This window comes from Erpetoichthys calabaricus, chromosome 12 (assembly GCF_900747795.2).
Source record: "Erpetoichthys calabaricus chromosome 12, fErpCal1.3, whole genome shotgun sequence".
Taxonomy (NCBI): Eukaryota; Metazoa; Chordata; class Cladistia; order Polypteriformes; family Polypteridae; genus Erpetoichthys; species Erpetoichthys calabaricus.
In genome coordinates, this window is record NC_041405.2 from 17625572 (window position 1) to 17913929 (window position 288358).

General features: G+C 39.0%; 5 protein-coding genes and 1 long non-coding RNA gene across 13 annotated transcripts; 4 read left to right on the forward strand and 2 right to left on the reverse strand.

Moving 5' to 3' along the window:
- Positions 1–14483: 14483 nt before the first annotated feature.
- On the forward strand, positions 14484–168581 carry LOC114662319 (AF4/FMR2 family member 4-like). 4 transcript variants are annotated; one of them, XR_007936341.1, is made up of 19 exons: positions 14484–14731; positions 22772–22871; positions 25245–25483; positions 26705–26804; positions 29179–29417; positions 30639–30738; positions 33115–33353; positions 34575–34674; positions 37056–37294; positions 39438–39626; positions 40903–41002; positions 45317–45555; positions 47210–47287; positions 47699–47887; positions 49147–49246; positions 58365–58436; positions 58642–58848; positions 69090–69428; positions 168366–168581. XR_007936341.1 is itself a non-coding variant. In XM_051934425.1 (18 exons), the coding sequence occupies exons 3-18, from the start codon at positions 25262–25264 to the stop codon at positions 168236–168238; spliced, it is 2625 nt and encodes an 874-aa protein (XP_051790385.1). In that variant the 5' UTR covers positions 14484–14731; positions 22772–22871; positions 25245–25261; the 3' UTR covers positions 168239–168581. The 4 variants fall into 4 exon arrangements, 3 of the variants coding, with proteins under 3 accessions (XP_051790385.1, XP_051790386.1, XP_051790384.1); XM_051934425.1 differs by lacking the exon at positions 69090–69428 and having other exon boundaries at positions 168027–168581; XM_051934426.1 differs by lacking the exons at positions 58365–58436; positions 58642–58848; positions 69090–69428 and adding exons at positions 160117–160182; positions 160385–160591 and having other exon boundaries at positions 168027–168581.
- On the forward strand, positions 79995–207184 carry LOC114662964 (E3 ubiquitin/ISG15 ligase TRIM25-like). 3 transcript variants are annotated; one of them, XM_051934436.1, is made up of 9 exons: positions 79995–80669; positions 82247–82342; positions 186915–187148; positions 187247–187406; positions 191135–191352; positions 192859–192955; positions 198792–198887; positions 199094–199300; positions 206649–207184. In XM_051934436.1, exons 1-9 carry the CDS (start codon positions 80124–80126, stop codon positions 206858–206860), a joined length of 1866 nt encoding a protein of 621 aa, XP_051790396.1. In that variant the 5' UTR covers positions 79995–80123; the 3' UTR covers positions 206861–207184. The 3 variants fall into 3 exon arrangements, with proteins under 3 accessions (XP_051790396.1, XP_051790394.1, XP_028672543.2); XM_051934434.1 differs by lacking the exon at positions 186915–187148 and adding an exon at positions 84280–84513 and having other exon boundaries at positions 79998–80669; XM_028816710.2 differs by lacking the exons at positions 79995–80669; positions 82247–82342 and adding exons at positions 176736–177347; positions 183351–183446.
- Positions 80088–177118, reverse strand: LOC127529760 (uncharacterized). Its single transcript, XR_007936360.1, has 3 exons — positions 176972–177118; positions 139128–139211; positions 80088–80209 (listed from the first exon to the last, which is right to left on the reverse strand). It is a non-coding gene; the product is annotated as an uncharacterized LOC127529760 (long non-coding RNA).
- LOC114662967 (E3 ubiquitin/ISG15 ligase TRIM25-like) lies at positions 138985–152016 on the forward strand. Of its 2 annotated transcripts, none has more exons than XM_028816715.2 (7): positions 138985–139587; positions 141086–141181; positions 143220–143453; positions 143552–143711; positions 150075–150211; positions 150499–150627; positions 151581–152016. In XM_028816715.2, the coding sequence occupies exons 1-7, from the start codon at positions 139042–139044 to the stop codon at positions 151686–151688; spliced, it is 1410 nt and encodes a 469-aa protein (XP_028672548.2). In that variant the 5' UTR covers positions 138985–139041; the 3' UTR covers positions 151689–152016. The 2 variants fall into 2 exon arrangements, with proteins under 2 accessions (XP_028672548.2, XP_051790411.1); XM_051934451.1 differs by having other exon boundaries at positions 150499–150690; positions 151539–151652.
- A 7876-nt stretch (positions 207185–215060) lies between the features above and the next one.
- Positions 215061–258913, reverse strand: LOC114662320 (DNA ligase 1-like). Its single transcript, XM_028815717.2, has 10 exons — positions 258343–258913; positions 254727–254822; positions 250378–250611; positions 250135–250264; positions 245441–245700; positions 238521–238616; positions 228666–228899; positions 228427–228574; positions 225005–225205; positions 215061–216122 (listed from the first exon to the last, which is right to left on the reverse strand). The coding sequence occupies exons 2-10, from the start codon at positions 254784–254786 to the stop codon at positions 215920–215922; spliced, it is 1566 nt and encodes a 521-aa protein (XP_028671550.2). The 5' UTR covers positions 254787–254822; positions 258343–258913; the 3' UTR covers positions 215061–215919.
- An 8346-nt stretch (positions 258914–267259) lies between these two features.
- On the forward strand, positions 267260–287557 carry LOC114662973 (tripartite motif-containing protein 65-like). 2 transcript variants are annotated; one of them, XM_028816722.2, is made up of 8 exons: positions 267260–267824; positions 270287–270382; positions 274208–274441; positions 274551–274710; positions 276681–276830; positions 279852–279971; positions 284707–284910; positions 287201–287557. In XM_028816722.2, exons 1-8 carry the CDS (start codon positions 267318–267320, stop codon positions 287407–287409), a joined length of 1680 nt encoding a protein of 559 aa, XP_028672555.2. In that variant the 5' UTR covers positions 267260–267317; the 3' UTR covers positions 287410–287557. The 2 variants fall into 2 exon arrangements, with proteins under 2 accessions (XP_028672555.2, XP_028672556.2); XM_028816723.2 differs by lacking the exon at positions 279852–279971.
- Positions 287558–288358: the final 801 nt, after the last annotated feature.

Below are 288358 nucleotides of genomic sequence, written 5' to 3' on the forward strand. Positions count from 1 at the left end.
TTATTTTTGAGACACATTAAAAAGGTGTAATTCAGACACCAGCTATCTGGCCACCTTACACCTCCAATTGTTGTCTCAGGATGCTTTCAGAATTCACCTATCAAAGTGTTGAGAAAATGTTTTTATGACTGACACCTACTGTACTGCTAATTGCCATTCAGTCCAGCAGAACTCTCCTTTGTCGCCCTATTTGTAATTATGTTAAAATCTTTTTTTTTTTCCACATGCTGTTTCGGTCATTTTGTTCTCCCCTGTAGTGCTTTTTTGAATGTCAATGATGGCTTATAAAGCTTTCATAAATATATATGATTTTTTTTGTGTGCTGTGAGAATAAAGAAAGTGATACCCTTTTCCTATGTGCATGGGTGTAAATGTCAATCTGGACCGGGACTCTGACTTTCTTCTTTTAATTGTTTTGGGCCAATGAGTTCTGTTATGGAACTGGACAAAAAGTAATGCAAAAATGTATTAACCCCTAGCAAGTGAACATTATCTAGCACCAGTGATTTTATCTCAATTTATGTTTGTTTTTCAAATTAATGTGCAGAGCCGAGGTGGAGTGAACACTGTATGGAGTAATATATTACTGTAATCGAACTGCATTTGCCAGTAAAGAAATAGTGTAACATGATACAGTTTATATTCTTGTAGTGACTTCAGAGTTTCTTAAGTGGCATTTTGTTCTTTACTTTATACATGTATCTAAGCAAACAATATGTAAATGTCATTTGAGCTTTAGAAAAGTTTTGACAAGAACAGATCATTCACCCCAACACAGCTTGCCAATCTTATCCAACTAATTTCTGCCAAAATATCAAATCTCATGAGACCTGAAGGTCACTAAAGTCCTTCTGTTCACCACATGCAGTGGTTCTCTGTGTGAAGAAAAACCTTTCAACATTTGTGCAGTATTTACTTTTAACAAGTTTCCATTTTAAAGCTTTTTTAATTTTGAAAGCTTCAGTCATGTCCCTTCTTAATTTCTGTTTGCAGCTCCTTCAATCTCTACTCATAGCTTATCCTTCTCGGTCTCAGAATCAGCCGTGTCGCTCTTCTCTGGATTTTCTCTAGCACTGCTATGTCTTTTTGTAATATGGAGACTAACTCTGTACACAGTACTCCAGTTGAGGCCTCACTATTGCATCATATTGTCGTGACTGATATATTCTATACTGTTTCCAAATTTCTCTGTGTGTTTGTAAATATATTATGCATATCATGAGGGCAGCTGTGACAGGGGTGGTAAACAAAGGCTCCATTTTTGATATCATTTTCTTGATGGGAAATGTTATTTAAAAGTTTACGATTTCAGTGTTGACGCTGTTTTGTTTTGCTAATCGACGCATCTAGTTTGGGGGTATTCACGTCACTTATTTTCATGGAAACAATCCCATAATGCAGTGCAGAGCTGACTTCATTGGCACACCAGTATAAAACTCAACTGAGCCATTCCTCAATATCCGACATTTGGAGAAGCAGTACTTTTTGCGTGCAATCTTCATGTTTCTTCTGGTGCTCAACTTCTTTCATACACCTTTTTTGACTTCGATTTCTGGTTAGCTCTTTGGGTTGTGTTAGCCATGTTTCTGACTTCCAGTTTTGACCATTTATTGAACTACGTTTTTTCTCTTTAAAAACTTTAACCAACTTTCTCCAATCAACACACATTTGGCTGAAGCATTACCTCCCCTGCCTTGTAGTACAGACATCGTGCTATACAACCTTATGTTCTGTTAGCTTTCTTATTGGCTTCTGTTCAGCATCTGGATGTTGATGAATCTAGTTCAACTCTCAGGTACTTCTCCTAAGAGTTTCATACCTCTCGTCGTGTTATAAAATCTTTACATCCTATATGTAATACTTTACTTTTACTTACATTAAATGTAGTTTGACACAAGCCTGTATTCTGTCCAACTCCCTCATTAATGATCAGGCTGATTGTAGGTCATCTGTCTTTCTCCCTGGCTTAGTATCATCTGTAAACTTAGCCATCTTGTTATGTACTGTATACTCCTATCCATTTCTAGTGGGACAACGCTTCTGAAATCAACAAATTCTGATAAGGTTCATTTCACCATATCCCATGTTGTAGCCAGTTTCACATCAGTCCACACACAGCACCCCCACAGAATCGTATATGGTGGAATATAAAGAAAGCCTTACTAATAGTCAGTGTACATCATCTTACTTAATGACAAGTCCTAAAGTTCTCACCGATTCCATTGCCTTTGTTAGCAAGACAAGAAAAATGAAACATTCACTTTCTTGCTAGCCAGAAGTAAATTGGAACTTAGAATACACCTGTGGTTTCAGTTCTGTAAAGCGTCCTTATCAGTTTATTTTATTCTGGGCATTGGGTTATCCAGTTGCAGAGTCATTAACCCATGATACCAACTGGCAATGTCCACTCACAATTATTTACTTATTTACTTTCAACCCACCTATCATGATGAAACACCAGGCTGGGCAAACCACAAGACCTTATCTCGGACTACAACTTATTGTTCTTCTTGATGTTGCTTGATCCTTTCCTTACAGTATTTAACTTGAGCTTCTCTTGAAATGCCTTTCCTTTTAACTTTTGGTTTTTATTTTGACTTTATGCTCCTCTTTTTGTCATTATTTGTGTTGCTGATTTCTTACACCTTTGTGCATGACCTTGCTCTATTCTGCCTGCTCTTCTAGATTTGACTATAAAAGATCTGCCTCAAATTAGAAATTGTCATGCCACTTTTATGGAAGATCAATTTGGCCGCAACAAACTGCAGGCCACACAGCCTGGGGTGTTTACCTGAAGGGATACTCTTGAGAAGAGGATAAAGCTTGCTTGACTGAAAAGTTTAGCTTCAGCATCAAGGCCATGCCTTGTTGTTAACTGTGTTTAACTGGTATTTTTAAATGTCCAAAGCAAGTTCTGGAACTCTCCTCACCACAGAAACCACACTCCATATACCAGGAGGACGTTTTTCTTTTTTTAAGGTCTCGTTCATCTCCGAGTTCCACACCCATGGCATCACATCATATCCCCACTTTCACCTTACAGATGTTGTGCCAAAGTGGCACCTCCTCACAAATTATTTAACATCTCCATCAGCCACCAGATATTCGGCCCAGTACTGCCCACCTCAAACACCACTGAACCTCCATTAAAACACTGCAGCGGTACAATCCAAATGAAAGTTCCAGCCTATTTTGATTTGCTCATGTGAGTCTGCTTCTTTCTCACTTAAAAATTTGAGAATTTTTATTTTTCTCTTGATTTTTGTTCCATTATACAGACACTTTTACTCTTGATGTTGCTGGGGAAGACCAAACATTTGGTGCAGGACAAACTTTCTATAAAAAACTTCAAAAGAAATCAAAAGTTAAGCATTGTGAAAAGGGGCCCAGTTGTGACTCCTGCAGTGTCATTCTGCTCTTCTGTCCAGTTGTGTCAAGAATTGGAACTGATATTAAGGCAGCACTGAAGTCAGTTTCACGTAAGTAGCAAACTTCTAAAACAAAAAAGAAAAATGGATTCTTTGAAGGATGATTAAAATTATAAAACGAAATGCCATTTTATTATGTACTCAGTAGTATTATGTACTTGAAAGATGATTAAAATTATAAAATGAAGAGCTCTGTTATTATGTACTCACTGTCTATGTTTATCTTACATCGTGATTAATGCCTGGCAAAAAGAATTTGTCCTCCATTGCTATCTGTCCTGTTTTGTCTCATTACAACCGGGAATTAATATGGATTTTTGGGGGGTTAGCACCATTTCATTTACACAACATGCCTATGACATTGAAGGTGAAAAATATTTTTTATTGTGACACAAACGATAATTAAGACAAAAAAAACAGAAATCTTGAGTGTGCACAGGTATTCACAGCCCTCAAAGTCAATACTTTGCAGAGCCCCTTTTTGCTGCAATTCCAGCTGCAAGCATCTCACCACCATTCCTCACCACCATTCCTCAAGGCAAAACCGCTCCAAAACCTCTTTTAGTTACTGTAGATGGTTGGGCTGGTGTCTAGCAATCTTCAACTCATGCCACAGACTCTGTATTGGTTTGAGGTCTGTGCTTTGATGAGGCCATTCCAAGACATGTTTCCTATTAAACAACTAAACTGTCACTTTAGCAGTATTTTTAGGGTCATTTATTGTCCTGCTGAAAGGTGAACCTTCGTCTTGGTCTCAAATTTCTGGCAGACTGAAAAAGGTTTTCATCAAAAATTGTCTTGTATTTGTACCGCTCTCTGATCCGGCACGATTATAATAATTAAATAATCCAGGGCGCGAGTGACCAACACTACTTTCTACTACACCACTTCAAATTATAGAGACACACCAGCAAGAGCAGGATCAAGTTGAAATGATTATTAATAGACAATACACATTATCACCGGGACAACAACAACAACAGAAAACCTTATATGTATAATATCGCGCTGCAGCGCTCCCCCTCCCTGCACAAATCACAACACAAACCCTAGAAAACATACATTACTAATAAGGATTTTAGCAGAATGAAAAACACACAAAAAAAAAAGAACAATGAAATTATAGTTTTTTAAAGTCTTATCTGTACAGTAGCGTTGAGCTCCGTCTAGCGTGGGAAAATTAGGCGCCGACCATATATCTTATTACGGGAAATGTATTGATTAACAGTTCCTAGTGCTGGCCCGTCAAGTCCTCTCCCGTATGCCTTCCTCTCGAAAGAAAAAATAATTTGGCTTTCAATGAACCCGGGTTCACCTGACGATATCCAAGAGTGTTAGTCCTTTCCCTTGTGCCTTTTCCTGTTATGGCTTCCTCCTCCTCTCTCCTCGCTCTTCTTCTTTTTTCCCGCCACCTATTTACAAACAGATAGCTCCTCCCCGTACAGTCTGTTGGCCCTCCAAGCCAGGAGCTCCCCTCCCTCTGTATCAAGGGGATTGCCCTGCACATAAAGGCGTACCACTAAAACAGGTATGGGAAAAGGTACAAACTTACAGGTACATAACACATATTCCGGACGACCGTTACATATTTAGTGCCATCAATCTTTTCTTCAATCCTGAACAATTTTCCTGTCCTCATAGCGTGATGCTTCCAACACCACACTTCACTGTGGGAATGGTGTTCTTAGGGTGATGGGAAGTGGTGGGTTGGTACCACACATGGCATTTCCCATGATGGCCAAACAGTTCAATTTTAGTTTCTTCTTACCAGAGAACCTTCTTCCATGTGTTTGGGGAGTCCACCACATGCTGTTGGGCAAACCCAAAGCATCTTTTCTTATTTTTTTTCTTTAAGCAATAGATTTATTTCTGGCCACTCTTCCGTTAAGTGGTCCTATGGACAGATCCTGCCATCTCCGTGTGGATCTTTGCAGCTCCTTTAGTGTTATCCTTGATGTCTTTGTTACATCTTTGATTAATGCCCTCCTTTCCCAGTTTCTGAGTTTTGGTGGGGCCTTCACTCGTCAGGCTTGTAGTGGTGCCATATTCTTTCCATTTTGTTATAATGGACTTAATGGTGCTCCATTAGATATTTTTTAGTAACCCAACCCTGATCTCTACTTTTCCACAACTTTGTCTCTGACCTGTTTGCAGATTTCCTTGGCCTTCATGTTGCTTGCTTAGTGGAGTTTCAGAGTCAGGGGCATCACAGAATAGGTCTGCTTGTACAGACATGAGGTGACAGATCATGTGACACTTTGATTGCACACAGGTGGGTCCTCACCAACTAATGATGTGACTTCTGAAGTTAATTGTATGAACAGATCCAAGGGGTATCCAAGATATTTAGGGGTTTCATAGCAAAAGGGATGAATACATATGCACTCTCATCTTTTCATTTTTTAACTTTTTATTTATAATATATATATGGGGGGGGGTAACCAAAAATAACCAGAATATGTACCTGGCAAGCAATCTAGACTTAGCTGCTAATTTTGCCGCTAGGTGTCGCATACTTGCTCTGTATTGTTTGTACGCCATTCCGTGTCATTTTTTCTTGGTATTTATTAAACGTGTTCTGTGATTTTTGTGATGGGTGATCATAAAGAACAGCGAGTCTGCGTTAAATTGTCTCTTAGGGAAAACATCTGCTGAAACATAGTGATGCTTGAAACTGTGTTTAAAGATGGAGCTTTAAGTAAAACACAGGTCTGTGAGTGGTTTTCACATTTCAAATGAGGGGAAATGTCACTTGAAGACCAACCGAGATCTGGCCAACCTTCCACAAAAAAAATCTTGAAGAGGCTTGCAATGCAATTTACGAAGATCATCGTCGGACTATTGAAGAGATTAACAAATTGACTTGTGTGTCTTGGAGTTCTTGCCTTCCCTACTTGCCTGATCTTTGCTCTGTGCGACGTTTTCTTGTTTCTGTATATGAAAAAAGAACTTGAAGGAAAGCCTTTTTGTACCGTGGAGGAAATCAAAGAAAAATCGCAGCAGGCATTGGACAACGTTCCTCTTCAGAAATTCCAAACATATTTCCACCAGTGGGAAAACCGTTGGGACAAGTGGAGACATGGAGAGTACTTTGAAGGAGACTAAAGTTTCAGGAAGTAAAAGTTATTAAAACTTTTTTTTTTCTTCATTTCCAGTTATTTTTGAGTAACCCCTCGTGTACGTATATATATATACACACACAATGTATTTTCATTCCATAATTTGAAGGAATGGATGTATATTAACAAATGAAAGAACAGACAAATTTTAATTTTAAGTATCACTGCATTTTTTTTATTTGCATTTTACCATACCATCTCAATTTTTTTTTATTTGGGTTTGTATATTGTTAAGTCCAATTCATAAAATCCAAACGAAAATCCATTTTATTTGTAGATTATAATGTGACAAAACAGGCATTGAACTGGAGATTGTGTTCTATGAATTGTACTTTGACTGAGTTCTCAGTGTTCACCTCATCCCTACCACTTACGACAGTCAAACCTGTCTGATTTAGTGTTGTGGTCACTGGGGATGCCAAGCTACATGACAGTCAGTCACAAGAGTGGGCCGTAACTGTCCCCAACTTACAAAAAATATGTAAATGAAGTCTGTGGTCAAAAGTTTTGAAAAAGACATATAAATGTGACAAGGGCTTTTGGTGTACATGTTTGATATAACAATTTTTTAGTAAGCCAGTGCAAGAATCTATTTAAGAAAACAGATGCAACAGTGGATATTTTGCACCCTTTTAAAATTGATAACTAATTTTTTTTTGCCGTTATTCTTTTCTTTCACAGCTAGAAAGAAGGTCATTCTGGTTATCATGCATCACACCCCAGATCCTAATTTCATAGTGGCAAACAGCGGCATATTTGTGGAAGATGAGAAAGTCCTGGGAACTGTGGATTGCCTTTTCCATGAACAGCGGGACTTACTCAAATGTGCTTTAAATAAGGAGTCAGTAAAAAAGGTTTCAGACATTATACATCAATATCGTAAATTTATTGAAGCTCATTGAAATGCACAACATACCAGGCTACTTGTGGACTTTCTGCGACTCTGTACTTTAAAAAAGAGCTTTATGTGCTGTGAAATTTTCAAACACATGAACTTGAACTCAAATGAGGCAGAGTGTATGATGGAGGAAGGAAACAAATACACAATGTTTGACAGCTTCACATAACAGAGCATCACAGATTAGCTGGCACATTGTGTGAGAGTAGAATATATTTAGACAGCCAAATGAGTCTTTTTAGATGAATACTAAGCTTTTTTAATGCCTCTTTGAAATGTTTCTTTAAAAGTAGTCAGGTTCTCTGCACGGTTGCTTTAAAATAGTTGTTTTTACTTGATTCTTTTGATTCTTGAATACACTAATTCCACTTGTTGTTTTGAAATTTGTGATTACCAATTTTCCAAATGAAGGATTTCTGCTGAAACAATGTTTATGTTAACTTTCATATTATTAAAGCTATGCACATTAATTACCCTCATACACAAGGTACAATTAAAAATTAAACAACCGATGAATACGGTGTATAAAAACCACAACATGTGACAAGTAAATGGGTGATAGATGCTGACAAACAGCCTTTAGTATCTGTGATTGCATAACTGGTGCAGCATTTTTAGAGATATGCAATCTTTCTATGACAGCACCACACTAAGCATGCACTGTGTGCAAAGCGATATCACAAATATCATCAAATCACAATCATGTATAAACATTTTGTCATGAATCTTGCAGTACAAAAAATAGCATAAAGGGTGTTTGCCTCAAAATGACCACAAAAGTCAAACCAGTACTTACTCCAAGCAGCCCAGCCCTAAACTCAAATACGAGTCTTATAAACTGCACAGGCTCAAAAATGTGGCCATGACTTTTTATAGTTAGAGTATCAAAAATGTTCTTAATAGTCCAAGAACAAACCCCTTGTATTATCATGGTTTCTGTAGGACTTGTTTGTTTGTTTGTTACTAGGTTGGTCTACTCTCACACCTGAAGATTATCAAACATACAGATACACACACCTAGAGGTCCTGTAGACAAAGTCTTAGGTGAAAGCCTAATTGTCAGACACCCCACGATAGATAGATAGATAGATAGATAGATAGATAGATAGATAGATAGATAGATAGATAGATAGATAGATAGATAGATAGATAGATAGATAGATAGATAGATAGATAGATAGATAGATAGATAGATAGATAGATAGATAGATAGATAGATAGATAGATAGATACTTTATTAATCCCAAGGGGAAATTCACATACTCCAGCACCAGCATACTGATAAAGAAAATATTAAATTAAAGAGTGATAACAATGCAGGTATAACAGACAGACAATAACTTTGAATAATGTTAACATTTACTCCCCCAGGTGGAACTGAAGAGTCGCATAGTGTGGGGGAGGAACGATCCTCAATATTCTACTTAGAATTCCCTTCACATTCACACATGCGTAGATATCCTTAAACAGACGATGAAAAATATGTCTTGCAATCTTCTATAGGTGTTTTTACTTACAAAAATATCCTTAAATAGACAACGGTGCCTTAATATGTCTCATAATAATTTAGTTATCCCCACCATTGATGAACATACGGGTGTCATCGTGGCACAATTAAAAGAGCGATTCTTTTGGTTATGCCACTTACCAATCAAACAATATGCTCTGCTTTTACTGCAGTTCTCTTTTCTACCCTATGGGCAGGTAATGTAGCTGCCCCCCATACAGGTGTCTTAATTTTCTTTAATTTTATTATTTCAGTTACTCTAGATATAATTCAAAGTACAGTATATAAATTTGAAAGCAATGTGGTAGTTATTGAAGATTAACAATAATACCAGTAGAAGAAGGTATAAAAGAAATAGCAAAGTCTGGATATATATAAAGCTTATGGAAAGTGTCAAGGATTAGAAATTGTCCTGGAGTGGCTTTTGATCAAGCAATTAGTGTTATTTATGACACGCTTTCGGCGACAATCAGATGAAATGGTCATACATTTCTACTTTTCTAACGTTGCTGTTTCTTATTCTGTTCTGGTCCCTCTGGTCTAGCCATGTTTATTTTAAAATTCCACATGGGTGTGATGATCGGCACACCGTCGGTAATGTCACTGATGAGCTTGGCAGTGAGGCACAAACAATGAAACAAGGGGATGGTGCAAAAAGTGCAAAGTGCTTTTATTAAAACCAACAATAATCAAAAACAAAGTGTTCAAATAAAGTGCAGTGTATCAAAATCTTTTAATTAAATAATCCATAAAAACAGAGGTAAAAAGTGGAGGTTAAAATCCAATAGAAAAAAATCCTTTTTTAAAAATGAAGTTAAAACAATGGATGGAAACAATCTCTTTAAAAACAAAGCCTGGTGCCTTCTGTTTACCTGGCAGCTCCCCTGCTTCTCCCATTGGGCTTCGCAACAGGGGAGTTGCCCTACCTGCAGCTGACCTTCTTCATAGATCTGTTCTGGTGGCCTTCCGATCCCTGGCTCCGGGGATCGATCGATCTATCTATCTATCTATCTATCTATCTATCTATCTATCTATCTATCTATCTATCTATCTATCTATCTATCTATCTATCTATCTATCTATCTATCTATCTATCTATCTATCTATCTATCTATCTATCACAAAGTAATATGAGACGTATACACCAATTAAAACACACTGAGGACAAGATTTGTGTCCAGGATGCTGGAGCCACGAGGCAGCAGTGCTAAGCCCTGCACCTCCATGCCCACCCTTAATAAACCAAATTATGAAAATATTATTAAACAATTTCCAACATGTTTGGTTAAAATGAACAATCAGGACTATAAGTTTCAAATATAGAAGGCTTTTATTAAATCAAATAACAAAATCCAGAAGGTAGACATTAACTCAATGAGAACTCAACACGTCAAAAATAAAAACGAAGGAATCTTGAAGCCTTAGACCCCCTTCTACTTAATGCTACTTCAGTTTCCTAACTATTTTTTAAAGACAGTTCATGTTGCTGTGAGGCCAATGAGGCACTTGCAGTCATCTTCATCACTAAAGAAGTTTTAATTTGTGTCTAAAATCTGCTTTTTTTAATTCTGTAATATCACCTACCCTTTCTTCCTTTCTCTTTCCTATTAAAGGGTGGAGATGAAAATAATACAACATTCAGCCAAGTCTTCCTTCTTGAGTATCAGTAGAAAGATCTTTGTGATTTAAAGGAGCCTCTGAGATGAGTGAGAGCAATGAAAGGGCTGAGACATGTGTTGTCGTCTTCACGAGAGAATCCCAAATGAACAAAGAGGTGATGCTCCAGCAATTCACCAGCACATTCCTCTCTTCCCTTCTTGCACTTCCTGTTCTATTTTTTAAAACACAATTTTCTCCCTCCTGAGTTCTAGATTGATTTTATTTTTCACTGCAAGTCTCAAGAGATCTCTAAACAGGTTCTGTGACATTCAATTTAGAGAACACTCCAGTGGAGCAACCAAAAATAGGAAGTTTACGGTGCAGCAGCGGTTTGTTTGAAACTGCAAGTAAAATGGTTGCTGCGTTAACCTGATGTTGTGCAACAGTGAAAATGGAATTTAGAATTGAAACTCTCAAACTAGAAGAAGACAGTGACCACAAAAATGTTTTATATTCATCCGAACATACAAATCTGATACAAGCTACAACTTCAAAAAGAGAGTTTTGTATAGATGGAGAAGTCCTTACAAAAATAAACTGGAATAAAGGTCTCTTCACTTTTAAATGGTGTAACAGATAGCCTGGCCACAGACAGACACGACACCAATGTCCGAAACACTCGGGTTTATTTATAATACTTTTTACAATTTGGTTCCACTAATGCACACATTATTCCTCAGTCCTTTTTCTCTTCTGCCGCCTCCACTCCTCTCTTGCAAGCTCCGTCTTCCTCCTCCTGACTCCGGCTCCTCGAAGGGAGTGATGCGGCCTCTTTTCTAACACCCCAGAGGTGCTCCAGGTGCTCGGTGATGGTCTTCCGGCAGCACTTCCTGGTGTGGCGGAAGTGCTGCCCTTGCACCCAGAAGCACTCTGGGTGTACACAGTTCCTGGAGTGGCAGCGCTTCCTGGTGTGGCGGAAGTGCTGTCTTCCAGGGCTCAGAAACCATCCAGGCAGCCCCTTGGCTAAGCCACGGACCCCCACAGGGTTGAGCTTCCAAGCACCTTATCCGAGGCCCTTGATGGAAATCAGGGGGGCTGCCCTCTTATGTCCAGGGAAGATATTGTCCCTTTCCCAGTCCTTACCTGATCTAGGCGTCCCAGTGGGAAAAGGTCCCTGGTCGTCTGCCACAATGGAATGAGATTAAAAGGATTTTGCAATTTTCATTTTTGTAAAGCACATTATTAATCAACAAATCCTGATGTATTTGAAAAGCAAAAGTAAAATTAAGTAAAAATTCCTTCGTGGGTACCCTGACATGCATGAGCGTCCGAGGGCCACCTTCCAGACTCATCTGAGGTAAGCACTACCACTCCGGGACACGAGGGGGTGCAATTGCTAACTCGTTTATCTATCTCATCACCCACAGCTCAGAGAAGACACCCACTAAAGGCAATTCAATTGAATGCTTCTACCCGATGTACTCACTAAGTTCATTTAGAAATATCATTTTGAAAGATCTGCACAATATGCATTTATTTATTATTTATTTTTATTTACTTATTGATTGATGTATTGGTTATATTATTTGTCCTGTGAGTCTGTATCTTCTTTTTTTTCTGGTGCTCTATGCATTTGCCAGGGAAGAGCCATTGCTGTTCAAAAAGGATATTAGAGGAAGACTACAGTGTGCCATTGGACATCTAGGTAAAGACCAGGCCTTCTGGAACAATGTGATCAGGAGAGATGGCCACGGTGAAAACAGATGTTTGATGCAAAAGGAAACATTTCAATAGGAGAACCTCATGACACCTGTGAAGCATGGTGGTAGAATTTTTATGGATTGGGGTGCAACACCTTGCAGTCATTGAGTCAATCATGAAATCTGCATCATAATATATCAAAGTGTGCTTGAGGAGAATGTATGGCCATCTGACCCAAAGTTGAAGTTGAACCAGAAATGGATCTTTCTTCATAATAATTTACCACAGCAAACTAGCAAACCTACCAAAGCCTTGGGTAGAGGGAGGAGGGTTGGGGGGGGCTTGGTGGTTAATTGACTGACTAAGTCAAAGACCTGATTTGAATCCTTTTGAAATATCATGGGGTTGGGTTTGAAATGTGCCTGACATGCAAGAAAATCCACAAACATCTTACAACTAAAAGAATTTTTTAAAGAGAAGTGGTCAAAACGTTCATTGAGTTGATGTCAGAGCAGTTATGCAAAACACCTACAGGAAGTCATTTCTGCTAATGAGGACAATAAAAGCTTCTGGTGCCATGGGTGGAATAACTTTATTCTCCAAAAGAGTTTTACATCTATTGATATTTTTGTTGAATAAATGATTGAAAATATGCATTTTCCCTGTTTTTATAGCATATCACCTTTACCTGCATTGTTTGCATTAAGATCTACAGTTTGTTTATTACAATTTCTTGAAAATGCCAAGAGTTTCCATGGGGTGTACTTACTTTTTCACATAACTGTCCATTTTCTTCACTTCTGTGTAGTTTTTTTTGCTCTTCTGTACTTTTTTTCTTTTTGCGTGTTTGTGTGTGGCTGTCATGTAATTCCTCTAACATAATTTTCAGTGTCTATTTCTTGCTATTTTTGATCCAGAAGCAGTGCCTGTGACCTCTCGCATCCCAGAGACGTACCCATCTGAACAGCTGGTCCCTCAGCAGTATAATTGTGGGTACCTGCAAACAGAGGCAACCTTAGGGGTGTGTGGTGCCTCAGGCTGACCAACCCCACATGGGGCCGATTACGTCAAACACTGTTACCGGTGTGTGTGGACTGTATACACTTAATTGTGCACGAATTTAATAAAAATAATGTTAACATACACTGGATTTTCTCATTACAATATTCAGATAAATTTTTGCAAGATAACACGCGGACTTTATCAAAATATAACAATATAATCTATTAAAAAAGTGCAATTCATAATTCATAACAATACCACGACAGAGCAAAATGTGATGCGGTGTCATGTCGGAAATTAGCAGGGTATCTTCTAGAAAAAGGACCCAAATTGCAAGTATACTCTGACATGTACGGAATTTGACGTTGAAGAGGGATTTTAAAATGGTTCCCCTTAGAAGCATCTCAAATATATATATATACTGGAGAATATAACTTGACCAATCTGCTCAAACGGGACACGCAGACCTCAAAAGTAGTGCCCCCTTAGGCTCTTAGGCTCTGGGCCTGGGGCAGTCACCCCACTTGCCACCTTCAAACGCCACCCTTGCCTACACCAGTGTGTCTCCCAATGGACTTGATTCCTGTGCAGAGTTAGTTCTTACTGAGGAAGGTTTTACTGTATGCTTATTAATTAGTTAATGGGATTGAAAAATGAGATGAAGAAAATATTAATTCCAAAATATTTAATGAGCAATGGTATATTATATTTTCAGCACGGAAATGGTATGGCCCCCACTTCTTATCCATACACTCAAACATTCTCAATGCCACTTTTTTAATCCAATTCCAATTGAGCCAAGTCCTATGGCGGCACTGAGCGCTTGGAAGGAAACAAACCCGGGCAGGTGAGTATTGATCATTGGCCCTCTAAACTTCTGTCCCTGTTTATTTGTATGCTCTTCTTTGTGATCCTGTGTGTGTATTTAGTCAGTTACCACAAGCACGAGTGTGAGAATCTCCTTCATTTCTAACTTCCCCTTCACATATTTGCTTTATTGCGGTTTGTTGTTTATCTTTTACAGTAACGTTTCTTCTGCAAATGTCAACTTGGCAATTATATTGTCATGTCATGGGGGTTTTGTTATTAAAATATTTATACAGTCACATGAACTTTTTTTTCTTTTAAATGTGTACTGATTAACGTAATAATTGCCCACAACTTTAGCGAATCTTGTCAATCAGGTTTGTTTTTTCTCTCGCTTTGTCACTGTTGTTACTTTTGCTTTCGGTTTCCGCAGCTTCTCTGTCGACGTTTCAGTAAGCAAGTGAGGGAGCCTGTCGAGGTCCTGTGTGTATTCCACATCTGCTCATTTAAGATCTTTTGCTTAAATTTTTTTCATTTAAACTTTTTTGAGGTCATTAGTGCGGGTTGGTTGAACGATCAGAAATCTTAACTGAACAAAACTGAGCAGTTGTGTCGGCAGACCTGAACAGAGACCTGAATAGAGCACTCGGACATCCTCACGGACAGACAAGTAGGTGTTACATCTTTTATATCTAGACCTCATTTTTAATCTTTCTTCTCATCGCCCAATTTTTCGTATGCTGTCATTAGAGATTTAGGCGTGAAAAAGTCCGGTTGGCAAGCCTGCTGTGAAAATTTCAGGTCAGCAGGACATTTGATACTCGCTCACTTCACTTTCGATTCTGCAGTTGCTGGTAACCGGGCTCTCCTTTTTTAATATCTACGTTTTTTAAATCCCAAAAGGCACTTTAAAGCGCTGTGTTTCTTACATGTATAAAGGGAGTGCATCCTGCGCTGGCATAAAACTGGGTAGATTCCAATGTTGCCCCCCATGCCGCTGTACAGATTATTTTGCTTTAAAAAAAAAAAAAGAAAAAAGGAGTAATATCAGAACTTTCATTCTGCTTTTTTCTTGTCTCCCTTTCCCCAAACTGTGTGATTCTAATTAGTGATTAAGTATGCTTTATTATCCAGCCTTCGAAAACGCAAGGTATAATAATTACCGTCATTTGTTTCACTTAACTTGTCACGGAGAAAAAATAAAATGGACAGACACCAGACATTATAACGCAGACTTCCTCTGTTACTGGAAGTGGACCAGAATATAATGCCCAGAAGCTGATGAATCAGGAAATCACACAGAAAAACCAAACAACCCTCATAGAAGGAAGCCTTTAACGTCTGATGATGAAAATGTCCGGCAAACATAACAGTTGTCTGTTGTTATGTGATTCAAAAACAGCAACAGAATACCTTAACCGAGAATATGGGAGATGAGGAAAATGAAAGTATACCAAATTTTTAAGATAAGGAAGCTAGAAAGCCTATGGTGGCCAGTCCTGCTAGTTTTAGACCCAGAACAAAATGGGAAAGCAGAACGTGAGGAGCCCAGTCCTGCTCACCAACACACCAGTGCAGATATGAAGGGAGAAATACCAATTAAACCAACAAAACATCCTAATTCTAGCAGATAGCAAATCCAAGGAAACAGTAAAGCAAAATTTTCTCTCAATTCTTTAAATAAGAATTTGTCCTATATAATGACAAAAGCTATTGTTATCCTCTATATGTTTACTTCATAATTCAGGCTTCATTTTTCTAAATGGTGCAGTTCTTTCAAAGTGAAAGCTGAGGTATGCTGAGGGGTTGTGCATCTAGTGTTTCAGGTTGGTGTAGCACTGGTTTTAGAAGAGGGCGATGATTCTTAATGGCTGCAAAGCAGAAGTGGCATCAGTTTGATCTCCATTAGAGGATCGCTTATATTTTTGAAAGTTATCTTGTCAGCTTTTTCTACATGGAAACATCTGTGATACCTCCATCTAGTGCTCCCTGAACTGTCACCCTCTTGCAATGAACTGCATTAGCAACATACAAAAAACAGATGGTCATATTAAGGAGACTTTTCAAATACAGTATAATAAATTCAATTAAAAGGCCTAACTTCACAATACACTGAATGTTACTATACAGATGAACTCACTTTGAAGTGTTTTTCAAAGCAGGGCTGGTTATTATTATTCAAAACAGTGGGACAACTTTGAACCTTCAAATCAGTGTCAGTAATTTGTAATTAAAAGAATATGCTACTCCAACCAGTAATGACAAAATTTTCCATCTCATGTTTTCCTGGAGAATAAATGTCACAAAATCACTGACATAATCAACTTCTGTGGAGACCTGGTTTGAAAAACACTTAATAATATCAAAAAACCCATGGAAAAAAAAATCTCAAATTTCTTGTATCGTACAATCCAAACGTTGGATATCCAGTCATATTCCTCAAAGAGTCTCAAGCATATGTTTTTTTGCTAAAATATTATGAACTTTCAGAAGATTCTGTCATGCATATGCTGGGAGATCAGCATGTTGATGGAATCAAGCTTTTGAACTGAAGCCCCTCTGTCTCCCCAATAGAATAAAATACTAACAATGGGAATGTCATTTACTAGCAAAGTGATTACTGCATACATGATTAGATCTTAAGTATGGAGATACAGTAAAGCTACAGCTTCACAAATCAAATGTTATTTGTTTGTAAGTTGGAGGAACTGGCAATTATTAAGTTAATTGAAAAAACTAAGTTAGTGTGAGTGGGAGTGTGAATGGGTGTGTGTGTGGGGAAATACAATGTCAACTTTGCTTAAACCATGAAGAAAATCAAAAATGTGTAAAGTGCCCCCCATATGTAAATAAGTTACAGGAATACAGGAAAACCAACACACATCACTAAAAACTGTGCAATGAAAGTTAAAAACAGGCCTACAAGTTCAAGAAAGAACTGAAATATTAGGTTAGCCTAACATGCACGTAGATAACAAGTCTAATAAAATAACCCCATTTTTACATTGTTGACTTAGACATTCTTCTTCCAGTAAGGATTTTTTAAAAAGCACCATTGAAAAAAACTTCAGTGTCTTTAAAAGTAAAACACAAAACATACTAAAGAAAATGGAGTCTGTGATTTTGTGTTGGCATATTAATGTCTTAAAGTTCATTTCTGTGTTTATGGACTTCTGTGTGAACTGTGTGTTTAACAAGTAAGTCTACCCCTTTAAGTGCAAACAGGAAGATTTCACAGAGGGAAGCCACGTCTTGTGCTGTGTTTGCTTGGCAGGGTGACATGAGTGAGCGAGAGGGAAAGGAACAAGAAACGGAAATGCCTGTGATGTAATCTGTTTTGAGTAGCAAAGCTTTAAGAAGCATTTTGATGGATAAGAAGATTGGCTGCGTGCACAATTAATCGGTTATACAGAATTAATCAATTAATTAATCAATCTGAACATAATATACAAAATTAACATAGCAGATAAGGATAATTTGGCCATACCACCCACTCCTACTGTTTGTCAGCCAATATTTAGCTAGCAAAAAAAAAACACTTCACTGTAGATCATTGGTGTCACAACTCTGGTCCTGGAGGGTCACAGTGGCTGCTGGTTTTCATTCTAACCCTTTTCCTATTCAGCGAGATGTTTTCACTGCTAATTAACTCATTTTCCCTTCCCTGTTCGTAAGGATTCAGTCCTCTGAATTGATTTGTTTCTTCATTAAATGGCAGCCAGACAGAAATGAGATGTAAAACAAGCCAACAGATGAGCAGCTAAATTGGAATGTCAAACTCCAGCCAATTTCACTCCAACCAGTTTCTTAATGAGAAACAGTTCTTGCTGTTAATTAAACCTGTTATTGAATATCGTGACTCATTGCTGCTCTGATTCTGCCACAGCAGACTGTTGATTTTCTGTTTTTTCTAAGACCACCATCCAGATGTTTTGGTGACCTGAGCAGACCAACATGATTGAGACCCTTCACCTTTCTTTATTTTCAGGTAAGCTGGTCATGTTGTGGCTTGTTTTGTGTCTCATTATTGTTTGGCTGCTCATTAAGGAAAAAGAAACAACTAAGGGATCTGGGTCACATCAATTAAAACTAAGCTGAAACAAGTTAATCGGCAGCAAAAATGGCTCAACAATTAATAAGATGGTTAGAATGAAAACCTGAAGCCACCGTGGCCCACCAGGACCAGAGTTGGGCTCCCCTGCTGTAGATAAAACACAATGACTGATGTGTAATATCTCTTAGGTTAAACTATTAATATGTACAAAGGCAAATGTCAAACAACTGAACTTATTTTTAGAGAAGTTGAAGTTGGCGAGTCTGAAAAGTAAACTGCAGTAGAAGTGATCAAAATAACAATCCACTGCTGTTTGCTAAAACAGTCACATTTTACATTTTTTCACAGCAATAAGTGTTAGGTCCAGGGATAGACCAGATTCAGTGCTGGGAATTGAACTGTGGAAAGTTTTGTCATAAACTGAGAGTCCGAAAAGCACATAAATACTTCCAAACATTGCCATCTAATGTGGATTATCGTCAAAACCCTGACAAGAAACAAAATGGCTTTGAAGAATCTTTATAAAAGAAAAGATTTGGTTTTCAACAAAATACTCTGTAGCACCAGAAGCTCCTTACAACATAAAAGGAATCCACAGCAAATACAGTCCCAATGCAAAATTTCAAGGCAAAGTCAAAAACACAGCATTGGCTCAAAAATCCAGAAAATCATAAAATGCACAAAGCACAGCAAAATACAAGTAAACTCTTCTCTCCCTAGCGTATTCAAAATGAACTGGAAAGAACTGTGGAAGACCCTCCAATTTTTAGGCTGGAGGGTAGTTCCTGGCAGTGATTGGCTGGTGGCCCCGCCTCTTAGGGAACAGCCCCTTGAGACATAACACAGGCTACAGTACATAGAAACGTAGACTTCAGCAAAAATAAAGAATGGACATTAAGTACATAAATTATCCATCCATCCATAATCCAACCCGCTATATCCTAGCTACATGGCCACGGGGGTCTGCTGGAGCCAATCCCAGCCAACACAGGGTGCAAGGCAGGAAACAAACCCCGGGCAGGGTGCCAGCCCACCATAGGGCACACACACACACACACACACACACACACACACACACACACACACACACACACCAAGCACACATTAGGGACAATTTAGGATCACCAATGCACCTAACCTGCACGTCTTTGGACTGTGGGAGGAAACCAGAGCACCCAGAGGAAACCCACGCAGACACTGAGAGAACATGCAAACTCCACACAGGGAGGACCCGGGAAGCGAACCCGGGTCTCCTAACTGCGAGGCAGCAGCACTACCCACTACATAAATTAACTAATCAAAAATCAACAAAAGAGACATTAAATATGAACTTGAATCCTAGCCAGAGGAGAAACCGTGGCTAATATGACAGGTTTCTCTGTTTACAGTGATACATTAAAGCCACAGCTATAACAAAATAACCACCACCACAACAAAAAACAGTCAAGATACAAATTATCCTTTTTTTTGGCTAGCTTGTAGTAAAGGATTTTGTTCAGTGTACAATCAAAGGCCAAGCATTTTCAGAAGATGTCCATTTGAATAATGGTAGGGTGAATGCTTATGTAGTGGTCTGGGTGCTCTCTCTGTCTCTCATTCTGCTCTTGATGTACAGTTGGCTCTCTTGTTTGGGTGTGGTTAGAGTGTGAAGAAAAGTCTGAAAGACAAAAATCCATCCTAGGTGATCCTGTGTGTCCAGGTTCCAACAGTTGTGAGGCTTTCAGAATAGCAGGGTGTAGTAATACTTTTTTGTAACTTTTGGATGGTGATGCTTTGGTATAATATCCTGCTCAAAAAAATTAAAGGAACCCTTTTTAATCCAAGTATAGGATCGAGTCAATGAAACTTTTGGGCTATTGATCTGGTCAGTTAAGTGACAAAGGGGGTTTTTAATCAGTTTCATCTGCTTTGGTTCACCAGAGGGGCGACAATGAGATGACCCCCAAAACAGGAATGAACAGTTTAACAGGTGGAGGCCACTGACATTTTTCCCTCCTCATCTGTTTTGTCACTCGTTTTGCATTTGGCTACGGTCAGTATCACTACTGGTAGCATGAGATAATACCTGGACCCTACAGAGGTGTCACAGGTGGTCCATCTTCTCCAGGATGGCACATCAATACGTGCCATTGCCAGAAGGTTTGCTGTGTCTCCCAGCACAGTCTCAAGGGCACGGAGGAGATTCCAGGAGACAGGCAGTTACTCTAGGAGAGCTGAACAGGGCCGTAGAAGGTCCTTAACCCATCAGCAGGACCGGCATCTACTCCTTTGCTCAAGGATGAACAGGATGAGCACTTGCAGAGCCCTACAACATGGCCTCCAGTAGGCCATTGGTGTGAATGTGTTTGACCAAACAATCAGAAACAGACTTCATGAGGGTGACCTGAGGGCCTGATGTCCTCTTGTGGGCCCTGTGCTCACTGCCTGCCCAGCACCGTGGTGCTTAATTGGCATTTGTCATAGAATACCAGAATTGGCAGGTCTACCACTGGCGCCCTGTGCTTTTCACAGATGAGAGCAGTTTCACCACGTGCACATGTGACCGACGTGAAAGGGTCTGGAGAAGCTATGGAGGATGTTATGCTGCCTGTAACATCATTCAGCATGACAGGTTTGGTGGTGGGTCAGTGATGGTCTGAGGAGGCATATCCATGGAGGGATGCACAGACCTCTACAAGGCTAGACAATGGCACCCTGACTGCCATTAGGTATCGGGATGAAATCCTCAGACCCATTATGAGACCCTATGCTGGTTCAGTGGGTCCTGGGTTCCTCCTGGTGCACAACAATGCCCGGCCTCCTGTGGCGAGAGTATGCAGGCAGTTCCTGGAGGATGAAGGAATTGATACCATTGACTGGCTCCCACGCTCACACGCCTGACCTCAGTCCAACAGAACACCTCTGGGACATTATGTTTCGGTCCAGCCGACGTCACCAGGTTGCACCTCAGACTGTCCAGGAGCTCAATGATGACCTGGTCCAGATCTGGGAGGAGATCCCCCAAGACACTATCTGTCATCTCATTAGGACGCTGTTAGGAATGCATACAAGCACGTGGGGGCCATACAAACTACGGAGTACGATTCGGAGTTGCTGCAATGAAATTTTAGCAAAATGAACAAGCCTGCCGCATCATTTTTTTCAGTTTGATTTTCATGGTGTTTTTGAATTCAGCCCTCTGTAGATTGATAACTTTCATTTCCATCAAACGATGTGGCATCCTTTCATCCTAACACATTACCATATCAGTCCATATCAATAGAGTTAGCTAGCAGGATTTTTACCCCATTGAGATCTGATGTGTTTTCAAAGAGTTCCTTTAATTTTTTTGAGCAGTTTAAATCAATCAGTGTCAAACTAGGAGAATAACCAGCTTCTTTCTAGAAAGCTTGGGAGAATAAGGAACCTTCTTGACGTTTGTCCTGGCAAAGCCCAAGTGTTATTAAATGGAGTCAGCCATCTCTATTAAAGGGAAAGCTCAGAGATATGCAGGTGGATAAGCCTGTGGTGTCATGGATAATGAATTATCTGTCTAGCACACCACAGCTTGTGAGACTCAAGGAATTTGTCTGTCATAAGGATGTGAGCAACACTGGAGCACCATAAGGAACAGTGCTGTCTCCTTTTCTTTTAAACCACAACAACTCAGACTATAAATATAAAACCAGGTCATGTCACTTGAAGAAATTCTCAGATCATTCTGTACTTAAGGAGAGATTTAATAAAGTGGATGAGACACAGGAGAAGGAGTCGAGGGAGAAGGATATTACGTCCAGGATGAACCGGTAGAGCCTTTGGGCTCATTCCTGCTCGGTCTGATACTAAGGCAAGCAGGAAAACCAAAGACTTCTCCGAATTGGACAAATCTGAAAGTGAAGAGATTGAGGAGGCCAGCTATGGCTGTGCATGTAACCAATGCAGATCTGAAATAACAGAAATAAAGTAATAGCATTTTTAAGATGTGATACTTGAGCTGAATGTTAGACATTGGTAAAAGAGTTTGTACTTAGTTATTTAAAACTTGATTCTTATTATTACGTACATGATATGTCGGTTTCTCATTTTGAATATATTCATCCACTAAATTTCCCTAATATTTTGCTTTGGTTGTTTAAATTGTGTGATAATTAGAGCATTAGAAGTTCTTTAGTACACTCGTGACTGAACCGAATGCTTATGTGTGTCTTGAATATGTTTATCACAGTAGGTTTAGACTTCTATTCAAAAATGTACTTGTTTGGTGTAATAGCTGTAAAGTTGGGAGACACAAAGAATTTACTCCTACTAATGCCAAAGTAATTTATCACAAGGTGCTTGTCATGGTTTATGGGATTTCCCATACTTCAAGTTTGGTCATACCATCACTGCCTCCTGGAGGTCTCCTTATGACTCTCTTAGGTTTTATTCCAGTTTATATTTTCAACTTCATGCTTTTCCGGTGGTCTTCCATATAAGTTCTTTTACACGTCATTTCCTACTACTGAGCCCTCCTTGCCTCGGCCATAAAGCAGATGATGCACTGGAAGTCATCTTCATCACTGAGCAGCTTTCAGTTCACGTTTCAGACAAACGTCCCAGGTTTGTTCGGCACATTGTTTTATAAAACATCTTTATGTTTAAAATTATCTAATGTCACTTTTCCTATTCTTGCTTTAGGATGAAGTGGAGAAATTAACAGATTCCTTTCCGGAGTCTCAGAACAAACATCTATGTGGTGTGCCTGAGAAACTGAAGACGATCGAGAACAAACAACAAGGTGAGTGGAGCACCTTCAAGTGTAATGTTGTCTTGAGGACATCATCATAAATGAATAAAGAAACAAAGCCAGGTCTGAGTTCATATCGTCCTGCACCTTTGCTTGCGTCATCTTATTCTGTTTTTTTCAGTTTTCAGTTATTTTCTTTCAAACACACTTTTCTCCCTCTTAAACACCGAGCGTTTTCTAAAATCACTGCAAGTCTCAGTGAGGCCTTAACTCAGAATTGTGAGGTTAAGTTAAATTGTGAATCTAAAATGGTCACCATTGTGAGTGAATAGTGCATTCAGAGAAATCAAAATTAAAAAGCTATGAGACAAGTCCATCAAATGCACATTTTATACATATGTCACCTTTAGCTTCTTTCTGTCCTAACATGTTACAATCCTCCTGTTTTGCAGAAAATCTGATTTTTTTTTTGAGAATATGGGTGGGTGCTGATGGGTGGTCCTTAAATTCAGCTTTACCTGCCTAGGTGTATGTTGGATTAAAACTTTAGGGCTGATCAACTTTGGAGGCAGAATTTTAATGAAAAAGAGGTCAAATGTAGGATGAAGCAGGAATAATTATGCATTGATAAGGAGATGTGCTTTACACAGTCAGACAATATTAAATTGATTTAAATGTATATTAAAAAGTCTGGTTCATTTGGCTACTAAATAGAAGTTCCTGGTGAAAAAAATGCAATTAGGGTGTAACACCGTCACTTATTGCTGTATTTTTGATTTCTCTGGGTCGACATTTGCTTGCCAGTGCCATGTTTGTGTGTGACTGTGGGACATTACCAGATGAAATGAAGACTGGGGGTGGGGGGCCATCCTCAAGACAGACAGAAGTGAGCTTGTGGATGATAAACTTGATGCCCAAGGTTGTCACAATAATACAAAGTGATAGGAAGAGAAACGTCACATGAGGAAGACAGTAGTGGGCAAGACAAACGTGGAAGAAATAAGTATCTGAAATACAACTAGCGCCATCCTTGCCAACGGCCAAATCACGGTTTGACCAGCGAAAGGAATCACCAGAAAAGGGGTGGCAAGTTTTGAAGTTTAATGTGTGTTTGTGGACTGCCTGCTTCCCCAGCCGGTAGACCCCCAACAAGATGATTAAGTCTCATGGGGTTAAAGATAGAGACGAAGAAGGGGTAAACGGGTGGTACCATAAATGTACACATCCCCATGTCTGTATGACATGAAGCTTAATGTAGTCTCTCAGAATGAGCAGTCTTTGTGTAGTCTCATACCTTGTTTCAGCAGCAAGTGCCACATTGACACGTACTACAGCAAAACTGCTGTGACAAAGCATCACAGGTCAGATAAATGAAGTTCTTTAGGGAGTACTTTGGTATTCTGAAAGGCGATGCATTTTTTTGCACTGCCATTACCATGCTATCTTCTACTAACACACTGACATGTTTGTCACCTGTCTGTTTACAGAAACTGTACTGCTGTCAGCCATTAACAGAAAACAGAGGAATTGTCAACATTTGTAGCCAACATGGCCTTTTTAAACCAACATACAGTGTGCACATTAGACAGCACTGACCTTCTCCATCGTGTGTTGTGCTGATGTTTTTGGTTTCCTCTGATGTGACTGAGTATTGGTCACATAGCTTGTTGGCAGTGATGGTTGGAAATCCCTACATCAGAGTCTCACTCAAAGCTCACCTCTCTTGTTGTAACCTATGGAGTTTCAGGGCATTTATTGCATCTGAGATTGTAGCAGGGTCTTAAATGTGATGGTCTTCTTGAGTGCAACACATCAATATGAAGGTGGACAACGCCAGACATACATGAAAGGGATTTACTACACAAGTAGCATTCATCATATTAACTGTGGTAGACACCATATTGATGACATTTAATATCTCTAAGTTCATACAGTATTCCCAGAATATATTAAAAGCTTTGTAAATTGAATGGAGTGCCCACATATTTTAAAATAATTGCTCCACACTTCAATGTGATAATAATATATATTTTTAAAGCTAATCCTTCCCTCTGTGCTCTCCAGTTTTCCACCCATATCCCCAAAGATATGGAGGCTGGGATAACCAGAGACTCCAAAACGCATTGGGTGAGTGTGAGTGTGAAATGGTCCCTACGTTGGACTGTCCAGAGATGGCATCTAGTTTGCACCGAAACTGTTAGGATGGGCGCCAGCACCCAGTAACCCTGAATTGCATTACACGGCTCTGAAACAGTTATGTAATGTTATATTAAAAATCAGAGTCTGGTTTGTACTTTTGTATTTGTTTCTTATTGCATATTTGCAACAGGCCATCTCTAGTGATGTCAGGATAGTTCAGCATCATGTGTGTTGATGTGTTGATGGTAAAATAACAGAAACATATTCCATTTTTACTTGCCGCAGATAAAGAGTCTGAAGCTATGGAGACAAAACCACAAGGATATTCAGAGTTTTTATCTCGGCCTGCCTCCCCTAGTACTCTGACCCACCAAACGAACACAACTACCACATGTGAACAGAATGACCAGGGCCAGAGCGCTGTTAACGAGAGTGACACAACTGGTGAAAGGAGCAAACCTCCGAGTGAGACGATGTCAGGTGTTCAAAACAACACGAATGAAGAGCCTTCAAAAGATCCAGAAGTAAGTAGAAAGCAGTTAGCGGTAACACTTCACTCACCAAACAGAAGAAAAGTAGAGCTTGTCATGTTGAGGTCCACTTTACTAACAAATCAGAAAAATAAGACAGACACGAAAATTCAGATGTTTGTAAATAGGAAATGTAGACATGCTGGAGGGCATATTTGCTGAATAAAATAAGAAGATTAAGATAACTGAAAACTTAATGTCAGATCTGTACAAATCTGAAAATGTAAATCTTTTGGACCAGTTGTACTCAATTTGAGTTTGAAGAAAGTAATAAAAGCACAGACCTGAAGATGAATTATCTCCAAAATGAACCTGCAGGGCCTGTGGGCCTCAGTCCTGCTCTGGAGGAGAAGAAGGAGAGCAAGAAAACCAAAGGCTTCTCTGAATTGGACAAATCTGAAAGTGAAGAGATTGAGGAGGCCAGTTATGCCTGTGCATGTAACCAATGCAGATCTGAAATAACAGAAATAAAGTAATAGCATTTTTAAGATGTGATACTTGAGTTGAAAGTTAGACATTGGTAAAAAAGTTTGAACTTAGTTATTTAAAACTTGATTCTTATTATTACGTACGTGATATGTCGGTTTCTCATTTTGAATATATTCATCCACTAAATTTCCCTAATATTTTTGCTTTGATTGTTTAAATTTTGTGATAATTAGAGCATTCAATGAAACTCCAGGAGAAGTTACGATTAGAAGTTCTTTAGTACACTCGTGATTGAACCGGATGCTTATGTGTGTCTTGAATATGTTCATCACAGTAGGTTTAGACTTCTATTCAAAAATGTACTTGTTTGGTGTAATAGCTGTAAAGTTGGGAGATACAAAGAATTTACTCCTACTAATGCCAAAGTAATTTATCACAAGGTGCTTGTCATGGTTTATGGGATTTCCCATACTTCAAGTTTGGTCATCCCATCACTGCCTCCTGGAGGTCTCCTTATGACTCTCTTAGGTTTTATTCCAGTTTATATTTTCAACTTCATGCTTTTCCGGTGGTCTTCCATATAAGTTCTTTTACACGTCATTTCCTACTACTAAGCCCTCCTTGCCTCGGCCATAAAGCAGATGATGCACTGGAAGTCATCTTCATCACTGAGCAGCTTTCAGTTCACGTTTTAGACAAACGTCCCTGGTTTGTTCGCCACATTGTTTTATAAAACATCTTTATGTTTAAAATTATCTAATGTCACTTTTCCTATTCTTGCTTTAGGATGAAGTGGAGAAATTAACAGATTCCTTTCCGGAGTCTCAGAACAAACATCTGTCTGATGTGCCTGAGAAAATGAAGAAGATCGAGAACAAACAACAAGGTGAGCGGAGCACCTTCAAGTGTAATGTTGTCTTGAGGACATCATCATAAATGAATAAAGAAACAAAGCCAGATCTGAGTTCATATCGTCCTGCACCTTTGCTTGCGTCATCTTATTCTGTTTTTTTCAGTTTTCAGTTATTTTCTTTCAAACACACTTTTCTCCCTCTTAAACACTGAGCGTTTTCTAAAATCACTGCAAGTCTCAGTGAGGCCTTAACTCAGAACTGTGAGGTTAAGTTGAATTGTGAATCTAAAATGGTCACCATTGTGAGTGAATAGTGCATTCAGAGAAATCAAAATTAAAAAGCTATGAGACAAGTCCATCAAATGCACATTTTATACATATGTCACCTTTAGCTTCTTTCTGTCCTAACATGTTACAATCCTTCTGTTTTGCAGAAAATCTGATTTTTTTTTTGAGAATATGGGTGGGTGCTGATGGGTGGTCCTTAAATTCAGCTTTACCTGCCTAGGTGTATGTTGGATTAAAACTTTAGGGCTGATCAACTTTGGAGGCAGAATTTTAATGAAAAAGAGGTCAAATGTAGGATGAAGCAGGAATAATTATGCATAGATAAGGAGATGTACTTTACGCAGTCAGACAATATTAAATTGATTTAAATGTATATTAATATATCTGGTTTAATTTGGCTACTAAATAGAAGTTCCTGGTGAAAAAAAATATAATTAGGATGTAACACCGTCACTTATTGCTGTATTTTTGATTTCTCTGGGTCGACATTTGCTTGCCAGTGCCATGTTTGTGTGTGACTGTGGGACATTACCAGATGAAATGAAGACTGGGGGTGGGGGGCCATCCTCAAGACAGACAGAAGTGAGCTTGTGGATGATAAACTTGATGCCCAAGGTTGTCACAATAATACAAAGTGATAGGAAGAGAAACGTCACATGAGGAAGACAGTAGTGGGCAAGACAAACGTGGAAGAAATAAGTATCTGAAATACAACTAGCGCCATCCTTGCCAACGGCCAAATCACGGTTTGACCAGCGAAAGGAATCACCAGAAAAGGGGTGGCAAGTTTTGAAGTTTAATGTGTGTTTGTGGACTGCCTGCTTCCCCAGCCGGTAGACCCCCAACAAGATGATTAAGTCTCATGGGGTTAAAGATAGAGACAAAGAGTGGGTAAACGGGTGGTACCAGAAATGTACACATCCCCATGTCTATATGACATGAAGCTTAATGTAGTCTCTCAGAATGAGCAGTCTTTGTGTAGTCTCATACCTTGTTTCAGCAGCAAGTGCCACATTGACACGTACTACACCAAAACTGCTGTGACAAAGCATCACAGGTCAGATAAATGAAGTTCTTTAGGGAGTACTTTGGTATTCTGAAAGGCGATGCATTTTTTGCACTGCCATTACCATGCTATCTTCTATTAACACACTGACATGTTTGTCACCTGTCTGTTTACAGAAACTGTACTGCTGTCAGCCATTAACAGAAAACAGAGTAATTGTCAACATTTGTAGCCAACATGGCCTTTTTAAACCAACATACAGTGTGCACATTAGACAGCACTGACCTTCTCCATCATGTGTTGTGCTGATGTTTTTGGTTTCCTCTGATGTGACTGAGTATTGGTCACATAGCTTGTTGGCAGTGATGGTTGGAAATCCCTACATCAGAGTCGCACTCAAAGCTCACCTCTCTTGTTGTAACCTATGGAGTTTCAGAGCATTTATTGCATCTGAGATTGTAGCAGGGTCTTAAATGTGATGGTCTTCTTGAGTGCAACACATCAATATGAAGGTGGACAACGCCAGACATACATGAAAGGGATTTACTACACAAGTAGCATTCATCATATTAACTGTGGTAGACACCATATTGATGACATTTAATATCTCTAAGTTCATACAGTATTCCCAGAATATATTAAAAGCTTTGTAAATTGAATGGAGTGCCCACATATTTTAAAATAATTGCTCCACACTTCAATGTGATAATAATATATATTTTTAAAGCTAGTCCTTCCCTCTGTGCTCTCCAGTTTTCCACCCATATCCCCAAAGATATGGAGGCTGGGATAACCAGAGACTCCAAAAGGCATTGGGTGAGTGTGAGTGTGTAATGGTCCCTACGTTGGACTGTCCAGAGATGGCATCTAGTTTGCACCGAAACTGTTAGGATGGGCGCCAGCACCCAGTAACCCTGAATTGCATTACACGGCTCTGAAACAGTTATGTAATGTTATATTAAAAATCAGAGTCTTGTTTGTACTTTTGTATTTGTTTCTTATTGCATATTTGCAACAGGCCATCTCTAGTGATGTCAGGATAGTTCAGCATCATGTGTGTTGATGTGTTGATGGTAAAATAACAGAAACATATTCCATTTTTACTTGCCGCAGATAAAGAGTCTGAAGCTATGGAGACAAAACCACAAGGATATTCAGAGGTTTCATCTCGGCCTGCCTCCCCTAGTACTCTGACTCACCAAACGAACACAACTACCACATGTGAACAGAATGACCAGGGCCAGAGCGCTGTTAACGAGAGTGACACAACTGGTGAAAGGAGCAAACCTCCGAGTGAGATGATGTCAGGTGTTCAAAACAACACGAATGAAGAGCCTTCAAAAGATCCAGAAGTAAGTAGAAAGCAGTTAGTGGTAACACTTCACTCACCAAACAGAAGAAAAGTAGAGCTTGTCATGTTGAGGTCCACTTTACTAACAAATCAGAAAAATAAGACAGACACGAAAATTCAGATGTTTGTAAATATGAAATGTAGACATGCTGGTGGGCATATTTGCTGAATAAAATAAGAAGATTAAGATAACTGAAAACTTAATGTCAGATCTGTACAAATCTGAAAATGTAAATCTTTTGGACCAGTTGTACTCAATTTGAGTTTGAAGAAAGTAATAAAAGCACAGACCTGAAGATGAATTATCTCCAAAATGAACCTGCAGGGCCTGTGGGCCTCAGTCCTGCTCTGGAGGAGAAGAAGGCGAGCAAGAAAACCAAAGGCTTCTCTGAATTGGACAAATCTGAAAGTGAAGAGATTGAGGAGGCCAGTTATGCCTGTGCATGTAACCAATGCAGATCTGAAATAACAGAAATAAAGTAATAGCATTTTTAAGATGTGATACTTGAGTTGAATGTTAGACATTGGTAAAAGAGTTTGTACTTAGTTATTTCAAACTTGATTCTTATTATTACGTACGTGATATGTCGGTTTCTCATTTTGAATATATTCATCCACTAAATTTCCCTAATATTTTTGCTTTGATTGTTTAAATTTTGTGATAATTAGAGCATTCAATGAAACTCCAGGAGAAGTTACGATTAGAAGTTCTTTAGTACACTCGTGATTGAACCGGATGCTTATGTGTGTCTTGAATATGTTTATCACAGTAGGTTTAGACTTCTATTCAAAAATGTACTTGTTTGGTGTAATAGCTGTAAAGTTGGGAGATACAAAGAATTTACTCCTACTAATGCCAAAGTAATTTATCACAAGGTGCTTGTCATGGTTTATGGGATTTCCCATACTTCAAGTTTGGTCATCCCATCACTGCCTCCTGGAGGTCTCCTTATGACTCTCTTAGGTTTTATTCCAGTTTATATTTTCAACTTCATGCTTTTCCGGTGGTCTTCCATATAAGTTCTTTTACACGTCATTTCCTACTACTGAGCCCTCCTTGCCTCGGCCATAAAGCAGATGATGCACTGGAAGTCATCTTCATCACTGAGCAGCTTTCAGTTCACGTTTTAGACAAACGTCCCTGGTTTGTTCGGCACATTGTTTTATAAAACATCTTTATGTTTAAAATTATCTAATGTCACTTTTCCTATTCTTGCTTTAGAATGAAGTGGAGACATTAACAGATTCCTTTCCGGAGTCTCAGAACAAACATCTGTCTGATGTGCCTGAGAAAATGAAGAAGATCGAGAACAAACAACAAGGTGAGTGGCGCGCCTTCAAGTGTAATGTTTTCTTGAGGACATCATCATAAATGAATAAAGAAACAAAGCCAGGTCTGAGTTCATATCGTCCCGCACCTTTGCTTGCGTCATCTTATTCTGTTTTTTTCAGTTTTCAGTTATTTTCTTTCAAACACACTTTTCTCCCTCTTAAACACCGAGCGTATTCTAAAATCACTGCAAGTCTCAGTGAGGCCTTAACTCAGAACTGTGAGGTTAAGTTGAATTGTGAATCTAAAATGGTCACCATTGTGAGTGAATAGTGCATTCAGAGAAATCAAAATTAAAAAGCTATGAGACAAGTCCATCAAATGCACATTTTATACATACGTCACCTTTAGCTTCTTTCTGTCTAACATGTTACAATCCTCCTGTTTTGCAGAAAATCTGATTTTTTTTTTTTGAGAATATGGGTGGGTGCTGATGGGTGGTCCTTAAATTCAGCTTTACCTGCCTAGGTGTATGTTGGATTAAAACTTTAGGGCTGATCAACTTTGGAGGCAGAATTTTAATGAAAAAGAGGTCAAATGTAGGATGAAGCAGGAATAATTATGCATTGATAAGGAGATGTACTTTACGCAGTCAGACAATATTAAATTGATTTAAATGTATATTAATATATCTGGTTTAATTTGGCTACTAAATAGAAGTTCCTGGTGACAAAAAATGTAATTAGGATGTAACACCGTCACTTATTGCTGTATTTTTGATTTCTCTGGGTCGACATTTGCTTGCCAGTGCCATGTTTGTGTGTGACTGTGGGACATTACCAGATGAAATGAAGACTGGGGGTGGGGGGCCATCCTCAAGACAGACAGAAGTGAGCTTGTGGGTGGTAAACTTGATGCCCAAGGTTGTCACAATAATACAAAGTGATAGGAAGAGAAACGTCACATGAGGAAGACAGTAGTGAGCAAGACAAACGTGGAAGAAATAAATATCTGAAATACAACTAGCGCCATCCTTGCCAACGGCCAAATCACGGTTTGACCAGCGAAAGGAATCACCAGGAAAGAGGTGGCAAGTTTTGAAGTTTAATGTGTGTTTGTGGACTGCCTGCTTCCCCAGCCGGTAGACCCCCAACAAGATGATTAAGTCTCATGGGGTTAAAGATAGAGACGAAGAAGGGGTAAACGGGTGGTACCAGAAATGTACACATCCCCATGTCTGTATGACATGAAGCTTAATGTAGTCTCTCAGAATGAGCAGTCTTTGTGTAGTCTCATACCTTGTTTCAGCAGCAAGTGCCACATTGACACGTACTACAGCAAAACTGCTGTGACAAAGCATCACAGGTCAGATAAATGAAGTTCTTTAGGGAGTACTTGGGTATTCTGAAAGCCGATGCATTTTTTTGCACTGCCATTACCATGCTATCTTCTATTAACACACTGACATGTTTGTCACCTGTCTGTTTACAGAAACTGTACTTCTCTCAGCCATTAACAGAAAACAGAGTAATTGTCAACATTTGTAGCCAACATGGCCTTTTTAAATCAAGATACAGTGTGCACATTAGACAGCACTGACCTTCTCCATCATGTGTTGTGCTGATGTTTTTGGTTTCCTCTGATGTGACTGAGTATTGGTCACATAGCTTGTTGGCAGTGATGGTTGGAAATCCCTACATCAGAGTCTCACTCAAAGCTCACCTCTCTTGTTGTAACTTATGGAGTTTCAGAGCATTTATTGCATCTGAGATTGTAGCAGGGTCTTAAATGTGATGGTCTTCTTGAGTGCAACACATCAATATGAAGGTGGACAACGCCAGACATACATGAAAGGGATTTACTACACAAGTAGCATTCATCATATTAACTGTGGTAGACACCATATTGATGACATTTAATATCTCTAAGTTCATACAGTATTCCCAGAATATATTAAAAGCTTTGTAAATTGAATGGAGTGCCCACATATTTTAAAATAATTGCTCCACACTTCAATGTGATAATAATATATATTTTTAAAGCTAATCCTTCCCTCTGTGCTCTCCAGTTTTCCACCCATATCCCCAAAGATATGGAGGCTGGGATAACCAGAGACTCCAAAAGGCATTGGGTGAGTGTAAGTGTGAAATGGTCCCTACGTTGGACTGTCCAGAGATGGCATCTAGTTTGCACCGAAACTGTTAGGATGGGCGCCAGCACCCAGTAACCCTGAATTGCATTACACGGCTCTGAAACAGTTATGTAATGTTATATTAAAAATCAGAGTCTTGTTTGTACTTTTGTATTTGTTTCTTATTGCATATTTGCAACAGGCCATCTCTAGTGATGTCAGGATAGTTCAGCATCATGTGTGTTGATGTGTTGATGGTAAAATAACAGAAACATATTCCATTTTTACTTGCCGCAGATAAAGAGTCTGAAGCTATGGAGACAAAACCACAAGGATATTCAGAGTTTTTATCTCGGCCTGCCTCCCCTAGTACTCTGACTCACCAAACGAACACAACTACCACATGTGAACAGAATGACCAGGGCCAGAGCGCTGTTAACGAGAGTGACACAACTGGTGAAAGGAGCAAACCTCCGAGTGAGACGATGTCAGGTGTTCAAAACAACACGAATGAAGAGCCTTCAAAAGATCCAGAAGTAAGTAGAAAGCAGTTAGCGGTAACACTTCACTCACCAAACAGAAGAAAAGTAGAGCTTGTCATGTTGAGGTCCACTTTACTAACAAATCAGAAAAATAAGACAGACACGAAAATTCAGATGTTTGTAAATATGAAATGTAGACATGCTGGTGGGCATATTTGCTGAATAAAATAAGAAGATTAAGATAACTGAAAACTTAATGTCAGATCTGTACAAATCTGAAAATGTAAATCTTTTGGACCAGTTGTACTCAATTTGAGTTTGAAGAAAGTAATAAAAGCACAGACCTGAAGATGAATTATCTCCAAAATGAACCTGCAGGGCCTGTGGGCCTCAGTCCTGCTCTGGAGGAGAAGAAGGCGAGCAAGAAAACCAAAGGCTTCTCTGAATTGGACAAATCTGAAAGTGAAGAGATTGAGGAGGCCAGTTATGCCTGTGCATGTAACCAATGCAGATCTGAAATAACAGAAATAAAGTAATAGCATTTTTAAGATGTGATACTTGAGTTGAATGTTAGACATTGGTAAAAGAGTTTGTACTTAGTTATTTAAAACTTGATTCTTATTATTACGTACGTGATATGTCGGTTTCTCATTTTGAATATATTCATCCACTAAATTTCCCTAATATTTTTGCTTTGATTGTTTAAATTTTGTGATAATTAGAGCATTCAATGAAACTCCAGGAGAAGTTACGATTAGAAGTTCTTTAGTACACTCGTGATTGAACCAGATGCTTATGTGTGTCTTGAATATGTTTATCACAGTAGGTTTAGACTTCTATTCAAAAATGTACTTGTTTGGTGTAATAGCTGTAAAGTTGGGAGATACAAAGAATTTACTCCTACTAATGCCAAAGTAATTTATCACAAGGTGCTTGTCATGGTTTATGGGATTTCCCATACTTCAAGTTTGGTCATCCCATCACTGCCTCCTGGAGGTCTCCTTATGACTCTCTTAGGTTTTATTCCAGTTTATATTTTCAACTTCATGCTTTTCCGGTGGTCTTCCATATAAGTTCTTTTACACGTCATTTCCTACTACTGAGCCCTCCTTGCCTCGGCCATAAAGCAGATGATGCACTGGAAGTCATCTTCATCACTGAGCAGCTTTCAGTTCACGTTTTAGACAAACGTCCCTGGTTTGTTCGGCACATTGTTTTATAAAACATCTTTATGTTTAAAATTATCTAATGTCACTTTTCCTATTCTTGCTTTAGAATGAAGTGGAGACATTAACAGATTCCTTTCCGGAGTCTCAGAACAAACATCTGTCTGATGTGCCTGAGAAAATGAAGAAGATCGAGAACAAACAACAAGGTGAGTAGCGCGCCTTCAAGTGTAATGTTTTCTTGAGGACATCATCATAAATGAATAAAGAAACAAAGCCAGGTCTGAGTTCATATCGTCCTGCACCTTTGCTTGTGTCATCTTATTCTGTTTTTTTCAGTTTTCAGTTATTTTCTTTCAAACACACTTTTCTCCCTCTTAAACACTGAGCGTTTTCTAAAATCACTGCAAGTCTCAGTGAGGCCTTAACTCAGAACTGTGAGGTTAAGTTGAATTGTGAATCTGAAATGGTCACCATTGTGAGTGAATAGTGCATTCAGAGAAATCAAAATTAAAAAGCTATGAGACAAGTCCATCAAATGCACATTTTATACATACGTCACCTTTAGCTTCTTTCTGTCTAACACGTTACAATCCTCCTGTTTTGCAGAAAATCTGATTTTTTTTTTTGAGAATATGGGTGGGTGCTGATGGGTGGTCCTTAAATTCAGCTTTACCTGCCTAGGTGTATGTTGGATTAAAACTTTAGGGCTGATCAACTTTGGAGGCAGAATTTTAATGAAAAAGAGGTCAAATGTAGGATGAAGCAGGAATAATTATGCATTGATAAGGAGATGTGCTTTACGCAGTCAGACAATATTAAATTGATTTAAATGTATATTAATATATCTGGTTTAATTTGGCTACTAAATAGAAGTTCCTGGTGACAAAAAATGTAATTAGGATGTAACACCGTCACTTATTGCTGTATTTTTGATTTCTCTGGGTCGACATTTGCTTGCCAGTGCCATGTTTGTGTGTGACTGTGGGACATTACCAGATGAAATGAAGACTGGAGGTGGGGGGCCATCCTCAAGACAGACAGAAGTGAGCTTGTGGATGATAAACTTGATGCCCAAGGTTGTCACAATAATACAAAGTGATAGGAAGAGAAACGTCACATGAGGAAGACAGTAGTGGGCAAGACAAACGTGGAAGAAATAAGTATCTGAAATACAGCTAGAGCCATCCTTGCCAACGGCCAAATCACGGTTTGACCAGCGAAAGGAATCACCAGGAAAGGGGTGGCAAGTTTTGAAGTTTAATTTGTGTTTGTGGACTGCCTGCTTCCCCAGCCGGTAGACCCCCAACAAGATGATTAAGTCTCAAGGGGTTAAAGATAGAGAAGAAGAAGGGGTAAATGGGTGGTACCAGATATGTACACATCCCCATGTCTGTATGACATGAAGCTTAATGTAGTCTCTCAGAATGAGCAGTCTTTGTGTAGTCTCATACCTTGTTTCATCAGCAAGTGCCACATTGACACGTACTACAGCAAAACTGCTGTGACAAAGCATCACAGGTCAGATAAATGAAGTTCTTTGGGGAGTACTTGGGTATTCTGAAAGCCGATGCATTTTTTTGCACTGCCATTACCATGCTATCTTCTATTAACACACTGACATGTTTGTCACCTGTCTGTTTACAGAAACTGTACTGCTCTCAGCCATTAACAGAAAACAGAGTAATTGTCAACATCTGTAGCCAACATGGCCTTTTTAAACCAAGATACAGTGTGCACATTAGACAGCACTGACCTTCTCCATCGTGTGTTGTGCTGATGTTTTTGGTTTCCTCTGATGTCACTGAGTATTGGTCACATAGCTTGTTGGCAGTGATGGTTGGAAATCCCTATATCAGAGTCTCACTCAAAGTCCACCTCTCTTGTTGTAACCTATGGAGTTTCAGAGCATTTATTGCATCTGAGACTGTAGCAGGGTCTTAAATTTGATGGTCTTCTTGAGTGCAACACATCAATATGAAGGTGGACAACGCCAGACATACATGAAAGGGATTTACTACACAAGTAGCATTCATCATATTAACTGTGGTAGACACCATATTGATGACATTTAATATCTCTAAGTACACACAGTATTCCCAGAATATATTAAAAGCTTAGTAAATTGAATGGAGTGCCCACATATTTTAAAATAATTGCTCTACACTTGTGATACAATGTGATAATAATATATATTTTCAAAGCTAATCCTTCCCTCTGTGCTCTCCAGTTTTCCACCCATATCCCCAAAGATATGGAGGCTGGGATAACCAGAGACTCCAAAATGCATTGGGTAAGTGTGAGTGTGAAATGGTCCCCATGTTGGACTGTCCAGAGATGGCATCTGGTTTGCACCGAAACTGCTAGGATGGGCGCCAGTACCCAGTAACCCTGAATTGCATTACACGGCTCTGAAAAAGTTATGTAATGTTATATTAAAAATCAGAGTCTTGTTTGTACTTTTGTATTTGTTTCTTATTGCATATTTGCAACAGGCCATCTCTAGTGATGTCAGGATAGTTCAGCATCATGTCTGTTGATGTGTTGATGGTAAAATAACAGAAACATATTCCATTTTTACTTGCCACAGATAAAGAGTCTGAAGATATGGAGATAAAACCACAAGGATATTCAGAGGTTTCATCTCGGCCTGCCTCCCCTAGTGCTCTGACCCACCAAATGAACACAACTACTACATTTGAACAGAATGACCAAGGCCAGAGTGCTGTTAACGAGAGTGACACAACTGGTGAAAGGAGCAAACCTCCGAGTGAGACGATGTCAGGTGTTCAAAACAACACGAGTGAAGAGCCTTCAAAAGATGCAGAAGTAAGTAGAAAGCAGTTAGTGGTAACACTTCACTCACCAAACAGAAGAAAAGTAGAGCTTGTCATGTTGAGGTCCACTTTACTAACAAATCAGTAATTTAGCTGTTTGTAAATATGAAATGTAGGCTTGCTGCAAGGCATATTCGCTCAACAGAATGAGCAAATTAAGATAAGTGAAAACTTAATGTTAGATCTTTTCAAATCAAAAAATGTTAACGTTTCTACTCAACTTGAGTGTGAGGAATGTAAGAAATGCAGAGACCTAAATACAGATCATCTCCAAAATGAACCAGTAGAGCCGGTGGACCCCAGAACTGCTCTGGGGGGGAAGAAGGCAAGCAAGAAAACCAAAGACTTCTCTGAATTAGACAAATCTAAAAAGTGAAGAGCTTGAAGAGGCCAGTTATGCTTGTGCATGTAACCAATACAAATCTGAAACAACAGAAGTAAAGTAACAGAGTATTTAGTATGTGATACTCAAGTTGAATGTCAGATGTTGGTATAAAGAGTTTGCAGTTAATTATATAAAACTTACTTCTTATTATTATATAAGTGATATTTCGGTTTCTCATTTTGAATATATTCATCTATTAATTTCTCTAACGTTTTGCTCCTGATTTTATAAATTGTGTGAGTTTGCTCAGAACATTCAGTGAAACTCTAGGAGAAGTGAAGATATTCAAAAATGAGGAAGAAAGACAAACCTTCATTGACCCTAATTAACAGGAAACGCTTGCCCCTACCAGCCATTTGTCGTGGCTCTCGTCCTTCACATTCTCCCTCATCCTCTATCACAGCTTTCCATTGAAAAAGCAAATCTTTTCCCAAAACACCACCTTTCCATGGATTCAGCTACTACCTGTGAAAGAGTGGTGAGGGTTGAAATGTTGACTAAGATTAATGGATCTTAACCCCCTCTGTGACTTATGCAACCGATAATAATTTGTTTTAAACTAATTTTATAATGTATGCATATGTGTTTTATTGTTACTTTTACATCATAATACACCTTTTTGGAAATAAATACAGTCTAATAAATAATGTTTTATACACCACCCCTTTGCTCTGCTGTGCTCTTGATAAAGTAGGCCTACATGACCCAATACAGCCTACTCTCCCCTGGTCAGCAGAGTCCCACCTCTCATAGGATGAATCAGTCAGCTGTCTGCACCCATGAATTGCACTCGCCTGTCTACCTGAGCTAATGTCTCAGTCCAGTGCCCATACAGCATTGACACTGAGAGTCCACTTACAGATGCAGTACAAGGCATACTGAGTGTCCACTGTATCTCCTAACTATTGTTAAGCAGAACCGCCCATGCGCTGATGCAGACATCTGTCACCCTCACAGGCCTGTGACAGTCACCACTCTCATCTTCTGCATCCAGATTCCTCTTCTGCTCTTATCAAATCTCTGCCTGCCAGGCAACATCTCAATTTAGACAAAACTAGGAAGTATGGTTAGTTTCATTAATTGAAAAAATTGCATAGTATAAGTCAAGAAATCTTCATCTCCAAAAGGAATATTTATATCGACTTTAACAGATTTTAGTCTTTTTGTTAATGACTCTGAGAAGGATGTAATACACATTGACTAACTTTTCCTCAGGACAACAAAGAAACATCTGTTTACTTGTCTTTCCATATTGACTCAGGTACAAACCAATGCAGATGAATTCCAGGATGCAGACTGGGAGACTATAAAGAAAGATGATGTTGTTCCCCATCTTGACGTAATATTTACTGAAAAACTCTGCAAGGTTAAACATACAGAAATATAAAGATAGGAACATTCACACCATTCACTGAGACTGACATTGCAATATGCTTTGTTCTCTGGCAGCACGTTGGGCTTTGTTTGTGAGTTACAGTCAGTGTTGGAATTCACTGACATGTCTAGAATGTGATGAGCGCAAGTGGAAAAGGATAAGTACTGCGCTTGACTTACATACATGTTCCTTAGGATGCCAGCCACCATATTTGGCTCCATTCCATTCTGTTATCAAACGTCATTCTCATCCTCATGAAACTGATCTTTTAGCACTGAGTTATACCATGAATTAGTAGATCTGCAGTATTTCATGATAGCAGAAGAACCTTATTACATATGTGATTGAACAGAATGCTTCTGTTTGTCTTGTCAGGACTCCCCCGGGACAGACGTTAAGGAATCTAACAAGATGTTCTATTCTGCCTATAAGCTCATTGACGACATGCTTCAAGAGATTAAAGTGTTCAAAGACAGCCTGAAGAAAAAGATTGAGACCACTACTAGAGATACCTGTGTTCAGCCAGCTGACCCACAGACAGAAAGCCTGTCGCTTTCCTTCCAGGTAACATAAACTGCTTGTGAGGAAATCCATATATGGCTATGCTCTGCTCCTCTTCAGCCAGCCAAGCATGCTACGGTCATTTGGTGTCTGCTTATGTATTGTGGCTTTTAGACAGGTACAGGTTCAATAAGAGTACAGTACTCACACAAGACTAAACAGATCTCTGACCATACTCTGGTCACGTATGATTAATACAGTATATCCATCTTCTCTGTTCTTCTCACGTCAGTACGAAAATAATTTGAAACTTTAAAATCTACTTCAATATTTCCATTAATGTAAGTGCTCTCCATTTAATCCATGCACCAAGCAGCGACCAAAGCCTCCTGAAATCACTGTTTTCCAAATGCTACATCCCATTTCCTTCTGTTTCTTCCTGATTCCCCTTATAAAATCAGAATACATATATAACAGTAGCTTGAGAATCGTACTCAAATGTGTACTTTATTGTTGTAATGGCTGTACGATTGGCAACACAAATGATTCATTCCTACCAATGCCAAAGGAATTTGTCACAAGTTGCTTGTCATGGTTTATTATATAGTGACAGACTGCTGTCACTGTCCTGCTCCACTGACTGACTGAGGAGATCGTTCCTCCCCCAAACTATGTGACTTTTCAGTTCCACCCGGGGGGGGTGGGGGGGGGGGGGGGCGAAACGTTAACATTATTCAAAGTTATTGTCTGTTTTTTACCTGCATTTATATTACTCTTTAATTTAATATTGTTTTTTGTATCAGTCAGTTGCTGCTGGATTATGTGAATTTCCCCTTTGGATTAATAAAGTATCTATCTATCTATCTATCTATCTATCTATCTATCTATCTATCTATCTATCTATCTATCTATCTATCTATCTATCTATCTATCTATCTATCTATCTATCTATCTATCTATCTATCTATCTATCTATCTATCTATCTATCTATCTATCTATCTATCTATCTATCGCTTGTCTCGCACTTTTTCTTTGGCCATCCCCATTACTGCCTCCTGGATGTCTCCTTAAGTCTCTCTCAGGCTTTATTCCACTTTATATTTTCTTCTTCATGCTATTCCAGTGGTCTTCCATACAAGTTCTTTTACACGTCAGTTCCTATTAATACGCCCTACTTGCCAGAAAGCAGATGATGCACTGGAGGTTGTCTTCATCACTGACCAGCTTTCAGTTCATGTATCAGACATACAGTATATCCCGGGTTTGTTCAGCACAGTGTTTTACAAATATTTTAATGTTTAAAACTCTTTAATTTCACTTTCCCTATTCTTGTGTTAGGGTGAATTGGTGAAATTAACAGATTCCTTGCTGAAGTCTCAGAACAAACAGTTCTGTGCTCTACGTCAGAAACTGAAGACGATCGAAAACAAACAACAAGGTGAGTGGTACGCCTACAAATGTAATGTTGTCAGGAGGACTCCGTCATAAATGAATAAAGAAACAAAGCGAGGTCCGAGTTCACATCATCCCACTCTTTGCTTGTGTGATCTTATTCTTTTTTTTTTGTTGCGTACATTTCAGTTATTTTCTTTGAAATGCACTTCTCACTCCTAAACACTGATCCTTTTCTAAAATCACTGCAAGCCTCATTGTCGCCTTCACTCAGAATTTTCTAAAGGTTCAGTCATTCTCAGATTAGACAAACTGCGTGGTGGGGAAGAGAAGGAATCTGACCATGGAGTAACTGATTGTTTAAATTGCAAATGAAAGGATGACTGTATTAACATGTATTAAAAACCCCAACCTTCAGCTGGGGTTTCATGACCTCTGATGAGATTGATTATACTTATTTCATTCTACATCTGCATGACCTGGCCAGTAATTTCATTCAGTGCTCATAAAAGTACAGCAAAGGAAGACATTTGGAAAGGAGAAAGTGGGCTGTACTAGGTACTCAGGACATCCAAAATTATTAAGTCTCATGGGGTTAGAGACAGAGAATGAGGGGTAAGCGAGTGGTACCAGAGGGGTACATGACCACATGTCTATCTGATATGAAGCTTCAAGTAGTCTCTTAGGATCAGTTTTTTAACATTTTGAAAATTTGTTTCAGACAAAGGTGCCACATCCACACGTAGTACAGCAAAACTAGTCTGGCAAATTTCACATGACAAATGAATGAATTTGAGACAGAAACTACTTCAGTATTCAGAGAGGAGATGCTTTTTGTCACAGCGGTATTATTAAGTATTTTCTTTTGAGACATAGACATAAGCATTGAAATTCACTTATTGCTCTAACTGGTAGTTGGCTGGATATTTATTTGCTTATGTAATTTTTACCTTAATTATTATTATTTTTTTGTCTATCAGAACTACGGAAGCATTTTTCATGATGATGAAAGATGAAATTCAGGCTCATTATAGATTCCACATTTTCATTATTTTTTTCTATGCAATTGTTTGTCATGGTAATTTCATTAAGCTCTCATAATTAAACATCACAAACTAACTATGTTTGTCTCACAGTGCGCCAAATAAGGGTAGTACAGAATAGAGGTGGTGACCCCTGAGACACTGCTTGATTCAGTGCAATTATAAAGCGATTCTCCATGCATCCCAATTTTTTACTGCCTTACATGATTGATTATTTTTATCTCCTACTTGTATTCAAAGGAGGCCAATTCTGCCTGGGAATGTGTTCTTCTTAAATTGCACCTCATTCTTTGAACCTATGCATATCCCTTCCAAGTAACTGTGACGGAGATATTAAAACAAGACAAGTAGGGTAGAAAGGAAAGGATATATTTAACTTGCTTTAAATGACGCTTTCACTTCTAATCCAATCTAATCTAATCTTTACATATATAAAAAATCCAACATCTGTCTATCTAAATGTCTGTCTGCTTTTCAAGAGAGAACTACTTAACAGATTTAGATCGGGTGTTTTTCTATAATTTGCTTCAACATTCCAGTTGATTTTGCGACTTCTCTCAATGCTCTAAATATAGTTTGGTTGTGGTGACGATTTGTTTGTGCCAATCCAAGAGATATGCAGCAGACCGAAGGGAGGGGAGCGGGGCCTTCCTCACTCACACTCCGGCCTCAGAGCGTGTACCTTAACTCCGCGAGAGCACTACTTTAGGATTTAGGATTTAGATCAGGTTTTTTTTTTAATTTGCTTGAACATTCTGGTTGATTTTGCGACTTATCTCATCACACTAAGAATTATAGTTTGCTTGCAGGAGTGACATATTTGCACTAATCCGACACAAAGGTTGGAAGCCGAAGGAGAGGGGGAGCGTGACTTCAGGAGGCGGCACCGGGAAAGACCCTCCTCACTCACGCTCCAGCCTCTGTTTGAATCGCTCTACAACAAGGTGAGTGGCGCGCCTTCAAGTGTAATGTTGTCTTGAGGACATCATCATAAATGAATAAAGAAACAAAGCCAGGTCTGAGTTCATATTGTCCCGCACCTTTGCTTGCGTCATCTTATTCTGTTTTTTTCAGTTTTCAGTTATTTTCTTTCAAACACACTTTTCTCCCTCTTAAACACCGAGTGTTTTCTAAAATCACTGCAAGTCTCAGTGAGGCCTTAACTCAGAATTGTGAGGTTAAGTTGAATTGTGAATCTAAAATGGTCACCATTGTGAGTGAATAGTGCATTCAGAGAAATCAAAATTAAAAAGCTATGAGACAAGTCCATCAAATGCACATTTTATACATATGTCACCTTTAGCTTCTTTCTGTCTAACACGTTACAATCCTTCTGTTTTGCAGAAAATCTGATTTTTTTTTCTTGAGAATATGGGTGGGTGCTGATGGGTGGTCCTTAAATTCAGCTTTACCTGCCTAGGTGTATGTTGGATTAAAACTTTAGGGCTGATCAACTTTGGAGGCAGAATTTTAATGAAAAAGAGGTCAAATGTAGGATGAAGAAGGAATAATTATGCATAGATAAGGAGATGTACTTTACACAGTCAGACAATATTAAATTGATTTAAATGTATATTAAAAAATCTGGTTCATTTGGCTACTAAATAGAAGTTCCTGGTGAAAAAAATGCAATTAGGGCGTAACACTTTCACTTATTGCTGTATTTTTGATTTCTCTGGGTCAACATTTGCTTGCCAATGCCATGTTTGTGTGTGACTGTGGGACATTACCAGATGAAATGAAGACTGGGGTGGGGGGCCATCCTCAAGACAGACAGAAGTGAGCTTGTGGATGATAAACTTGATGCCCAAGGTTGTCACAATAATACAAAGTGATAGGAAGAGAAACGTCACATGAGGAAGACAGTAGTGGGCAAGACAAACGTGGAAGAAATAAGTATCTGAAATACAGCTAGCGCCATCCTTGCCAACGGCCAAATCACGGTTTGACCAGCAAAAGGAATCACCAGGAAAGGGGTGGCAAGTTTTGAAGTTTAATTTGTGTTTGTGGACTGCGTGCTTCCCCAGCTGGTAGACCCCCAACAAGATGATTAAGTCTCAAGGGGTTAAAGATAGAGAAGAAGAAGGGGTAAACGGGTGGTACCAGAAAAGTACACATCCCCATGTCTGTATGACATGAAGCTTAATGTAGTCTCTCAGAATCAGCAGTCTTTTTGTAGTCTCATACCTTGTTTCATCAGCAAGTGCCACATTGACATGTACTACAGCAAAACTGCTGTGACAAAGCATCACAGGTCAGATAAATGAAGTTCTTTAGGGAGTACTTGGGTATTCTGAAAGCCGATGCATTTTTTTGCACTGCCATTACCATGCTATCTTCTATTAACACACTGACATGTTTGTCACCTGTCTGTTTACAGAAACTGTACTGCTCTCAGCCATTAACAGAAAACAGAGTAATTGTCAACATCTGTAGCCAACATGGCCTTTTTAAACCAAGATACAGTGTGCACATTAGACAGCACTGACCTTCTCCATCGTGTGTTGTGCTGATGTTTTTGGTTTCCTCTGATGTCACTGAGTATTGGTCACATAGCTTGTTGGCAGTGATGGTTGGAAATCCCTATATCAGAGTCTCACTCAAAGTCCACCTCTCTTGTTGTAACCTATGGAGTTTCAGAGCATTTATTGCATCTGAGACTGTAGCAGGGTCTTAAATTTGATGGTCTTCTTGAGTGCAACACATCAATATGAAGGTGGACAACGCCAGACATACATGAAAGGGATTTACTACACAAGTAGCATTCATCATATTAACTGTGGTAGACACCATATTGATGACATTTAATATCTCTAAGTACATACAGTATTCCCAGAATATATTAAAAGCTTTGTAAATTGAATGGAGTGCCCACATATTTTAAAATAATTGCTCCACACTTCAATGTGATAATAATATATATTTTTAAAGCTAATCCTTCCCTCTGTGCTCTCCAGTTTTCCACCCATATCCTCAAAGATATGGAGGCTGGGATAACCAGAGACTCCAAAACGCATTGGGTGAGTGTGAGTGTGAAATGGTCCCCATGTTGGACTGTCCAGAGATGGCATCTGGTTTGCACCCAAACTGCTAGGATGGGCGCCAGCACCCAGTAACCCTGAATTGCATTACACAGCTCTGAAAAAGTTATGTAATGTTATATTAAAAATCAGAGTCTTGTTTGTACTTTTGTATTTTTTTCTTATTGCATATTTGCAACCGGCCATCTCTAGTGATGTCAGGATAGTTCAGCATCATGTCTGTTGATGTGTTGATGGTAAAATAACAGGAACATATTCCATTTTTACTTGCCACAGATAAAGAGTCTAAAGATATGGAGACAAAACCACAAGGATATTCAGAGGTTTCATCTCGGCCTGCCTCCCCTAGTGCTCTGACCCACCAGATGAACACAACTACCACATGTGAACAGAATGACCAGGGCCAGAGCACTGTTAACGAGAGTGACACAACTGGTGAAAGGAGCAAACCTCCGAGTGAGACGACGTCAGGTGTTCAAAACAACACGAGTGAAGAGCCTTCAAAAGATCCAGAAGTAAGTAGAAAGCAGTTAGTGGTAACACTTCACTCACCAAACAGAAGAAAAGTAGAGCTTGTCATGTTGAGGTCCACTTTACTAACAAATCAGAAATTTAGCTGTTTGTAAATATGAAATGTAGGCTTGCTGCAAGGCAGATTCGCTCAACAGAATGAGCAAATTAAGATAAGTGAAAACTTAATGTCAGATCTTTTCAAATCAAAAAATGTTAACGTTTCTACTCAACTTGAGTGTGAGGAATGTAAGAAATGCAGAGACCTAAATACAGATCATCTCCAAAATGAACCAGTAGAGCCGGTGGACCCCAGAACTGCTCTGGGGGGGAAGAAGGCAAGCAAGAAAACCAAAGACTTCTCTGAATTAGACAAATCTAAAAAGTGAAGAGCTTGAAGAGGCCAGTTATGCTTGTGCATGTAACCAATACAAATCTGAAACAACAGAAGTAAAGTAACAGAGTATTTAGTATGTGATACTCAAGTTGAATGTCAAATGTTGGTATAAAGAGTTTGCAGTTAATTATATAAAACTTGCTTCTTATTATTATATAAGTGATATTTCGGTTTCTCATTTTGAATATATTCATCTATTAATTTCTCTAACGTTTTGCTCCTGATTTTATAAATTGTGTGAGTTTGCTCAGAACATTCAGTGAAACTCTAGGAGAAGTGAAGATATTCAAAAATGAAGAAGAAAGACAAACCTCCATTGACCCTAATTAACAGGAAACGCTTGCCCCTACCAGCCATTTGTCGTGGCTCTCGTCCTTCACATTCTCCCTCATCCTCTATCACAGCTTTCCAATGAAAAAGCAAATCTTTTCCCAAAACACCACCTTTCCCTGGATTCAGCTACTACCTGTGAAAGAGTGATGAGGGTTGAAATGTTGACTAAGATTAATGGATCTTAACCCCCTCTGTGACTTATGCAACCGATAATAATTTGTTTTAAACTAATTCTATAATGTATGCATATGTGTTTTATTGTTACTTTTACATCATAATACACCTTTTTGGGAATTAATACAGTCTAATAAATAATGTTTTATACACCACCCCTTAGCTCTGCTGTGCTCTTGATAAAGTAGGCCTACATGACCCAATACAGCCTACTCTCCCCTGGTCAGCAGAGTCCCACCTCTCATAGGATGAATCAGTCAGCTGTCTGCACCCATGAATTGCACTCGCCTGTCTACCTGAGCTTATGTCTCAGTCCAGTGCCCATACAGCATTGACACTGAGAGTCCACTTACAGATGCAGTACAAGGCATACTGAGTGTCCACTGTATCTCCTAACTATTGTTAAGCAGAACTGCCCATGCGCTGATGCAGACGTCTGTCACCCTCACAGGCCTGTGACAGTCACCACTCTCATCTTCTGCATCCAGATTCCTCTTCTGCTCTTAACAAATCTCTGCCTGCCAGGCAACATCTCAATTTAGACAAAACTAGGAAGTATGGTTAGTTTCATTAATTGAAAATATTGCATAGTATAAGTCAAGAAATCTTCATCTCCAAAAGGAATATTTATATCGACTTTAACAGATTTTAGTCTTTTTGTTAATGACTCTGAGAAGGATGTAATCCACATTGACTAACTTTTCCTCAGGACCACAAAGAAACATCTGTTTACTTGTCTTTCCATATTGACTCAGGTACAAACCAATGCAGATGAATTCCAGGATGCAGACTGGGAGACTATAAAGAAAGATGATGTTGTTCCCCATCTTGAGGTAATATTTACTGAAAAATTCTGCAAGGTTAAACATACAGAAATATAAAGATAGGAACATTCACACCATTCACTGAGACTGACATTGCAATATGCTTTGTTCTCTGGCAGCACGTTGGGCTTTGTTTGTGAGTTACAGTCAGTGTTGGAATTCACTGACATGTCCAGAATGCGATGAGCGCAAGTGGAAAAGGATAAGTACTGCGCTTGACTTACATACATGTTCCTTAGGATGCCAGCCACCATATTTGGCTCCATTCCATTCTGTTATCAAACGTCATTCTCATCCTCATGAAACTGATCTTTTAGCACTGAGTTATACCATGAATTAGTAGATCTGCAGTATTTCATGATAGCAGAAGAACCTTATTACATATGTGATTGAACAGAATGCTTCTGTTTGTCTTGTCAGGACTCCCCCGGGACAGACGTTAAGGAATCTAACAAGATGTTCAATTCTGCCTATAAGCTCATTGACGACATGCTTCAAGAGATTAAAGTGTTCAAAGACAGCCTGGAGAAAAAGATTGAGACCACTACTAGAGATACCTGTGTTCAGCCAGCTGACCCACAGACAGAAAGCCTGTCGCTTTCCTTCCAGGTAACATAAACTGCTTGTGAGGAAATCCAGATATGGCTATGCTCTGCTCCTCTTCAGCCAGCCAAGCATGCTACGGTCATTTGGTGTCTGCTTATGTATTGTGGCTTTTAGACAGGTACAGGTTCAATAAGAGTACAGTACTCACACAAGACTAAACAGATCTCTGACCATACTCTGGTCACGTATGATTAATACAGTATATCCATCTTCTCTGTTCTTCTCACGTCAGTACGAAAATAATTTGAAACTTTAAAATCTACTTCAATATTTCCATTAATGTAAGTGCTCTCCATGTAATCCATGCACCAAGCAGCGACCAAAGCCTCCTGAAATCACTGTTTTCCAAATTCTACATCCCATTTCCTTCTGTTTCTTCCTGATTCCCCTTATAAAATCAGAATACATATATCACAGTAGCTTGAGAATCGTATTCAAATGTGTACTTTATTGTTGTAATGGCTGTACGATTGGCAACACAAATGATTCATTCCTACCAATGCCAAAGGAATTTGTCACAAGTTGCTTGTCATGGTTTATTATATAGTGACAGACTGCTGTCACTGTCCTACTCCACTGACTGACTGAGGAGATTGTTCCTCCCCCAAACTACTCTTCAATTCCACCCGGGGGGGGGGGGGGGGGGGGGTAAACGTTAACATTATTCAAAGTTATTGTCTGTTTTTTACCTGCATTTATATTACTCTTTAATTTAATATTGTTTTTTGTATCAGTCAGTTGCTGCTGGAGTATGTGAATTTCCCCTTTGGATTAATAAAGTATCTATCTATCTATCTATCTATCTATCTATCTATCTATCTATCTATCTATCTATCTATCTATCTATCTATCTATCTATCTATCTATCTATCTATCTATCTATCTATCTATCTATCTATCTATCTATCTATCTATCTATCTATCTATCTATCTATCGCTTGTCTCGCACTTTTTCTTTGGCCATCCCCATTACTGCCTCCTGGATGTCTCCTTAAGTCTCTCTCAGGCTTTATTCCACTTCATATTTTCTTCTTCATGCTATTCCAGTGGTCTTCCATACAAGTTCTTTTACACGTCAGTTCCTATTAATACGCCCTACTTGCCAGAAAGCAGATGATGCACTGGAGGTTGTCTTCATCACTTACCAGCTTTCAGTTCATGTATCAGACATACAGTATATCCCGGGTTTGTTCAGCACAGTGTTTTATAAACATTTTAATGTTTAAAACTCTTTAATGTCACTTTCCCTATTCTTGTGTTAGGGTGAATTGGTGAAATTAATAGATTCCTTGCTGAAGTCTCAGAACAAACAGTTCTGTGCTCTACGTCAGAAACTGAAGACGATCGAAAACAAACAACAAGGTGAGTGGTACGCCTACAAATGTAATGTTGTCAGGAGGACTCCGTCATAAATGAATAAAGAAACAAAGCGAGGTCTGAGTTCACATCATCCCACTCTTTGCTTGTGTGATCTTATTCTTTTTTTTTTGTTGCGTACATTTCAGTTATTTTCTTTGAAATGCACTTCTCACTCCTAAACACTGATCCTTTTCTAAAATCACTGCAAGCCTCATTGTCGCCTTCACTCAGAATTTTCTAAAGGTTCAGTCATTCTCAGATTAGACAAACTGCGTGGTGGGGAAGAGAAGGAATCTGACCATGGAGTAACTGATTGTTTAAATTGTAAATGAAAGGATGACTGTATTAACATGTATTAAAAACCCCAACCTTCAGCTGGGGTTTCATGACCTCTGATGAGATTGATTATACTTATTTCATTCTACATCTGCATTACCTGGCCAGTAATTTCATTCAGTGCTCATAAAAGTACAGCAAAGGAAGACATTTGGAAAGGAGAAAGTGGGCTGTACTAGGTACTCAGGACATCCAAAATTATTAAGTCTCATGGGGTTAGAGACAGAGAATGAGGGGTAAGCGAGTGGTACCAGAGGGGTACATGACCTCGTGTCTATCTGATATGAAGCTTCAAGTAGTCTCTTAGGATCAGTTTTTTTACATTTTGAAAATTTGTTTCAGACAAAGGTGCCACATCCACACGTAGTACAGCAAAACTAGTCTGGCAAATTTCACATGACAAATGAATGAATTTGAGATAGAAACTACTTCAGTATTCAGAGAGGAGATGCTTTTTGTCACAGCGGCATTATTAAGTATTTTCTTTTGAGACATAGACATAAGCATTGAAATTCACTTATTGCTCTAACTGGTAGTTGGCTGGATATTTATTTGCTTATGTAATTTTTACCTTAATTATTATTATTTTTTTGTCTATCAGAACTACAGAAGCATTTTTCATGATGATGAAAGATGAAATTCAGGCTCATTATAGATTCCACATTTTCATTATTTTTTGCTATGCAATTGTTTGTCATGTTAATTTCATTAAGCTCTCATAATTAAACATCACAAACTAACTATGGTTGTCTCACAGTGCGCCAAATAAGGATAGTACAGAATAGAGGTGGTGACCCCTGAGACACTGCTTGATTCAGTGCAATTATAAAGCGATTCTCCAAGCATCCCAATTTTTTACTGCCTTACATGATTGATTATTTTTATCTCCTACTTGTATTCAAAGGAGGCCAATTCTGCCTGGGAATGTGTTCTTCTTAAATTGCACCTCATTCTTTGAACCTATGCATATCCCTTCCAAGTAACTGTGACGGAGATATTAAAACAAGACAAGTAGGGTAGAAAGGAAAGGATATATTTAACTTGCTTTAAATAACGCTTTCACTTCTAATCCAATCTAATCTAATCTTTACATATATAAAAAATCCAACATCTGTCTATCTAAATGTCTGTCTGCTTTTCAAGAGAGAACTACTTAACCGATTTAGATGAGGTTTTTTTCTATAATTTGCTTCAACATTCCAGTTGATTTTGCGACTTCTCTCAATGCTCTAAATATAGTTTGGTTGTGGTGACGATTTGTTTGTGCCAATCCAAGAGATATGCAGCAGACCAAAGTGAGGGGAGCGGGGCCTTCCTCACTCACACTCCGGCCTCAGAGCGTGTACCTTAACTCCGCGAGAGCACTACTTTAGGATTTAGGATTTAGATCAGGTTTTTTTTTTTAATTTGCTTGAACATTCTGGTTGATTTTGCGACTTATCTCATCACGCTAAGAATTACAGTTTGCTTGCAGGAGTGACATATTTGCACTTAATCCGACACAAAGGTTGGAAGCCGAAGGAGACGGGGAGCGTGACTTCAGGAGGGGGCACCAGGAAAGACCCTCCTCACTCACGCTCCAGCCTCTGTTTGAATCGCTCTATCTCACATCACATTTTGGAGCAGACCTTGCCTCTGCTTAGGTAGCGATACCTGTTTGTTTATTGATTTTTAAAGTTTGTCCTGTTTCACAACTACGCGGGCGGGTGCCTTCTGTGCTCTCTGAGACTCTAACAAGTTTTCATACCCACACTTTCCACAGACCAGCACTCCGTATGGTTTAAAGTCTACCCTACTATCTTAGCTCTTTCAATTAGCTGTTTTTGTGTTCTACTGACCAATGGATTTCACTCTCTTCTGCCAGCACAGCACATTCTTTCATTATCTTCCTCTACATGCTTTGACCTAACACTGCACCTGCTTTAATCTAATAATATTCAGATTATCACAGCTGTCTGAAAGACATGTCTGATTTCCTCTCTTAGAACATCTATGAATGTAGTAAGTTTTTTAGGGGAAACCATGCTCCTAAATCACAGTATTACATAGTTATGTTTCAGGTTTGATTACAGTGTAACTACTTGTTGCTGTAAAAAGAAAAAATAATTCATTTTTAAAATTTATATGTCAGATTTAATCCCAGGACAACATGGCACACTCCATCAAGTGGCAAACTCCATCAAAATGGCAAACTCCATCAAGTGTCAGCATACATTACAACACAGAGTAGTAACAAATAAGAAAAATGAATGTGTCCATAATGACAAAGTGGGACAGGTACTCACCCCATAGAGACAAAGTTACATTTTGCTTTTCGGTTTTGCTGTATTTGCACCACTGGAATGCACTGGATTTACTATAATGAAACTATCATATTGAATTTTCAACTTTCTTGCCATTTTGCAAATGTTTCAAGCTTTAAGTTTTCCTACACCAGTTATGATGCTGGCTTTTACTACTTAAGTGTAAACCAATACTTCTTTATTTCTAATTTCCCCATACAGAAATTTGCTCTTATGATTCTATAAGGTTTGAATCCAAGATTCACTACCCCATTCTGAATCTGTACCTGAAAAAGTTTAAAGTATGCATGTGCATCGGTGAAGCCATTTAAGTTGCCCTCCAATTCATAGAGGATGAAGACCACCTCACAGGCAGTCCAGTCACAGCAGATCATAGGGATGGTTTTGTTTTATGTTCTCATTGTTAAAAAGTGGTGCGCCTGTGATTTTTTTTTTTTTTGCTATTATTTTCACTCCACTACTTAATGAAAATGTCTAAAAAGAAAATGAAGAAGAAGAGTGTAACAATTCCTCTACCATTGCATTTCAGTTCTTCATTTAGTAAGTATCCATTCCTTATTTACATTCATTATTACTTTTCATTGTCTATTTAAGTTACAGTTCGTGTCCATTCCAGTGAAGAAGACAAACATAATTGGCATCTAAAAGTGCACAGCATTATTATGTTGTAAACAGCCACACTTTTGACTCAATTAAGTGGTAGTTGGCATTTTACATGCTTTATATTTTTCAGAAGTCCATGGTGGATGGTTACACAGATGTTTACGAGTGTCTTAATAATATTTGGAAAAGTTATTTGAAGGACATCAGATGTGCTGGGAATTTATTAATTATTAAGTTACCAAATGTAAATATTGTAGTGTTGACTCTTTAGAAATTCTCCATCAGCCACGTTTTCAGTAACAGATTCAGTTCTAATTGCAAGGGATAACTTCATTATGAAGTGTGACTCCACACGCCATTGAGTTGGTGAGCAGGTCAGTTCTGAATCTTGTTGCCTCTGAGTGTGTCAGTCAGATTTTAAGATGAGACATACAGGGGATGGTGGATGACATGAGTCTCTAATGAGCCTTTGCTCACAGTTTCAAATTGATTTTTTATCAGAACAAAGTTACCAGCCAGAAGCAGTGCATCACAACATTTGTCTTTGCAAACAGCCAAAGCTCTGCAGTGCAGCAGCAAATCATGGATTCCACAGCATCCCTTAACTTTGTGTAAATTCAGCAAAGATTATGTGGCGAGATTAATGGAGGGCCCAAGGTTTTTCTTTAAACAATTTATTTTAACTGTGAAAGAAATAGAAATGTCATTTTGGAGAAGCTGTGTGTTATTTGTCTCCTACAACTAGCATGCATGAATGCAACATTGCCAAACTTGTGTTAAATATTAAACGTTGTAAGAGAGTGGTGGTTTGGTAAAATTAGTGAGGAGGTTTACATTTCTGTCTGCAAAGCTCCTTTTACTCATATGGTTTTATACACAAGTAACAAACTGGGAAGAGCTTCAGGCAAAGTGAGTTGAAATGTTGGAAAATGTAATCCAATGCTTCAGTGAGCTGCAAGGGTGAAAGCCGCTGCACTGCTGATAAGTTAAAATGACAATGTTTAGACATTCATATGCAGAGCAGCTTCCCCATTCTCTACGTCTGTGCACATTTTATTAGCTTTGTTCATAACAAACTTCCGAGGGCACTGAAATTTACACAAGTTAATCCAGACAAGATAACATTGAAGAGCTACAGTCTATAGCGTAGTAGAAAACACTTGATGAGAACATGCTACTCACCCACAAACTGATTGTCAATCTTGTCCACCTAATTTCTGCAAAATAACATCAAGTGTAGTTTTGAGGGTCTCTAAAGTCCTACTCTCCACCACACTCCTTGATCATTTATCTATGTGCCTATGGTTCTCTACGTGAAGGAAATCAGTCTAATGTCTTTGTGAAATTTACCCTTAACAAGTTTCCAACTGTGTCCGCGTGATCTTGATGAACCGTCTTTGACTTGTACTCCACACATCAGGACGCTATATAACCTTACATTCTGTTAGCCTTCCTAATGGCTTCAGTTCACTGTAGACAGTGACAAATCCACTGAGACTCACAGGTCCTTCTCATAAGGGGTACTTTCAAGTTTCAGACCTCCCATTATGTATTCAAATCTAAAATGTTTACTTCCGATATATAATATTTTACATTTACATGCCTTAATTTGTATCGGCCAAATATCTGTCCAAGTCCCTCTGTAATCATTCTACTTTTCTACATTATCTGCCTTTCTACCTAGTTTTGTTTTCTCTTCAGATCTAACAAGCATATTAATTATATTCTTGTCCAGGTCATTCATTCACATTAAAAGAGCAGCGGCCCCTGAGGAACACCACTTTTACAATCACATAATTCTATCACCTATTCCCTCACTGTAACCCTTTCCTACCAATGTTTGAGCCAGTGTTGTACCCACCTACATGCTGCTCATTGAATTCCCACTTGTTTTAATTTGATCAGTAGCCTTTCATGTTTTACCTTATCAAACATCTTCTATATGTTAAAATCAATGATTGCACATGCACCTCACTGATTGTTTTCTTTTCTTGGTTCCTCAAAGAATTCCAGTAAATTAGTGAAACACGACCTTCCCTGGTCGAACCCATGCTGGCCATTTTCTAATACTCCTGTTCTGGACATGTGCTGCTCAATATTTTCATTCTCATATTTTCATTTAATTTGCTTCAATTAACAAACAACACAGAAAAATATTGAAATATTTAATGACTGTGAGAGCCAAGTCAGAACTTTTCTTTCTTTGGAATTTTTCTTGCTTTATAGTAATTTCAGTGTGTATTCAGACCAAAGTGTATGTGTATGTTTATTTATTTACTTACTTATCTATCAATTTATGTACAGTATTTATTTATGTCAAGAGCGTCTGTAAAAAGGCAAACTTCCCCCTGGGGACAAATAATGTTCTATCTGACTCTAAAACACAAAATGTTGAGGCTACAGTTGCATAGTTTTTGGCTTGATGGATTGCTGGGTCCGTGAACCCACCTTATTAGTGCAGGATGTCAGTTCAGTACTGTCGGTGGTTAATGAATAACACACAGGCCTAAACTAAATGGAGTCTTTTTTCCCCGTTACAATTGCTGCATAAATGTAACAGGGGTGTATGCAGAGCAAGTGACACAATCCTGTCACACAGGAAGGTATACCAAGTGTGTCACTGCCTGTTAGCAGATGAAGAACAATTAATCACTGGTAGCACTGAAATACAACAATACAGATTATAAAGTAATTAAAACAATAAAAGGAAAATCAGTTATTCTCTATTGTCTTTGATGAAAAAGGAAACCAGTGACTGTTTGTTTGCTATAATAGATGATATAAAAGTTCTAGCGTACAATGGCAATACATACACGAGGCAGCTCAAGTTCAAGAGTGAACATGAATGGTAGAGAGATTTGAATGTGCAATGATAGTATTAGGGTGCAGCAGAGGTGTTTTAAAATCACCCATTTAAACCATCCATCCATCCATCCATTTTCCAACCCGCTGAATCCTAACTACAGGGTCACGGGGGTCTGCTGGAGCCAATCCCAGCCAACACAGGGCACAAGGCAGGAACCAATCCTGGGCAGGGTGCCAACCCACCGCAGCCATTTAAACCATTTCCTTAGTATATCTATTGTCACCCATGTGCATCAGAGAAACACCCTCTTGGCTCATCACAGGTATGTAATACTCTATTAGGGTGGCAGGGGGTGCTGTTGCCAACGGCCAAGTCTTCTTTATCCTCCTATACTGCAGTCAGAAGATGCCCTTGTGGGAAAATAACCCCCACCCCTTCCAGCAGCAGGGCTATAAAGGTCCTATGCGTACTGATGTCGGTGTCTCATTTGGATCCAGAGTAAGTGGAAGGACAAATTCCCAGTGACCTCTCTGGAGCCAAAGCGTTTTCTCTTAGCCATTTGCGTGATATTGAGCACTGAATTTTGATTTATTTAGTAGAAGATTAAAAGGTATAACCCCGTTGGTACACCAATAATTTTTGGACTCTGCACTATATATATAATTACATTTCAGTCTAATATTCAAACACAAGATTATTCGTTTGTTCTCCTGGTAGCTACATATGTGCACAATAGTTAACTTTGTCGTCATGTGATCTGATGGCCTCTTTAGATGGAGCACAAACTGGACAGACCTGGAAGGCCCAAATGTGCTAGCAGATGCATCTGTTAGGAGGACTTCAGTTTTCACCATTAAAACAAGTGCTGGTGAATATTGACAGAGGTTAGAAACACGGTGTCTGAAATGACCATATTGAAGTTCAAAGTAATGCAGATAACTGCGGATATCAGGGCAATAAACAACAACTGTACACTAGGACCAAATGGTGGATACCCATGGTGAGTGAAGCTGTTAAGGTAAAGAAAGAGATCTTTGTGAAGTGTTAGCAGAAAGGTCTCCAATCTGGTGGACTGGGAAGCTGTCCACTATTTTCACCAGAATATCTTTGAACTGGAAGGAAGGGGACAAAACATCAAAATTCCAAGAAATAGCAATCCATATTCAAAGGAGGTTGACCTGGTGTCATGAGTATATGACCAGTTTGGATTCACAAACAAAAGAATCATTAAATGAAGAACAATCTACTCAAAGATAAGCAAATTCATTAAGCAAGGTAAATTAGATATCACTAAAAATGCCCCAAAATGTGAAGTTTATCACCTTCTATCATATCTACATCATTAGCTTCTTAGTGCACTACTGATACGTATATCCAAATAAAAGCCAATTAGTTCTACAGAGCAGCAGTATAAACATCGACATGCTTCTTCTGCTCATTTCCATACCAGCACCTTTAAATTTCCTACTGTATAACTCACTCCAATTCCGTTTTTGTATTTTTATAGCCTCATTTTTCCCAGAGAGGACTGGCACCCTGTACTGGTTTGTTTCCTCTCTTCTCCCACAACTGCCATGATAAGCTTTACCCCCCATGTTCTAGATTGGATTAAGTTGGTCTGATTTGTCCTTCTTTACTATTAGCTTGCCCTGTTTTACCAGTTCCACTTACATAGCTTAGGTGGTTTGAATTAAATACAGTATGATGCAGATCTCCTTTGAATGTTGTACCTGAGATTAGTAATACAGCGTTTCACTTGCCTCTTTCTTTGTGGAGTTGATGTCGTCTTAGAGTAACATTTTAGAACTCACTCATAAATCATTCTTCAGTTGATTCCTGTGCACATTAATAAAAGACATTTTTCATTTCACTTATCATAACAAGTAGTAGAAGTTACTGGAAATGCAGAAACATTTACAAGATGGTTAAATTAAAAAAAGAAAAAAGTTATATTCACATGAAAAGTATTACATCATATGAAAAGTTAAAGTTAAAATCTAGAATTGCTACCTTTGAAAACATTGCGTCCAGTCAGTTTCAAGTGATCTCAGGTAACCAGATTACTGATCACCAGGTCTAAGGAGTGAAGGCCATCACTGCTGCACTTTCACATTTTACTAATAGTTCTGCTCAAAACTGGAAAAACTTTTAAATAGCTGATAATTGGCAGTGAACATGAAAATCATGTATCTTACAAGATCTCTTTATATATCTTATTTTGAGTTTCCTTATTGATTGTTTTACATTTGTCCTTTCATTTTGAAAGGGTTCTTCGCATATTCTATGGCTGCTTCATCTGAGCCCTCTGGCTGCCATTCTTTTCCAGTTAGGAAGTTTCCTAAACAGTCTGCAAGTTAGCAGAACAGACAACTCCTTCAAACTTATCTTTAAAAAACTCTCCCTTTAACTATGAAAAAAGCAATAGTTAGTTAATATCCATCCATTCATTATCAAACCCATTACATCCTAACTACAGGGTCACGGGGGTCTGCTGGAGCCAATCCCAGCCAACACAGGGCGCAAGGCAGGAAACAAACCCCAGGCAGAGCGCCAGCCCACTGCAGGGCACAAACACACACACACTCACACACCAGGGCCAATTTAGGATCGCCAGTGCACCTAACCTGCATGTCTTTGGACTGTGTAGTTAGTTAATATTCAAATTCTTATTACTTTCTTTTTCTTTCAAAAAATTAACAGATTTTTCAGCTTTTTCAGCACTGAGGCACTAAAAGGCTTACTTTATGTGATTTTGGACAGATTATGACTGTAACTGTAATATAATCAACTATCTCCATCCATCCATCCATTTTCCAACCCGCTGAATCCTAACTACAGGGTCACGGGGGTCTGCTGGAGCTAATCCCAGCCAACACAGGGCACAAGGCAGGAACCAATCCTGGGCAGGGTGCCAACCCACCGCAGATCAACTATCTCCTTTATATATATTGCTAGCCATATTGTTAGATATATAAATATATCTGTCAAACTAATTATAATTGACATATTTGTTGATTTCTCCATTCATTTTATTTTCTTCTCTTGCTTCATTTAATGTCTTGTGTGCCTGAAGTCATGAAGAAGGAGTCAAAGGGTCAAGCCTTTCTGAATTTGTTTTCTCCTTCCCATTGGTTTCCTGATAAAGGTCTGTCTATTTCTCTTTGTCACTAGGAGGAATAATAAAGAAGAGTGCAGTCTGACATTTTATTTAACTGCATGTTTCCATGCTTATACTGTATGTATCCTGGACTGTCTAACATTCTTTAAAAAAGTTTGACTATTTTAAACTAAATATGAATATCTGAGCTGGGGTTTTTAATATGATTTCTTTTTTTCTGCTTTTGTTACAGTTTTACTAATTGAAGTTGTTGGGTCAGACAAAACTGCTATTACACAGAAGACATTCTTAAATGAACTTTCCAAACAACTGAAGGATCATAAAATGACAATAAACGTGGCCCAGCTTGACAATGAGTCCAGTAATCTTGTTCTACTCTTTTGTCCAGTGGTCTCAAGAATTGGAACTGACATTGGTGTGGCACTAAAGAAAGTTTCAAGTAAGTGACATAAAATCACAGAATAATAATGAAATAAAAATCTTATGTATGTTTAGGACAAGGATCTCAAATAATATATTTAGTGGTATACACTACAGTGCTGATTATTATGGGTTGTGGAGGCAAGCGGGCAACAGAGAGTCTCAAATCCCAATACGAATATACCAAGAGAGTCCCAGGTTCAAATAAATGGAGTTTTATTACCCAGCACCTGACAAATGAACCACAAACATAATTATCTATCCTCCAGTTGACTTCTCCTCTTTCCCCGTTCTGTCCTCCTCCAGTCAAGTGTTGCTCGTCCTCCTCCCAGCTCCGACTTGCCTGGACAAGGGAGTGCAATCTCTTTAAATGAGGACCCAGGAGTTCTTCCAGTGCCACGGCTGTTGCCCATTGGAAGCACTTCTGGGTCACACGGAAGTCCAACATAACAGGAAGTGCATCTGCAGCACCCTCTTGTGGCACTCACAGACCCCAGCAGGACTGCACTGCCAGACTGCAATTCCATGCATTCCCTGCTGGTCCCCAAATGGGTGCAGATATTGAGAGCAACTGCCATCTAGTGACTGGGGGGAGTAAACACCCCCAGAGACAGTTCTTCTCTGTCCTTCCCTTTCTTCCTGGCGATGGAAGGTCCTAGAAATATGTCCAGTTGGGACGCCTGTTCATCTGCCTGGAGCTTCCCGTCTGGGCAAGGATTTTTTTTCTGGATGGGATGTCCGTACATCCTCCTGAGAAGTCCTTTTCAGGTCTGGCACCTTTCTCTCCCTTGATTAGGATGTCTGTCTGTCCTCTAGAAGCCTCCTGTCTGGGTAAAGATGCATCCCCTCTGCTGGTCAGGATGACCATCTATCCCGTGTAGCACTTAAAGGTTATAGAAGAGAACCAAACTCAAAAAACATGCTATAAAATTTTTCAGTATTAATATGATATGCAGTATTATTTTTTCCATTTTATACTGTACATTCACCACCCCCTTTGAAATATATAGTAGATTTTCATACATGCATACTGCACACACACACACACACACACGCACGCACACACACACCACACACACACAAACACACCACACACCCACACACACACACATATATATATATATATATATTATATATATTGTGACAGATTAAGGTCTCCGTGACCCCTTGAACCCTCAGACCACACGTCAGACACCAGGTAAAAGTCCAAATATTATATTTATTTAGACAAAATGTGCACAAAGCACCCTCTTCTCCACAATACTCAAATAATACAATAAACAATCAATAAATTAATAATCCTCCTCACTCCCAGACGCGTTGCCACCCTTCCACCCTCAGCTCAACGTCTGGGATTTCCCACAGTCCTTTTATATTCCCTGACCCGGAAGTGGTTCCAACCCTACAGTCCATGTGATTCCTTATCACTTCCGGGTCAGATAAAAAGTCCTTTTCTTCATCCCGGAAGCACATCATTTCCTTTGTCGCCTTGCCTACGACGTACTTCCGGGTTATAGGGCACAAACAACTCTCTGGGCCTCCCTGCAGCGTCATCTGTTGGCCCCTGTGGTATCCAGCAGGGCTGTAAAGGAAAACTCCATCGTCCATGATTCCTTGCTGGTATTTGGGGCATTTCCATGCCGCAGGGACAGCTCCATCTGGCGGCCTGGGGGTATTGGCCGGGGTGACAGGCCAGCCATATCCCACAATATATACTATATATATATACGTAAATATAGCACCCTCCACAATTATTGGCACCCCTGGTTAAGATGTGTTCATAGGCTTCCAATAAATTCTTTTCTTCCCCAAAAAAATTTAGGCTCACACAAATCCAACCTTTAATTGAAGTACATTTATTCATTGGGGAAAAAAATCCCACATTAAGAAATACATTTTTTACATGAAATCTTGTGTGCCAGAATTATTGGCACCCCTGCTGTTAATATTTCAGCCCCCTTTTGCCAACAAGACAGCACTTAATCTTCTCCTATAACATTTCACAAGGTTGGAGAATACAGAGACCATATTTTTGACCATTCCTCTTTGCACAATCTTTCTAGATCGTCCAGAGTCCTGGGTCCTCTCTTATGCACTTTCTTCTTCAGCTCACCCCACAGGTTTTCAATGGAGTTGAGGTCTGGGGACTGAGATGGCCTTGGGATGAGCTTGAATTTGTGTCTGCTGAGCCATTTTTGTGTAGATTTTGCCATATCTTTAGGGTCATTATCCTACTGAAAGACCCAATGACGACCCATCTTCAGCCTTCTGGCAGAGGCCACCAGATTTTGATTTAAAATGTCCTGGTATTTCAAGGAGTTCATCATGCCATGCACCCTAACAAGGTTCTCAGGGCCTTTGGAAGACAAACAGCCCCACAGCATCACAGATCCTTCACCATACTTTACAGGGGGAACAAGGTGCTTTTCCGCATACTCATTCTTGGATTCACGCTAGACCCACTTAGAATGTTTGTTGCCAAAAAGCTCAATGTTAGTCTCATCTGACCAAAGCACATGGTCCCAGATGAAGCCCCCAGTACTGCTTAGCAAACTCCAGATGTTTACGTTTGTGACTGTAGGTGAGAAAAGGCTTCTTCCTTGCATGTCTCCCAAACAGCTTGTTGGCATGGAGATAGCGTCTTATGGTTATCATGGAGACTTTGTGACCCCCCAACATACCAATCTTTGGTGCATTTCTGTAACAGTGAGCTTTGGAGAATTTTCATTTCTCTTACCATCTTCCTCACTGTGCTTGGTGGCAAGATAAACGTGGGTCCTCGTCCAGCCTTGTTTGTCACTGTTCCCATTGTTTTACACTTCTTAATTATTTCTCTGACTGTAGATACAGGCGGGTTTAGGTGAGGAGCATTACCTGACTTATGAAGGTCGACACACATCGGCCTTACTTGAACGGCATGTTCTCTTGTCTTTCCCATGTTGAAGAGTGGCTAAGAGCAATAGCACTCTGTGTCACCTCATATTTATACCCCAAGGACACAGGGAGTCATTAATTACTAAATAAAAGTTCCAATTTAATCTGATCAACTTTAAAAACTAAACTAGAAATTACAAAAATGCTTCAATTGCATTTATTTTATAAGAATTGTTAGGGGTGCCGATAATTGTGGATCACATGATTTCATGTAAAAAATGTATTTCTTAATGTGGGATTTTTTTCCCAATGAATAAATGTACTTCAATTAAAGGTTGGATTTTTCTCTTTTTTGTGTTGTGAGCCTATATGTTCTGGAAAAAAAAGAATTTATTAGAAGCCTAAGAACACATCTTAACCAGGGGTGCCAATAATTGTGGAGGGCACAATTTATTTTGTGCCTGTTGAGTTTAAAGGCCTAATAATAGTTTAATATGAAGATCAAGGTGCACACTGTCGGCATTTTGTTAGCACATTCTGTAAATAAAACATTTCTTCTAAAACATTTAATTTTTATTGTAACCAAAACAGCCATAGCTCAGAAATTAGTGAAACTGGGCACACACCAAAATTGCATTGTATATTTTTCAAATATGCTTTTTTATCTTTACCCTGTCATTTTTAATGAACACTAATAGAAAACTAAATGATTATCTTTTTGCCAACCATGGGTCCTTTTAACTATATCACTTAATAATAATTCTTTACCTTAATATTGAGCTTCTCTCACTACTCAAAGCGCTTTACATAATCAGTGGGGACCACTTCAGCCACCACTAATGTGCAGCATCCACCTGGAAAATGAGACAGCAGCCATTTTTACACCAGTGTGCTCATCACACATGAGCCATTAGGTGGTGAAGTGGTGAGAGATGGTTATCAATTAGAGACAGGGGATGATTAGGGGGGCAGAATGACCAGGCAATGGTGGGCAATTTAGCCAGGACATTGGGAAACACCCTGCTCTGTACAAAGGACACCCAGAGATCTTTAATGACCAGAGAGAGTCAGGACCTTGGTTTTATGTCTCATCCAAAGCCATTTTTACAGCCCAGCGTCTCCATCATTGCACTGGGGCATTGGGATCCACACAAAGAGCACAGGGCAAGTGCCCCCTGATGGCGCCCAACACCTTCTCCATCAGAAACCCAAACGTTTCCTAGATCAGGGGTGGGCAATGTCGGTTTTTGTTCCAAACAAATTGCTTAATTAGTCACCAATGATAGTCAATCTCAGACCTCATTTAATTTTATGGCTTGTTAGTCTACAATGGTAGCTTCTTATATCGTAGATTTTTTTCCTTTCCTAGGATATCATTCAAATGATTTGAAGCCTAAAACAGATAATTTTCAGTCTGTCAAATTTTTCTCTTCAGTGTTTTATTAAACCAAATATTGTAAGATGAACACACAAAGGTGTAAATAGAAACAAGTTAGATGGAGAACTGCTGGCTCCTTTGTCATTTACATCTTATTGCTAATAAGGAGCCATTAAAACAGTGAATGCAGACATTTAACACTGAAATAAGCAACTAAGGGTGAGGAACCTTAACAAGTGAGACCACCAAAATGAAGAATCAGTATGTCATTTCAGCCATAACTGCTTCATCATCAATAATTGATTTCTCATTAAGAATTTAGTTTGAAACAAAAACTTGTAGCCACTGTGGCCCCCCAGGACTGACATTGCCCACCCTTGTCCTAGATGGTCTCCCATCCAAGTGCTGGCTGGGCCTGAACTTACTTAGCTTCAGGTGGATGATCTCTTCTGTGGTTAACCTATCTCTGTTATCGTATATATTTACATCTTGTCTTACATAAAAGTGTCATCAAAACTAACCTTTTTATTTCCTGAACTTGTATAATCAAGGTAGTACATCAACTAAAATTAGTATGGTTCTGCACAAACTTGTGGAGGTGTTCCTCTTTTTTTGAACAAACTGCAGAGACAAGTTTATTAAAGCAGAAACCCTGAGAACCTTTAATAAGCATCTGACCTAACGTTCAGTGACAAGACCCTGAAGGTTGCTGAGGGTTGTGTTGGTGTTACCGGTGTTCCCAGAAGGAGGTGTTTCATCTCGCAGGGCACCCTGGATATCACGGCTCAATGGCAACTCTGGTCTGTCCCGGGAACTGAGAAGGTCGGCTGTGAGGGCTCTGAGGGCAGATAAGGAGGCGTTGGTTAGAGGAATCTGTGAGCAAGTGACACACCATCTGTGGTCTAGCGACCCACGTCCTGCTTACAGAGGAATCGAAGAATCACGCACATCCAAATCTGTTCTTCAGAGAGTCACAGTCAGGGCAGCTGATGGAACGGTTCTTACGAATGACACTGCAGTTGTGACCCGCTGGGCTGGCTACTTTGAGCAGTTGTTCAAAGCTGATCCTCCAGCTAGTACGTTGGATATCTCTGGGTCCATGGTTTTTGAGGCTGATCCTCCAGTTAGCTGTGAACCACCCAATCTCACTGAACTTGCACAGCTGGTGAACCAGCTGAGGGGCTGAAAGGCTGCAGGGATCTGTAGTATCTGGGGTGAATTCTTCATGCTGGTGGTAAGGCTGTCTTCCTGGCATTTCAAGCAATCTTTGCTTCTATTTGGGAGACTGGCATCATCCCAACTGGCTGGAAATCGAGACTTGTCATCCCTATCTGGAAAGGGAAGGGTGATCGCCTAGATTGCAGCAACTACAGGGGGGTAACACTACTCTCGGTGCCGGGTAAAGTCCTTGCTAGGGTCGTCCTCAATAGGATCTGTGATCACTTGCTCACCTACCAGCGACTGGAATAGTCTGGTTTTACGCCTACCATCAACCGCATCCTGGCACTGAGGGTTCTCATAGAGCGCAAACGCGAATATCGGGAGAGTTTCTTTGCAGCCTTTGTCGATTTTCGCAAAGTGTTCGACTCAGTTGATCGAGCTGCCCTGTGGGACATCCTGAGGGTTCGCGGGATCCCCTCGATGTTACTGGATATCATGGCCGGCCTGTACACTGGTACTGTGAGTGCTGTGCAGAGTGGAAGCAGGACCTCTGAGTTTTTCCCAGTTGATTCTGGGGGTCTGTCAGGGGTGTGTTCTGCTACTACTCTGTCCAATGCTTGTATGGACTGGGTGTTGGGCAAGGTCGCGAGGTCCAGCAGCTGTAGGGCATCTGTTGGTGAAGAAAGATTCACGGATGATGCTGTGATCTTCGTCGAGTCAATGGAGGCTCTGATCACGGCTCTCAAGAGACTGAGCGAGGAGTCTGAGTGTCTGGGCTTGCGAGTGTCCTGATAAAAACCAAAGATCCAGGCCTTTAATGAACCCTTGGGCACAACCATCAGCAGTGTGTCTGTTTGCAGAGAGAGTGTTAACCTTGTTGAGAAGTTTACTTACCTTGGCAGTGACATTCATGTCTCTGGTGACTCTTCCTGTGAAGTCAGTTAACGAACTGGGAGAGCATGGAGGGGTCATGAGGTCACTGGAAAGGGGTGTGTGGTGCTCCCGATATCTATGCAAAAGGATGAAGGTCCAAGTCTTTAGAGTCCTGGTGCTTCCTGTCTTACTATATGGTTGTGAGACATGGACGCTATCCAGTGACCTGAGATGACGACTGGACTCCTTTGGTACTGTGTCTCACCAGAAAATCCTTGGGTACCGTTGGTTTGACTTTGTGTTGAATGAGCGGTTGCTCATGGAGTCCCAAATGAGGCACATTACCTGCATTGTGAGGGAGCGTCAGTTACGGCACTACGGCCATGTGGCGCATTTCCCCGAGGGTGATCCGGCTCATAGGATCCTCATTGTTGGGAACCCAACCCGCTATATCCTAACACAGGGTCACGGGGGTCTGCTGAAGCCAATCCCAGCCAACACAGGTTGTAAGGCAGGAACAAATCCTGGGCAGGGCACCAGACCACCGCAGGGCACACACACACCCAGCACACACTAGGGACATTATAGGATCGCCAGTGCATCTAACCTGCATGTCTTTGGACCGTGGGAGGAAACTGGAGCACCCGAAGGACACCCATGTAGACATGGGGAGAACATGCAAACTCCCTGCAGGGAGGACCCGGGAAGTGAACCCAGGTCTCCTTACTGCGAGGCAGCAGCACTACCCACTGTTCCACCATGCATAATCATATTTTTCAAATTTTTCATGATATGCTCAGCACAGTTTCTTATGCAGAACAATATTTAATTTTTGGAGTATATGGAATTTTCTTTACGCATGAAACCGGGACCCTGATTTTTCTTTGCCGGGCCAGACCCTCAGACCCTGCAGTGCTCTTCTCTTCACTTTTGCTTAGGGGTGTGCATGTAAAACCTGAACATTTCAGTTTCACATGGGGGCTTGAAGGCTACAGTCCTTTTAAATGACCCATTGGTTGATTTTTATGTGGTTTAAACAAACTACCCTAAGTTCTTGTCTATAAGCCGGACTCATGTATTAGCCGGAGACCAAAAATCATACGAATTTTTAAAATAAAATCGTATCATAGATAAGCCGGACTCATGGATAAGCCGAACGTACTATAACCTATAACTAATAGAAGGGAGGGAGGTCAGTGGTCTCACTCGCGCCCATTTAATTTCTTTAAGGGGGGAGAGAGTGTGAGATATTGCACTCGCGCCCATTTAATTTCTTTAAGGGGGAGAGAGTGTGAGATATTGCCGTCTCTCTCACTCCCCGCATGGCGCGGTTGGAGCGGCCGGAGCGCGTTCTTTCTGCTCTGGGCGTCGCCGAGTCAACACGAGCGCGTAGCGGTCATTTAAATTGTGATTTTATATGTAAGCATATTTAAATATATATCGCGGATTTCTGCGGACAATGGGTCTTTTAATTTCTGGTACATGCTTCCTCAGTTGGTTTGCCCAGTTGATTTCATACAAGGGACGCTTTTGGCAGATGGCTGAGAAGCTACCCGGCTCACTGTTCTCTCTCTCTTGCGCTGACTATCTGTGATCCTGACGTATGGGGATTGAGCAGGGGGGCTGTTTGCACACCTAGACGATACGGACGCTCGTCTAAAAATGCTGAAAGATTATCTTCACGTTGCTATCTTTTGTAAAGCTGATTCCTGAAAAGACATGCTGCACAGTGCTTCGCATACTTAAAAGCTCGAAGGGCACGTATTGATTTTTGACTGAAAAACAAACTCTCCCTCTCCCTCTCTTTGTCTGCTCCTGACGGAGGGGGTGTGAGCTGCCGCCTTCAACAGCTTTGTGCCGCGGTGCTTCGCATACTTAAAAGCCAAACAGACATATTGATTTGTTTGCTTCACTGCTTTGAAGAGGAAGATATGTTTGCATTCTTTTAATTGTGAGACGGAACTGTCATCTCTGTCTTGTCATGGAGCACAGTTTAAACTTTTGAAAAAGAGACAAATGTTTGTTTGCAGTGTTTGAATAACGTTCCTGTCTCTCTACAACCTCCTGTGTTTCTGCGCAAATCTGTGACCCAAGCATGACAATATAAAAATAACCATATAAACATATGGTTTCTACTTCGCGGATATTCTTATTTCGCGGGTGGTTCTGGAACGCAACCCCCGCGATGGATGTATAAGCCGGACTTATGTATAAGCCGATATTCTATTTTTTCATTTTCACAGCTTTTTTCCTTAGATAAGCCGCGGCTTATTGACAAGAACTTAGGGTACTAGTAAATAAAGTAGAAACCTTGAAAACCTTGACAATTTATACCGTACCTTAAGTCATCATCATTAATCATATTTTTTTTGTTTTGTGATCAATTTTTTATTAAACATTTGACAAGACATATAATACAAGAGATCTGACCATTGAGACTAAGCATAAATAATATAAAAGGTAAAGTACCAATTCCGGTTAGCAGAAATAGCCCAAAAGTTGATAGAAATCTACATTTTGTACCTAATATTTGTATGCAAAATTTGGTTCACCTAAGTAAAAGTGTACTCAGATTATCATGTTTACATACACAGACACACAGAGACAGACAGACACACAGACATAATTTCAAAAATGATATTTTCAGACTTGAGGAGGTCTAAAACATCAAGAATCATCAAAATCTCAAAATTGAATTTTTGGAGGATTCCAATACTTTCCCTGTACTTCGTATACGAGAAAGTCAGGGAGGTCTAAAATTCTGAGATTCATCAAAATATTGACATCTAATTTTTGGATGATTACAATACTTTCTCTATACTTCGCATACGAGAAAATAAAAATAAGGAGCAAATCAATATACAGAAAACAATATTCAAAATACTGTGTAATGACCGACATCCACCGTATCCCTGCAGCCCCCTATAAACCCCAAGATATCAGCCATTTCTTATTTTAGTGTTGATTGTTTGATGTTGATACTGAGATATCTTTAAATTCTGTCTTTTGATAATTATATTGTATGAAAAACATTATGTTGATAGATCTTCAACTCGTATGATGTCATAATTGCATTATTTGGCTGACATTTTATCACCACTGGTCTGGTAATCCATACATTGTGATACCAAATGGTTTTTGCTTTTCCCTGCATGTGAGGTTTTTTAGACTCTGTCTCCTTCTTCACTCCATCTCACTTCTGCTCACTTGGGGTCAGAGATAACACCGTCTGCACTCACGTACCCCAAGTCCAATCCAAGCCAGGATCCTTCCCAAGTCTCAATGGCGTCTATGTGCTGAGGCCTATGGGTTTAGGTAGTGGTGAGGGTCTTGTACATGCCGGTCGATATGTTTTTTATTGTCTCTCATGCACAATCTCTAAACCTACTGAAGATGCCTCCACTCCATTTGTCACTATCTCTCAGGTTCCTCCAGAATTTTCAGTCCAAAAATACAACCGCTGTGAAGATGAAATTCTATTCAGTCATTTAAAATGTACCTGATGCACAACAATATTCTGGTGTTTATGTTGTTTTAATTTAGAGTTTAAAAGCTTTAAGCTCAGTCTCATCTTTTAGGCACACTACATAATCCACTGGTGAGATAAATGGATTTACATCTCAAATGATATGTGAAGTATCAGTTATTGTTCTTAATTAATATGTAGAAATGGAATAATTTTATTAAAAAACACAAATTATTTTTTTCAAATATTAAAGATGTTTTCAATTCTTTTTTGCTCTTAGTTGGTGTTTAGAAGCGGTCATGAATTGAGCCACACACAGCAGTCTTAAAGTTTCTGTTGGTTTCTGCTGTGAAATGTTTGATCTTCATAGTGCTGCCTCACGGCTTTTCTACTTCACCTTTTAGAAATCAGTATAGATGGATTACTTAAAAATTCATAAACACTAATTCTTTTAATGCAAACTATTCTATTTCGGTGTTAATTAAATGTTTTTTTTTTTTGTTTACAGGTCATAAGAAGATCATTCTGGTTGTTATGCATCACACCCCTAACCCTGAGTATATAGTGGCAGACAGCAGCAGATTAGTGGAACAAGAAAATGTGGTGGTGACAGTCGACTGTCTGTTCCATGAAACTACTGGCTTACTCAATTGTAACTTAAATAAGGAGACATCACAGAAACTTTGCAATTTTATATCTTCCTTTATTTCAACAAAATAGAATTAATTGTTGTTATATAGAGAAATGCCACTTTTATGGCATCATTTAATCATACAATATGTACGGCCACATTGCCTATTGACTCTGTGTGACTTGATTTATTCCAAATAGACGTCTCACTCTCCAGGTCCTGAATGAAGTGTGTCTTTTGTAGAATGGTGTGATGATTTTGTAAATTACTTCTAGAGAGAAAAGAAGGAATAAAAGAGAGAAAATGTACTTTGTGTCATGAAATGTATTTTGTGTCATGAAATGTATTTTGTGTCATTAAATACTTGGATATGTTCTTCATTTTATTGTATTCTCAAGTGGAAAATTAATGTATTCACTTTGGACTTGTACAAAAATAAACCAAATAACAGACTTTAAGCTAAGTTCTGCAGAGCATTCTAAACTAATTATAAATAGCGCAGAATGGGGAGGGTGAGATGGGGGGGGGGGGGGGGGGGGTGTTTGTCAACACTGATTATGCTAAGTAATAAAGCCCTTTGCTGTGATACACCTAAACAGAGCTCAGTGCAGTTGAAATTACAAGTCAGATAAAAGTCTGAGCACAAATCTTAATTGAAGCTCCACTTTGACCACAAAGATACTGACCTGTTTAATCGGTTATTGGAGGTCTGAGGTGAGAACAGACATCTTCCACAGCTACAGATTCTCTTCTCTTAGCTTGGTTTACAATATCATCTCCAAACACAAGATGAAGTAGAGAGCTGTGAGACAAATCAAACGTGCGCCTGCTTTAACTTGGGCCTTTCTGTTGACCCGCCACAATAATCACGTTACTGAGTCAGTCCATGTGTAGCAACAGTATACACAATATAGGGACCTGTTTATGTAAAAGTGTCTTACATTCCTGCTGTGCTACTGTTCAGATTTGTAATAAGGGGTATATTTAAAGGGGGGTATAAATAGAGAGAGCAGTTTAAGATAAAAACAAAGAAGAATTTATATTTTGTATGTCATGGAACATGCAGCTGATGAATATGTTCCTGTGCAACATTACATTTTGTCCAATAACGTTATGCTTTGTATACTTCCTCTCCTTTTTCCTTCCCACTATGACAGTCACAGTGTTGAGGCCTCCTGTTCTCTCCACCTCTTCCGTTTCATCAGCTTTACCGCCATCTTCATCATTTTTCTTAAGTTCACTTACTTTCTGCCCTCATTCTTTTTCCATTGCCAGTTCTCTTCTGCTGTTGTTCTTCAGTTTTCTCCCCAAGTGATTCATTCCAACTTCTGCCCTGAGGTTTTTTTATTCCTTATCCCAACCTTTCCATCCTTCTTAACTGTGCAATTTAAGAATTTTGTTTCAGCTGCTTGGCTGCACTTATGTGTTTGCTTGCACCAGTACAACTCTCACCATCAACTGTCATGGTGGGTACATAAACAGAACTGAACGATGGATTTGAGTCTCCTGACTGACCTCTCCTGCCAAGCACTGTGTCACTTGCTCCATGCAGCTCCTTGCCATTGCATACCACTCTTACTTGTTCATCTACGACTCCACCTTTGTACTGATTTTCGTGACTTTACTTTTCTTTGTATTCAGTTCCATTTCCATTTCTGTAGGTTACTTCATCCAGAATATCACTGTTTCTAGTATTTTTTACTTAAGTCTGTTATTAACATTATATCTTCAGCGAATGACAATCTTTCCATTTGGATTTATATTCCGATTAGCAATCCTTAATTTTTTAGTCCTTTGCTTACTCTTCTTCTCAATTATTTCTATATTGGTGATTAAATAGCATTTGATTCAATGAGTTTTTTTGGTGAAATCCATCTTTCATCTAAAATGTATCTGAGGTTTCTCCTGCTATTCTAGTGACTCCTTTCATTCTCCCTTTTAAACTCCTGATATCTGTTGTTAAGACAACATGAAGGTGGCTGAGACTGACAGGACTTCTTCATAGTACTGATGAGTATCACGTCTCCTGAACAAAGGATGGTTCTACAAGTCTCTTGATCATCCTTGTCTCAGTTACCAGGCAATGCCGTAACAGCGTGGGTCATTGTGTCAGTAATTTGGAGATATGAGGGTGAGTTACCAGCACCATAACTGTTACCCTCCTGCTAAGGGAGAAACCCCTTAAAGAAAACATGAAGACCCAAAGGCAGTGAGGGGAACCACCAGGACCTCTGGCATTGGACTTGTCAGCTACTCAGATGGTATGAGATGGTTCAGTGTAAAGATAATCTACTTTTAACAGGAGAGATTAATAATATGAAGTGTGATTCCCTTGTTGTTCACAGCTAGCATTACCTTTTTGAACTTTTTTGACAATGATAGTAATAAACCGAGATGGACTCAGGTCAAGGAGAACACACAGTGACAAGGGTTGGAGCAAAAGAATGTTGTGTCATTTTATTTAACAAAACAGTGTCTAAATCAAATCATGTCCAGTGAAGTTAATCCAATAAATAAAAATGCATGTGAGGAAGATAAACTCAAGATATCCATCCATCCATTTTCCAACCCGTTGAATCCGAACACAGGGTCACGGGGGTCTGCTGGAGCCAATCCCAGCCAACACAGGGCACAAGGCAGGAACCAATCCCGGGCAGGGTGCCAACCCACCGCAGAACTCAAGATATAATGATTATAAATAATGAGTTTAAACCAAGGATAAAAAACAATTACAATTGCTTATATCTTTCTTGTCCAGGCCTCTCTCTCATCTTGCCCTGCTTACCCAACTTCTAGCATGCTCAGGTGTGGAGAAGACCCTGGAAAAGATGGTCCTCTCATGAGTCCCGTGCTGGCCACTATCCCTCGATGTTGAGTCCAGCTCTGCCTACCCTGAGCACATCTCACCATCCACAGGATCCCTAGGAGCCCCACGATTGCACCGGCACTCCACTGTACAGTAGAACTGATGAAGACCTCCACTGAGCACCACGTCTTACACAGAACCATTGCATGGTTCCCCAAACTGCTTCTCTCCTCTTCTGTACAGTGACACCAACTCAATTCTGCTCTCTGTTCTCTTCGTCGTACTTCCTCAATTTTCTCATTCTCTTTTCTTTCTTTCATTTTCTATGAAGTGATTGCATTGTATTTTCACTTCAAACTATCAATTTTTGAAACAGAGAATCTGAACATGCATGGAGTAACTTTGTATGACACGTCTTCTGTTAAAACTCGCTTTCCGTGAAATATGCAAACTAGTGGTGAAAAGTGACTAACTGAATTTATTGTCATTACTGTGCTTGAGTAGATTGAATAGATAATGGCACTTTTTAAATTGTAGCTGTATTTTTTGAATGCAAATACTTTTACTCTTTAAAAAGTGTATTATTGTATAATGGGTCCACATTGTTATATTTTAATGGCAGGTTGTAACAAAGTAAAATTGTTAGGCTGTGTTCCAAATCCACAGAGGTGACAGTGGCCATTTAATACAAACCAGAGAGCAAAAATGTTTGGGGTAGTAGGTCACCAACTGGTAGCAAGAAGTTTTTAATGAAATGGTGCAATGGCCGTGCAGTTTTCTCTGATGCAGGAAGTGAATGCATGTCAGTGTATCGCAGTTTAACGATCAAGAGTATTAACCAAGAACTGAGTGTGCACTGCAGAAGTTCCAATCTTAAATCGGGTCTGGAATGAAATTCAGTTTCTGCTGTGTATTGAGATACTTGTGCAATGGAGGACACAACAGAAGGTTTTCGGCACAGCAGTAGCAATGATGCTCTTCATAAACAAGCTACTGTATATCCCGGTCACATTTTGAACTTCTATTGGATCTTAAGGACAAAGACAAAGACTTCTTCATTATGCAGTGTAAGCTGTATCTCAGAAAACTGGGTATAAGGAGTCACCGGCATTGAAGACCTCCCCTGAGATCCACAAAAGTCCATGGAAGTAAGTTAATGCTTAAACTAGCAGTATGTTTCAAATAATATGGTAAAGTTATAAAAAAGTCATAGTTGGAGGTATTAGAAAATACTACAAATAAATTCTAATAATGACTTACTCCTGGAACAGAAGCAGTGTTCAGTTGTGCTAAAGAACAATACTTACAGTATATATGATTTAATATTCTGTAACTGAAGCCCTGGGGTTGAGTAAATACAGGATACAGGACACCTCTGCAAACTGATTTCCATCTCAGACGTCCATCTACCATAACAGACGAGGCCAACAGACCAACCTGCCTTGTTAATTCTAATATACAGGAAATGCTTTAACTTATTTTAAAAGCATTAACCTCAGTTTCCCCTCAGAATTAATAAAGTTTATGCAATTTAATTTAATCATAATCTTACAATTGGTCACTAAACATATTTGTGATGTGTCTTTGGTTCGATTCCTGTTCTGTTATGTGAATGTCAGGAACCCTCCATCCATCCATTATCCAACCCGCTATATCCAAACTACAGGGTCACAGGGGTCTGCTGGAGCCAATCCCAGCCAACACAGGGCGCAAGGCAGGAAACAAATACCGGGCAGGGCGCCAGCCCACTGCAGATGTGAGGAATCCTTTTATTAAAATAAAGTACCTGCATATCCTACATCTTAGACTTCATTAAAAAATATGAGGCACCGCCGAGAGTGGCAGCCTTTTCAGCAGCTCCGAGTATCTATCTATCTCTATCTCATTACCTAATGAATGATGAAATGTGTTAAATTCAGCAGCAGACATTTTGATTAGGAAAGTAAAGATATCTTAATTTTAAAATAAATAAACTGTGCAAAGCCTGATTATATGCCAAGAGGCAAACTAAAATTAAATGCAAATATAAGTCACAACAAGTCTAAAAATCCTATTTACTGCATTTCTTGTAAGATGTGTCCAGCCATCTAACAAGAAGACACACTAAGAACATTTCAGGGAGCACATCTGAGCCGTGATGATCAAAGACCTCACAAAGGCCAAATGTAGATCACTTCATATCCCCTGATCTCAGTCACACTGATTTCTCTGTTTGTGTTCTTATGCAGGACTTCAAAGACACTTTATAAGGAATAACAGAAGTTAAGCTCATTCTCAGCTCATGTCACAGATTTCTTCAGGTCTTACTGACCACCTAACTTTTTAATCCTTCCCTTCATTATTTCTAATGGCAGATTTTCATCAACTACTCCCACCTTGCACCTGTCCTGACTTTGTTCCCTCCTTCCCCTCCTGTATACATTACTTGCTCTTTCCTTTTTATTTGGACACCTGATGAAGGCCATACACCAGAAAGGTTTCATTTTTAGCCTTCGTTCATTTTCATTGTGGAAATAACTTTTAACCTTTTTTTCTTTGCTGACACAGCCCTTCACTGACTTCATTATACTGTATACAATACCTTCAATATGACTTTGGATAAATAAAATCAATTTTATTTATATGCATTTTCTGTTAATGCTTTCTAATTGTTGTGAACCAGGAGCTCTAAAGCAGAGAAGTCCAAAAAATTCCAAAAACACTCCCAGGTAGAGGGAGAGACACTGTCAAAATAGACACAGAAAGGGCGTTGAAGAGGTCAAAAACAAATCAATAAGGTTCAAAACATCGAGTTATTCAAATAATCAAAGCATAGAAATCACAGGTAAACTCACCACCTCCTAGCATGTTTGAAATGAACTGTCAGGAACTGAGGAAGACCCTCTGAATTTAGAGAGGCAGAGGACAGTTCCTGGTGACATTGGCAGGTACCTCCGCCTCTTGGGGGACCACCCACAAAATACATTTAAAATAGCCATGGTATTGAAACATAAACACAAGCAATGGCAAATAAACACAAATTAAATCAATACATTCAAAAGAATCAAAAATAAACAAAGACAACATAAAACATGAATTTGAACCCCAGCCAGGGGAGAAACCTGGCTGAGATATAACACCAATACACAGAATGGATATTTGAGAATATTTACTTCTTCTTCTTTCAGCTGATCCCGTTAGGGGTCGCCACAGCAGATCATTTTCTACCATATCTTTCTGTCCTCTGTATCTTGCTCCGTTACACCCATCACTTGCATGTCCTCTCTCACCACATCCATAAACCTTCTCTTAGGCCTTCCTCTTTTTTTCTTGCCTGGCAGCTCTGTCCTTAGAATCTTTCTCCCAATATGCCCAGCATCTCTCCTCTGCACATGTCCAAACCAACACAATCTAGCCTCTCTGACTTTGTCTCCCAACCATCCAACTTGAACTGACCCTCTAATGTTCTCATTTCTAATCCTGTCCATCCTCGTCACACCCAATGCAAATCTTAGCATCTTTAACTCTGCTACCTCCAACTCTGTCTCCTGGTTTCTGGTCAGTGACACCGTCTCCAACCCATATAACATAGCTGGTCTCACTAGCGTCCTGTAGACCTTCCCTTTCATTTTTGCTGATATCCATCTGTCACCCATCACTCCTGACACTCTTCTCCACCCATTCTACCCTGCCTGCACTCTCTTTTTCACCTCTCTTCCACAATCCCCATGACTCTGCACTGTTGATCCCAAGTATTTAAACTCCTCCACCTTCTCCAACTCTACTCCTTGCATCCTCACCATTTCACTGACCTCCCTCTCATTTACACACATGTATTCTGTCTTGTTCTTACTGACCTTCATTCCTCTCCTCTCTAGAGCATATCTCCACCTCTCCAGGGTCTCCTCAACTTGCTCCCTACTATCGCTACAAATCACAATGTCATCAGCAAACATCATAGTCCACGGAGAATCCTGTCTAATCTCATCTGTCAACCTGTCCATCACCATTGCAATAAGAAAGGGCTCAGAGCTGATCCCTGATGTAATCCCACCTCCACCTTGGATGCATCTGTCACTCCTACCGCAGACCTCACCAAGGTCACACTTCCCTCGTACATATCCTGTACAACTCTTACATGCTTCTCTGCCACTCCCAACTTCCTCATACAATACCACAGCTCATCTCGAGGCACCCTGTCATATGCTTCCTCCATGTCCGCAAAGGCGCAATGCAACTCCTTCTGGTCTTCTCTATATTTCTCCATCAACACCCTCAGAGCAAACATTGCATCTATGGTGCTCTTTCTTGGCATGAAACCATACTGCTGCTCACTAATCACCACCTCACTTCTTAACCAAGCTTCCACTACTCTTTCCCATAACTTCATGCTGTGGCTTATCAATTTTATCCCCCTGTAGTTACTACAGTCCTGAACATCCCCCTTATTCTTAAATATTGGCACCAGTACACTTCTTCTCCACTCCTCAGGCATCCTCCCACTTTCCAAGATTCCATTAAACAATCTGGTTAAAAAACTCCACTGCCATCACCCCTAAACACCTCCATGCTTCCACGGGTATATCATCTGGACCAACGGCCTTTCCATTCTTCATCCTCTTCATAGCTGTCCTTACTTCCTCCTTGCTAATCCGTTGCACTTCCTGATTCACTATGTACACATCATCCAACCTCTTCTCTCTCTCGTTCTCTTCATTCATCAGCCTCTCAAAGTACTCTTTCCATCTGCTCAACACATTCTCCTCACTTGTGAGTACATTTCCATCGTTATCCTTTATCACCCTAACCTGCTACACATCTTTCCCAGCTCGGTCCCTCTGTCTAGCCCACTGGTCCTTTTCTCCCTCCTTAGTGTCCAACCTCTCATACAACTCATCATACGCCTTTTCTTTAGCCTTCGCCACCTCTCTCTTCACCTTGCGCCTTATCTCCTTGTACTCTTTTCTACATTCTGCATCTTTCTGACTATCCCACTTCTTTTTTGCTATCCTCTTCCTCTGTATACTCTCCTGTACTTTCCCATTCCACCACCAGGTTTCCTTTTCCTCCTTCCTCTGTCCAGATGTCACGCCAAACACCCTTCTTGCTGTCACCCTTACTACTTCTCCTATAATTTCCCAACTGTCTGGTAACTCTTCACTGCCACCCAGTGCCTGTCTTACCTTCTCCCTAAACTCAACATTGCAGTCTTTCTTTTTCAACTTCCACCATTTAATCCTTGATTCTGCCCTCACTGTCTTCCTCTTCTTGATCTCCAACTTTATCCTACAGACCACCATTCTATGCTGCTTAACTACACTTTCCCCTGCCACTACTTTGCAGTCTTCAATCTCCTTCTGATTGACTCTTCTGCATAGAATGTAATTTACCTGTGTGCATCTTCCTCCACTCTTGTACGTAACCCTTTGTTCCTCCCTCTTCTTAAAGTACATATTCACCACAGCCATGTCCATCCTTTTGGCAAAATTCATTATCCTCTGACCTTCTTCATTCCTCTCCTTGACACCATACCTACCCATCACCTCCTCATCTCCTTTGTTCCCTTCGCCAACATGTCCATTGAAATCCACTCCAATCACCACTTTCGGTCCCTTATGTACACTGTTCATCACTTCATCCAACTCAATCCAGAAATCTTCCTTCTCATGCATTGCACACCCAACTTGCGGTGCATATGCACTAAGAACATTCATCATCACACTTCCAATTTCCAGCTTCATAATCATTACGCTGTCTGACACTCTTTTCATCTCCAAAACACTCTTGACATACTGTTCCTTCAGGATAACTCCTACTCCATTTCTCCTCCTATCCACACCATGATAGAACAATTTGAATCCACCTCCGATCCACCTGGCCTTACTCCTCTTCCATTTAGTCTCTTGCACACACAATATATCAACCTTCCTCCTCTCCATCATATCTGCTAACTCTCTCCCCTTACCAGTCATATTGCCAACATTCAAAGTTCCTACCCTCAGTTCCACTCTCTTTACCTTCCTCCTCTCCTCCTGCCTCCGGACACGTCTCCCTCCTCTTCTTCTTCTTCGGCCAACAGTAGCCCAGTTTCCGCCAGCACCTTGTTGGCTAACAGTACTGGTGGTGGTTGTTGTTAACCCGGGGCTCATCTGATCCGGTATGGAAATTTGTATTGTTGTCCACATATTGATTTGGCAAAATTTTACACTGGATGCCATTCCTGACGTAACCCTCCCCATTTATCCAGGCTTGGGATAGGCACAAAGAAACAAACTGGTTTGTGCAAGTCCTGTGGCTGGGTTTGAGAATATTTACTAATTTAAGTAATTTTTTAAGTGACAAAATTGTACTTTTTTATTGTTCCTACTTTTAAAAAAAATTACTTAAATAGCTTCCATGTCAAATACTTTAATTTTACTTAAATAAACTTTCTACTTTATTTATTTTACTAAATTTTCCTTCTGCTAACCACTGTTCCATCCCAGTAATGCCCATTCATCTACCCATTCACTCATTTAACCCAGTTTACGGTTGCAGCATCATGAATGTATCCCTATTTGTGACGCCAGTCCATCTGCATCTGCATTTGTCAAGGATCTCCAGGTAGTTCCAAATTGTTCAAATGCAGCTGCCAGAAAGTCATTCCACCACTAGTGTGAATAAGGAAAAAGACTGATAATACACACAAAAACAGGGGAAAAGGGAAATGTCTAATCTGAAGTATGTACCTGCATAGGTTACATTTCTTAAGGTTTCTATCTTTGTGGATAGCACTATATAAAGGTAATGAATTATTATTATTTGCTTGATCTTCGGGCGGCACGGTGGCGCAGTGGGTAGCACTGCTGCCTCGTAGTTGGGAGACCTGGAGACCTGGGTTCGCTTCCCGGGTCCTCCCTGCGTGGAGTTTGCATGTTCTCCCCGTGTCTGCGTGGGTTTCCTCCGGGCGCTCCGGTTTCCTCCCACAGTCCAAAGACATGCAGGTTAGGTGGATTGGTGATTCTAAATTGGCCCTAGTGTGTGCTTGGTGTGTGGGTGTGTTTGTGTGTGTCCTGCGGTGGGTTGGCACCCTGCCTGGGATTGGTTCCTGCCTTGTGCCCTGTGTTGGCTGGGATTGGCTCCAGCAGACCCCCGTGACCCTGTGTTCGGATTCAGCGGGTTGGATAATGGATGGATGGATGCTTGATCTTCGTACATAACGTTGATAATGATCTGAAAACTCTGTGCTCTTCATGTTTATCTGTCTAACAGTTCATGTTTCATTCTAGATGTTTAATTTCAATCTAAGGGCTCCTTTGTTGTCACACAGAGCTATCATTAAGGACATTCCATTACCTTTAACACAAAGGGGGGTAAACTAAATCTTCTACTATCTATAGTATGTTATGGCTACATCATATTCAAGTTCAAAACTTAGCAAATTAAATGTTATATTAACATTAACTTAAAGGATTTGGCTCTTACACCATCAATGCTAATAACTATTGTCATCAACTGAGGAAACACACTGGTCACAGAGGAAATGTTGGGGCACCACACAGATAGCCTTTGTAGATATTTACAATGTCCACGAAGTAAACAGGCACTCAATGGTGCATCAAATAACAAAAAGTCAAAATCAGTGTGAACTAAAGAATAAGCAAGAGTGTTCTCTTAGGTAGGTCAATATTCAGGTGGGAGCTCCACTCTTCCTTCTGCTCTCTCTAGTATGAGACAAGCCATACTGAGAGTATCTCAGCTTTATCTCCATCCAGTGCTTACCTCCGATGAGCCCAGAAGTCGAACCTCGGACATGCATGTGTGACACTATCCATCTATTTTCAAATCTGAAGTCTGTCCCATCAGTATTGGATGGATGGAAGTGCCCACTCTGATTCCTGGATGGAATTTGTTCTTATTTAGTGTCCTTTTAAAACAGACGCAAGACTGCATCTATCAGTTTTTGTTTTTTTTTCATTCAGGAATGTTTCTAAACTGCTTTTACATTGTTTGACTGTAGTCAGTGACATCATTAGACCTGCAGGATCAGATTTCAGTTCCTGCCTTCAGAACTACAGAATGTGAAAGCAACTTGTCACTGCCACTGAAAATGAAGGTCTAAATGCAGTAGGTGCTTTTTAAATTCAATGGCTGAAGCAAAGATTTCAGTGTCTCCCGATCAGTTCATCTGCTCCGTGTGTCAAGACCGCCTGAAGGACCCGGTGACCACTGCCTGTGGACATAACTACTGTAGACAGTGCATTGAAGACTACTGGGATACAACTGAAATTTTCAAGTGCCCCCAGTGCAGGACGAACTTTGTCTTAAGGCCTGTTCTTCAAAGAAACACTGTTCTGGCTGAAGTGGTAGAGGAACTTAACAAGACAAACCCTGTTGATGTGCTCTGTGATGTGTGCATCGGCACTAAGGAGAGAGCTGTGAAGACCTGTCTGACCTGCAAGGCCTCCTTCTGTGAGACTCACATTGAACATCACAGGGTGTCTGAAGCCCTAAAGAAACACAAGCTGGAAATTCCTCTTCCTAATCTTAACAAGAAACTCTGTTCGAAGCACCAGAAGGCCTTGAAAGTCTACTGCAGGACTGACCAGACATGTATCTGCTATTTGTGTGCGGTGACTGAACACAAGAGCCATGACACGGTGACGCCAGATATGGAGAGAGCAGAGAGACAGGTAACATGGGGGCTTGGGTCTTTCTGAACTGTGTAGCTTGTGGGATTAAGCCCACCCTCTTGAAAGAAAGGACCAGTTTTAATTGTAATTAGTAATGAAACTCTTTTAAAGTGTCACTTTTTTTATGTCATAGTGTAATTGTTATTCAACATTCTGGGTGCAAATTCTGCATCAAGTTGTTTATGAGGAGGTTGCACATTTATCTCAAGCCTTGACACTTTTCCACTGTTACTCTGGTTTTCCTGCCACATCCTCAAAAAGAAGATGTTAGGTGGACTGCCCATTCAAATTGGCTTAGTGTGCTCGTCTGGGTCTTGTAATGACTGACTTCTCATGCCTAGGTGTGCCGAATGCCATCACAATAGCAACTTTCACCCACAACTATGAATTTTGTTAATTTGTATAGCAGGTGTTATAATTGGAAATACTGATGGGTTTATACCATTGGACAATGCAGGCCACCACTGACCATTCATTTATCTGGCTTTTCACAACAAAAAGCTTCAGGGTGTGGACAGCATCTGGCAAAGTACAAGAACCATAAGGTGCCAGTCCATCAGAGGACATACTCAAACTCATCACTACAACACCAGAGTTAATTAATTAAACTGACATACACATTTTGGGTTGAAGTATAAAACCCATGAAACACGTGGAGAACATATAGATTGTATACAGACAGTGATCTGAAATGGGGTCCTGCAGCCATAAGATAGCAGTCCTAGCCATAGCATCACCATGGTGCCCACCTTCTTTTAAATTTATCAGACTACTAATATTAAAGCACATACAGTATTTCATTAGTTTAAAATTCTCCATCAAATTTTCCATCTGTTTCATTTTTTTTCAAATTACCAGTGTTAACCAATTCTGCCGTATATTTATAATGAAACTAGCTGAGTATTCCAACTTCAGCCAGAAAATTTCATAAGACAGCAGGTGTACAAAGTTCTATGTAACTAAGTAAGCTCTTCTTAGAATACAATGTATGTAGTTTTTTTTTTTTCTTATACCACAGAGAGAATGTTCTGAGTATGGGTGTTAACTTTTACTAAAGTTGCCACAGGCTCAGGTAAGTCTTAAACAGGTGACAATTTGATTTTTCAGCTTTTGTAACACATTTCAGGTGGTATTTTCTGTGTGAATAGTAATTAGACCCATCATTGCAATTTTTCATCCAAGGCAGACATCTGTTTTGAGTTGCATGTTGGACACAGATATCTCTGTTTATATCAGTTTGTGGTGATTAATATTTACTAATAGCAGCTCTGGATTTCTGGATGTTTATGTGTGTATTTAACAATCACAAGTCTGCTCACTTTGAGATTTATTTGTGTGGATATGTCGCAACAACTCTGTTGCTTTTGGTAATTTTGGGTGTAAAATCTGGAGAAAAACTTTCGAAAATCATTCTGCACTTCGGTAAATTTACAACAGCCTCACACTTTCCTCCCTTCTGTCCAAAATTTACAAATACTTAAAATAACCTTTCTGATGTAATAATAATTCTAGATTGTTGGACATTGATCAGCATTACACACAACTGATCCCTGCAGTCCTTGTGTGTCTCCCCACAGGCCCAAGTGCAGACATTACGAAGAGATGTTAAGGAGAAAATACAGAATAAAAGGAAGACATTGGAGGAGGTGACAGTGATGGAGGCGCAAGTGAAGGTGAGTGTCAAAGAGTAAAACTACAAATGACTGGCAGAAGAGGAGTGCAGCATTACCCAGATTTCCTGATAAAGTTTTTTTTTCTTTTTAATGACAAGTTTATAATATTTGGAGAATCTGCTTTTTGTGTTTTTTGTAGGTTTTCCTTCTTGGCCCTCTTTTGGTCACAAGTTTGTTTTGTCCATTTGGCTTTGTTTGCTGTTTTTTTCCTCTGTCCTTCCATTCAAAATATTTCTGGACCAATCATTCCTTTATTGTTGAGTTATCATAACATACAGTATACAATATAAGTGTGAGTCTAAAGCAAAATGAGTGAATCATAGGCGCAAAATAAAATTAGTAACCTCAAAGCCCAATTCTCTGAGCTGACAAACACAGTTTAGTTATTAGTGGAGCAGCTGGGAAACGCGCAGCAGAATGTCACATTCGGTGATGAGGTCCTCTCACTTTAATTTTGGAACCAGGAATGTTATGGAGAAGGTTGTAATGGGTGTCTGGTGTTTCTGAATCAATATTTTAAAATTCTGATTAACAATTCAAAAATATTCTAATACCAAACTAAAAAGTATTTGTTCTTGTAAGTATGTGGGTGAAAACAAGAAAATAATTTAAAACAGACAACACAAACTGCAAGGCAGGGAAAAAATCCAAATGATAAAGCAGACAAAATAAATAATAATAATAATAATAATAATAATAATAATAAACACAAAAACATAATGCAAACATCAACAACATAAGGACATAAAAATAATAATAAAACATCATATCCAGTTTTGTCATTCGTATCGTTTGTGGGTTACAAAAGCAGGTTCACTTTCCAGTCTGTCTGTTGTGTTTGAAGGTTCTCAGGAACTAAAATTGATGATTCCATCCAACAGATTTTTAGAAGTTCAAGGATCCTTTATATATGAAAAATTATTTTTAAAAAACTGGTTAAGCGCAAACAGAGATGATTGTCAAGTTATGTCCTTAAGCACATCCAAAGATAATTTTTCTTTAGATGGTGTAGATTTTTTATCTTGGTTTTGAAACATGGAGAATTCATTTTATGTGTTCAATATGTATTTGGGCTTGTTGATTAATTTTTTATGTCGTGTTTAAGAAATGTTTTCTTATGGGTACTGCCATTTCTTAGTCGGGTTGTTTAAGGTGTGTAGTCCTGGACGTCACACTATGTGACAGGCACAGCTAAATTTAAACAGGCCTTGTGCCTAAATGTATCGTCCAACATGGTCGATATTTTCTCAGTCTCTTTTGCAAGTCTTTGTTTTCAGCCTACAGTTTATTAGCACTTACCCTCTGACTCTTTAACGTTCAATTTTTTGTCTTTCTATTTGGCCCTCACTTTCTCAGTAATAATGAGCTGGTTGGTGCCAGAGATGATTTTACAAAGATTAAGGAAACCCTCCAGTGCTTTGTGTAACTCTTGGGTAAGGAATGCGAAGGTCATTGTATTAAAATAATTGACACATATTCTACACTTAAGTCATGCTTGTACAAGGAGTGATTGTGCAAACTGAATTATTTATTTGTGATTTCTGTGTTATTTCATGTGTTACTATCGTTTGTATTTGTAATTTTTAATGACTTTTATAATCATTTTGTAATATAACTGGCTTTATTTGCATTGTTTTGAGAGTAAATTTGTCAATTTTATGTACTAAATAGAAATTACATTACAAGTTGGTGGATGTTAACTATGTCATAATATCGTATTAAGATGGCAGCAACCATTTGCTCTTGCTATGACTGATTTCCAGCGCTCATTCCGACTGTAGACTTGACAAACAACCTCCAGATCCGTTGAGCTAAATACATTTCTGGTTCTGTGTTTGTCACTGAGTTAACATCAATATGTGATTATGCTGGGAGAAATCAACAGTCTCTCCAAAGTGCATGTGAGTGAATCAGATTCTTTTGTTTTAATTAATTAGAGCACTGCAGAGAAAGAAGAACAGGAATATGAGGAGACATTCGATTTGTTGCTTCAGTCCATTAATGGACTGAGATCAAAAGTGATTTCTATGATTAAAGAACATGAGAAAACAGAAATGACAAAGGTTGTAGAGGTCAGAGACCAACTGGAGAAGGAGATCTGGAAGCTGGAAAGGAAAGATACTGAACTAGAAGTGATCTCACAGACAGGTGACGACATCTGCTTCTTGCAGGTAATATCACTGCTTCACTAAACTGAAATTTGACCAGGAGATCTGTTTTATAGACAAATATTTCTCACATTCATCTTCTTTTCACTGTCTTATTGCAGAATATCTGGTCTTTGTGTATACCTTCTATAAGTGAAAGCACACCCATCATTGTAGTAAAGGAGCATTTCTTATCGGAGACACTGAAGCAAAATCTGCTTAAGGTCAATGAAAGTCTGAAGAAGATCAAATGCTCAGAGTTTGTGAAAACCAGCAAGACAGGTAAGCTTGATTGGCTTTATATGTACTGAAGTGTTACGAAGAGTGAGCAATAGTAACCTCTTCACTGATACCCTTTGGTCCACAGCTATGAATGGTTGATCTTTTCTGGACTTACCTAGAGCTGTTTTGTCAATTGATTAATATTGTTAAACAAAAAAAAAGTAAAGCAGTATTTACAGAAACGTTCAAGAACATCACTGCATCATATCAACGCTTTTGCTCCAAAAATATCCAAAATAAAGTGTAATTGGAGAGAGGATGCAATGAGATGCCAGAGGCAGAACGGCAGTCTGTAAAGTTTTTATTCAGGGCTATCATTCTAGTGTATGTACTTTTGTTCACCTCTCTTTGAATTCTCTGTCAACATTTATATTTTCAAATAATTTGCCTTTCTTCTCTGAATTGAATGTTAGTTGGTAGCTTTAATTTTGAATATTACATCCTCTGGGGTGTTGCTCAACGTCAATTCTGAAATTAACTATACGATATCAAGTGCAAATTCCTCAAGGTTTATTTTATTTAATTTAATTGCAATATGCTTGCATTCCATATTAACACTATATGTTTTTAATGTTTTAACATGTTCCTCATTTTATTTTGTGTTAATTAATTGGAGATTATTTCATTACCATCAGTAATACCCAAAGGTCTTGTGATCATTAATTTCTAGCAGGTAATATCAATAATGAAGAGTAACATCAACATAAAAATCAGGAAAATAATTTGAATACTAGGCCTTCTAACTTTAAGCACAATATTAACCTAAATGGTATTTTACTTTAGATACTGTGTGAAAAAGAAAAGAATAGAAAAATGTATTCCATTAATCTTGTAACTCATATTACAAGAAAAAATATGCATTTCATACTCATCATATAAAAAGCAAATATAAAAAGGAGTCCCCTCTTTTCTTGCTGTGTTAGGCGTAATACTGTAGAGATGTAGAAAAGAAAATAAATTTTTGCCTGTAGGATAGAATATTTGTCTCTGACGATAAAACAGGAAATAAACTGTAATCTAATGCAGTGCTCCTTGACTGGTGTGTGGGCCGCGGCGACAATGCCAAGTGTGCTGAGGTGCAATGCTTCCAAAAGGAGTAAAAGCACAAGGTTTATGGTGGGCACTTATATCATGGGGTGACACTCATGAATGTGCTCAGTACTGCATATGTGTGACGTTTCCAGTGTGTATGTAATCCCTTCGCTGCCCTGTGTGTGCAGATGGGAAATCATTTGGCAGTGGTCACAGCTCTTAGCAGAATGCACAATTTGCAGAGTATAACTTTCTAACAAAGCAACGGTGTCAAGTAAAGTGATTCTCCGTCTAAAATCAAAACATTCATTTCCAGTTGCTCTAACAATGACAAACAACATTATCATTGGATTTTAAATCTAAATCTAAAATGCAGGCAATTGATGAGATCATCACATTTTCTGAAAAGTATTAGAAGTTAGCTACCATGTTACAAAATTAATTGCAGGTCGAGAAAAAAGCACATACCATTGGTGAAACACTAATTAAACCAGCCTGCATGGAAATTGTTCGATTAATGCTTGAGCCTAATGAAGTTATGGAAGTGAGCAAAGTGTTTTTGTCAGCTGATACTGTTAGAAGACGTATGGACAATATTTGGAGTGATATTCTGGAAACACTGATTTAAAAACAGAAAACAGCTGAGAAATTTTCACTTCAAATCAACAATTAAAAACAAGCAAAAATAATAGGTATTGTATGTTTTGTTGATGAGGACTGCATGAAAGAACAGTATTTATTTTGCAAAAAACTTATGAAGGAAATTTTTTCAAGCAACAGATAATTTCTTCAAAATTTATGGTATTCGATGGAGTAATTGCATTAGTGTTTGCATGGGTGGTGCTGCGGCAATGATGAGTAATAAAAAGGGCTTTGTCTCATGTATAAAATGACAAAATCCGGCAGTACAAATTACACATTACTGCATACATCGACAAGCACTGATGGTCATATTGGCCCACAATGTTTCTGATACCAATGTATGTTTCTGTTTTGTTGTCTAAACAGGGACTCCAGCGCACTACTTTGCCTGGGGACCTATGATGCTGTTAAGATGGCCCTGCTCAACATCATAAATAACATTTAAACAAGAGCCTTAAATTCATTAATTTTTAAATTCTCTCTGCAGAAATGGGATTGACATATCAATCCTTATTATTTTACACTTAAATACATTGGACAAAGTTCTGGAAAGATTATTTGAGCTTCACCATGAGGTTAGTCAATTTCTGTTCAAAACCTGCCCAAACTACACCAGCTCCTCGAAGATAATTACTGGATAGCCAAACTTGCACACATGGTTGACATTTTCGAGCACCTGAATAAACTGAATAAAAAATGCAAAGTCAGAATAAAAATTTATTTACATACTCCAACAACCTAAATGTGTTCAAACTGAAACTCAAACTTTGTCAAACAGAGTTACGAGGATCATTAAAATTGTACCAAGTGACCAGAAAGACAATGGTTGAAAACAAGGAGGTCTCATTGAATTTGGCTCAATAACATTTACCATTGCTACAATAGAAATTTGAGCAATAGTTTGACACAATTAATATGGAGCAATACAATTGGATTCAAAATCCTTTCGGAACTAATGCTGAATATTCTACAGACGCACTATCCCTTCAGATTAGAGAGGAATTTTTGGAATTGAGGAATAAGAGGATTCCAAAATTGTAGTTCACCAAAGTTCCATTGGATGTTTTCTGGATTGCAGTTAAGGAAGAATATCCTCAAATTTTCAACAAGGCTATTCCAGTTCTGCTCCCATTTTCTACAACGTATGTAATCGAACAAAGTTTTCCATCTCTAGTTTTAAAAATGATCAGCGGATATGCTTGAAAGACCTTGACCAAGAATTTCAAGTTGATCTGTCAAATATCTAGCCGAATATAAAAGTTCTGTGTTAATTAAAACAAGAGTATCACATTAATTTTAGTGAAAGTTAATAATAGTTATTATAAGTTGCAAGTTAAAAATGTTGGTAGCTGAGATTTTAAATTTATGAAATAAAACACAATAAATAAATGCAACTACTTTATTTTTGTGTAGTTTTTCTTGTGGTGTGCCACGGAATTCTGAGAGGGATTTAGGGTTGCCAAGGGTGAGAAAAGGTAGCAGAGCACTGATCTAATGCTTGGCTTACCCTGAAACACATTATTCACCAAAACTAATCAGAAAATTTTGCCCTTATACAGAAATGGGGAGTAAATTCATTTGATACATGTTGTGAGGGACGACACTGAGGACCAGAGTTCCACCTGGCCTTGACTTGAGAAGCTTACTTGGCAGGAATGCCAGTAATATGGAAGGACTGGGGAGAGCAATATATACACAGTAAGTTATTGTCTCTCCCCATATGCTAGGTGACAGCATCCCTGGGTCTCGACACACTTTCAGACACCAGAGCAGGGAATACTGGGAATTGTAGTCTGGTAGTGCAACCCTGCTGGGGTCAGTGGGTTCCATTAGTGGGTGCTGCAGAGAGTTACACTCCCTATTCTTTGGGACTTCCGTATGACCCAGAAATACTTCCAATGGGATGAAGCCCCTTTACTGGAAGTACTCCAGGGTCCTCAATGAAAGAGACAACACAATCTTGTCCAGGCAAGTTGGAGTGGGAGGCAACACTTGTATTGGAGGAGAAGCAACAACAACAACATTTATTTATATAGCACATTTTCATACAAAAAAATAGCTCAAAGTGCTTCACATAATTAAGAAAAATAAAAGACAAAGTAAGAAATTAAAATAAGACAACATAAACTAACATAGGTCTGAAAAAACAAAAAACAAAAAAAAAACTCCAGACGGCTGGAGAAAAAAATAAAATCTGCAGGGGTTCCAGGTCACGAGACCGCCCAGTCCCCTCTGGGCATTCTACCTAACATAAATTAAATAGTCCTCTTTGTAGTTAGGGTTCTCATGGAAGGACTTGATGATGATGGTCATGTGGATTTCTGGCTTTTAATCCATCAATGCTGGAACATTACGGTGCTTTGAGTAGATGGTGCTGCCACCACAAAGAAAAAGGGAAAAAGAAACAGAAGAGAGAGTAGGGGTTAGTACGGATTTTAGAGCCACCATGAATAGTTATTATAATGAACTGAATATACAGAGTATCAGGATTAAATTACAGTGAAGTTATGAGAAGAAGACCGCCTCACCACTTCTTTTAAGTTTTGCTCTTGGAATTCTAAGGAGACACTCATTTGAGGATCTAAGGTTATGATTTGGAATATAAGATGTCAGATATTCCGATATATAAGATGGGGCGAAATTATTTAAGGCTTTATAAACCATAAGCAGCATTTTAAAGTCAATCCTGAATGACACAGATTTTATTTTCCTAATTAGGATTCTAGCAGCTGCATTCAGCACTAGTTGCAAACGATTTGTCTTTTTTGGGTATTCCCGAGAGGAGTGCGCTACAGTAATCTAGTCGACAGAAAACAAACGCGTGAACTAATTTCTCAGCATCTTTCAATGATATAAGAGGTCTAACTTTTGCTATGTTTCTTAAGTGAAAAAATGCTGTCCTAGTGATCTGATTAATATGCGATTTAAAATTCAAATTACAGTCAACGGTTACCCCTAAGCTTTTTACCTCCATCTTAACTTTCAATCCTAATGTATCCAGTTTATTTCTAATAGCCTCATTGTATCCATTATTGCCAATCACTAAAATTTAAGTTTTCTCTTTATTTAGGTTTAGAAAATTACTATTCATCCAGTCAGAAATACAAGTAAGACATTGTGTTAGTGAATCAAGAGAATCGGGGTCATCAGGTGCTATTGATAAATACAGCTGTGTGTCATCAGCATAGCTGTGTTAGCTCACGTTGTGCCCTGAGATAATCTGACCTAATGGAAGCATGTAGATTGAGAAGAGCAGCGGACCCAGGATAGAGCCTTGTGGAACACCATATAGAATATCATGTGTCTTTGAGTTGTAATTACCACAACTAACAAAGAATTTTCTCCCTGCCAGGTAGGATTCAAACCAATTTAAGACACTGCCAGAGAGGCCCACCCATTGACTAAGGTGATTTCTAAGAATATTGTGATCAATGGTGTCAAATGCGGCACTCAGATCTAAGAGGATGAGAACAGATAACTGGCCTCTTTCTGCATTTACCCGCAAGTCATTTACTACTTTAACAAGTGCAGTTTCTGTGGTGTGATTTGTTCTAAAACCTGACTGAAACTTATCAAGAATAGCAGGTTTATTGAGGTGGTCATTTAACTGTATAATGACTGCCTTCTCCAGAATTTTACTTAAGAAAGACAGGTTAGAGATGGGTCTAAAATTTTCAAGAGCAGAGGGGTCAAAATTATTTTTCTTAAGTAGGGGTTTAACTACAGCAGTCTTAAGACCGTCTGGGAAGACCCCCGTATCTAATGACGAATTTACTATGTCAAGAATATCATCAATTAGCACGCCTGATACTTCTTTGAAAAAACTTATTGGTATTGGGTCAAGGACACAGGTGGAGGGTATTTTAAGTAAATCAGGCAAATCTATCCTGGTGAAAGAATTTAATTTATTTGTAGCAGAGTACTGGGGTTTAGGAGGATCCTTAGTGTTGGGGAGATATACTATGTTATTTCTAATATCATTAATTTTTTGATTGAAAAATACAGCAATAGCCTCACAGGTTTTACTGGAAGTACTTTGGAGGCATTCCTTTGCATTACCTGGGTTAAGCAGACGATCAATCGTTGAGAATAAGACTCTGGGATTACTAGCATTGTTATTTATAATCTTAGAAAAACAGCAGCGCCTCTCAAGACGGACTGTGTTATTGTATTCTGTTATTTTAACCTTTAATATTTCATAGTGGATAGTTAGTTTAGTCTTCCTCCATTTACGCTACGGCATGTTCTCTTTAAATCAGACACTCTTTGGGTCTTCCATGGTATAACAATGCTAGAAGATTTTTTAACTGTCTTTTCAGGTGCAACTATTGTCAAAAGCGGCTCTCACTTTAGTATTAAATCTTTCCACCTTATTATTTACATTATCCTCGTTATTATAGTTGGCACTATAAACAGACTGATTGCTTAGAATGTTTGTAAGTTTTAAACTGCTGAGAAGTCAAAGAAGTGTTTTTTTAACAATATGCTTCTCATGAATGTTTTCTATCAATATTTCTATATTAAATAGTAGAAGAAAATGGTCTGAAAGACCCGTATCAATGACTTGTTTTACATCAACTTTTAGTCCTTTGGTAATTACTAAGTCTAACATATGACCTGCTTTATGTGTACGCTGATTAACAAGCTGTCTCAAATCAAAAGAGTCAGGGAGGTTCATGAATTGTTTTACTTTTTGGTCACACTGATTATCTATATGAAAGTTAAAGTCGCCGACTATTAAGAGTGTGTCATAGTTCATAATTAAAATTGACATCAAGTCAGAGAATTCCTTAAAGAAAGATGCGTTAAATTTAGGAGGTCTATACACGGATAATACTAGAACGTGAGAATCTCCATGAATAACAACGGCGATATACTCAAAGGACTTGAATTTACCAAAACTGACATCTTTACATTTTAACCGGCCTGAGTAAATGTTTGCTAGGCCACTGCCTCTTTCCTTGGCGATCCGCACGAGTAAAACTGTAATACGGAGGCGCAGATTCGATTAAAACAGCTGTGCCATCTGAGCTAAGCCACATTTCACTTAGTCCAATAAAATTAATTTTTCTATCACTAATAAGATCGTTGATAAAAAACGTCTTGTTAGTTAAAGCTCTAACATTTAATAGTGCCATATTTAATGTTTCGGAGGGGCAGAGATGAATACTATGTGCGTTATTGATATTTGGAACAGGAACTAAGTTATTTTTGTTAGCGCCGCTCTGTGTGCATTTTTTATTTAATCTATTGTCTGTTTTTATAGTTTTAATACATTGTTCATCTAAAGTAGTAACTGTAATTAAATTATTGGTGTTTATGCCGTATTGCTTAGATTTTCTATGTGCATTGAGATTGGTTATTATAGTATTAATGTTGGGAACTTTTATGGAAGACTTTGTTAAACAATTAATCATGTCCTAGCATAGCAATAGCATTACGGAAGGAGTTAAGAGTAGAAATAGATAGTCAAGATAAACAAATTACCTTAGATATGTTTTCAGAGAGAACCCGGGCGCCGAAACTGTTCGGATGCAGGCCATCTCTCTTGAAGAAACGCGGCCTTTCCCAAAAGAGGTTCCAGTTGTTGATGAACCCGATGTCTTGATTCTTGCAGAAGCCCTGCAGCCAGTTGTTTAATCCTAGCAGATGACTGTAGTACTCATTTGATCGTCTGATGAGAGATAGTGGACCCGTAATGAATATCTTTGCGGATGGGGTCCTCTCCTTCGTGTCTTTAATTAGTGCTGTGAAGTCAGCCTTGAGGATTTCTGACTGTCGGTGCCTTATGTCGTTCAATCCGGCATGCAAAACAATCGCTCCAACTGCCCTCTTCTTGTGCTTCTCGTAGATTGCCGGCACACGTCTCATCACATCTCGGACATGAGCACCGGGAAAACAAGAAACAAATGATTTTCGATTAGGGCATCCAATATTGAGGTTTCTAACAATTGAATCACCTACCACGATTACATCACCCGGGGTTGAAGGCACACTGGGGACGCAGAGAGGGTCGAATCGGTTCTGTGTCGAGATGCTCGCCTATGCAGATGGAGGTGTTCTGGCCTTGAACCCCCGCCTGCATAGCTGAAACATGCCGAGGTCTTCATCGGTGTCATCGTCACTCCTACGAGGCACGGGGGTGAAGCTTACTTGAGCGGCACAACGCGGGGTTGATGTTACGTCGATTTCAGCTGGCGAGGATGGTTTATCCAGCAGTCGAGCCTTCAAATCCCTAAGGTACCTTCATCTGGACAGGAGTTTCTGAATCTGTTTGTCGAGTACCTGGAGTTCTTCTACGACGACGGCAACGCGATTCATCTCACTGTCGGCCATTGTCTGCTTCTGCTTCCGCTTCCGGCTTCGTGCCATAGGAAAGAAAGAGAGAGAGATTGGTTAGCCCTGAGATCTCAATCAAGCAGCAGTGCAGAGAGAGAAAGAAGAAGAGTCACCCATTTTATCGTTCTCTACAAAGGTATTTGTGTAAACTCTACCTTTATTAAAACCCAGGGCTGTTTTATTTGTTTGTGTTTGGGGTTTGGGGCTCAGTGGCACCTCTAAGCTTTCTCAATTTATGAAACCATCCTTGTCTTTTCTGTGACAAGAAGACTGAAACTACATTCAAAGTAAATTGAATTGATTGAAACTACAACCCCAAACAGACAGACACTAACAGTGTTGTACCCTTCTCATTTTCTGCACACGGATGAGATATGAAATCAGAGTCATATACATTAAGCTGTTCCTTTTATTTTTTCCTGTGCCTAAGCGAAAATAAGAAAAAACACTTGATGATGGTTTAGCTGAATTCCCATGGGGACCAGATTTCATACTTAAGGTATAGGATTTCAAAACAGAAATTTTTACTTGCTCAACCTGGGACAGTCAATTTAAATCTAGGGACTGAGTGAATTGCATGCCTGGTTAAGTAATCATCAGTCTTAATTCTTCAGCAAATCTCCTTCATTATTACCTTACTGTTCTCTGTAGTATGAGGCCAGCCTTTTAGACATACATCAAGGTACCTGAGACACACTCCTATTAAGAGATCAGAATAATGCAATTTATTAATCAACACAAGGATTTAAAAAGTATGATAAATGCATATACTGTATATATTGCCGATTTGTGCGCAAACTTCAAACATGACATGGACTTGTGATTTTTGGTTATTACCGAGTCATGCTTGGGGTGAAGTGTGATGATCCACTTTACAGTTTTAAGCCTGAAAAACTGTCATGGGAGTATTCTGCTGCTCTCTAGTGGATACAATAATGCTGCAAAAACTGTTACTGTTTTGTAACTCGAAGGTATATTATCTATATTCATGAGTGGAACTAAGCCTTCAACCAAAACACAATGATGTGTAAACAAGGAGCTGGAAAGCCAGCATTAGAAAAAACTGAAACTGAATGATTAAGTAAATCAAACAATGTGAATTGGTCATCAGACATTGACAATGGAGAGTGAAACTGTTGCATAAGTCACTGTATGACCAGACCATTGTCTAATGCATGATGAGTTTGGATCCACAAAGGTTCACATTGGTGCAAATGCTTTGTGGCAAAAAAAAAGCAAATGATTGCAATCAAGTGGAAGGAGAAGAAAGACATTTGCCCCGTAAGCACTGTTTACAATGCAGCAACTGCCAATGTTCTTGTCAGGGGAAATTTTGGATTACTTAATAAAAATACTTTTTGAAGTAAAAGGGTGCTATGTGGTCACACCGTGTTTTATTTCTGATTACTGTGAGTCATCATTTGTTTTCCGACCCCGTGTTTTCTGGTGATTGGTGGACATGATCTGACAGAATGAAGATTGGTAGGGGGACATCCCTCAAGACAAAGAGGTGAGCTTGTGGATGAAGAATGTGATGTCCGAGGTTGTCAGGAGTCAGTTGATGAACTTTGTTGTGCAAAGTGAATAATCTGCATCTTAACCTTAGCATAACCAAGGAACTGGTTGTTAACATTTGTCCCACCAAAGAGCCTCTATGTTTGATCACTTTTCTCAGAGTGGATGTAGAGGTGGTCCACTCCTACAAGTACTTGGGGAGTCCACATTAATGACAAGTTGAACTGCTCTTCAAATACAGTGAAACTATCTAAGAAAGTGACATCCTTCAGATCTTCTCTAACTGTGCAATGGCCAGTGCAATTTTTACACTGTGGTGTGCTGGGTTGGTAACATCACTTCAAGAAAGATCCACTGAATCAACAAGATAATTAAAAGGTCAAGTTCAGTTATGGGACACACTCTGGACCCCAGAGGTCACAGCAATGGAGGGAATTAAAACAAAACTGAGTGCCATTATGAACAATTCCGCACATCCTCACTCTGACACACCAACACTGAGGACTTTGAGCCAACGTATCAGTCAGTAGAAATATGTCAAGAAACGCAACTGGTGCTCCTTTATACCAATAGCTATCTATTTTCCTGTCTGTTTGTGACTGGAAGAGAAACATCACATGGGGAGGATGATGGTGGCAAATGCACAGGTTAATAAATGAAATTCTGAAATTAAGCCAACACCATCCTTGTCGAAAGCAAGCTGAAGTTCTGTCTGACTAATGGAATCACCAAGAAAGGGGTGACTACTTTTGATGTTCAGTTTGTTGTGGTAGACCACCAGTTTCCTCAGTATGCAGACCCCTAGCTACAACAAGTTGGAAGGACAACAGCAGCAGGGCTTTTGTGACGTCTGGCGAGTCTGCCCTTGGTGGTTTTGTAGGGAGTGCGCTGTGTAACTGCTTCATATACTTTATTCATTCTGCATCTGCATGAAATGAACAGTAAATCAGTTCAGGGCTCCTTGATGTACAGCAATAATACAGACAGCATTTAAAAAGGGGAGAGTGGTATCTAATAGATTCTCAAGCTCTCAAGATGATTATGTCTCAAGGGGTTGACACAGAGATGAAGAGGAGGTAAACGAGTGGTCCCAGAAAAGTCTGGCATGACGCTTCCTGTAGTCTCCCAGAATGAGTAGTTTTTGAAAAGTTTGAGAAATTATTTCTCCTACACATGTAATGCAGCAAAACTGCTATGACAAAGCTTCACATGTCAGGTAAATGAAGTCCTTTTGAGAGTATTTGGGTATTCTGAAAGCAGATGCATTTTATCTCACCATCCTCCATTGACACATAAACAGATAGGTGGCAGATACGTCTACCAGAAACTTTGCTCCTGTCTGCCGCTCACAGACAACGGAATAATTGCCAATATTTTTAGCCAACATGTTCTTTTAAAAAAAAAGGTTCAGTGAGCACATTAGACAGCACTGACATTCTCCATAGTGATTTTGTGCAGATGTTCTCCACTTCTTCAGTGTAATCTGATGTGTGTTGGTGACATGGCTTGTTAGCATTGATGGTTGGAAATCCTCACATATGAGTCTCAATGTTCACCTCTCTCATAGTAACTTACGAGGTTTGAGAGCATTTATTGCATCTGAGATTGTAGCAGGGTCTTACATGTGATGGTCTCCTTGAGTGCAGAACATCGATATGAAAGTGGACAATGCCCGATATACATGAACAGGATTTCCTACACAAGAAGCATTCAGTAAATTAACTGTGGTAGACAACATATTGATGAAATTTAATAACTGTACGTACTTACAGTACAAATTACATGAAAAGTTTTGTAAATTCAATGGAGTTCCAGTATATTTTTAAACGATTGCCTGAGAAATCAATGTGATAAAAATATATATATTTAAAGATAATCCATCCCTCTGTGCCCTTCAGTTTACCTCCCATATCCCCAAAGATATGGATGTTTGCCAAGGCTGTGTTTTCGTGTGACTGTGGGACATTATCTGACAGAGTGAAAACCGTAGGGGGGCAGCCCTCAGGAGAGCTTGTGGATGATAAAGTTGATGCCCAAGATTGTCACAATAATACAAAGTGATTGGAAGAAAAACATCACATGAGGAAGACAGTAGAGGCCAATAGGAAGGTGGAAGAATACGTGTCTAAAATAAAACCAGCACCATACTCGCTCACGGCCAAATAATGGTTTGACCAAGCAAAGGAATCAACAGGAAAGGGCTGGCAACCTTTGAAGTTCAATGTGTGTTATTGGACCGCCAGCATCCTCAGGTAGTAAAAAAGAACACAAGCAGCAGGAGTTTCATGACGTATGTTGTTTTGTAGGGAGTGTGTTGTGTAACTACCTCATATTCTTATTTCATTATGCATCTACATGAAATGGCCAGTAAATCAATTCAGTGCTCCAAAAGGTACAGCAAAGGATACGGATGACATTTAGAAAGGGGAGAGTGAGATCTAGTAGATACTCAGGCTGTAAAAAAATGATTTGGTCTCAAAGTTTTAGAGACAGAGACGAAGAGCTGATAAACGAGTGGTCCCAGAGAAGTACATGACCCCATGTCTATCTGACATGAAGCTTCATGTAGTCTCTCAGGATAAGCAGTTTTTGTATTGTTTTATGACTTGTTACAGCTACAGGTGCCACATCCACATGTAGTACAGCAAAACAGCTGTGACAAAGCTTCACATGTCAGATAAATGAAGTCCTTTAGAGAGTACTTAAGTATTCTGAAAGCAGATGCATTTTGTTGCACTGCCATTACTATGCCATATTCTATTAACACAGACATGTTTGTCATCTGTCTGTGTACCAAACACTGTGCTGCTGTCTGCCATTCACAGACAAAACAATCATTTTCAACATTTGTAGCCAACATGGCCTTCTTTAACCAAGATTCAATGGGCACATTAGACAGTGCAGACCTCCGTTGTGGTTTTGTGCAGATGTTTTTGGTTTCCTCTGATTTGACTGAGTGTTGGTTACATAGCTTGTTAGCAATGATGGCTGGAAATCCATACATCGGAGTCTCACTTAATGTTCACCACTCTTGTTGTAACTTACGGAGTTTCCAAGCATTTATTGCATCTGAGGTTGTAGCAGGATCTTAGATGTGATGGTCTCCTTGAGTGCAGCACATCAATGTGAAAGTGGACAATGCCAGACATACAAGAAAGGGATTTTTTACACAAGTAGCATTCAGGATATTAACTGTGGTAGACACCATATTTATGACATTTAATAACTGTAAGTACATACAGTATTCACAGTATTCACAGAGTGTATTAAATGCCTCGTAAATTGAATGGAGTGCCAAGATATTTTAAAATAATTGCTTGACACATCAGTATGATAATAATATGAATTTTTAAAGCTAATCCGTTCCGCTGTGCACTCCAGTTTTCCATCCATATACTGTATCCCAAAGATACTGTGGTTTGGTTAACCAGTGACTCTAAAAGGCTTTGGTTGAGTGTGAATGTGAATGGGCCCCGTGTTGGACTGGCGCTCTGTCCAGAATTGGCGTCTGGTTTCCACCAAAATTGCTAGGATGGGTGCCAGTACCCAGTAACCCTGAACTGCATTTTGAAACTCTGAGAAAGTTATGCAATGTTATATTAAAAAGTCAGAGTCTTGTTTCTACTTTTCATTTGCCTCTTGTTGCATATTTGCATTAGGCCAACTCTAGTGATGCCAGGATAGTTCAGCATCTTGTCTGTGTTAGATGTGTTGATGGTAAAATAGCAGAAACATATTTCATTTTTATTTTCCACAGATAAAAAGTCAGAAGTTATGGAGAGAAAAACACAACTAAGTTCAGAATTTCCATCTCAGTCTGCCTCCACTAGTGGTCTGACAGACCCAATGAATGCAACTATCACATGTGAACATGGCGAGAGCACTGGTAACGAGAGTGTCACAACTTGTGAAATGAGCAAACCTCCAAGTGAAACGTCTTCGGGTGTTCCAATCAACACGAGTGGACAGCCTTCAAGTGATCCAGAAGTAAGTAGAAAGCAGTTAGTGGTAACACTTCACTCACACAACAGAAGAAAAGCAGAGCTTGTCATGTTGAGGTCCACTTTATTAACAAATCAGAAAAATAACACAAATACAAAAATTCAAAATTAAACGGGTTAAATGTATTAAATGAAACAAGACATGCAAAAAATAGAAAACATATAAATATAAATATAAATATCCCTCCACCCCAGCAACAACAAGACACCACCAAATATAAATACAACAAAAAACCCTCCCTTGTCCCTGTAACATATAAACACACAACACGAATAACAAGAATTGAATGATATATGGAAATGAATGTGAACGTGAGTCCGGTAATAAAGAAACTGTCCTGAATTCGGTTTACTGAATTAGTGAAAATAAGTCGTTTGATTTTCCCCGGAAAAAATGGAGCAGCCTCACCGTGAATCCTCGGTGTGTGGTGGATGATTAATTCCGACCCCGGGGTCTCTCGTGATGAGGTCCTTGAAGCAAGTCCGGCAGATGGAAAAACAAACTGGATGGAAATGCGCGATGTGGAAAATAACAGGTACAGATGGCTCGTGGTCGTGAATGTGAAAAAAAATCTCCTTCTCTCCTCCTTCCTTCTCCTCCTGCTGGCTTAAATAGTCCTGTGACGGCAGTAATTGATTAATCGTGAACAGGTGTTTTCCAGGTTTGTGGCTGTGGTCTCCTTCCATCATCCGTCCCCCTTCACGGGGACGGCATTAACTGATACACATACAAACAGTAAATGGGACAATGAAACGAGACGCACTCAGAACTGACATTTAACACTAACTATGTGGCCCCGCTACAATTAAAGCACAGACTTAAATATGAATCACCTCCAAAATGAACCTGTAGGTCCTGTGGGCCCCAGTCCTATTCTGGAGGAGAGAAGGCAAGCAGGAAAACCAAAGACTTCTTTGAACTGACAAATCTGAAAGCGGACGGCTTGTGAAGGCCAGTTATGTTTGTGTATGTAACCAATGCAGATCTGAAACAACAGTACGTACATTTAGTATGTGATAGACGAGTTGAATATCAGACATTGGTGAAAGGTGTTTAAAACCTGACCTTATTAATTATGTAAGTGATTTGTCGGTTTCTCATTTTTAATATTTTCATCCACTAAATTTCTCTAACATTCTGCTCCTGATTTTTTAAATTGTGTGATGATTACTTCAAGCATTCAATAAAATTCCAGGAGAAGTGAAGATATTAAAAAATGAAGAAGAAAAATGAACTTCCATTGACCTACTTAACAGGAGACACTTGCCCCTGCCTGCCATTTGGCGTGGCTCACGTCCTTCACACTCTCCGTCATCCTCTATCACAGCTTTCTTATAAAAAGCAAATCTTCTTCCCAAAACGACATCTTTCCTTGGATTCAGTTACTACCTGGGAGGTAGTGGTGAGGGTTTAAATGTTGACTAAGATTAATGAATCTTAACTTCCTCTGTGACTTATGGAGCAGATCATAATTATTTTTAAGTAATTGTTTAATGTATGCATAACTGTTTTTTATTAATCGAGTGTTATAATACTACTTTTTGTAAATAAATACAATCTAACAAAAAAGTGTTTTATAAATCACCCCTTAGCTCTGCTGTGCCCCTGATAAAGTAGGCCACTTTGACCCCATACAGCCTTCTCTCTCCTGGTCAGAAGGGTGCCATTACTCACAGGATGAATCAGTCAACTGTCTGCACATAGGAATTACACTCGCCTGTCTACCTGAGCTTATGTCTCAGTCCAGTGCCCGTACAGCATTGACAATGAGAGACCACTTACAGTCACAGTACAAGGCATACTGAGTGCCCCCTGCATCTCCTAACTGTTGTTCAGATGAACTGTCCATGCGCTGACACAGACGTCTGTCACTCTCACAGGCCTGTGACAGTCTCTACTCTCATCCCATGCCATCCAGATTTCTCTTCTGCTCTTGGCAAACCACTGCCAGCCAGGCAGCATCTCCATTCAGATAAAATTAGACATTGAAGTCAGTTTCATTAATTGATAAAATTGCAAAATACAAGTCGAGAAAGCCTCATCTCCAAAAGGAATGTTTATATCAATTTTAACAGATATTAGGCTTTTTTAAAGGACTCTCAGAAGGATGTAATCAGTGTTGACTAACCTTTGCTCACGACAAGTAAGAAACCTCTGTTTATTTGTCTTTCCAAATGGACTCAGGTGGAAACTAGTAAAGATGACACCCAGAAGGCAAATGGGGAGAAGAAACAGAAAGATGATGTTCCACATCTTAAAGTAATATTTACTGATAGAATCATCAACATTAGACATATTGGACCATAAAGGGAACAACATTGACATCCTTTCTGACATTAAAATATGGTTTGCTCTCTGGCCGCAGATTGGCCTTTGTGAGTCACTGTCAGTGCTGTGAGTTCACTGAAATGTCTAAAATGGGATGAGTTTAAGGAGAAAGGGCAGAGTAGTGTGCTTGAATTAAAGACATGTTTCTTAGGATGCCATCCAATATATTTGGCTCCATTACATTCAGTTATCAAACATTGTTTTCGTCCTCATGAAACTGATCTTTTAGCTATAAATTTTGCCATGAATTAGTAGAACTGCAGTATTTCATGATCGCAGAGGAACTTTATTACACACATGATTGAACAGAATGCTTATGTTTGTCTTGTCAGTGTTCCCCAAAGACAGATATTAAGGAATATAAAGAGATGTTCAGGTCTGCCTATAAGGTCATTGCAGACGTGATTCAACAGAGTGAAGAGTTCAAAGAGAGCCTGAAGAAACAGATTGAGACCGCCAAGAGAGAAATCTGTGATTTGCCAGCTGACTCAATAACAGAACACTTGTTGCTGTTCATTCAGGTAACATAAACTACTTCTGAGGTAATCCAGTGATGGCTATGCTCCTCTTCAGCCAGCCATGCATGCTATGGACATTTGGTGTCTGCTTATGTATTGTGGCTTTTAGACAGGAACAGATTCAAATTAGAGTGTAGAGTGTTTTCATTGTACTCACACAAGACTAAACAGATCTGTGGCCATACTCTGGTCACATATGCTTCATCTTTTCTGGTCTTCTCTGGTCGTTTCGAAAATAATTTGAACATTTAAGATCTATATCAATATTTCCATGAATATAAGTGCTCTTCATCTAATCCGTTAACCAAGCAGCGTCCCTAACCTCCTGAAATCAATGTTTTCCAAATGCTACATCTCACCTTTTTCTTACTGAAGCCTCTCATAAAATCAGAATATTTATATCAGAATAGATTGAGAATCCTTTTCAAATATGTACTTTATTGTTGCAATCCCTGTAAGGTTGGCAACACAAATTATTTTCTCCTATTAATGCAAATAAATTTGTCACAATGTTCTTGCCATGCTTTTTTGGTTGTCTCATTCTTCTAGTTTGGCCATCCACATCAGTGCCTCCTGGATGTCTCCTTAAGTGGTTTTATTCCACTTTATATTTTCTACTTCATGCTTTTCCAGTGTTCTTCCATACAAGTTCTTTTACACGTCAGTTCCGATTACTACGCCCTACTTGCCTCGGTCATAAAGCTGAAGATGCACTGGATGTTGTCTTCATCGCTGAGCAGCTTTCAGTTCACATCTCAGACAGGGTTTGTTTAGCACATTGTTTTACAAAACATTTTAATGTTTAAAATACTCTAATGTCACTTTTTCCTATTCTTGCTGTAGGGTGTCGTTGTTCCTTTAATAAATCCCTTACTCGAGTCTCTGAAAAAACATCGGGGTGATGTAAAGGCGTTACAGATAAAGTTTGAGAAGATACTGCAAGGTGAGTGGAAGCAATGCGAGGTCTGAGTTCACACCATTTTGCTCCTTATACTCATGATCTCATTTATTTTTTCCTTTTAATGTTTTCTGTTATTTTTTTTAAAACACAGTCTTCTCAGTCCTAATCACTAAGCCTGTTCTAAAATCACTTTAGGTCTCAGTGAGGCTTTAACACAAGAAATGTTCTCAGTTTAGAGAATTCAAGGAATCTGACCATAGAGAAACTAATTGTTTAAATTGAAAATGAAAGGATGACATTCTGGAAGAATGAAAAGAGAATTCAGAAATGAACCCACCAAAGCACTAGGATATGGTGTTCATATGAAATATGCTGGAGTCACCTGCAAGAGCAAATATGATAAAGCTGTGAATTCAACAAGTTGAATATGTGAACAGGCGCTTCATGAAAATGAACTGCAGTAAAGGTCACTTAAGTTCTAAATTTCATACGTCACTTTGAGATGTTTCTGTAATTCTGGGTTAGCATTGCTGCTTTATGAATTCAATGGCATAGGTCTGAATTCTGGGCCTTGATGTGATCGTGAAAGATTTTCACATATTTGTGTCTTTCCCTGTCATTTCCAAAGACCTTCAGTTTAGGTTGAATGGTGATTCTAATACGGCCAGCAATTTGAGTGAATAGTGCATTTAGAAAACAAGTTAAAAAGTTATGCTTTTACATACATCACCTTTAGCTGCTTTCTTTCTACTATATTACAATCCTCCTCAGATGAAGAAAGCCTGATTTTGGGGGTGGTGGGGCTTTTGAGAATATGGGTTGTTTGTTGTTCCTTAAGTTCAGCTTTACCTGACTGTGTGTATTTTTTATTCAAACTTTGCTGCTGATTAAGTTTGAGGGCAGAATTTTAATGAAAGAGGATTAAAATGTAGCAAGAAACTTGTAGGACTATGTTTAGAAAAGGATGTATATTTTACACAATCAGACAATATTTAATTGATTTAAATGCATATTATAACATTTGTTACTAAATTAAAGAACTCAGTCAAGAAATTGCAATTAGAGTACAACATCTTAACATAGTGTTTTATTTCTGATTTCTGTTGGTCTTCATTTCTTTGCCAATGCTGTATTTTCGTGTGATTGTGGCGTATTATTTCACGGAGTGAAGACTGTAGGGGGGACAGCACTCAGGACAGACAGAGGTGAGCTTGTGGATGATAAACGTGATTTCCAAGGTTGTCACAGTAATACAATGTTATTGGAAGAGAAATATCACATGGGGAAGACAGTAGTAGGCAATAGGAAAGTGGAAGAATAAGGGTCTGAAATTAAACCAGAACCATCCTTGCCCAGAGCAAAACAGCAGTTTGACCAAAGCAAGAAACTAAAAGAAAAGGGATGCCAACTTTTTGAAATAGACCCCCTCAGCTACGGCAAGTTGGAAAGGAATTCCAGGGGTTTCATTACATCTGATGAGACTGACTAAACTTCTTTCATTCTGCATCTGCATGAACAAGCCAGTAAATTAATTCATTGCTCATAAAAGTACAACAAAGGAATGGCATCTGGAAAGGGGAGAGTGGGTTATAGTAGGTACCCAGGATGTCCAAAATTAAGTCTCAAGGGGTTAAAGACAGAGAAAGAAGGGTAAGCGAGTTGTACCAGAGGGGTACATGACCACATGTCTATCAGACATGGAGCTTCAAGTAGTCTCTTAGGATGAGCAGTTTTTTTTACAGTTTGAAAACTTGTTTCAGCCACAGGTGTCACATCTACACGTAGAACAGCAAAACTAGTCTGACAAAGTTCATATGACAAATGAATGTGGTCGAGACAGAGACTACATCAGTATTCAGAGAGGAGATGCTTTTGTCACAGCGGTGTTATTACGCTATTTTCTTTTGAGCTATAGACACTTATTGCACTAACTGGCACTCTGGCAGTCTATTTATCTGCTTATGTAATTTTTACCTTAATTATTTTTATTATTTAGTCTTTCTGAACTATGCAAGCATTTTTCATGCTGATGAAAAATGAAATTCAGGCTCATTATAACTCCACATTTTTATTTTTATTTTGTTATGCTATTTATTGTTTGTCATGTTAATTGCAATAAGCTCTGCTAATTAAACATGACAAACTAACTATGGTTATCTCACAGTGCACCAAACAACGGTAGTACAGAACAGAGGTGGTGACCTATGAGACACTGCTTGATTCAGATAGATAGATAGATAGATAGATAGATAGATAGATAGATAGATAGATAGATAGATAGATAGATAGATAGATAGATAGATAGATAGATAGATAGATAGATAGATAGATAGATAGATAGATAGATTCTTTATTAATCCCAAGGGGTGATTCACAAATCCACATAAAATAAAGTGATAGGAGTGATCAATAAAAAATAATAAAAAAGAGAAAAATAAAAGTAGAAAAATAAAGTCGTACACGGAGCTGCTGAAAAGGCTGCCACACTCAGCGGCACCTGAGTCACACCCAGTGCAATTTTAAAGTGATTTGCATGCATCCCAATTTTTTACTGCCTTATATGATTGATTTAATTTATCCCTTACTGATTGTATTCAAAGGAGGACAATTCTACCTGGGAATGTGTTCTTCTTAAATTTGAACCTATGCATATCCCTTCCAAATAACTGTGGTGGAGACATTAAGACCAGACGAGTAGGGTAGAAAGTAAAGGATATATTTAACTTGCTTTAGAATGAAGCTTTCACTTCTAATTCAGTCTAATCCAATCTAATCTAATCTCTCTATATATAAAATTTAACGTCTTTCTGTCTAAATGTCTGTCTGCTTTTCAAGAGAGAACTACTTAATAGATTTAGATCAGATTTTTTTCTATAATTTACTTCAACATTCCTGTTGATTTTGCGACTTCTCTCAATTTGCTAAGTATAGTTTGGTTGCGGTGCTGATTTATTTGCATGAATCCAAGAGACATGCAGCGGGCCAAGGGGAGGGGGGCGGGACCCTTCTCACACTCCAGACTCGGGGCGTGTACCTTATCTCTGTTTACCTAGAGAACGAGAGAACTACTTAACGAATTTAGATCAGGTTTTTTCTAGAATTTTCTTGAACATTCCGGTTTATTTTGCGAATTCACTCGTCACGTTAAGAATCATAGTTCACTTGCAGGAGAGATATATTCATGCTATCCCAAGACAGAGGCTGCAGGCTGATGGGGGGGGGGGGGTGTGACTTCAGGAGGGGGCACCAGGTAGTACCCTCCTCACTCACGCACCAGCCTCCATTTGAATTGCTCTATCTTACACCATGTTTTGGGGAGTACCTTGCATCCGCGTATCTAGTGATACCTGTTTGTTTATTGATTTTTAGAGTTTGTTCTATTTCACAAGTATGCGGGCAAAGCCATGGGGAACAGCTAGTCTAATATAATATAATACAGTATATACATATGTACAGGCAAAGACCACCAATAGAATGATTGCATTTTTATCTTTGGGGTTGCCATTTCACTTGCCACAGAGTTGACATCACATTTGTGCAGATGGGGTTTATTCCTTCTGTGCCAGATGTCTTCTGGCTCTTTGACACTCTTACAAGCTTTCATACTCACACTTTCCACTGACCAGCACGGCGTATGGTTTAAAGTCTATCCTACCATCTTAGCTCATTCAATGAGCTATTTTTGTATTCTACAGACCAATGGATTTCACTCTCTTCCACTAGGATAGCACATTATTTCATTATCTTCCTCTAAATGCTTTGACCTAACGGTGCACCTGCTCTAATCTAATAGTCTTCAGATTGTCAAAACTGCCTGAAAAACGTGTCTGATTTCCTCGCTTAGAACATTTATATATGTAGCAAGTTTTTAAGGAAAAACCATGCTCCTAAATCACAGTATTACATAGTTATTCTTCAACTTTGATTACAGTGTGACAACTTGTTGCCATAAAAAGAAAACAGAATTAATTTTTAATAATTATATGTAGGATTTAATCTTAGCACAATAACAAATGGCAAAGTCCATCAAGTGTCTGCGTACATTACAACATAGAGTAGTATCAATAAGAAAAATGAATGTGCCCACAATGGCAAAGTGGAACAGGTACTCACTCCACCCCCAAATAATCAAATTATACAGGGAGATTCACTTGAAAGAGGCCCCGAATATTCTGCAATAACTCTCGCTAGGACAAAGCAATCTGAACGAAACAACGTGCAATGTGCCTCTCAGTGTATGGACCTTCAAACAAGCTGGGATGCCCCTATGTTGGAGTGAAGAGGTAGGTGCTGGACAGCCGTCGTGATGTTTAACATCCGTTTGTAACTTCTGGGTGCATACCACCCATACCCCTTCACTCAGTCACTCGACTTCTCATCAGGATGGTGGTGTACAGTATTGAGCAGTGCATCTTCATGGTGTAAACCTGTTGGATCAAAATACCCGCGCTTCGCAGCGGAGAAGTAGTGTGTTAAAGAGGTTATATAAACATTTATATACATATACGTATATACATATATACAGTATACATATCTACATATACATATATATACATATATATATATATATACATATACACATCCACATATATATATATATATATATATATATATATATACAGTATATATACACACACACATATCAACATATATATGTATACACATACATATACACACATACATACACACACACATACACATACTGTATATACTACATAGTGCGTTGTAACATGGGCTGTGATTGTTACATGGGAGGGAGACGACAAATCACAGCTTCCCGCTTTCTAATCGGGCCTGTGATTGGTGATTTGACGGATGCCCAGATCCCACAGTATGTCCCCTTAGGAGAGGCGTTAGGCGAGTGTAATTGAATAGCGGTGCTGCAAGTTTAGCTTTACACCTGTTTTTAAGGCTTATTGACTGAAAGGGGCTTTCATGAAAAAAGTTAGGGCTTTGCTACAGGATACACCCTCCACAAGTTAAGGAAGTAAAAATAAAGGTATATATTTCTGTTTTATTTAAACCTTTTAAGTTTGTATGCGGGCGCAGTGAAAGGTGCCAGTTAGGAGACCCGGGTTCGCTTCCCTGCATGGAGTTTGAATGTTCTCCCCGTGTCTGTCTGGGTTTCCTCCGGGTATTCCAGTTTCCTCCCACAGTCCAAAGACATGCAGGTTAGGTGCATTGGCGATTCTAAATTGTCCCTGGTGTGTGGGTGTGTGTGGATGTGTGCGCCCTGCAGTGGGCTGGCACCTTGCCCGGGGTTTGTTTCCTGCCTTGTGCCCTGTGTTGGCAGGGACTGGCTCCTGTATTTAGGATATAGCGGGTTGGATAATGGATGGATGGACATTTGTATGCATAGCCCCATTTGCCCGTTTTCGTTTTTTTTCTTTCTTCAGTAATATTTCAGCAAACCCGGAGCTTGTCAGTTCAAATCCTGGTACTGACACCACTGTGTGACCCTGAGGAAGTCACTTCACCTGCCTGTGCTGCAAAAAACATAAGTAATGTAAAAAATTGTACCTCAGATGTTGCAAGTTGCTGGAATAAAGGCATAAGTCAAATAGATAAATATGTATTATACACATAGGAACTATTAATTTATTTTCAGTTAAGTCATCTGCAGCAAACCTTTATAAATGAGGGTTTCTCCTTTTTAGATAGTGCAAACTGTTTCTTCTTCATTGAGGTTTTCTCTTGGAGAGCTTTTTTCATTTCATTGAAAATTAAAGCAGCAGCTGCCAAAATATGTAGCTTTCTTATTAATTTTTCAACATTGTGTAAAATAACTTTATAAAGTAACATAAAAGGTTTAAATACTGGTTATCCTTTTACACTAAAATATTACTAAAGAGATACAAAAAAAGTAAAATGCATATGTTGTTTTTCTTTAAGGAAATTAAATATTACTGAAGAAAGAAAAAAAAAAAAACTAAAACAGCCAAATGGGGCTATGCATACGAACTTAAAAGGTTTAAATAAAATAGAAATATATACCTTTATTTTTACTTCCTTAACTTGTGGAGGGTGTATCCTGTAGCAAAGCCCTAACTTTTTTCGTGAAAGCCCGTTTCAGTCAATAAGTCTTAAAAAGAGGTGTAAAGATATTGACAATAAGCTACGCAAACCCACCAAGACATGGAATCGTTTAAATCAAGGCGCGAGTCGAAAAACTCCATCCCATACTATTAGTTAACGATTAACACATTTCTATATGTATTGTAAGCATACAATACAACTGATAATATGTTGCGCTTATTTATCTGGTGTACCGACATTTTTGCACGTTTAACGGCTGAAATCTAACGTGGTTTCTGCCCTTCAGAATGAAAACAGTTTGGATTTACCTTTTTAATAAAAGGCGAGCTTTTAAGCCTGAGAAATCACCCCGTAAATGCACACGTTTAATTGCACATGTGTTAATATGTATGCTTACACAGTATTAAAAGAAACTCAACAATTAACGTCATTTACCTTCGTTCCCGCGTTTGACTCGTGCTGTAAATCTCTTCCTTGTTTTCAGTTCACGTGATTACGTAGGAGGCGTGATGCCGCGATACGTGGCTCCGCCTCTTCCATTACAATATATATGGACAAAAAAGAGGTTCCAGTTATGACCATTACACGTAGAATTTCGAAATGAAACCTGCCTAACTTTTGTAAGTAAGCTGTAAGGAATGAGTTAGTATAGATTTTACATTTACATGTATTAATTTTTATCAGTCACATATCTGTCCAAGTCCCTCTGTAATCATTCTGCTGATCCTACTTTATCTGCCTTTCTACTTAGTTTGTTTTTCTCTTCAGATCTAACAAGTGTATTAATTATATTCTTGTCCAGGTCATTCATACACATTAAAAAGAGTAACAGCCCCTGAGGAACACCACTTTTACCATCACCTAATTCTGAAAATGTTTTCCTCACTGTCACCATTTGCTTCCTGTGTTTGAGCCAATCTTGTACCCACCTACATGCAGCTCATTGAATTCCCACTTGTTTTAATTTGATCAGTAGCCTTTCATGTGGTACCTTATCAAATGTCTTCTATATGTTAATATCAATGATTTCATATGCACCTCACTGATTGTGTTTTTTTCTTTGTTCCTCAAAGAATTCCAGCAAATTAGTGAAACATAACCTTTCCTGGTCATTTTCTAATACTCCTGTTCTACACATGTGCTGCTCAATATTTTAATTTTCATATTTTCATTTCATTTGCTTCAACTAACAAACAACGCAGAAAAATTATTGAAGTATTTGATGACTTTGACAGACAAGTCAGAACTTCTCTTTCTTTGGAATTTTTCTTGCTTTTTAGTAATTTCAGTGTGTGTTCGGACCTAAGTGTATGTGTATGTTTATTTATTTACTCGCTTATCTATCGGTTTATATATTTATTTATGTAAAGGGCGTCTTTCAAAAGCCACATTTCCCCCTGGAGAATAATAAAGTTTCATCTAAATTTAAAACAAAAAATTTTGAGGCTACAGTTGCATAGTTTCTGGCTTGATGAATTGTTGGGTCTGTGAACCCACCTTAATACTATGTAGTGTAGGATGTCAGTTCAGTACTGTGGGTGGTCAATGAATAACACACAGGCCTAAACTAAATGGAGTCTTTTCTAACTCCCTTTACAATTGCTGCATAAATGTAACTGGGGTGTATTCAGAGCAAGTGACACAATCCTGTTACACAGGAAGGTATGCCAAGTGTGTCACTGCCTGTTAGCAGATGAAGTACAATTAATCACTTTTTACACTGAAATACATCAATACAGATTATAAAGTAATTAAAATTATAAAAGGAAAATCAGTTATTCTCTATTGTCTTTGATGAAAAAGGAAACCAGAGACTGTTTGCTTGCTATTAAAGATAATAAAAAAGTTCTAGCGTACAATGGCAATACGTACGGCTCAAGTTCAAGAGAGAACAGGAATGGTAGAGAGATTTGAATGTGCAATAATATGACTAGGGTGCAGCAGAGGTGTTGTAAAATCACCCCATTAAACCATTTCCTTAGTATAGCTATTATCACCCATGTGCATCAGAGGAACACCCTCTCAGCTCATCACAGGTGTGCAATACTCCATTAGGGAGACAGGGGGTGCTGCCACATCTTCTTTATCCTCCTATAGCACAGTCAGAAGACACCCTTGTTAGAAAATAACCTCCACCCCTTCCAACAGCAGGGCTAGAAGGTCCTACACCTACTGATGTCGGTGTCTCATTTGGAGCCAGACTGAGTGGAAGGACAAAGTCCCAGTGACAGACCTGCTATCTGGAGCCTTATCTCCTGGCCTCCTTTTGTTCTATTTTTGTGATATTGAGCACTGAATTTTGATTTATTTAGTAGAAAATTAAAGAGTTTAACCCTGTTGGTACCCCAATACTTTTTGGACTCTGCATGAAATTATTCACCTGTCCACACTATAAACCCAGGAACAACAACAACAACATTTATTTATATAGCACATTTTCATACAAAAAGTAGCTCAAAGTGCTTTACATAATGAAGAAAAGAAGAATAAAAGACAAATAAGAAATTAAAATAAGACAACCTTAGTTAACATAAAAAGGAGTAAGGTCCGATGGCCAGGGTGGACAGAAAAAACAAAAAAAACACCAGAAGGCTGGAGAAAAAAAATAAAATCTGTAGGGGTTCCAGGCCACGAGACCGCCCAGTCCCCTCTGGGCATTCTACCTAACATAAATGAAATAGTCCTCTTTGTTGTTCGGGTTTTCACGGAGTCACTTGATGCTGATGGTCATGCAGACTTCTGGCTTTTAATCCATCCATCATTGTTGGAACATCATGGTGCTTTGGGTAGATGGTGGTGGCACAAGCCACCACCAATAGGACACCGGAAAAGGAAACAGAAGAGAGAGTAGGGGTTAGTACAGATTTTGAATGAATAGTTATTATAATGAATTGGATATACAGAGTATCAGGATTAAATTACAGTGAAGTTATGAGAAGGCCATGTTAAAATAATTTGTTTTCAGTAGTTTTTTTAAAGTGCTCCACTGTATTAGCCTGGCAAATTCCTACTGGCAGGCTATTCCAGATTTTAGGTGCATAACAGCAGAAGGCCGCCTCACCACTTCTTTTAAGTTTTGCTCTTGGAATCCTAAGGAGACACTCAGTTGAGGATCTGAGGTTGCGATTTGGAATATAAGGTGTCAGACATTCCGATATATAAGACGGGGCAAGATTATTTAAAGCTTTATAAACCATAAGCAGAATTTTAAAGTCAATTCTGAATGACACAGGTAACCAGTGTAGTGACATCAAAACTGGAGAAATGTGTTCGGATTTTCTTTTCCTGGTAAGGATTCTAGCAGCTGCATTCTGCACTAGTTGCAAACGATTGATGTCTTTTTTGGGTAGTCCTGAGAGGAGTGCGTTACAGTAATCTAGCCGACTAAAAACAAACGCATGAACTAATTTCTCTGTATCTTTCGATGATATAAGAGGTCTAACTTTTGCTATGTTTCTTAGGTGAAAAAATGCTGTCCTAGTGATCTGATTAATATGCGATTTAAAATTCAGATTACAATCAACGGTTACCCCTAAGCTTTTTACCTCCGATTTGACTTTTAATCCTAATGCATCCAGTTTATTTCTAATAGCCTCATTGTATCCATTATTGCCAATCACTAAGATTTTGGTTTTTTCTTTATTTAATTTGAGAAAGTTACTATTCATCCATTCTGAGATACAAGTTAGACATTGTGTTAGCGAATCAAGAGATTTGGGGTCATCAGGTGCTATTGACAAATACAGCTGTGTGTCATCAGCATAGCTGTGGTAGCTCACGTTGTGCCCTAAAATAATCTGACCTAATGGAAGCATGTAGATTGAGAAGAGCAGCGGACCCAGGATAGAGCCTTGTGGAACACCATATAGAATATCATGTGTCTTTGAGTTATAATTACCACAACTAACAAAGAATTTTCTCCCTGCCAGGTAGGATTCAAACCAATTTAAGACACTGCCAGAGAGGCCCACCCATTGACTAAGGCGATTCTTAAGAATATTATGATCAATGGTGTCAAATGCGAAACTCAGATCTAAGAGGATGAGAACAGATAAATGGCCTCTGTCTGCATTTACCCGCAAGTCATTTACTACTTTAACGAGTGCAGTTTCTGTGCTGTGATTTGTTCTAAAACCTGACTGAAATTTATCAAGAATAGCATGTTTATTGAGGTGCTCATTTAACTGCATAATGACTGCCTTCTCTAGAATTTTACTTAAGAAAGGCAGGTTAGAGATGGGTCTATAATTTTCAAGAGCAGAGGGGTCGAGATTATTTTTCTTAAGTAGGGGTTTAACTACCGCAGTCTTAAGACAGTCTGGGAAGACCCCCGTATCTAATGATGAATTTACTATGTCAAGAACATTATCAATAAGCACACCCGATACTTCTTTGAAAAAATTTGTTGGTATTGGGTCAAGGGCACAGGTGGAGGGTTTCATTTGAGAAATTATTTTATGTAAATCAGGTAAATCTATCCTAGTGAAAGACTCTAATTTATTTATTATGGAGTACTGGGGTTTAGGAGGATCCTTAGTGTTGGGGAGATATACTATGTTATTTCTAATATCATTAATTTTTTGATTGAAAAATACAGCGATAGCCTCACAGGTTTTACTGGAAGTACTTAGGAGGCATTCCTTTGAGTTACCTGGGTTTAACAGATGATCAATTGTCGAAAATAAGACTCTGGGATTACTAGCATTGTTATTTATAATCTTAGAGAAATAGCAGCGCCTCTCAAGACGGACTGTGTTATTGTATTCTGTTATTTTAACTTTTAATATCTCATAGTCAATAGTTAGTTTAGTCTTACTCCATTTACGCTCAGCTCTACGGCATGTTCTCTTTAAATCAGACACTCTTTGGGTCTTCCAAGATATAACAATGCTAGAAGATTTTTTAACTGTCTTTTCAGGTGCAACTATGTCAACAGCAGCCCTCACTTTAGTATTAAATCTTTCCACCTTACTATTTACGTTCTCCTCGCTATTATAGTTGGCACTATAAACGGACTGATTGGTTAGAATGTTTGTAAGTTTTAAAGTTGCTGATGAGTCAAAGAAGCGTTTTTTTAACAATATGCTTCTCATGAGTGTTTTCTATCATTATTTCTATATTAAAAAGTAGAAGAAAATGGTCTGATAGACCAATATCAATGACCTGCTTTATATCAACTTTTAGTCCTTTAGTAATTACTAAGTCTAACGTATGACCTGCTTTATGTGTAGGCTGATTAACGAGCTGTCTCAAATCAAAAGAGTCCAGGAGGTTCATAAATTCTTTTACTTTTTGGTCACATTGATTATCTACATGAAAATTAAAGTCGCCGACTATTAAGAGTGTGTCATAGTTCGTAATTAAGATTGACATCAAGTCAGAGAATTCCTCAAAGAAAGACGCGTTGAATTTTGGAGGTCTATACACGGATAATACTAGAACGTGAGAATCTCCCTGAATAATAATGGCGAGATATTCGAAAGACTTGAATTTACCAAAACTGATATTTTTACATTTTAACCTGCTAGAGTAAATGTTTGCTAGTCCTCCACCTCTCTTTCCTTGGCGATCTGCATGAGTAAAACTGTAATCCGGAGGCGCAGATTCGATTAAAACAGCTGCGCCATCTGAGCTAAGCCACGTTTCACTTAGTGCAATAAAATCTATTTTTTTATGACTAATAATATCGTTGATAAAAAACGTCTTGTTAGTTAAAGCTCTAATATTTAATAGTGCCATATTCAATGTTTTGGAGGAGCAGAGATGAATACTATGGGCGTTATTGATATAGGGAACAGGAATTAAGTTATTTTTATTAGCGCCGCTCTGTGTGTATTTTTTGTTTAATCTATGATCTGTTTCAGGAAGAGAGTTACAGACACAAAACTCAATCCCAGAATGTTTTGTGAATGGTATGTGTTTTGAAAAAGCAGAAGACTGTCTGCTTCTATTAAAGACGACACAAGCTAACCAATCAGAAGTAGGAAGAGGCTGATCCTGGCAGTCATGCGGGGCCAGCTTAACTTCATCATAGGCCCCCGGGAAAGTTGGAGCCCCTGTTTTGACAGCAAAACCGAAATATAAATAGTCATCAGAAACATTGTGGGCCCCTATGCTCCTGGGGTCCCCGGCCAGTGCCCATACGTTAAGACTTTCCCCAACCGATTTCCTCCAAGACAGAAGTACAGAAGCTGGCAGCTGTAGATGATAGGCAGGAAACAACACTGGATGGGCTGCAAGTCCATCTGTACAAAATCAATTGTGAAAAATCCAACATCTTTATATATTGTATCTGTAGGAATATAATTTTTAAATTAGCACAAGGTCAAAAAACATTTTATATGCTGTTTCAATGTTGTTTCCTTCAAATTTATTTTAATATTACATTTCAGTCTGATTTTCAAACACAAGATTATTAATTTCTTCTCCTCGTGGCCACATATGTCCACAATAGTTGACTTTGTCGTCATGTAATCTGATGGCCTTTTTAGATGGAGCACAAACTGAAGAAACCTGGAAGGCCCAAACGTGTTAGCAGATTCGTCTGTTAGGAAGAGTTCAGTTTTCACCATTAGAGCAAGTGCTGGTGAATATTGACAGAGGGCAGGGACACAGTGTCTGAATGTACCAAATTGAAGTTCAGAGTAATGCAGATAACTGCAGGACATCACAGGCAATAAACAACAACCATACACTAGGACCGAGTGGTGGACATCTGTGGTAAGAGAAGCTGTTAAGGTAAAGAAAGAGATCTTTGTGAAGTGTTAGCAGAAAGGTCTCCAATCTGGTGGACTGGGAAGCTGTCCACTAGTTTCACCAGATTATCTTTGATCTGGAAGGAAGGAGACGATACGTCAAAATTCCAAGAAACAGCGATCCACATTCAAAGGAAGTTGACTTGGTATAGTGAGGAAATGACCAGAATGGATTCACAAACAAAAGAATCATTAAATAAAGAACAATCTACTCAAATATAAGCAAATTCATTAAGCAAGGTAAGTTAGATATCACTTTTAATTCCCCAAAATGTGAAGTTTATTACCTTCTCTCATGTCTACACATTATCTTCTTAGTTCACTACTGATACGTATCTCCAAATAAAAGCCCGTTAGTTCTACAGAGCAGTAGTATAAACATCGACACACTTTTTCTGCTCATTTTCAGTGCAACATTTTTAAATGCCCTACTGTATAACTCACGCCAATTTGGTTTTGTATTTTTGCAGCCTCATTCTGCCCAGAGAGGACTGGCACCTGTCCTGGTCTGTTTCTTCTCTTCTCCCACAACTGCCATAATAAGCTTTACCCCCCATGTTCTAGAATTGGATTAAGTTGGTCTGATTTGTCCTTCTTTACTATTAGCTTGGCCTGTCTTACCAGTTTCACTTACATAGCTTGGGTGGTTTGAATTCAATACAGTATGGTGCAGATCTCCTTTGAATGTTTTCCTTGAGATTAGTAATACAGTACAGTGTTTCACTTTTCTCTTTCTTTTTGGAGTTGATGTCATTTTAGAGTAACATTTTAGAACTCACTAATAAATCATTCTTCAGTTGATTTCTGTGCACATTAGCAAGAGACATTTTACATTTCACCTATCATAACAAGTAGTAGAAATTACTGGAAATGCAGAAAGATTTACAAGATGGTTAAATTAAAAAAAGAAAAAGGTTTTATTCACATTAAAAGTATCACATCGTATGAAAAGTTAAAAAAATCTATAATTGCTACCTTTCAAAACATTGAGTCCAGTCAGTTTCTGCTTCAAACTCATCTTTAAAAACTCTCCCTGTAACTATGAAAAAAGCAATAGTTAGTTAATATTCAAATTCTTATTACTTTCTTTTTCTTTCAAAAAAATTAACAGGTTTTTCAGCTTTTTCAGCACTGAGGCACTAAAAGGCTCACTTTATGTGATTTTGGACAGATTATGACTGTAACTGTAATCAAATCAACTATCTTATATATATATATATATATATATATATATATATATATATATATATATATATATATATATATTGTTAAGATATATACATATATTTGTAAAAGTAATTTTAATTGACAGATTTCATATTTGTTGATTTCTTCATTCATTTTATTTTCTTATCTGTAGTTCATTTAATGTCTTGTGTGCCAGAAGTCATGAAGAAGAAGTTTCTAGTCATTCAGAAGTGGAATTATCCTTCCTTTTGGTCCTATTATAAAGGTCTGTCTATTTCTCTTTGTTACTAGGAGTTATAACAAAGAAGAGTGCAGTCTGAAATTTTATTTAACTGCATGTTTCCATGCTTATACTGCATGTATCCTGGACTGTCTAACATTCTTTAAAAAAGTTTAACTATTTTAAACTAAATAAGGATATCTGAGCTGGGGTTTTTAATGTGATTTTTTTTTTCTGCTTTTGTTACAAATTTAGTAATTGAAGTTGTTGCCTTAGTCAAAATCGGTAATACAGAGGAGATGTTCTTAAATGAACTTTCCGATAAACTGAGGTATCGTTACATTAACATACAGAAGGCCCAGCTTGACAATGAATCCAGCAATCTTGTCCTATTCTTTTGTCCAGTGGTCTCAAGAATTGGAACTGACATTGGTGTGGCACTAAAGAAAGTTTCAAGTAAGTGACATAAAATCACAGAATAATAATGAAATAAAAAACTTATGCATATTTAGGACAAGGGTCTCAAATAATATATTTAGTGATATACACTACAGTGCTGATTATTATGGGTTGTGAAGGCAAGTGGACACCAGAGAGTCCCAAATTCCAATATGAATATACCAAGACAGTCCCGGGTTCAAATAAATGGAGTTTTATTACCCAGCACCTGACAAATGAACCACAAACACAATAATCTATCCTCTAGTTGACTTCTCCTCTTTCCCATGTTTGTCCTCCTCCAGTCAAGTGTTGCTCATCCTCCTCCCAGCTCCGAGTTCCCAGGACATGGGAGTGCAATCTCTTTTAATGAGGACCCAGAAGTTCTTCTGGTGCCTGGGCTGTTGTCCATTGGAAGCACTTCTGAGTCACACAAAAGTCCCACATATCAGGAAGTGTATCCGCAGCACCCTCTTGTGGCACTCACAGACCCCAGCAGAACTGCACTGCCAAACTGCAATTCCTGGCATTCCCTACTGATCCCCAAATGGGTGCAGATATAGAGAGCCACTGCCATCTAGTAAACACCCCCAGAGTCAGTTCTTCCCTGTCCTTCCCTTTCTTCCTGGCGACGGAAGGTCCTAGAAATATGTCTGGTTGGGATGCCTGTTCATCTGCCTGGGCAAGGATTTTTTTTTCTGGATGGGATGTCCGTCCATCCTCCCGAGATGTCATTTTCAGGTCTGGCACCTTTCTCTCCCTTGATCAGGATGTCTGTCTGTCCTCTAGAAGCCTCTCGTCCAGGTAATGATGCATCCCCTCTCCTGGTCAGGATGACCATCTAACCTGTGTAGCACGTACAGGTTATAGAAGAGAACCAAACTCAAAAAACATGCTATAAAATTTTTCAGTGTTAATATGATATGCGGTATTATTTTTTCCATTTTATATTGTACATTCACCACCCCCTTTGAAAAATATAGTAGATTTTCATACATGCATACTGTACACACACGCACACACATATATATATATATATATACTGTACATATATATTGCACCATCCACAATTATTGGCACCCCTGGTTATGGTGTGTTCATAGGCTTCTAATAAATTATTTTATTTCCCCCAAAAATATAGGCTCACAACACAAATCCAACCTTTAATTGAAGTACATTTATTCATTGGGGGAAAAAATCCCACATTAAGAAATAAATATTTTACATTAAAATCATTTGTGCCAGAATTATTGGCACCCCTACTGTTAATATTTCAACCCCCTTTTGCCAACAAGACAGCACTTAATCTTCTCCTGTAACATTTCACAAGGTTGGAGAATACAGAGACAGGGATTTTTGACCATTCCTCTTTACACAATCTTTCTAGATCGTCCAGAGTCCACTCTTATGCACTCTCCTCTTCAGCTCACCCCACAGGTTTTCAATGGGGTTGAGGTCTGGGGACTGAGATGGCCTTGGGATGAGCTTGAATTTGTGTCTGCTGAGCCAATTTTGTGTAGATTTTGCCATATGTTTAGGGTCATTATCTTGCTGGAAGACCGAATGACGACCCATCTTCAGCTTTCTGGCAGAGGCCACCAGATTTTGATTTAAAATGTCCTGGTATTTCAAGGAGTTCATGAAGCCATGCACCCTAACAAGGTTCCCAGGGCCTTTGGAAGAGAACCAGCCCCACAGCATCACAAATCCTCCACCATACTTTGCAGTGGGCATGAGGTGGTTTTCCGTGTACTCATTCTAGGATTCACACCAGACCCACTTAGAATGTTTGTTGCCAAAAAGCTCAATTTTAGTCTCATCTGACCAAAGCACACGGTCCCAGTTGAAGCCCCCAGTACAGCTTAGCAAACTCCAGACGTTTACGTTTGTGATTGTAGGTGAGAAGAGGCTTTTTTCAGCTTGTTGGCCTGGAGATAGTGTCTTATGGTTGTTATGGAGACTTTGTGACCCCCCCCCCAACATACCACTCTGTGGTACAGTTCTCTAACAGTGAGCTTTGGAGAATTTTTACTTCTCTTACCATCCTCCTCACTGTGCGTGCTGTCAAGATAAACGTGGGTCTTCATCCAGCCTTGTTTGTCACTGTTCCCGTTGTTTTACACTTCTTTATTATTCCTCTGACTGTAGATACAGGCAGGTTTAGGTGAGTAGCATTACCTGACTTATGAAGGTCGACACACGTCTACCTTACTTGAACGGCATGTTCTCTTGTCTTTCCCATGTTGAAGAGTGGCTAAGAGCAATTGGACTCTGTGTCACCTCATATTTATACCACAGGGACACAGGGAGTCATTAATTACTAATTAAAAGTTCCAATTTACTCTGATCAACTTTACAAACTAAACTAGAAATTACAATAATGCTTCAATTGTATTTATTTTATAGGAATTGTTAGGGGTGCCGATAATTGTGGCACACATGATTTCATGTAAAAAATGTATTTCTTGATGTGGGATTTTTTTCCAATGAATAAATGTAGTTCAATTAAAGGTTGGATATTTCTCTTTTTTTGTACTGTGAGCGTATATATTTTGGGAAAAAAAAGAATTTATTAGAAGCGTAAGAACACATCTTAACTAGGGGTGCCAATAATTGTGGAGGGCACAATAAACATTGTATCTGTGGAGTTTAAAGGCCTAGTGATAGTTTAATATGAAGATCAAGCATTTTCTTAGCAGATTCTGTAAATAACACATTTCTTCTAAAACATTTAATTTTTATTGTAACCAAAACAGCCATAGCTCAGAAATTAGTCAAACTGGGCACACACTAAAATTGCATTGTATATTTTTCAAATATGATTTTTTTTCTTTAGCCTGTCATTTTTAATGAACACTAATAGAAAACTAAATGATTATCTTTTTGCCAAACATGAGTCTTTCTAACTATGTCACTTAATAACACTTTTTTACATTTAAAAAGTGCTTCTCTCACTACTCAAAGTGCTTTACATAATCAGTGGGGTCCACCACTAATGTGCAGCATCCACTTGGAAAATGCTACAGCAGCCATTGTTACACCAGTATGCTCACCACACATGCGCCATTAGGTGGTGAAGTGGTGAGAGATGGTTACCAATTAGAGAAAGGGAATGATTAGGGGGCCAGAATGACCAGACCATGGTGGGCAATTTAGCCAGGACATCGGGATACACCCTGCTCTGTACAAAGGACACCCAGAGATCTTTAATGACCAGAGAGACTCAGGACCTCAGTTTTATGTCTCATACAAAGCCATTGTAACAACCCAGCGTCCCCGTCACTGCACTGGGGCATTGGGATCCACACAAAGATCACAGGGTAAATGCCCCCTGATGGCACCCAACACCTTCCCCAGCAGCAACCCAAGATTTTCCTAGATCAGGGGTGGGCAATGTCGGTGCTGGAGGACCGCAGTGGCTGCAGGTTTTCGTTCCAACCCAATTGCTTAATTGGAAAACAATGACAGACAATCTCAGACCTCATTTAACTTTATGGCTTGTCAGTCTGCAATGGTAGCTTCTTATATTGTAGATTTTTTTCCTTTCCTAGGATATCATTCAAATGATTTGAAGCCTAAAACAGATTATTTTCAGTCTGTCACATTTTTCTCTTCAGTGTTTTATTAAACCAAATATTGTAAGATGAATCTACAGAGGTGTAAATGAAAACAAGTTAGATGGAGAACTGCTGGCTCCTTTACATCTTATTGCCAATAAGGAGCCATTAAAACAGTGAATGCAGACATTTAACACTGAAATAAGCAATTAAGGGTGAGGAACCTTAACAAGTGAGACCACTAAAATGAAGCATCAGAATGTCATTTCTGCCATAAGTGCTTCATCAGCAATAATCGACTTCTCATTAAGAATCTGGTTTGAAACAAAAACCTGCACCCACCATGGCCTTTCAGGACCGACATTGCCCACCCCTGTGTTTTATTTCCTGAACTTGTATAATCAAGGCAGTCCATCAAATAAAATTAGTATGGCCCTGCATAAAACTGTGGAGGTGCTCCTCTTTTTTTGAAGAAACTGTCAAGACAAGCAGATGAAGTAGAAACCTTGAGAACCTTTATGAAGCGTCTGACATATTGGGACAGCTCAGCTTTTAGCGAAACAAGCAAACTTCATGGACTGAATGGTCTCCTCTCATTTGTCAAATTTCTTATGTTCTGTTAATCGATTTTATTTTTCATTTGGTCACTTTCTCTCTTGCAGTCTATGATTTAGAACAGAAGCATGTCAGATTGTGTGCAAGTCCCGGGCTCTTATCCATTTGCTAGTAATAGAATATTTAGTGACGTGTTAGTAAACGGATATTGAAAGTCCCTATGAGGCATTGGCATTTCTGCATTAATGGCTTCCTCCAGCAGATGGCACTGTTGTCCAAACATTAAATAAATAATAAACGTGGCTCAATCATTTAACTTAATGTCAGCATAATAGCATCAAACTATCTTATTGGTCATAATCATATTTTTCTAATTTTCCATTATATGCTCAGTGCAGTGTCTTATACGGAATAATATTTAATTTATGGAGTATGTGAAATTTTCTTTGTGCCTGGATCTGGGACCCTGATTTTCCATTGCCTGGCCAGACCCTCTGACCCTGCACTGCTCTTCCCTTCACTTTTGCTTAGGGGTGCACATGTAAAACCTGAAAATTTAATTTCCGCATGGGGGCTTGAAGGCCTTTTAAATGACCCATTGATTGATTTTTATGTGGTTTAAACATACTAATAGTAGATAAATAAACCCTGAAAACTTTTCAGAATTTATACCGTACATTAAGTCATCATCATTAATCGTGTTTTTTGTTTTTTGTGATCAATTTTTTACTAAACATTTGACAAGACATTGTATACAAGGGATCTGACCATCAAGACTCAACATAAATAATATAAAATGTAAAGTACCACTTCCAGTTGGCAGAAATAGCCCAAAAGTTGATAGAAATCTATGTTTTGTACCTAATACTTGTATGCAAAATTTGGTTCACCTAAGTAAAAGTGTACTCAGGTTATCGTGTTTACATGCACAGACACACACAGACAGACACACAGACATAATTACAAAAATGATATTTTCGGACTTGGGGAGGTCTAAAACGTTGAGATTCATCAAAATCTTGAGGTCGAATTTTTGGAGGATTCCTGTACTTTCCCTATACTTCGTATACGAGAAAGTAAAAATAAGGAGCAAATCAATATACAGAAAACAATATTCAAAATACTGTGTAATGACCAACATTCACCCTATCCCTGCAGCCCCCTATAAACCCTAAGATATCAGCCATTATTTGATGTTGATACTGAGATATCTTTCAATTCTGACTTTTAGTAATTATATTGTATGACAAAACATTATGTTGATAGATCTTCTACTTGCATGATGTTATAATTGCATTATTTGGCTGACATTTTATCACCACTGATGCTGGTATTTAATACTTTGTGATACCAAATGGTTTTTGCTTTTCCCTGCATGTGAGTTTTTTTAGACTCTGTCTCCATCTTCACTCCATCTCACACCTGCTCACTTGGGGCCAATGGTAACACCATCTGCACTCAGTTACCCCAAGTCCAATCCAAGTCAGGATCTTTCACAAGTCTCAATGGCATCCATGTGCCAAGGCCTATGGATTTAGGTGGTGATGGTGGGGGTCTCGTATATGCCGGTCGATATATTTTTTTATTGTCTCCGATGCACACTCTCTAAACCTTGTCAGGATGCCTCCACTCCATTTGTCACTATCTCTCAGGTTCCACCAGAATTCTCATTCCAAAAACACCACTGCTGTGAAGATGAAATTCTCTTCTGTCATTTAAAATGTACCTAATCCATGTCAATGTTCTGATATTTATGTTGTTTTATTTTAAAATTTAAAGCCTTTAAGCTCAGTCTCATCTTTTAGGCACACTACATGATCCACTGCTGAGATAAATGGATTTACAACCCAAATGATATGTTCAAATATTAAATGATGTTTTCAGTTCTTTTTTGCTCTTAGTTGGTGTTTAGAGGAGGTCATGTAGTGAGCCACCTACAGCAGTCCGCAGTCTTAAAGTTTCTGTTGCTTTCTACTATGAAATATTTAATCTTTGTAGTGCTGCCTCACGGCTTTTCTATTTCAGCTTTTAGAAATCATTTTGGACTGTCTACTTAAAAATTCAAAAACATAAATTCTTTTAACGCAAACTATTCTATTTAAGAGTTAATTCAATATTATTTTCTTTTTTTACAGGTAATAAGAAGATCATTCTGGTTGTTATGCATCATACCTCTAACCCTGATTATATAGTGGGAGACAGCAGCAGATTTGTGGATCAGAAAAATGTGGTGGTGACAGTCGACTATCTGTTCCATGAAACTATTGGCTTACTCAATTGTAATTTAAATAAGGAGAGTTCAAATAAAGTTTTAAAATTTATAGTCTTCTTTATGCGAACAAAATAGAATTAAGTGTTGTTGTCTAGAGAAATACATTGTTGTGGCATCATTTCATCATACAATACCTAGTGGCCACATTGCCCACTGACTCTGTGTGACTTGATTTATTCCAATTAGAGGTCTCACTCCACAGGTCCTGAATGAAGTATGTATTTTGTAGAATGGTGTGATGGTTTTGTAAATTACTTCTAGAGAGGAAAGAAGGAACATCATTAAGTGTAATTAAATACTTGTAAATGTTCTTCATTTTATTGTATTCTCAAATGGAAAATGAATGCATTCACTTTGGACTTGTACAAAAATAAACAAAATATCAGACTATAAACTAAGTTCTACAGATCATTCTAAACTAATTATTAATAGTACAGAATAGTGAGGGTGAGATGGGGGGGGGGGGGGGGGGGGGGGGGTCTGTCAGCGCTGATTATGCCAAGTAATAAACCCCTTTGCAGTGACACACCTAAACAGAGCTCAGTGCAGTTGACATTACAAGTCTGATAAAAGTCTGAGCACAAATCTTAATAGAAGCTCCACTTTGACTACAAAGATACTGAACTGTTTAATTGGTAATTAGAGGTCTGAGGTGAGAACAGACATATTCCACTGCTGCAGATTCTCTTCTCTTAGCTTGGTTTACAATATCATCTCTAAACACAAGATGAAGTAGAGAGCTGTGAGACAAATCAAACGTGCGCCTGCTTTTACTTGGGCCTTTCTGTTGACCAGCCACGATAATCACGTTGCTGAGTGAGTCCATGTGTAGCAACAGTAAACACAATATAGGGACCTGTTCATGTAAAAGTGTCTTATATTCCTGCTTTGCTACTGTTCATCTTTGTAGTAAGGGATATATTTAAAGGGAGATAAAACAGAGATAGCAGTTTAAAGATGAAAACAAAAAAGAATTTATATTTTCACAGTCATGGAACATGCAGGTGATGCAGGTGATGAATATGTTCCTGAGCAACATTACATTTTGTCCATTAATGTTATGCTTTGTATACTTCCTCTTCTTTATCCTTCCCACTATGACAGTCACAGTGTTGGGGTCTCCTGTTCTCTCCACCTCTTCTATTTTATCTGATCTAATGACATCTTCATCAATTCTCTTAAGTTCACTTACTTTCTGTCCTAATTCTTTTTCCATTGCCAGTCCCCTTCTGCTGTTATTCTTCAGTTTTCTCTTCAGGTGATTCATTCCACCTTCATAGCCTTCTTAACTGTGCAATTTAAGAATTTCGTTTCAGCGGCACGGTGGCACAGTGGGTAGCACTGCTGCCTTGCAGGTGGGAGACCTGGGGACCTGGGTTCGCTTCCTGGGTCCTCCCTGCATAGAGTTTGCATGTTCTCCCCGTGTCTGCGTGGGTTTCCTCCAGGTGCTCCGGTTTCCACAGTCCAAAGACATGCTGGTTAGGTGGATTGGCGATTCTAAATTGGCCCGTGTTTGTGTGTGTCCTGCGGTGGGTTGGCACCCTGCCCGGTATTGATTCCTGCCTTGTGCCCTGTGTTGACTGGGATTGGCTCCAGCAGACCCCCGTGACCCTGTGTTCGGATTTAGTGGGTTGGAAAATGGATGGATGAATGGGTTTCAGCTGATGGACTGAACTTATGTGTTTGCTTGCACCAGTCCAACTCTCACAATTGTATGTCATGGTGGGTACATAAACAGAACTGAACAGTGGATTTGAGTCTCCTGACTGACCTCTCCTGCCAAGCACTGTGTCATTTGCTCCATGCAGCTCCTTGCCATTACATACCACTATTACTTGTTCATCTACGACTCCACCTTTGTACTCATTTTCATGACTTTGCTTTTCTTTGTATTCAGTTCCATTTCCATTTCTGTAGGTTACTTCATCCAGACTATCACTGTTTCTTGTATTTTTCACTTGAGTCTGTTATTAACATTATATCTTCAGCGAATGAAAATCTTTCCATTTGGATTTATATTCCAATTAGCAATCCTTGTTTTTTTAGTCCTTTGCTTACTCTTCTTCACAATTAATTCCATATTGATGATAAAAAGCATTTGATTCAATGAGTGTCTTTGTTGAAATCCATCTTTCATCTAAAATGTATCTGACGTTTCTCCTGCTATTCTACTGACTCCTTTCATTCTCCATTTTAAACTCATGTTAACTTTGAAAGGTTTTGTTGTTAAGACACCATGAAAGTGGCTGAGACTGACAGGACTTCGTCATAGTACTGATGAGTGTCACCTCTCCTGAAAGGATGGTTCTACAAGTCAGTGTCTCCTGATCATCCTTGTCTCAGTTACCAGGCAATGCTCTAACAGTGTGGGTAATTGTGTCAGTAATTTGGAGATATGAGGGAGAGTTACCAGCACCATAACTGTTACCCATATGCTAAGGGAGAAACCCCTTAAAGAAAACATGAAGGCCCAAAGGCAGTGAGGCTAACCACCAGGACCTCTGCCATTGGACTAGTCAGCTACTCAGATGGTATGAGATGGTTCAGTGTAAAGATAATCTACTTTTAACAGGAGAGATTAATAATATGAAGTGCGATGTCTGGTTGTTCACAGCTAACATTACCTTTTTGAACTTTTTTGACAATGAAAGTCATAAACTGAGATGGACTCGGGTCAATGAGAACACAAAGTGACAAGGGTTGGAGCAAAAGAATGTTGTGCCATTTTATTTAACAAAGCAGTGTCCAAATCAAATCATGTCCAGTGAAGTTAATCCAATAAAAAGTTCCAATAAAATGCATGTGAGGAAGTTAAACTCGAGATATAATGATTATAAATAATGAGTTTAAACCAAGGATAAAAAAACAATTAGAATTGCTTATATCTTTGTTGTCCAGGCCTCTCTCTCATCTTGCCCTTCTTACCCAACTTCTAGCATGCTCAGGTGGGGACAAGACCCTGGCAAAGATGGTCCTCTCCTGAGTTCCGTGCTGGCCTCTGTCCCTCGATGTTGAGTCCAGCTCTGCCTACCCTGAGCACATCTCGCCATCCACAGGATCCCTAGGAGCCCCACGATTGCTCTGGCGCTCCACAGTACAGTAGAACTGATGCGGACCTCCACTGAGCACCACGTCTTACACAGAACCATTGCATGGTTCCCCTGACTGCTTCTCTCTTCTTCTGTGCAGTGACACCAACTCAGTTCTGCTCTCTGTTCTCTTCATCGTACTTCCTCAATTTTTTCCTTCTCTTTCCTTTCTTTCATTTTCTGTGAAGTGATTACATTGTATTTTCACGTCAAACTATCAATTTTTGAAACAGAGAATCTGAACATGCATGGAGTTACTTTGTATGACACGGGCTTTCTGTGAAGTGTGCAAACCAGTGGTGAGAAGTGACTAATTGAATTTACTCTCATTACTGTGCTTCAGTGAACTAAGTAGATAATGGTACTTTTTAAATTGAAGAAGGGGCCTGAGTTGCCTCGAAAGCTTGTATATTGTAATCTTTCTAGTTAGCCAATAAAAGGTGTCATTTTGCTTGGCTTTTCTCTACATTCATAATGGCTAACACGGTACAACACCCTAGTACTATAAATTGTAGCTGTAATTTTTGAATGCAAATACTTTTACTCATTAAAAAGTGCATTATTGTATAATGGGTCCACATTGTTACATTTTAATGGCAGGTTGTTACCACAAAGTACAATTGTTAGGTTGTGTTCCAAATCCACAGAGGTGACAGTGGCCATTTAATACAAACCTGAGAGCAAAAGCGTTTGGTGTAGAAAGTCACCATCTGGGAGCGTGAAGTTTTTCATTAAATGATGCAATGGCTGTGCAGTTTTCTCTGGCACAGGAAGTGAATGCATGTCAGTGTATCGCAGTTTAACGGTCAAGAGCATTGACAAAGAGCTGAGCATGCGCTGCAGAAATTCCCAGCTTAAATTGGGTCTGAAGTGAAATTCAGTTTCTGCTGTGGATTGATATACTTGTGCAATGAAGGATGCAACAGAAAGTTTTTGGTACAGCAGTAGCAATGATGCTCTTCATAAACAACCTACTGTATATCCCGGTCACATTTTGAAATACTGTTGGATCTTAAGGACAAAGACAAAGACTTCTTCATTATGCGGTGTAAGCTGTATCTCAGAAAACTGGGTATAAGGAGTCACCTGCAAAGAAGACCTCCCCTGAGATCCACAAAAGTCCATGGAAGTAAGTAAATGCTTAAACTAGCAGTATGTTAAAAATAATATGGTATAAATTATAAAAAAAATCATAGTTGGTGGTATTGAAAAATACTACGGTGAAATTCTAATAACGACTTACTTCTGAAACAGAAGCAATGCCTAGTTGGTCTAAAGAACAATACTTATATATGATTTAATATACTGTAACTGAAGCCTTCAGGTTGAGTAAATACAAGATACCTCAGGATGATAAAAAAAAAGGATAAATAACACCGCTGCAAACTGAGTTCAGTCTCAGACGTCCATCTACCGTAACAGACGAGGCCAACAGACCAACCTGCCTTGTTAATTCTAATATACAGGAAATACTTATTTTAAAAACATTAACCTCAGTTTCCCCTTGGAATTGATAAAAGTTATGCAATCTAACTTAACCTAATCTTATAATTGGTTCCAAAAGATATTTGTGATGTGTTATTGTTTCAATTCATGTTCTGTTACGTGAATGTGAGGAACCATTTTATTTCCCATATCTTAGACTTAATTACCTATAATGAAATGTGTTAAATCCAGCAGCTGTCATTTGACTGGAAAGTAAAGTTATCTTAATATTAAAATAAATAAACTGTGCAAAGCCTGATTATATGCCAACAGGCAAACTACAATTAAATGGCAATTTATGTCATAATAAGTCTATAAATCCTATTTACTGCATTTCTTGTAAGATGTGTCCAGCCATCTAACAGGAAGTCACCCCAACGAATGTTTCAGGGAGCACATCTGAGCCGTGATGATCAAAGACCTCACAAAGCCAAGTGCAGATCACTTCATATCCCCTGATCACAGTCACAATGATTTCTTAGTTTGTGTTCTTATACAGGACTTCAAAGACACTTTACAAGGAATAACAAAAGAAGTAAAGCTCATTCTCAGCCCAGGTCACACATTTCTTCAGGTGTTAATGACCACCTGACTTATTAATCTTTCCCTTCATCATTTCTATTGGCAGATTTTCATCAACTACTCCCACATTTCACCTGGCTGACTCTGTTCCCTCCTTCCCTTATTGTATACATTACCTGCTCTTTCCTTTTCAGTCGTACACCTGATGAAGACCGTACACCCAAATGGTTGCATTTTTAGCCTCCGTTTCCTTTTCAGCCCTTCACTGATTTCATTATATACAATATCTTCAATATGGCTTTGGATGAATAAAATTTTACTTTTATGTATTCTCTGTTTATGCTTTCCAATTGTTGTGAACCAGGAGATCCAAAGCAGAGAAGTTCGAAAAGTTCCACAAATCACTGCCAGGTATGCTCACTAGAGGGAGAAACACTGTCAAAGTTCCCATGTACAGTAGATACACAATGGGCCTTGAAGAGGTCAAAAACAAATCAATAAGGTTCAAAACATCGAGAAATTCAATTAATCAAACCATAGAAATCACAAGTAAACTCACCACCCCCTAGCATGTTTGTAATGAACTGTCAGGAACTGAGGAAGACCCTCTGAATTTAGACAGGCAGAGGACAGTTCCTGGTGACATTAGCAGGTAGCTCCGCCTCTTGGGGGACCACCCACAAAACACATTTAAAATAGCCAAGGCATTGAAACATAAACACAAACAATGACAAATAAACACAAATTAAATCAATACATTCAAAAGAATCAAAAATAAATGAAGAAAACATAAAACATGAATTTGCACCCCGATCAGAGGAGGAACCTGGCTGAGATATAACACTAATGCACAGAATGGATATTTAAGAATATTTACTAATTTAAGTAATTTTTTTAAGTGTCAAAATTATACTTTTTATTTTGCCTACTTTTTAAAAAATTTACTTAAATAGCTTCTATGTCAAATATAGGTAAAATTCCATTACAATGAATTTCTTTACAACAAAATTTTCATTACAACGAAGTATTTTTATGGTCCCGGCAGCTTCCCCATATGATGCAAGTCTATAGAAATCTCGTTACTACGAAGTACATTCAGCAGATACTTTCATTACAACGAAGTGCACAAAAGACCTTGAAATGCCCGAATGAATCATCCACAGAGCAGTTTGTTCTGAGGCCGCAGCTCAGTTGTGCACAACGATCCCCAAACAGAAACACTGTATTATTTTTTCTTTCTTTGAACTTTCCTCGTACTGTTTTTTTTTTTTTTTGCCTTTTTTGCTTCCTATGGTTTTCAGTGATACCTTTTGCTTTTTGCTCGTCAACATTTGAAAAACATCCATTGGAATTTAATTCATTGTCACCCTCCTATAGAAACGGCAGACACGAAAAAACGATAACAGTTCATATTAGAAAAAAACTTTAATTTTTTGCAGCTCTCGATTGTGTTGTGAAAACATAAAAAGATGTAATTGAACAAAATGTATGTGTGTATAGAAAATAGGACAGAATGATGAAACTTGTTTGTGTTTTGCGTACGTGACAAAAAGCATGTATACTTTCTGGAAGTTTCTTTTGATGATGTGTGTGACAAGAAAATATACCTTTAGGGTAATGACTTTACAAAAAATTGGAAAAGTACAATGAGTCAGGATGCTATTTTTTGCTTACGTGGTCAACGATCAGGAGATTAGAAAGGTATAAAAGAACAAGGACATCTGCGCTCGAGGCAGATGAAGCGCGGTGTCCTAGGACTGTGTTTCTCTGACATTTTACCCTTGCCTGGTATGTATTAATAAAGGTTTTGACTAATTTTAATTTTCTTCTCTGTCTTCAGTCACAAAAATCGTCCACAGTTTTGGCGCCCGGACGTGGGGCAAGAGACGGCCGGTCGACTCCTCCAGCGAGACCATTTCAGTGATCCGTCTTACCAGCGGACTGTCGTCAATTTGAGTTCCGGCAGCAGAGCATGCAGCTCCGGCAAAAGTTAGGACTGCCCTGTCCTGAAACAGTTCTTGCGTGAGGAGTCCCTGGTCTCCTCTTTGCTACATCCACAGTGATTGAACGGATTTCCAGACAGAGCTTGCACACTTCCAGGCTGGGGTAAGCACCGGGGGATTTCCGAACATTTTTTATTTTCTAAATAACGGGAGGGCGAGTTTCCTGTTGACCGTCTAGTCATACTCATATCTCAACGGGTTGCTTAAGGTGATGGAGACTTGACCCAAGCAGTTTGACGCATACGAAAGGTCTGACGAAAGGATACTGGCCTCACCCATATCCTAGACTCGGCTGGACGTATTGATGTAGTATTCTGCTGAACCGAATCGGACACGAAGTCACCTGAGCTGGAATCCGGGGATGTGAGCGGACAGGCTAACGGGACGAGTAACGGGGTGGTATGGAAATATAAACCGAAAAGAGCACAGATTACAGGATTGCTGTTAGGACGGAATAAATAAATCTACATACGAAATAAGCAACAATACCGTGTTCTCCTGGGAACTGGGACAGGACCGATAGTTAGGTGTCTCCCCTTGAAACTAAGAAGGGAACAGTTTAGGTTTAGTGAGTGGCACACTTAATGCCTCGCTGATTCATACGTACAAGGGATTAGGCGAATCAGTATATAGTTGGAAAATTAAATACAGAACCCGGGAGGGCAAGGGGACATAATGGGAACTTATAACAGTAAGCCTGTTAATCGCCGCACAGGGGGATCAAAATCATTAATGCTGGAAGGATTATTTTCGGAGGATCAACAGACGCCCCGTAAAAATGGGTCTCCTAGAAAATTTATAGAAAAGAAAACAGGTTTAGATTTATCCTATTATTTTTTTCCCCTCCCCTTATCCTATTATTTTTTTCCCCTCCTTAGAACCAACCTCAGGCACCTCTATTATCCCCTCCTCTATTCCCCATTCCGACTGTCCCCCCCTGCACTACAACTAGCAGAAGTTTCCCCTGATGATTCCCCAGGCACAGATCACTATGACTCACCCTGTACTAGACAAACCCCCGTCTCTAAATGCACTCGAAGTCACAAACCAGCTCCAACTTTTTTCTCCTCTAATCCTTCACTTACTTGCCCTTTAATAGAAGTTCCCAATCCCCATTATAACCCTGCCCATCCAGCTGGACCCCAAAATCCCACAACAGTTATGATAAATCGGAATTGGGACATCCAAGAACTAAAAGATGTCGTGAATGCACTTCCAGATCCAAAGGAAGTAGGAGGACTAAAATTTGTTGAACAACTTGATCAGTTAGATAGCATGTATAAGCCTAATGCTGCTGAATGGACCCAGGTACTTCGTCGAAAGCTTGGGACCACATGGGCCACTGTTAGCAGGGGTGTCCGCAATGACATTCCATGGGTATGGAACCCAGCTTTAACCCGAGGACAGGGGATAGGTGGAGAAGGCGAATTTAACCCACAATGGGAGGCGTTGAGACAAAATATTGCAGAAAAATATAAAAAAGGAACGGACTGGTCCCTTATTTCTGCTGCAAAACAAAAGAGAGACGAAACAGTTGATGAATGGGCACATAGGATTCAAGACCTTATGGCTAATCACTCGGGCTTGGGAAATGCTGATGACCGCACCCGAGCTGCAGTTCCACCTTTTGTTTCCGGTTTGCGCTTTGATATACAAAACAAGGTCCGCACTTCCTGTATTGAGTGGGAAAGTGCCGCGTTTGATGAAGTCAAACGACATGCTGAACATGCCGAATCGAACTCTCATGCCAAATTATTGGCAGCACAGATGAACTATTATACCAGGAATGCTCCTGACCAAGGTCGAGGATATGGCTTTAGAGGAAGGGGACGAGGACGAGGAAGAGGACGAGGTGGTTTTAGAGCTCCTCCTGTTGACCACACTAAGAATCCTTTTATTCCCTCTCCCTTAAATTCCAATGCTAATTCCTTCTCTTGCTACGCCTGTGGTGAAACTGGACATTTTCGTCGGGAGTGCCCTCACAGACAGCAACAGCCCCCACCTCCCCTTATTCCACCTATTTTCTCTGACACCCCTGACTAACAATACTAGCCATAGGAAAACGCTGGGACCTCCAGCCACTCTTTTCAACTACCTTTGCTCACCCATAATTCAGAGACTGATCCTTTACTGACATTGTTCGTTGATGGCACTGAGACTGTTTTCTTAATCGACACTGGTGCCACTTGATCTACTCGCTAGCTGGCAAAGGTCCCTGCTTCAAACGAAAACTGTTACTGTGCTTACTGCTTCTGGACAACCTCACCTTCTTCAAGTATCAAAACCTCTTCAAGTCCAGTCACGTCCTGGCGGACATACTTTGTTCAACCCCAAAAGTTTGTTGTGTCAAATTACCCCTTACCCCAAACCCTCTTTTAGATATTTCCCCACACACCATTCTCCTCAAAGCCCTACATTTTTTTTTTACTGTGTTTTTATTTCATCCACAAAGGCAGCTGCTTTCATTCATTTTACATGCTCACAGCATCTTGGCGGCACAGTGCCTCATATTTTCCTTAGCTAAATCTCACACTGTTAAATGGGAGGAAATAGGGCATTGGGTGGGAAAAATGCCTTGAAAGAACAGACTGGTTACAAATTACTCCGGGTATTTTTTGATACTCCTGACCATTTAATAACTAAAATAGTGTTTCAAAGGATAGCCCACTGTGAGCCTCTGGTGATCCACCCGAAATCCTCCTTCCGCCCGCACCGTGCCCAATATCCTTTGTCTCCCGAAGCAGAGGCTGGCATCTCCGCCGTACATCCCGATTTCGTCAAATGCGGTACCGCCGATGGACATGGACCGTCATGCCTCAGGGATACAGAGAAGCCCTTTGTGTTTCTGGTTAAGCTCTTGCCCAAAAATTTAGAAGGCTTTTGGCCGGACGGGATACAGTATGTAGATAGAAGGCTTTTGGCCGGACGGGACACAATAGCGCTACGAAAGAAAATTGTACAATAGATACCCAGAAATTGTTGCTGTTTTTGGGGGACAATAGATACCCAGAATGTTTTTGGGGGACAATGGCCATAAAGTTTCTAAAAGTTAAGCTGCAGCTAATCAAAACAACTGTAAAATCGCATTACAGCCACTGCAGACAGTGGGTTCTAAATTTTACTGAAAGAGCACAGCCGTTGCAACAACTGGCTGAGAAGGCTCTGTAACCTCAAAATTTACTCTTTTATCTGCGCCCGCGCTAGGTTTGCCTGATCATTCTCGTCCATTCACTTTGTTCGTGGACGAAAAGCAGGGATTTATGAATGCAGTACTGACGCAACAACATGGAGATAAACAAAGACCGGTGACTTATTTTTTTCTAAAAAAAAAAACTGGATCCAGTGGCCGCAGCACTTCCTCCGTGTCTTCGTGCTGTGGCTGCAACAACAGAAGCTGTATTAGCAAGCACGGATGTAGTTCTCATGAGCCCCCTAACAGTTAAAGTGCCTCACGCTGTACATTCTATCCTAGTACAAGCCAAAACTTCACATCTCAACTAGTTACGCAGTGGTCCAAGGGGACCGCCTGCTGGAAGCAAATCGAATTTCATCAAGCTAAGTGCACAAACAGCTGAACTCGTAGCACTCACTCAAGCATGTCAGCTGTCCGAAGGGAAGATCGTAACAATTTATACAGATTCCAGGTATGCTTTTGGAGTCTGCCATGATCATGGAGCATTATGGAAACTAAGGGGATTTAAGACCAGTACTGGCAAACCCATCCAACATCAGAAATTGATCGAATCCCTTTTAGAAGTTATAACCAAACCATCGAAGCTAGCGATTGTTAAATGATAGCTCACACAGGATCCTGTTAGCAAAGAAAATGAATTAGCTGACCACTTTGCTAAAGAGGCTGCATATAATAACACACCAATTTCTTTATTCCAACAGAGAAATGACCAGGATCCTGATAATCAAATTATTTCTTTACAGAGTGCAGCCACGAATATCGAAAGGAGAAAATGGTCCAAAGAAGGGTCCCTCTCTGATGGAGTCTGGACTCATAAACACACTAACAAACCTTTTCTCCCAAAAGCCTCTTTCCCAGGAATGGCAAAAATCGCCCATGGCCTCGATCACGCAGGAAGAGATACCATGGTTCAAGATGATGAAACGTGTGTATGTTTGTTTGTCCTGAAATATAGAATAATACTGGGGTGAAGTGTGTTGAAAATGGTTTGGGTGATTTTGTGTGTTATAGAGTGTATTAAAGGGATCCCTATGAGTAATTGGTTTAGCGCAGATGAATGTCTCCACTTTTGTTTAAGGCTTGTAAATATACAAAAATATTTTTCCTTTTAAACCCTGATCAAGTTTGAAGGAAAAATACTCTTTTAATAATATTACATGAGAAGGGAGACAAGTTTTTGGCGATAAGCGGAATGTGTCTAATTGTGATATGAATGTGTGTCTAATTGTGATATGAATGGAAGTTGTGTATTTTAGGTACTATAAAGGAAAAGCATGGTGACGCAGTGGTCAGCACACTTGATACGAATAAAGGTTCAAGCACGTATGTTTTCCTTGTTAATAATAAGCATGAAGGAAAAGACGCGTTTAAGTATGTGTATAGATAACCTTTAAACACAACTTCGCGTGAGAGATTTCTGTGAATAAAGTACAATTGAAAGAAAACTTTATTCTATGAATAAAATGCAATTGTAAAAGAGATGTTGAAAAACATTGGGAAGCTGTAGGTTTCTTTACATATGCAGAGCAATTTTGCAGATGCTGTGCAATATGTCAAAAGTTTAATGTGGGAAAAGGTACTCAGGTAAGTCCCGCCGTTACCCCTAATCCAATGGGTCCGTTTGAACACCTCCAAATGGATTTCATTGAACTAACCCCGTCTAAAGGGTACCGATATTGTCTTGTGATTGTCGATGTGTTCTCCCGATGGGTAGAGGCTTTCCCTTCAAAACACAGCGATGCCAAAACAGTAGCTAAAGCACTAATTAAAGAGATTATTCCAAGATGGGGTATCCCTCAAAAGTTACAAACAGATAATGGCATTCATTTTGTGAACTCCATTATAAATAATTAACCACCTGGCTATTGTGAATATCATCCCCAAAGCGGAGGCATCGTAGAACGATGCAATGGCACTTTAAACTCGAAAAAAAAAAAAAAAAAAAAAAAATTTTGTGAACAAACTAATTTATCATGGCCGGATGCACTACCCTTAGCTTTAATGGGACTAAGGGGACGGACACACCGACAACTGGGACTATCGCCGTTTGAGATTCTGACCGGACGTCCCATGCCCGTTGGCATGGTTGTAATGTGAATTTGCATACTGTGGACAATGATCTTCTCTCTAGTCTTGCAGGTTTGCGAACCTCGTTGAAGGAAATCCACCAGCAGGTTAATCGAGCCTGGAGGACCAGCCCCCTTTCCAAGGATTTGCACCTGGATCCTGGTTCGAGATACTCGGAGGAAACACTGGCATCAGCCTAGGTGGAGAGGACCATTCCAAATTCTTCTATCCACACCACACGCCGTGAAAGTTGAAGGACTGCCTGCCTGGATTCACGCCTCACATTGCAAGAGATGGCACCCTTGATTGCTGTGCTACTATGCTTTTCTTTTCCCTTGTCTACTGCCCTGGTCACCTTGACTTTCCCGTTAGGAATCACCACATCAGTGCAGTTTGATTTCTGCTCTATTATCAACTGTGGGACTGGTCGACAAGCCCAGTGGACCGGATCTGACAAATACGTGTGTATGAGGGGAAGTGACTGCGACAACTGGCAATGGGTTTTTGCTAACACTGGAACTGAGGACTGGGGTTATCAACCTTTTGAGGCCCAAAAATACGGTTTGAAAAATCGGTTTTCTATCATAAAAGGACATACCTCTCATGAATGTGCTGACAACCATTGTAACCCCTTGATCATTACTTTGAAGAACCCCTCTTTACATGACTCAGGTATTTATGTATTAGGGGCATATGTATCTGGAACAAACCCTTTAGGGAGATTTCTAATTAAGATTGACAATCCTGTTATTAACACCCCTCATTCTCTGGCACACACACCCATCTCCCCAACTTTTGGTTCAGATTTTTCTCCTGTTAAGATTATGAATATTTCCACCCTTTCATCCACTTTTTCAGTAGAAACTGGTTATGGAGATCAGAATAGATGGTTGCAGTGGGTTCTCTATTCAGCTAAGCAAGTTAATCGTTCTCATTGTTATGCGTGCGCTGCAGCCCGTCCCCATTTAGCTACAGTTCCTTTCCCATTCTCTAACATTTCTGACCCCGTGGGGTTGCCCTGCCTTCTGTACTTATTCACTACTTCCAAGAAACCCCTCTCTGGTTCAAAGTGTTCTAATCTATCTATTCTTTTTCCCCCCCACCCGTCACATGGATACCCCTATGTTTCAAACTCACGAAGGAAATTATACATGTTTCAAATCTTATGGAACGACATGGGTAGGAGATTTACCATTTTCTTTCTGTTCTCAAACTTTTCAGGTTAACTTTTCTCTGAACACCGTTCTGTCTTCCTTTCTTCTCTCCCAAACCACTCCTAGATCAGATATTTGGTGGATGTGCAGTAGGTCCAAATTATTTGCCACCCTTCCCCCTAACTGGTCTGGTACCTGTGCTCCAATCCAATTAGTTATGCCTTTTAGACTTCTATCCTTACCTCCCTCTCACTCCCCATATTATTCCACACCTCCTTTTTATTTCCGACATACCCGCTCCCTTTTCCATACGCCTACTGATATCTCCTTACATGGCCCTGGAGTATACATAGATGCTATTGGAGTCCCTAGGGGTGTCCCAGACAGATTTAAAGCTAGGGATCAAGTCGCAGCTGGTTTTGAATCTATCATACCCCAAATTACTATTAATAAGAATGTAGACTGGATTAATTACCTTTATTATAACCAACAACGTTTCCTTAACTTCACCAAAGACGCTATTGAAGGCATACATGAACAGCTTGATCGTACTTCTCTGATGACTTGGCAAAATCGTCTAGCCCTGGACATGTTACTTGCGGAAAAGGGAGGTGTCTGTGCTATGTTTGGTGATGCTTGTTGTACATATATTCCAAATAATACCGCGCCAGATGGATCAATAACTCGTGCATTGGCAGGCCTTACTGCTCTCTCTAAAGAACTTTCCACTAATTCTGGCATTACAAATCCTTGGGATCAGTGGTTTGCATCCTCCTTCGGATCCTGGGGACAATGGATAAGATCTGTTTTCATTTCTTTGGTTGTGACATTCTGTTTCCTCCTCCTGGTTGGTTGTTGTTTTATTCCTTTGGTTCGCTATATAATATCTAAGTACTTTACCGCCTCTATGGAAGGGGCATATATGCTACATGAGGAGCGCATGTCTCGTATAGCTTCTTCCACTTTCTCTTCCCCTTCCCCTTCATCAACCATTTCAAGATAGAATTATATAGGCCCACATCATTTTTGTTCAAAAAGGGAGGAGTGTGAAAACATAAAAAGATGTAATTGAACAAAATGTATGTGTGTATAGAAAATAGGACAGAATGATGAAACTTGTTTGTGTTTTGCGTACGTGACAAAAAGCATGTATACTTTCTGGAAGTTTCTTTTGATGATGTGTGTGACAAGAAAATATACCTTTAGGGTAATGACTTTACAAAAAATTGGAAAAGTACAATGAGTCAGGATGCTATTTTTTGCTTACGTGGTCAACGATCAGGAGATTAGAAAGGTATAAAAGAACAAGGACATCTGCGCTCGAGGCAGATGAAGCGCGGTGTCCTAGGACTGTGTTTCTCTGACATTTTACCCTTGCCTGGTATGTATTAATAAAGGTTTTGACTAATTTTAATTTTCTTCTCTGTCTTCAGTCACAAAAATCGTCCACAGTGTCAAAAAGAAAAAAGATGTTGCCAGTGAATTCGGAATTTCGCCATCGACACTGTCAACTTTCTTGAAAGACAGAGCAAAAAAAGAAGAAAAATCTCGGGTTTCAAACGTATGTGAACTGCTGCATTTGAAGACGTCAAAAAAGCCGTTTTTATGTGGTTCAGTGATGCTCGTTCAAGAAACATTCCTATTAATACGGCACTCATTCAAGAAAATGTGAGGTTTGTAAACTCTCTTGGGACCTCCCACAACTAGACAGCAAGCCGAAGAGCTTCCCAAAGTGCGATTGGAGCACCACACAGATAGCCTGTTTAGGTATTTACAATGTTCAGGAAGTAAACAGGCGCTCAACGGTGCATCAAATAACAAGAAGCCAAAATCAGTGTGAACTAAAGAATAAGCAAGAGCATTCAGTGTTCTCTTAGGTGGGTCAATATTCAGGTGGGAGCTTCACTCTTCCTCCTGCTTGCTCTAGAATGAGACGAGCCATACCGAGAGTATCTCAGCTTTATTTCCCTCCAGTTCCCTTTCTTCTCGGATTTTAATTTCCCTTCAGTTTCTCAGCACAATAAGAGAAAAAGGAGAATGAAATTGTCAGTGAGAGCGTCCCCTTCTGTCCTGGAGTGGTAGTTCTTACTTCCGATGAGCCCAGAAGTCAAACCTCAGACATGCATGCGTGACTCTATCCAGCTATTTTCAAATCTGAAGTCTGTCCCTTCAGTATTGGATGGATGTGAGATCCCACTCTGATTCCAGGATGGAATTTGTTCTTATTTAGTGTCCTTTTAAAACAGACGCAAGGCTGCATCTATCAGGTTTTTGTTTTTTCATTTTTCATTTAAGAATGCTTCCAAACTGCCTTTCCTCTGTTTGGCTGTAGTCAGTGACATCATTAGACCTGCTGGCTCAGATTTCAGTTCCTGTCTCCAGAATTACAGAGAGTGAAAGTAACTTGTCACTGCCACTGAAAATGAAGGTCTAAATGCAGTAGGAGCTTTATAAATACAATGGCTGAAGCAAAGATTTCAGTGTCTTCTGATCAGTTCATCTGCTCCGTGTGTCAAGACCGCCTGAAGGACCCGGTGACCACTACCTGTGGACATAACTACTGTAAACAGTGCATTGAAGACTACTGGGATACTACTGAAAATTGCAAGTGCCCCCAGTGCAGGACGACCTTTGTCTTAAGGCCTGTTCTTCAGAGAAACACTGTGCTGGCTGAAGTGGTAGAGGAACTCAACAAGACAAACCCTGTCGATGTGCTCTGTGATGTGTGCATCGGCACAAAGGAGAGAGCTGTGCAGACCTGTCTGACCTGCCTGGCCTCCTACTGCAAGACTCACATTGAACATCACAGGGTGTCTGAAGTCCTAAAAAAACACAAGCTGGAAGTTCCTCTTCCTAATCTTAATGAGAAACTCTGCTTGAAGCACCGGAAGGCCTTGGAAGTCTACTGCAGGACTGACCAGACATGTATCTGCTGTTTGTGTGCGGTGACTGAACACAGGAATCATGACATGGTGACGCCAGATACAGAGAGACAAGAGAGACAGGTAACATGGGGGCTTGGGTCTTACTGAACTCTGTAGCTTGTGGGATTGAACTCAATATCTTGAAAGAAAGGACCAGTTTTAATTGTAATTAATAATGAAACTCTTTAAAAGTGTCACTTTATTTTTATGTCATGGTGTAATTGTTATTGTTTATTTTTTTCCTGTTTCATTAATCCAACATTCTGGGTGCAAGTTCTGCATCAACTTGTTTTTTTGTGGAGGTTGCCCATTTTTCTCAAGCCTTGACAGTTTTTCACTGTTATTCTGGTTTTCCTGCCACATCCCCAAAGTGAGGATGTTAGGTGGACTGCCCCTTGAAATTGGCTTGGTGTGCTCCTCTGGGTCCTACAATGACTGACTCCCCATGCCTAGGTGTGCCAAATGCCATCACAATAGCCTCTTTCACCCACAGCTATACATTTTTTTCATATTACAGGAGATGTTAAAACTGGAAATGCTGCTGGGTTTATGACATCTGTCAATGTAGGCTACCACTGACCATCCATCTATCCACGTTTTCACAACAAAAAGCTTCAGGGTGTGGACAGCATCTGGCAAAGTACCATAAGGTGCCAGTCCATCAGAGGACATACTGAATCAAACTCATCACTACAACAACAACAGAGTCATCAATTAACCTAACATACACATTTTGGGTTGAAGTATAAAACCCATGAAACACGTGGAGAATATGTACAGTAGATTGTATACAGACAGTGATATGAAATGGGGTCCATAAGGGGCCATTAGAGCCATAAGACAGCAGTGCTAGCCATAGCACCACCATGATGCCCACCTTCTTTTAAATTTAATGCAAACTAGCTGGGTATTCCAACTTCAGCCAGAAAATTTCATAAGACAGCAGGTGTACAAAGTTCTATGTAACTAAGTAAGCTCTTCTTAGAATACAATGTATGTAGTTTTTTTTTATAGCACAGAGAGAATGTTCGGAGTATGGGCGTTAACTTTTATTAAAGTTTGAACAGGCTCAAGTAAGTCTTAAAAAGGTGACAATTTGATTTTTCCGCTTTTGCAACACATTTCAGGTGGTATTTTCTGTGTGAATATAATTAGACCAATCATTGCAATTTTTAATCCAAGGCAAACTTCTGTTTTCAGTTGCATGTCGGACACAGATATCTCTATTCATATCAGTTTGTGGTGATTAATATTTACTAACAGCAGCTCTGAAATTCTGGATGCTTATGTGTGTATTTAACAATCACAACTCTGTTCACTTTGAGATTTTTGAGTGGACATGTAGCAACCACAACTCTGTTGCTTTTGGTAATTTTGGGTGTAAAATATGGAGAAAAACATTAGAACATTATTCTGTACTTCGTTAAATTTACAACAGCCTCACACTTTCCTCCTTTCTGTCCAAAATTTTACAAATACTCAAAATCAACTTTTTGACGTAATAATAATTCTAGATTATTGAACATTGATCAGCATAAGACACAACTGATCCCTGCAGTCCTTGTGTGTCTCCCCACAGGCCCAAGTGCTGACATTACAAAGAGATGTTAAGGAGAAAATGCAGAATAAAAGGAAGACATTGGAGGAGGTGACAGTGATGGAGGCGCAAGTGAAGGTGAGTGTCAAAGAGATAAACTACAAATGACTGGCAGAAGAGGAGTGCAGCATTACCCAGATTTCCTGGTAAAGTTTTTTTTCTTTTTAATGACAAGTTTATAATATTTAGGGAATCTGCCTTTTGTATTTTTGTAGGTTTTCCTTCTTAGCTGCCTTTTGGTCACAAGTTTGTTTTGCCCCTTTGAATTTGGCTGCTGTTATTTTCCTCTTACTCTCCATTCAAAATATTTCTGGACCAATCATTCCTTCATTGTTGAGATACAGTATCATAACATACAGTATACAATATAAGTGTGAGCCTAAAGTGAGTGATCCACAATTAGCCCAATACTCTGAGCTGACAAACACAGTTTAGTTATTAGTGGAGCAGCTGGGAAATATTCAGCAGAATGTCATGTTCAGTGATAAGGTCCTCTCGTCTGTAGTTTTGGAATCAGGAATGTTATTGAGAAGGTCGGAATTGGTATCTGGTGTTTCTGAATCAATATTTTAAAATTCTAATTAACAATCCAGCACATATTCTAATAACAAAGTAAGAAGTATTTGTACTTGTAAGAAAATAATTTAAAACAGACTGCAAGGCAGGGAAAAAATCCAGATGGTAAAGCAGACAAATTAATAATAATAATAATAATAATAATAATAATAATAATAATAATAATAATAATAATAATAATAATAATAATAATAATAATAAATGCTGGTTTATTCTAAATATTGTCAGCTCTCCAGCTGCAGCATTAGATAGCCCTGACTCCTGAGGCTCCCTATAAAGAGAATGAAGCAAAAAACACAAAAAATAATACAAACATCAACAACATGAGCACATAAAAAATAATAATAAAACATCATATCCAGTTATGTCATTCGTATCGTTTGTGTGTTACAAAAGCAGGCTCACTTTCCAGTCAGTCCGTTGTGTTTGAAGGTTCTCAAGAACTAAAATTGATGATTCCATCCAATAGATTTGTAGCAGTTCATGGATCCTTTATATATGAAAAATAATTTTTAAAAAACTGGTTCAGTGCTAACAGAGACAAGTGTCAAATTTTGTCCTTACACACATTCAAAGATAATTTTTCTTTAGGTGGTGTAGATTTTTTATCTTGGTTTTTAAACATGGAGAATTCATTTTCTATGTTCAATATGTATTTGCTTGTTGATTTTTTTATGTTATGTTTTAGAAATGTTTTCTTATGGGCACTGCCATTTCTTAGTCCATTTACTCCAATGAGATGGTGAGTTGTTTAGGATGTGTAGTCCCAGACGTCACACTATGTGACAGGCACAGCTAAATTTAAACAGGCCCTGTGCTTAAGCATATCGTCCAAGATGGTTGATATTTTCTCAGTCTTTTGCAAGTCTTTGTTTTCGGCCTACAGTGTATTAGCATTTAGCCTCTGACTCATTGACTTTCAATTTTTTGTCTTTCTATTTGGCCCCCACTTTCTCAGTAATAATGAGCTGGTTGGTGCCAGAGATGATTTTACAAAAATTAAGGAAACCCTCCAGTGCTTTGTGTAACTCTTGAGGTAAGAAATGTGCAGATCATTGGATTCAAAGAACTGACTCATATTCTACACTTACGTCACCTTTTACAAGGAATGATTGTGCAAACGGAATTATTTATTTGTGATTTCTTTGTTCTTTCATGTGTTACTATCTTTTGTATTTGTTATTTTTAATGACTTTTATAATAATTTTTTAACATAACTGGCTTTATATGCGTAGTTTTGAGAGTAAATTTGCCAAGATTATGAACTAAATATACATTATAAAAGATGTTGGCCAATGTCAACTATGTCATAATATTTTATTAAGATGGCAGCAACCATTTGCTCTTACCATGACTGATTTCCAGCACTCATTCCGACTGTAGACTTGACAAACAAATTCCCTATCCGTTGAGCTAAATACATTTCTGGTTCCGTGTTTGTCACTGAGTTAACATCAATATGTGATTATGCCTGAGAGAATTCAGCAGTCACTCTAAAGTGCATGTGAGTGAATCAGATTCTCTTGTTTTAATTAATTAGAGCACCGCAGAGAAAGAAGTACAGGAATATCAGGACACATGCAATTTGTTGCTTCAGTCCATTGATGGACTGAGATCAAAAGTGATTTCCATGATTAAAGAACATGAGAAAATAGAATTGAGAAAGGTTACAAAGATCAGAGACCAACTGGAGAAGGAGATCAAGAAGCTGGAAAGGAAAGATACTGAATTAGAAGTGATCTCACAGACAAGTGATGACATCTACTTCCTGCAGGTAATATCGCTGCTTCACTAAACTGAAAGTTTACCAGCAGATCTGTTTTATAGACAAACATTTCTCACATTCATCTTCTTTTCACTCTCTTATTGCAGAATGTCCAGTCTTTGTGTGCACATTCTGTAAATGAAAGCACACCCATCATTGCAGTAAAGGAGCATTTCTTATCAGAGACACTGAGACAAAATCTGCTTAAGGTGAACGAAAGTCTGAAGAAGATCAACTGCTCAGAGTTTGTGGAAACCAGTGAGACCGGTAAGCTTGATTGGCTTTATATGTACTGACATATTACGACGATTGAGCAATAGAAACCTCTTCACTGATACCCTTTGGCCCACAGCTGTGAATGGTTGATCATTTCTGAGTTTACCTAGAGCTGTTTTGTCAACTGATTAATATTGTTAAACAAATAAATAGTAAAGCAGTATTTACAGATAAGTTCAAGAATATGACTGCATCATATCAATCAACCTACCGGCTTTTGTAAACTCAAACTGCTTTCTTTCCTAACCGAAGACATGTTATTTGACCTAATCTAAAATAAAGTGTAATTAGAGAGATGCTGCAAGGAGATGCCAGCAGCCAGTAAAGTTTCTATTCAGGGCTATCGTTCCAGTGTATGTCCTTTTGTTCATCTCTCTTTGACTTCTCTGTCAACATTTATATTTTCAAATACTTTGCTTCTCTTCTCTGAATTGAATGTTAGTTGGTGGCTGTAATTTTAAATGTCACATCTTCTGGGGTGTTGCTGACATCAATTCTGAAATTAACCATCCAATATCAAGTGAAAATTCCTCAAGGTTTACTTTATTTAATTTAATTGTAATTTACTTGCATTCCCATATATTCCATTGCATTTCAGTATATGTTTTTAATGTTTTAATATGTTTCTCATTGTATTTTGTAATTAATTACCTTCAGTAATACCCAAAGGTCTTCTGATCATCAATTCTTAGCGGGTAATATCAATAATGAAGGGTAACATAAAAATCAGAAAAATAAGTGGAATACTAGGCCTTCTAACTTTTAAGACAATATCAACCTAAATGGTATTTTAGTTTAGATATTTGGTGAAAAAGAAAAGAACAGAAAATCGGTTAATACATGTATTCCATTAACCTTGTAACTCATATTACAAGAACAAATATGCATTTCATATTCATCATATAAATAACAAATATAAAAAGGAGTCCCCTCTTTTCTTACTGTGTTAGGCGTAATACTGTAGAGCTATAGAAGAGAAAATCCATTTTTGCATGTAGGGTAGAATATTTGTATCTTATGATAAAACAGAAAACAAACTGTAATCTAATGCAGTGCTCTTCGACCGGTGTGCGGACCGTGGTGACAATACCAAGTGTGCTGAGGCGCAATGCTTCCAAATGGAGTAAAAGCACAAGGTTTATGGTGGGCTTATGCGTCATACTTATATCATGGGGTGACACACATAAGTGTGCTCAGTACTGCATATGTGTGATGTTTGCACAAGTGTGTATGTAATCCCTTCACTGCCCTGCGCGTGAGACGAGGTGGTGTGGAGGTAACAATTGCACTTATGAGAAATCATTTGGCAGTGGTCACAGCTCTTAGCAGAATGCATACTTTGCAGAGAACAACTGATTCTCCATCTAAAATCAAAACATTCCTTTTCCAGTTGCTCCAACAAGGACAAACAATATTATCATTGGATTTTAAATCAAAATCTAATGCAGAGGCAATTTATGAGATTTTCACAGTTTCTGAAAAAGCATTAGAAGCTAGATACTGTCACGCTTGGGTCATTGATTTGCACAGAGACACAGGAGGTTGTAGTAAAAAAGGAACTTTATTCAAAGCACTGCAAACAAACATTTGTCTCTTTTCAAAAGTTTAAACATGCTCCGTGACAAGTCAGAGATGACAGTTCCACCAGGAGCAGAGAATGTCATAGAGAGAGAGAGAGAGAAGCAAAACAACCAATTCCAAAGCTGACAGTCGCTATACAAGGCTTTTAAGTAAGCGGAGTACCACACGAGAGGTTTATCGCACGTTATAGCGCAAGTGAGAAGGGTAAAGAGTAATGTGAAGGTAGACTGTCAGCTGTTTCAGGGGTTTTCCCAGAGGCGTCTGTGTCCTCTGAGGGTGTGATCAGCGCTCCAGACAAAAGAATCTCCTTACAGGTCCCCCAAGGTCAGCCTCGGCTTATAAAGCTGACCACCCCTTTTCAGACCATGGCCAAGATGGCTGACCAATTCCATTCAGACGAAAGACAAAATGCCCGATGCCTGTCAAATCACCCCACAACAGGTATAGACCAGAGGGTGGAGCGTCCGTTAACTAGGATGAAGCAGGTACCAGAAATGACAGGGGGGCAGGGCATACACCTGTCAAAATATTTTTGATAAGATAATGGTGCCATTTTATACTACTGATACCCATTCAGAAAAAGCAGCAGAGATTGGCAGGAATTGCAGTCTGGTAATGCAACCCTGCTGGGGTCTGTGGGATCCCCTAGTGGGTGTTGCAGAGAGTTACACTCCCTATTCTTTGGGACTTCTGTATGGCCCAGAAATACTTCCAATAGGATGATGCCCCAGTACTGGAAGTACTCCTCGGTCCTCAATGAAAAAGACAACACTATCTTGTCCAGGTGAGTTGGAGTTGGGAGGCAACACTTGTATTAGAGGAGTAGTAGCAGTGCAGAGAGAGAAAGAAGAACAGTCACCCATTTAATTGTTCTGTACAAAGGTATTTGTGTAAACTCCTCCTTTATTAAAACCCGGGACTGTTTTATTTGTTTGTGTTTGGAGTTTGGGGCTCAGTGGCACCCCTAAGCTTTCACAATGTATGAAACCATCCTTGTCTTTTCTGTGACAAGACTTAAATTACATTTAAATTAAATTGAATTGATTGAAACTGCAAACCCAAATGGAAAGACACTAACAGTGTTGTACCCTTCTCATTGTCTGCACAGGGATGAGATATGAAATCAGAGTCATATTCATTAAGCTGTTCTTTTTTTTTCTCCTGTGCCTAAGAGAAAAAAAGAAAAAACACTTAAGGATGCTTTAGCTGAATTCCCATGGGGACCAGATTTCATACTTAAGGATTTGAAAACAGAAATTTCTACTTGCCCAATCTGGGACAGTCAATTTAAATCTAGGGAAGAGTGAATTTTATGCTGGTTAATTAATCATCAGTCTTAATACTTCAGCAAATCTCCTTCTTCATTTACCTTACCGTTCTCTGTAGTAGTAGAGGAGTCTCCAGCCTTTAGACATATATCAAGGTAACTGAGGCACACTCCTATCATGGGACAGAAAAATGCAATTTATTAATCAACACAAGGAGCATAAAAGTATGATTGTGACCAGTGTTTCTGCCGATTCGTGCCATCTCTGAGGAAGATAGTCAGTTATGACAATGACAGTCTGCATGACACTGTAGCACAAATTCCAAACATGAAATGGACTTGTGATTTTGGTTATTACCGAGTCATACTTGGGGTGACGTGTGATGATCCACTTTACAGTTTTAAGCCTTAAAATCTGTCATGGCCTTATTCTGCTGCTATCTAGTGGATACAATAATACTGCAAAAACTGTTACTGTTTTGTAACTCAAAGGTAAATTATCTATATTCATGAGTGGGACTTAGCCTTCAACCAAAACACAATAGTGTGTAAACAAGGAGCTGGAAAGCCAGTATTAGAAAAAACTGAACTGAACGATTAAATGAATCAAACAATAATATTGACAAAATGAATTGGTCATCAGACATTGACAACGGAGATTGAAACTGATGCATAAGTCCCTGTATGACCAGACCATTATCGCATATAGCTTTGTGGCAAAAAAAAAAAAGCAAATGAATGACTGCAAGTCTCAGTGAGGCCTTCACTCAAAATTGTGAAAAGGTTCAGTCATTCACAGTTTAAAGAAAATGCGTGGAGGAGAAGACAAGGAATCTGACCATGGGATAACTGATTGTTTAAATTGCAAATTTAAGAATGACTGTGTTAACATGATATTCTGTGGAAGTGAGGACAGAATTCAGAATTGAAACTACCAAAGCACTAGGATATGGAGCTCATATGAAATATGCTGGAGTCACCTGCAAGAGCAAATCTGATGAACGCTTTATAAAAATTAACTGCAATAAAGGTCACTTAAGTTCTAAATTTCATACGTCACTTTGAGATGGCTCTGTAAAGCTGGGTTAGCACTGCTGCTTTATGAATTCAATGTCATTGGTTTGAATTCTGGGCCTTAAGGTGACTGTGAGGGTTTTTGACACATTTATGTGTTTTTCCTGTCATTCCCAAAACCTTCTGGTTAGGTTGAATAGTGAATCTAAAATGCTCGCCAATGTGAGTGAATAGTGCTCTCAAAAAACAAAAAATTAAAAGCTATGAGACAAATCCATCAAAGACACATTTTTAAATATGTCAGCTTTGGCTTCTTTTTGTCTAACACATTACAATCCTCCTCTTATACAGAAAATCTGACTCTTTTTTTTTTGTTTGCTTTTTGAGAATATGGGTGGGTGCGGATGGGTGGTCCTTAAATTCACTTGCCTGGGTGTATGTTGGATTAAAACGTTACTGCTGATCAACTTTGGAGGCAGAATTTAATGAAAGAGGGTTAAGAGACAATATTAAATTGATTTAAATGTATATTAAAACATCTAGATCAAATTTGGCTACTAAATAGAAATTCATGGTGAAGAAAATGCAATTAGGCTGTAAGAACATCACATACTGTCGTGTTTTTGATTTCTGTGGGTCGACATTTGTTTGCCAAGGCCGTGTCTTTGTGTGCCTGTGGGACATTACATGATGAAGTGAAGACTGGGGGTGGAGAGCTGACCTCAGAACAGACAGAGGTGAACTTCTTGATGCCCAAGTTTGTCACAATAATACAAAGTGACTGGAAGAGAAACATCAAAAGAGGAAGACAGTAGCGGGCAAAACAAACGTGGAAGAACAAGTGTCTGAAGTAAAATCAGCACCATCCTTGCCCATAGCCAAATAATTGTTTGACCAGCCAAAGGAATCACCAGGAAAGGGATGGCAAATTTTGAACTTCAATGTCTGTTATTGAATTACCTGCTTCCTTAGCCGGTAGACCCCCAGCTTTGACATTTAGGAAGGACAACAGCAGCAAGAGTTTCATGATGTCTGCCGAGACTGACTGTGGTGGTTTTGTAGGGAGTGTGCTATGTAACCATCTCATTTACTTATTTCATTCTACATCTGTATGAAGTGGCCAGTAAATCAATTCAGGGCTCCTAAAGGCATAGAAAAGGATACGGGCGACATTTAGAAAGGGGAGACTGGGATCGAGTGGATAATCAGGCTGTCCAAAATGATTCAGTATCAAGGGGTTAGAGACAGAGATGAAGAGGGGGTAAACCAGTTGTACCAGAGATGTACACAACCCCATTTCTATATGACATGAAGCTTCATGTAGTCTCTCAGAATAAGCAGTTTTTGTATAGTTCTATTACTTGTTTCAGCTACAGGTGCCACATCCATACGTAGTACAGCAAAACTGCTGTGACAAAGCATCACATGTCAGATGAATGAAGTCTTTAGAGAGTACTTGAGTATCCTGAAACTTGATGCATTTTGTTGCACTGCCATTATTATACTAACTTCTATTAACACATTGACATGTCTGTCACCTGTCTGTTTACCAAACACTGTGCTCCTGTCTGCCATTCACAGACAACAGAGTAATTGTCAACATTTGAAGCCAACATGGCCTTCTTAACCCACGATGCAGTGAGCACATTAGTCCACTCTGACACTGTCCACGGTGATTTTCTGCTGTTTTCGGGATTCCTCTGATTTGACTGAGTGTTGGTCACATAGATTGTTAGCAATGATGGCTGGAAATCCCTACATGGAAGTCTCACTTAATGTTCACCTCTCTTGTTGTAACTTATGGAGTTTCAGAGCATTTATTGCATCTGAGATTGTAGCAGGGTCTTCCATGTGATGGTCACCATGAGTGCAGCACATCAATGTGAAGGTGAACAATGCCAGACATCCATGAATAGGATTTCCTACACAAGTAGCATTCAGAATATTAACTGGGGTAGACACCTATCTGATGACATTTAATAATTGTAAGTACATACAGTACTCCCAGATTATATTAAATGTTTTGTAAATTGAATGGTATGCCCAATATTTTTAAATAATTGTTCAATGCATCATTGTGATAATAAAATAAATTTTTAATTCCAATCCTTCCGTCTGTGCACTCCAGTTTTCCACCCATATCCCCAAAGATATGGAGGTTTGGTTAACCAGCGACTCCAAAAGGCTTTCAGTGAGTGTGAATGTGAATGGGCCCTGTGTTGGAGTGGAACTCAGTCCAGAGATGGTGTCTGTTTTCAACCAAATCTGCCAGGATGGGCGCCAGCACCCAGTAATCCAGAATTAGATTACACCAGTCCGAGAAGGTTAGGTAATGTTATATGAAAGAGTCGGGGTCTTGTTTCTACTTTTTCATTTATCTCTCATTGCCTGTTGACATCAGGCCAACTGTAGTGATCTCAGGATAGTTCGTCATCATGTCTATTGAAGCGTCGAAGGTAAAACAACATAATATTTCATTTTTTTTTCCACAGGTAAAGAATCAGATCATACAAAGGAAATAACACGACAAGATTCAGAACTTCCACCTCAGTCTTCCTCTCCTAGTGATAGTGACGTGACTTCAGGTGGTCTATGCATTAGTAGTGGACAGCCTCCAAAAGATCCAAAAGTAAGTAGGAAGCAGTTACCAGTAACACTGACTGAAATGTCTAAAATGTGATGAGCTCAAGGAGGAAGGGCTCAGTAATGTACTTCACCTAAATACGTGTTTCTTGAGATACCATCCACCGATTTACCTCAATTACTTTCTGTCATTAAATGTGTTTCTGATCCACATGAAACTGATCTTTTAGCACTGAGTTATGCAATGAATTAGTAGAACTGAGGTATTTCATGACAGCAGAAGTTCTTCAGTCCACACGTGATTGAGCAGAATGCTTTTGTGTGTCTTGTCAGATTTCCCTAAGGACAGACGTTAAGGAACCTGACAAGATGTCCAGTTCATCCATTGGGGAGAATATTGAAAAGTTGATTCAAGACACTGAAAGATTCAAAGACAGCCTGAAGGACCAGATTGAGACCAAAGTGAGTGAAATCTCTGATTTGTTATCTGACCCCTAGATAAAATGTCTGTTGCCATCCATTCAGGTAACGTAAATGACTTCTGGGGAAATACAGTGAAATTCAGCCAGCCATGCATGTTACGGATACTTGGTGCCTGCTTATCTGTAGTGGCTTTTTGACAGGCACAGATTCCAATCAGAGTAGAGCTTTCTCACTGTGCTCATGCAAGACTAAACAGATCTGTGGCCATACTCTGGACACATATGATTAATATTTTCATCTCTTCTGGTTTTCTCTGGTACATTTTAAATGATTTGAATGTGCCAAACCTGCTTCAGTATTTCCATAAATGTAAGTGCTCTTCATCTAATCCATACACCAAGCAGTGTCACTAATCTCCTTTAATCGCTGTTTTTCAAATGCTACATCTCATTTACTTCTGTTTCTCCCTGAAGCCCCTCATAAAAGCTTATCACAGTAGCTTTAAACTCCTTTTAAAATATTTACCTCTTTGTTGTAATGGCTGGAAAGTTGGCAACACAAAAATTATTTGCTACTACTAATATCTAAGAAGTTTGTCACAAGGCGTATGTCTTGCTGTATTGGTTGTCTCATACTTCTTGTTTGGCCATCCCCATCAGTGCCTCCTGAACATCTCCTTACGTCTCTCTCAGGTTTTATGCCACTTTATATTTTCTACTTCATGCTTTTCCAGTGGTCTTCCATTCAAGTTCTTTTTCACATCAGTTCCTATTGCTTTGCTCTCCTTGCCTCTCCCATAACACAGATGATGCACTTGAGGTCGTCTTCATCACTGAGCAGCTTTCAGTTCATGTTTCAGGCAGATGTTCCAGGTTAGCACAGCACAGTGTTTTACAGAACATTTTTATGTTTAAAATTCTCTAACATCACTTTCCCTATTCCTGCTGTAGGTTGAAGTGAAGAAATTAACAAATTGCTTTCTTGAGTTTCAGGAGAATCATCTGGTTGAGGTAAAGGAGTTACAGACAAAGAGAAAGGAGGAACTGCAAGGTGAGTGGAGCAAATTCAAGTGTAATGTTGTCTTGAAGAAACTCTCATAAATGAACAAAGAGACAATGCCAAGTCTGCGTTTATACCGCCTCGCTTCTTGCTTTCATAATCTCATTTGCTTTTTCCTTTTCTGGTTGTCAGGTATTTTCTTTCAAACACACTTTTCTCCCTCCTAAATACGGAGCCTTTCTAAAATCACTGAAAGTCTCGGTATGGCTTTAACACAGAATTGTGCAAAGGTTCAGTCATTCTCAGAGTAGAGAAACTGAGTGGAGCACAAGACAAGGAATCTGAACATGGGGGAGCTGATTGTTTTAAATTGGAAATGAAAGGATCCGTCTCAAAGTCCGGTGGGTTAAGTCGAATGATGTTTGTAAAATGGCCACCATTGTCAGTGAATAGAAATGAAATTAAAAAGCTGTGAGACAAGTCCAACACATGCATGTTTTTACATTCGACATCTTTGGCTTCTTTCTGTCTACCACATTACACACATTCTCTTATTCACAACATCCCATTTTTTTATTGTTTTTAGAATATTGGGTCTTTGGGCTTTCTTTAAGTTCTGCTTTACCTGACTGTGTTTATTTTTTATTCAAACTTTGCTGTTGATCAAGTTTGAGGACAGAAGTTTAATGAAAGAGGGTTAAAATGTAGGAGGAAACAGGTATAATTATGCTTAGTAAAGGATATGCATTTTACACAATCATACAATATTAAAATGATTTAACTGCATATTATAACATTTTGGTTTAATTTTGAAATACTTTGTCATGAAAATGCAATTAAGGTGCATCACCATAACGTAGTTTTTTATTTTTGATATTCTGTGGGTATTCCTTTGTTTTTCAAGGCTGTGTTTTCATGTGATTGTTGGGCATTATCTGATGAAGTGAGGAATGGGGCGGGGGGAGTGGGGGGGTTAGCCATGAAGACAGACAGAGGTGAGGTTTTCGATGATAAAAGTTATGTCCAAGGCTGTCATAGTAATACAAAGAGACTGGAATAGAAATATTATATAAGGAAAACAGTATCATGCAATAGAAAAGTGAAAGATTAGTGTTTGAAATAAACCCAGAATCTTTCTTGCAAAACAGCAGTTTGACCCAACCAAGAAATCATACTTTTTGAAGTAGACCCCCTTAGGTTCGACGAGTTGGAAGGACACTGGCAGTGGGAGTTTTGTGATGTCTGATGAGACTGACCTTGTGGTTTTGTAGGGAGTGCACTGTGTAATTAGCTGATATGCTTAATTCATTCTGAATATTCATGAAATGGCCAGTAAATACATTTTAGTGCTCCTAAAGGTACAGCAAAGGATTAAAATGACATTTAGGAAGGAGAGAGTGGAATCTATTATTTATATATATATTTATATTTATATTTTTAATCTATTGTTTGGTCTACCTGAACTATGGAAGCATTTTTCATTCTAATGAAAACTGAAATTCAGCCTCATTATAGACTCCATGTTTTCATTTTCTTTGTTTTACTATTGTTTGTCGTGTTAATTGTAAAAAGCTAAAATTAAAAGCTAAAAAAATTAAAAGTGATAAACAAATTATGGTTGTGTCACAGCATGTCAACTAACGGTAGTACAGAATAGAGGTAACCACAAGATACTGCTTGATTCAATGAAATTTTAAAGCATCCTAATTTTTTACTGCCTTGCATGATTGATTTTGTTTATCGTATTCAAAGGAGGCCAATTCTACCTGGGAATGTGTTCTTTTTAGAATTGCAGCTCATAATTTGAACCAATGCATAATCCTTCTCAGTAACCGTGGTAGAGATAATAAGACCAGAAAAATAGGATAGAAACAAAAGGATATATTTATCTTGTTTTAAAGTGAAGCTCTCACTCATCATATAATATAATATAATATAATATAATATAATATAATATAATATAATATAATATAATATAATATAATATAATATAATATAATATATGTACAGACAATGACAAGCCATAGGATGATTGCATTGTCATCTTTAAGATTTGTCAGAGCAATTTCATTTGCCCCACAGTCGACATTACAACTGTGCCAGTGGGCTTCTTCCATCTGTGCCAGGTGTCTTCTGGCTCTTTGACACTCTGATAAGCTTTCATGCCCACACTTTCCACTGACCAACGCAGTGCATGGATTAAAGTCTATCCTACCATCTTAACTTATTCAATTAGCTATTTTTTTTTTGTTCTGCTTTTCAATGTTATATATAGATTTTGCTTTCTTCAAGCAGCACAGCACATTCTTTCATTATCTGCCTCTACCTGCTATAACCTAGCAGTCCAGCTGCTCAAATCACTACAAGTCCCGAAGGTCACATAGAATCTTCACATTGTCACAGCTACCTGAAAAATGTGTCTGGATTACTCCCTCAGAAAATGTATGTATGTAATAAGTATTTTAGGGAAAGCCATTGTCATAAATCACAGCATTACATATTATGTTTCAACTTTGATTACAGTGTGACATTTGTTGCCTTAAAAAGAACAAAATAATTAATTTTGAAAAATTATATATAGGATTGAATCCCAATACAATAACACATGGCAAACACCATCCAGTGTCATCGTACATTACAACATAGAGTAGTGTTAACAACAAAAATTAGTGTGTCCACAATGACAAAGTGGGGCAAAAACTCACCGAAAAGACCAAGTTATATTTTGTTTCTCAGTATTACTATGTTTGCACCACTGGAATGCACTGGATTTACTATAATGAAACTATCATATTGCAACTTTCTTGCTATTTTGCAAATGTTTCAAGCTTTACATTTTCCTACACCAGTTATAATGCTGGCTTTTATTATATAGATTGTACACCAATACCTCATTATTTCTAATCTCCCCATACAGACTCATTAAGGTTTGAATCCAAGATTCACTACCCCATCTTCTGAAACTGCACCCGAAAATGTTCAAAGCACACATATGCATCGGTGAAGACATTTAAATTGCCCTGCAGTTCATACAGGATGAAGACCACTTTACAAGCAGTCCTGTCTCAGCAGATCATAGGGCTGGTTGTGTTTCACGCTCTCATTGATAAAAAGTGTTGTGCCTATAAGTTTTTGCTATTATTTTCGCTCCACTACTTAATGAAGAAGAAGAGTGTAACTACCCCTCTACCACTGCATTTCAGTTCTTCATTTAGTAAGTAACCATTCCTTATAAACATTCATTATTTGTTTTCATTGTCTATTTAAGTTACAGTTCGTGTCCATTCCAGTGAAGAAGACAAACATAATTAGCATCCAAAAGTGCACAGCATCTTTATGTTGTTTTTTGTACTGCAGCTAACATCACATTTTTGACTCAATTAAGTGGTAGTTGGTGTTTTAGATGCTTTATATTTTTCAGAAGTCCATGGTGGATGGTTACACAGATGTTTACGAGTATCTTAGTAATATTTGGGAAAGTTTTTTAAAGGACATTGGATGTGCCTGGAATGTATTATTACATTACCAAATGTAAATATTGTAGTGTTGACTGTTTAGAAATTCTCCATCAGCCGTGTTTTCAGTAATAGATTTGGTTCTGATTGAAAGGGATAACTTCATTATGATGGCACAGGCCATTGAGTTGGTGAGCAGGTCAGTTGTGAATCTCATTGCCTCTGAGGGTGTCAGTCAGATTTTAAGATGAGACATACAGAGGATGGTGGACGACATGAGTCCCTAATGAGCTTTTGCACACAGTTTCAAATTGATTTTCATCAGAACCAAGTCATCAACCAGATGCAATGGATCACAATGTTGTGTCTTTGCAAACAGCCAAAGCTTCACACTGCAGCAGCAAATCACAGAGCCCACAGCATCCCTTAACTTTGTGTAAATTCAGCTAAGATTTTGTGGCCAGATTAATGGAGGGCTCCAGGTTTTTCTTTAAACATTTTATTTTAACTGTGAAAGAAACGCAAATGTCAGTTTGGAGAAGCTGTGTTATTTGTCTCTTACAACCAGCATGCATGAATGCAACATTAACAAACTTGTGTTAAATATTAAATGTTGTAACAGAGTGGTGATGTGGTAAAATTAGTGAGGAGGTTTACATATCTGTCTGCAAAGCCCCTTTTGCTCATAGGGTTTTATACACACGTAACTTACCAGGAAGAGCTTCAAGCAAAGTGAGTCGAAATGTAGGAAAACTTAATCCAAAGCTGCAGTGGGATGCGAAAATGAAATCCGCTGCACTGCTGATAAGTTACAATGACAATGTTTACACATTTATATATACAGCAGCTCCCTCATTCTCCACATCTGTGCACATTTTATTAGCCTTGTTCATAATATCAAGTGTAGTTTCGAGGGTCTCTAAAGTCCTACTCTCCATCACACTCCTTGATCATTTATTCCATGTGCCTATGGTTCCCTATGTGAAGAAAAACTATCTAATGTCTTTATGAAATTTACCCTCAACAAGTTTCCCACTGTGTCCCCGTTTTCTCCTCCTTTGATTTTTGCTCTACACATCAGGGCGCCATATAACCTAACATTCTGTTAGCCTTCTTAATCCTTTGCTTCCTGTGTTTGAGCCAGTCTTGTACCCACCTACATGCTGCTCATTGAATTCCCACTTGTTTTAATTTCATCACTAACCTTTCATGTGGTACCTTATCAAACATCTTCTATATGTTAAAATCAATGATTTCATATGCACCTCACTGATTGTGTGCTTTTCTTGGTTCCTCAAAGAATTCCAGTAAATTAGTGAAACACGACCTTCCCTGGCTGAACCCATGTTGGCCATTTTCTAATACTCCTGTTCTAGACATGTACTGCTCAATATTTTCATTTTCATATTTTCATTTTGTTCGCGTCAATTAACAAACAACACAAAAAAAAATTGAAGAATTTGATGACTGTGAGAGCCAAGTAAGAACTTTTCTTTCTTTGGAATTTTTCTTGCTTTACAGTAATTTCAGTGTGTATTCAGACCAAAGTGTATGTGTATGTTTATTCATTTACTTACTTATCTATTGATTTATGTATTTATTTAGGTAAAGAGCAAATGTAAAAAGCCAAATTCTCCCCTGGGGACAAATAAAGTTATATCTAAATCTAAAACACAAAATGTTGAGGCTGCAGTTGCATAGTTTCTGGCTTGATGGATTGTAGGGTCTGTGAACCCACCTTAATACTATGTGGTGCAGAATGTCAGTTCAGTACTGTGGATGGTCAATGAATAACACACAGGCCTAAACTAAATGGAGTCTTTTCTAACTCCCTTTACAGTTGCTGTATAAATGTAACAGGGGTGTATGCAAAGCAAGTGACACAATCCTGTCAGACAGGAAGATATGCCAAGTGTGTCACTGCCTGTTAGCAGATGAAGTACAATTAATTGCTTGGTACATTGAAATATTATTAACAATACAGATTATAAAGTAATTAAAACGAATAAAGGAAAATCAGTTATTCTCTATTGTCTTTGATGATAAAGGAAACCAGTGACTGTTTGCTTGCTATAATAGATAATATAAAAGATCTAGCGTAGAATGGGAATATGTAAATGAGGCGGCTCAAGCTCAAGAGTGAACAGGAATGGTAGAGAGATTTGAATGTATAATGATACAACTAGGGTGCAGCAGAGGAATTTTAAAATCACCCCATTAAACCATTTACTTAGTATAGCTATTGTCACCCATGTGTATCAGAGGAACACCCTCTCAGCTCTGCACAGGTATGCAATACTCCATTAGAGAGACAGGCACGTCTTCTTTATCCTCCTCTACCGCAGTCAGAAGATGCCCTTTTCTCCTAGCCTCCTTTTGTTTCCATTTTTGTGATATTGAGCACTGAATTTCGATTTATTTAGTAGAAAATTAAAAGGTTTAACCCTGTTGGTACCCCAATACTTTTTGGACTCTGCATGAAATTATTCACCCATCCACACTATAAACTCAGGAGGAGAGTTACAGAGAGAATACTCCTTCCTAGAATGTTTTGTGAATGGGATCGCTTTTGAAAATGCAGAAGACTGTCTGCTTTATTAAAGACAATACAAGCTAACCAATCAGAAATAGGAAGAGGCTGATCCTGGCAGTCATGTGGGGCCATCTTAACAGCATCATAGGCACCCGGATAAGTAGGAGCCCCTGTTTTGACAGCAAACAGAAACATAAACAGGCATCAGAAACATTGAGGGCCCTGGCCAGTGCCCATACACTAAGACTTTCCCCAACCGATTTCCTCCAAGACAGAAGTACAGAAGCTGGCAGCTGTAGATGATAGGCAGGAAACAACACTGGATGGGATGCAAGTCCATCTGTATAAAACCAACTGTGAAAAATCCAACATCTTTATATATTGTATCTGTAGGAATATAATTCTTAAATGAGCACAAGGTTAAAAAAACTTTTTATATGTTTTTTTCAATGTTGTTTCCTTTTTTTAATTATTATTACATTTCAGTCTGATTTTCAAACTCAAGATTATTCATTTCTTCTCCTGGTAGCCACATATGTGCACAATAGTTGACTTTGTCGTCATATGATCTGATGGCCTCTTTGGATGAAGCACAAATTGGACAGACCTGGAAGGCTCAAATGTGTTAGCAGATGTATCTGTTAGAAGGAGTTCAGTTTTCAGCATTAGAACAAGTGCTGGTGAATATTGACAGAGGTCAGGGGCACAATGTCTGAATGGACCATATTGAAGTTCAGAGGTAATGCAGATAACTGCAGGACATCACGGGCAATAAACAACAACCGTACACTAGGACTGAGCGGTGGACAGCCATGGTGAGTGAAGCTGTTAAGGTAAAGAAAGAGATCTTTGTGAAGTGTTAGCAGAAAGGTCTGCAATCTGGTGGACTGGGAAGCTATCGAGCAGTTTCCCAGTCCACCAGAATATCTTTGATCTGGAAGGAAGGAGATGATACATCAAAATTCCAAGAAACAGCGATCCACATTCAAAGGAGGTTGATTTGGTACAGTGAGGAAATGACCAGAATGGATTCACAAACAAAAGAATCATTATTAAATAGAGAACAATCTACTCAAAAATAAGCAAATTCATTAAGCAAGGTAAGTTAGATATCACTTAAAATGCCCCAAAATGTGAAGTTCAATACCTTCTATCATGTCTATACATTAGCTTTGTAGTGCACTACTGATACAAATCTCCAAATAAAAGACAGTTAGTTCTACAGAGCAGCAGTATAAACATCACATGCTTCTTCTACTCATTGCCATACCTGCATTTTTAAATGTCCTACTGTATAACTCACGCCAATTTGGTTTTGTATTTTTACAGCCTCATTCTGCCCAGGGAGGACTGGCACCTGTCCTGGTCGGTTTCTATTCTTCTCCCACAACTGCCACAATAAGCTTTACCCCCCATGTTCTAGAACTGGATTAAGTTGGTCTGATTTGTCCTTCTTTATTATTAGCTTGGCCTGTCTTACCAGTTCCACTTACATAGCTTACGTGGTTTGAATTAAATACAGTATGGTGCAGATCTCCTTTGAATGTTTTACCTAAGAGTAGTAATACAGTGTTTCACTTTTCTCTTTCTTTTTGGAGTTGATGTCATCTTAGAGTAACATTTTAAAACTCACTAATAAATCATTCTTCAATTGATTCCTGTGCACATTAACAAGAGACATTTTTCATTTCACTTATCATAACAAGTAGTAGAAATTACTGGAAATGCAGAAACATTTATAAGACGGCTAAATTAAAAAAAGAAAATTTTATTCAAATTAAAAGTATCACATTGTATGAAAAGTTAAAAAAAATCAAGAATTGCTACCTTTGAAAGCATTGTGGCCAGTCAGTTTCATGTGATCTCAGGTAATCAGATTACTGATCGCTGGGTCAGAGGAGTGAAGGCCATCAGTGCTACACTTTCACATTTTACTAATAGTCCTGCTAACACTGGAAAAGAATTAAATGAGCTGATTATTGGCAGTGAACATGACAATTATGTATCATACAAGATCTCTTTATACATCTTACTTTCAGTTTCCTTATTGATTGTTTTACATTTATCTTTTCATTTTGAAAGGTTGCTTCTCATCTCCAATGGCTGCTTGATCTCAGTCCTTTGGCTGCCATTCTTTACCAGTTAGGAAATTTCCTAAACAGTCTGTAAGTTAGCAGAACAGACAACTCCATCAAACTCATCTTTAAAAACTCTCCCTGTAACTATAAAAAAAGCAATAGTTAGTTAATATTGAAATTCTTATTACTTTCTTTTTCTTTCAAAAAATTAACAGATTTTTCAGCTTTTTCAGCACTGAGGCACTAAAAGTGCTTTATGTGATTTTGGACAGATTATGACTATAACTGTAATCTGATCAACTATATTCTTTATATATATACTGTACATAGATTGCTAGCAATATTGTTAGATATATAAATATGTCTGTCAAACTAAGTTTAGTTGACAGATTTCATATTTGTTGATTTCTTCATTCATTTTATTTTCTTCTCTTGCTTCTTTTAATGTCTTGTGTGCCTGAAGTCATGAAGAAGGAGTCAAAGGGTCCAGACATTTGGAATCATCTTTACTATTGGTCCCCTTATAAAGGTCTGTCTATTTCTCTTTGTTACTAGGAGGAATAACAAAGAAGAGTGCAGTCTGAAATTTTATTTAACTTCATGTTTCCATGCTTTTACTGTATGTATCCTGGACTATCTAACATTCTTTTAAAAAGTTTTACTATTTTAAACTAAATATGGATATCTGAGTTGGGGTTTTTAATGTGATTTTTTTTCTGCTTTTGTTACAGTTTTAGTTATTGAAGTTGTTTCCTCATTCAAAACTGGTAATACACAGGAGATGTTCTTAAATGAACTTACCAAAAAACTAAAGAATCATAAAATTACAATAAAGGTGGCCCAGCTTGACAATGATTCCAAAAATCTGGTTCTACTTTTTTGTCCAGTAGTCTCAAGAATTGGAACTGACATTGGTGTGACACTAAAGAAAGTTTCAAGTAAGTGACATAAAATCACAGAATTATAATGAAATAAAAATCTTATGCATGTTTAGGACAAGGATCTCAATAATATATTTAGTTATATACACTACATCCATCCAGTTTCCAACCCTCTGAATCCGAACACAGGGTCACGGGGGTCTGCTGGAGCCAATCCCAGCCAACACAGGGCACAAGGCAGGGAACCAATCCTGGGCAGGGTGCCAACCCACCGCAGGATATACACTACAGTGCTGATTATTAATGGTTGTGAAGGCAAGTGGGCACCAGAGAGTCCCAAATTCCAATATGAACACACCAAGACAGTCCCAGGTTTAAATAAATGGAGTTTTATTACCCAGCACCTGACAAATGAACCACAGACATAATTATCTATCCTCTAGTTGTCTTCTCCTCTTTCCCATGTTCTGTCCTCCTCCCAGCTCTGACTTGCCTGGACAAGGGAGTGCAGTCTCTTTTAATGAGGACCCAGGAGTTCCTCCGGTGCCACGGCTGTTGCCCATTGGAAGCACTTCTGGGTCACACGGAAGTCCCACATATCAGGAAGTGTATCCGCAGCACCCTCTTGTGGCACTCACAGACCCTAGCAGGACTGCACTGCCAGACTGCAATTCCTGGCATTCCCTACTGATCCCCAAATGGGTGCAGAAATCGAGAGCCACTGCCATCTAGTGACTCGGGGGAATAAACACCCACAGAGACAGTTCTTCACTGTCCTTCCCTTTCTTCCTGGCGAGGAAAGGTCCTAGAAATATGTTAAGTTGGGACGCCTGTGAATCTGCCTGGGGCTTCCCGCATGGGCAAGAATTTTTTTTCTGGATGGGATGTCCGTCCCATCATCCCGAGAAGTCATTTTCAGGTCTGGCACCTTTCTCTCCCTTGATCAAGACATCTGTCTGTCCTCTAGAAGCCTCCCATCTGGGTAAAAATGCATCCCCTCTCCTGATCAGGATGACCATCCATCCTGTATAACACTTACAGGTTATAGAAGAGAACCAAACTCAAAAAACATGCTATAAAATTTTTCAGTATTAATATGATATGCGGTATTATTTTTTCCCTTTTATACTGTATATTCGCCACCCCCTTTGAAAAATATAGTAGATTTGCATACATGCATACTGTACACACAAACACACACACACAAATATATATATATATATATATATATATATATATATATATATATATATATATATATTGCACCATGGGTGGCACGGTGGCGCAGTGGTAGTGGTGCTGCCTCGCAGTTAGGAGACTCGGGTTCGCTTCCCAGGTCCTCCCTGCATGGAGTTTGCATGTTCTCCCCATGTCTGCATGGGTTTCCTCCCACAGCCCAAAGACATGCAGGTTAAGTGAATTGGCGATCCTAAATTGTCCCTGGTGTGTGCTTGGTGTGTGTGTATGTGCATGCCCTGCGGTGGGCGGGCACCCTGCCCAGGGTTTGTTTCCTGCCTTGCGCCCTTTGTTGGCTGGGATTGGCTCCAGCAGACCCCCATGACCCTGTATTAGCATATAGCGGGCTGGACGATGACTGACTGACTGACATATATTATTATATATTAAGTAATGTAGTATTGTAAGGGCGGCATGGTGGCGCAGTGGTAGCGCTGCTGCCTCGCAGTTAGGAGACCTGGGCTCGCTTCCTGGGTCCTACCTGCATGGAGTTTGCATGTTCTCCCCGTATCTGCGTTGGTTTCCTCCGGGTACTCCAGTTTCCTCCCACAGTCCAAAGACATGCAGCTTAGTTGGATTGGCAATTCTAAATTGGCCCTAGTGTGTGCTTGGTGTGTGGGTGTGTTTGTGTGTGTCCTGCAGTGGGTTGGCACCCTGCCCGGGATTGGTTCCTGCCTTGTGCCCTATGTTGGCTGGGATTGGCTCCAGCAGACCCCCGTGACCCTGTGTTTGGATTCAGCGGGTTGGAAAATGGATGGATGGATGGATGGATGGATAATGCACCATCCACAATTATTGGCACCCCTGGTTAAGATGTGTTCATAGACTTCTAATAAATTCTTTTTTTTCCCAAAAAATGTAGGCTCATAACACAAATCCAACCTTTAATTGAAGTACATTTATTCATTGGGGAATAAAATCCCATATTAAAAAATACATATTTTACATGAAATCATGTGTGCCAAAATTATTGGCACCCCTGCTGTTAATATTTCAACCCCCTTTTGCCAACAAGACAGCACTGAATCTTCTCCTGTAACATTTCACAAAGTTGGAAAAAACAGAGAGAGGGATTTTTGGCCATCCATCTTTGCACAATCTTTCTAGATCGTCCGGAGTCCTGGGTCCTCTCTTATGCACTCTCCTCTTCAGCTCACCCCACAGGTTTTCAATGGGATTGAGGTCTGGGGACTGAGATGGCCTTGGGATGAGCTTGAATTTGTGTCTGCTGAGCCATTCTTGTGTAGATTTTGCCATATGTTTAGGGTCATTATCCTGCTGGAAGACCCAATGATGACCCATCTTCAGCTTTTTGGCAGATACCACCAGATTTTGATTTAAAATGTTCTGGTATTTGAAGGAGTTCATCATGCCATGCACCCTAACAAGGTTCTCAGGGCCTTTGGAAGATAAACTGCCCCACAGCATCACAGATCCTCCACCATACTTTACAGTGGGCACAAGGTGGTTTTCCGCGTACTCATTCTTGGATTCACACCAGACCCACTTAGAATGTTTGTTGCCAAAAAGCTCAATTTTAGTCTCATCTGACCAAAGCACATGGTCCCATTTGAAGCCCCAGTACCGCTTAGCAAACTCCAGACGTTTACGTTTGTGATTGTAGGTGAGAAAAGGCTTTTTCCTTGCATGTCTCCCAAACAGCTTGTTGCCATGGAGATAGCATCTTATGGTTGTCATGGAGACTTTCTGACCCCCAGCATACCACTCTTTGGTGCAGTTCTCTAACAGTGAGCTTTGGAGAATTTTTACTTTTCTTACCATCCTCCTCACTGTGCGTGGTGACAAGATAAACGTGGGTCCTCGTCCAGCCTTGTTTGTCACTGTTCCCATTGTTTTACACTTCTTTATAATTCCTCTGACTGTAGATACAGGCTGGTTTAGGCGAGTAGAATTACCTGACTTATGAAGGTCGACACACGTCTGCCTTACTTGAACGGCATGTTCTCTTGTCTTTCCCATGTTGAAGAGTGGCTAAGAGCAATAGCACTCTGTGTCACCTCATATTTATACCCCAGGGACACAGGAAGTCATTAATTACTAATTAAAAGTTCCAATTTACTCTGATCAACTTTACAAATTAAACTAGAAATTACAAAACTGCTTCAATTACATTTATTTTATAGGAATTGTTAGGGGTGCCGATAATTGTGGCACACATGATTTCATGTAAAAAATGTATTTCTTAATGTGGGATTTTTTTCCCAGTGACTAAATGTACTTCAATTAAAGGTTGGATATTTCTCTTTTTTGTGTTGTGAGCCAATATTTTTTGGGAAAAAAAATGAATTTATTAGAAACCTAAGAACACATCTTAACCATGGGTGCCAATAATTGTGGAGGGCACAATAAATATTGTGCCTGTGGAGTTTAAAGGCCTAGTGATAGTTTAATATGAAGATCAAGGTGCACGCTATCGGCATTTTCTTAGCTGATTCTGTAAATAAAACAACCTTTCTTCTAAAACATTTAATTTTTATTGTAACCAAAACAGCTGTAGCTCAGAAATTAGTGAAACTGGGCACACACTAAAATTGCATTGTATATTTTTCAAATATGCTTTTTTTTCTTTACACTGTCATTTTTAATGAACACTAATAGAAAACTGAATGATTATCCTTTTGCCAACCATGGGTCCTTCTAACTATATTACTTAATAATAATTCTTTACATTAATATTGAGCTTCTCTCATTACTCAAAGCACTTTACATAATCAGTGGGGTCCACTTCAGCCATCATTAATGTGCAGCATCCACCTGGAAAATGCTACAGCAGCCATTTCTATACCAGTATGCTCACCACATATGAGCCATTAAGTGGTGAAGTGGTGAGAGATAGTTACCAATTAGAGACAGGAGATGATTAGGGGGCCAGAATGATCAGGCAATGGTGGGCAATTTAGCCAGGACATCGGGATACACCCTGCTTTGTACAAAGGACACCCAGAGATCTTTAATGACAAGAGAGAGTCAGGACCTCGGTTTTATGTCTAATCCAAAGCCATTTTTACCTCCCAGCATCGCCATCACTGCACTGGGGCATTGGGATCCACACAAAGACCACAAGGTAAGCGCCCCCTGATGCTCCCAACACCTTCCCCAGTACCAACCCAAGCTTGTCCTAGATCAGGGGTGGGCAGTGTCGGTGTTGGAGGGCCGCAGTGGGTACAGGTTTTTGTTCCAACCCAATTTCCTAATTAGAAACCAATGACAGCCAATCTCAGACCTCCTTTAATTTGATGGCTTGTTAGTCTGCAATGGTAGCTTCTTATATCGTAGATTTTTTTTCTTTTCCATGGATATCATTCAAATGATTTGAAGCCTAAAACAGATCATTTTCAGTCTGTCACATTTTTTTCTTCAGTATTTAATTAAACCAAATATTGTAAGATGAATCTACAGAGGTGTAAATGGAAACAAGTTAGATGGAGAAATGCTGGCTCCTTTGTCATTTACATCTTATTGCTAATAAGGAGCCATTAAAACAGTAAATGCAGACATTTAACACTGAAATAAGTAACTAAGGGTGAGACCACTAAAATGAAGCATCAGAATGTCATTTTTGCCATAAGTGCTTCATCAGCAATAATCGACTTATCATTAAGAGTTTGGTTTGAAACAAAAACCTGTAGCTACCGTGGCCCTCCAGGACCGACATTGCCTACCCTTGTCCTAGATGGTCTCCCATCCAAGTACTTGCTGAGTCTGAACATGCTTAGCTTCAGGTGGATGATCTCTTCTATGGTTAACCTATCTCTGTTATTGTATATATTTAAATTTCCATCTTGTCTTACATAAAAGTGTCATCAGAACTAACCTTTTTTTTCCTGAATTTGAGTAATCAAGGTAGTACATCAATTAAAATTAGTATGGCCCTGTGCACGAATGTGGAGGTGCTCCTCATTTTTTGAACAAACCATTAAGACAAGTAGATGAAGCAGAAATCTTGAGAATGTTTAAGAAGCGTCTGCCATATTGGGGCAGCTCAGCTATTAGCGCAACAAGCAAACTTCATGGACTGAATGGTCTCCTCTCATTTATCAAATTTCTTAAGTTCTGATAATCAATTTAGTTTTTTTATTATGTCATGTTCTCTCTTGCAGTCTGTGATTTACAACAGAAACTTGACAGATTGTGTGCAAGTCCCGGGCTCTTATCCTTTTGTTAGTAATAGAATATTTAGTGACGTGTTAGTAAAGGGACATTGAAAGTCCCTGTGAGGCAGTGGCATGTCTGCATTAAGGGCCTCCTCCAGCAGATGGCACTGTTGTCCAATAAATAAATAAATAAATAATGTGCCTCAATAATTTAACTTAGCATGATAGCATCAAACTCATCTTATTGGTCATAATCATATTTGTCTAATTTTACATGATACGCTCAGTGCAGTTTCTTATGCAGAACAATATTTAATTTTTGGAGTATGTGAAATTTTCTTTGTGCCTGGAACCGGGACCCTGATTTTCCTTTGCCTGGCCAGACCCTCAGACCCTGCACTGCTCTCCTCTTCATTTTTGCTTAGGGGTGCGTATTTAAAACCTGAATGTTTCAGTTCCACATGGGAGTTTGAAGGCTACAGTCCTTTTAAATGACCCATTGGTTGATTTTTATGTTCTTTGTTTAAACAAACTAATATTAGATAAAGTAGAAACCTTGAAAACTTTGAGAATTTATACCATACCTTAAGTCATCATCATTAATTGTGTTTTTTGTTTTGTGATCAAATTTTTATTAAACATTTGACAAGACATATAATACAAGGGATCTGACCATCAAGACTAAACATAAATAATATAAAAAGTAAGGTATCACTTCCAGTTAGCAGAAATAGCCTAAAAGTTGACAGAAATCTACGTTTTGTACCTAATACTTGTATGCAAAATTTGGTTCACCTAAGTGAAAGCGAACTCAAGTTATCGTGTTTACATACTTGGACACACACACACACACACACACACACACACACACACACACAGACATAATTACAAAAATAATATTTTCGGATTGGGGGAGTTCTAAAACATTGAGATTCATCAAAATCTCGACATCTAATTTTTGTATGATTACAATACTTTCTCCATACTTTGCATATGATAAAGTAAAAATAAGGAGCAAATCAATATACAGAAAAAAATATTCAAAATACCGTGTAATGACCAACATCAACCCTTACCCTGCAGCCCCTTAAGATAACAGCCATTTCTTATTTTAGTGTTGATTGTTTGATGTTGATACTAAGATATCTTTAAATTCTGACTTTTAGTAATTATATTGTATGAAAAACATTACGTTGATAGATCTTCAACTTGCATGATGTTATAATTGCATCATTTGGCTGACATTTTATCACCACTGGTGCTGGTAGTCCATACTGTACATTGTGATACCAAATGGTTTTTGCTTTTCCCTGCATGTGAGGTTTTTTAGACGCTGTCTCCTTCTTCACTCCATCTCACTCCTGCTCACTTGGGGTCAGAGGTAACACTGTCTGCACTCACGTACCCCAAGTCCAATCCAAGCCAGGATCCTTGCCAAGTTTCAATGGCGTCCATGTGCTGAGGCCTATGGGTTTAGGTAGTGGTGGGGGTCTCGTACATGCTGGTCGATATATTTTTTTTATTGTCTCTCATGCACTCTCTAAACCTTCTTCTCAAGATGCCTCCACTCCATTTGTCACTATCCCTCAGGTCCCACCAGAATTTTCATTCCAAAAACACCACCGCTGTGAAGATCAAATTCTCTTGTCATTTAAAATGTACCTGATGCACGTCAATGTTCTGGTGTTTATGTTGTTTTATTTTAAAGTTTAAAGGCTTTAAGCTCAGTCTCATCTTTTAGGCACACTACATGATCCACTGGTGAGATAAATGGATTTACAACCTAAATGAAATGCGAAGTATCAGTTATTGTTCTTAATTAATATGTAGAAATTGAAGAATTTGATTAAAAAACACAAATATTTTGCTCAAATATTAAATGATGTTTTCAGTTCTTTTTTGCTCTTAGTTGGTGTTTAGAGGAGGTCATGTAGTTATCTACACACAGCAGTCCACAGTCTTAAAGTTTCTGTTTGTTTCTACTATGAAATGTTTGATCTTCATAGTGCAGCTTCTGCTTTTCTACGTCAGCTTTTAGAAATCAGTATGGACGGATTACTTAAAAATTCATAAACATTATTACAGTTAATGCAAACTATTCTATTTAAGAGTTGATTCAATATTATTTTCTTTGTTTACAGGTAATAAGAAGATCATTCTGGTTGTTATGCATCACACCCCTAAACCTGAGTATAGAGTGGCAGACAGCAGCAGATTAGTGGAACAGGAAAATGTGGTGTTGACAGTCGACTATCTGTTCCATGAAACTATTGGCTTACTCAATTGTAACTTAAATAATGAGAGTTCACAGAAACTTTTAAATTTTATATGTTCTTTTATGCGAACAAAATAGAATTAAGCGTTATTATCTAGAGAAATGCCATTTTCATGGCATCATTTAATCATACAATATGTACGGCCACATTGCCTATTGACTCTGTGTGACTTAATTTATTCCAATTAGACATCTCACTCTGCAGGTCCTGAATTAAGTGTGTCCTTTGTAGAGTGGTGTGATGGTTTTGTAAATTACTTCTAGAGAGGAAAGAAGGAATAACAGAGAGAAAAGTCTCATGAAATGTACTTTGTGTCATTAAATACTTGGATATGTTTTTCATTTTATTGTATTCTCAAATGGAAAATGAATGTATTCCTTTTGGACTTGTACAAAAATAAACCAAATATCAGACTTTAAACTAACTTCTACAGGTCATTCTAAACTAATTATAAATAGCGCAGAATGGGGAGGGTGAGATGGGGTGGGGGTCTGTCAACACTACTTATGCCAAGTAATAAACCCCTGTGCTGTGACACACCTAAACAGAGCTCAGTGCAGTTGACATTACAAGTCAGATAAAAGTCTGAGCACAAATCTTAATAGAAGCTCCACTTTGACTACAAAGATACTGAACTGTTTAATTGGTGATTGGAGGTCTGAGGTGAGAACAGACATCTTCTACTGCTGCAGATTCTCTTCTCTTAGCTTGGTTTGCAATATCATCTCCAAACACAAGATGAAGTAGAGAGCTGTGAGACAAATCAAACACGCGCCTGCTTTCACTTGGGCCTTTCTGTTGACCAGCCACAATAATCACATTACTGAGTAAGTCCTCGTGTAGCAACAGTATACACAATATAGGGACCTGTTTAGGTAAAAGTGTCTTACATTCCTGCTGTGCTACTGTTCAGCTTTGTAGTAAGAGAAATATTTAAAAGGGAATATAAATAGAAATAGCAGTTTAAGATAAACCCAAAGAAGAATTTATATTTTGATAGTCATGGAACATGCAGGTCATGAATATGTTCCTGAGCAACATTACATTTTGTCCATTAATAGTATGCATTGTATATTTCCTCTTCTTTATCCTTCCCACTGTGACAGTCACAGTGTTGGGGTCTCCTGTTCTCTCCACCTTTTCCATTTCATTGTGTAATTTAAGAATTTCGTTTTAGCTGCTGCACTGCACTTATGTGTTTGCTTGCACCAATCTGACTGTCACCATCGTATATCAGGATGGGCACAAGAACAGAGCTGAACAGTGGATTTGAGTCTCCTGACTCACCTCTCCTAACAAGCACTGTGTCACTTGCTCCATGCAGCTCCTTGCTATTACATACCACTATTACTCGTTCATCTACAGCTCTACCTTTGTACTGATTTTCGTGACTTTACTTTTCTTTGTATTCAGTTCCATTTCCAGTTCTGTACATTACTTCATCCAGACTGTCACTGTTTCTTGTAGTTGTCACTTGAATCTGTTATTAACATTATATCATCAGAGAATGACAATCCTTGCATTTAAATTGGATTTATATTCCAATTAGCAATCCTTGTCTTTTTAGTCCTTTGCTTACTCTTCTTCAGAATTACTCCCATATTAATGATAAAAAGGATTTGATTTAATGAGTGTCTTTACTGAAATCTATCCTTCATCTAAAATGTATCTGAAGTTTCTCCTGCTATTCTAGTGACTCTTTTCATTCTCCCTTTTAAACTCCTGATTACCCTGAAAAGGTTTGTTGTTAAGACACCATGAGATTGACAGAACTTCTTCATAATACTGATGAGTGTCATCTCTCCTAAACAAAGTATGGCTCTACAAGTCAGCGTCTCTTCATCATCCTTGTCTCAGTTACCAGGCTATGTTTATGTTTATACTATGGTTATGTTAGTAATTTGGAAATATGAAGGTAAGTTACCAGCACCATAACTGTTACCCTCCTGCTAAGGCAGAAACCCCTAAAACAAAACATGAAGGCCCAAAGGCAGCGAGGGGAACCACCAGGACCTCTGCAATTGGACTAGTCAGTCACTCCGGTTGTATAAGATGGTTCAGTGTAAAGATAATATACTTTTAACAGGAGAGATTAATAATACAAAGTGTGATGCCCAGGTTGTTCACAGCTGGCATTACTTTTTTGAACATTTTTCACAATGATAGTCATAAACTGAGATGGATTTGCGTCAATGAGAACACACAATGACGAGTGTTGGTGCAACAGTGCGCTGTGCCATTTTATTTAACAAAACAGTGTCCAAATCAAATCATGTCCAGTGAAGTTGATCTAATAAATAGTTCCAATAAGCTTCTAGCATGTTCAGGTGGGGACAAGACATTGGCAAAGACGGTCCTCTCCTGAGTCCCATGCTGGCCACTATCCCTTGATGCTGAACTCAACTCCATCTATCCTATGCACATCTTGCCATTCACAGGATCCCTTCTTCTTCTTCTTTTGGCTGATCCCATTAGGGGTTGCCACAACTGATCATCTTGTTCCATATCTTCCTGTCCTCTTCATCTTGCTCTGTCACACCCATCATCTACATGTCCTCTCTCACCACATCCATAAACCTTCTCTTAAACCTTCCTCTTTTACTCTTGACTGGCAACTCTATCCTTAGCATCCTTTTCCCAGTACATCCAGCATCTCTTCTCTGCACATGTCCAAACCAACGCAATCTCGCCTTTCTGACTTTGTCTGCAAATCGTCCAACCTGACCTGACCCTCTAATGTCCTCATTTCTAATCCTACCCATTCTTGTCACACCCAATGCAAATCTTAGCATCTTTAACTCTGCCACCTCCAGCTCTGTCTCCTGCTTTCTGGTCAGTGCCACCATCTCCAACCCATATAACATAGCTGGTCTCATTACTGTCCTGTACAACTTCCCTTTCACTCTTGCTGATACCCGTCTGTCACAAATCACTCCTGACACTCTTCTCCACCCATTCTACCCTGCCTGCACTCTCTTTTTCACCTCTCTTCCACAATCCCCATTACTCTGTACTGTTGATCCCAAGTATTTAAACTCATCCACCTTCACAAACTCTACTCCCTGCATCATCCTCACCATTCCACTGACCTCCCTCTCATTTACACACATGTATTCTGTCTTGTTCCTACTGACCTTCATTCCTCTCCTCTCTAGAGCATATTTCCACATCTCCAGGGTCTCCTCAACCTGCTCCCTATTGTCGCTACAGATCACAATGTCATCAGCAAACATCATAGTCCACAGGGACTCCTGTCTAATCTTGTCTGTCAACCTGTCCATCACCATTGTAAATAAGAAAGGGCTCAGAGCAAATCCCTGATGTAATCCCACCTCCACCTTGAATGTATCTCTCACTCCTACCGCAGACCTCACCACCGTCACACTTCCCTCGTACATATCCTGTACAACTCTTATGTACTTCTCTGCCACTCCCGACTTCCTCATACAATACCACAGCTCATCTCGAGGCACCCTGTCATATGCTTTCTCCAGGTCCACAAATACACAGTGCAGCTCCTTCTGGCCTTCTCTATACTTCTCCATTAACACCCTCACAGCAAACATCACATCTGTGGTGGTCTTTCTTGGCATGAAGCCATACTGCTGCTCACTAATCAGCACCTCACTTCATAACCTAGCTTCCAGTACTCTTTCCCATAACTTCATGCTGTGGCTCATCAATTTTATCCCCCTATAGTTACTACAGTCCACAGGATCCCTAGGAGCCTCATAATTGCTCCGGCTCTCCACTGCACAGTCGGACTGATGCGGACCTCCTCTGGAGTGCCGGTTCTCACGCAGTACCATTACAGGGTTTATCCTCACCACTTCTCTGCCCACTTTCAGCAGAGACTCCAACTCGATTCTGCTCTCTGTTCTCTTCATCATACTTCCTCAATTTTGTCCTTCTCCTTTCTTTCTTTCATTTTCTATGAAGTCATTACATTGTAGTTTCAGTTCAAACTATCAGTTTTTGAAATACAGAAAATGAACATGCATGGAGTTACTTTGTATGACATGTTTTCTGTTCAAACTCACTTTCTGTGAAGTATGAAAACCAGTTGTTAAAAGTGACTAATTGCATTTGCTCTCATTACTGTACTTAAGTAGATTATGCAGATAATGGAATTTTTTAAATTGTAGCTGTAATTTTTGAATGCAAATATTTTTACTTTATTAAAAGTGTATTTTTTATAATAATTCCACATTGTTACATTTTAATGGCAGGTTGTTACAAAGTACAATTGTTAGGCTGTGTTCCAAATCCACAGAGGTGACAGTGGCCATTTAATACAAACGAGAGCGTAATAATGTTTGTGGTAGTAGGTCACCAACTGGGAGCATGAAGTTTTTAATTAAACGATGCAATGGCCAAGCAGTTTTCTCTGGAGCAGCAAGTGAATGCATGTCAGTGTATCACAGTTTAACAGTCAAGAGCATTCACCAAGAACTGAGTGTGTGCTGCAGAATTTCCCATCTTAAATTGGGTCCGGAGTGAAATTCAGTTTCTGCTGTGATATTGATATACTTGTGCAAAGGAGGACATAACAGAAAGCATATAGCAGAAGCAATGATACTCTTCAAAAACAAGTTATTGTACATACTGGTCACATTTTGAACTACTGATCAATCTTAAGGGTAAAGACAAAGATTTCTTCATTATGAGGTGTAAGCTGTATCTCAGAAAAGTAAGAATAAGAAGTCACCTGCATAGAAGACCTCTCTATGAGATCCACAAAATTCCCTGCAAGTAAGCTGATTTTTAAACTAGTAGTGCGAAAATAATATGGTATGAATTATAAAAATCATAGTTGGTGGTATGGAAAAATATTACAGTGAAATTCTAATTACCACTTACTCCTGAAACAGAAGCAATGCCTAGTTGTTCTAAAGAATAAGCTAGGATAAAAAATGGTATTATTTTTAAAAAGATGTCCCCTTAAGTGTGTCATACATATGTGAAGTGCATTTGGCATACACAGTATTTTTTAAACATGCATAATGTTTTTTTGTTAGTAGTAATTGTCCAGTTAAGAATATGGGCGCACGTAAAGTTTTTCACTTCACCATTTCAGCAAGACTACTGTGAAAAGTGCACACTGAGAATTATCATGTCGAGTGGATGACGCTTACCTTTTGGGGCTTCTAAGAACTGGTCACACAAGGGGCTGCCAGCGTTTTGTCATTTTTTTTTTTTTGCTGCAACAGAAGAAAAACATGGCAGACCTGGCTGACAGATCACACTTCCTATCAGATTTTGTTGCCTTCACAGACAGAAATGGAAATCTAACTGATGTTTTGCAAAGGGGCTTATCAAATTCCAGTTATGAAAGGGTAAGAGTGTGTAACCACAAGAGGGTGCCAGAGAGCCCCAAGCCACAGGCCCAGATGTACATCACACGTTGACAGAAAAAAATAAAGAATATCTATTCCACAAAACACGTTTACAAATCTCCTTCCAGTAATGTGCCACAAAACAATGAACAATAAACTGACAATTTTCTGGTCTACTCGCCAATATGGTTTTGTCGTTGCTCTGGCATCTTGTCCAGGTAATGTATATTTCCCTGTCTTACCCAGAATGCCAGTTTTCCTCCTACAAGTGTTAAACCCTGCCTTGTTAATTCTAATATACAGAAAATGCTTTAAATTATTTTAAAACATTAACCTCAGTTTCCCCTTGGGATTAATAAAGTTTATGCAATCTTATTTAATTATAATCTTATAATTGGTCTCAAAACATATTTGTGATGTGGCTTTGGTCCAATTCATGTTCTGTTACGTGAATGTGAGGAACACTTTTATTGATATAAACTGCCTGTACTTTATTAGACTTAACTTCCTGGAATGACATGTGTTTAATCCAGCAGCAGTCATTTTGATTTGAAAGTAAAGATATCTTAATATTAAAACAAATAAAAATTAACTAAACATCAGAGGTAATTGCAATAAAACAAATTATGCAAAGCCTGATTATATGTCAAGTGGCAAAATAAAATTAAATGGAAATATAAGTGACAACAAGTCTACAAATCCTGTTTACTCCATTACTTGTAGGATGTGTCCAGCCATCTAACAGGAAGAGAGCTAAAGGACCATTTCAGGGAGCACATCTGAGCCGTTACACTCAAAGATCTCACAAAGCCAAGTGCAGATCACTTCACATCCACTAATCACAGTCACACTGATTTCTCTGTTTGTGTTCTTTTACAGGACTTCAAAGACACTTTATAAGGAATAACAAAAGAAGTTAAGCTTATTCTCGGCCCAGATGACACATTTCTTTAGTTCGTAATGACTGCCTAACTTATTAATCCTTCCATTCATCATTTCTAATGGCAGATTTTCATCAACTACTCTCACCTTTCACCTGCCCTGACTTTGTTCCTTCCTTCCCCTCCTGTGTACGTTACCTGCTCTTTCCTTTCCACTTGTACACCTGATGAAGGCCATAAAAGGCCAAAATTTTGCATTTTTAGCCTGTGTTCCTTTTCAGTGTGCAAATAACTTTAACCTTTTTCTCTTCGCAGACACAGCCCTTCACTAACTTCATTATATACAATATCTTCAATATGGCTTTGGCTCAATTTTATTTCTATGTATTTTCTGTTTATGCTTTCCAATTGTTGTGAACCAGGAGATTCAAAGTAGAGAAGTCCCAAAAGTTCCACAAAGCACTCCCAGGTATGCCCACTGGGTTGAGAAACACTGTCAAAATAGACACAAAGGGCCTTGAAGAACAAATCAATAAGGTTCAAAACATCAAGAAATTCAATTAATCAAAGCATAGAAAACACAGGTAAACTCACCACACCCTAGCATATTTGAAATCAGCCACCGGGAATTGAGGAAGACCCTCTGAATTCATAGGGCAGTTCCTGGTGACATAGGCAGGTGGCCCTGCCTCTTGGGGGACCACCCACAAAACACGTGTAAAATAGCCAAGGCAATGAAACATAAACACAAGCAATGGTAAATAAACACCAATTACATCAAAATATACAAAATAATCAAAAATATATGACATAAGACGATATAAAACATGAATGGAGAAAACTGGCTGAGACATAACAACAAAGCATAGAATGGACATTTTAGAATATTTACTAATTTAGGCATATTTCTTTTAAGTGACATAATTGTACTTTTACTTTCATCATTTTTTATTTTGCCTGCTTTTTAAAATTATTATGTAAACAGCTTCCACATGAAATACTTGAATTTTACTTAAATAAACTTTCCACATTATTAGACTTTTTTTACTACTTTTTCCTTCTGCGAACCACTGTGCCATCCCAGTAATGCCCATTCATCTACCCGTTCACTCATTTAACTCAGTTTACGGTTGCAGCGTCATAAACGTATCCCAATATGTGACGCCAATCCAACTGCAATTGCGTTTCTCAAGGATTTCCAGGTTGTTCCAAAGAGTTCAAATGCAGCTGCCAGAAAGGCAATCCAGCACTAGCAGGACTCGCCGTACGTGAAAAAACTCCACAGTCCAAGAGTCTTTGCTTTAGCGATTTTAGTGAAATTCAAACCAAACAGTTTACACAAAAAATAGGGAAAAAGTTTGATAATACACACAAAAATGGAGAAAATAGAAACGTCTTGTCTATGGTATGTATTTGTATAGGTTACCTTTGTTTGATCTGAGCACTTTACGTAGTGATCAAAAAACTCTGTGCTCTTTATGCTTATCTGTCTAACAGTTCATGTTTCATTTTAGATGTCTTATTTCAATCTAAGGGCTTTTCTGTTGTCACACAGAGCTATCATTAAGGACATTCCATTACCTTTAACATATGGGGGATAAGCTGAATCTTCTACTATCTATGTTAAGGCTACATTATATTCAAGTTCAAAGGTAAGCAAACAAAATTTTCTATAAACATTAACTTAAATGATTTGGCTCTAACACCATCAATGCCAATAAATATTGTTATCGAATGAGGGAACACACTGATCACAAAGGAAATCTTGGGGCACCAACTGGAACGCCTGTTTAGATATTTAAAATGTCCAAGAAGTAAACAGGTGCTCAAAAGCATTCATCATTCTCTTAGGTGTCAGTATTCAGGTGGGAGCTCCACTCCTCTGTCTGCTCTCTGTAGAACAAGATGAGCCATACCAGGAGTATCGCAGCTCTATAGAGGGGGGACAGGAGGGGGCAGAGTAAATTCAGTCCAATTTCTCATTGCAGTGAGAGAAAAGGATATTAAGTCGTCAGTGAGTGTGCCCCCTTGTGTCCTGGAGTGGTACTGCTTACGTCACATGAACATGGAAGTCGAACCTCAGACACGCATGTGTGACTCTATCCATCTATTTTCAAACCTGAAGCCTGTCTCTCCATTCAGTATTGGATGGATGGATATGCTCACTCTGGTTCCAGGATGGAACTTGTTCTTATTCAGTGTCCTTTTAAAAACAGATGCATTGATTGCATCTTTTCGGCTTTTTTTTTTCCATGTAAGAATGTTTCTAAACTTCCCTTCTATTGTTTGGCTGTAGTCAGTAATGTCATAAAACCTGCAGGCTCAGATTTCAGTTCCTTCCTCCAGCACTACAGAAAGTGAAAGTAACTTGTCACTGCCACTGAAGGTGAAAGTCTAAATGCAGTGGGAGCTTTACAAACACGATGGCTGAAGCAAAAATTTCAGTGTCTCATGATCAGTTCACCTGCTCTGTGTGCCTGGAGCGCCTGAAGGACCCGGTGACCACTGCCTGTGGACATAACTACTGTAAACAGTGCATTGAAGACTACTGGGATACGAATGAAATTTTCAAGTGCCCCCAGTGCAGGATGACTTTTGTCTTAAGGCCTGTTCTTCACAGAAACACTGTGCTGGCTGAAGTGGTAGAGGAACTCAACAAGACAAACCCTGTTGATGTGCCCTGTGATGTGTGCACCGGCACAAAGGAGAGAGCTGTGCAGACCTGTCTGACCTGCCAGGCCTCCTTCTGCGAGACTCACATCGAACCTCACAGGGTGTCTGAAGCCCTAAGGAAACACAAGCTGGAAGTTCCTCTTCCTAATCTTAACAAGAAACTCTGCTCGAAGCACCAGAAGGCCTTGGAAGTCTACTGCAGGACGGACCAGACGTGTATCTGCTGCTTGTGTGCAGTGACTGAACACAGGAGTCATGACATGGTGACGCCAGATACAGAGAGACAAGAGAGACAGGTAACATGGGGGCTTGGGGCTTACTGAACTCTGTAGCTTGTGGAATTGAGCCCACTCTCCAGTTTTAATTCTAAATAATAATGATCTTTTTTAAAGTGTCATTTTATTTTTATGTCATGGTGTAATTGTTAATAGTTACATTTTTCTGTTTCATTAATCCAACATTCTGAGTGCATTCTGGGTCAAGTTGTTTATGTGGAGGTTGCCCATTTTTCTCAAGCCTTGACAGTTTTTCACTGATACTCTGGTCTTCATGCCACATCCCCAAAAAGAGGATGTTAGGTGGACTGCCCATTCAAATTAGCTTGGTGTTCACATCCTGGTCTTGCAATGACTGACTCCTCATGCTGAGGTGTGCCAAATGCCATCACAATAGCCTCTTTCACCCACAACTATGCATTTTGTTAATTTGTATAGCAGGTGTTAAAACTGGAATTACTGTTGGGTTTATGACATCTACCAATGCAGACCACCACTGTCCATCTATCTGTCCTACTATTAAAAAGCTTCAGGGAGTGGACAGCATCTGGCAAAGTACAAGAACCATAAAGTGCCAGTCCATCAGAGGACATACTCAAACACATCACTACAACACCAGAGTCATCAATTAACCTGACATACACATTTTGAGTTAAAATATAAAACCCAGGGCAGCACAGTGGCGCAGTGGGTAGCGCTGCTGCCTCGCAGTTGGGAGACCTGGGTTCGATTCCCGGGTCCTCCCTGCGTGGAGTTTGCATGTTCTCCCTGTGTCTACGTGGGTTTCCTCCGGGTGCTCCGGTTTCCTCCCACAATCCAAAGACATGCAGGTTAGGTGGATTGGCGATTCTAAATTGGCCCTAGTGTGTGCTTGGTGTGTGGGTGTGTTTGTGTGTGTCCTGTGGTGGGTTGGCACCCTGCCTGGGATTGGTTCCCTGCCTTGTGCCCTGTGTTGGCTGGGATTGGCTCCAGCAGACCCCCGTGACCCTGTTTGGATTCAGCGGGTTGGAATATGGATGGATGGATATAAAACCCATGAAACACGTGGAGAACATGTATATTGTATACAGACAGTGATATGAAATGGGGTCCTGGAGCCATAAGATAGCAGTCCTAGCCATAGCACCACCATGGTGCCCACCTTCTCTTAATTGTAATAAGCTACTAATATCAAAGCACATATTTCATGGGTTTAAAAGCTCCATCAAATATTTCCACCCGTTTCATTTATTTTTTAATAACTTTTCTTAACCAATTCTACATTTATAATTAGACTGGTTGTGTTTTCCAGCTTCACCTAGGAAATTTCATAAGACAGCAGGTCTAAAAAGCACTATATAATTAAGTTCTCTGTATACAATTAAACCATGGCTTACAGTGCATCCGGAAAGTATTCACAGCGCATCACTTTTTCCAAATTTTGTTATGTTACAGCCTTATTCCAAAATGGATTAAATTCATTTTTTCCCTCAGAATTCTACACACAACACCCCATAATGACAACGTGAAAAAAGTTTACTTGAGGTTCTTGCAAATTTATTAAAAATAAAAAAACTGAGAAAGCACACGTACATAAGTATTCACAGCCTTTGCCGTGAAGCTCGAAATTGAGCTCAGGTGCATCCTGTTTCCCCTGATCATCCTTGAGATGTTTCTGCAGCTTAATTGGAGTCCACCTGTGGTAAATTCAGTTGATTGGAAATGATTTGGAAAGGCACACACCTGTCTATATAAGGTCCTACAGTTGACAGTTCATGTGAGAGCACAAACCAAGCATGAAGTCAAAGGAATTGTCTGTAGACCTCCGAGACAGGATTGTCTTGAGGCACATATCTGGGGAAGGTTACAGAAAAATTTCTGCTGCTTTGAAGGTCTCAATGAGCACAGTGGCCTCCATCATACGTAAGTGGAAGAAGTTCGAAACCACCAGGACTCTTCCTAGAGCTGGCCGGCCATCTAAACTGAGCGATCAGGGGAGAAGGGCCTTAGTCAGGGAGGTGACCAAGAACCTGATGGTCACTCTGTCAGAGCTCCAGAGGTCCACTGTGGAGAGAGGAGAACCTTCCAGAAGGACAACCATCTCTGCAGCAATCCAACAGTCGCTGAAGCTGCTCCTCTGTCTGGAGATGACATTATTTAGTGGATGCAGTGGATTCTCCATAATTGATAGGAGCCTGTTGAGTGCCCTTCACTCTGCCACAGATGTTAAACTGTCCAGCTCCATGCCAACAATAGAGCCTGCCTTCCTCACCAGTTTGTCCAGGCGTGAGGCGTCTTTCCTCTTAATGCTGCCTCCCCAGCACACCACCGCATAGAAGAGGGTGCTCGCCACAACCGTCTGATAGAACATCTGCAGCATCTTATTGCAGATGTTGAAGGACGCCAGCCTTCTAAGGAAGTATAGTCGGCTCTGTCCTTTTTTGCACAGCGCATCAGTATTGGCAGTCCAGTCTAATTTATCATCCAGCTGCACTCCCAGATATTTATAGGTCTGCACCATCTGCACACAGTCACCTTTGATGATCACGGGGTCTAAAATCCACCACCAGCTCCTTGGTTTTGCTGGTGTTCAGTTGTAGGTGGTTTGAGTCGCACCATTTAACAAAGTCATTGATTAGGTTCCTATACTCATCCTCCAGCCCATTCCTGATGCAGCCCACGATAGCAGTGTCATCAGCGAACTTTTGCACATGGCAGGACTCCGAGTTGTATTGGAAGTCCGATGTATATAGGCTGAACAGGACCGGAGAAAGTACAGTCCCTTGTGGCGCTCCTGTGCTGCTGACCACAATGTCAGACCTGCAGTTCCCAAGACACACATACTGAGGTCTGTCTTTAAGATAGTCGACGATCCATACCACTAGGTATGAATCTAATCCCATCTCTGTCAGCTTGTCCCTAAGGAGCAGAGGTTGGATTGTGTTGAAGGCGCTAGAGAAGTCTAGAAACATAATTCTTACAGCACCACTGCCTCTGTCCAAGTGAGAGAGGGATCGGTGTAGCATATAGATGATGGCATCCTCCGCTCCCACCTTCTCCTGATATGCAAACTGCAGAGGGTCAAGGGCGTGTTAAACCTGTGGCCTAAGGTGGTGAAGCAGCAGCCTCTCCATGGTCTTCATCACATGTGATGTCAGAGCAACAGGCCGAAAGTCATTCAGCTCACTAGGACATGATACCTTTGGGACCGGGGTGATACAAGATGTTTTCCAAAGCCTCGGGACTCTCCCCTGTTCCAGGCTCAGGTTGAAGATGCGCTGTAGAGGACCCCCCAGCTCCAATGCACAGACCTTCAGCAGTCATGGCGATACTCCATCTGGACCCGCTGCTTTGCTGGCATGAAGTCTCCTCAGCTCTCTGCTCACTTGCGCTGTTGTAATTATGGGTGTGGATGTCTCTCCTATGCTGGTATCAGCAGAAGGATGTGTGGAGGGTGCAGTATTCCGAGGTGAGAGTGAGAGTGGGTTAGGGTGGTCAAACCTGTTAAAGAAGTTGTTCATTTGGTTTGCTCTCTTCACGTCTCTCTCGATGGTGGTACCACGCTTCGAGCTGCAGCCAGTGATGATCTTCATCCCATCCCACACTTCCTTTATGCTGTTATTCTGCAACTTCTGCTCCAGCTTTCTCCTGTACTGCTCCTTCGTCGGCCTGAGCTGGACTCGGAGTTCCTTCTGCACACGCTTGAGCTCATGCTGATCACCGTCTTTAAAAGCCCTTTTCTTCTGGTTCAAAAGGCCCTTGATGTCACTTGTAATCCATGGCTTGTTGTTAGCTTAGCAGCATACAGTTCTTACTGGAACTACAATGTCCATACAGAAGTTGATGTAGTCAGTGGTGCAGTCAACAACTTCCTCAGTGTTCTCACTATGAGATCCCTGCAGGATATCCCAGTCTGTAGTTCCAAAACATTCTCTCAGTGTATTCTCAGCCTCCGGGGTCCACTTCCTGAATGATCGTGTGGTTACAGGTAGGACTCTCACTTTTGGTTTATAGTGAGGCTGAAGCAGAACCAGGTTATGATCTGCTTTCCCAAGTGCAGGCAGCGGGGTGGCGCTGTATGCGTCTTAAACGTTTGCATACAGTAAATCAATAGTCTTATTTCCCCGGGTGTTACAGTCCACATACTGGGAGAATGCAGGTAATGTTTTGTCAGCGTCACATGGTTAAAGTCTCCAGCGATTAGCACAAGTGCCTCAGGGTGCTGCGTTTGTAACTTAGCAACAGCGGAATGGATGATGTCACTCACTGACTCCACGTCCGCCCGAGGAGGAATGTATACAATAACAACAATGACATGTCCAAACTCTCTGGGCAAGTAGTAGGGACGTAAACTTACGGCCAACAGTTCGATGTCCCTGCAGCAAGTGGAGATTTTGACGTTGATATGTCCAGAGTTACACCACCGTGTATTAACATAGAGAGCGAGTCCTCCTCCTTTGTGCTTCCTACAGGTACTTGAGTCTCTGTCCGCTCTAACTGTGCTAAACCCGGGTGGTTCTACGTTAGCATCTGGGATGGTGTTAGTTAACCAAGTTTCGCAAAAACACAACAAACTGAATTCTTTGTAGGTTCTGACATTTTTCACCAGTGCAGCCAGTTCATCGATCTTATTTGAGATTGAGTTCACATTCCCCAGAATCACAGAAGGCACAGAAGGCTTAAAACGCCACTTTCTCGCAAGCCGCTTCATTTTTAGCTTAGTGCCCGCTCTGCTGCCACGATACCGCCTTCTTACCTCGTCGGGTAAATAGGGAACCACACCGGCACTGGCATTTGTTCTCAGCGCTCGAAGTTGAGAACTTGAATAGGCGAGTCTCGGCGTGTAAAAATTCATGCCCACGTTGTAAAAGTAAGTGTGTCCAGGGAACGAATCCACATAAAATAAAGTGATAGAAGTGATCAATAAATAAAAATAGAAAAATAAAAGTAGAAAAGTACACATACACATACAGTCATGCACGGAGCTGCTGAAAAGGCTGCCACTCTCGGCGGCGCCGGATGTATTTAGTCATTACATTTATAATTTTCTTAACCTGTAAATGAAGATGCTGCATATAATGTTATGATGATGTTGTGGTTGTTGATGGGATATTAAGGCAGACAATTTTGGCCAACTTTGTGAATGTAATAAATAAATCTGGCCTACCGTAATAACAGACCTACTGTATGTCAGTGCGACTTGAGTTTGTTTGTGCATACAGCACAGGCCATAGGTAAAAGATGAAGGCAATAGCATAGATTTTCCCATAATCTCCTTGCAGACAAATGTAATTCTCTGTATTATTACAAATGTAATAATGTAATACAAGCAAGTCAGATTTGACAAAACTGGGTTCAAGTCCAGTCAACTCCCACCCAAACTTGTAGCTTTTTCTTATTTGTTCCTAATTTAATTCAGCCTTTCTGTTTCAATGTTGGCATATATTGATTGAAAAACGCTCTGTAATACAGTAAATGACTTCTGTCCACTCTGGATCATAATTGCATAGAAATAGAAGTTTGTTGTATAAAACTATCTGATGGACAAGTTCTTTCGTGGAAGTGTATACTTCATCATTGTCGTCGTTATCCAACCCACCATATCCTAACACAGGGTCATGGGGGTCTGCTGGAGCCAATCCCAAGGCAGGAACAAATCCTGCAGGGCACACACACCCACACACGAAGCACACACCAGGGACAATTTAGAATCGCCAATGCACCTAACCTGCATGTGTTTGGACTGTGAGAGGAAACCCACGCAGACACGGGGAGAACATGCAAACTCCACGCAGAGAGGACCCGGGAAGCGAACCCAGGTCTCCTTACTGTGAGACAGCAGCGCTAATACTGTGCCACCATGCCGCTCGAAGTGTATACTTGAGGAATAGAAAGAGTACGGCCATCTTTACTATAACACACTTTCAGAATTTTACAAATACTTCTCAAAATAAACTTTTTAATGTAATAATAATTCTAGATTGTTGGACATTGATCCGCATTAGACCTAACTGATACCTACAGTCCTTGTATGTCTCCACACAGGCCCAATTGCTGACATCACGCCGAGATGTTAAGGAGAAAATGCAGAATAAAAGGAAGACATTGAAGAGGGTGACAGTGATGGAGGCGCAAGTGAAGGTGAGTGTCAAAGAATAAAACTACAAGTGACTGGCAGAAGAAGAGTGCAGCATTTCCCAGATTTCCTGATAAAGTTTTTTTCTTTGTAAAGAAAAATTTATAATATATAGTGAATCTGCCTTTTGTGGATTTGTAGGTTTTCCTTCTTAGTTGCCTTTTGGTCCCAAGTTTGTTTTTCCCTTTGGCTTTGTTTGCTGTTTTTCTTCCTCTGTCTCTCCATTCAAAATATTTCTGGACCAATCATCCCTTCATTGTTGAGTTATCATAACATACAGTATACAATATAAGTGCGAGCCTGAAAAACAATGAGTGATCCACAGGTACAAAATAAAATTAGTAACCTCAAACCCCTATTCTCTGAGTTGACGAACACAGTTTAGTTATTAATGGAGCAGCTAGAAATGTGCAGCAGAATGTCACGTTCAGTGATGAGGTCCTCTCTCTGTAGTTTTGGAATCAGGAATGTTATTGAGAAGGTTCTAATTGGTGTCTGATATTTCTGAATTAATAATTCAAAATTTTGATTAACAATCCAGCATATAGTATAATAACAAAGCAAAAAAAGTATATTATCATATGCTAAAAGCATATTATTTCTGTACGTAGTGTTGTCTTTGGAGTGAACAACAGTCAATGAGACAGTGGGCATCACTGTATGAATAATTCAGAATTCTTCTTGGCAGAATTTTGGGTGATTTTACATACTCCAGAACAGAAATCTGTTACAGCTCACACTGCTGAATTTAAAGTAGGGAACCAAACACACTGGTGAATTTATTAGAATATTTATAACATTATCATCAGATAATAGTGAATTTACCCTTGGGATTAATAATAATATACTAAAATTTATATAATATATCTATCTATCTATCTATCTATCTATCTATCTATCTATCTATCTATCTATCTATCTATCTATCTATCTATCTATCTATCTATCTATCTATCAGATTCAGGACAAAATTATAAAGAGCTGACTACTGTGTCTAATAACTGTCATCCAAAAATGAAACAGCTAGATGTCATGTTGGGTACACCTTGGGGGAAGGTACTCGTTGCACCCTCAAGATTGATACCAGACTGCTTATTTATAAAACCCTAAAAATAAAATTACAAACACTATTTATACATAAATGAGAGCAGCAGCTGCAGCACTGACCCCTGCAGGACACCACTCTTAAATAACATCAGCATTTTCACATAAGGGTCCCCACATCATAACCCTCTCCTGCCTGTGTTTCAGCCAAATGTGTCCCCATCTACACAATAAAATCATAGGATGACATACCCAAAGTGAAATTAATCTTAGACCAGCCAGTCTCAACATATATTAAACAAATACATTTTTTATTGTTGAGTTATTTTTATTATAGGTGTTTTTCAAACTGCTTATGAATAATCGAGAGACTCTTCAATAATCAAGAGACCATCTAGTCCAAGCATACATTAATATTTTTATTGGTTGAGTTTTTTTTTGTAGGTGCTTTTCAAACTACATTTGAACAGTATAGAAACTCTTCAACATAACACCTGTACTTTACCATGAAGATCCTTCATTAAAATGTTTAAGTACTGTAGATACATCTAGAGTTGGTGTTCTCCTTTTGACATTTTTCTTTGATGTTCCAGCACCTTTCACAAGAAAAATAAATTCTGATGAGCAAAATTTGTATGCCTCAAAACACAAAAGCCAGATCTGTGCTCTTCCACTGGTCTGCACCAACAGAGGTTTTGTCACTCCTGGAAGCCTGACCCGAACTCAAGAGGCAGGCTTGTGGCCTCTACAGGACAAAAACAGAGCAGAAGCTTAAAAGTCACAAAGAATGTGGTCCAAGAAAACAAAACAAGTTTCCTTTAAGTATTACAGTTTTTATTGTAAGGATTTAAAAAAAAATGTAAAGGAAAACAAAGACAGGCACAACAAAGGAAACAAAACAGGATGGCCTTTTGAAATTCTAAAAGTGAGCAAATCCAAATTACCAGACCAGTACCTTAATTTGTAAGTAGGTGGATCATAGGAAGGTAATCTTGAAAAAAAAAAAAAACACAAACCACAAGGCAGGGATAAAATCCTAATGATAAAGCAGACAAAATAAAAAAGTAATAATAAAAATAATAATAATAACAGATGCTGCTTTATTTGAATTACTGTGCGCTCTTCAGCTGCAGCATTACATGGCCCAGACTCCTCAGGCTCCCCATAAAGAGAATGGGGCGGAAAACACACAAAAAAATACTAAATACATTAACAACATGAGCATATAATAATTCATAAAAAAATTATCCAATTATTCCATTTTTATCATTCTTGGTTCTTACAAAAGCAGGCACACATTCCAGTCAGTCAGTTGTGTTTGAAAGTTCTCAGTTGATTATTCCATCCAACAGATTTTTAGTAGATCAAGGATCCATTATATATGGAAAATTACTTTAAAAAAACTGGTTCATTGCAAACAGAGATGAGTGTCAAGTTATGTCCTTACACACATTCAAATATCACTTTTCTTTAGGTGATGTAGATTTTTTATCTTGTTTTTGAAACATGGAGAATTCATTATCTATGTTCAATATGTATTTGCTTTTGTTGATTTATTTTTATGTTGTGTTTTAGAAATGTTTTCTTATGAGCACTGCCATTTCGTAGTCCCTTTACTCCAGTATGATGGTGGATTGTTTATGGTTTGCAGTCCTGGACGTCACACTGTGTGACAGGCACATCTGTATTTAAACAGGCCCTGTACTTAGACGTATCATCCACGATGGTCATTTTTTTCTCAGTCTCGTTTACAAGTCTTTGTTTTTGGCCTTCAGTGTATTAGCACTTACCCTCTGACTCTTTGACTTTCAGTTTTTTGTCTTTCTGTGTGGCTCCCACTTTCTCAGTAATAATAAGCTGGTTGGTGCCAAAGATGATTTTACAAAGATTAAGGAAACCCTCCAGTGCTTTGTGTAACTCTTGGGTAAGGAATGCGAAGGTCATTGTATTAAAATAATTGACACATACTCTACACTTACGTCATGCTTGTACAAGGAGTGATTGTGCAAACTGAATTATTTATTTGTGATTTCTGTGTTATTTCATGTGTTACTGTCTTTTCTATGTGTTATTTATAATGACATTTAGAATCATTTTTTAACATTGCTGGCTGCATTTGCATAGCTTTGAGAGTAAATTTGTCAATTTTATGTACTAAATATAAATTATATTACAAGTTGGTCGATGTTATCTATGTCATAATATCGTATTAAGATGGCAACAACTATTTGCTCTTGCCACGACTGATTTCCAGCACTCATTCCAATTGTAGACTTGACAAACAAATTCCCAATCTGTTGAGCTAAATACATTTCTGGTTCTGTGTTTGTCACTGAGTTAACATCAATATGTGATTATGCCTGAGAGAATTCAGCAGTCACTCTAAAGTGCATGTGAGTGAATCAGATTCTCTTGTTTTAATTAATTAGAGCACCGCAGAGAAAGAAGAACAGAAATATGAAGAGACATTCGATTTGTTGCTTCAGTCCATTGGTGGATTGAGATCAAAAGTGATTTCCATGATTAAAGAACATGAGGAAACAGAATTGAGAAAGGTTACAAAGATCAGAGACCAACTGGAGAAAGAGATCAATGAGCTGGAAAGGAAAGATACTGAATTAGAAGTGATTTCACAGACAGATGACGACATCTCCTTCCTGCAGGTAATATCACTGCTTCACTAAATTGTAAGTTGACCAGGAGATCTGTTTTATAGATAAATATTTCTAACATTCATCTTCTTTTCACTGTCTTATTGCAGAATGTCCAGTCTTTATGTATACCTTCTGTAAGTGAAAGCACACCCATCATTGCAGTAAAGGAGCATTTCTTAGCTGATACACTGAGACAAAATCTGCTTAGTGTGAATGAAAGTCTGAACAAGATCAACTACTCAGATTTTGTGAAAACCAGCGAGACCGGTAAGCTTGATGGCTTTATATGTACTGAAGTGTTAGGAAGAGTGAGCAATAGAAACCTGCTCACTGATACCTTTGGTCCACCGCTATGAATGGTTGATCATTTCTGAGTTTATCTAGAGCTGTTTTGTCAATTGATTAATATTGTTAAACAAATAAAAAGTAAAGTAGTATTTACAGATAAGTTCAAGAGCATGACTGCATCATACCAATCAACCTAATGGCTTTGATCCAAAAATATCCAAAATAAAGTGTAATTGGAGAGACGCTGCAAAGAGATGTCAGAGGCAGCCAGGAAAGTTTCTATTCAGGGCTATCATTCCAGTGGTCCTCTCTCTTTGAATTCTCTGTCAAAATGTATATTTTTAAATACTTTGCTTCTCTTCACTGAATTGAATGTTGGTTGGTGGCTGTAATTTTTAATATTACATCCTCTGGGGTGTTGCTCACGTCAATTCTGATATTAACCATCCAGCGTCAAGTATAAATTCCTCAAGGTTTACTTTATTTAATTTAATTGCAATGTGCTTGCATTCCATTTTAACACCATATGATTTCAATGTTTAAATACATTTCTAATTGTATTGTTTGTAATTAATTAATTGGTGGGGTCTAATACTTAATAGTGGTTGAGACATTTCAGAATGTTGGGGAGGACAATCAGCTATGACAATGACTGTCTGAATGACACTGTAGCCTCTTTGGCATAAACTCCAATCATGACATGTACTTGGAATGCTATGTGATTTTGGTTACTCCTGAGTCATACTTAGGGTGACGTGTGATGATCCTCTTTACAGTTTTACGTCTGAAAAACTCTCATGGCAGTGTTTTGCTGCCATCTAGTGGATGAAATAAGGCTGTGTTTTGTAAATTGATGGCAAGTGGTTATTGACTTTTGCCACGCCAAAGAGCCTCTATGTCTGGGCACTATTCACAGAGCGGATGTAAAGGTGGTCCACTCCTACAAGTAGTTAGGGGTCCACATTAATAACAGGTTTGACTGGTTTCAGAATGGAGAGAAACTACAGTATATAAGAAAGGGCTGTGTTCCTTTAAAGTGACATTCTTCCCATCTTCTCTAACTGTGCAGTGGCCAGTGCACTTTTCCACTCTGTGGTGTGCTAGGTTGGTAACATCACTTCAAGAAAGGCCCACTGAATCAACAAGATAAGTAAAAGGGCAAGCTCAGTTATGGGACACATTCTGGACCCCTGGAGGTCACAACAAAGGATGGAATTAAAACAAAACTGAGTGCCATTATGAACAATGCTACACATTCTCACTCTGACACACCAACACTAAGGACTTTGAGCCAACGTATCATTCAGGAGAAATGTGTCAAGAAACGCAACTGGTGCTCCTTTATACCATCAACTATCTATTTGCCTGTCTGTTTGTAACTGGAAGAGAAACATCACATGAGGAGGATGATGGTGGATGCAAAGGTGAAAGAATGAAATTCTGAAATTAAACACACACCATCCTTGTCGAAAGCAAGCTGAAGTTCTGTCTGACCAATGGAATCACCAAGAAAGTGCTAAAAACTTCTAAAGTTCACTGTGCATTAGTGGACTGCCTGCTTCCTCCATCGGTAGACCCTCAGCAACGACATGTTGGAAGGACAGCAGCAGCAGGAGTTTCATGACATCTGGTGGTTTTGTAGGGACTGCGCTGTGTAACTGTCTCATTTACTTATTTTATTTTCTATCTCCAAGAAATGGCCAGTAAATCAATTCTGTGCTCCTACAGGCACATCAATGGATACAGGTGACATTTAGAAAGGGGACAGTGGGATCGAGTAGATATTGAAGCTGTCCAAAATTTTTAAGTCTCAAGGGTTTAGAGAAACAGACAAAGGGGGTAAACGAGTGGTACCAGAGAGGTACACAACCCCATGTCTATCGTACATAAAGCTTTGTGCAGTCTCCCAGAATGAGCAGCTGTTGTATAGTTTCATAAATTATTTCAGCTGCAGGTGCCACATCCAGACATAGTACAGTAAAACTGATGTGACAAAGCTTCACATGTCAGGTAAATGAAGTCCTTTAGAGAGTATTTGGGTATTCAAAAGCAGATGCATTTTGTTGCACTGCCATTACTATGCTATCTTCTGTTAACACATAGACATGTTTTTCATCTTTCTGCTCACCAGAAACTGTGTTGCTGTCTGCCATTCACAGACAACAGAATAATTTTCAACATTTGTAGCCAACATGGCCTTTTTAAACCAAGATTCAATGAGCACGAAAGTCCACTCTGACACTGTCCACGGTGGTTTTATGCAGATGTTTTCAGTTTCCTCTGATTTGATTGAGTGTTGGTCACATAGCTTGTTAGCATTGATGGTTGGAAATCCGTATATCGGAGTCTCACTCAAAGTTCACCTCTCTTGTTGTAACTTATGGAGTTTCAGAGCATTTATTGCATCTGAGATTGTAGCAGGGTCTTACATGTGAAGGTCTCCTGGAAGGCAGCACATCCATATGAAGGTGGACAATGCCAGATGTACATGAAAGGGATTTCCTACACAAGCAGCATTCAGTGTATTAACTGTGGTAGACACCATGTTGATGAGATTTAATAACTGTAAGTACATACAGTAATCCCTCACTTATCGCGGGAGATAGGTTCCAAGGCCGACCACGAAAACTGAATTTCCGCAAAGTAGGGACACCATATTTATTTAATTATTTAACGTGTATTTGGACGTTTTTAAACCCTCCCTGTATTGTTTACCACCCACCCTTTACTCTATTAATAACAGGGACAACTGCTAAGCAATATGAAATCGGTAGATAAGTTTACACTTACTGTATAGCGAAGTACACATAGCTATATATGACGTGATGATGGTGATGAATATGCTGCGCAGTAAAAATGATGACGATGAAGGTGATGATCCCCTGAATGCAGTAGCAGGAGCACGTTAATGCTGAATGAGTGAGATGAGACTTCCTGGTTAATGCAGCACTCCGTCGCTGAGCCAATCAGCAGCACACAGGAACTTAACTGCATGCTCTGATTGGGTAGCTTCTCAGCCATCTGCCAATAGCATCTCTTGTATGAAATCAACTGGGCAAACCAACTGAGGAAGCAAGTACCAGAAGTAAAAAGACCCATTGTCTGCAGAAACCCGCGAAGCAGCGAAAAATCCGCGTTATATATTTAGATATGCATACATAAGTCGTGAATCCGCAAAAAGTGAACCGCGAAGTAGCGAGGGATTACTGTACAGTATTCCTAGTGTATATTAAATGCTTTGTAAATTGAATGGAGTGCCCAAATATTTTAAAGTAAATACTCAACACTTCAATGTGATAATAATATACATTTTTAAACCTAATCCTTTCCTTTGTGCACTCCAGTTTTCTACCCATATCCCCAAAGATATGGAGGTTGGGTTAACAAGCAACTCCGAAAGGCATTGGGTGAATATGAGTCTGAATGGACCCTGTGTTGGACTGTTACTCTGTCCAGAGATGGGGTCTGTTTTCTACCAAATCTGGCAGGATGGGCGCCAGCACCCAATAACTCTGAACTTGATTTTATGCAAGTCTGAGAAAGTTATTTAATGTTACATTAAAGAATCAGAGTCTTGTTTCTACTCTTTCATTTATCTCTCATTGTCTATTTCCATCAGGCAAACTCTAGTGATGTCAGGTGAGTTTAGCATCACGTCTTTTGAAATGTTGATGGTAAAATATCAGAAACATATTTATTTGCTACAGGTGAAAAGTCAGAAGATACGAAGACAAAAACACAACAAGATTCAGAGTTTCTGTCTCAGTATCCCTACCGTAGTGGTCTGACACAAATGAAGCCACCTGCTACATGTGGACAGAATGACCAGGGCCAGAGCACTGATAACGAGAGTGGGAAAACTGAGATTGAAGCAACTTTAGGTGGTCGAAAAATCAGGAGTGTTCAGACTTCAAAAGATCCAGAGGTAAGTAGAAAGCAGTTAGCAGTAACACTTCAGTCAAACAACAGACAAAAATTCAGCTATTGGCAAATATGAAATGTAGAGGTGCTGGAGGGCAGACTCACAAAACAGAAAGAGCAAATTAAGAAAACTGAAAACTTAATGTCAGATCTTTACAAATCAAAAAATGTTAACGTTAAGGACCAGCTCTACTGAACGTGAGTGTGAGGAAAGCAAGAAAAGCACAGACCTAAATATGACTCTCCTCCAAAATGAACCTGCAGGGCCTGTGGGCCCCAGTCCTGCTCTGGAGGAGAAGAAGACGAACAGGAGAAACCAAAGACTTCTCTGAATTGGACAAATATGAACGTGGAGACCTTGAAGAGGCCAGTTATGCCTGTGCTTGTAACCAATGCAGATCAGAAACAACAGAAGTAAAGTAAAGTAAAGACCCGGTCAGATGGAGAACTTGAGTTTTCTTCAGCCCAGAAGTACTTCTGAATTTCTGTCCTCGTGACTTACTAGTACTTTCGGGCTATGAGGGAAGCATGACTCCCCAGGTCCTCCTGCAGCTTCTCCTGGCGGCACTCACTGTACTCAGCAGGGCTGTGAAGCTGAACTCCATATCCCATGGTGCCCTCCGGTGCACTGCTATGCTGCAGGGAACTCTCCATCTAGAGTCTTGGGGGAGGCAGTGTCTAAAAGTAGATGCCTTCTCCCATCCTTCCATTCTCAGGCTGTTCCAGCCAGGTTGAGCTGCCGGCCATTCCTTACAAGACTCAAATCAGAGTCCAGAGTGTTTTCACTGTACTCGCATAAGACTAAACAGATCTCTGACCATACTCTGGAATAATATTTCAATCTTTTCTGTTTTTTTCTTGGTCATTCCGAAAATAATTTGAATGTTTAAAATCTACCTCAATATTTTCATTATTATATGCACTCTTCATCTAATCCATACACCAAGCAGCATCCCTAATCTCCTTTAATTGCTGTTTTCCAAATGCTACATCTCATTTACTTTTGTTTCTCCCTGATGCCTCTCATAAAATCAGAATAGGTATATCACAGTAACTTTAGAATCCTCTTGAAATACTGTATGTACTTTATTATTGTAATGGCTGTAAAGTTGGCAACACAAATTATTTACTCCTACTAAGGCCAATGAAATTTGTCACAATGCTTTTCATGGTTTATTGATTGTCTTGTACTTCTTGCTTGGTCATCCCATCACTGCCTCCGGGATGTCTCCTTAAGTCTCTCTCAGGTTTTATTTCACTTTATATTTTCTACTTCATGCTTTTCCAGTGGTCTTCCATACCAGTTCTTTTACACGTCAGCTCCTATTACTACGCCCTACTTGCCTCGGCAATAAAGCAGATGATGCACTGGAGGTTGTCTTCATCACTGAGCAGCTTTCAGTTCACGTACAGTATCAGACAGACATCCTGGGTTTGTGTAGCACAGTGTTTTACAAAAGATTCTAATGTTTAAAATTCTCTAATGTCACTTTTCCTACTATTGCTTTAGTATGAAGTGGAGATATTAACAGATTCCTTTCTGGAGTCTCAGAGCAAATATCTGTGTTCTGTACAAGAGAATCTGAAGAAGATCGAGAACAAACAAGGTAAGTGGAGCGCCTTCAAGTGTAATGTTGTATTGAGGACACCATCATAAATGAATAAAGAAACAAAGCGAGGTCTAAGTTCACATCGTCCCGCTCTTTGCTTGCGTGATCTTATAAACCAGTTTAGTCCTGGTGCCTTTTCCTTCACAGGTGACAAAATCATCACTACAGCTTGAGGTGTCCCCTGAGTTCCTGCTCAGTTCAAGCAGATGGTACTGATATTGGTACAATTCAGGAAACAGACTGCCTTTGATGTTAACTGTCCATGCTAGTGACCTGTATTTAAGTTCTTCTGTTGTTTTGTCTTGATCAAAATATAATGACAGTATAGACCAAAATTTATAGATTTTGCACCCCATAACACTTGCCTAGGTGTATGTTGGATTCAAATTTAACTGCTGATCAACTTTGGATGCAGAATTTTAATGAAAGAGGGTCAGAACGTAGGAGGAAATGGATGTAATTATGCTTAGAAAAGGATCTATATTTTACACAGTTAGACAAAATAAATTGGTTTGAACATATATTATAACATCTGATTAATTTGGCTACTAAATAGAAATTCTTGGTGAAGAAAATGCAATTAGGGTGCAAGACCACCACATAATGTTGTATTTTTGATTTTTATGGGTCAACGTTTGTTTGCTGAGGCCATGTTTTCTTCTGACTGTGGGACGTTACCTGATGAAGTGAAGACTGGGGGTGGGGGGCCGCCCTCAGGACAGACTGAGGTGAACCTGTGGATAATAAACTTGATGCCCAATTGTTATCCCAATAATATGGAGTGATTGAAAGAGAAATATCTCATGAGGAAGACAGTAGTGGGCAAGACAAAAATGGAAGAACAAGTGTCTGAAATATAACCAGCACCATCTTTGCTCAGAGCCAAATCACAGTTTGATCAGCCAAAGGAATCACCAGGAAAGGGGTGGAAAATTTTGAAGTTCAATGTGCATTAGTGGACTGCCTGCTTCCTCAGCCAGTAGAACCCCAGGTTTGACAATTTGGAAGGACAGTAGCAGCAGGGGTTTTGTGACGTCTGGTGAGACTGACCTGGTGGTCTTGTAGGGAGTGCGCTGTGTAACCACCTCATTTGCTTATTTCATTCTGCATCTGCAAGAAATGGCCAGTAAATCAATTCAGTGCTCAAAAAAGCACAGCAAAGGATACAAATGACATTTACAAAGGGGAGAGTAGGATCTAGTAGATACTGTCCAAAATGATTAAGTCTCAAGGAGTTAGAGACAGAGACGGAGAGGAGGTAAACGGGTGGTAACAGAGAGGTGCACAACCCTATGTTTGTCTGACATGAAGCTTCATGTAGTTTCCAAGAATGAGCAGTTTCTACAGGTGCCACTTCCACATGTTATACAGCAAAACTACTCTGACAAAGATTTGATTAAAGTTCACATGCCAAATGAATGAAGTTGAAACCAAGAGTACGTCAATATTCTGACAGATGATGATTTTTGTCACAGTGGTATTATTACGATGACACCTAGACAGCCGTTTATTTTCAAGTCTTGTTGCACTAACTGGCACTTTGGCTGGCTGTTTATTTGCTTCTGTAATGTTTACCTTAATTATTATTATTATCATTATTATTTGGTCTACCTGAACTATGGAAGCATTTTTATTTCTTATGAAAACTGAAATTCAGCCTCATTATAGTCTCCATGTTTTCATTTTCTTTGTTTTACTATTGTTTGTTGTGTTAATTGCAAAAAGTTCTCAAAATGAAAACTGACAAACAAACTATGCTTGTGTCACAGCACGTCAACTAAGGGTAGTACAGAACAGAGGTAACCATGAAATACTACATGAGTCAATACGATTTTAAAACAATTTTCCAAGCATCCCAATTTTTTTATTGCCTTGCGTGATTGATTTTGTTTATCGCCTCTCTGACTGTATTCAAAAGGAGGCCGATTCTACCTGGGAATGTGTTGTTTTTAGAATTGCAGGTCACACTTTGAACCTATGCATATCCCTTCCCAGTAACCGTGGTGGAGATATTAAGACCAGAGAAATACAGTGGAAAGGAAAAGATATATTTAACTTGCTTTAAAATGAAGCTTTCACTCCTCATATAATATTGCATGTACAGCCAAAGACAATCCATAGGTTGATTGCATTGTCATCGTTAGGATGAGCCATTTCACTGGCCACTGAGTCGACATCACATCTTTGCCAACAGGGCATCTTCCATCTGTGCTAGGTGTCCTTGGCTCTATGAGACTCTGACAAGCTTTCATGCGCACACTTTCCACTAACCAGCACTGTGTAAGGTTTAATGCAGGGGTCCTCAATCACGGTCCTGCAGGCCCGCAGTGGCTGCAGGATTTTGCTCCAATCCAGTGGCTTAATAAGAAGCACTTGTTACTTGAGCAACTTTAGTTGTCTCGCTCATTAAGATTATGAACCCTTATTGCTTATTTTAGTCTTAAACAGCTGATTTCTTGGTTTTTAATTGCTCCTAATTAGCAATAACATGCAAATGACAAAAGAGACCAGCATTTCTCCATTTAGCTTATTACCATTTACACCCGTGTGTATTTATCAGGCACTATTTGGTTTAATTAAATACTTGGAAGGAAAGTGAAGAGTAAAAAGTGAAGGAGTGAGAATTACTCATCCATTTTAGCCTTCAGATCATTTGGATGATATCCTTAGACAGGGGAAGAAAATCTAGGATATGAGAATGACCTGACATAGCAGAGTTAAATCACTAACAAGCCATGAAATTAAATTATTGGCAAGAATTGCTTTCTAATTAAGCAAATGGGTTGGAACAAAAACCTGCAGCCACTGCGGCCCTCCAGTACTGTGATTGAGGTTTAAATTCTACCCTACGATCTCAGCTTACTCATGAACTATTTGCACATTGACTAATGTTATATACAGATTTCGCTCCAGGACAGCACCTTCGTTCATTATCTGCCACTACGTGCTGTAACTTAACACTGCAACTGCTCTAATCACTACAAGTCCTGAAGGTCCCATGCAGTCTTCAGTTTGCCACAGCTGCCTGAAAGATGTGCCTGGTTTCCTCAGTTAGAAAATCTAAGTATTTAAGGGAAAAAGCACAATCATAAATAACAGTATTGCATATTATTTTTCAACTTTGATTACAATGAGACACCTTGTTACTTAAAAAGAAAAAAATGTTGAAAAATTCTGTAGGATTTAAACCCAGCACAATAACACATGGCAACCACCATCAAGTGTCAGCTTACATCATAGCACAAAGTAGTGTCAACAAGAAAAATTAGTGTCCACATTGACAAAGTTGGACATGTAGTCACCCCATCTCTTAAAAAACAAGTTATTTTTGCACCAGATTTACAATAATGAAGCTGTTGTATTGAATTTTTAACTCCCCTGCCGTTTGCAAATGTTTCAAGCTTTATGTTTTTACCCCTGTTATAATGCTGGCTATTGTGATGGTGCGGGTCCTGCTCCATGCTCCCACCTTACTTCTGGGAGCCTCTCAAGTCAAAACTGGCAGTAATGTAGCCGGATGAGCTGGTCTAATGGGGACAAATTAAACTGAGCAAGGGGATGGCTTGAAAAGATACAAGTGCTTTAATTAAAAACAAAGCCAAAGAAATCAAAACAGTATCCAACTAAAGTGCAGTACTCAAAAATATCCATAAATAATCCATAAAAAAAAGAAGAAAAAATCCAAATGTTTAAAACAAGGCTAAAACACAAGAATAAAAACCTGCAGCAGACATTAGGGGCAAATCAGCCAAGCACAGCTCCTTCTCCGTCTCTCCAGCTCACAAGACTTGCTCAGCTGAAGAGACTTCATCAGTCATGGTCCTCAGGCTTCCGACCCCTGTCTTGGCTGCCTCTGCTAGTGTGCTGCCAGACGGCTTGGGGTCAGCTGTCCTCCTGTCTTCTTTCTCGCACATGCAGTCGTCCCTCAGAACTCTAGGGTGGAAGCCACCTCAATCGAACCCACTCCTCTGAATAATCAGTGAGCGTGATCTGTCCCTCGAGCACTGATCTTTCGCTCCACATGGGACCCCTGACAGTGTTAACCGTTCGTTCAACCGGCTGGCTCGTCCACTCACTTTCACTGCCCCGCCCCCCACCCACGGGAATGCCGATTAAGCAATTGAGAATGACTGCACCCTCAAGTGCAGGTGCGACTCACCCCAATGACCTCATCAACTCCCAGCGGTTTCACAATCGCACCCATGGAGACTGATATGGCCAAATGGATTATTTAAAAACTGACCTTTCAGGCCCGGTCTTAGGTATTATGGAGCCCTAGGCGAAAGGGGGGTCCAGGGCCCCCCTGGAAGCTCTGCGAAATACGTGAAAATTAGACCAAGGAGACGTTTCGGGGCCCCCCGGATGCCGGGGCCCTAGGCAGTCGCCTACTTTGTCTATGCCTAAGGCCGGGCCTGGACCTTTCACTCAGAGCCGCAGACCCGCTAAACCACAGCTATTACTACTTAAGTGTACATCAATACTTCTTTATTTTTAATTTCCCCATACAGAAATAAGTTTGAATCCAAGATTCACTACCCCATATTCTGAATCTGCACCCAAAAAAATTCAAAGCATGCATGTGCATTGGTGAAGACATTTAAATTGCCCTCCAGTCAATACAGGATGAAGACCACTCCACAGGCAGTCCTGTCTCAGCAGATCATATGGCTGGTTGTGTTTTATGCTCTCATTGTTACAAAGTGCTGTGCCTCTGATTTTTTGGTATTATTTTCACTCCACTATTTACTGATAATGTCTAAATAGAAAGTGAACAAGAAGAGTGTAACTACCTCTCTGTCAATGCATTTCAGTTCCTCATTCAGTAAGTAACCCTTCTCTATGTGTATTCATTATGCGTTTTCATTGTCTATTTAAGTTACACTCCGAGTTACATGTGCATTCCAGTGAAGAAGACAAACATAATTGGCATCCAAAAGTGCACAGCAGTTAGTTTTTGCACTGCATCAAATTTCCAATGCTTTGACTTTTTTAAGTGGTAACTGGTGTTTTAAATGTTTTGTATTATACAGAAGTCCATTGTGGGTGGTTACATAAATGTTTAAGAGTCTTAGTAATATTTGGGAAAACATTTTAAAAGACATTGGATGTACTGAGAATGAATTATTAAGTAACCAAATGTAAATATTCTGATGTTGACAATTTAGAAATTTTCCATTAGCCACATTTTCAGTTACAGATTCAGTTCTGAATGCAAGGGATAACTTCATTATGATGGCACTAAAAGTCTTGCATTATGTGACTTTGGACAGATTGTGACTGTCACTGTAATCTAATCAACTACATTGTGATGTCCCTGCCGTCAGAAGAAAAGGCCCACGGTCTCTGACTAACACACATATAAGTTCCACCGGACACACATTTAACTGGGACATTGTGAAAGTAAAATTCAAGGCCAGTACTAAGAGTGCCAGAGAGCTGGCTGAATCGTGATCATCAACAGACACTTAGACTTGAACCCAGCATATGCAGGCTTAAAAAGTAGAACATCCAAATAAAAGAAAAGCCTTTATGACCAACACATTTTGAACCCCCCATTTTTAATACCCCCTACTCCCCCTACCCTTCACTTGCTATAAATTGCCTTTGATTCCTGTATGTCTACTCATTTTCCTCTGATGATGACACCATTCTCTCCCTTTATGGATCTCTAGCTACAAATATGCAAACCGTGTCACAGACACGTATAAATAATAGTTAGTTTGTTAACAATATTGTTAGATACAGTATGTAAATATATCTGTCACATTAATTTTAAGAGAAAGAGATTTCATATTTGTTGATTTCTTTCTTCATTTTATTTTCTTCTCTGTAGTCCACTTAATGTCTCGTCTGCCAGAAGTAAAGAAGGAGACAAAGGGTCAAGCCTTTCAGAATTGGTTTTCTCGTTCCTTTTGGTTCCCTTATAAAGGTCTGTCTATTTCTCTTTGTTACTATCGGGAATAACAAAGAACAGTGCATTCTGAAATGTTATTTAACTGCATGTTTCCATGCTTATACTGTATGTATCCTGGACTTTCTAATATTCATTAAAGTTTGACTATTTTAAACTAAATATGAATATCTGACTTGGGGGTTTTTAATGTGATTTCTTTTTTTTTTTTGCTTTTGTTACAGTTTTAGTAATTGAAGTTGTTGACTCAAACAAAACTGGTAATACAGAGGTGATGTTCTTTAATGGACTTTCCAGAAAACTGGACGATAATGATATTATAATACAGAAGGCCCAGCTTGACAATCAGTCCAGAAATCTGGTTCTACTCTTTTGTCCAATTGTTTCAAGAATTAGAACTGACATTGCTGTGGCACTAAAGAAAGTTTCCAGTAAGTGACATAAAATCACACAATAATAATAATGAAATAAAAATCTTGTGTATGTTTAGGACAAGGGTCTTAAATACTATATTTAATTGTATACAACACAGTGCTGATTATTATGGGTTGTGAAGGCAAGGGAGTGCCAGAGAACCCAAAACCCCAACACTAACACACAAAGACATGTTCAAATAAATGGAGTTTAATTGCACAACATTTCACAAATGAAGCACAAACACAGTTAGCTCTCCTCCAGTTCAACTCTCCTCTTTCCACCACACTGGCCTCCCCAGTCAAGTGTTGCTCATCCTCCTCCCAGCTCCAACTCACATGGACAAGGGAGTGCAGTCCCTTTTATTGAGGACCCTGGAGGTTTTCTGGTGCCAGGGCTGTTGACCTTTGGAAGCACTTCTGGGTTACATGGAAGTTCCACATAGCAGGGAGTGTATCTCCCTGCAGCGCCCTCTTGCAGCACCCACAGACCCCAGCAGGGCTGCGCTGCCAGACTACAACTCCAGGAATTCCCTGCTGGTTCCCAAATGGGTGCCAGTATCGAGAGCTGCTGCCATCAATAGTCTGGCTGGACTAAACAACACCCAGAGACAGTTCTTCCGTGTCCTTACCTTTCTTCCTGGCCAGGTCCTAGAAATATATCCGGTCAGGACGCCTGTGCATCTGCCTGGAGCTTCTCATCCAGTAAGGAATCTTTTCTCCTATCCGGGATGTCTGTCAGTCCTCCTGAGACATCCTTTTGAGGTCTGGAACCTTTCTCTCCCATGGCCAGTATGTCTGTCTGTCCTCTAGAAGCCTGCCGTCTGGGTAAGAAACCATCCCCTCTCCTGGTCAGGATGCCCATTCATCCTGTGTATAAATTACGGGGCAGAGAAGAGAACCAAACTCAAAAAATATGCTAAACTTTTTCTGTATTAATACGATATGCAGTATTATTTTTACCCCTTTTATACTGTATATTCACCACCCCTCTTTGAAAGATATAGTAAATATGCATTGTAAGCCACTAGGGAGCATACTGCCACCCTAACCCCCCGACACGGACAGGCAGGACACAGGTTCACTCAACACCCGTGTTTCTTTAAAGTTTGTGCACACATTACCAACACTGCAATGCACAGTCCATTCCCTTTCTTGCCGCCTTTCTTGGCTTTGTCCACTCCTTCCTCCTGACTCTGTCCCACTTATGGAGTGAGGGGGCTCCTTTTTATAGGGCACCTGGACAGACTCCAGGTGCCTAATGAGCTTCTTCTGGGTGTGGAGGAAGCGTTACCAAATAAGGCCCTGGAAAGGTCCATGCACCCCCTGGTGGTGGCAACGGGTTCCAACAGGGTTGAGCTCCCATGCTCATAACCCGTGGCCCCACTGGAAACCAAGGGGGCTTCCCTCTATCAGCTGGGGGGAGAAACTGTCCCACAAATACTCTCTCCCCTGGTCCTACCACACTCTGGGTGTCCAGGCCTGGTAAGGATTCCGGCCAGCTGCCTCAGCATACATATATACAGTATATATACAAACACACCAGCTGATGAATAAATGTAATTAAATTAAGCTTCAAACTGAAAAAAATATTTAAAATCTAAGGTCCCACTGGAGCCTGAAAACAAGAATGGTGTCCATTGGAAGCGGCCTTATCCATATTACTAAACGAGAATGGTAAACTGGATGGACGCAGGGACATGGGCCGTGGACGCAAAAGACGTAGTGCGCAGGCGCCACACAAAGCCCCCCTCCAAGCACCGGAAAATGAGAAATGATGCGCCACGCCCATAGCAACAGACCCATGCAACAAAGTGCCACACGAAGGCCATACCACACGAAATAGGACGCACACAAAAAAGAGGATTCAGACCCACGACACACAAAGCCCCCCTCCACTAACAGAAATAAGAAATGAGGCAACGCGCCCCTAGCACACCAAAAACAAAGGAGTCAGACGCAAGCGCCACATAGCACACGAAACGGTACACACACAAAAATGAGGATTCACACCCACGACACACAAAACCCCCCTCCACTAACAGAAATAAAAAATGAGGCAACGCGCCCCTCAAAGAAAACGCACGCCAACAAACGACGTCATACATAGACAACAAGAGACCGGACTACAATACATATACAGGCACGACACCTGATGGGTAATAATACGAAGAAACCCTCCAAGCACAAGAAAATGAGAAATGATGCTCCCCGCCCATAGCAACAGACCCATGCAACAAAGCGCCAGACGAAGCCCATACCACACGAAACAGGACACACACAAAAAAGAGGATTCAGACCCACGACACACAAAGCCCCCCTCCACTAACAGAAATAAAAAATGAGGCAACGCGCCCCTCAAAAAAAACGCACGCCAACAAACGACGTAACAGTGAGTGCGATCCTCCTTATTACTTATCCATATTACTAACGATAATGAACAAACAGGTCATGAATTCACGATCATGGGTACAAAACGCTATGGCTCGAGTAATGGGACCACAAACACGAACCCGCATGAAAAAAAAAATACACGTCGGCGCCTACAACGGGTTTCTGAAACCGCGGAAGAAAAAATGTCTCGGCTCCAAAAACACATGTCACTCCTTATTCAAAATACCGGTCCCAATCACAGAAACATCGGTATCCACTATGAAAATGAACAGTAACAATGCACGTGACATCCGTCTTGCAAAACTATTAATTATAGATGAATGTGCAATGGCATCCAGTCACTTACTCAACACCATTGATATACTTCTACAAACGTTGATGAATAATAATATTCCCTTTGGAGGAAAGGTACTTTTATTAGGAGGAGATTTTAGACAGTGCTTACCTATTGCTCCACATGCCATGCGCTCATCTATTGTTCAGTCCACCTTAAAATACGCGGACGACATCATACATAAACAACAACAGACCGGACTACAATACATATACAGGTGCGACACCTGATTGATAATAATACGAAGAAACGAACAGTCCACATATTAACAGTGAGTTCGATCCTCCTTATTACTTATCCATATTACTAACGATAAAGAACAAACAAGTCATGAATTCACGATCACGGGTACAGAACGAGACGGCTCAAGTAACGGGACCACAAACACGAACCCGCATCAAAAAAAAACAATACACGTCGCCGCCTACAACGCGCTTCTAAAACCGCGGAAGAAAAAATGTTACGTGGACAATTGGCATTGCTTTCAAAAGGTACAGTTGGTACAAAACATGCGATGTCCAGATCCAGAATATAACAATTGGTTATTACAACTGGGAGATGGTACACTCACCAATACAGATAGACTTCACCCAGATATTATTACAATTCCTCAAGCCTTTATCTGTGACGACTTAGTTATGGAGATATTTGGAACAGCAATCTCATTGGACCAAATACCCCTTTTAACACAACGCACTATATTATGTCCAAAAAATATTAATGTTGATCACATAAATAACCAAGTCATTGCATTACTTCCTGTAGAGGCACGGCTCTTTCTAAGCTCTGACAAAGTTGACTCTGATGACAACAATGACCATCTTAATTTCCCCTTACAATATTTGAACACTATTAACCCAGCCGGATTACCACAACACAATCTTAACCTTACAATCGGAACAATAATCATGCTATTAAGAAACCTTAACACTAAACAAGGTTTATGCAATGGTACACGTTTAGTCGTCAACACCATGACACACAATGTTATTGAAGCAAAACTTCTTACAGGATCACATGCTAACAATACTGTTCTCATTCCTAGAATTGACCTTACGAGTTCTAACCTACAATTACCTTTTACACTTAAACGGCGACAGTTCCCCATTAAACCTGCATTTGCCATAACCATCAACAAATCACAAGGCCAAACCATGAACAAGGTTGGCATCTATCTCTCTGACCCCGTTTTTGGACATGGACAACTTTATGTGGCCTTCTCACGAGTTCGACGTTCATCTGACGTTAAAGTTAAGGTTATAAGTGATCCATGCCAAGAGACACTCATTCAAGAACAAGACACCATCTTTACTACTAATGTTGTGTACAAAGACATTTTCCGATAAATCTTTACACTGTGCCTTGCAATTGAATCTTGGCTTCCTATATGCGTCATCTACACCTTCACACTATGCTATATCTCATACATACATCACGCTATTTATAATTACCCAACAGCAGGGGTTGGCGAGCGAAGCGAGCAGGGGGCGGAGCCCCTTAGTCCTAGAAGAACAGTCAGACACGTCCCTGCCTTTTCCAGTTTTGTTGTTTGATCATGGAGAAGACAGAGGTGCTACTCTTTCAAATGAGCAAAATTCACTGGAAAACCAGCAATTTGGACAAATTAGTAAATGAGGGTGGTCATTAAAGATGTGTATTCTAATTAGAATAATTTCAAGAAGGACAATTAGTGTACAGGGGTCTTTAAAAATGGGATATTCTTCTAATGATATGACAGAATACCTGTCTGGAGATATTGGAGTTTAAGACAACACTAAAACATAGTTTTATATTTAATACATCCCATAAAATTGTCTTTTTTCTTACCAAGAGTAATAGCAATGAATAAGTCTATTTAGTTTATATACTTAATATAAATGTGTTGAACTGTTATCAACTCTAAGGAAATTGATACACATTCAGACAAGATTAATATACATTGTGCCTGTGGAATTTAAAGTCTTAGTGATAATTTAATATGAAGATCATTAATCTTGAGTCAAAAAATACAATTAATAATGCATCATTTCACTGATTTTTTTTTCATTTCCACCCATTTAATCTCAAGACATACTCAATGACATCCAAGGTGCAACTGTCGGCATTTTTTTAGCACATTCTGTAAATAAAACAACCTTTCTTCTGAAACATTCAAATTTTATTGTAACAAAAATAGCCACAGCTCAAAAATGAGTGAAACTGGGCTCACACAGAGTATGCGCCCCCTACTGGCCTCAAAAGCATCTGTTCCAGCAGCAATCCAAGCTTTTTCCTTGATGGTCAACCATCCAAGTGCTGGCCGGGCCTGAACATGCTTAACTTCAAGTGGTTAATCTATCTGTGTTATCGTATATATTTACATCTTGTCTTACATAAAAGTGTCATCAGAACTAACCTTTTTATTTCCTGAACTTGTATAATCAAAGTAGTACATCATCTAAAATTAGTATGGCCCTGCGCACAATTGTGGTGGTGCTCCTCATTTTTTTTAACAAACTGCAGAGACAAGTAGATGAAACAGAAAACTTGAGAACCTTTCAGAAACGTTTGACATATTGGGACAGCTCAGCTATTAGCAAAACAAGCAAACTTCATGGACTGAATGGTCTCCTCTCATTTGTCAAATTTCTTATGTTCTCCATCCTTCCAATATCCATCCATTCATCCATTATCCACCCCACTGTATCCTAACTACAGGGTCACGAGGGTCTGTGCAGCCAATCCCAGCCATCACAGTTCTTATGTTCTGTTAATCAATTTTGTTTCTTATTTTGACACTTTCTCTTAGTCTTTAAGACTTACAAAATAAACTTGTCACATTGTGTGCAAGTCCGGGGCTCTTATCTGTTTGCTAGTAATAGAATATTTAGTGAGGTGTTAGTAAAAGGACATTGAAAGTAAAGTCCCTTTGAGGCATTGGCATCTCTGCATTAAGGGCATCCTCCAGCAGATGGCACTGTTGTCCAAAAAATAAATAAAAAATAAACTTTTCCCAAAAATTTAACAGAATGTTAAAATGATAGCAACCAACTCATCTTATTTGTCATAATCATATTTTTATAATTTTCCATGACATTCTCAGTGCTGTTTCTTATGCAGAACAATATTTAATTTTTGGAGTATGTGAAATTTTCTTTGTGCATGGAACCTGGACCCTGATTTTCCTTTGCCTGGCCAGACTCCTGGACCCTGCAGTGCTCTTGTCTTAACTTTTGCTCAGAAGTGTGTATATAAAACCTGAACCTTTCAGTTCCACATGGGGACCTGAAGGCTGCCATCCTTTTAAATGACCAATTGGTTGATTTTTATGTTGTTTGTTTAAACAAACTAATAGTAGATAAAGCAGAAACCTTGAGAACCTTGAGAATTTGTACCGTATCTAAAATCATCATCATTAATCGTGTTTTCTTTTTCTGTGATTAATTTTTATTAAACATTTCACTAGACATAAAACACAAGAGATCTGACCATCAACACTAAATATAAATAATAAAATATGGAGCAAATCGAAATGAAGAAAACAATACTCAAAATAGTGTGTAATAACTACCCTATCCCTGTAGCCCCCTTTAAACCCCAAGATATCAGCCATTTCTTATTTTAGTGTTGATTGTTTTATGTTGATACCGAGATATCTTTAAATTCTGTCTTTTGATAATTATATTGTATGACAAAATATTACATTGACTTGATATTACATCAACTTGTACGATATTATAATTGCATTATTTGGTTGACATTTTATCACCACTGATGCTGGTAGTCTATATGTTGTATTAGAAATTTCTTTTTGCTCTTTCCCCATATGTGAGGTTTTTTAGATGCCATCTCCTTCTTCACTCCATCTCACTTCTGCTCACCTAGGGTCAGAGGTAACACCGTCTGCACTCACGTACCCCAAGTCCAATCCAACCCAGGATCCTTCCCAAGTCTCAATGGCGGCCATGTGTCGAGGCCTATGGGTTTAGGTAGCGTTGGGGGTCTCGTACATGCCGGTCGATGTGTTTTTTTATTTGTCTCTTGTGCACACTCTCTAAACATTCTCTGTATGCCTCCACTCCATTTGTCACTATCTCTCAGATCACACCAGAATTTTCATTCCAAAAACTCCACTGCTGTGAAGATCTAATTCTGTTTTGTTTGTTAAAATGTACCTGATGTATGTAGATGTTCTGGTGGGTTATGCTTTTTTATTACACAGTTTAAAGGCTTTGAGCTCATTGTCATCTTTTAGGCACACTACATGATCCAATGGTGAGATAAATGGATTTACAACCTAAATGATATGTGAAGTATCAGTTATTGTTTTTATTTAATATGTAGAAATTGAAGATTTTTATTTAAAAACTGAAATATTTTGCTCAAATATTAAATTATGCTTTCAGTTCTTTTTTGCTCTTAGTTTCTTGTTTTGGAGGAGGTCATGTAGTGAGCCACACACAGCAGTCCACAGTCTTAAAGTTTTTGTTGGTTTCTGCCATGAAATGTTTGATCTTCTTAGTGCTGCCTTGTGGCTTTTCTACATCCGGTTTTAGAAAGCAGTATGGACGGTTTACTTAAAAATGCACAAACATAAATTATTTTAAAGTAAACAATTCCATTTAAGAGGTAATTCAATATTATTTTCTTTGTTTACAGGTAATAAGAAGATCATTCTAGTTGTTATGTATCGCACCTCTAACCCTGAGTTTATAGTGGCAGACAGCAGCAGATATGTGGAACAGGAAAATGTGGTGCTGACAGTCGACTGTCTGTTCACTGAAACTATTGGCTTACTCAATTGTAAGTTAAAAAAGGAGAGTTCACACAAAGTTTTCAATTTTATATGTTCTTTTATGTTAACAAAATAGAATTAAGTGTTGTTTCATGGCATCATTTCATCATACAATATGTACGGTCGCATTGCCTATTGACTCTGTGATTTGATTGATTCCAAATGGACGTCTCACTCTCCAAGTCCTGAATGAAGTGTGCCCTTTGTAGAATGGTGTGATGATTTTGTAAATTACTTCTGGAGAGGAAAGAAGGAATGACAGAGAGAAAAGTCTCATGAAATGTACTTTGTGTCATTAAATACTTGGATATGCTCTTCATTTTATTGTATTCTCATATGGAAAATGAATGTACTGTATTCACTTTGGACTTGTACAAAAATAAACCAAATATCAGACTGTAAGCTATCTTCTACAGATCATTCTAAACTAATTATAAATAGATAGATAGATAGATAGATAGATAGATAGACAGACAGACAGACAGACAGACAGACAGACAGACAGACAGACAGACAGACAGACAGACAGACAGACAGACAGACAGACAGATAGATAGATAGATAGATAGATAGATAGATAGATAGATAGATAGATAGATAGATAGATAGATAGATAGATACTTTATTAATCCCAAGGGGTAATTCACAAGTAATAAGCCCCTTTGCTGTGACACACCTAAACAGAGCTCAGTGCAGTTGACATTACAAGTCTGATAAAAGTCTGAGCACAAATCTTAATAGAAGCTCCACTTTGACCACAAAGATACTGAACTGTTTATCATGTAATTGGAGGTCTGAGATGAGAACAGACATCTTCCACAGCTGCAGATTCTCTTCTCTTAGCTTGGCTTCCAATATCATCTCCATACACAAAATGAAGTATAGAGCTGTGAGACAAATCAAATGTGTACCTGCTTTTACTTGAGAGAGCAGTTTAAGATAAAAATAAAGAAGACTTTATATTTTGTTAGTCATGTAACATGCAAGTGATGAATATGTTCTTGCGCTGCATTACATTTTGTCTATTAATGTTATGCTTTGTTTACTTCCTCTTCTTTATCCTTTCCATAATGCTAGTCTCGGTATTGGGGCCTCCTGTTCTCTCCACCTCTTCCATTTCATCAGCTTTACCGTCATCTTCATCGTTTCTCTTAAGTTCACTTACTTTCTGCCCTCATTCTATTTCCTTTGCCAGTCCCCTTCCACTGTTGTTCTTCGGTTTTCTCCCCAAGTGATTTCATTCCAACTTCTCCCCTGATTTATTTCATTCCTTATCCGAACCTTCCCAGCTTTCATAACTTTAAGAATTTCATTTCAGCTGCTTGCCATTGTTTGTCAGGGTGGGTACATAAACAGAACTGAACAGTGGATTTAAGTTTTCCAGTCTAGTCTCTCCTACCAAGCGCTGTGTTGTTCATTTCGTAAAAGATGTGGTTCACCATTTAAATCCTCCCTTCAGTTCATTGTTGGTCACCCCATCACTTGTCATCAGTGTCCCCAGGTATTCATATGTCACTTGCTCCATGCAGCTCCTTGCCATTACATACAACTATTACTTGTTCATCTACGACTCCACATTTGTACTGATTTTCATGACTTTACTTTTCTTTGTATTCAGTTCCACTTCCATTTTTGTAGGTTACTTCATCCAGACTATCAATATTTCTTGTACTTGACAATCCTTGCATTTAAATCAGATTTATATTCCAAATAGCAATCCTAATCTTTTTATCTATTTGCTTACTCTTCTTCACAGTTACTTCCATATACAGTATATGATAAAAAGCTTTGGATTTAATGAGTGTGTTACTGACATCCATCTTTCATCTAAAATGTATCTGACATTTTTCCTGCTATTCTAGTGACTCCTTTCTTTCTCCCTTTTAAACTCCTGATAACCCTGAAACGTTTTGTTGTTAAGACACCATGAAGGAGGCTGAGACTGACAGGACTTCTTCATAGTGCTGATGAGTGTCACATCTCCTGCACAAAGGATGGTTCCACAAGTCAGTGTCTCTTGGTCATCCTTGTCTCAGTTACCAGGCAATGCTCTAAGGGTGACAGACTTTGTGTTGGTAATCAGGAGATTGTTAATATAACTTACACTACAGGGCTTAATCATGCTGTCTGCATTGGACAAGTTCTGAATTCACCACAGATCACAAGTTCTTTCACTTACTTGTAACTGATATCAAGTTTGGAAAAGAACTGAGGGAGAAAATAAAGAGATATGAAAAGGGTAAAACAACAGAATTTTAAGAGAAAGAAAAAGGAAGCATTTATTTCATTGCTGGAAAAACAATTAGTAAGTTTGGAGAATAGCAAAGGAAAAATAAATGTATGTTAAAGAAACATAAACAAAGTCCTAATACACACAACTAGACAGTGAAGTGTATGTAAGTACACCTATGAAATGTTTGGTGTTTTTTTTTTCTTTTTTAGCAAATGTGAACATATCACAGTTTGGTCTACCTTTAAACCAGTTTCTTTTGATAAAGGGGATGTAGTTAAGAAATAAAACAATGAAATTTTGACTTTGAAATAATTTGTTCTGTGAAAAATAAAAGGATATGCCATTTTCATCTGTAGAAAAGGCAAGTCCCCCCTTGGCTCTGATAGCTGGGATGTATTATCAGCAAAAAGGAAATGCAAATAACAATTATAAGATGAAAATGCAAAGTCTATGTGCAAAGATACTGTACAGATTAAATAAAATGAAATGACACCATTTGCACTTTAAATTTTCCACACAAAAGAGACATTTGTGAAAATGTTAAAAATAAAATTAAATCACCCTTTTATCGTTGTATTTTCCCTTTTATCTGTTAATTTTCCATACCTGTCTTGATGTATCATTGTCATAATTAAAATGAAAATGCAATCCTTTGCTTTAGATTTGCATTTTCCTTCATGACATGTATAATAACTACTGAAAAGAAAATTCAATATCTTCTTCATATTTACTCTTCCTTTGAGCTTGTAATACATATGTGACAAAATTTTAACAAAAACTCAAAATGGATAAATAAATCACAAAGTCTCCATTTGGATATTCATTTTCTGTCTGAACAGAACATTTTCCGCTTTGTATTTTCATTTTCAAGTTCTCATCATGCAGATATATTTTAATTAACACAGGTCCATAAGTAGAACTAAGGCTTTACGTACAGTTTCCAGGTGTGTTTTCTTGATCGCTTTTTCTCTTTCGAAACCCGATTCAAAAGTGCATGTGCACACTGCCTGCCCGATCTGTGCAAATGCTTTGCGCCTCAGTTTCCTACAATTCTTCGCAGTTAAGTCAGGTGATGTTGATCTTTTCATCTCTGTACTGCGAGCTTCACCGCGAGACTGTCTCACAAAATTCGGACCACGCATAATTGTATTTCTGAGGTAAGTAATATGCCATATAATTCAAATATTTAACATGACAAAAATCAGAATTTATCCATCCATCCATTGTCTCCCGCTTATCCGAGGTCGGGTCACGGGGGCAGCAGTTTGAGCACAGATACCCAGACTTCCCTCTCCCCGGCCACTTCTAGCTCTTCAGGGAGAATCCCAAGGCGTTCCCAGGCCAGTCGAGAGACATAGTCCCTCCAGCATGTCCTGGGTCTTCTCCCGGGCCTCCTCCCGGTTGGACGTGCCCGGAACACCTCACCAGGGAGGTGTCCAGGAGTCATCCTGATCAGATGCCCGAGCCACCTCATCTGACTCCTCTCGATGTGGAGGAGCAGCGGCTCTACTCTGAGCCCCTCCCGGATGACTGAGCTTCTCACCCTATCTTTAAGGGAAAGCCCAGACACCCTGCGGAGGAAACTCATTTCAGCCGCTTGTATTCGCGATTTCGTTCTTTCGGTCACTACCCATAGCTCATGACCATAGGTGAGGGTAGGAACATAGATCGACTGGTAAATTGAGAGCTTTGCCTTATGGCTCAGCTCCTTTTTCACCACAACAGACTGATGCAGAGCCCGCATTACTGCAGATGCAGCACCGATCCGCCTGTCGATCTCACACTCCATTCTTCCCTCACTCGTGAACAAGACCCCGAGATACTTGAACTCCTCCACTTGAGGCAGGATCTCGCTCCCAGAGGGCACTCCACCCTTTTCCGGCTGAGGACCATGGTCTCGGATTTGGAGGTGCTGATTCCCATCCCAGCCACTTCACACTCAGCTGCGAACCGATCCAGAGAGAGCTGAAGATCACGGCCTGATGAAGCAAACAGGACAACATCATCTGCAAAAAGCAGTGACCCAATCCTGAGTCCACCAAACTGGACCCCCTCAACACCCTGGCTGCGCCTAGAAATTCTGTCCATAAAAGTTATGAACAGAATCGGTGACAAAGGGCAGCCCTGGTGGAGTGCAACTCTCACTGGAAACTGGTTTGACTTACTGCCAGCAATGCGGACCAAGCTCTGACACCGGTTGTACAGGGACCGAACAGCCCTTATCAGGGGGGCCGGTACCCCATACTCTCGGAGTACCCTCCACAGGATTCCCCGAGGGACACGGTCGAACGCCTTTTCCAAGTCCACAAAACAGACTGGTTGGGCGAACTCCCATGCACCATCCAGTACTCTTCTAAGGGTATAGAGCTGGTCCACTGTTCCGCGACCAGGACGAAAATCAGGACGAGAACTTTACGACATATGTATTTTTATTAGTCCTTAAACATTAAAAATTGTGTCATTTTGACATAAATAACAAACATTACCTTGCCAAAGCCTTACCAAAAACAACTGTCAAAAAAGTGTTAAAAGTCTAGTAATAAAGTTTATTAAAAAGTACCACCTGGGACAGACTGCTAAGCCCCCAAACCCCTCCAATTTACACCAGTGCCCCGTCTACAATTTTCACCTCCTCCTCCTGTAGTACATGGCGCTTTTGTTCGATCGCCAGCGTGGCTGTTTATTGGTATAACGTGATACAATAGTCATTTTTTTTTCTTTTTACTTTATTTTCATTACATTTCAAAATAAGGTGATTATTCACCATGACGGCCTTCCATAATCTGTAATTTTCATTTAATTCATGCTTCTTTTTCCATCATTTATAACATTTATTTTTCTTTTTCAATCCACATCATTTAGAAATATATGAGTTACAAATATGAAATCTATTATCTATCATTTAAATTCATATTTATACACACACACACACAAAAGAAAAAGTAAAAGAAAAAAAAACAATCAATTTTCTGACTATTCTAGAAAGTATGAAACATATTATTCCAAAAAAAATTATTCCATAATATGGAATACTGTAGGCACAGAATTGTTTTTGAATTGCATTATTTTTATATTATTATCTTTATATTTGTATGTGTATGTGATCAGATAATCATTTCTATAAAATTACCTTCATCGTGATGAGCATGCCTGTTAATTAATTATGTAAAATTAAATTAACCCAGGTCACTTTAAAAAAAACATTCATTCAAGCTCCAAAAAAAGATTGGGATCCCCTTTAATTTCTATAGCTCATCAATCTTTAAAGTTTATTACAAAACTTTAACTTTAAACACATTCCACACTCTTCATTCTTGTCTCACTCTCCTAAAATATCAAGTCACTACAACAAATGATTCCATCAAGAAATATGACTTTAATGATTTAATCATTTTGACACTTAAAAAGAAATTTCTTGCGCAACACATCAGTCACATGTTGAAGATTTAGCCCCGCCCATTGACCTACACTAATTGTAGTGTATTTGCATGCAAAGTAAAAAAATGAAAATTCAATGAACAGTAGGTGGCACCAGCACTTCTTTGCATTTGGCTTTTAATTTTTGCAGCTTCATTGCTGTTCAGGCTGAAAATGAATATCCAAACGGGGACTTTGTGATTAATTTATCCATTTTGAGTTTTGTTTTTTATTTTGTCACCTGTGTACTGCAACCCCAATGGAGAAGAAAATATGAAGAAAAATTTGACCTTTCACTTTAATTTTAGCAGTCATTATACATGTCATGAAGATAAAGGAAATATAAAGTGGGGAATGCATTTTCATTTTAATTATGACACTGACACACCGTGGAAAATGAAACTGGAAATGGTGTTATTTCATTTTATTTTTAATTTTTGCAACATTTCATAAACTTTGAAAAATAAATGGCAAAAGAGATATTGCATTTCTTCTTATAATTTTAATGTGCATTTTCCATTTTGCAGATAATACCTCCCAGCAATCACAGCCAAGTGGGACCTGCTTTTTCTACAGATGAAAATGGCATATCCTTTTTCTTTCACAGAATAAATTATTGCAAAGTCAAAATTTCATTATTTTATTTTTTAATTACATCCTCTTTATTAAAAGATACTGTTTACATGAAGACCAAACTGTGATATGTCTACATTTACTAAAAAAGAAAAAAGAGAAAGAGAGAGAGGAAAAAAAATTCATAGGTGTACTTACTTTTCCACATGACTGTTTTATTATCCATACTTGTTTTTTTTTTCTAGGTTTCTTCAGATTTCGTTATGAAAAATAATCTTCAGCCCACTTCCCATGTGCATCGCTAGCCTGCTGTTGTCATTGATTGCCTTAAATTGTTTTTTGTATTTTGTTTCTCAGTCTTTCAAAAATTTCCCAAAATTCTTTTGTTTCTTCCTAAAAATATTCTATTGTGACTGTAAACTTTTCTGAACATTTTGCTTTTGTTTATTTTATGACTTTCTTGACTTCATTTCTTAATCTTACATTCTTGTCTCTAATGTTTCAACTTTATTTTCTGTTTATTTTTTCCAAGCAAGTTTCTTCTTTCTAATAATATCCATCACCTTATTTATCCACTATGTTGTTTGTTTCCATTTCATGTTCACTCTCTATGCACAACTTCATATTTCATTAGGACATCATTTATGTTTCTTCAATTTGCCTTTATATTCCCTTGCTATTCTCCAAACTTCCTAATTATTTTTCTAGCATTGAAATGCATGCTTCCTTTGTTTCTTTCTCCTCCAATTCTGTCATTTTAACTTTTTCATATCTCTTAATTTTCTCCCTCAGTTCTCTTCTAAACTTGACATTGGTTACAAGCAAGTGAACCAGCTTGTGATCTGTGGTGAATTCAGCACTTGTCCAGTCCAGGCCACATAATTAAACCCTGTGGTGTATTTTATATAATCAATGATTCTTTCTCCTTTTCTACCTCCAGCTCTGTAGATGAGCTGATGAATCCTTTAATGGGGAAATATGAGTTGATGAATTGGTCGATAATTCACAGTTATGTTAAAAATTTTAATTGGTCAATAATTCAGTTATCTTCGTTCTTCTTATTTTATTCCACATCCTAAATTTCACATACCCAACTATAGTCAGTCTTCATGTGCTGATGTGAGTAAGGGGTCCGTGGCTGTGTGTGTTGGTTTGTAAAACAAAAACAGTGCCGCTCAGGTTTGGTGGGCGTCAGTGTGTGTGGCAGCGAAGACGAGGACTCCCAGAGAGTTAATAGGGAAATGGACTGACTGTCCATTCATGTGCAGAAGCGGTCATTTCAGTAAGTTTCCACGTTAACTCTCTATACATCACCATCATGGCACCTGCACCCACAATTGTATAAGGGACCCTGGGAGAGAGTAAATTAAAAATAAAAAGAGAAAACCAAAGTATATTGAAGATATCAGAGAGAGAAGAATCAAGTTGATACCAGTTTGTAGAGAAGGTGGCAAAGTGGTCAGGGAAATCCATGTGGTGAGGCTGTGTGGACGCTGGCACTCAGTTCAGTTCTGTTTCTGTACCCATACTGGCATACAATTGCAAGAGTCAGAAGCAAACACATAAGTGCAGTCCAGCAGCTAAAATGAAATTCTTAAATTGCACAGTTGAAAGGACTAGGAAGGATCCAATAAGGAATGAAATAAAATCAGGGCAGAAGTTGGAATGAAACCACTTGGGGAAGAAACTGAAGAACAACAGCAGAAGAAGACTGGCAATGGAAAAAGAATGAGGGCAGAAAGTAAGTGAACTTAAGAGAAATGATGAAGATAGCGGTAGATCAGATGAAATGGAAGAGGTGGTGTGAACAGGAGGCTCCAACACTGTGACTGGCATAGTAGGAAGGATAAAGAAGTGGAAAGCATGCAAAGCATGACATTAAAGGACCAAATGTAGCTTAACTCGAGAATATATTAATCATTTCCATGTTAGATGACTATCAGAATATTAATTCTTCTAAGACTTTATCTTAAACTGTTAAAACATATTCTACCCCCTTTAAATGCCTGAATGTGAAACTGATCAGTAGCAGAGTAAGAACACATAACAAATCTACTTAAGCGGTACCTTTTATTGCAACAAAATGTAAATATTGTGTATACTGTTGCTACACATGGACTTACTCAGTAACGTGATTATTGTAGCTGGTCAACAGAAAGGCCCAAGTAAAAGTAGACACAAGTTTGATTTGTCTCACAGCTCTCTACTTCATCGTGCATACAGTATAGAGAAGATATAGAAAACCAAGCTAAAAGAAAAGAATCTGAAGCTGTAGAAGATTGTCTGTTCTAACCTCTGGCCTCCTACTATCAATTAAATAGTATATATAATAATTAAACAGTATCTTTGTGATCATGGTGGAGCTTCTATTAGAACATTCCAGGGGACATTCCAGGCAATGAGGACCCAGGCTGTGATCTGACTTGTAATGTCAACTGCACTGAGCTCTGTTTAGGTGTGTCACAGTTACACAGTCACAGTTGTCACGGGAGTTTATTACTTGGCATAATCAGCATTGACAGACAATCCTCATTCTACACTATTTATAATTAGTTTAGAAAGATCTGTAGAACATAGTCTACAGTCTGATATTTGGTTTATTTTTATACAACTCCAAATTGAATACATTCATTCTTCATTTGAGAATACATAAAATGAAGAACATATCTAAGTATTTAATGACACAAAGTACATTTCACAAGACGTTTCTCTCTATCCATCCTTCTTTCCTCTCAAGAAGCACTTTACAAAACCATCACACCATTTCACAAAGGACGCACTTCATTCAGGGCCCAGGCAGTGATAAGTCAAGTCACACAGAGTCAATAGGCAATGTGGCCGTACATATTGCATGATGAAATGATGCCAAGAAAATGTGTTTCTCTAGATAACAACACTTAATTCTGTTTTGTTCACTTAAACCTACTTATAATATTGACAACTTTTTGTAAAGTCTCCTTATTAAAGAGACAATTTGGTAAGCTAATAGTTTCATGGAACAGATAATCGACTGTGGACACCACATTTTTCTTTCCCACATACTGGCCGCTGTCGGCTACTACATGATCCAGGTTAGTGGTTTGATGCATAACAACCAGAATGATCTTCTTGTTATCTGCAAACAAAGAAAATATTATTTAATTAATAGAAGAGTTTGCATTAAAAGAATTCATGCTTATTCATTTTTAAGTAAACCATCTGTTTCCTTAAGAGGTATTAGCTCTCTGGATATGTGTTCTTTTCAATTGCGGCATTTTAATTAACCTGAATTTAAATAATTATAAATTAAAAAGGTATTATCCCCCACCCCCCCCCCCCAGCATGCAATATGACGGTTACAAGATTACATGAGAAGTATAGAGGATAATTTAGCTCACTTTACTGACGGTTTCACGCGGTATTACAGACGGGAAGCTTATGACAGACTCTATCAAGCATGTGGGTGTCTTGACCAACGCAGTCTGCCATCTTTTGTCGCCACGCTGAAAGGATTTTCCGGACGGAGGACATAATCTTCCGCCCGTTAGCTTCAAAGTGTGTTGGCCATAGGTCCATTCTTATATACTAGTTGCTCCACGTGCAGGCTCCTTCTCTGGATCCAAACAAGGACAGGAAAGGACTCAAACCCCACCTTCAAAAAGACAGGAATAGCACAATGCCTACATGCAGTTCTCATTCTCCCAACAAGGAAAGAGGATTTTGTGCTGACAGAAGACAGAAATATACTAGTCTGTCTTTAGGCTGACTATTCAATTGTCCAGTTGTCTTTGGCTCTCTAGTCCTGTGCTTGGCTCGGCAATTCTAAATGCTGAGCCCCTGTGTACCATTTTGGTCTGCCTGTATGAATGAATCCATAATAATGTGTACAGAGACAGAGACATTAAACTTAATAACAAAACATATTATGACACTATCTAAACTGATTTCTAAAAGCTGAAGCAGAAAAGCCCAGAGGCAGCACTACAAAGATCAAACATTTCATGGCAGAAACCAACAGAAAATGGAAGATAAAACTGCGGACTGCTGTGGGTAGATATCTACATGACCTCCTTTAAGTACTGCACAAGAGCAAAAAGAATTGAAACCTCATTTAACATTTAAGAAAACATATTTGTGTTTTTAAATAAAATTTAATCTCAACATATTAATTAAAAGTAATAACTGATACCTATCATTTGGGATTTAAATCCATTTATCTTGTCAGTTGAGCATGTAGTCAACCTAAAAGATAAGACCTCAAAGCTTTTAAACTGTTACAATGAATGAGCATAAATATAAGAACCTTACGTGCATCAGGTACATGTTAAATGACATTACAACTTGTCTGAAGAAGGGGCCTGAGATTGCCTCGAAAGCTTGCATATTGTAATCTTTTTACTTAGCCAATAAAAGGTGTCATTTTGCTTGGCTTCTCACTAAATGACAGAACAGAATTTGATCTTCAGAGCATTGAAGAGCGACTTGGGAGGTAGTGACAAATAGAGTGGAGGCATCCAAAGGACAAGGTTTAGAGAGTGTGCAAGTGTGTTATTGAGTGTGAGAGAGACAATAAAAAAAAAAAAAAACATATCGACCGGCATGTACGAGACCCACCCCACTACCTAAACCCATTGGCCTTGGAACATGGCAAGACTGAGACTTGGGAAGGATCCTGGATTAGATTGAATTTTGGGTAACTGAGAGCAGATGGTGTTACCTCTGACCACAAGTGAGCAGGAATGAGATGGAGTAAAGAAGGAGACGGCAAAAACCATTTGGTATCACAATTTATAGTGTACCAGCACCATCCATCCATCCATCCATTTTCCAACCCGCTGAATCCGAACACAGGGTCACGGGGGTCTGCTGGTACCAGCACCAGTGGTGATAAAATGCAATCCAAATAATGCTATTAAAACATCATACAAGTTGAAGACCTATCAATATAATATTTAGTCATTAGACATATATAAACAAAAGACCTGTGTGTGTGTGTGCGTGTGTGTGTGTGTGTGCATGTGTGTATGGAACAGTCTGCACTGCTCGTGCTCAACTACAGCTACTACATGATGCATGAATGCACTTTAAAATTTTGTCAGTGCTTGCATTCACATCACTTCTCATTCAAGCCAAGGAGCTGTTCTGTCAGCTGTGTGGTACATGCATGTTGTAAGTTCATACAATGAGCGGCCATACGTTGGGCCTGAGACAGGTTCCAGCATGTCCCGCTCAATCTGTGCCACAGCTCCACTCGACTACATGTCTGTCTTGGACAAAAAATGACCTGTCCTGGCACACTTAGCTGGCACCTCTTCAAGTTCACCAATGTAGTAAAATTGCTACAGAGTCTTTGGTTGTTTTTTGTCCCGAAGACCACACGGAGATAGTATATATATATAATTACCAAAAGACGAAATGAAAAGTTTATCTCAGCATCAAAATCAAATGCTCAACAAGAAGAAATGGCTGATACTATATACAGTATGGGAGTTTATAGGGGGTCATATTTTATTATTTTACTGTAAAAAATGTTTTGTTGGATCAACCTAAATAAATTACTTCACAAGGTAACAAGCAATTTAATTGATTTCTTTCAAATATTAAAAAGTATTCGAGTAAACTTAATTCATTTGAGCTTGTTTTAACCTTTTCAAAAACTTGAATAAAAGCAAAAAATGTATTTATTTCAAACCAAATTTCTTTAAAAACTCAAATTAACTGCGGTGGGCAGGCACCCTGCCCGGGGTTTGTTTCCTGCCTTGCGCCCTGTGTTGGCTGGGATTGGATCCAGTAGACCCCCGTCACCCTGTATTTAGGATATAGCGGGTTGGATAATGGATGGATGAACTCAAATAAAAATTTTGTCCATTGTTGTATTCACTGTAATGCCAACTTAAATTCTATATATATAGTCACAAACTCGAGACAGAGTCATATAAAGGTTTGGGGCAGCCACCCGTATAATTTGGTTTCCTGGCTGCAAAGTTGCTTTTCAAAATAATACAGCACTGATGTGCACAAAACCGAGTCCAAACAGAACTGAGGGAATAGAGAAAAGGTGGAGGCTTTTAAAGGGGGAGACAGGAAGTGATGTCAAAGGGGTCGGGCTCATGTAGGTCTTCTGCCATTGGTGCGAGCCCGGACGTGATATCACAGGGGTCGGAGCAGGCAAGGTCTCCAAAGCGATTTTTTGCTTTAGACTTAATAGAAGAAGTTACATTAAGCGACAGCAAGGTTTTTCAATTTGAAGTAAAGCAAAAAATTACGTTAGGTGAACAAACATATTAATATAGTTCATTACAACTACTAAAATTACCTTAAATCAAAAAGAGCCCTTTTTCTCTTTTTAGAGTGTATTTTTTGTCTTCATGGTCAAATTTCTTGTATTTTATGTCTAGTCAAGTGTGTAATAAAGAATGATCACAAAAAAAAATTATTAATGATATGATTTAAGGTACCCTGTAAATTGTGTTACAAAAAAAAAACACTGGATCCCTTAAAAGAAGAACAGGCTTCAAGCCCCCACGTGGAACTGAAAAGATCAGGCTGCACATGTGCATCCCTAAGCAAAAGTGAAGACAAGAGCCCTGCAGGGTCCAAGGGTCTGACCAAGCAAAGGAAAATCAGTGTAACAATGGCAGGCGTAAGGAAAATTTCACATATTCCAAAAATAAAATATTGTTCTGTATAAGAAACTGCACTGAGCATATCATGGGAAATTGGAAAAGTCTGATTATGACTAACAAAATGAGCTTGTTGTTACCATTGTAATAATATGTTCAATTATTGAGGCAAGTTTATAATTTAATTTTTAACAACAGTGCCATTTGCAAGAGGAATGGAGGGAACTGTGCACAACAGGCCCTTAATGCAGAACATTCCACGGACTCACAGGGACTTTCAATGAGCCTTTTCTATCACCTCATGAAATATTCTATTACTAGCAAATGTAAAAGTTTCTGTTGTAAGTCTTAAAGACTGAGAGATAGAAAGTGACAAATAAAAAACAAAATTGATTAATAGAAGAGTGTGAGAGAAGACCATTAGGTCCATCAGGCCTGTTTGTTTTGCTAATAGCTGAGCTGTTCCAATATGTCAGATGCTTCTTAAAGGTTCTCAAGGTTTCTGCTTCATCTACTTGTCTCGGTAGTTTGTTCAAAAAAAGAGGAGCACCTCCACAGTTTTGCGTGTCATCCCTGCACAGATGCCATATCAATTGTAATTGGTGTACTGCCTTGATTATAGAAGTTTAGGAAAAAGAAATGTTGGTTCTGTTACCATTTTTATATAAGATTAGATTTGAATATATATAGTAATACAGATACAGAAGAACCCATGGTTGGGTTTGCACTTTGGGACGCACTTGGGAGAAGTCTCAAAAGAGGAAATTGCCTTTTTGCATGACCTTCGTGGGCCAGACCAACTGTACGGCACAGCTGGACCAATTTCCAAGTTAAAGGCCTTGCTCAAGGGCCCAACAGAATAGGACCCACTCTGGCAGTAACGAGATTTAAACCAGCAAACTTCCAGATACCAGAGTAGATTCTTAGGCACAGAGACACTATTCCGCCTCTATGCTGACTCTTTGAATGATTCATTGGCTGAAAGTCCTTTTTTATTGGTGTTTATTAACAATAACAGGTTGAAACAACAACAACAACATTTATTTACAGTATATAGCACATTTCATACAAATAATGTAGCTCAAAGTGCTTAAGTGAAATGTGAGTGAAAAGTGAAAAATGCACAATGCAATTTTAGTGTTTGCATATTATCACTAATTGCTGAGCTATGGCTATTTTCATTTCAATAATCTTTGAACATTTTAGAGGTAAGGTTGCTTTAATCACTGTATGTGCTAAAAAAATGGCAATAGCATGAACCTTTGACGCCATTAAGTATGTGCAGAAATTAAATGGGTGGAAATGTAAAAAAAAAATAAACAGTGAAATGATGCATTATTAATTAACTCAAGACTGAATCTAACTGAATCTGACTCAAGATGAATGATCTTGTTATGAAACTATCTCTTAGCCTTTAAACTCCACAGGCAGAATGTATATAAGTCTTGTCTGAATGTGTATAAATCTATTTAGACTTGATACCAGTTAACGACATGTATTCTAAGTAAATAAACCAAATAAACTTATTAATTGCCATTACTCTTGGTGAGAACATATCCAACTTTATATGATGTATTAAATGTAAAAATATGGTTTGCTGTTGTCTTAATCTCTAATATTATCAGACAGCTATTTTGGCATATCATTAGAAGCATTTCAGATTTTAAAAGACCCCTGTACACTAATTGTCTTTTTTGAAATTATTCTTTAATGACCACTCCTATTTACTGACTTTCCAGTTAATTTTGATCATTTGAAAGAGCAGCACCTCTGTCTTCTCCATGACCAAAGAACATGTTATATTGTGTGAAACTGGAAAAGGCAGGGACGTGTCTGGCTGTTCTGCAAGGATAAGGCTGCTTCCTTTGGACACCATTCTTGTTTTCAGCCTCCAGTGGGACCTTATATTTTAAATAATTTTTTTCAGTTTGAAGCTAATTGCATTTATTCATCAGTTGTTATGTTTGTATATATATAAAATCTATACTAATAAAAGGCAAAGCCCTCACTGACTCACTCACTGACTGACTCACTCATCACTAATTCTCCAACTTCCCGTGTAGGTGGAAGGCTGAAATTTGGCAGGCTCATTCCTTACAGCTTACTTACAAAAGTTAGGCAGGTTTCATTTCGAAATTCTACGCGTAATGGTCATAACTGGAACCTCTTTTTTGTCTATATACTGTAATAGACTGCAGCTCGATGGCCGTGGGAGGCGGAGTTGCGTATCGCGTCATCACGCCTCCCACGTAATCACGTGAACTGAATGTGAACGCAGTACGTACAAAATAAGGAAGAGCCCCAAAGAGCGGTGAAGAAAACATTCATTACACAATTGAGAAGGCAGCGAAACAATAAGAAGCGAGCGAGTGACGCATACAAGCATATTCATAAGTGCACCTACTGCAGAAACAAAGCACGGTGTAAACCGTAAGTTTAAATTAAGTTTATAGAAACGCTCCCGCTGCCATTTGCAATACCATATTCGCGAGATACAAGTTTAATGAGAAGACACAAGGTATAAACGAGACTTTGGATCACTTTGTAATGGAGTTAAAATTGCTGTAGCAAGAAACTTTTAAGTGCCGGGTCTTAGCTAACATTAAATAAAGCCGTGGACATCGCAACATCACACAAGAGAGCGGCTCACGTGAACTGACTGAACGCAGCACGAGTAATCACTTCGATGAATCAGACCTGTTCAAAAAACACATTACACAATTGATAAGGTAGGAAAAGAATATGAAGCGACTGACGCATACAGACATATTCATGAGTGCAGGTACTTCGGAAACAAACCACCGTGTAAACCTAAAGTTTAAATTAAGTTCATAGACCTACAAAAGGTTGCCATTGATTTGAGACAAGATTGCTTTTCTCCTGTACAAATATATGTTGCATTCTCAACAGTAAGCTTGCACCGCTTGGTCATATTACAACCGGAGTGCTGAACTGACAACATGGCATACAAAGAGAACTATAACAATCGTAATAAACGAACAATAAAACAGCAGAGAACCCGTGGATTAAATAAAAAGGCTGCTTCCTTGGCGAAGCAAGGAAAAAGGATGGCCTTATATGGCGTTCGTTTATAAAACAGCGGAGAAGCTGTGTAAAGGCTGCTTCACAAAAAAACAGCGGAGCGCCTTATATGAGCAGGCAGTCAGCTAAAGAAGAGAATCAATAAATAACTATAATCGTAATAAACGAACAAAAAATACCGGAGAATCCGCGGAGTCTCAAATAGCTACACAATAACTATAACAATCGTAATAAACGAACAATAAAACAATACAAAACCGCGAAGCAAGGAGAAAGGATGGCCTTATATGGCGTTCGTTTATAAAACAGCGGAGAAGCTGTGTAAGGGCAGCTTCACAAAAAAACAGATCCTTAACAAATTGTTATTGGTATGTTTTCCCTCAGTTTAAAAAGGTTTACTTTTCTTCTTAATAAAAATTTAAAAGCAGTACTTCGCCATTGTGAAGCGCGGGGATTTGGCTATATATATATAAATATATATATATACAGTGGAACCTCGAGATACGATCACCTCTGTATACGAGAAATTCAAAATACGAGGAAAGTATGAGCGAAAAATTCAGATCTAAATACGAGCATTGGCTCGCGTAACGAGCCACGAGCAAGGCTGTGGGTATAGCTCGCGGCTTAGCGAGGGGGCATGGTAGCAGTAGCGAGCCGCAGGGTGATCTGCGGTGTCTGCGTTTCTCACCTAAGTGCACAGGTGGGAAACTGCCCACATCCATGATTTGTCCTGTGGCTGATGGGCTGCAGCTGCCATGTCTTCCCTGCATATATAGAGAAGCGCGAGCCAGTTAAGGGGGAGAAGAAGTAAAAGAAAAGAAAGAGAGGAGAGGAGAGGAGAGGAGAGGAGAGGAGAGGAGAGGAGAGGAGAGGAGAGGAGAGGAGAGAGAACGGAGGTTGCAGGAGGAGGCAGGAATCCACAGCAGTAGGAAGTCGGTGCGGGAGAGCGAGCGAGTGCAGGCTCGCGTGTAGCTGAACAGGCGAGCCAAACAGCTGAAGCAGGACGGTGTAGAGAAGGTCAGCTGCATTAAGTGTCTCGCCTGTTGCAGAGCCCGCATGGGAGAAGCAGGTGAGACGCTAACAGAGAAGAAACACCGGGGATTGTCATCTGTTTTTTGAAGACTGCTTCCTGTTGACGTTTTAACGTCGTGTTAAAGGATTGTTATTCTTATGTACTTTAAACCTCCACTTCACAACTGTTTTAAGGATTATTTATTTAAAGATTTATTGAATGCTCTACTGCACTTTGGACACCTGTTTTGATTCTTTTAATAATCAGTTATATTATTTACCAGTGTTATTTATTAAAGGTAGAGTACAGTATATATAATTTATCAGTGTTATTTGTTAGGAAAATTGATTTTTATGTTAATATATTTGGGATGCGGAACGGATTAACTGGATTTCCATTATTTTCAATGGGGACGTTTGTTCTAGATACGAGAAATTCGCTATACAAGCTCAGTGCTGGAACGAATTAAACTCATATCTAGAGGTTCCACTGTATATATATATATATATATATATATATATATATATATATATATATATATATATGTAGATATGTAGATAGATATATATATATGTGAATATATGTATGTATATATGTATCTCTATATATATATATATATATATATATATATATATATATATATATATATATGTAGATATGTATATATATGTGTATATATATGTAGATATGTATATATATATATATATATATATATATATATGTGTATATATGTAGATATGTATATATATATATATATATATGTAGATATGTAAATATATATATGTATATATATATGTGTGTCTGTGTGTGTATATATATATATATATATATATATATATATATATATATGTGTGTATGTATGTATGTATGTGTGTATATATATATATGTATGTGTATATGTATATATGCATATGTGTGTGTGAATGTATGTGTGTATATGTATGTGTATATATATATGTTGATATGTGTATATATATATGTATATATATGTGGATATGTATATGTATATATATATATATGTATATATATGTATATGTAGATATGTATATATATGTATATATGTATATGTATATATATATGTTTACATAACCTCTTTAACACACTACTTCTCCGCTGCGAAGCGCGGGTATTTTGCTAGTCTATTATATATTTCAGTGCGGGTGGTGAGTACACAGTATAAAAGGGCAAAAGCAATACTTTATATCATATTAATTCTGATAAATTTTATAGCAAAATAATCAGTACTGTACTTCCATATTACTAAACATATTATTTGAGACCCTTATCCTGCATTTGCATAAGATTTATTTTTTTAATCTGTGATTTTATGTCACTTACTTGAAACTTTCTTCAGTGCCATAGTAATGTTATTTCCAATTCTTGAGCCGACTCGACAAAAGAGTAGAACCAGATTTCCGGACTCATTGTCAAGCTGGGCCTTTTGAATTATAACACCACGTTTCTTCAGTTTATTGGAAATTTCATCAAAGAACATCTCATCTGTATTATTGATTATGTCTGAGCTAACAACTTCAATAACTGTAACAAAAACAGTAAAAAAAATAAATCACATTAAAAACACTAGGTCAGATATCCATATTTAGTTTAAAATAGTCAAACTTATTTAAGGAATGTACATTTAAATAAAAGTTCTGAATGCATGTTTCTTTGTTATTCCTCCTAGTGACAAAAAGACATAGACAGACCTTTATCAGGGGATGAAGAGGAACGTGAAAACAAATTCTGAAAGCCTGAACCCTTTGTTTCATTCCAGGGTCTCCTTCTTAATTACTTCAGGCACACAAGATGATAAATGGACCACAGAGAAGAAAATAAAATGAATGAAGAAATCTACAAATATTAGATCTCTTGGCTATTAAAACTATTATGACAGATATATTATTGATTAAATTACAATAACAATCAGTCCAAAACCACATGAAGGAACACATTTAGTGCCTCAGTGATGAAAAAAATAACACACATGTTGATTGCTTGAAAGTAGAAAAAAAAAATATTAGGAATTTGAAAATTTTATGCAATGAGATGATTCACTGTGGCAACCCCTGATGGGAGCAGCAGAAAGAAGAAGAAGAAGATTAGGAATTTGAATATTTAGTAAATATTGCCATTTTTTTCCATAATTACAGGCATTGTGTAATGTTAACTTTCCTATTTAAGAAACATATGCCTCATACATTCAAAAATTTCTGTCAATAGAAAAACTATATTGTTGATTAGATTACCATCTCAATCAAAATCTATCCAAAATCAGCTCCTAACTGGAAAAGGAGTTATCTGGATTACTCTGAACTTCAAAAGGGTCCATTCAAACACTGTGTCCCTGACCTCTGGCAATGTTCACCATTACTTGTTCTAATGGTGAAAACTGAACTCCGCCTAACAGATGCATCTGCTAACATGTTTGGGCCTTCCAGGTCTGTCCAGTTTGTGCTCCATCCAAAGAGGCCATCAGATCACATGACGACAAAGTTAACTATTGTGCAGATATGTGGCTACCAGGATCAAAATAAATAATCATGTGTTTGGATTTGGTAAGGCCATAAGACTGAATTTCACTTGTAAAATATATTTCATACTAGGGGATTCTGCCCCATGCTTGCTTCGCTTGCCAGCCCACACACTAGCCACTTCGTGGATGCGTCACTCGCATATGGGGATGCGGATGTAATTTAAACAGATTGTTTTACATTACAGTGAGTAATTAACCATAGTAAAAAATAGTAAAATGTAATAAATTGAAAGAAAATTATGTTTCATGTTGTGTTCGAGGTTTTCATTGCGTTATACGAATTGGTTCTGTTTGGCTTTGAAATTAACAAGCAAATACTTTTTACACTTACACTTTTACTGTAAACTTTCAGTAAAAAAATTTTTTTAATTAACTTTTTGTCCATATCGCATTGAATTTTGATTTCATGTTTGGACTTAAATCGTGACAACGTAACATATACTGTAAGTTCCTGTGAGTGAACATCGTTTCTTTCTCTTTAATAAATAAACTGACTTTTTTGAGTGTGTGTCCCTGATTTGTTAATTGTCATAGCAAAAGCAATTCTAACGGGAAACTGTAAACATTTTAATACAAATGGCATCTCAAGATCTCCTTTGGTGTCTAATTGTATCTGCGGAAGATGTACTACATTACCCTTCTTGTCACCTGTTAAAATTTTACATATCAGAACTGCTTGATCAATTTTGAATACAACTAATCTTTCCCTACTGCATAGCCCATCACTCAGACATAAATTACGTATTATTAAAAATACATATATTTTTTTTAATCTTGTGATAATTTAAGAGTTGTATTCCTACAGATACAATATATTGTGACTTGTGAGTTCCTGTCTTTCACCCCAGAACACGAGGCTGAGTCTCAGTACTTTAGCAAAACCAACTTTATTCAGCTTGAAACAGGAACAACATGGTTTTTTTATTGTAGCGGGATCTACCACTCTGCTATACACAGACACAGTAATCAGGCAGGATTGTGGCCAGGTTAGTGGCCAAGGAATTCTGCTCCCTGCATTTATAATGTTCCTTGCATCACCCATCGTCGACAAGCGATTATAGCGCGACCGCGCTTGGCTTTTGCTGCGAGCCACTGCAGCATTGGGAGCCTGTGGCTGCCCCGGCAATTGATAGGCTGTCTTCCACAGACACGGTGATCACGCTTTGGGACGCTCTTCGGCATGTCGTTCCGTTGGGAGAAGTCCCAAAAGAGGAAAATCCCCAACAGGAAATTGCATTTTTGCATGACCTTTGGGAGCCAGACCAATTGTACAGCACAACTGGACCAGTTTTCAAGTTAAAGGCCTTGCTCAAGGGCCCAAAAGAATGGCAGTAACGCGATTTGAACCAACAAACTTCCAGATACCAGAGTAGATCCTTAGGCACCGAGACACTATTCTGCCTCTATGCTGATTCTTTGAATGACTCATTGGCCGAAAGTCCTCAGTGTTACTGTGTCAGAGAGAAGATGTGCATTGGTTCATAATGGCATTCAGTTTTGTTTTAATTCTCTCCTTTTCTACTTCCTCCAGGGGGTCCAAGGTGCTTTTTGGACATGAGCTTGCCTTTTTAATTAGCATGTAGGTTTGTTGGGCCTCTCTTGAAGTGATGTTACCAACCCAGCACACCACAGCATACAAAATTGCACCAGCAAATTGCAGAAGATGTGAAGGATGTCACTTCCCACATTAAAGAAACTGCTCTTCACTTTCTTATACAGTGCTTCTGTGTTCCAAGACCAGTCCAACTCGCCTATTAGAAGACACTGATTTTGTAACTGGAAGTGACTTTCATTCAATCAGGAAAAGTTTTACATTCCTTTAAAACTCTCTGAACCATCCTGAAAAATCTCTCTAAAAATGTACACCAAGGGATATAAACTGGAACGATAGCACTGAATAGAAAGTTGATCAGCTGCCCTTCTGCATCCGACATCTTTTTGCAGTTTCTCTCCTGATGCACTTTATTTTTAATTAGATCAAACAACATGCCTTTAGTTAGAAAGAAAACACTTTGAGTTTACATTAGGCGCTAGGTTGATTGATATGATGTGGTCATGCTCAATGCATGATGCAGTGTTTACTAATATCAATCAATGGACAAAACAGCACTACTTAAATCCAAAAAAGATCAGCCAGTCATAACCGAGGACCAAAAGGTATAATTAACCAGTTTCTCTTGTTCACTCTTCCAAAAATGCTTGTACATATAAAGCCAATCAAACTTACCCATCTCACTGGTCTTCACTAACTCTGAGCAGATGGTCTCACTCAGATATTTATTCACCTGCCTTGAAGTTTCAGATATGAAATGCTCATTTTCAGAAATGATGGGTGTGCTTTCACTTTCAGAATGTTTACACATAGACTGGACATTCTGCATTAAGAGAGTGAGAAGAAGAGAAATATCTGTCTATAAAACAGATCTCCTGGTCAACTTTCAACTTGTAGTGAAGCAGTGATATTACCTGCAGGATGGAGATGTCATCATCTGTCTGTGAAATCACTTCTAGTTCAGTATCTTTCCTATCCAGCTCCTTGATCTCCTTCTCCAGTTGGTTTCTGACCTCTGCAAAATTTCTTACTTCTGTTTTCTCATATCCTTTAATCATGGAAATCACTTCTGATCTCAGGCCGTCAATGATCTGAAGCAACACTTTGAATATCTCCTCATGTTCCTTTACTTCTTTCTCTGCAGTGCCCTAATTAAACAAGATAATTTGATTCACTCACATGCTCTTTAGAGAGACTGTTGAATACTCTCAGGCGTAATCACATATTGATGTTAACTCAGTGACAAACACAGAACCAGAAATGTATTTAGCTGAACTTGGTTGTCCAGTCAACTGATGGAATGAGTGCTGGAAATCATTCATGGCAAGATCAAATGATTGCTGTCTTCTTAATACAACATTATGACATAATTAACATAGTTAACATTGACCAACGTCTAGTATAATGTATATTTAGTACATAGATTTGGCCAATTTACTCTGAAAGTTATAAAAATGAAGCCTGCTATGTTAAAAAATTATCATTAAAAAAGCTATTATATGCTGTATAACACATACAATGGATAGTAACCCATGAAACATGGAGATCATAAATAATTTATTCTGTATAATTATTTCTTGACATAAGTATAGAAGTATAGAATATGCATCAGTTATTTTATTCAATGATCTGCACATCCCTTACCCCAAGAGATACACAAGGCACTGGAGGTTTTCCTTAATCTTTGTAAAATGATCTTTGGCAAAACAAAATTTAAAGTCAAATAGTCAGAAACAACATGTTAGTACAGTAGATCAAAAACAAACACTTGCAAAAGAGACTGAGAAAATATCTGCAATCTTGGATGATATGTCTTGTTAACAATAATAGTAACAATACATTTTATTTATATAGCACCTTTTCCATGCTTAAGGTTTAAATACATTTGTGCCTGTCACATAGTGTGATGTCTGGGACAGCACGCCCTGAACAACCCACCATTATAGCGGGGCATTGGGACTAAGAAATGGCAGTGCACATAAGAAAATATTTCTAAAACATGACATTCAAAAACAAAGAAATCAACCAGCCCAAATACATATTTGAACATACAAAATAGATTATCCATGTTTCAAAACCAAGTTAAAAAATCTGCACCACCTAAAGAATAATGTTTTTTTAATATGTTCAAGGACATAAATTGACATCTCTGTTTCCACTGAACCAGTTTTTAAACTAAAATTTTCATATATAAAGGATTCTTGAACTTAATGACTGTTAAAAATCAATTGGAAGGTATAATCAATTGTAGTTCCTAGGAACCTTCACATACAGCAAACTGACTGGAAAAGGGGGCCTGTTTTTGTACCACCACCCCAAAATGATATGAATGTAACAATTAGATATTATGTTTTTTATTAATTATGAATACCTGTTTTGTTAGTGGGGTTTTTTGTTTGTTTGTTTGTTTTCTGTCCTATCCTCTTTATGTGGAGCCCCAGGAATCAGGGCCATGTAATGATGCAGTTGGAAAGGTGACAGTATTTAGAAAAAAGCAGCATTTATTTTATTATTATTATTATTTTTTTTTTTTTTTTTTGGCAGTTTCATCATCATGTACTTTTTTCCTCTGCCTTTTTGTTTGTGGTTTTTGTTTTAAAACTAGATTACCTTGTTTTGATCCACCTACTTACAAATAAAGGTACTGGTCTGGTTATTTGTTCACTTTTAGGCTTGTAAAAGGCAAACAAATTTTGTTTCCTTACTTGTTTTCGGTTGCATTATTTTCAAATCCAGACAATAAAAAATTAAATATTTAAGGAAATTTGTTTTGTTTTATTGGGCCATAGTTTTTTTGAAAGGTTTCTCATGCCTGTATTTTTGATATTAATGACTTTTAAGCCTTTGTACTATTTTTGTCCTGTATAGGCCCTAAGCCTTCCTCTTGAGTTTGGGTCAGGCTGCCAGAAGTGATGAAGCCTCTGTTGGTTCAGACCAGTGGAAGAGCACAGATCTGGCTTTTGTATTTGGAGACCTGTACCCATTCTGAGTTTTTTTTGTAACAGGAAGGACCACATCCATCCATCCATCCATCCATCCATTGTCTCCCGCTTATCCGAGGTCGGGTCGCGGGGGCAGCAGCTTGAGCAGAGATGCCCAGACTTCCCTCTACCCGGCCACTTCTTCTAGCTCTTCCGGGAGAATCCCAAGGCGTTCCCAGGCCAGTCGAGAGACATAGTCCCTCCAGCGTGTCCTGGGTCTTCCCCGGGGCCTCCTCCCGGTTAGATGTGCCCGGAACACCTCACCAGGGAGGCGTCCAGGAGGCATCCTGATCAGATGCCCGAGCCACCTCATCTGACTCCTCTCGATGCGGAGGAGCAGCGGCTCTACTCTGAGCCCCTCCCGGATGACTGAGCTTTTCACCCTATCTTTAAGGGAAAGCCCAGACACCCTGCGGAGGAAACTCATTTCAGCCGCTTGTATTCGCGATCTCGTTCTTTCGGTCACTACCCATAGCTCATGACCATAGGTGAGGGTAGGAACATAGATCGACTGGTAAATTGAGAGCTTCGCCTTGCGGCTCAGCTCCTTTTTCACCACGACAGACCGATGCAGCGCCCGCATTACTGCGGATGCCGCACCGATCCGCCTGTCAATCTCACGCTCCATTCTTCCCTCACTCGTGAACAAGACCCCGAGATACTTGAACTCCTCCACTTGGGGCAGGATCTCGCTACCAACCCTGAGAGGGCACTCCACCCTTTTCCGGCTGAGGACCATGGTCTCGGATTTGGAGGTGCTGATTCTCATCCCAGCCGCTTCACACTCGGCTGCGAACCGATCCAGAGAGAGCTGAAGATCACGGCCTGATGAAGCAAACAGGACAACATCATCTGCAAAAAGCAGTGACCCAATCCTGAGGCCACCAAACCGGACCCTCTCAACGCCTTGGCTGCGCCTAGAAATTCTGTCCATAAAAGTTATGAACAGAATCGGTGACAAAGGGCAGCCCTGGCGGAGTCCAACTCTCACTGGAAATGGGTTCGACTTACTGCTGGCAATGCGGACCAAGCTCTGGCACCGATCGTACAGGGACTGAACAGCCCTTATCAGGGGGGCCGGTACCCCATACTCTCGGAGTACCCCCCACAGGATTCCCCGAGGGACACGGTCGAATGCCTTTTCCAAGTCCACAAAACACATGTAGACTGGTTGGGCAAACTCCCATGCACCCTCCAGGACCCTGCTAAGGGTATAGAGCTGGTCCACTGTTCCGCGACCAGGACAAAAACCACACTGTTCCTCCTGAATCCGAGGCTCAACTATCCGACGGACCCTCCTCTCCAGGACCCCTGAATAGACTTTTCCAGGGAGGCTGAGGAGTGTGATCCCTCTGTAGTTGGAACACACCCTCCGATCCCCCTTCTTAAAGAGGGGGACCACCACCCCGGTCTGCCAATCCAGAGGCACTGTCCCTGATGTCCATGCGATGTTGCAGAGGCGTGTCAGCCAAGACAGTCCTACAACATCCAGAGCCTTGGGGAACTCCGGGCGTATCTCATCCACCCCTGGGGCCCTGCCACCAAGGAGTTTTTTGACCACCTCGGTGACCTCAGTCCCAGAGATGGGGGAGCCCACCTCTGAGTCCCCAGGCTCTGCTTCCTCATTGGAAGGCATGTTAATGGGATTGAGGAGGTTTTCGAAGTATTCCCCCCACCGACCCACAACGTCCCGAGTCGAGGTCAGCAGCGCACCATCCCCACCATATACAGTGTTGACACTGCACTGCTTCCCCTTCCTGAGACGCCGGATGGTGGACCAGAATCTCCTCGAAGCCGTCCGAAAGTCGTTCTCCATGGCCTCCCCAAACTCCTCCCACGCCCGAGTTTTTGCCTCAGCAACCACCAAAGCCGCATTCCGCTTGGCCTGCCGGTACCTATCAGCTGCCTCCGGGGTCCCACAGGACAAAAGGGTCCTGTAGGACTCCTTCTTCAGCTTGACGGCATCCTTCACCGCCGGTGTCCACCAACGGGTTTGGGGATTGCCGCCACGACAGGCACCGACCACCTTACGGCCACAGCTCCGGTCAGCTGCCTCAACAATAGAGGCACGGAACATGGCCCATTCGGACTCAATGTCCCCCACCTCCCTCGGGATGTGGTCGAAGTTCTGCCGGAGGTGGGAGTTGAAGCTACTTCTGACAGGGGGCTCTGCCAGACGTTCCCAGCAGACCCTCACAACACGTTTGGGCCTACCACGCCTGACCGCCATCCTCCCCCATCATCGAAGCCAACTCACCACCAGGTGGTGATCAGTTGACAGCTCCGCCCCTCTCTTCACCCGAGTGTCCAAGACATGTGGCCGCAAGTCCGACGACACGAGCACAAAGTCGATCATCGAACTGAGGCCTAGGGTGTCCTGGTGCCAAGTGCACATATGAACACCCCTATGCTTGAACATGGTGTTCGTTATGGACAATCCGTGACGAGCACAGAAGTCCAATAACAAAACACCACTCGGGTTCTGATCGGGGGGGCCATTCCTCCCAATCATGCCCTTCCAGGTCTCACTGTCATTGCCCACGTGAGCATTGAAGTCTCCCAGCAGAACGAGGGAGTCCCCAGAAGGTATGCCCTCTGGCACACCCTCCAGGGACTCCAAAAAGGGTGGGTACTCTGAACTGCTGTTCGGTGCATACGCACAAACAACAGTTAGGACCCGTCCCCCCACCCGAAGGCGAAGGGAGGCTACCCTCTCGTCCACCGGGGTAAACCCCAATGTACAGGCTCCAAGTCGGGGGGCAATAAGTATACCCACACCCGCTCGGCGCCTCTCACCGGGGGCAACTCCAGAGTGGTACAGAGTCCAGCCCCTCTCAAGGAGATTGGTTCCAGAGTCCAAGCTGTGCGTCGAGGTGAGTCCGACTATATCTAGCCGGAACCTCTCAACTTCGCGCACTAGCTCAGGCTCCTTCCCCTTCAGAGAGGTGACATTCCACGTCCCAAGAGCCAGTTTCTGTAGCCGAGGATCGGACCGCCAAGGTCCCTGCCTTCGGCCACCACCCAACTCACACTGCACCCGACCTCCTTGGCCCCTCCCATAGGTGGTGAGCACAACTCTAAATTCCCACATCAACATTTTGCTCATCAGAATCTAAGTTTTCTTGCAAAAGGTGAAAGAGTATCAAACAATAACCGCAAAAGGACAACCCCAAAATTAATGCTGGATCTATCTACTTTAATATTTTAATGAAGGATCTTAATGGATCTTATGTTTGTTGTGGTGAAGAGTCTCTTGATTATTCAAAAGCAGTTTGAAAAACACCTGTAATAAAAATAACTCAACAATAAAAAATGTATTTGTTTAATATATGTTGGGATTGGCTGGTCTATGATTAATTTAACATTTGTTAAGTACATACTATGATTTTAGTGTGTAGATGGGGGCAAAATTGGCTCAAACACAAGAAGCAAAGGGTTAAGAGGTAGGGAACCTTATCTGAAATTGGTGATGTTAAGAGTGGTGTCCTACAGGTATCAGTGCTGGGGCTGCTGCTCTTTTAAATATATATATAACAACATTTTTTTCTATAGCACATTTTCATACAAACAATGTAGCTCAAAGTGCTTTACATGATGAAGAAAGAGAAAAAAGACAAAATAAATAATTAAAATAAGGGAACACTATAATTAACATAGAATAAAAGTAAGGTCCAATGGCCAGGGAGGACAGAAAAAAAAAAAAACTCCAGATGGCTGGAGAAAAAAATAAAATCTGCAGGGATTCCAGGCCACGAGACCGCCCAGCCCCCCCTAGGCATTCTACCCAACATAAATTACCTCAATTAGTCCTCATTATATTCAGGGTTCTCATGGAAGAATTTGATTATGATGGTCATGTGGACTTCTGGCCGTGTAATCCATCAGTGTAGGGACATCACGGTGCTTTGAATATATACAGTGATACCTTGAGATACAAGTGCCCCAACATACAAGTTTTTTGAGATACGAGCCACCACTACGGTGATTTTTTGTCTTGAGTTATGAGCCAAAATTCAAGATAGAAGAGTTGACAGAACTACAGACGCAGCAACATACGGAGGTTCTGCAGGAATTTGGTATCGCAGAGGAGCCAGAGGGTGGAGGAGGTTATCTCTTCAAGTGAGATAAAAGAAGTGTTGGCAATGTGGGAAAACGTTTCGGACTTTATTGAAAAGAAACACCCTGAAAAAGTTGCAGCTGGTCATGCAGCGGCGCTATTTAATGACACTTGCCTAACTCATTTCAGAAACATTCTAAAAGGGAGGAAGAAACAAAGCTCCTTGGACAGGTTTCTATTTAAACGCCCTGCGAATGAAAATGACGAAAGCGTGGCAAAAAAGAAAAAAACTAGTGAAGAAGAAAATTAAATTAAGTAAAAGTGAAGTGAAAGAAAAAAATAATACAATACGCTATTCAGCTCTGCCAACATCTGTTTATTTCTTTAGATTCTCTTTTATGTATTAGGTTTTATTTTGTTTGTATACAATATTTGTTCATTATAAATACATTTTTCTTATGTTGAAAACATTTAACAAAAAATTGGGGTGGTTTTTTTGGGGGCTGGCATGAATTTATCTCATTTCAATTAATTTCAATGGAGAAAATTGATTTGAGATATAAGCATTTTGAATTACAAGCTCAGTCACGGAATGAATTAAGCTCGTATCTCAAGGTACCACTCTATCTCTATTATCTCTATTATAAAATAAAATCCTGAGATGAGATGAGACAAGACTATTTCCAAGAGATTTTTTCAAGTCCTATGAGATAAGACTTTGGCCATGAGATTTTTTCAAATCCCACCCTCCTCTCAACCATATTCAACCACACACACAGTCCTCTCACCTCTCATTCGTATGAATGCTTTTGACAGACACAGTGCCTGCTCTCTTAGCTCGTATAAATTTTTATGTTTTCCTCACTTTAAGTTCCCAGGCGTATTATGTCCAAATCTTATTGAGGAATTTCATCCAGAAGGGTAATCAACCAAAGAAATTAGTACATGGGCAATCCTAGCACTGAGAAGTGATGAAGTCAAACAAATTAACGTGAAAATTGTTGATTGGTTATACAGCAGATTGGTTAAATGCAAATCAATGCTGAAACAGTTGGTGGTGATCATGCAGAAGATGTAAAACATTAACTTGCAATATCCCAAAGAATATCTACAACCGTTTATACAGTCTGGTCTTCCGCGCCCAAATTATTGTTGAAAGAAGGATACTTTAGGGACCTTCAAAACTTGACTTGATATTATGTTGGAGAAGTTAAGTGAATAGGACTGGCAAACTTTGTTGGGCTGAATGGCATCTTCTCATCTAGATTGTTCTAATGTTTAATGTTCTAATGATCCAGGGAGCCAATTACTTTCTTCTCCTGCATTTAGCAGATTTACATCTAATCTAAATTTATCCTCTCATGTTGCTAATTTTCTTAGTGAAAACCGAACATGTATAAAATCATAAGCTGTTAATAACTAAAAAAAGAGAGAATACAAATGAGGTTAAATTGGAAAGAACATTTACTGAATTAAAACAATAATAATAATAATAATAATAAAGGAGTGTGTTGATTTTATCTCTTCTTTAACTAAGATAATTTTCTCTTTTAAAACTTGCAAAAAATATGCATACTACAGTAAATCCAACAATAGCTTAATATCCACTTATTTACACTATAGGAAACCGCTATATAACCATTAAAAAATAAAATAATTAACAGCTAAAACAGCATTGCCTTCTCTGTAGTCTTTGAATACATTTTCCTAACACCACTTCAAAATTCTAAATTTTGAATTTTCCAGATAATGGATGGGTTATGTTGCTCTAATCAAGAAACCCCTAAGACCACTTTTATTGTGAAGGATTTTAGGACTGTTCATTGCAATGTTTAAGACCAAAAGGAAAAACTGAGAAATGGAGAAAGCAAAGGAGAAAGAAAGACGCATAGTCAGACAGTGAATTACCAAGCTGACAAAAACAACTATCAAACTATGCACTAGTCTGACAAAACCAATAGTTAAAATAAACATAGAAAACCCAATAACACAAATTATCATCATTTTATTTTGAAATTGATCCACACTTAGATTAATACTGCTGGATGCCACCATGTTATAGAGGTGAATGAGTACGAAACATTACATAATCATCAACAGGCATAGCAACGAAAAAAGAACGCGGCTGCAGCCATGCAAAATGGCAGTGCCCTTGAGCAAAACAAATATCATAATGTGGGGAAATAATGTTACTGTTATAAGGATAAAAACTGTAAGCAATAATAATAATTTAAAAGCTTCCAAAATAAGATGTAATACCACCTACTTCATATGTGACAAGCAAATTCTGATGTCTTAATGATACTTTAAACTGGTCAATTGTACCTGAACCAGGCCTTCATTTATAGTTTGTTCTTTATTGTTTTGTTTAGATGGAAGAGATTTTAAATTGATTTTATGGACATAATTGGAATATCTACTGAGCCTATATCAATTAAACCATGACTTCAAATAGTTATGACTATACAGTTTTTATTTAGGTTCCATGCTTCCCTTTGTATACAGAGATTAAATTAGATTAGATTGGATTAAGGCCAAGAGGAAATCCAGAAATCCCAAGGGGAAACTAAAAACCTTCAATAGGCGTTTGTCCAATTCAGGGTTTTATACTGTGGAGAGCTAATTTCTATCATTATTTCTAACATTTGATGTCATTTTGAATTGGTTATTATTTTTCATTTCTTACTTTGATTCGTTTTGTTCTCAGTGAGCACTGCCATTTAATGGAATCTTATGTATAGCTGCTAGTTAAAAATTACCAGTTACCTGAAGATCTCCCCATTCATTACAGTTTACAAACTGGGCAAAATGAACGAGAGACCATAACTGCCACACAAAAACATAATTTCTCTATCAAATGTATTCTGTAGTATAGGTAACCAGTATCTTCTTCCATAGTGTACCCAACATTAGGACTAGTGTTTTCATCTTTAAGTTTATCTGATTGACAGTTTTGAGACACAGTGGTTAACTCTTCATGATTTCATCATATAATGTTATAGACATCCAAGTAAAGTCAGCAATATGTTTGGTTCCCTGATTTTAATTCAGTAATGTGAGCTGTAAATGATTTTTATTCTGCAGTATATAAAATTGCACAAAATTCCCTCAAGAAGGAATCTGAATTATTCATACAGTGATGTCCACTGTCTCATTGGCTGTTGTTCACTCCAAAGACTTAACACTAAGCTAAGAAATAATATACATTTAATATATGATAATATACCTTTTGCTTTGTTATTAGAATATGTACTGGATTGTTAATTGAAATTTTAAAATGTTGATTCAGAAATGCCAGACACCTATTACAACCTTCTGAATAACATTCCTGATTTCAAAACTACAGTGAGAGGACCTCATCACTGAACGTGACATTCTGCTGTGTGAGAAATGGGCTTTGGGGTTACTAATTTTATTTTGTACCTATGGATCACCCATTTTATTTTAGGCTCACATTTATATTGTATAATGTATGTTAATGATAACTCAACAATGAAGGAATGATTGATCCAGAAATATTTTGAATGGAGAGAAAGAGGTAAAAAACAACAAACAAAGGCAAAGGAACAAAACAAACTTGTGACCAAAAGGCAACTAAGAAGGAAAACCTACAAAAACACAAAAGGCAGATTCCCTATATGTTGTAAGTTTGTCATCAAAAAGAACAAAAGGTTTATCAATAAATCTGGGAAATGCTGCACTCTTCTTCAGTTTTTCTCTTTGACACTCACCTTTACTTGCGCCTCCATCACTGTCACCTTCACCAAGGTCTTCTTTTTATTCTGTATTTTCTCTTTAACATCTCGGCGTGACGTCAGCACTTGGGCCTGTGTGGAGACACACAAGGACTGTGGGTATCAGTTGTGTCTAATGCTGATCAATGTCCAATAATCTAAAATGATTATTACATCAAAAAGTTTATTTTGAGAAGTATTTGTAATATTTCAATTTTATCAGTGATCACTTAATAACTAAAATGATACTGAAGTGAAGAGGACAGAGTGACATTGTAGCTTGCACTGTAAATTTAATCAAGTGCAGAGCAATTTTCTCAAGTTTTTCTCCACGCTCCTCACCCATGAGTTCCAGGTTAATGTTAACGTTTACCCCCCCTGGGTGGAATTGAAGAGTCGCATAGTTTGGGGGAGGAACGATCTCCTCAGTCTGTCGCTGAAGCTGCTCTTCTGTCTGGAGATGACACTGTTTAGTGGATGCAGTGGATTCTCCATAACTGATAGGAGCCAAATAATTGATAAATAATTATTATTAATAAATATATTAGTAATAATAATAATATAATTAATAATATTATAATTATTAATAAATAATTGATAGCAGACAGCCTCACAGTGTTATGGACTGACTCAGGTGTCTCTTCTTTTTATGTATTTATTTAGTTATTTTTGGATGTAATATGTTAATTTAAATATTGTGTTTATTATAATTTGCCTTGTAACCTTCATGTAAAACCTAAGGGGGCGGGGCCACCTAATGGTGCAGCTAAGGGACTTACTCCAGCTCTATAAAAAGTGGTAGTTTACACTGCAGCTTTGGCATTGCAATGTTGATATTGATTCTTGCTTTTGTGATTCTTTTTGAATATTCTAGCTATTGACCCCTGGATCTTATGTTAAGCTATTTTCCTTAAATTGTGTGATTTTCTGGATTTGTTTGTCTCGAGGTTTTGTTTGTCTGTTGGACCAAGGGTTCATGGTTTCCCTTTCCTTCATTCTTGACATTTTGGAGAATCTGAACTTTAAAATTCTTAATCCCACTTTTGGGCCTAAAAAGGCTGTGTGCCTGCCATTTGAGTTAGCAATAAGGCTGCTAGGGGTGAGACCTATTCTTGGAATTAGACCTGTGAAAAGAGCAGGTCTTTTTTTGGTAGTTTTGAGGCCTGCACTTACTTTTGGAGCTTTGTTTTGACAGGAATCATACTAGCTAGTGTGTGTCATGATTTTTTTAATGTTTATTTCTTAGTGTTAACATGGTGGAATATCTTTTGAATGTCTTTGCTTTGTTTTTAAAAGGTTATGTAATGTTAATGTTATTCTGGTGATATCATTTTCTGTTCTTTTTTCTTATGGCCACCTCCATTTCTGTCCTCATTGGCTGTGGACATGTTGTTTTTGGATTGTTTGTGACTGTCTTCAGGTCCATCCATTTAAGATGGCAGCTAAATGCAGTCAATATCATAGCTTCAGGCAAACTTAAACAAATTTCTTTCTGTTCCTTGTGCTTCGTTTTGTTAGTTTGGAAATTATAATTTATAATTCTGTATTCTTTATTTCTGACCAATGATTTTGAAAAAATATTTTGAATTTGTTGAATGACCTTTTACCTTTAAAATATCCTGTCTTACCTTAGAGTACAGGTTTTGCCTGCTCCCTTTAACCCCTTACTTCTTAACCTTATGTTCTCTCTCATTTTCCAAGTATGCATTATGAATTCTTCAGATTGTTCACAACAGTGTGAACTATGGAAAGCACAACAATGTGTTTCAAAACTTAAACTGTCTCAAAAGACATTCTTGCTGGTCAATGTTTAACTCATGTATTGCACAATGCATCTAAATGTGTTTTGGGAAAAATACCCATTTGTGTTAAAAATGTTGTTCTCAAAGTATAGTCATTACAGCAGCTCGGATAGCTAGGACAGTTAAGTAAAATTCACAAACCAGTTTTCTTTTTCTACCCGCAGAGTTTTATTGATAAGAAGACAACCATCAGGGCTAATTTTATAATAAAACTGCAACCATGAAACTACAGAAATGCTGGACTGAGGGAGATATGTGCCAGAGCCAGAGCTTTTTCATTAGTGAATGTTATACACCCACATTGTAAAGTAGCTGAACTGGGAAGGGGGGTTTGTACTTGAGCTGTTTCATTGGTGAAAGGCCTCAGAAAGTGTCCAAAGGGAGAATATCAGGTGCTGCAGAGACATGATAAGAACAAGCTTGGAGAGGCATGCTCTCTCTGCCATTTTTCCATCCTGAAGAGAGCAGACCAGATGATGACCTGAAGAGATCTGACCAAAAATGAGCTGACCAGAAAGAACTGAGTGTAACGACCAGTTAACGTACCGCCTGAAAGTACACATATATGATTAGGTTGTATGGTTTAGTTTGTAACCAATACTCACATTGTACTCTGCTTCCTTATAATTTGGACATATTATCAAAGATAAATTATTTTATGTGTAATGTTAACTCCTTTCTGTTCTTTTATGCTATCTAATTGCTTGAGGTTACAGATGTAAAAGAGAAGGGGGGAAGAAGTGCTGAGCTTCAGTACCTGTCAGTGTGGTAGGAATATGGAATTTAAGACATAAGGTTTACTAAAAAGAGTATAAAAAGGGACAGGACTAAACATGAGTCAAGCTGGCTGTCACTACTGCCATCTGTCAACTGGATAATTAAGTACTGGAAACCACTGCTTAGTTATTTTATTAAAGAGTCTGAGTGCCCAGCAGGTCTATGGGAATGCATCAGACAAGAAATAAATGCCTGTGATTTGTCTAAGACATTATTATTCAAGGACTGTATTGAGGCACTAGTGGCCAAATCACCAGCATCATCTAAGTGTGTTAGCTAATAACTGACCTTGTACAGTAAACAAGCAGATGGTAAAGGTGAAAGCGTTGGCCTTTGTTGAATAGGCACTCCTATTAAAGAATTAAAAACAAAAGAGTTATGGAGCCTAATATAGAATGCTCTATTCCCAGAAGTTCTTACCTGAATACTGACTTCCAGTGTTGTATGTTCCCACATATAGTATGGAGCAGCAGATGTGGGAGTTCTGTGGCATAAGAGGGAGTGACATCATTGTTTGTTTTTTTTTTTTTTTTTTTTTTGAGGGCAAAAAGGGTCTGGCACACCTCCCTTTTTTGCAGCAGAGTCAGGGGACTTGGAGGGGGACTCACCCATCATTGAAGCTGAGGTTGTTGAAGTAGTTAAAAGACTCCTCATTAGCAGGTCCCTGGGAATGGATGATAATCACCCTGAATTCCTGAAGGCTCTGGATGTTGTTGGGCTGTCTTGGTTGACACACCTCTTTAAAATTACATGGAGTTTGGAAGCAGTGCCTCTGGATAGGCAAACTGATTGGCAATCCCCATTTTCAAGAAATGGGACCAGAGAGTGTGTTCCAACTTTAGGGGATCACAGTCCTCAGCCTCCCTGGAAAGATGTATGCTGGGGTTCTGGTAAGAAGTGTTCAGCTGCTGGCCAAACCTCTAAATCCAGAGGTAATAATGAAGAGTTCATCTTGATTGTGGAAAACTAGACCATTTTTTTCTTCACAAGAATTTATGAGGGTTCATAGGAATATGCCCAGCCAATCTACATGTGTTTCGAGGTCATGGAAAAGGCATATGATCATGTTCCTCAAGGTGCCCTGTACAATTTCTGTACAATTGGAGTGAAAGCTTGGTTTGCTTTTCCGTCAGTAAGTCAGACTTGTTTTTGTTGTGTGCAGGACTCTATCAGGGCTTCCTTCTGTCACCAGTTCTGTTCATAATTATTATAGACAGAATTTGCAGCCAAGAAATGAGGAATGTCCAGTTCTTTGACCTCAGGATTGTGTCTCTGCTTTATGCGAAAGATGTGGTCTTGCTGACTTCATTGGGATGTTACCTCTGACACTCACTGGAGCAGTTTGCAGCCAGGGGTGTGAAGTGGCTGAGTTGAGGATCAGCATTTCCAAGACTGAGATCATGGTTCTTAGCCAGAAAAGTGTAGAGTGCCCTCTCCAAGTGGGGGATGTTGTGCTGCCTCAAGCAGGGGAATTTAAATATCTTGAGGACTTATTCATGACGGAGGGAACAAGGCAGTGGGAGATCAACAAGCAATCAGAGCAGTGTCCGAAGTCATGACACTATCCCCTCACAACTCTTCCAGACCATCTCTTCCTCACTCATTTCTGCAATTACACATCTCATCATGTCACTTTGCACAAGCACTTTTCCTACAATGTTCAAACAGGTCCTAATTACTCCTCTCCTCAATATGCTTACTCTTGATCCATCTCATAGTTAATTACAAACCAGTCTTCTTCCTTTCCTTTGTATCCAAAACAGTGAAATTTGCTCTCTCTATCCAAATATAGATCACTCTATTTACTGTTGTCGACATGTTACAACAGGCCTGAGCTACCAACACCTCATCTTTGCTCATTCCTGCTAGATCTCTCCTCTGTCTTTGACATGGTCAACCACCAGAACCTCCTTGAATCCCTCTGCATATCCTACTGATATTGCAACCTTGATGAAATAACACCATCTCTAGCTCAACATGGCAAAGATGAACATTCTTGCTGTCCCTATTTGTCTATTTATCACCCCATCTCTGTTCAGCTTGGCTCATTATTTCTAACTCCTGTTAAATTAGTACCTTGGGGTAGTGACCAATGACCAGCTATCTTTCAGGGACCATGTTGCTATGGTGTCTCTGTCTTGCAGATTCACTCTATACAGTATCTGTCAGATCAGATTGTATCTGACAGAACATGCAGAACCACTCCTGGTCCAAGCTTTGGTCTTGTCATGTCTGGACTACTGCAACTCTCTGCTGGCAGAAGCACCAGCATGTGTCACCAAGCCGCTGCAGATGATTCAAAATGCAGTAGCATGTCTAGTGTTCAACCAGCTAAGGCAGGTACATGTTCCGATCACTGTGCCGGTATCGTGTAACAGCACATGTTAAGTTCAATTATTGATGCTTGACTACAGAATAGTCAGTGGCCCACTCAGGTCTGCTGTTGAACTGTGTCTTGTGATGCCACCAATGTGTGGTGTCAAATCTCAGTGTAGTGTCACTTGTTTGATGAATTTGTTTCAGATATTAGCTGATTGTAATATTTCAGATATTAGGAATTGTAACTATGGCCTGTATTTATCAAGCATCTCAGAATTATTCCAATGAATTGGACTGAAAGTCTCATTAGGAATGGAATTTTTCCTACCTCTGGGTAGAACATAAGAAGTATTTACGAAATGTTCTAGTCCTATTTCCAAAGAGAAGTAGGAATTTACATCTTTGAAATATCCATCCATCCATTATCCAACCCGCTATATCCTACAGGGTCACGGGGGTCTGCTGGAGCTAATCCCAGCCAACAGAGGGCGCAAGGTAGGAAACAAACCCTGGGCAGGGTGCTAGCCCACCGCAGCATCTTTGAAATGGTGATGTCACAATTTTACAGCACCCCTTGCCATAAATTGACACTTATGACAATGTTTTATAGTTTTCTGATATTAATGCAAAGGCTTCAGCCCAATAATAATAATAATAATAATAATAATAATAATAATAATAATAATAATAATAATAATAATAATAATAATAATAATGAAGAAGATGAAAGCAAACAAAATAAGATAGTTTATTTCACTAAGCTGCATGTAATTATTTCCACTATGCAACATCATGAATCATATTGTAACAAATACTCGGAGGGAAAAGCCAAGATACACACAGAATGAGAGTAAAGCCAAATAAAGAACATGTTTATTTAATAATGAATGCTCCAGGAATTGCTTCTGTCTTGTGTCCTATGCTCTCTGGAATAAGCTCCAGCTTCTTCTCAACCCTACTCAGCATAAAGCGGAGTGAGAAAATGGATGGATGGATATATGGGTGATCTACAGCCTTAATTTCAGATATTTCACCTCTCTTCCACAATCCCCATTACTCTGTACTGTTGATCCCAAGTATTTAAACTCATCCACCTTTGCCAACTCTACTCCCTGCATCCTCACCATTCCACTTTGTTCTTACTGACCTTTGTCTCCTCAACCTGCTCCCTACTATCGCTACAGATCACAATGTCATCAGCAAACATCATAGTTCATGGGGACTCCTATCTAATCTGATCTGTCAACCTGTCCATCACGATTGCAAATAAGAAAGGACTCTGATCCGATCCCTGATGTAATCCCATTTTCATGTTGAATGCATCCATCACTTCTACCTCAGACCTCACCATTATCACACTTTCCTCGTACATATCCTGTACAACTCTTAAGTACTTCTCTGCCACTCCCAACTTCCTCATACAATAACACAATTCCTCTTGAGGCACCCTGTCATATGCTTTCTCCAGGTCCACAAAGACACAATGCAACTCCTTCTGGCCTTCTCTATACTTCTCCATCAACACCCCCAGAGCAAACATTACATCTGTGGTGCTCTTTTTTGGCATAAAACCATCCTGCTGCTCACTAATCACCACCTCACTTCTTAACCAAGCTTCCACTACTCTTTCCCATAACTTCATGCTGTGGCTCATCAATTTTATCCCCCTGTAGTTACTGCAGTTCTGCACATCCCCCTTATTCTTAAATATCAGCACCAGTACACTTCTTCTCCACTCCTCAGGCATCCTTTCATTTTCCAAGATTACATTAAACAATCTGGTTAGAAACTCCACTGCCATCTCTCCTAATGAATTTAAGTCTTTAATTGTCTTATTTTCTTCATTTTCTGTTCCAACAAAAACTCCACAACCTGTACAGTTTCATATTTGTAAAGATTTTACCTTTTATGTTTTTCTCATTGTTCTGATTCCTTAGTATAGTGGAACTTGGCAATGACAAGCTCTGCTGTTTTTCTTTTGTGTGAAGGAAATGTTACATCTAACTGCTTTCTACTTACGTTTATATGTTGTGAAGTATGACTCGACTCCAAAGGTGGTCCACTCATGTTGTTTCGACCACTCAAAGTTGGTTCACTCTGATGTTTGCTGCATTCATCAATCTTATCTCTCACATCACCAGTGCTCTTGCCATGACCATTTTTTCCACTGCCGAAAGGTGAGATTATTGTGTGTTTTAAAACACTAGAGCAGGAAGACATAGAATGAAATTCTGAAGAAACTTCAACTGTTTTTCTCTCTGCAGTAGCCAACTCTCTCCCTGTGGCAAAAAAAAGTGAACCAAATGTCTGTTATGATAAAATTTGACATCACTAGAGTCAGTCCAAAGCAAATAAACAGAGAGAGATGACAAAGTGCTAAGCAAGATACATCTCTGAGCAGAGTGCCAGTCGAACACAGAACCCATTCACACTCATACTCACACAAAACCCCTTTGGGGTCACTGATTGATGAAGCCTGCACATCTTTGGATGTGTGATAAGAAGATTGGAGAACATGGAGAAAAGGTTAGCTTTTAATAATTATAATATTATCAATTTTTTATTTTAGGTAAGTATTTAAAAATATATGGGCTCTCAATTTGTTTTATCAGATGTTGAATAACATCAATGAATATGTACTTAAAGTTAAAACTGTAAGTAAAACTGCAGGTTATAAAATTTGGGACCCCAACCCCTTTACTCAGGTCAGAGTACATATAGAATAGAAAATAAGGTGTAGTATACAGTACATTATACTGTCTTTGCCTCTACTACAGCAAGAAGAAAATTGCACTAATAAATTATTTTTTTATATATAATCTAAATAAAAAAAAAAAAAACTCAGAACAGAACAATTGCAAGTCACTCAATCAAGTACATAATAATAACAGATACAACCATTTGAATACACTGGAGAAAAATGACAATAAAAGCAAAACAAAGCAAAATCCAACGCCCACTCAAGAGAAAGAGAAAAAGAAAAGAGACACAAGGAATAAAGCCAAAGAACAAACGTAACCTTTTCTTTTAAAATATGATAAAATGTTTAAAAACTTGACAGAGCCAATCACAGACTTATTATAAAATAAAATTAATTAATTTTTGTCGTGTTTTAAAAAAAAACTTTTGGACATATCATCTAAGAGAGAATTTGATTTTTGTCTAATTTGAGATAACTGAATGTCACCTACCCTTTTTGTTGTAGAAGGTGAGTTGCAGATCTTCCAGTCGAGGAACATAAGTCTGTATGCTAGTATTGTGGTATAAGATATTACAATCAACTTATCTCTATTCACTTTAATGCCATCTGGGAGCTCACCATATATTGCTGTTAATGGATTAGGAGTGATTATGACATCAAGGCTGTCTGAGAAGTATGTAAATATTTTAGTCAAAAACTGTTGTTAATTCAGTGCATTCCCAGAACATAAAGCCATTTGAAGGTGGAGCTACATGGCAATGGTTGTAGGTTGAGTCTTGCCCTGGGTACATTTTGGACAAATTTAAATAAGAAACACTTTTAGTTGAATTATGGAATGCTTGGTGCACATAGAACAAGAGTATATTCTATGTATGGCTAAGTTCTACCTTTCTGAGATGCCACAAATGTCCCACCATTCCCTAGGATCTTTTAGAGTATATTTTTAAAAATATTTTATATACTGTTGAAATGCTCTCTTAGTCTTCATCAAGATTAACCAGTATGGGCTCTGGGGATTGATAGAAGGTTCAAGATGCAGATAGTTTGGTAGGCTTGTTTTAACAAAATTTCTAATTTGTATATTGGAAAAATGTTTTCATAAAAAAGTCAATATAAATATATCTAAGTGTCTTAATCCCTAGCATGTTCCATAAGTTAAACGTTGAGTAGGTTTGAGAAGTTGGAAATGTGAATGTCATGTATAGGAGCAACAAATTAAAGCTTCTGTAACATGAAATGTGTCCTGCGTTGGTTCCAAATTTTAAGCATTTAGTGGAAGACCAGATTACTCTTAAATTGATGATAGTCAGTATTGACTGGGGAACAGAAAAGAGCATACAAGGAAGATTTAAAACATGATTTGTTTTCCTTTGCAAGCCAGGCCATTGTGGATTTCTTAATTTCAGCAGATTTCCAGTATTTCATTGTACATGTATTTGCTGCCTAGCAGTAACATTAAAAGTTACATAGTGCCATAACACCTGCTTTGTACAGTTGCCTTTTTAATATGTGGCTGTTTTGAATTCCAGTTGAATGATATTATATTTAATTCTACTGTAATGATTTGTTTATGCATATAGGGATACCCTGGAACAAACAAGGAGGATGAACATTTTAATAGTATTAATTCTCTGAGATGGAGTTTAGACCATCTGTTAACATGTTATTTGATTTTATACAAAAGTACTTCCAAAATTGTATTGGAAGAGATCTTTACATTTACTTTTGAGGATTATTCACAGATATTTAAACTGTTTTCATATTATGAAGAAATTAATATCCAATGTAGTATGATGTGCTGGAGAATTCACTCAGAAAAGTTCACTTTTATTCAAGCTTATTTTGAAACCAGATATCTTATGAAATTTTCCTAACACATCTGAAACTAGTGGTAGAGATAATTGTGGGTCTAATATATAAAGCACCATATCAGCTTCACATAGTAATATTTTTTGTTTGACTCCTTCTCTGATAATCTCCTGTGTCTCTAGTTTTTCTGGAGATGAACAATAAATTCCTGCACGGCTAATGGAAAAAGATTGTTGCCATCCTTGTTGAGTACCTTGTCCTAGATTTAAGTAATCAGAGTCTGTGTCATTTATGTGGACTGAGGCTACTGGACTAGTATAAAGTAATTTAATTCATGCAGATATATTAGGGCCAACCCTAAATATGTGGAGTGTAGTAAATAGATAATTCCATACAACTCTATTAAAGGCTTTTTCTGCATTCAGACAGTAAAACATCTGGTGAGTCAAAATTTTAAATGATTATATTATTATTTAATAAATTTGGTTTGGTCTTGTGATATTACTATGTAAATAATAAATGTAAAAGCCAGTAGATGAAGGGGCACTAGGCACCCTTTGTTGAGACCAGGATGATAAGTGAACAGGCAAATTTCCGAATAATTCTATTATAGATTATTGTTGTTGGCTGTCTACAGGATGTAGCTATTTTGTCTGTCTTGCAAAAGAATCACCTGATTTGAAGATCAGACTGCTTTGAAAACTTTCAACTCCCACTCCCAAAAGAGATTTTCCTGCATCCCAGGGCAGGCTGGGGACATAGAGCCCAAATGGGCCTTGTTCAAAGCCTCTATTGTGGAAACAGCTGTCAAGAAGTGTGTGCCTGAAGGCCATAGATGTCCCTCAAGGTGGTAATACAAGGACCCAAAGATGGACACCAAAGGTGAGGGATACCATCAGTCTGAAGAAGAAAGCCTTCCATGCATGGTTAGCACAGAAGACCCCCAAAGCAGGGTTTATGGAAATTTCCCCTCTCACATTTCTCCCCCAACATTTCACCCCTCACATTTCGCCCCCAGCATATTTTGCACTCACACATTTCACCCCCGGTAATTTTCAGAAACCCCACCTCCCATCAGAAAATCACTCCTGGCTACTCACCAGTAAATGAAGATTGTTAAGAGTGGAAAAAATAAGCATGCGACCTGGGAGCAGTTTGTCTTGAGAAGTGTACATCAAAAATTGTTGTGTACCGCCATCGACAATAATTTCTTGATAATTTTGTGGAATTACAAAGTCTTGAACACTGTTTGGCAAAGCAGGAGCACCGTTGTGGTTTCGAACATAACAGGTAATTGTGGTTATCAGTCATCATCTATCAATTTTCTTTTACCTCTAATTGACAAAATTCTGCCATAGTGAAATTTTATAAAGTTGATTTTAGGTTTAGTCACAATGCAAAAATAACGCTTATAGTGAGAAAGTAATACACAATGCGGTGAGTGGTGATGCAACAGTTTTGATATTGCGCTGTGTGCGAGGTGTTGATGGTTCTTTAACATGGCCACGTACCACCGATAATCAGGCGGTGAAAACTGTAAATGCACGTCTTGAAACGGCTGTAGTGCTGGGAAAAAAAACACGTGAAATCCAGTACAATTGTATAATACTATATCACATAACACGGATTTAATTTTAAGTACAATACTGACCTTTTATGGAGGCAATCACTCATACTATTTTCAGTGGAACACGTTGAACTATGAGTCATATAAGAACACTACCTGAATGAACTTTTTTCATTTTCAATGTTGGGTAAGGTTTATAAAATTTTTAATTGTAATTATAGATATGTACTTAAATACCAAGGCAAAATATAGTGGTGGCGAAATGTGTGTTTGGGGGGGGTGAAAATAACTGGGGGCGAAATGTGTTGTGGGTGAAATATGCTGGGGAGAAATATGCTGGGCGATATACTGTATGCTGGGGGCAAAATGTAAGGGGCAAAATGTGGGGGGCAACTTATCCGGACCCCGTATAACGTTGTTGTGTAAGTGCATACTGATTTATTCCTATTTACTAATTTTGGAATGCCACCGATTCATTCCTGTTCTTATCTATTTTTAATTTGTTTTTCTTTTTGTTAAATTTTTTTCTTTGCTATCCTGTAAAGCACTTTGTGCTACATTATTGGTATAAAAATGTTCTATAGAAATAACTGTTGTTTTTCGGAATGTGAATATAGATCAGCACAAAGTACGTACCACTCTGTTTTGTTTTCAGGACTTCACCACTCATACTTTCATGATAATGTTTTAGGTGAAGGAATGATTTTTTCATTTCACTGTCAGATGCATGTTCATCTCCAGTAGGAAAGCAGGAAGTTGGGAATTTCTGCATAAGGTAAAAAAAAATAATAATCAGAGAAACACAGTGGGAGAAAAATAATTTTGTCTAGAATGGTCCTCCTGTCATCCATTAGATTTTCTCTAAAGTAGCAATGTTACCTGGTGGAAGAAGGTGTGTCCCTCTGTCTTTAGAAGCTCATTCAGCTCAGTTTCTCTATTGTTCAGATCATTGATCTCCTCCTCAAGTTGCTCTATGCTCACTTCCTTTATTGTTACTTCCTTCTGCTTGTGATTTTTAATCAGTTTTTGCACTTGGTTCCTTAGCCTCTCAAGGGATTGAAGCAGGGAAGTGAAAGTCTTTTGATAGCCTTCTAGGTCTGTCTTTTCAGATATCTGATTAGAAGAGGAAAGGAATTATTTTGTGTCACATAACTTTGGGACTTTCTATTTCTAAATGTTATTGTATCAGGCAGTGGCACGCAAAGGTATTAACTTACCGAGAAACACTGATATAGTGTAATGCCTTGGTACGTTTCAGAAAAAGTTATTGATTCATACCTAGGTGTGTGGCTTCCACCTGCCACAGTCTTCATCACAAATGCAAAATTTTGTATCATAGGATGGAAAAGTTAGAGTTACTAAGGTACTGGATAAAATGATTGATGGCAGATGATAACATACCAGCAGTAGTTAGTCTTCTTTTCCCACTTCTAAATGAGGTTGATGTACCTGATCAACCTTTTTCCTGCAGCTCAGTCCTGCACTTCCTCCCAAGTCAGGACCTTTTTCTTCAGATCTTCTTTTACTCTATCCATTCACCTCCACTTTGGCCTCCCTCACTTTTTGTGTTCCCCTGCACTTCCATTTCCATCACTCTTTTGTCCACATATTCATTATCTCTCCTCATCACATGTCCATACCACTGTACTTTCTTACATATCTCTCCCACTTTTGTTGAACATCTGATTGTTTCATTTCTGTTCTGTCCTTTTTAGTAAACATTCTCATGTCTGCCATATCTGACTTCTTCTCCTGTACTCCCATTAAAGCTCATGTCTCAGCTTCATACGTCATTGGGGGCCTTACCACTGTCTTAAAAACTTGTGATGCTTGCCTTAATTCTTCAGTCATACAATATGCCTGAAACCTTTTTCCAATTGTTTCTTCCACACTGCACTCTGTGGGTTATCTCTGCATCTAATTGTCCATCTTAAGCTACCACTGATCGTAGATATTTAAATATCCCCGCTCTTTTAAGTATCTTACCCTGCAGGCTAACTTGAGAATCCAGATCATCATTAAACCTCATAGATTCTGTCTTCTTCTTCCTATTTATCTTCAATCCTCTATCTTCTAAAGCCTTCTCCATTTTTACAACTTACTCTCCACTTCCTCTTTTCTGGTTGTACACAATTCAATGTCATTAGCAAAAAGCCTGCACCAGAAGCATCGGTCTTTTATCCCATGACTCAACACATCCATAACCATTTCAAAGATGTAAGGACTTCAAGAAAATCCCCAGGTCAAACGTGCTTTAACTGGAATCTTGTCTGTTAGCCCAGCACTGCTTTTAAGCCAAGTCCTCACTCCATCATAGATATCTTGGATAATCGTCACTTACTTCTCTGGTACTTTTTTCTCTCTCATGCACCTCCAGACCGCTTGATGTGGTGCTCTATCATAAGCCTCCTCCAAATAAATATACACCAAATCAATATACACCACATGAGGTTTCAAGTTTTGTAGTGTCATTGCACATTTTCCTTTTTTTCTTTGGTAGCTTCTGTTTTAATGGTGCCATGCACCACCGCTCCTTATTTGTGACCAACAAGAAACTCTATCCATGACTAGTTGGCAGAGACTGAATATACAAGCCATAAACAGAAACCTAAAAATATTTGTCAAAGGTCAAAACAAAAAACATTGTTTAGGGAACACATTATGGAAACTTAAAATTCTTAAAATAGTTTTTTTTCTCTTATTTTCAAGTGAAGTTGGGATGTCTTGCTTCTGATCTGTCTGTGTAGATGCTTCACACTTTTTTCTTCCATCAAGAAGATAGAAATGCCTTCTAATTAGTAATACATCTTTTGTTGTTATTATTATTATTATTATTATTATTATTATTATTATTATTATTATTTTACAGGGTCTTCTTTTGTGTTTTCTGACTCTGGAGGGGAAGGGGGAGGGCAACTTTAATATTTCTTTCAAATTTTACTAGAACTTGAAGACTTCTTACTGGCACTATTTGAGCTTTGGAGTACCGGCAAAACCTGTGATGCAAGGGTTTAATGTTATCTGACAACATGAATGACAATGTGGTCATTACCTTACCTGTGCTACATAGCGAGGAGCCTAACATTCTTAATCCAAAAGTAAAGACACAAGGTACAACAAATCTATGTAAAACAACTAAAATACTATCAGTTTATTTTTCTTATAAAGTCTTCTATAACTAGCTAGAGCACCGATTGGAACATAAAATGTGAGGTGGAGTGCCCTTATAGCATGTATATGTATACATTATTGAACAGTGACATCCACATCTAACTTTGCTGCTTCAGCTCTGTGATGTCACTCTGGTCTTGCAAAGCATCATGGGTGCGGGGGAAAAAAAATGTGTGTCTAAGACAACTGCACAGAAAATTTCCAGGAAAATATTTATTAAGGTCACCGGTCAACACAGCATATTCACTGTGGAAAATGCTTTGTAGGATTTTGCTAATCAATACTAGTTCAAGCAAGCAGTGAAAGAGGCAGAAAAGAGCATGTGGAACTGCATAGAAGGAGCCATGAAAGATATGGGCAGCAGGAGCTGGAATAACTCTTAGGACTTTGCCCTCAAATTATTTTTAAGTTTTGCATTTTGCAAACAAAAACTTTGATGTTTCTTGCATAACTAATTAAAACATATGAGGAAAACTTCCAAAAACACAATAACATATGACAGATAGATAGATAGATAGATAGATAGATAGATAGATAGATAGATAGATAGATAGATAGATAGATAGATAGATAGATAGATAGATAGATAGATAGATAGATACTGTAGATATTGGATTTCAAGAATTATATGCTGCATTCTTTTGTAATGGCAGAGAGAAAATCTTACAGGCCTTGTAGGAGAAAATGTTTTATAACACTTTGAACTTTTAGGATCACAAGGTTTTTCTAACTGTGTTCAGTAAGCAACTCTATCCCCAAAGGGATGATACTGGCTTAGTGTTATCCTTGAAGCCCATAAGATTACCAATACAACAAATGCACTTTACACTTTCCTTAGGGACCAGTCTCTGTCCTCAAGTCTCAACACAATCAGTACAGAATATTCCATTATCAAGTTTAGACCATCCTACTATACCTTTTAAGACAATTAGCTCACCTAAAGATTTGCATGCTGTCAGCTATATGCTAAAGTTTCTATTGTATATTCATTTCTATTAAAGGTTGTCAGAACAAAGAATTATTAGCACATCTGTATTTAGAGTGCAAGAGCAACATGTTGCATGGTATTCCCCTTAAATGTCTCTTTATTACAGCGTTTCTCAACCTTTAAGTATTTGCAACCCGAGTTTTCATAACAGTTTTAATCGCGCCCCCCTTAACGTTTTTTTGAAAGGAGCCCACTAATACCAATTTTTTCTTTTTTAATTAATGACATATCATAGATGCATATTTTATTATACCTACTTAACTTTTATCGACATTTATCTAACTCTATATTTATTTTTCTGGTATCAGAATGTAGTTTAAGTTAATTTGTTTTGGTTTCAATAGATGTATTTTTCATATTTTTTATTCTTGTTTTCTTTTTTTCACATCTTTGCGCCTCCCCCCCCCCCCCCCCCCCCCCTTTTTGTTACTTCACTCCCCACAGATTGAGAATCACTGCTCCATTATATAAAAAAATCTTTCGACACAACAAAACTTTTTAGGAGACGAGATGTGACTTTTTGTCCTTTGAATATAGATACTAACATTAGAGACACCATTTTTGAGACATTTATATGTATTTATTTTGTAAGTTTGCTTTTTTTTTGTTATTTTTCAAGTGTTTCTATGCGTTTCTTGACTAATGTGTTTTTATTTCTATTTAGTCTTCTTGTTACTGATCTTACCTGAACAACTTTGTGGCTTTTTCTGCATTTTACTGTTTTAGTGTGACAGGTGAGTACCTGCTTATTGAAGAGAAAGTCCAGGGCACAGTATTAAGTGTAAGTTTCCACACATTCCTAAAGATTTGTTCTACTATTGAACAGAACAGGTTTTCATATAAGTAGGTTTCTAGACAACCCTCTAATTACCTATACATTTCCTTGTTTAATGTGTTCTGTGCTTTTGTTCTGTTCTTTCCTTTTGTTTTATAATATTGTTAAATAACTATGTTGCTGTCAGGGTAACTCCATTGTCATTTTGATTATTCAGCTTTGTTTTTATCAAATTAATAAGTGAGATGAACACTTTCGTATGTTTCTACCTTGTGTCCCTTAGGAGAAACTTACTTTCAGATGTTCTAATGTTTTCTTCATCTGAGCCAATATCTTCAGCTTCTCCTGCAGCATTTGTTTGATTTCTCTCAATGCTTTTTCCACCAGAACCTGTGTATTAGGCAGACGTGAGTTACATAGGCAAAAAAAGCTTATACAATTCAAATAACATATTATTGACATTTGAAAAGACCTTATCAAGAATCACATGTGGAATTTATAAAAAGTTTAAAAGTACTGTAGTACTTAATAACATAATGGTGCAGAGACTATTGGCTTATGGCTCCAAGAACACTGGTTTGAGTTTTTTTTTCTTTGGTAAGAAACATTTACATTCATGTGGGCTTTCTCCAGAATTTGAACTAATTTGAATTAAACGATTCGATTTCTACACCAGATGTTATACCGTAAGTATGAGCAAAAGGTTTTGTGTGTTAAAACTCAAATTTCAATTCAGGCCAGAGAAGTTTAGCTTCAGAGGTGTTGTGGAAAGTGCACAAAAAATGGAGTATATCAGGATGGCACAGTGGTGCAGTAATTATCACTGCCACCACAGTTCAGAGACCTGGAATTTGATCAGAATTTGTAAAGCTTGCATTTTTTTTCCTTAGGTCCATGTCAATTTTCTTTTCTCATTGACAACTCTAAATTCACCTGCTTTGGATTTGTTCATAAGTGTACCCTGAAATATTCTGCCATTCAGTTTTAGGTTAGTTCCTGCTTTGCACCGAATCCTGCTGGGGCCTCTACAGTGAAACTTCAATATAAAAGGTATATTCACAAAATCAAAATATTCATAGGATCCATACATGAACAAAATTTGTTTCATTTTCCATTTTTAAGGCTGCAAATCCTACTTTTTCAGGTATGAGGTTAAGAGTCTCTAAAAGCAGTAGTTTACACACTCACTGGTCATATAGTTTTGGGTATTTTTCCTATCATATACTTTATATAGCTGCAGCTTAATATTTATGTCTTGTGTACCTGCATCTACAATCAGCAGAGAGGGGCACGGAGGCAGATACTAGCCATGGGAGGGAAGCCACTCTATTGTAGAATACAAACTCCTGCTCACACCCGCCTCATCACTCAAAAGACTAGTTAAAGGTTGCTATTCAAACAAAAGCATGATTTCTGGCTGATGAAGGATATTTATTATTTTTATCACGGCTCCGCAATCCATACTAACCCCTACTTTCTCTGCGGTTCGTTTTGTGATTCTTTGTGGTGGTGATCTTCACCACCACCACCTGATCAAGGGCACCATGCTGGCTAGATGTCTATGTGACCGTCATCATCTAATTTCTTTTATGTGAAGCCTGAAAACCATGAGGACTGATTGAGATCATTGATGTTAGGTAGAATACTCAGTGAGGGCCGGGTGTTCTTGTGGCCTTGGAACCCCTGCAGATTTTGTTTTTTTCTCCAGCCCTCTGGAGTTTTTGTTTTGTTTTTTCTGTCCTCCTGGCCATTGGACCTTACTTTATTTTTTGTTAATTAGTATTGCCTAATTTTAATTTTATATTTTTTTCATTTTCTTTCTTCATCTTGTAAAGCACTTTGAGCTACATTATTTGTATGAAAATGTGCAATAGAAATAAATGCTGTTGTATTTATGTGAACATGTGGGTAATGCAACGTATAATAGGCGCATCTTTGAGGATTTAACTTAGAATCCAAAACCTTTGGTATGGCAAAATTATCAGGTGTGCCATTCTTCTGTCTTCAGTCTAACAGGAAAGTGACTAAAAAAATGGAAAACAAGAAGTGAATAGAAAATATAATCTTTATATATAATACGCTACCATGGCTGTCCGTTTATCTCTGCAGGATTTTAAATCACCTGTAGCTCACAAACTGTTTGACCTATTAACCTGAAATTTGGTACACATATACTACGTGATATCCACTATTCGCTTTCGGGGTGATGATTGACCTCCAAGGTTATTCCTCTTTTTATTTTTATTTTATTTTATTGTAGAATCAACTCTCAGCAGCGGCCAGCAGGTCGGCCTTGCAGCACATGTGTACGGGCGCCGTTCTCATCCCTACCACCTTCGCCGTCTCTTCCCCTACCTCTTCATACCTTAAATCATTCTTAAAGCAGATTGAAGACTTAAGTGCCAGCTTAAGTGAAAATTTTAAGAAAACGTACTAAGTAATTGCAACAGAAACATTAACTTAATCAGTTTTAATGTGAAAACATGCTGACGAAAGAAGAGAAGTGGGCCGGTAGGGTGGAGAAAAGAAGAGCTGCTCAGGAACCTCTGAACAAATGAATACTAAACGTACAGAGAAAAACGATGAAAACTATGAATGCTAAAGTCAAGTGTTTTCACTGTGCACGTTATTGTGCAGTGCGCCATTACTGGCGTGCAAAATAATTACAATATTCAGTCTAACCATACTACAATTTACGGAAGTTGAAATACATTTTATGTGAAAGTGTGGACAGCATTTATTTTCAGCCTCACTTAAGAAGAAGTACGCTACACTTTTTTGTTTAAGAATTCTGATTTGTGTTGCATAACAGATCCTCACTCAGTGGGGCTTGATGTACTTCATAACTACGACCAGTAGTTAAATGTAATGCCAATTCAGCTGAAGTTTTCACTTTCAGTGCCAAAGCATGCAAGAAACAAAATCTTCATAATCATTCTTTTTCAGTAATGGCCATAAAATTCTGGTGATGGGGAAATTAGCCGTGCCTCCCTTAAAACATGTCAGAGAGTGCAGTAACATATGGGAGGCTAAGGAGGAAGTTAAATTCTCTGAAAATCAAAGGAAGCTATCCAAATTCATAAATTTGAAATTTTAGATTTATGGGCATGTTATATTGTCATCTTTCAAACTATGTTTAGCAGTAAATAAAAACATCACATATACAGTACATGATATTAAGGAATTACAAATATGAGTTGCTGTTTGAAACTATACCTGTAGCTCTGATGAAAAGGCAGAACTCGTTAGAGTGCATTGTCTCTTGCTTAGTGAAGAACTGTGAGTGTTTACCAGGTAAAATTGAGTTCAGAAAGTTAATTTTTATGCCACCTCATTGAGTTTAGAAAGTTTATTTTTATGCCATGCCTGAAATGTGAAATAAAATGAATAATGGAAGCCATACATTTACAGATTCTGGATCACAAGGTTACCAGAACCTACTTCAGTATCACTGAGCTCAGCAGAAACCAAGCCTGAATTTGCTGTCAGTCCATCACAGGGTACACTCAAACACTAACACTCTCTCACAGAGGGGTACGTTTCCATTGTCAATTAGCCTAAACTGCACATCTTAGGAATTTAGGAGGAGGTCTTGAGTACTAAAAGAAAGCACAACACAGGCAGAGAGAGAACATGCAAACTCCACACACAGACAGAAAGTGGACTGAAATTTGAGTCTAGGGCTCTGGGGCTGCACATGTAAATCTATCAATTTAGGAACAACTTAAACCAGTTGAGGGTCAAGCCTGAAAACATCTCAGTAGCATTTGGTGCAAAGTAGGAACCAACCCTGAACAGGATGCCAGGTATCCTACTTTGAATAAGGATTATTTTAATTACAATTGAGTTACTGTTAACTATTGTAATTTCCCATTAACATAATTATCTTGCTACGCCGGCCTTCTCTTACCTGCTGTTCATGGCTTTCTCTTTCCAAGGTCACCTTATCATGACTCTGATATTCAAACTCTGTATGCTCAAAGTGGAAGCCAAAGGAGCCCACAGCTCTCCGGAACTTAAAGAATTCATGGTGACGACGATCTCCTGTGGATTTCTCCTGTCTGTCTTCCTTTATCTGTTGAACTTGACTCTTCAAATCCGAGGTGTTTAAGACCGTTGCTGCTTTCTGATTTCTCTCAATCCGTAAGTCACAGGACAAATCACTGTGTTCAGCTCGTCTCTCAGGTCACATTGAGCCAAATGCCCTTTTCTGGAATTTCTCCACAATGTCAGTAAGCAGACCATTTGGGCTAAGAGAAGGCCTTGTTCCAAAGTCCTTCTTGCATTCATAGCAGTAGTACTCTCCAGTACGATGCCAGTGGTTTTCAATGCAGGTAAAGCAGAAGTTGTGTCCACAGTGAAGTGAGACAGGTGCTAAAAAGATCTCGGAACATAAGGAGCAGGTCAGCTGAAACTTAGACAAGGGGACTGTAATTTCGTCCATCGTCAGGAAGTGAGTTAAACTGACAGAGAAATGTTGAGCTTCACCAAAAGAGAAAGTGAAATTAGATACACTTTCTCTTTGTCTGTCGTCTTTGTCAGTTTCTCGCTCTTACTCCCTCTCTCTCTCTCTCTCTCTCTCACTTCCTTTCTTTCTTTCTTTCTTTCTCTCTCTCTCTCTCTCTCTCTCTCTCTCTCTCTCTCTCTCTCTCTCTCTCTCTCTCTTTCTCTCTCTCACTTGCTTTCTTTCTTTCTCTTTCTCAGGGCCCAAGGGAAAAGCAATTGACAACTCATTTTTTTATTCCTTTGTATAAGGGGAACATTTTATAATTCTTAAAGGCCTTACTTTAATAAAAAGGCCTTAACATAATGATACCCGGAAATAAACAGCATGAAAGTGAAGAAACATTATGGAGTATAACATAAGAGAGAAAGCACTAAAGAGCACTTGTATCAAAAGCAAACTTGTGAAATAAAATAATTATTGATCACACAAAAATTTACTGCAGACATCCAGCTGTCTGATTCAACCCCACTACAAATTACAAAATGAGCTCCTCAGAGGGACTTGTCCTGTATTTTAGTGCAGTAATGTCTTTATATCATTCATACTCACAGTAATTCAATACTTCATACATAAACAACATGATAACAATTTTCAGTTTTTTGCCATTCTAATTCAGTGTCATAGGAAAAAATAAAACATAATTCAAACTATATATTTTTTTTTTTTGTCTGGTTAAAAAAAAATCACTAGAGAGTACACACATGGTTAAATTAAAAAAAATATATAAAATGAAATTACAAATAATAGCAACATCCATCTGTCCATTATTGAACCAGCTGCGCTCAGTTCAGGATCCTTGGGGTCAGAACCTGTCGTATCAGTACTGGCTGTACCTCCAATAGAGGGAACACTCACATGCACATGTGCAGCAAAATTCTATTCAACAATTTGGATCAATTTTGAATAAACCATTAAACAATTTGTGAATCAAACATCATGCTTTATAGAATCCTTACAGGAAATAAAATAAAATAAAAAATCAGTAAACAAACAATCCACCTTAATAATAGGACAAGTGTCTCTGTGTGTCTATGTATCTGTGTGTTTGCTTTGTCTCTGTTATTTGTTTTTTGGTATTGGATTTATAAAAGCAGTGCTAATGTTTGTGATGCACCATCTGTTGGAATGAAGAATACAATGCATTTCATTACTACATGCTTTGCAGAATACATTCCAACAGGGGGTGCACTACACACATTAACACTGAATATGCTGAGGTTTACATTGATTACTTAGATCTCAACCTGTCTTAGATGAGTAGCACAGCTTGCAAAAATGATAAAAGTGAAATGTCAATGTATTTATATAGCACATTTAAAACAACATAATAATGCTGTGGCCAAAGTGCTTTACAATAATAGAATAAAAGAAAAACAAAACAAATTAACATAAAACATAAATAGAAATAAAATATATGAACATACAATAAAATACATAATAAATAGAAGTAATGTTATATACATAAAAAATAGAAGTAGTGTTATATAATCACAAAGAGGAAACCATCAGTATTACTGAAGGTCATGGAATGCAAGTGAATAGAAATGAGTCTTTAGTCTTGTTTTGAACAATTCAATTGTAGACAACTCCTTTATGTGATGAGGTAAAGCGTTCCACAGGCGAGGCGCAGCAGCTGCAAAAGCCCTGTCCCCCTTAGTTTTACACTTGGTACAAGGGACAACCAGAGACAGCTGACCAGAAGATCTAAGCACTCTGGATGGCTGATGTAAAACACACAGTTCAGATAAATAGGCAGGAGCAAGCCCATGTAAAGATTTAAAAACTAGCAGCAAGATTTTAAAATCAATTCGAAAACTGACAGGCAGCCAGTGTAAAGAAGCTAATATTGGAGAAACAGAGTCATACTTTCTTGTCCCAACCAGAAAGCGAGCGGCAGCATTTTGGACCAACTGTAACCTGTGTATCAGGGATTTATTAATCCCAGAATACAGTGAGTTGTAGTAATCGAGGCGAGAAAAAATAAACGCATGAGTAGCTATCTCAAGGACCCTAGAGGATAAAAAAGGCTTTATCTTACCTAATAGACGAAGTTGGAAAAAGCAACTCTTGACTACAGAATTTTCTTGTTTCTCAAAAGAGAGGTTACTGTCAAAGGTAACACCAAGATTACGGACTTGAGGTTTGGATAAGACAGAGAAAGAGCCGAGAAGTCCAAGACCAATTTGCATCTGCGGTGGGCTGGCACCCTGCCCGGGGTTTTTTTCCTGCCTTGCACCCTGTGTTGGCTGGGATTGGCTCCAGCAGACCCCCATGACCCTGTAGTTAGGATATAGCGGGTTGGATAATGGATGGATGCATGTTTGCATTTTATATATTCATCCCTTTTAATCTACATTTAGTTGAACCACTTCTGGCATCTCTAACTTGAAGTAATTTTGGGATAGATCTTGATTAGCTTTTTGGCTAACATATACTGTGAGATATTTTTAAAATCATCCTAATGTTGAAAATATGAGAGTCTCTACACAAAACAACAGATTTCACCTTTTTTTTTTGTCCTCTAGTTTGTATGCAAATATTGGAGATATCATTGAGTGAACAATCATCCATTTGAGACTGCAGGTACTGTATTAAAAGCAAGCTAAATTCAGCCTCATTTACATGTTTGAGCTCAGATGGATTATGATAAACAGTAAATGTACTCCATGGACATGGAGCAGTGTTGTGAAATGCTGTCACTGGCACTGGGAGCATGCTTTCTGTCTTTTGTTGTAACCCTAAGGATATTTTGTATATTTTCTTTTTATGTTATTTCAGTCTATGAGCATTTTCTTTCATTCATATTTATAACTGAAATGCAGAATTGACAACAAGAACATTTACTTATATAGTACATATTCATAAAAACAATGTAACTCAAAGTGCTCTACAAGACTTTAAAGTGAAAGTTACATGAAAAAAAAAACAATTAAGATTAGGCAAAAATATTATAAAATAAGGAACAAACAAAAAAAGATAAGGTCAGATGGTTGGGAGAACAGAAATAGCAAAAGAAACCACAGTTAGGCCGTAGAAAAAAAAAATCTGCTGGGGTTCCAAGGCCAAATGTCCCAGCCCCTAGTGGGCATTCAACCTAAAATAAATGTGCCTAAATCAAACCTTTTAGTTTTCAGGCTTCACATGATAGGATTTAGTGACGTTTGTGTCGTGGACAGCTGAGACACCCACCTTCACTACTTCACTTCAGGGGGCTGCACGGTACCTTGACCAGGTGGTGGTGGTGCAAATTGCTACCACAGAAGAACCGGAAAAGACAGCAGAGAATAGTGAGGATTACCAGAGCCTGTGGATCCCTGAAGTATATGATAATTCTATATCCATCTCTTATATATATTACTCTTCTGGTTCGTCCTGCTTCCAGTTCTAAACTGGTCCCGCCCACAAGCAGCCGTCACAGCATTTCTCGATTCCTATTCGTCCTCTTCCAAACCCTTCCCCATGCTGGCCCGATACGATGCCCCGACATGTCACACCGATGTTGGAGCAATTTCGTCGGAGAAGATGGCGAACCGCCTGCCGAAAGGGACATTTGCATCTATCCCATAAGCAACTCCTGTAAACAGATTTCCACACTCAATATGAATTGCGATCCTATGGTTTACCCACTTTTATTCCCTTACGGAGACATTGGCTGGCACACAGATTTACAACATGTTCTCGATAAAAGAACCGCCAAACGAATATGGCTTACTCAATGCAAATTTTATGCATACATATTAGCAATGAGGAATACATTTAGTATTTTGCATTCCAGCGGCAAACTATTCCAACAGTACGTTGTAGATGCGTATGTTAAAACAGAGGGCGCGCGTCTCAACTATCTCAGAGTACATCAACAAGATCTGCGCATGGAACAATACAAAGGACTATCAGACGCACTGCAAGTAAACACTGAAAATAACAATATACGTGTAGGCAAAATGATCATATTACCATCCACATTTCCAGGAAGTCCAAGATACATGCAACAAAACTATCAGGATGCCATGGCCATAGTACGTAAATTCAGAAAGCCTGATTTATTTATCACTTTCACATGTAATTCTGCTTGACCGTAAATTCTACATGCAATGTCAGATACCCTCTTCAGCCACGGTCAGTTTTATCTATCTATCTATCTATCTATCTGTAATGGACTTTCAAAAAGATTCCACAATTTTTTTAACTCTATTTACAATATGCAAGTGTTTCAAGGAAACTCAGGCCCCTTCTTCAGGCAAGATGTAATGATTACATCTTGCTTGAAGAAGGGGCCTGAGATGCCTCAAAAGCTTGTATATTGTAATTTTTTTAGTTAGTCAATAAAAGGTATCATTTTGCTTGACTTCTCTCTGAACATTAGAACAACTGAAAAAAGAAATTAATGATATAACAAAACATAAAGGAAATATGTATTATACATAATATTACATGATTTGTGGTTAATCTGTGAAACACATTTTAGTATTGTGAGCTTCAGCGTATTCAGATTTCTTTGTTATATTTGAATTTCTCCTCTTTGATCCATTTGGAGTCTTCTGTGTTTGAAGAAAATGGAACAGAAACACAGGAGGTGAAGACTTCATTGGCTGGATCAATTAGGAGTGCAGTTTCTAGCGTTTGCTTCTGGTTTTCAACCCAGGGCTTCAGAAAAGGTCTGTCTGGATTTCATTCTCTTTAAGAAGTAGACTGAGACAAGTATAACCTATAAAGATAATCAGAAGAAAATTACAGCATTTGTAGAGCTGACTTGGGCACAAAGAGCTCGTTTTGCTCTCATTCTTGTCTGTGTGGCATACAAAATGGAAGTGAAACATCTGACCCCCTTGTACTTGAATAAATGTTTATCTCGGTTAATAAGTTATTTCAGTTTTAGAGAGTCATAGACACCCTGACCTTTATGTTCCAACTTAAGCCACTGTCGGTCAGTTTAAATGTGAGAAAAGAATTGAGATATATAAAAAAATTTCATTTAATTTCATGTTTATCCATACATTGTCTTTAACGTGTTAGCATTCTTTACCTTTGATTGATTGACTGTATCAAACTGAAACTGTATATTCGAGATCTGTTGTTTTATGTTTTGTTTTTTGTTTTCCAATTTCCTTTTTGGATTTTTCTTACACTTTCAGTTGCTCTTGAAATTACTGGTATATAAAGAACCGTCAGTGCAGTGCAGATGTTCTTGAGGGAAATTTGCAGGAAAATGAAGAAAAATAAATTTGGAAATTCATCAAAGTCAACTTATGAATGAGTCCAGCAATCTAGTTATGGTCTTTTGTCCAGTTGTCTGAAGAATTAGTATAGACATTGCTGTAACACTTTATTCAGTTTCAGGTAAGGCACCTAAAATAATAGGATAGAATGGTCGTCTGATAAGTGGAACTAATCTCCTGTTGAGTTGTGATATCTGAATAACAGGACGAGGATGAGAGTGATAAAACTGCCTGCATTTTCAAAAGATGTTGCAACATTTGTTGATCATTCATCCTCCTCTTTTCAATAATTAAAATCCCAGAGTGGTCAGTGTGGTTTGTCTGCAACATAAATTCATTCTGTTCAATTCAAACACATAAGACATAAGTAATATACACTTGGCCAGCATAATTTAAAAATACAGCAATAATCAAATAAGGATAAGCCTCCGTGCATTGTGATTGCAGGTAAATGATGTCCTCATCTGCCATTCTTTTTACTCACACTCAGCTAGTCTGCTTCAAAACATCTGCTTTTACAAATCCCCCACTGGAAAAGCCCCGATTTAAGCAATACAATACAGGCAGGAGAAAGAGTCAATCATTATTCTTTATCTAAATCTTATAAGAGGCAACAGCATATCTTATTAGCAAGTGTTGCAAAGAAAAGAGCGTCCTCAGCGCTCTATTTATGCAATTCATTGATTAGATCGCTACTCAAAAAATGAATTCATTACATAATCAGAAAAATTCTAACATGATTGGTCACACCCAGGGTGACACAGTGGCACAGTGGGTAGCGCTGCTGCCTCACACTTAGGAGACCTGGGTTTGCTTACCAGGTCCTCCCTGCGTGAAGTTTGCATGTTCTCCCTGTGTCTGCATGGGTTTCCTCCCACAGACTAAAGACATGCAGGTTAGGTGTATTGGTGATTCTAAATTGTCCCTAGTGTGTGCTGGGTGTGTGAGTGTGCACCCTGCGGTGGGCTGGTGCCCTGCCCGGGGTTTGTTTCCTACTTTGCGCCCTGTGTTGGCTGGGATTGGCTCCAGCAGACCCCCTTGACCTTGTAGTTTGGATATAGCGGGTAGGATAATGGATGGATGGTTACACCCAGTTGCTCATGGCACATGACAAACATCGATACCTTAAAAAATCACAATTAACCCTGTCCACTAGGATGATTTGGGAGTGTGCGACTTCCCATGAGAAAAAGTACAGTTCATGTAAAAGGAAACACGTTCACTTTATGTTCTGAACCATATGTTTCGTAAGTTTTCCATCAACAGAAACATAACAACAGAACAATGATTATACCTTAAAATGTAACATTTTCCTTTTAAGCATTATATACGAAATAACTAAAAATGCATTTATCACAATGCTTAATAAAATAACAGCTTCAGCCTTTAAGCATAAGCTCAGAAGGACATGAGACTCAGTGCATGCTGGGTGCACATTGGACCAGGGTTCAGATTCAACTCTTACATATGCTTGACAACAGGTAAGGCCAAAAGAGTAACGGTTGTGTAGAAGAAGAATGTTCTCCTCAGCACCATGTATTTTGTGTGTTTAGTAAATTAGAATTTTTATAATAACTATTTTGTAACTTGCCAGTGTGAGAAGCTTGGCTTATGAACTAACAAAAAGATGTTATTCCAGGGTTCAGGAGAAATAGTGTCCACATGAATAAAATCTAAGCTGTTTCTTGTTTTTTTTTCCTCTCTCAGAGTGAATGTTTCAGGGACAAGGTCACAAGGCTGCAGAAAGTACATGTAGTTTATGCAAAGGCATCTCTCCTGTGCTCAGCTTTGAGAACACAGATAATGCTCAGCTCAACAGACATATTGTTTAACTTTACTGTTTTGATAAGGATGTTCTTTCTGTCTTATTAATCATGAAATGCTGAACTATAAAAACCCCTCCTAATTTTTTTTCGGTGTTCAAATTGAGCTTTGCGGCAATAAGTTATGCTCTTTTTTGAATCTCTACTTACTGTGACTCCGAATGAATAAAAAAGAGAATTGAGAAAATATTATCTGCCTGTTGTCAGTGTGCCTTTTTTGTCCACAGTTGCCACAAACCTGCAATTAGGAGGCAGTCAACAAACCCTAAGGTGAGTTAAATATTGCGAGACAGTGGGATGATTTATGGTACTAACTAACGCCTCTCTCCTTCATCAGACAGAAAGAAGAAAAATAGCCATAATATTTCCGGGTTCCCAAGATGGCCGCTGATCGTCACTTCAGCATCTGGCTCCTTCTGACGACGTCACTTCCGGCTCCAACACGATTACTTCACTTCTGGTCTTACGTCACTTCTGACTTCCTCAGATGACGTCACTTCCATCTACCCATTTCGATGTCACCTTCTGCCACATCACTTCCACCAGCCATTTTTGTGTACCTCTGTATCATGTACTGTAAAGTATTTTGATCAACGTTATTTTGCCTTTTCGCATTTCTTTGTCCATTGGACATTATACGGTGACAGTCCCCAACTCTTTTTTGTTGTGGAATTCCTTTTTAATTCCATCACACGGTTTTCTTTAAGGCTTGTCTACATGAACAGGTCTCTCAGACAATGTAACAGAAAGTCGAGTAAAGAAGACGTGCTGTTACTGCTTTGTTGTCAGGAGTGATGTTCTACAGTATGCTTTGTGAGTTTTGCAGAGAGTGATGGAGAAGGAGGCAAGTCTCACCCACATATATTGGATACTGGATTCCGTTACAGATTACAGTTTTTCTCAATTACTTCTCCTATACACATAAACTTCTAGATTTGTTTTCCTATTAAGGTTTTTCACAATTAATTCTATACTCTGTTCAATATAGAATTAATTTTTTTCAAAGCTTTTCATAGAGTTCTATTTCCCAACATCAGTCATCAGGTAATCATTATTGTACTAACAATTTTTTTCTTTTGCATTTCTTTTCTCATATTTCACTCCAAGCTACTTGTGTTTCTCCTTCTGTTTTTTTTTCCAGAACTAATGCCTTTAAAATCATAGAAATGTCTCTAATTTGAAAGAATAAAACAGTGTCCTTCCTGTTGTTGCTGACATGTCAGCAGAGCCACAGGCTTCAGGAAGTGGAATACGTTAGAGAGGCGGAGAGTGAAAGTTTCACTTTCACTTTTGTGAAGCTGATGTCTGTCTCTGTGTCACTTCAGCTCCTTTCTTAACAATGGAGGAAACTAAAAAGCCCTCCTCTGAGCTTCACCTGACCTGCTCCTTCTGTTTGAAGAACCTGTCGTCGCCTGTCTCACTCCACTGTGGGCACAACTTCTGCAGGAGCTGCATTGAAGACCACTGGAACAAGAGCACAGTGTACCACTGCTATGACTGCAAGAAGGAATTTGGCACAAGGCCTTCTCTTAGGCAGAATGATTTACTTACCAACCTATTGCAGGAATTCCAGAACAGGGAGCTCAGTTCAGATCAACATGAGATGAAGCAGACAGCTGCACAGGCCGCCGCTGACGCTGACTACAAGAGACCCCTTTACACTTCAAAGAAAGGCAAGCAGAAGAAATCCACCCAAGATCTTCATCACCACATGTGTACTAAGCACCAGAGGCCTGTGGAATTTTTCTGCCGAACTGATCAGATGTGCATCTGCTTTGAGTGTACAGAGAATGAACACCAGAGACACGATAAGGTGACCGTGGACAGAGGAAGAGATGAACTGCAGGTAAGAAAGTGAGTGGTCTGTGAAGCATGCTGGGCTTGTGAAGGGGAGATTCTCAGCAAGTAATTTTTAGAATTACAGAATGTCCTACTTGGGAGTTATAAAAGTCATGTATTGTCCCAGTGTTACTGAGATGGACTCAAACTCCCTGAGCCCCTAACTGAATTAGGTAGATTTGCAGAATTAATGGATGCAGATTTAGAAACACACTCTGCCAAGAAGTAGTAGAAGGTACTAATAAACACTTGTTATTTATTACTTATAATGTGGCAAAGTCAAAAAGGTGGATGTGGCATATTTGTTATGTGCTGGCAAAGTAGAACATGTAAGCTAGAAAGAGAAACCACTTAAAAAGAATTATTTTCTTATTCAAGAAGGTGGTGCAGTCATCCTCTAATCAATTCCATACCCAGTTGCTGTCAGTGTAAAGTTTGCACGTTCTTTGCATGTCTGATTGGGTTTTTCTTTAAATACCCAAAGGTCAGAGGTGATTCAAAGGACTTTGGGGACCCCAGACAAAAAACTCTGTTGGGCACTCCAACTGACCTTTCCCCCCTGAGTCTCAACACAGTAAAATGGATTATTTTTCTGCAAAGTGTTATCATTCCAGTCAGTCATTTTCTAACCCGCTTAGTCCCTAACAGGGTGGCAAGGGGTGCTGGAGCACCAGCATAAGGCACAAGGCAGGAACAAACTCTGCACCAGGTGCCAGTCCATCACAGGGCAAACACACACACATACAAACCACACACCAATCCACCTAACTTGCATGTCAGTGGCCTGTGGGAGGAAATCAGTGCACCCTGAGGAAACCCACTAAGACACGGGGAGAACATGAAAACTCGGGACACAAATCAACAGGGAGGACTTAATAAACACAATTTTTTAATTATTTTAACTTTGTTAAAAACAGATTATTTAAAATATGGAAATAAATATGCCAATTGTAAAGAAACAGAAAAGCAATAATAGAATAAAGTATGTTTTAAAAATCCAAATAAACGAAAAAATTTAAATAAAATGAAAAAAAATTGTAACATGCACATGGTAATAAAAAATAAATACAAATTGCAGAATGTAACAAGGGTTGGCACAGTGATAGCACTGCTGCCTTGCAGTAAGGAGACCAGGGTTCATGTCCTGGGTTTGTATGTTCTCCCCGTGTCTGCTTGGATTTCCTCCTGGTGTTCTGGTTTCCTCCCACTAGTGTTTTACCACATAGTAGATTATTATATTACTAGTCATTTAGCCCGTTACAATAACGGGCGCTAGAACAGTAGTGTATGAACATTAGTAGGAACAGTCTATATAAAATGGCAAGGGACTTTGACCTCATTCTTTTTGTTGGTCGTATTTTTCTTTCTTTCAGCCTTTCTTTTGTTGATGTTTACTTGCTGAGCTGACCGTTCTTCGTGGGCTGCCGCCGTGTATTGTGTGTCTTTAATTTTCTGTGACAGTAATACTGTCTTGTACGTCCGCTGGCTTGTACGTCCGTAATATACCTTTAATTTTCTCTGGCGGTAATACAGGCGTGCGCGTCGATAATATGCCTTTAATCTCCTCTGACAGTAATACTGGCTTGTATGTGGCTGTAATATGAGTTACTGTGTTATGTACCTTTAATTTCCTCTCGCAGTAATACTGGTTTGTATTTCCGTAAAACGCTTGTAACTTTCTCTGACAGTAATATCGCGCATTGCACCGTGCCCCGCGCATGCGCACTTCCCCAGAAGACACACACACACGGACACCTGGACGCACACAGGGATTTTATTAAAGAGGATTGTACATTATAAGATTCTGCATAATATACTTTAAAATTTTAGATAAAAAATACTATTACAGACAGGAAGACATTTAAATTAAAATTAGCGAAAGCTCTGAAGAAAGGCCAGGTGAACGCCAAGAGAATGTGCAAACTCATCCTACTGTCATCTCCAATAAGATGCTGCAGATGTTCTATCAGACAGTTGTGGCGAGCGCCCTCTTCTACGCGGTGGTGCGCTGAGGAGGCAACATAAAGAAAAGGGATGCCTCACGCCTGGACAAACTGGTGAGGAAGGCAGGCTCTATTGTAGGCATGGAGCTGGACAGTTTGACATCTGTGGCAGAGCGACGGGTGCTGAGTAGACTCCTGTCAATCATTGGGAATCCACTGCATCCACTGAACAGGATCATCTCCAGACAGAGGAGCAGCTTCAGCGACAGACTGCTGTCACCGTCCTGCTCCACTGACAGACTGAGGAGATCGTTCCTCTCCCACACTATGCGACTCTTCAATTCCATCCGGGGGGGTAAACGTTAACATCATACAAAGTTATTGTCTGTCTGTATACCTGCATTGTTATTACTCTTTAATTTAATATTGTTTCTGTAGCCATGTATTTGAAATTTACAAGTTTGTTTCCTGTGTACATGGATGTTCATGTTTGCCTGTTAAACACATTATCTGTTTACCCACACAGCCCCTGGTGGAAAACACATTCCAGAAAATTGAAGAAATGGTGCAGGAGAAAGAGAAGAGAGTGGCCAAGATGAAGGAAAACATAACAGATATGAAAGTAAGTTTTCTTTTTTCCCTAAGAGACACAAAGTAAGAGCAGATGAATGCATTCTTCTTACATTCTAATCTGGTAAGAAAAAAAATGAATCATCAAAATAGTTGGTGCATTCGGCTGTAATATAGAAGAAGATGATGACATTGCATTTATGTCCTGCTTTTCAAGACACTCAACACGATTTTACATAGGGAGTGGGGAGCCACTTCAACCACCACCACCGTTCAGAGCCCACCTGCATGATATGGCGGCAGCCATTTTGTGTCACTGTGGTCACCACACATTAGTTACTACAGTAGGTGGTGAAGGGGTCAGAAAGATAGTTACACAATTACAGATGGGGGATGATTAGAGGGCAGAATGACCGGGCTGTGATGAGCAATTTAGCCAGGACATTGGGATACACCCTACTCTTTACAAAAGATGACCACAGAGAGTCAGAACTTCACTTTTATGTGCCATCCGAAACAATAGTACAGGGAAAGAGCATAAAACATATTGAATATGGATACAGAGATAGAAAAGGCACACACTAAAGTTCTAGAAGCCTACTCACTATGATCGATTCTTGGTGGTAATGGAGTTTTTCACATTAAAATTGTCTTACATATGATCTGGCACTCACTCCAGACCACTTTTCTTCTTTAAAAGGTAGCACACTAAGCATCACACCACCTTAACCACCTGTGTGATGCTGTTTTTCCTTTGATAGGTCACACTCTAGTATTTCTTGCCACGTGAGCTCCCACTCAGCAAGGCCAAATGTTTAATGGGAGAACGCTGACTTATGGTGACAAGTGCCATACTAAGCTGTCTATAAAATAAAAATATAAACAAGCAGCAATGTTTTTCACTCTACATTTACATGTACTTATTTAGCAGATGTTTCTACTCAAAGTGACTTACAAAAGATGTCAATATACTCAAGTAAACATATCTCTGGGGCCTGTTTGGGAACAAGAGTTACAGGACAAGGTCACAAAACTAATCCTCAAAAATGAAGCACTCTGAAGAAAATACATGCTGGTTACAAAACCTAACAGCTAATATCAGACAAAAGTTCACAAAACAAAAGAGTCTTCAGACACAATGAGATAGTTTCAATTCCCAATGAAGGTTGGCAACTCATTCCACCAGCCAGGCTAGCTATGAAGAGAGTCTGGACTGAGATTTGATACCACGCAGAGGTTGCATCATCAGAAACTATTCAACAGCAAATCAGAGTGGGTGAGAAATAACACAGGACCTCAAAAGTGTCCTCATATATATGGGTGCTGACCCATTGACGTCTCTGTAGGCAAGCACCAAAGATTTGACCTTAATTTGTGCTGCTAAACGAAGCCAGTGTAGTGTGCCTGCCTTTGCTGATTTAACACCAGACATTCTGGTCTGGCCAGGGAGCAGTGCAGCTTTGTGGTTAAGGACTATGATTGTTAAATACCAAATTACCAGTTTAATCACTACAGTTTAGTAAAGTTCCAGTTGTGGATAAATGGACAAAACTGTACGGCACCTGTACACACCTTGCTTGGTGTCTTAGTATGAAATTGTTAAATAAATTAAAGGCTGTTGTTAATTCAGTGCCATAGGACTGGGTCAGATAGCTCAGTCCATTAAAATGGGAAGCTACGCATATACTGGACACTCAGTAATAAAATGCGGACTAAACAAGACCAGGGTTTGGGGCTACTAGGGACACTCGTGTGGACTCGAGGGGGTGCTCCAGCTCCCCAAATCCAATACAGACAGACACCAGACAAAAGTTTAAAATATATCTACAGTGGCTTGGTAGCACATGCCAGTAGTCCTTCCAGAAGAGAGCTGCAGTAGTTAAGTCCAAAGTTTGAGCTAGGAGTTGTGTTTTATATTCTGTCTGATCTTGTGGATATTGTATGAAGAGAATCTGTAAGGTCAAGAGACCATAGAATCATGGTCCCTGAAGGACAGCTGGTCATCGATGACTGTCCACTTGGCAGCTGTTAGCAATAATGAGCTGGGGTGAACAAAGATAAGGGTGCTGAATAGGTGGATAAGCTGGGATAACAAGAAAGTACGCCTTTGCCAGGCTGAGCTGAAGATGGTTTTCTTTCATCCAGGCTGCAATATCAGTGATATATGAAGAGACTGTTTTTAATATCAGGTGATCCTCTGGAGGGAATGATAGGTACAGTTGCGTATTATCAGTATAGTATTAACAGGAAAGAACATTGGAAGAGGATGATAAGGCTTAGCGAGGAGCTGTATAAAGAGAAGAGGATTCCTTGGGGCAACCCTGTGCTTGCCTAATTCACCCTTAACATCTCTCCATGCCAGGACACGTGGTAGGATCTGCCCAAGAGGTAGGACTCAAGGTTTGACTTTACTTTAGCAACGGCTTGCTTATTGTATAGTAAAGGGGTCTTTTTATACCAACATGCCTGCAAATATTTGTTAAATGAAACAATTTTGACTTCGAAATCTTTGAGTTTATGACTGGTTAGTCTTAAAGGTCCTCATGCTCATTAGTTTTTCTTTTGTTTTTACTGTTCTCTTTGTTTCTGACCATGTTAGCCTGTTATTTAGTTATTTTTGTGGTAGCACTGCTGCCTCGCAGTAAGGAGACCTGGGTTCGCTTCCTGGGTCCTCCCTGCGTGGAGTTTGCATGTTCTCCCCGTGTCTGTGTGGGTTTCCTCCGGGTGCTCCGGTTTCCTCCCACAGTCCAAAGACATGCAGGTTAGGTGCATTGGCGATCCTAAATTGTCCCTAGTGTGTGCTTGGTATGTGGGTGTGTGTGTGTGTTGGTGCCCTGGCCCGGATTTGTTCCTGCCTTGTGCTCTGTGTTGGCTGGGATTGACTCCAGCAGACCCCCGTGACCATGTGTTCGCATATAGCGGGTTGGATAATGACTGACTGACTTTGTGTAGTTTTATTTGAGAATCACTTACTACTGGTCTGCTCTCATTATGGCCTGTAGAGGGCATCTCAGAGCCCCAAACCTCAGGAGCAGCTTCACTGGTACCAGTTTTGGTTTCAGATGACCTTTTATTTGAAATGTCTCTACAGGTTCTCTTCCAAAATAAGCACAAATCTTTCCATTGTTCCTTGTTCCAGGCAAGCTCCGCCCACCTCCACTTGACTCAAACTTCCTGAGTAAGGTGGAGCAGCCATTTTTATGCTGGACCTGGGAATACTTCTCGTGCCAGAATATTGCACCCAAGATGCACTTCTGGGCCAGGAGGAATAATAATAAAACAAAGGAGTCCTTTGCCGGTAGTACCTTCAGGAACTCCCCCAAGGAACATAATGCGGCTACCCTCCTGAATTTCAGTTCCCATGTAGTCTTGTGCAAATCACAGTCAAGCCAGAGGAGCACTGCCACCTAGCATTCTTGGGGACCAGTCACTATCAAGAGTCAGCCCCCCATGTGCATCTGTAATTCCTGCCTCCCAACTGAGGAAGGGCAGAAACACCCATCCTGGTTGGGATGCTGATCCATCCCAGATGCCTATCCATAATTGCAGTATCCTGACTGGGTAAACCAACACATCTTCCATCACGGCCAGAGTGCCAATCCATCTGTGTCCATCACATCATCCATATATCAACTGTTTTGATGTTGTTCACCTGCTGTTGTTATTTGAGCTGGTGTCTTACTCAGGTCCAATTTTCTATCACAATATATACGTAAATCCTTCAGTGAAAATACAGACTGCTGTGACAGGAGGAAGCCATATACTGATGTATAAAAACATGACCTTTTCCTAACGTTATGTCCATGTTTCTTAGTAGTCTTTGATGTTTTGTGTGCTGCTTCATGATACAATAAAATTTCTTTGCTCTTCTAATTAGACCTCTTTAAAAAGAGAATCGGAGGACTATCAAAATACCTTATCATCTCTACTTCAATGCATTGAGAGGCTAAGGCACCAGGTGTCGGAGGAGTTTAGAAGCCATGAACAGAAGGAAGTGAACAAAGCTGAAGAGTACATAAAGCAAGTAGAGCAGGAGATCAAAGATCTAAGGCAGAGAGAAGATGAGCTGGACGAGCTTTCAAAAACAGAGGACCACATCCTCTTCCTCGAGGTAACTTTACTACTTCTGGGAAAATCCAAAGGTCAAAAAGATGGCCATTCTACATTTTCCCCCATTTGAGTTTCTCTGAAATATCTTAACTTCTGCTTTGCTTTTGTAGAAATTCCCATCTTTCCATATTCCTACTGTGGTTGGAGATACACCTGACATAAATGACAAAGGAGGCTTATTTTCACAGAATAAAGAAAAAGAGTTGCTTTTGTTGGAAAAGCATATTCAGAAGATTAGCAGCTGGGATATTGTGAAAACCAAAAAGAAGGGTGAGCAGTTTCTGTTCATTTATATTCAAATTCGGAAAAAGAACAGTATCATTAAACACCGAGGTCTAAAGAGGAATGGAATGCTCCCATTATCCTCACATTTAGTTCTCAGGTAAACAATATGAGTAGAACTGAATTCAGAGTGTGGTCATCAAAGGTAATGACGGGTCAAAAACCATGATAAATGTTGGGGTGCCTACCCAGCTTTCCCCGTTTACTTGAAAACTGCAAATGAAATGGCGCTCGATGGTGCCATACCGTCCTCTGGCATTCTAACAAACAAGTGACTGCTTACTAAAGCTTCTGTAATAGCTGTGTTCTGGGCTGGAAGGAACTCTGTCTCTCCTGCTGTCAAGTCAACGTATGACACCTTCTTCAAAGCTGTCTAGAATTTTATAGTCCTGGGACCAGAAGGGGCGGAGTCAATTGCCTTCACTGGGTAGTTTCTTGGCCCTGTAGAGGGAAAGGAAGATGTCACAGTTATAGGCAGAACACCCGCGCTGGTATATTACATACCAGGGAGGAACCCACATGGTGACCCTCTCACGTGCATGAGTGACAACAACAAAACGTAATATTTTGCTTCACAAAAAAATTGCTGAAACAAATGGTGTTTCACCACAAGTGAAATCCATTCTATTAACACATATTATTTCATTTTATCTGTAAATATTCAGTCTAGGTTTAAAATAATGGCAAAATTTGTTCAGGTGCAGAACGTGGAAAGGAGGGTCCTGCTACTGAGTATTTACCTTCAGAGGCCAATCTGCACCGCTAAAAAAGTATATTCCTGGGTATGTGACTAATGGCGTGCCTCTGGAAAAAAATCTAGTTTGGATAGGTTGCGAAGTCAAGGAAAGAGAGCAGAGATGCCCCGAAATGAGTGGTGTGATGTGAATCTGGCAATGTGTATGAGGCAGATGAGAGTGCAAGGAAGGAACAGTGGAAAATCAGGGTGGTGTGAAGGCAAACCAAAGAGATATAACACTTTATGACAAATATTTATGCTTTCCACCATAAGATACTTTAAGCCCACCCAAAACATTACTTTAGTGAGTTGTGAATTTCATTATTACAAAACTAATTTTTGGGGTAATTTTGTAAAACTCTGCTGTTTTGCTCATCACTACTCACGTTGCTCTGTAATGTTTCTAAATCAATTTTTTCCAATATCACTATTTCTAAAGCATGAAACTATCATTTTTGAAACTGCAGAAGGTTTTGAGAAAAAACAGACTGCTGGGAAATGTGGTGGCTGAGAAATGTTGATATAGATCTAACAATAAGTGCACATGTTTATTCTGAAAGCATTTCATATGCTTTCTTTAGTGGAGAATATCATGATGGAATTAATGAACGGGCACTTCTGTCATTGGGGGTGGCAGGGTGGCAAAGTGGTAGCACTGCTACCTTGTAGTAAGCTGACAAGGGTTTGCATCTTGGGTCCTCCCTGCATGGAGTTGCATGTTCTTCCTGTGTCTGTGTGGGTTTCCTCCTGCAGTCCAAAGACATTAAGTTTATGTGGATTGGCAATAGTAGATTGGCTCTAGTGTGTGGTTGGGAAGTGTGTGTGTGTGTGTTTACCCTGCGATGGATTGGCACCCTGTCCTGAGTTTGTTCCTGTCCTGTGATAGCTGAGATAGGTTTCAGCACCCCTGCAACAATGCTCAGAACAAAGTGGGATGGAAAATGACCGACTAACATTATTGGTGTGCTTTGAAGTTGTGGTATGCTTATGATAAGGAAAATAAAATTAATTTGCTCAAAATGCATACGTTATGATAGAGCAATTGACAAGGATTCACCAGACATCTTGATAACAGATGATGACTCTGAAGGGTTAAAATGCTATTAATTTAAGAGGCCTCAAATCCTCACTTAGCATAACTTTAGTCAGACTGCAATGGTTGCGTGCTTCTCCTAACATGTTTCTAAACTGACTTTATTTTCTTCTTTCTTAATACTTTCAGAAACATGCCATGTTTCACTGCAAACAGACCAAGAGAACAAAGATCTCAAAGCTTCTGGAAGTTCTGAGGCAGGGCCACAGCATGCTAACGTGGTGCCTTATGGTAAAACGGACACCAAAAACCTGGGGAAACGTGCCATTGACAGAACAGGTTTGTCTCCAAAATGTTTGTTATGAACTATTAAATGAGCAGAAGTCAATATCTGTAGATTCCATGGGAAGGAGTTTACATACATTAGAGTTTGGCCTGGACAAAATAAGATGGCTTGTTGTTTTCAGTTACTGAAGGTGAGTATAAGGACATAAAAGCTAAAATAATCAACCCTTTGCTAAATGGAAAATTTGGTATTGTCCCACATTGCAGAGAGCATTTCCCACAAATTCATTATCTCAGATACGTTAAAGACAATATTTATATGTCATTCTTATGGTACTCTTGATTTTTCCCATGGTTCAGTTATTTAATTATTTTTTTACCCCTGATTTGGTTTTCATACACTTGATGTCAGACATGTAGTTGTATCACTGGTTGTCAGGCAAGGAGAAATCATAGCTGGGTGCAGATGCACATACTGTACATCAATGCCTGAAATTACTTACTACCTTGTTAGAGTATGGAAGGAACAGGCTGGTTTCCTGTTCCTCTTCCTATTCCCTTCCTGTTGTATCTTGCCTAGTTCTTGATTTTGAGTCAACAGCTAAATTGTGTAGCGAGATGAAATAAGAGTGCAGGAGAAAGTTAGTTGCTTGGGGTGCCAACCGGGCAAAAAAATTAATTAATTTGAACTGAAACAGAAAATAAATGAAAAATATGCAGTTCAATGCATCTCTTATCAATAAGGCAATACTCTCTCTGGGACTTCACCAGCTTGTTTCTGGCATGCATGAGCACAGTCAACATTTAAATGAGACACCATCCTCTGGGTTTGTTCTCCTTTTATATTGTGCAGACCATCCAAGCCTAAACAGGTATCAAGTCCAAGTTCAAGGTGTGGCCTTTCAGGGACTGACCTGGAACAGACACGCGAAAGCACAGATCTCACTGCAGTCTCCAGTAGAGTGTGAGAGTGGGAGCGAATGTGCAAGTGATGCAGGTCACGACAGCTCGCTGATTCCAGAAGAACCATTGAAACTGGAATTGTCCTTGCCTTCCACGTTTTTATCTACTCCTCGTGAGCCAGAAGCATCAGTTGTATCAGGGCTTATCACTTCACCTGCGGAGCATGAAGGCCGAAGCAATCTGTCCGAACTGAAGGTAACAATCAGTGCAATGGCCAAGGCCACCACGACTGCTGCTCAAGACATAAAGGAGCTCAAGAAAGATATAAAGAAAGAAATAAACGATATGCTCAGAACAAACGAGAAGACAAACGAGAAGCTGTGGCAGAATATTAAAGTCCTGGAGGTGTGTGTACATAATCGCTTTGAAGAAGCCTTTAAAGGTGTGCTAGAAAAAATTGAGGAAAAAAATCAAGAAAATGCTTTTAAGTTTGAGAAAAAATTGAGAGCACTTGACGATAAGTTGGAAGACGTTAAGTAAACATTCACAACTCAAATTGAAACAGACTAACATCTGGCATCTGCCGCAGACGGAAAGCAACGGTTGCAAATTCCGAATGCAAAAAACTAGGAGATAGACTAGCTGCACTGGAAGATGGATGCAGAAGGAATAATATTAGAATCGAAGGAATCCCAGAGAATCGTGAAAATCCAAATCCAGTGAAATTCATAGCTGAGCTATTCTCCAAAATGATTGGAGAGGACTGTAAGTCAGATACGGAGATAGCAGCAGCTTACCGCATACGGAGATCAAATACTTTTAAACCTAGGAGTTTTACTGTGCGCTTCGAGAAATTGCAATTTAAATTACATGTAATGTCACTTCTCAGACAGAAACAAGAGATTATATTTGAAGATGACCACATTCATATTTTCCTGGATTTCTCACTCTCAATGGCTGCTAAACATGCCACTTTTTACAACAATAAACAGCGCTTACGGAAAGCCAAGATTAGATACAGCCTCCTGTACCCTGCCAGACTGAAAGTGGATATCCAAGGGAAGCATTTTATCTATACCTCTATGGAGGAAGCAGAAAAAGAGTTAAGAAAACTGATCGTGTCACTTTTTGAAATACGATCGTAAGTCGTATCCTGTCATGGCATGGCAAGAGAAGATCTCGCCAGATGCTTGATCTGCTTGCAATGATACTGGTACTGTAATTATAAATCCTTTTCCCTTCTCAGCCACTTTCTGTTTACACTTTAGTTATAATTCAAACTATTATTGTATTACGGTCTATTATGCTTATCCAGGGCCATTTTAAAACACCATTCCCTGGGTTTACTATTTTACTATCTCAAGATTGTTGAAGATTATATTTTATGCTTTTAGTAATTGGACTGTATTGGCAATAGATATCTCAATTTTAATCCTCATACTCCACTGCTGGGGGGCTTGTTTTGATTTGGATGTGCTTTGTCTTTAGGTATGTCAGAGGACTGGGACATTGGGATACACCATGTTCTTTACAAAGGATGTCCAGGGTTCTTTAATGACCACATAGAGTTAAGACGTTAGTTTTTATGTTTCATGCAAAGGACGGTGCCATTTTTACAGCACATCACTGGGGCACTGAAATCTAAACACAGACCACAGTTTAAACGCCCCCTGCTGACCTCACCCACACCTCCTCCAGCAGTAACCCAAGCTTTTCCTAGGTGGTCTCCCATCCAAGTACTGGCCGGGCCTGAACATGCTTAGCTGCAGGTGGATGTCCTCATCTGAAGTGCATGTGGTATTGGCCGCTGATCATATTTATTGAGTTATTTCTTGACTAATTATTGGAGCACTGCACTTCTGAACACTTTGTTTAGTTTTAGATAAGAGCACTTCAGCACTTTGCACCAATCCCTTGCTGAGTGTTCGTCCTCACTTGTTTGGCTCATCCCCAGGTAAATTATCAGCCATTCTGGGTTCAATATTCTCCTGGAAGGAACTAGGGATAGTGCAGCTGACCCAGAGCGTAACAAATACATGAAGATCCCATTAACTAAACATTATGAATTTCCTTCAGTTCCCGGTCAATCTGTCCAATTAATATAAACAGACTGAGTTTGAATACTTGCTTTTTTCTTGACTGATTGTAATTTCTCCTCTGCAACCCATCTAGAGACTTCTACTCCTGAAGTAAAGAGGATGAGGAAGGAGGAGGAAGAGGCACATTCATCTGGTATCCCTCTCTGGGACTGGTTTTCCAAAAAGTCTTCTCCAGTTCTGGGCAAAGATAAAGGTCTGTCTGGGTCTCAATTTTTACTAAGAAGTGCAACAGGCATAACATTTAAATGATGCAGACGAAAAGACGGCATTCATATTTCTCACATGGACACAAAGAGAGCTCTCTGCAATCATCAAGTGGTTGTGTGATTTAAGAAGAGCAATCCTAAAATGCACATCCTCTATATCAGGGGTAGGCAACGTTGGTCCTGGAGAGCCGCAGTGGCTGCAGATTTTTGTTCCAACCCAGTTTCTTAATGAGCAATCAATTATTGCTGATGAAGCACTTATTTCTTAGGTGATAGTCTGATGTTTCATTTTAGTGGTCTCACTTGTTAAGTTTCCCCTCCCTTAATTGCTTATTTCAATCTTAAACAGCTGCATTCAGTGTGTTAATGGTTCCTTATTAGCAATAAGATGTAAATGTCAAAGCGGCCAGCAGTTATCCATCTTGCTTGTTTCCATTTACATCTGTGTGTGTTCATCGTGCACTATTTGATTTAATAAAACACTTAATAGAAAATGTCTCGATGCATGCTCAATAATCCAGGTAAGGAAATTCTATAAAGTTGATTCAGTTCATCTGGACATAGTTCTTTTCCAGGGAGATACGTTACATCACTCATCCAAGTCCTCAGTCTCAGTTGACTGCAGGTTTCTCCAACCTTATAAACAGTACCTTTGCACAATGATCGAAACTAGCACCATTGACTAACAATGGGCCGCGTGATCAATGATATGCAAATTGTCCATTGATCAATGGCCATGAGTACCATTCACAGAGAGTTGGGTAATGGCTGCAATCACAGCATTGTAAGATGATGAAAGATGTACCCTTAGGCCAAACAAACCAAACAACCACTGGCGAAGCGGATGGCACAACACAGAAGAGCTACCTCGTCAGGCAAGAACTCTGCAGTCTATTTACACCTACAGGACAGTGGTCACTCTTTCAGTGATGAAGATGTGCACATCCTGGACAGGGAGGAACGTTGGTTTGAGCGAAGAGTCAAGGAGGCCATTTACGTGAAAAAGGAACGACCATCTCTGAACCGAGGAGGGGGCCTAATTTGTTAGTCAATGGTGCTAGTTTCAGTCATTATGCAAAGGTACTGTTTATAAGGTTGGAGTAACCTGCAGTCAACTGAGACAGAGGAAGCAACTTGGATGAGTGATGAAACGTATCTCCCTGGAAAAGAATTATGTCCAAATGAACTGAATCAACTTTCTAGAACTTAATAAAACAGGCTGAAAATGATCAGTTTTAGACTTCAAATCATTTGGATACCCATGAAAAGGAAAACATTTACAAAATAAGAACCTAACATTGTAGACTAACAAACCATAAAATGAAATAAGGTCTGAGACTGGCAAGGGTTGGTTTCTAATGAAGCAACTGGGTTGGAACAAATACATGCAGCCACTGCGGCCCTCCAGGACTGACTTTGTTTACCTCTGCTCTATATTAATGAATCTCAGCTTTTTTTTTTTTTTTTTTTTTTACTGAAGGCCGCTAAGGCTAAGGGGGCTATACAATAAAACAGGGGTAGGCAAACTTGGTCCTAGAGGGCAGCAGTTGCTGCAGGTTTTCATTCCACACCCAATTGCTTAATTATAAACTAGTCCTTGCCAGCCACAGACCTCATTGAAATGTATGGTTTGTTAGTCTGCAATGTTAGCTTCTTATATCGTAGGTTTTTTTCCTGTCCAGAGATATCATCCAAATGATTTGAAGACTAAAATAATTTTCAGTTACATTTTTGCATTGTGTTTTATTAAACCAAATAGTGCAGGATGAATCCACAGAGTGTAAATGGAGACAAGCTAGATGTCTTTTGCATCTTATTGCTAATAAGGCGCCATTAAAACAGTAAATGCAGCTGTTTATCACTGAAATAAGCAATTAAGGGTGAGGAACCTTAACAAGTGAGACCATGAAAATGAAGAAGAAAAATGTCACTTGAGCAATAATGGCTTCATCAGCAATAATCAACTTCTCATTAAGAAATTGGGTTGGTATAAAAACCTGTAGCCACTGTGGCCTTCCAGGGCTGAGTTTACCTACTCCTGCAAAAAGACACAAAATGTTAAGTTTACACATAAAACAAAGGGTAACATTTACTGATCAATGACACCAATAGTTGTTTAATAATTTATATATATACATATATATATGTATATATATATGTTTATATACAGTATATATATGTGTATATGGGGGGCATGGTGGCGCAGTGGGTAGCGCTGCTGCCTCGCAGTTGGGAGATCTGGGGACCTGGGTTCGCTTCCCGGGTCCTCCCTGCGTGGAGTTTGCATGTTCTCCCCGTGTCTGCGTGGGTTTCCTCCGGGTGCTCTGGTTTCCTCGAACATTCCAAAGACATGCAGGTTAGGTGGATTGGCGATTCTAAATTGGCCCTAGTGTGTGCTTGGTGTGTGGGTGTGTTTGTGTGTGTCCTGCGGTGGGTTGGCACCCTGCCCAGGATTGTTTCCTGCCTTGTGCCCTGTGTTGGCTGGGATTAGCTCCAGCAGACCTGCGTGACCCTGTGTTTGGATTCAGCGGGTTGGAAAATGGATGGATGGATGGATGGATATGTGTATATGTATATGTGTATATGTATATATATATATATATATATATATATATATATATATATATATATATATATATATATATATATATATATATGTGTGTATATATATATATATGTATGTACAGTGCATCCAGAAAGTATTCCCAGCGCATCACTTTTTCCACATTTTGTTATGTTACAGCCTTATTCCAAAATGGATTAAATTCATTTTTTTCCTCAGAATTCTGCACACAACACCCCATAATGACAACGTGAAAAAAGTTTACTTGAGGTTTTTGCAAATTTATTAAAAATAAAAAAACGGAGAAATCCCATGTACATAAGTATTCACAGCCTTTGCTCAATACTTTGTCGATGCACCTTTGGCAGCAATTACAGCCTCAAGTCTTGTTGAATATGATGCCACAAGCTTGGCACACCTATCCTTGGCCAGTTTTGCCCATTCCTCTTTGCAGCACCTCTCAAGCTCCATCAGGTTGGATGGGAAGCGTCGGTGCACAGCCATTTTAAGATCTCTCCAGAGATGTTCAATCAGATTCAAGTCTTGGCTCTGGCTGGGCCACTCAAGGACATTCACAGAGTTGTCCTGAAGCCACTCCTTTGATATCTTGGCTGTGTGCTTAGGGTCGTTGTCCTGCTGAAAGATGAACCGTCGCCCCAGTCTGAGGTCAAGAGCGCTCTGGAGCAGGTTTTCATCCAGGATGTCTCTGTACATTGCTGCAGTCATCTTTCCCTTTATCCTGACTAGTCTCCCAGTTCCTGCCACTGAAAAACATCCCCACAGCATGATGCTGCCACCACCATGCTTCACTGTAGGGATGGTATTGGCCTGGTGATGAACAGTACCTGGTTTCCTCCAAACGTGATGCCTGGCATTCACACCAAAGAGTTCAATCTTTGTCTCATCAGACCAGAAAATTTTCTTTCTCATGGTCTGAGAGTCCTTCAGGTGCCTTTTGGAAAACTCCAGACGGGCTGCCATGTGCCTATTACTAAGGAGTGGCTTCCGTCTGGCCACTCTACCATACAGGCCTGATTGGTGGATTGCTGCAGAGATGGTTGTCCTTCTGGAAGGTTCTCCTCTCTCCACAGAGGACCTCTGGAGCTCTGACAGAGTGACTAAGGCCTTTCTCCCCCGATTTCTCAGTTTAGATGGCCGGCCAGCTCTAGGTAGAGTCCTGGTGGTTTCAAACTTCTTCCACTTACGGATGATGGAGGCCACTGTGCTCACTGGGACCTTCAAAGCAGCAGAACTTTTTCTGTAACCTTCCCCAGATATGTGCCTCGAGACAATCCTGTCTCGGAGGTCTACAGACAATTCCTTTGACTTCATGCTTGGTTTGTGGTCTGACATGAACTGTCAACTGTGGGACCTTATATAGACAGGTGTGTCCCTTTCCAAATCATGTCCAATCAACTGAATTTACCACAGGTGGACTCTAATTCAGCTGCAGAAACATCTCAAGGATGATCAGGGGAAACAGGATGCACCTGAGCTCAATTTTGAGCTTCATGGCAAAGGCTGTGAATACTTATGTACATGTGCTTTCTCAATTTTATTATTTTTAATAAATTTGCAAAAACCTCAAGTAAACTTTTTTCGCGTTGTCATTATGGAGTGTTGTGTGCAGAATTCTGAGGAAAAAAATGAATTTAATCAATTTTGGAATAAGGCTGTAACATAACAAAATGTGGAAAAAGTGATGCGCTGTGAATACTTTCTGGATGCTATGTATGTATGTATGTATGTATGTATGTATGTATGTATGTATGTATGTATATATGTATGTATGTATGTATGTATGTATATATATATATATAAATCAAAAAGAGCACTGAACTAAGAGAACCGCGAACACCTTCTCATAAATAATAAGAGCAACACCTTCTCCCTCAAATCTGTAATTAAAAATACCCTTTATAATTTACTTGAACAGCTTTCTAAATAAAATGATTAAGATCGATTCTTAAATTAGTGGGGTTTCTGATGCAGTCTAAAGGAGATGAATTCTTCATAATCAGGAGTGTGGTGAGCGACGACACAACAAAGTTTTGAGTCCATGAGACGTGTCCAAAAATGTGACTTAATTTAAAGAGAAAATGTGCTCAGATTTTTAAATTTTTTAATGATATCTATTTTGATTGTTGTCACCCTTTTAGTTACTATTGAAGTTGAAGGTTTAGAAAAAACCTTTCAATCAGGGAAGACGTTTATTAAAAATCTCATCAAGAAAATGAACGATTCTGAAATTGATATTTATCAAGGAGTGTTTGACAGTCAGTCCAGCAATCTGGCTCTTCTCTTTTGTCCAGTTGCTTCGAGAATTGGAACAGATATTAATGTGGCACTGAAGAAAATTCCAAGTAAGTGTTGTAAAATCATGAGATTGAAATATGAGCGAGAACGGTCTAACATTTCATGACTGCTTGTTATGGGGGTACAAAAGTCTTGTTCTCCTTGTGTCTTGTTCACAAATCTGATTGCTGGGTTTTCAGGTAGGATGGCTTTGCAATAAAGTGTTAAAATATTAATATATGTATACACACCCTAGTTTTTTTCTTTCTTTCTTATATATTAACATTCCCAATCCCTCCCATAGAGAAGTCAATAGGTACTGCTGTACATTGTGACCACAAGGGGGTGCCAGAGAATACCCAAAACCACAGACACAGTAAAGCGCCACACGTTATTAGGATCAAATAAAGGCTTTTTATTCTCTCCAGGCACTTCTTCTTAATCCTCTCTCCAGTAATAATCCACAAGTATACAATAAACCAACAATAAATCACCAATTCTCCCTCCTTCTCTCCTTCCTGAGTGTTGCCTGCTGCCTCCCGACTCTGACTCGTCCATGTGTGGCAGCAGGCTTCGCTTTATGCCAGATGCTGCATGCCATGCTGCGTCTTCCGGGATGTTCTTCCTGGCCATAACATCCCCCAATAGCACAGTCTATTGGAACGTAGGGCTGCACTTCCGGACTCCATATCCCAAGCACCCATGCTGGCTCCCTTGACTGGGTTCCAATATGAGGACCACTGCCACCTGACATATATAGGGGACAGAACTGCTCACGACTCCCAGCTTCTGTTGGTCCGTCTCTTATTTTGTACCAGCCAGGCACAGAATTATTTTCTTGTTCTACTGGCCAATCCATCCATCAGTTCACTCTGGCTTCCTGTCCGAGTAATAAACCATGCTCCTCTCTGGCCGTGATGCCCATTCTTATCCTACAACATAATACAACTAAATGAAAAAATGTGACAAAAGTATGACTCAAACAGAAAAGATCTAAAATGTATCTGCCTTGCCCCACAGAATGCCTGGACATGTTATTACTTTTTCCAGTGTCAGACAATATATTATATTTTTGCACTTTATTTAGATAAAGAAAGGTGTGTGTAGAGGGAATATTATTTTCACTACCACTAGGTATGTGGTATACCCTCTGGTTATTCATTCCTTTTATATATTTGCAGTCTTACATAAAAATGTTCTGATTCTCAGATTAAAATTATTAAAAACTTTTATGATTAAACTTTTTATCACTTTCTGTTTCTCAATCAGTCTTTAGTTCTTAACACAACAACTTGTGAGTCCTGAGCTTTTATTACTCCTTATTAATTACTAATTACAAATTAGCTGATTGACAGATATTGTTGTTTTTCATTTGTGTTAATAAGTTTCAACTTTGTTATTGATGTATGTGAACAAATCTGTATCCATGATAGTTCTGGATTCAGTGGGTGGTGTCATCCATTCTTGTCTTTTCCCTTGTAGTTTGTACCATGGTGTTGTATTTCTGAGGAAGCCATGATAGATTAGCCATCTAGATCTGTGAAGGGGTTTACTTGTGTTCTGTTTGGTGTGTTGTGTTTATCTCATTTTTTAACATCCATTGAGGCCAAATCTACCTGTGAGGGGGTCAGTCTCTGAATTGCCTTTCTTCCATTTTTATTTTCTTAGAAGACTTTTTTTTTCTTTTCTTCTTAGGGAGTCAAGGCCGGGTGGTTGTTAAAAAAACAGGGCCTGTTAAAGCTCATTGAGGCATCCCTTGTGTGATTTTGGGCTCTACAAGAAACACATTGTTGTTATTCAGCTGTCTAGCGAGGTGTTAGTGAAGGTACATTGAATGACACACTGAAAATCAGATCTGTTTTGATATCAGCAACATTTTCTGATGTTTAGGTTTCCTAGAAGAGCAAGTGTATACTTCTAGCAAGTGTGGTTTAATGTTAGCAGTTTAAAAGCTTTGGCATCAACATTCCAGGAAGTTCATGAAGAACTGTCAAATCTCATGCACAGTAGATTGGCGGTGCATGATCTCTGTCACATCTTTAAGGCACACCACATGCTGCGCTAGTGAGATAAATGAATCTAAAACCCAAATGATCTGTGAAATTTCAGATATTGTTTGTAATTAATATCGAGAAAATAATGATTGCTATTAGAAAACACAGAAGAATACATTTTTCTTAAATATTAAACAACATTTTGACTAAAAATTAATCAATTCTCATTCTCTGTGGTATACATTTAAAAAAACTGTTTCTCTTCAAGTCTCTTCAATGTATTTAAAAATAAATAAAACATTGATTCTTAAAATGTAAAATATTCTTTTTAATATTTAATTTAATTTTTTTTTTTTTTTTGCAGATAATAAGAAGGCCATTCTGGTTGTTATGCATCACACCCCTAACCCTGCTTATATTGTAGCAGAAAGTGCAAGACTTGTGAAGCAGAAAAATGTGGTTGGCACAGTTGACCTCCTTTTCCACGAATCTATCGGCTTACTTGAATGCCAACTCAATGAACAATCCTTAGAAAAAGTTTTCATCTTTTGCAAGGATCACTGTATGAAATAACTCTGTAAGCATTGTCATCAAAGCAGCTCTTTAGAAGTAAATTGATCATACATCATAAACGGGGCATGCAATGGACTCTGGGTGATTGAGTCTGGACTGGAATCCTCCTTCCACAGCGCTTGAATGAGGGGTATCTTGTGTGGAATGTGTGGAGAAAAGAAATGTCATGTGAGATAGATAGATAGATAGATAGATAGATAGATAGATAGATAGATAGATAGATAGATAGATAGATAGATAGATAGATAGATAGATAGATAGATAGATAGATAGATAGATAGATAGATAGATAGATAGATATTTTAGTGTAGTTGGCAGGATTAGATAGATAGATAGATAGATAGATAGATAGATAGATAGATAGATAGATAGATAGATAGATAGATAGATAGATAGATAGATAGATAGATAGATAGATAGATAGATAGATAGATAGATAGATAGATAGATAGATAGATAGATAGATATTTTAGTGTAGTTGGCAGGATTAGATAGATAGATAGATAGATAGATAGATAGATAGATAGATAGATAGATAGATAGATAGATAGATAGATAGATAGATAGATAGATAGATAGATAGATATTTTAGTGTAGTTGGCAGGATTAGATAGATAGATAGATAGATAGATAGATAGATAGATAGATAGATAGATAGATAGATAGATAGATAGATAGATAGATAGATAGATATTTTAGTGTAGTTGGCAGGATTAGATAGATAGATAGATAGATAGATAGATAGATAGATAGATAGATAGATAGATAGATAGATAGATAGATAGATAGATAGATAGATAGATAGATAGATAGATAGATAGATAGATAGATATTTTAGTGTAGTTGGCAGGATTAGATAGATAGATAGATAGATAGATAGATAGATAGATAGATAGATAGATAGATAGATAGATAGATAGATAGATAGATAGATAGATAGATAGATAGA

Coding starts and splice junctions, on each gene's coding strand:
- LOC114662319 (XM_051934425.1), top strand. CDS start 25,262: ATGGAGACAAAACCACAAGGATATTCAGAGTTTTTATCTCGGCCTGCC. Junction 45,556..47,209: donor AGCCTTCAAAAGATCCAGAA/GTAAGTAGAAAG, acceptor ATATTGACTCAG/GTACAAACCAATGCAGATGA. Junction 47,888..49,146: donor GCCTGTCGCTTTCCTTCCAG/GTAACATAAACT, acceptor TTCTTGTGTTAG/GGTGAATTGGTGAAATTAAT.
- LOC114662320 (XM_028815717.2), bottom strand. CDS start 254,786: ATGCTGCAGGAGAAGCTGAAGATATTGGCTCAGATGAAGAAAACATTA. Junction 250,265..250,377: donor GACACACCTTCTTCCACCAG/GTAACATTGCTA, acceptor TACCTTATGCAG/AAATTCCCAACTTCCTGCTT. Junction 238,617..245,440: donor ATACTTCACAACATATAAAC/GTAAGTAGAAAG, acceptor GTCTCCACACAG/GCCCAAGTGCTGACGTCACG.
- LOC114662973 (XM_028816722.2), top strand. CDS start 267,318: ATGGAGGAAACTAAAAAGCCCTCCTCTGAGCTTCACCTGACCTGCTCC. Junction 270,383..274,207: donor AAAACATAACAGATATGAAA/GTAAGTTTTCTT, acceptor TCTTCTAATTAG/ACCTCTTTAAAAAGAGAATC. Junction 284,911..287,200: donor GGCACTGAAGAAAATTCCAA/GTAAGTGTTGTA, acceptor TTTTTTTTGCAG/ATAATAAGAAGGCCATTCTG.
- LOC114662967 (XM_028816715.2), top strand. CDS start 139,042: ATGGCTGAAGCAAAGATTTCAGTGTCTTCTGATCAGTTCATCTGCTCC. Junction 139,588..141,085: donor CAGAGAGACAAGAGAGACAG/GTAACATGGGGG, acceptor GTCTCCCCACAG/GCCCAAGTGCTGACATTACA. Junction 150,628..151,580: donor AGGACCAGATTGAGACCAAA/GTGAGTGAAATC, acceptor CTTGAGTTTCAG/GAGAATCATCTGGTTGAGGT.
- LOC114662964 (XM_051934436.1), top strand. CDS start 80,124: ATGGCTGAAGCAAAGATTTCAGTGTCTCCCGATCAGTTCATCTGCTCC. Junction 82,343..186,914: donor TGATGGAGGCGCAAGTGAAG/GTGAGTGTCAAA, acceptor TTAATTAATTAG/AGCACCGCAGAGAAAGAAGA. Junction 191,353..192,858: donor AGACTTCAAAAGATCCAGAG/GTAAGTAGAAAG, acceptor CTATTGCTTTAG/TATGAAGTGGAGATATTAAC.